Source organism: Hetaerina americana, unplaced genomic scaffold, assembly GCF_022747635.1.
Source record: "Hetaerina americana unplaced genomic scaffold, ioHetAmer1.1.p SCAF_20, whole genome shotgun sequence".
In the NCBI taxonomy this organism is placed as follows: Eukaryota; Metazoa; Arthropoda; class Insecta; order Odonata; family Calopterygidae; genus Hetaerina; species Hetaerina americana.
Window position 1 is genome coordinate 508,059 of NW_027286764.1, and position 264,442 is coordinate 772,500.

General features: G+C 38.6%; 3 protein-coding genes across 6 annotated transcripts in view; all 3 read right to left on the reverse strand.

The window, feature by feature from the left end:
- LOC139688556 (calnexin-like) overlaps positions 1-45,673 on the reverse strand; it is a 52,749-nt gene extending 7,076 nt beyond the window's left edge. Inside the window, exons 1-9 of one of the 3 annotated variants that reach the window (XM_071586108.1) lie at positions 45,456-45,673; positions 45,017-45,134; positions 44,572-44,734; positions 43,707-44,008; positions 28,552-28,719; positions 14,248-14,507; positions 10,662-10,893; positions 7,723-7,863; positions 2,408-2,530 (exon numbers count right to left, since the gene is read on the reverse strand). In XM_071586108.1, coding sequence (XP_071442209.1) covers positions 2,408-2,530; positions 7,723-7,863; positions 10,662-10,893; positions 14,248-14,507; positions 28,552-28,719; positions 43,707-44,008; positions 44,572-44,734; positions 45,017-45,118 — 1,491 coding nt within the window. In that variant the 5' untranslated portion in view covers positions 45,119-45,134; positions 45,456-45,673. Of the gene's footprint in view, positions 1-2,407; positions 2,531-2,602; positions 2,729-7,722; positions 7,864-10,661; positions 10,894-14,247; positions 14,508-28,551; positions 28,720-43,706; positions 44,009-44,571; positions 44,735-45,016; positions 45,135-45,320; positions 45,413-45,455 lie in introns of those variants that run through there. The other 2 variants (XM_071586105.1, XM_071586107.1) reach the window with 2 other exon arrangements.
- Positions 45,674-68,282: 22,609 nt separating this feature from the next.
- LOC139688559 (putative ammonium transporter 2) lies at positions 68,283-120,409 on the reverse strand. Its single transcript, XM_071586112.1, has 14 exons — positions 120,343-120,409; positions 119,799-119,934; positions 116,674-116,831; positions 113,573-113,800; positions 106,191-106,387; positions 106,042-106,127; positions 103,823-103,980; positions 98,343-98,484; positions 85,470-85,663; positions 83,204-83,335; positions 82,317-82,412; positions 81,604-81,692; positions 74,953-75,130; positions 68,283-68,624 (listed from the first exon to the last, which is right to left on the reverse strand). Exons 1-14 carry the CDS (start codon positions 120,407-120,409, stop codon positions 68,335-68,337), a joined length of 2,151 nt encoding a protein of 716 aa, XP_071442213.1. The 3' UTR covers positions 68,283-68,334.
- A 5,090-nt stretch (positions 120,410-125,499) lies between these two features.
- Hipk (Homeodomain interacting protein kinase) lies at positions 125,500-231,055 on the reverse strand. 2 transcript variants are annotated; one of them, XM_071586109.1, is made up of 22 exons: positions 230,748-231,055; positions 226,768-227,058; positions 216,683-216,949; positions 207,559-207,651; positions 207,212-207,430; positions 206,946-207,120; positions 202,804-203,027; positions 200,561-200,749; positions 200,165-200,449; positions 195,002-195,199; positions 192,825-192,893; positions 189,881-190,042; positions 184,835-185,093; positions 183,622-183,847; positions 181,001-181,117; positions 164,202-164,459; positions 160,207-160,644; positions 147,645-147,847; positions 143,302-143,491; positions 142,604-142,810; positions 138,037-138,114; positions 125,500-125,836 (listed from the first exon to the last, which is right to left on the reverse strand). In XM_071586109.1, exons 2-22 carry the CDS (start codon positions 227,053-227,055, stop codon positions 125,644-125,646), a joined length of 4,338 nt encoding a protein of 1,445 aa, XP_071442210.1. In that variant the 5' UTR covers positions 227,056-227,058; positions 230,748-231,055; the 3' UTR covers positions 125,500-125,643. The 2 variants fall into 2 exon arrangements, with proteins under 2 accessions (XP_071442210.1, XP_071442211.1); XM_071586110.1 differs by lacking the exon at positions 181,001-181,117.
- Positions 231,056-264,442: the final 33,387 nt, after the last annotated feature.

Genomic DNA, 264,442 nt, shown 5'->3' on the forward strand with positions numbered 1-264,442 from the left:
GAGCATTTCCAAGTCAGTCTGATATTTCCTAATCGACGGAGTTGTGACTGTTTGAATCTCAAATGTGTGTCAGTGTCGCGTGTTTCATTCTTCCACCATGAGTTCCCCTCATAGAGGTTGACTGGGTGACGAATAAGCCATGCAATGGAAACTTCCAGAAGAAGAAGAATGAAACCTTCGCCAACTGCATATTTTAGATTTCTTCATGACTATGCTATTAATTCAATACTTTTGAGTTGAGACTGGTAAATAGTTGATGAATCTTATTAGCCAATTCAGATCTTACAGTGATTTTTGCAGGACTGAATATTCAAATTCTTCCTGGACATACTATAACCACCAAGCATTTTCATTGTTTTCTCTCGGCCTTACCTACTGCACTCGTATGTTTATAATGTTTTATCTCTAGTTTTAGAAATAACTATCTCAAACCACCACACCCAATTATTGAATTTAACCCACACACTTTAACAGATTGAAGTGAGAGAAACACAGACTATAAACTCACAGAAAAATATGACTTTATTTAAATGGGAGTTGTAGAGTGTTGACTGGGCAGCTGTACTGAATGCAAATCTTGTTACAAACAAGTTAAAAGAATTTCAATCAATTACTAAGTACTACTGGGATATTTGTTTCCCATTAAAAAAGCTAGCCATAAAAAATAAATCAGCAAATAAAGGATATAACTGAAAACAAATGAGGTTCTGACTGCTAGAAATAGGCTTAACTACTTAACTAAGGCTAGTAAAGTGGATGCTGCTCAGGAAAGCAATAATTGACCACGTCAAACAAATTATTTCAAACTCTACCAATCTAACAAAAGCGTTGTGGTCTATCGTCAATGATGGAATGCCAATAAAATATTATAGCCCAGAAAAAATAAATGCTTCTTAATAACAATTGATGGAAAAGAAATCAGCAATCGTGAAAATATGGCGAACGAATTCAATAATTTCTTCTTAGATATTATTGGCGAAACTACAGCACAGTAAAACAGACTAAATGATAGCATAGAGAATGTTATGTATATAAGTGAATCAACTTACTTTAATACCGCCACAGAAAATGAAGTTAGAAATGCAATCAAGAAACTAAAAAACAAAAAATCCAGTGGGCATGATGGCATATCAAATTATCTAACAAAACTTTGTCTGGAATCCTTCACTTAACCTATTAACAATATAGCCAATGAATCATTTATATTTCCCTATTTCAGGTCAATTTCCTGAAGAATTAAAAATAACCCAAGTTATTCCACTACATAAAAAGGGGGCCAAAGACCAACTGAATAATTACAGGCCAATCTCACTAATTTCATGTATTTCAAAAATACTTGAAAATTGATGAAAAAAAGACAATTAAAATTACTCATAAAATATAAAGTTCTTTCTCAGTCACAGCATGGTTTCACAAATAATAAAAGTGTAGAAACTGCATGCAGTGATTATGTAACTGAAATTGCCCAAGCTTTAAGTGATAAAAAGCATGTTATAGGGGTAAATATGGATCCATCAAAAGCCTTTGACTCTGTAAAATCTATATATGTATGTGAATGAAATTGAAAAAGCTATAATCTCTCCAGGGAAAAATAACATGGTGCTTTATGCAGATGACATAGCAGATCATACTGAGTCATTTCAATAAGAAATAGATATGTATGCTATGGTGAATTCAGCCGCTCAATGGCTGCATGAAAATAATTTACAACTAAATGCAATAAATACAGGTTACTTGGTATTTAGTAATAAAGACCTTCAGTCAAATATTTCTGTGGAAATAGGAAACCAATTGATATCCCAGTTAGCACATACCACCTTATTGGGCTTAGAAATGGACAACAAGTTAAGCTGGAGGTTTCAAATGGAAAAATGTAGTAAAAAATTATGTTCAGCCCTATTCCTTTTAAAAAATCTTGCCAACTATTGTAATGCAGAAGTATTAATCCCAGTATAGCATGGTATATTTGATTCCATTTGGCATCGTCTGCTGGGGATTATCAGCACATGGAAACATCAACAGAATGCTCACCTCCTTCAAAAACGTGCATTTAGGGTTATATTTAAACTGAATGCAAGAAAACCCTGCAGGTAGTATTTCGAATGTCACAAAATCATGACCATTCCCTCAATATATTATATGCATTCATTACTATACATATATTCATTACTTTCAAGCATGGGTGGCCACCCTGGCAGATGGCATGGCCTAATTCACACCAATTACCTAAGGACACTAACGAAAAAATTCCATGAATTATCACCAGGTGTCCACAACGAAACATGTAAAAAATGCTGCTATGTTTTAAGAATGAACACTTTCGTGCAATTCACTAAAAATAATCCTTCAATAGGTATTTCACATGGGAGGGAATCCATGGCGGACAAGATCAAGCAGACAAGCTTACCTGAGAGGAGCTACAGCAAAAGACGAGCAGCAGGACAAGGGGCAGGGCTACGACGACAAGGTAAAGGGCCCACAACCACGGGTGAGCATTGGTATAGGAGATGATGCGCATAATGAGGCCCTCCTGTGGTGCACGTGAGAGGGTATAGAGGAAAAGGTTAATCAAGTTCACTAAAAACTAGGGCATATTCTTTACCTCTGACGCCCTTCTCCACAAGTACCACACATAAATGGAGACAGGGACCATGCAGTAGAGGAAGTAGAGTGCCCACCAACCAGGCTTGTAATTCATGGCTCGAAGCATGCGACCCCACAGGGAGCTCTGAGCAATTTCCATGTGACGACATGAGGAAGTAAAAGCCTCAGTTAGGGTCACAGAGTTATGTCAGATGCCGACAAACATCACACTACCACACCTGACATAACAGAATGACGCATGTATCAAAGACAACATGGTATTAATTAGGCAAATACACCGATCCTCAAGTTCTACCCAAATACACAACCATTCCACTACATCAACCATGATCAATCATTCACATCCAAAAAAAATCATCATAGAAGGGAGGCATTCTTACAATCAGCCATTTTTATTTTCTTACAAAATTAACAATTTCTTTTTATGGGCAATGCAAGAAAGTGAATATTCTACTAACCTACTTCACTTCCATCTTCACATTGCCACACACTGTTTAATTGTGTTGTAGTCATAAATGACAGTCATGCTGCATTATGACTAAGGGGTTTTAAAAGATAGTGAAATGCTAAGCTCAAAATTGCTGAAAAAGTCAAACTAGAAATTATGTCCTTGTTGATGGAGGAGAGCTCTTGGAGTGAGAGACAACAAATTTTATTAACCTTCAAACAATGGGAAAATTCAGAAAGGTGTTTGGAAAAGGTTGCTAATCCCTGAAATGAAAACATAAAAATACACACTGATGAAAAATTAAATATTCTTGAAATCTCAACGTTTTGAAGTTTGCCTTAAAAAAAAATAGTGCCCATGACTTCCACAGAGACCAGAGAATGGTGAGAAGGGAGGGGGAAACATCATCAATGGGGGCATGAGGGTAACAGAATTAGGGTGGGGAATGAGGGAGCTGACCACTCTTGGGATTGAAATCACAATGAATGAACCCTATCGGGGCAATCAAAATGAAGGCCCAGCAGTAAGTCAACTTTCATGAATCCTGATGGCAGGTAACTAATTTATCCAAGCTGAATGTTGGCAAATCACAATTTAGTAACAAGAACAAAAAAGTAAATCTATACAATGATATTTGCATTACCATATCTCCGCAATTTCTCAATGCACAATTTAGAGGAGTTTTAACAATAAATGAATAATTTATTTATTAGTGTTATTCAAAGTTTATTATTTATATTACTATAGTAAAAATAATAGCCTTGCCTACTGGGGTGACCGTATTACAAAATTGTGCCACAAAACTCAGGATTATATGTTTTATCATCGGAGGCATCAGACACACACCGTCTCTCGATGCTCTGCTCACCACATACAATATTTTGGTGAATTTCATTATCAACATTCATCCAGGGATTCTAACCCATGCACCAATGCAATTTTCAAAATTCAAACTAGGATTACTTGCTTTATTGCCGATGCTTCATCCCTTATCAACCTTGGGTAATGGAAGTGGAATGTTTTACCCATTCCACGACTATATATGGGCTATACCACAATAGATATCATCTGTATTATTAAAAGCAAAAAACTGAGTACCTGTACACATACTTATATATGTTTTCTTTAGCACAAAGTCACTAGTGTCAGTCTCCGGAAATTCATTGGCACAGGAAAATGGCTTGATGGATTGTCAGGAATAAAATTTGGTTTTGAATGTAGAAATTATCATGCTATATGCAGAAGCTGGCAGCTTATTAAATAATTTGATGCCCAAGCATTTCAAAGAATCTTAGGTCTTAGCCAAACGAGAATATGAAGTACTTGCATTAAATATATGATTTTTGTTTTGTAATTATGTTCATTGGATTATGTCAAGAGGTTATTGACATTTTCTTTTACATCACATAAGACAATATTTATAGGCTGCACCCTTTCATAATACAATTTTCAATGCACAGTGCTTTGCATTGATATCTAGAATCTGCATTAAAGATTGTTCCGAAAGCTTTCTAATTTGGTAAATGCAAATTCATTGGCATGAATAAACAATACCTACCGTGCCAGTAATGTGAACTGTTTTCATCATGAATTTTATGGGCAAAAATTTGCACACCTTCAATTACAAATCCTACATGCCCCATAAGAGCACATGAATACACTTGATTAGTGTGCAACTGCAATTGTCAAAGCCATTAAAATGTCCTCTGAAAAATCAACCCGAATGCAATTACAGCGCCAAAGGCCAAGCCAGGGAGTGCTGAGGTTAGGAGGATGTCCTTGGACAGAACACTAGTTTGTTTTTTGTACTGTATCTGTCATAGGTTTGAACTTCACTGAAGATGTGGCTTACGGTTACGCAAATTATGGTCTTTTCAAGTTCTTATGAATTCGATGACGACTTCCTGCTTCCATCAAAAATCTTCGTGGATTCCTTTGGAGCAGAATTTTTTATTGAACTATCCACATCCTAAATATAATTATTTCCAGTTATCATAATGTTGAATATGTATCCTGCATATGGAATGGAACACAAAGAAAAATTAAACCTTTTCTTACCTTTTTAAAATCCATTCACTGTGCTATAAATTTAACCTCGGAAATAGAAAAAAATGCAGCTTTTTTTGCTTACATGTAACCCTGAGGGTTATTACAAATTACCTGTCGTATGATACAATCTGAAATGAGTCTCACCTCCCAGAGCAATTATGAAAGATGGATTAACTCTGCTGATCAGTATTATCCCGCTGGAAGTTAGTCTCACCTTCCATAGCAATTACGAACCAGTTTCCGACAGAGTAATACCACGCTAAGGGGTCGGGGTAACACCATGGCCAGGGTGCCCTGCCTTTGAAACTCCACCTGGCCATATTTTCTATATGGCAGCAGTTTGTTTTCATTGGAATCTTCACCTAGCGTATTAAAATCATTAAATGCGAGCGCAGAAGTGCACTAAACACTATTATTTGGCATTAAAAATAACCAGAACGGTTGAGTAAAAGCAAGTGAAGTGAAATTGGCAACATTGGTTCTCCTAAATAGTATCTCGTAAGAACTACACTGAGCTTCTCCATTTTATCAGTGCAATGTAATTATTAATTTAATTTAGCGATAACTACATTATAAGCGGCATCTATTTGTTAATTTCAATACGAAGCTCTTTAATTTTTTATTGAAAATACTTCGCTTTCATTTGGATTCGTCAATTGAGAAAAATTGGAGAAGTAATGCATACAATGTTAACCTTGTAATAAATCCACGAAAGGACATATTCATGAATGCAAGATGTAAGTAACCACTTTGAAATAAGTAATTTAGGGTTTGTGAAACATTGTGTTCCTGCGCGTGAATTGTTAGTTCATTATTCATGTGTGCACAATCGTGAGTTGCCAAATCTATTCATCTATTCTTCTGACATTCTTTGTTTAATACCATTGAGCATGCAGACCTAATCTAATTATTACCCTTTCATATTTATGCTATTATAAATACATATAATCCCTTTTCCCATATTAAATGACTACTTACGTGTTTTGATATGCCATATCTTTGGTACACCATTGTGAAGTGACAAATCTATAGTTCTAGCATTATTTTTATTCATTAAATATTTTTATGTATTCGCAAAGGAATTTGAGAAAACAGTGAAATGGCATCTAGTAAAAATGAAAAGAGGTTTCTTGCTCATTGTGATCTCATACGAGCAATTACTGTAGATATACTGGGACATGATGATAATGATCTTGGGTGAGCTGAAGACTCAAATGAATACCATTATAAAACATACAATGCTAGGAAAAATATTCCCCTTACGTACGCATAATGCAGGATGAGCGTGGCTGATCTAGCATACACATCAACAATTGGTCAACATCAACGATTGCCTTATTCTTCAAGAACTTACACAACATTAAGGAGATAGATGCTTCAAATAGAGTGACAAGAGTGTCTATACAAGGGTCACATATCCTCAAGGATGTTGAAAGGTTGCCTCGCATATGCATAAACAAAAAGCTAATGCAATGTGAGACCATTAGCAAGAATACAATTTTTGAAAAGGGGAAAAGATTTTGGCCGACCTTGTCAATTAGATGTAAGGATCACCAATGGGTAAAGAAGTATTCAAGGGGAGCCATGAGTGGTTTGAGAAGTTGATGAGAAGAACCAGCACCCGGGGCATTGTGAGGCATGGTGAAGCAGTAGGCTCTGAGTCAAAGGCAGCAGCAGAGAATTCCACCAGTGACTTCAAGATGCTCGCAGATTCTGAGGGTTACCCGCCATAACATGCTCATAATTGTGACAAGATGGGTCTCTTCTAGGAGAAGATACTGAGGCGAACCTATATTTCTTCATCTAACAGCAGACAAGAAAGCATTGCCCACCCAGAAGCCGATGAAAGGCCGTTTCACTCAGCTATGTTGCACAAATGCAAGTGGTCATTTGAAAAAGAAACTTCTGCTTATTGAACACTTACAAACTCCACGAAGCTTCAAGAAGTGTAAACTCCAAAACAGCATGCTAAATGTGATGCTGACATCATCGGAAAGTTTTCCATCATATCATGCATACGCATTAGGCATTGCCCTATTAAGCCAGGGGTATAATGCCATCATAGCATACATTTATTTAACTATAATTCTGAGTTGCATTTTTACAAAATCCTGAAGCATCGGCAAAAAACAAATGTCTCTAGACAGCTTTCTAGTAAAAAAGAATTAGGTACATATCATAAATAATTGACAATTCATTTTGATTCTTTCTTGCTTTTAAATTTCGAGTTTGCATTCCCAGTTGCTTCATTTCTTAATAGGAGTAAAGGTGATCCACAATCCTTAACAATGTTGACATAAATTTCATTGAATAAACCTTGTAATTAATTTGTTTTTCTTGTCATGGGATGCATCATTGTATTTTACATTCATTTATATGCAAAACGTCGTTCCACTGAACACGACAAAGATTTAGGGGAAGAATAATGCTCACTGTTCGAGGTTCCACAGTTTAAGGATATTACAAATGACCCCACAATCTGCTCCAGAAGTCTAATCATACCTGTACCATGCTCAACATATTTTTAAACAACAGATTCCAGCAAATACATGCGGTTCGCAAGAAACATTCTGTTAGAGTCATAAAAAGTGATAAACATAAAAAAATATCCCAGCACTCACAGTATCCTGGTCCAACTTTTTCCGTTTAAGGTCAAAAGTGTCAGCAGCCCACTGCTCTGCTACTGTCATATCATCCGTTACCAGGATGTTGTCAAACAAAATCAGATCCGACATAGACCATAACTCAAATCCCACGGCACTCTATTAAAATAAAAAGAAAAGAACATTCAGAATTCAAGTCAACATTTCTAAAAGAACAAGTTTTTAATATTAAACAAGACAAATAATGAGATGCTTTTCCCTTTTCCCTGGGAGGCAGCTCATCTCCAAATTCACTGGTGAAAAGAAAGTGAGGGTACTGACGAAAGGCTGGGGGAAAACCACCAAATTTAGTAAATCACATCAGAGTGAGCAGATGCGTTCTTAACCCCTGGCCTGTCAAGCAGCACATAGGAAACAAAGGCTTGAGCATTAGGGTGAAAATTAAACAAATAATAGCTAAAGTTTTAAACCATATAATTAATTAATATCTTCTGCCACCTCAAATGGCATAATCTTTGCAAATTTTTGCATAAGTGCAAAAAGAATAAAAGTTTTAAAAAAAATCTTTTTATCTTTACACAAATAGAATAATTCAAAGTTCTTCTATTTTTACAAAAATGATAATATACCACTTGTAAAAAATAAGAAGACAGCTCAAATAGGTCTAAAAAGTAATAAAAATTGCTCATTTTGCAACAATCCTGACTCCATCCATGGTGTGCAATGGCAATTTATTTTAAGAATTAGAATACACATTGTGCAACCCATAATTTACAGGCAAATTCCAATTAATGAAGGATTAATTCATTTAGAACCTTGGTGATGGATGCAGTCCCATTGAATACCTGTACTCATTTTTGTGCGTGAATTTTTTGAATCTGTGATTCAAGAAAACAATTAAAGGCAAAAATAGAAGGGATGGGGAAAGATTTTGCACCACATGCAAAATGTATACTTTTCAAAATATGAGCATGGAAGTGCAGTGCAAAGACTTTTGTACTGAAAATTCAGCCCCTATCTACGTTCAGGTAAACGGTTGAAATTAGCCCTCTTGGTTTCCTGTCCAGCAAACCATAACGAGAATAGGAAAGTAAAATTAAGCATTCCCAGAGTTTACTGACACTCCAAACAAAATACTACACCACACTTTAAGTTGAGACATGACCCATCCATGGTAACAGTTCACCATTCAAAATTCCTGATTTTCTGAAATCACCAACTGCTCCTACCCAAATGCATTTTCCTGGACCAAGTGTTTACAAGCTTCAGACAGGCTACAGCCACTGCATTGCCACAAGATTTAGGTATCATCACTCAGGAAGAATTTCCCAGGGTAACACACAGGAATACTATCCCAAGAGAAAGCCTGAGCCCAAAGAGAGCATTTCTGAAGCATGATTCACTTCCCACTTCTGAGTTTCTGAAGATTATTTTTTATATATCGGACATTTTAAATGCTGTCATCTAATGCTATTTTCCAGATTAATGCTAGTTAGCAGATTCCCATGATATACTGGAGACATGGAGATGTTTCGTTTCCCACCTAATTGCTAGGCCCTCCACCTCAACAGTTTCTCCAGCCACTGGTGCCCTCCAACAAGATTTGGCACTGCAAGATCTTCTTTATGTCATCCATAACATGCATCATCCCTCATCCATTGAATCTGAACAAAAAAGAGGTTCAGCCATGCAAAGACCACCTAATAAGTAGCCTATGACAGAATAAGGAACTGCTACTAGAGAAAGGGTCATATGGAGAAAGCTAAATGAGGAAAAGGTGGAACCATCACTGAAACAATCCCCAGGGCATGCGGATTTACTTCATGCTGCAGAAACAGGGAAAAATTAATTTTTCAACAATATGCAAAGAAAATGTGTGGGAAATTCAATTGTTTCCGGCTCAACTTTGTGGAAATTCATTTTAATTAAATGACGAATACAATGTATGAAGACAGTGGAAAGATACATTGTATTCTTCATTTAATTAAAATGAATTTCCACAAAGTTGAGCCGGAAACAATTGTATTTTCAAGAATGATTTTAAATTATTAGTATTGTAATAAGCTATCCGAAATTTCTCCCAAGGAAAAAGGTTGGCTAACTTTTGTGAAATTAATCCATAATACGGGAGTTTGCACCATTTGTAACCTATTTCCTCCACATTAATAGGTTTGAACAAAAGATTGTATGCTTTGACCGAACATTTTCTTTGCAGTATTTTGTCAATTAAATTTTCTTTGCAGCCATTTTTCATTGCTAAACCTTTAATCGTTTTGAGTTCTTTAACAAAATTACTTTTGGAAAGAGGAATGGCCAACAGTCTGTTTAGAAGGAAATGAAAAGCGGAAAGCTTATGCGATATGTAATGGTGGTGGAAAGATACATTGGAAAAATACATTGAGACAGTGGAAAGATACATTGTATTCTTCATTTAATTAAAATGTGTGGGTGTGGTACTAGTGGTACCAGGCACCTCAATCCAAAGGACCGTACTTTCTACAGTCCCCCAGGCATTCTACAAGAGAATGCATAGCTTTCAATACAGGAATCACGTGGCAAGTTTTATACGAGCCAAATGAGCAGATCAGCCTGATGTGAAGTACAGGAGCACTGGCGAAATTCTAAAAATGAGCCAATTTGCTAGCTTTCCACAAGAGAACATGCCTGATTGATTCTAGGATATGCTCACATACTCACTGGAGATAGGTAAGAAAGGATACCTAACACTACATAGAGATCTACCCGCTTTCCAAAAGAGGATTTTCCAAAGATTCCAGCAGGATGGCTGGAAAATTCGCCACCATCAAAGAACAAATCAAAGTAGATGCAAATCTGGAAATGAAATAGCTCCATAATTACCAGATTACTTGGCCTGGCTGAGCAATGTCTGAATGGCGGTGACCAAGGTAAATGGAGAACTCGAGCATGTGACCCAACTGCAACAGACAGATACTCACAATGGGCATCATCTTGAAGGGATGCTCATCATGGAAGTAGTCGGGGTTTGGTATCTTCCTTGGTGCCCACTTGCCTCGATATGCCGGGTTGTCAATCATTGGAGGCCTCCACTTGCCTCGGTATGCTGGGTTAGGCACCATGGGCCTCTTCCACTCTCCACAGCCTGGGGCACCCTTGCACAAGGGATTTGTCACCAATGGCGCCTCCCACTCACCATCCATGTCATCATCCCTGGGAAAAACAACCTCCATGCATAAATAACACTTGGCTCACGGGAAGGAGTCAACATGGAGGGGGATTCCCCCAAGGAAATGCTGCTGCTTCTGCAGCAACACTGAGTTCATTGACACTAATACTTTGACTGGATGAAACAAGTGAAAAACTTCATTTGAAAACAAATTCAAAAAACTGTAAATGCCAAGTGGAGCATCATTCCCTGAAAACAATCATTTCAAACCTCCTCAATCTAGCCATCATCCTCAATTCTAGCCTCAAGCCTCCTTCACTTCTACCATTTCCTCCTCCCAAGTTACCTTCCTAGACATAAACATATCATTAATAGACAAAACATTCCACACCTCTGCACATATAAAACTGACCAACAAACAAGAACAGTACTTACATTATAACAGTTGCCACCCATATCACACCAAACACTCAATTCCTTAATCCCTTTCCATGAGGAGAGACAGAATCTGCAATCATTCTGACTCCATTGATAAATTCTATCCCAAATCTACACCATTCCCTCCTCTAACGAGGTTATCCCGATCACTCCTAAAAAAAGGAATCCGAAGACATGCCAACACTCCCAAACCTTCCTCCACTGCGGAAACCCACCCTCTTTCAATTTGTACCACATACTTTCCATGAGATCAATCCTAAAAAACCTCTACCCTATCCTCAAAAACCATAATTCCACCAGCAACCTTTTTCCCAAATGCCCCTCAGTTACTTTCAAACACCCCGCCAGCTTATCAGATCTCCTCAAATCAACCAATCCACTTCTTAATTCCCCGCCCTATCCCAAAGCCATTTTCATGCCCTGCAATAAACCTAGATGCGAAACATGTCCTATTTTCAAAACCTGAACCTCATCCCTCTCCACATCCCATTATCCTTATTCTGACAGAGGGGCTACAGTCAAGCTGTTCTTATTCCAAGGACAAAAGAGAATCACACTCGTTGGAATGAGCAACTAAATTAATATTCATTAAAGAAGCGTGTGCACCACTGTATAATAATGTAACAATTCTGGATATTTATTTAGTAAATTTAGTAAAAAAAAATTGTGCACATACAGCAGGATTGCCAATTTATAGTGACACGTATAACAGCAACATATAAGGACACAAACATACAAACATCAACAAGACTATAATTAGCAGTTATTAGAGATAAATTTTCATAGAAATAACAAAAACAGTGAAAGAAAGCAACAAAACCGGGATGTGGGAGTGAAAGGAGAGATTGTGCTAGTTCTTTCGAGAGAGATGTGCCAGAGAAAGGTTTATAGATGTGTTGGCTGGGAGTGAGAGGGGGTCAATGCTTTCGGGAAGGGAATTCAGTAAAGCGGGGAGACGGAAGAAAAGGGAACGTTTGGTGAGGGACAATCTGGGAACGGGTTGGTGGAATAAAGAGTGATCGCGGGTAACTCGGGGGGGAACTCTGAAATTGATAAGGGAAATTAGTTCAGGGCAGTCGTTAATGGAGTTAAGGGTGTTATGCATGAGTTTTAAATCGGATTTTAGACGTAGAGTGGAGAGATTACAAATCGAGAGCGAGGAAAGAAGTGATTCAGTGGGCGAGTCCCGAAGATGGGGGACTCTGTACTTGGCTATTTTACTGAAAAAATTAGTTATCGAGTTAAGGGTATTAAGGTTAGATAGGGCAGACATGGACCATATAGGGGAGCAGTAGGTAATTAATGGTAAGATAATGGTTGAGAAATATGCGGTTAGAGATTGCACATCTTTTATTTCTGTGTAGCGATAAAGTAGACCTAGAGGAGACATGGCTTTGCATTTAACTGCTTTGATATGACCTGAGAAATTTAGTTTGCGATCAGTTAATACACCAAGATCCTTGACAGAAGCAACACGATTCAGAGGAACTGAATTAATTGTATAGTTAAAGATAAGAGGAGATTTTTTTAGGGAGAGAACTAGAGTATTGCATTTATTTGAGTTTAAATTTAGCATCCATGTGCTGCACCATTCTGAAATTTTATTTTAAGCCTCCTGAAGGTGGTAGCAATCCGTGGGGGAATTAATTTCCTTAAAAATTTTGCAGTCGTCGGCATATAGTAACGTGTGGGCTAGGGAGGTCGGGACTAGGGAAGCTAAGTCATCAATGTACAGATTAAAAAGATATGGTCCGAGAATACTACCTTGAGGAACTCCAGATGTCACAGAGGACCAAGGAGATGAGGCGCCAGATAGTATTACTCGCTGATTTCTATTCGAAAGAAAGCTGGTCAATAATTTGAGAAAGTTTCCATGAACGTTAAAACGCTGACTGAGTTTATTAATGAGGAGGTTATGATTGAGGGAGTCGAAGGCTTTTGAGAAATCCAAGAAGATGGCATCTAATTGAGTCTTACTTGTTATCGCACTAACAGCGTGGTGTTGAAAAAGTGCTAAATTGGTCAAGCATGACCTGCCCGGAAGGAAACCATGTTGGTTGCTAGACAGAAAAGGGGAAGTAAAAATAATAAAGTTTGTTGAGAATAATCCTCTCGCAAACAGAAGAAAGAATAGGTAGTAAAGAGATAGGGCGATAGTTAGATATTTCATTTTTAATTCCAGTTTTAAGAATAGGGATAACATTAGTGGATTTCCATCGGGGGGGGGGGGGGGGGGGGGGGGGGGAGTACCGAGGGAAAAGCAGCGATTTAATAAGAGGCATAAGGGAAGAGAGAGGGAGGAAGCGCAGTTGCGTACAAATATAGGACTTATGCCATCGGGGCCAGGGGAGCGACTGAGGGGGATTTTACAAAGGAATTTAAAAACCTCCCGGGAATCGGTTTGGATTTGGGACAGAGAGTAGCAACAACTTGGAGTGAGGGAAAGATCGCTGGAGACGGGAGGGTTGGAAGCAGGAGTCAGACATTCCGTGAAGAATTTCAGAAATAAGTTTGGTCTTTCAGGTCCCACAGCTTTAGCATTGCCATAAGAAACAGCAACGGGAATCTGCGGGCGATTACGACGACGATTGACAAATGACCAGAATTATTTTGGGTCAGATGTGATGGACGATGATAGCCTTAGTGTATATTCTTCGTAGTCGCGACGGATGAGAGATTTGGAAAAGCGACGTAATTCGGTGAAAGAACGCCACGTGTTCTCGTTCGGAAAATTTTAATACAGGTACCAAGCGCGATATCCCCAATGATCTCCCAAAAGCAGAACAATCACAACATTAAAAACTTGGATACTGCAAGGATACCCTGAATTTTAACATTCCTGCTTTTACCCATAATTCACCAATTTAATTTCCCACAAAAAAATCCCTACAAAGGCCTGCCTTTTTAAAGTTCACGCTCCATTGAAAATTTCATTGCATTGGCCTTCACATGGTACATACCAGTCATCAGGTCGCTTAGCAGTAGGATCTGGGATAATTTGTGGTAATTCATCTAACCAGCCATCAGGCTTCACCGCATCCTCATCCGGCAGCTGTGCAGGTGCATCCTCATCCCAGTCTTCAGGCTTCTCCGCCTCAGGGTCAGGGATCTTCTCCCGATCATCCCAATCCTCTGGCTGAGAATCAGTCGGGTCGTCAATGAATGGCGGTGGATTCACTTCAGGGTAGAAGTCTTCGAGCAATGAACCTTCATTCACAACCTGGTTGATGGTACAAAGGGAATGCACGCTGAGACTTTTTCTGATTATAACCTTGTGGATATCATATGAGGTATTTCCAGGAATGGTGTTATAAAAAAATGAATCCATATGTTACACCACACACTGAATAAAACATGTCGAATAGGAGAACACTTGGAATTTTTAAAAGATGGCCATATAATAGAATCTTTAAGGATTACGGGAAAATATAAGCATGATAAAATTAATGGCATCCGGTGTCATTATAAATTACTACAATGAATTCTCATGCAGTTGAAAAATGAATTACTATAATTAATGATGGTGAACTGGTTATGCTGGTTCATGTATGGATTCACTGACTAATCTCCACTACATTTCTAAGCCTTAACAGGACTCAACCTTACACCCCACGATACAAAAACCTTTCTCACTTTAGCATATTTTTGGTTTCTCTTAACTGCATTCAAAAAGCCAGCCTTGTTCACCCCCTTCCTCATTTACTTCATATTCTCAGGTGACAAGAATGGTCAGGAATGTGAAAAAAGAGACTATATGTAAATCAAATGGTTATTAACAGGGACTAGAATCCAGACAAAGAGAGACTACAATGGAGATCAATGCCCATTAGATTTTATAGGGTGAAAATTACAGAAACAATGCTTGAAAAATATTCAATCCTAAAATAGCATTACCATTTGGCCACCAATAGTAATGGATGGTGAGTCTCTGGGGATTTTGACAAAGAAAGTATTATCAATGAATCACGGGGCAACAAGTGGATATAGTGATGAAGCAAGGCCTGTCGGGGCATTTGGAGCATGATGCTGACATTGGCACGGTCAGTAGAATCAATTGAATCATATGGATCACTTCTGGGGATGGACATTAAAGTGAATTTAAAGAGTCATTAACCTAGGCCAGAGAGAGGGTTACAAGCAAGTCCCCTCTGGAAGATAAGGGTAGTTATTCTGTGCTTCTGAATCAGAAGCACGGCATCATCTCTCTCTCCTTGAAAGGCAACAGCATGAATATTATAGCACACCCGGGGCTCCCTAGGGCAGCAGCACCATCGTCAGTGGAGGCAAATCTCTTTCATTCATTAATTCACATTTCAGTGTTGCCTCCTCCTGGCTGCCTCTAGCATCACTACTGAAAAAACCCAGTACGTGAGGAGGCATTCAAAAAGCATTGGCCTTTCAATGGGTCATGTTAATCTACATAACTTTATCAAAATGCCTGCATATAAGATATATTTTCATTTTAACTATTATGTATGTTTAATTCTATCATATTTGATTGATTGAATGGAGGCCATTAGAATCTTTTTTTTTAATTTAATTTCCTCAAACATAATTTAATTTCCTCAAACAAAGTTGTTTCTCCGCAAGGACCAACGGGGAAAACTTTTCCCTTCCTTTGTGATCAACTTTTCCCTTCCTTCGCGATCCCCAGTGCAGCACTTAGTAACTTGAGTTGACGTGATTGAGCTGAGGTAAGTCGTCCTCTATAGTAGATAGCCCTGTTTCACAGTCAATGAGTGCAAAGGGAGGATTAATCAACTACGATTTTAGTACGTTAACATGAACATCATTGGCGTCCCTGTTCTTTTTCACCTTAAATCAACGTCAGTTGACGACATCATTCTTGCCAGTGAAAGTTATTGACAATGCTATTTCGGTTGAAGTGAAGCTTAAGCTTTTCGTGACAGTGGAACTAAATATTTATTAAGGTCTCAATATTTACCGATCCTTCAAATATTATCATCCACTGCAGGCATTCTGCATTGAAATATGTTTTCTTTCTTATTAAAAACCCATTATGTTTCCTTCTTTAAGAGTAGCCACCCGTTATCTTGCTGCCTTTGCAATTATTTGCCTACTAAATTACAGAACTTTACTTGCCTTCAGATGCTTCTTCCATTTTGTAGCCTCATGAGATATGCTCTCCAGCACTAGGCTGTCTTTAGCCCTCATTGCTGCTCTAATCATTATGCACTTATTTGTTGCATTTATACATGTATGTTGTAGGAACAACAAGTTCACTCAAAAGTGTTGGCGGCCATTAAAACGTTTTTGGCTCTACATAAGACAGATAGATAGATAGATAAATTCGCCATAGAACAATACATAATTGTATGGGCTTTGTTAAGATTCAATTACATTTATAGGTGCATTAACATATATACAAATTCATAGGAATAATAATGAGCAAGAAATATAATAGTATTAAACATTTAAAATACAGAATTCCCTACATTGGCTCTTTCTATGTACTCTTCAATGCTATAAAAAACATTATTTAAAAAGAAATTTTTCAACATTTTTTTAAATTTATTTTCTTGGGGGAGTATTCGTTTTAACTCTTCAGGAAGTCGATTAAACAGCAGTCTTCCTGAAACTTCTGGAGTTTTTTGTAGTATTGCTACTCTGCAATTGCCATTATGAAAATTATCATTATCCCTGGTGTCATACTCATGAACATCCCTATTTCTGACCAGTGAAGGGGTTTTGGTGCAGGCATACAAAATCACATTGTACCTATAGATACAGGGAATGGTCATGATTTTGTGATGTTTGAAGCACTCCCTGCAGGATTTTCTTGCATTTAGTTTAAATATAACCCTTAATGCCCAATTTTGAAGGGTGAGTATTCTATTGATGTTTCCATGTGCTGAGCTCCCCAGCAGGCAATGCCATATCGAGCTATGGACTTCAATGTACCATGGGATTAATATTTCTGTATTACAATAGTTGGCAAGATTTTTTAAAAGGAATAGGGCTGAACATGTTTTTTACTACATTTTTCCATTTGAAACCTCCAGCTTAACTTGTTGTCCATTTCTAAGCCCAATAAGGTGGTATGTGCTAACTCGGATATCAATTCGTTTCCTATTTCTACAGAAATATTTGACTGAAGGTCTCTATTACTAAATACCAAGTTAACTGTTTTTCTTGCATCTAGTTTTAAATTATTTACATTTAGCCATTGAGCGACTGAATTCACCATAGCATGCATATCTATTTCTAATTGAGATGATTTTGTATGACCTGCTATTAGCCTTATGTCATCTGCATAGAGCACCATGTTATTATTCTCTGGAGAGATTATAGCTTTTTCAATGTCGTTCACTTACACCAGGAAAAGTAAAGGCCCTAATACAGAATCTTGTGGAACACCATATTTAATAGTTTTCATTTTTGATTTGTAGGTAGCACCATTTTTTCTGACAATTTCTACATACTGTTTCCTATTTTCCAAAAAAGATGTAAGCCAATGATGAGCTACTCCCCTGATACCATAATGTTCTAGTTTAGTTAAAAGAATGCTAGATTTTACAGAATCAAAGGCTTTTGATAGATCCATGTTAACCCCTATAACATGCTTTTTATCACTTAAAGCTTGGGCAATTTCAGTTACATAATCACTGCAAGCAGTTTCTACACTTTTATTTTTTGTGAAACCATGCTGTGACTGAGAAAGAACTTTATATTTTATGAGGAATTTTTATTGTCTTTCTTCCATCAATTTTTCAAGTACTTTTGAAATACATGAAATTAGTGAGATTGGCCTGTAATTATTCAGTTGGTCTTTGGCCCCCTTTTTATGTAGTGGAATAACTTGGGTTATTTTTAATTCTTCAGGAAATTGCCCGGTTAGAAACGATTCATTGGCTATATTGTTAATAGGTTAAGTGAAAGATTCCTGACAAAGTTTTGTTAGATAATTTGATATGCCATCATGCCCACTGGATTTTTTGTTTTTTAGTTTCTTGATTATATTTCTGACTTCATTTTTTGTAATGGGATTTAAGTAAATTAATTCACTAATGTACATTACTTTATCTATGCTATCATTTAGAACGTTTTTCTGTGCCGTTGTTTCCCCAATGATATCTACGAGGGAGGTTCAATAAGTATCCGTGTTAGAAATGAAGAAACCATTTTTTCAAAATCATTTTTTTTTTCATCATAGTCCCCTTTTAAAAAGATACACTTCTCCCAACGTTCCGGTCATTTTTTTAACCCATCCAAAAATAGGATTTGTTGAACTCTCCAAGATACGCCTCTGTCTCGGCAATAACTTCCTCGTTTGAGCTCAATTTTTTTCCCGCAAGCCATTTCTTCATGTTAGGGAATAAGAAAAATAAAAAAAATAAGGGAGCCAGATCAGGCAAATACAGGGAGTGCGGCAGCAATTCATAACGTAGTTCATGCAGTTTGGCGGATATAACTCCAGATCAGCTAGTTATCCACAGTGAGCAATCGCGGCACCCATTGGGCCGACAATTTTTCATCCCCAACTTATCATGTAAAATATTAATTGCCGTTCCGGTCAACACACCCACGTCCTCTGCTACTTCGTGCACTTTTGTTTGTCGATCAGCGAGAATCATGGCATGGACTTTTTGAATGATTTCCTCGGTAACCACGTCTACCAGGCGTTCTGGTTGCTTCTCATCAAAAACAGATGTTTGCCCACGTTCAAATTCATTGAACCAATATCTAACTGTGGCCATAGATGGCGAAGTGTCCCCATAAACAGCATCCAACTTTGCTTTTACCTCCTCGCATTTCTTCCCATCCCAAAACAAAAAGCAAATTACCGAATGATACTGCTCTTTTTCCATCTTATCAAAAATCACGAAATATCTTACTCGAATGGCTGCCAAATCCAAACTAACCTTTAAATCAGTCTGAAATTTGTTTCACTGTTGTTTGATAGATGGCAGCACCCGACGATAACATAAACTTCCCTCAGGAACGCCCTGTTGTCAAACACGGGTTCTTATTGAACCGCCCTTGTAAATTATTGAATTTGTTTGCCATATTTTGAGGATCGCTGATTTCTTTTCCATCAATTATTATTGAGAAGCAATTATTTTTTCCAGGCTCTGACATTGTACTGGAATTTTCATTATTTACCACAGATCACAATGCTTTTGTTTGACTGGTAGAATTCAAAATAATTTGTTTGACATGTGATTTTTTGCTTTCCTAAGCAGCATCATATACTGTTTCCATTTAGAATGTTGTTGTTACTGTTGTTCATTATTATTTAGGATTTGAATACCCTCAGAATCCATGACAATATTTGCTTGGGAAGAAAATAGTTTCGTATCATAAGTGTGAGGTCAGTGATATGCATTCATACTTACACTAATCAATTTATAACACATTTAATAATCAACACTGAACAAAATCACAAGTCCTTTAATAAATAACATGTTCTGTACTGACCTACAGTAAGTTGGCTCCTCAAGAAACTCGACCAATTATGCATGTATGATCACACCAATTGAAGTCAAGGTCATGCAAATTCCAAAATTCTATTATTCAGCAAGACTATCAGTGTTTGCTCTTGGCTATTTGCTGCTCTGCTTAAATCGACTGGGGGTATTGTGTAGAAATAAGCACCTTTTCCAGTACATTGTAAAACAGTAGAGCATTGTACAACACGTTCCTCTTCCTAAGTATTTTCCAGAGACAGGGGTCAGCACAAAGTAATGTTACTAAACTACCTATTACCAATATGTTGTTTCACAAATTGTAACTGATAATTCAATTTCCAGTAAAATATGTGCAAAATGTTAACATACATGGAAGTTGAATTAACTTGATTTAGGATATTAGGTATACAAGTTAAACATTTATGTAGTTTTTTAAATGCCTTATGCCCACAAATGATAGTTCATTATGCATGAATACTTTTAGATGAGAATAATACATTAAGGAAATAGAAATGAGTTTTAACCATGGCTTAAAGCCTTTGATTTGCAGATTTTTACTGTGTATTACACATGACTTTTCTTCAGACCTGCACCTACAATTCACTGACTGAAATAGTATCATTATTTTGCACCCAATATGGAACACACATGACTCAGTTTGATATAATTGAGCAATGTTTATACGCAAGTTCAGGTAAGGAAGACATTGTACACGCATGCAAACTAGAACGGTGGTAGCGCACCAGTAATTGGACAATTGTAAATAACTTATAGCATACTGATTTGAGGGCCTATTTTCATGAGGACCCATTGCACTTAAATGTGCCCTACTTACCAAACAGAATTTCCTTTAGGTCCATTGAAATCGCTAATAAGTATATTCAGGAAAAAATACAAGGTACTGAAGGAATATGTCAAATCATGGCCATAGGTTTTTAAGAGCACTGGTAGAATAGCAATGGAAAATGGTGATTAAAGTAACATGCCACCTCTTCGAGAATGCGCTCATGGCAATTAGAAGAATGAAATTTCTTAGATCAATTAGAAGAATGCTTTGTTGCGTACCCTTACCACAGAGTTGTATCCTCAAGAGACTGTGAAGAGGTCTGCCAGAGAGGCTGGTGAAACGTGGCAACTTATTTATTTGACAAAATTGTGTACAAAGGAATCAATTTACAATTTACATTCAACTATTTTTCATGTTTTGCATTGCATGAATGCAAGTAAGCAAGTGCCAGGTCCCAACTTCCACCACACAAATATTGATGACAGCCAAGGCAAGGCAGTTAATATGTTGACTGATGGCATTAATAAACTTTGGAACCTCGGGGTTCCATGCAACTTCTTTGGCAAGGACAACCTATTGCACATGAATGATATCAGGGTGTAGAACTTAAGAAAAATTATTTCCAAAATGATAATTGCTAAGCACAACTATTATTACCCCTCAAATAAACAAATTTTATTGCTTTATTGACAACTAGCATCAGCTAAAGAATTAGAATTAGAAGTACTTTTACAAAATTGAAGCCTATTTTCTAAAACATAGCATTGATATGAAATACTTTGTGTTACGTAAATATTTTATATTTTTAATTGTGAAACGGCCTAGTAAATGTTAGTTTATCACTTACTGCACATTTGTCATTGCCACCTAGTTCATAATATTGTAAAATCCTAAAACTTTGCCACAGGAATGCGATTCAAGTAAAACATTTGATCAGATGATACAAGATTAAATGCATGATAAAATCTTCAAAAGGTAAGAAGTTCTTTAAAAATTAGGAGGTTTAGGGAAATGTGGAAGGAAGAGTGTACCCACCCAGAGGGTTCGGGTTCAAATCCCGGTGGTGTTGAATATTTTTCAGAGGTATCTCGATCCCTACTTGAGGTGCTTTGTGGAGGGCACTTTGAGTGAGTACACCGTCCGTCGGATGGGACGTTTAACTGCAGACCCCTTGGCACCTTTCGCAAAGAGCAGGCTAATGCCGATGCCGGGTTTTTCTCCACCCTTCATCCTTTCCTGTCCATCCCCTATGGCGCAAATGACCTCAGCAGTCTGTCACCTCCCCTAAAAACTACTACTAATAGGAAGAGTGTATTTAGACTGATTCGTAGAATCTATGAGGAAGGAAACTGGCCGGAGGACTTCATGAGATCAGTTTTAGTTCCTATTCCGAAAAAGGTAAAGGCTATGTCATGTGAGGACTACCGGACAATAAGTTTGATATCCCACGCAGCTAAAGTTGTTCTCAGGATCATAAACAAAAGGATATAGAGTAGGGCAAATGATTACTCAGGGGGTGATCAGTTGGGGTTTAGGAAGGGGAGAGGTAAGCATGATGCCATTGCAGTGATGAGATTAATCAAGAGGAATATAGAATACAACCAGGAGGTATTTGCCTGTTTCGTAGATTTTGAAAAAGCATTTGATAGGGTGAATTGGGAAAAACTAATGAGTATATTGCAGAAAATAGGAATAGACTGGAGGGAAAGGAGGCTAATCCACAACCTGTACATGTCTCAGACTGATCAGGTGTGAATGGGGAACGGGTAGTCTGGATGGGCAGTGTTAGGAAGAGGTGTAAGGCAGGGTTGCCCATTATCACCATTGCTGTTCAACATATGAGGAGGAAATGATCAAATAGGCATGGGGGAACTGGAGGTAGGAATGAAAGTTGGAGGGGAATTCATAAAATCAGCTAGGTTTGCTGATGAGGGTAAAGAAAGACACTTCAACATAAAGATTTAATACTTCACACGACTATGGTTTCAATGCTGCGCATCATCATCAGGTGTCATACATCAAACATTTTTCAACTTTTAAGATGCTCAGCATCGAAACCATGGTCATGAAATATTAAATCTTTATGTGGAAGAACAAAGTTTCTTTTTTTACCCTCATCATGAAGGAATTCCACCAAGTTAAACCTGAAACTGTTAGGCTTGCTGATGACCAAGCTTCAGTTTGTCAGTCAGCCAAGGGGTTGCAAGCATTGCTGAGTGAATTGGAAATTCAGTGCGAAAGGTATAGGATGAGAATGAATATTAATAAAACAAAGGTTATGCGATTTTCTAGGAAGAAAAAGGCTCAGCTAAACATTAAAATAGGAGGGCAAAAACTAGAGTAGTTAGAACAGTTTACGTATCTCGGAAGTGTTTTGGACCAACACGGTCAAAGTAGTAGGGACGTAAGGAGAGGAATTGCGCTAGGCAAAGAGGCTTTCACAAGGAGGGAGTTGATGACAGGGACGTTGAGTGAGGATATTAAGAAAAGACTTGTAAAAACTTTGATATGGAGCATAGCTATGTATGGCGCAGAAACGTGATCATTGAAGTAGGAGGATTGATGTATAATAGAGGCTTTTGAAATGTGGATGTGGAGAAGAATGGAGAAGGTGAAATGGACTGAAAGTAAAACAAATGAGGAAGTACTAGGTAAGGTGGGCGAGGAGAGGGGTTTGTTGGGAGAAATCCTAAGGAGGCAGGAAAAATGGATAAAAGGTGTATTGATCTATTGATCGGTAGAGGGATGTTGAAGACTAATAGAGGGGAAAATGTTAGGTAAACGAGGAAAGGGCAGGAACAGGATAGGGATGTTGGAGGGGATGAAGGGAGGAAGGAAGAACACAGAGATGGAGAGGCTTGACTTGATGTATAGTAGGTTGCTAGATTGTATTTTGTTAGGAGTCGCAACATATTTATTTGGTAGTTGTGTCCATCCAAAACCTACCTTAACCAGGAGATTACTTAATAAAAATAAAATTTTCAACTCCAAGCAGATAACTGTTGCATAACTGCTGGTGTGATTGGGCCATTTTTTAGAAAATTAAGTTTGAATAATTAATGCAGTTATAAATCAAAAATGCCAAAGTGACAATGAAGGAGAAGGCTAGCCGTACACATGAAGTTTGCTCAACTTCCAAGGACTCCTTTCAAAGCATTAACTATCCAGGGCGAGTCGTTAGCTCGATGGCATCTCCCCAGATTCCAAGAAGGCCAGGGCGTGACTGGGGTATTTCCAACCCTCAAATCGACCATGGGAGACAAGTCACTCTTAGGTGACCTCACACCTACGGGTGATTTTCTAAACGACTCTACTGCAAGCACCCGCCTCCTCATCAGACAGTTCCTCAATAGGGACAGGCCTTCACCAAAGGGACCAGTGAGCGGTGAGCCTGTTGAAGGAAGCACTAGTGGGCACTAAGGTGCCTTTTGCCATCATCACTGATGCCATTACAACTTTGAAACAGGAGAAGTACTTTCAGAGGCAATAACCTGGGAGGAAGAGGCATGGGCATCTACACAGAGGCTGGGGAGCTTAATTACACCACCACAGAGAGGGATATACTTCCTCGTAAGCTAGGCTTAAAACCCCTATAATAATACTGAATTTTTATTGAATCTTGAATATTGTTTCTTTTATCATAAATATGACGACTCTGCTTGGTATAATATGTTTTTTATTTTGATTTTCTATTTTTAATACTTCTGGTAAGATATAAATCTTACTGTTACTTTCAGGTTGACCTATGTACATATGGGGTAGCTCATTCTGATGATATGCTCATTCCTTTTGCTTCAGTGTTCTTTTCTAAATTAAATCCTACTGAAAAACAAATCTGTTTAATTATTCACACTATAAAACACATTATGATGAATCATTTTGATGCAAACTGCTAAGAATTGGACAATATGACACCAGTGAAAGCATTACTATACCAACTTATTGCTTTCCCTTACCTTCTGTCCTAGGTAACCATTTGGGCTCTTCGTAATGTGACAACATTGTAAGCGTCTCTCTTTCTGATAGGGCTTGTTTCTTTTACTGCCTTGAGATGGAAAGTACATTGTATGTAGTAATCAGAGAACACTCTTTGCTTCAGGCTTTGAGTTTCAGTGCAGCTTTTGCCTTGTGAGCATGTGGTTGAATCAGCACAATTTCAAGAAAATAAGTACCTTTTTTTTTCTTTCATCAAAAGAAAATAGACCAACGACAACGATGACAAGGCATCAGTACACTACAAGCATCATTGAGTCTCTTCGAGTCGAATGCCTTGACGAGATGGAGTGTTAAATGTGGTCTGTGCAATAAATGCGCAAACTGGTGCAATTAGGAAGCCGTGACAAAGATTATAGTCCCACCCACTAGTGATGCTGCTTTGGAAACATATTGATTCACACCCACCAAAGAAAGCAAAGGTAGTGTGGTCGGCCGGGAAGATAATGGCTTCAGTTCCCTTTGATCCAAAAGAGAGTCTGCTGATAGATTATCTTCCCATTGGTCAAACAATTACTGGACAATGCTACACTAACCTATTAGGCCAACTATAGCAAAAAATACCTGGAAAAAGTCCAGGTTTGGCAGAGAAGAAAGTCATCTTTCATCAACAGAATGCAGACTCGCACACAAGTGTTGTTGCCATAGCAAAATTACCTGAACTAAGATATAAATTGTTGCCGCACTCGCCATATTCGCTTGATTTGGCTCCATCTGATTTCCATCTCTTCCCCAACCTCAAAATGTTCCTCAGTGGATGGAGATTATCTTCAAACAAAGAACTAACAGCCAAAGTAGGCAGTTATTTCGCTGGTCTGAAGGATCTGATATTTGAGATGGAATCAAGGCCAGTTTACAGGGAGATGCAATCAAGAATCAGTTTATGGGGAGACTACAGTGAAAAATTAAAAATTTTCACCGAGTAAGTCGTTCGTTTCCATTCCAGTCTGAGAACTTTTCAAACTACCCTCATGATACAATAGGTAAGTTTACATAGTCTGTGCAATGAATGCGTGTACTGGTGCAATCTGGCGGCCATGATGAAGATTATTAGTTACCTGAGACCCAATCAGCCGTCTTTGCTTGGTGGATCGTCAAGCTGAGCGTATGGTGCCAGTTATGTCAGTTTCTGTTGCCCTTGTTTTTACTCTTTGCCAAAATGAGATGTTGACCCCTGTTTACGGTGATCATGCTCTGAAGGAAACATCTGTTTTCAAAATGGCCCACAAGACGCCACGGATAATGCAAGCCCGGGATGACCTTCAACCACCTGTGTTGATGACAACATTGATCGTGTGTGGTCCCATGGAAAAACAGTCCGAATGATAGCTGATGAACTGAGTTGAGGAAAATCAACAGTGCACACTATTTTAAACGAACATGATGGATGGATCCTTCACCATGACAATGCACCAATGCACATTCTGCATTATTGATTGTACGCCACTTTATGGCAAAAATTCAATCACCATCCTTGATCGTCCTCCTTATTTGCCAGATCCCGCTCCCTGCTACCTTTTCTCATTCCCAAAATGCAAAAATGTGATGAGGGGACATCACTGGGAAGAGGTGGACACAATAAAGCAAGAAACGACGAGAAAACTGAAAAGCTTAACTGCCGAGGTCTTCCAAAGGGTGCTTTAAACAAAAGTGGGAATGAAGAAGATAGAATAAGCAGGCATAGCAACGAATGGAGAGTTCTTAGAAGGGGACGAATTCAATATAGATTAAATTTTGCAAAATGAAGTTGTTATGGCCTCAGTTCGCATATTTATTTTACAGAGTAGTATACTACCTGTAATGTTGATCCAGGTTTCATGATGGCCGTTTTGTCCTCCAATTTGTTGTAACACATTAGAAGTCTGATAGTCAGATGCAATGTATTAATTTATGATGTCATAAATCTATTCTCACAAGTCGCATTCTGGAAAGTCCTTTCCCACTTTTAGGAAATTTCTAAAAAGTTAGGAATGACTTAGCTTTTGGGTTCCTGCTATATGGTGTTTATTAAGATATTTGGCAGTACAGCGGAACCTTGTCCCACGAGCATAATTTGTTTGGCAAGCTTTTGTAAACCGAAACACTCATTTGGTGAAACAATTTTTGGCAAATAAATTTATGCAAAGTACAATAACGTGTTCTATGCCGTTAGAAGGCATAGCAATGAATGGAGAGTACTTTGAAGGGGACAAAATTGATGCTGACTAATTTTTGCAAAACCAAGTATTTGTGGCCTCTGTTTGCATATTTATTGGACAGAGTAATATTACTGGGACCAGGGAACATGGCCCTAAAAGAGGATGGCGACAGCAGTATGAGTGTAATCAGCTACAGGAAATATTCAAAATGAAATCCATGAGTATTTTAGCCAGCCGACCCATCACTCGGTTATGATTTATTACTGCACCGGAAGGAAAACAGCGCATTACTTCCACTCAAGATCAAAGCAGCGCTTGATTTCCTGGCTAAGTGAGCTAGTAAGTGAACTAAGTTATGGGCCAAATGACTGACTCTTTCACATGTTTTAATATTTCCAGATAATTGCGGAAACATTAGTCTGGGCTCAAAAGATCAATACTTATCATTATTAGACAAAGGAAAGGTAATGTTAAAACTTAGGATTTTAAAAGATTTACAAAACTTTTATGCACTGAATCAACAGATGAGTGCATATTTAATTTACTTTGTTGACAGTAAAATCTGCTATGTCAATCATTAAAATTCTCTTCATTGATTAAACTTAATTTGTAAATCTATGTACAGTAAACTCTCAATAATCCATGCTAATGGATGCTTGATGAAGCATCAATGATCAAAATACGTGTGTGGAAAATATGGTCGAGATATAAGGGGATATATGCATGGAGACTCCTTTTTCATTCTGTGTGATTTATTCGAGTTTTATAATAATAGAAAGTACATATTTTTCAGTTCTTCAGCCATCTTTATAATAGAATGGATCTGTAGATTTACAAGAACACAGAACAATCTGATCAAGTGAATAGCAGAGCGCGTTTTCCTCCGAAAGCTAAACCAACCACGTACCTAGGAAACAACAAATGACTAGGAAAGGATGAATTTCAAAAAAGGACCGCTAATGGACATTAATCAAATGATATAACGATTAAAATAATGCACTGCACATTGTTAATGAGGTTATTAGTTGCATTGAGTAAAGCTGTGCACCTGCTCCCCTTGAAGGAGAACATGAAATTCTCTGGGCTAATGAATGCGAGGAAAACGATTATGGGACAGCATGGATAGTACAAACATGTTTACATTGAAACCTTAAACACTATGAAAGCATATGATTTTGTGAAATTGAGGCCTTTTAAGAAAGATATTTCATACTTGAAAATTGAAAAAGTAAATCAAAGTTTTTAAGTATTTTATTATTTTTATGACTGTAACTTTATTGACATTTCAAAGTACTGGAAAGGGAAAAGCACAGATAATTCACACAACAAATAACCCACACACAGATAATCAAGAGTTTACTATCTTTCTATTGCTTAATATTATTTCAGCCTGTTTCAAGTTGGTAGGTAACATTTCCTCTAGCTTTTATTAGAGTCAATTAAGGTAAGTAAGGATATTATTAAAATGATTTCTACCTATGACAACTTTGTCTAATAACTAAATGCATACTTAAAGAGGGCACAAGTAAGTGAGCTTGAGTTGATTCAGTTTCAAAGGTCCCCTGTATGTAGTTAACGCATCAAATTTTAAGAGAACCAGTGAATTCGATGGAAAAATATAAACCACCACAATTATCAACCCAAAGTTCAGTTTGATTTGAATAAGCCGTAGTTATCAAATTAAAATTATACAACCATCCTTGAATAAAAAATAGTTGGCTTCTCTTCTACATAATATAATGATTAGCTAGGAAAAATGAAATCATTTTTTCAGAGACTTGAATGTTACCCATGGAGTGATTTTTTTATATTTCAACAAAAACATCGCCTTACATTTGGCAAAGGCAATACTACTCCATTATTCACCACATGGAGCCCAAGGAAAAACACCTTTGTCAAATAAGAAGTTCTACTTACCTTGTGGTCAACTTTGACTTCAAATGAGTTGTCTGGCCTCACAATTAAGGTGTAGAGGTGAGGCTTCTTGTCCTTCATTGGCTCCTCAACTCTGTCCTTTGGCTTCTTACAGTGCTTCTCAGAAAAGGTTCCATTCAATGGATTCTTGTGACGGAAAATGAAATGAAGCTGAAACAGAAACATGGGCGACCATATCAGACACAAAGCACTTTCCGTGACTAGCACAGTCTCTCGGACATTAATGAAAGCTAAAACTATTGGCACCATCATTTTATGTCAAGAAAGTAACAGTAGAGCTGGAAACTCAAAAAAAAAAGAAAATTATGGATTTGTCAACAGGATTTTAATTGTAAAAAACTGCATATTTAATAATTCCTGTGAAACAAAATATTAACTAATAATTAAATTAGTCATTTTTACCCACCATAGAAATTTTTTGTTTAGTTAGCAACTGACAAAATGCAATAGGATGAGATCCATGTAGAAAATTGTTGGTATCATAAAGTGACACAAAACATACTCCCAGCTGAGAATTTCCCTCGATTTTTCAAAAACTAAAATTATACAATTAATGGCAAAAACTGGGTTGGGCAGAATGGACTCCCTCATTCCAAAAAATCACTGAAAAGAGCGCTAGTGAATTGGCAGTGTGGGAGTAGTGGCGTTAGCTGGGGGAAACAATGCCATTTTTAGTAGTCACCATGCCGGGAGCATTGAGGCTTTGTCGTAGAAACACTCTTTAAGAACAATGACAGTGTGTTAACGACGCAGAGGGCACTGTGGTCTAGCGATGAAGAGCATTTTCACCTCTCCGCCTCAGTTAATAAGCAAAACTTTCATTACTGGGCAAATGACAACCCTCACGAAATTCACCCAAGACCCTTTCATAGTCCCACAGTTTGGTACGCTGTGTCCTCCAGAGGAATTAATGTGTCATACTTTTTTGAATCTCTTGGTTCAACCGTCACTGTGATCTCTGTGCGCTATCGTGAGATGTTGGAGAACTTTTTACTCCCCAAAATGGAAGAGTATGCTGAGGAATATGACACAGAAGCTTTTTGGTTTCAACAGGATGATGTCACGGCTCATACCACCCATCATTTACGCCAAATTCTTCAAGAGCAATTTCCCAGCTGCCTGATCTTACGAGGGGATGTTCCATAACCCCCTCGCTCCCCAGATTTTTTTCTTTGAGGATATCTTAAACCTGAGGTTTACACAGTTCGACCAAGGAACATGGAAGCTCTTAGGGAGGCAATTACAGATGTCATTGCTGGAATAACGCAAGATATGCTGAGAACAGTTATCGAAAACTTTTTTGAATGACTCAACATGTGCATCACTCACCAAGATGGTCACCTGGATGAAATAATTTTCAAAACCTAATGAAATAAAATGGCATAGGATGTAGTTTTCAGGAATAAAAACCTTTTTTGATTATCTTAGTTAGTATTTTTACAATTCACCATTCAAATCAGGGAGTCCATTCTGTCCCACCCCGTATAAACATTCAGTCAACAATATAAATCATACAATAAGTCCTACCACACCATAACAATTATCAATGATGCCCCAGATGTAAGGGGCGCATTGAATAGATGCACTCTTTGCAGCATGCATTGCATCATGAACACACACTGCTTGTCAACAAAACCTGAGAAATCAAGCCAAGCACCTGCAAAACAAAGAAAATCCTTGCCAACCAGAGTCACAGTAGAACACCAACATATAAATAACTGCCTAAAGTGACTGCATCACCACCATCTTGAGAGAAAAACCCAAGGCATGTAGCAGAGAGTCGTAACATACACCATCCAGCTGACTATGACCCAGAATAGTGGATTTTGAGCAGAATGACGTACGATGATGCACTGCTCAGGTAAGCAACTGCCCACCTCAAGCTCCCTCTACATCATAACCAGTAACCCTACATGAATTGCCTTGCGGGCAAAGTGTTGTCAAAGAAAGACTAACCTATGAGCAATGTATTGTATGGTCTATGCTGCTGCCAGTATTGGCCTCCACCCTAAATAATGCCTTTTGGAAGAATAAAACAGTGACTACATTAGAAGCTATTCCAAATCGAGCCAGAAAACAGATTTTGAGAGTCTGGTGTATGCTGGAATACTTGATATTCGAGCATAAATTTGCCTGTAAAGTGGCGTTCATTGCCAATGTTCTTAGAGCATGCCATCACACACCAATCAAGAATAAGCGGCTTACTATAATGTAGCACAAAGTGAACACAGTGCAAGCATTAAAACCAGCCAAGAAGACGCTGGTCAAATGGACCAGGGCCTGCGAGAACAAATCATTTTTTGTTCTAGCTCCATCGACTTCAGGTGCTTAGTTGTTGAGTCAAAAGCAGCAGAGAACTTCATTGATGACTTAAAAAAGCTCATAAATTCAGAGGGTTACCTTCTCCAAAAGTTTTTCATTCAGATGAGATGTGTCTCTTCAAGAAGAATCTGAACTGAACCTATATATTTGTCATGTTGTCACAAGAACATGGGCCCGACATGCATCATCCTGCCTGCGCGGGCCACGAGACCCTGACACTCATTACCCCCCCACAGGGCAATGGTCAATGTTTGGCTCGCAGCGACGTCACTCCTTGAGGATGACTAACAGGTCCCGTACCTGCTAAGGACGGTATATAAGGGCCCCATGCCTAAGGGGGAGGCAGTCTTGTGTCTTGCCTCAAATGGGATCGTTGGTGAGGGCATGCTATCAGTACGACCAGCCGGCGATCGGCAAGACCTAGCACGGGTTACTGATCGGCTGTGCTCCCAACTTATACCGTGAGAGTCCGCTGGATTTTATACGTCATGCAAGGGTTTATTGTTCTCAATGTGTGTCATGTGGGTCTCTAGACAATAAATGTATTTAAAGTAAGGTTGCCTTCATGCATTATTGACGCGACCTTCCTACCGATGTCCCTTGCGATATATTGGTGTCAGGTGTGGGGTCTCAGTCAATGTCCAGAAGCACCATGGTGAAAATAATAATAAGGAATATGGTATATAAAAATTAAGATACGCTCTTTCAGTAATTCGAGGACCATTTTCCAATTCCTCAGAAATGGGTTTCCTCTAGAACGGATCTCCATGGCATTGACCGTGTACTGCGACGGCTTTGATATTGTACGAAGCATTGGTAATATATTTGTAGCCATGGAGTCGCCAATCATGAATACATCCCACTCGTTTCCCCTTCGATGGGAACTGACTCCCCTGCCTCCCGTAAATGTAATGGATTTTACACCTTCTGTCAATAGTATTGACGGCCCTTTGGGATCAGAACCAGTCTCCCCCACCCCAATTCCCCTGTCGCATATATTTGGCTCTCAAATTCCATTGATCCCCTGCTTTAGTGGGGAAGACAACACCACAGTAGATACCTTCTTGGAACGAATTCGGATCGCGAGTCATTTCAGCTATTGGAATTAGTCCCCAACACTAGGTGTGGCCCGCCTACGTCTAAGTGGAACGGCCAACGAATTTGCTAACCATAATCCCCATATCATTGAATCATATGAAAACTTTTCAAGGAATACAAAGGAACGCTTTACCCTTAAAATTTCCAAAGTTTCACCTGAAAAATTGTTCACTAGTTGCGTGCAAATGCCCTTAGAATCTGTTTGTGACTATTCCACCCGGTTAAGGGGGATCGCAAGGAAACTCTGTTCATCATTTAATGAACCCATCTCGGAGGCAATAAAGGTTGAAGAGAGACTTCTGACCCAATTTCTGGCAGGTCTTAGAGTGGAAATTTGCCGCTTTGTTTCCGTGCAAAATCCTAGAAATGCATTAGAAGCCAAAGAATTAGTGCGTTTAGAAGATGCTAACGTAAGGAATTATTCATTCATGGATAAGGACGTGAATTTGCTAGCCCATTCATTAAGGGAGTCTCCTCCTTCCAGTCTGCACAACATGAGCCCTATCCCACACCCACAATCAAATTTCTTTTCCCATCACAACCCAGAGCATTTAAGCTACTCCGTGACAAAACCCAAGTTTACATGATTACCATGCAGGTCAAGCTCAAGCTCCTGCCCCTCAAAATTTTGGAATGTACCCCTACCCCGCAAATTATGGTCTCCCATCCCAAGTCGCCCACCTAGATGACGGTAATCCTAATAACATCTACACTATGCAGCCAACCACATTCCAAGCTCCCAGACTGCAGCGTCGGAATACCCCCAATCCACGGCCCCCGGTTGATGCCCTCAAGTGCTATCATTACTGTAAAAAGGTTGGGCACATCGCCAGAAACTGCGCCAAGACACGGAAATGTTTTAATTGTGGCGAGGAAACTCACGCCTCCAGGGACTGCCCCTTGATACAATGCGGTGTGTGTAATCAGACAGGACACCTTCCTATTAATTGCCATAATTCATGCCTTAAATAAGAATTCGGGAAGCGTGCAGAACCCAACCCACTGGTCCGGAACGAGTTAGTACTGGCCATGACTCCAGAAGCAGGAATGACAGCTTCTGTTGGGATATTAGGGGTACTGCATAAATTTCTTGTCGATACCGGTGCTGCAGTAGCAATTGTACATTGAAAATGGTTCCCCTTTGACCACCTCAAAATTTTGCGATATGACACACCTGTAAGAAGTGCCTCCGGGTATCCACTGAACATTATCGAGCAATGCCAAGTGCCACTTGTAATTCATGATAACTTATACCCCCATGATGCATTGATAATATATGGGAATTTCCCTAAGCATGATGGCACACTCGGATTGGATTTTATGGTGCGATATGGAAGTAGCATATCATTGGAAAATGGGAAACTAAAGGTTTGCGACGGTCATGAAACTAGACTTGAATCCAATAACAAAAACTCAAGGGTCTTTCAAATTGTAACCAATGATCTAATCTCTTCTAGAGAATCAGAACCCCAAACACATAGTAATTTTAATTTTAATCCATGTAGTTCGACTTTGACTGATGTAGATTTTAATTTATTGGAAGCAAAAAGTAATGAGGATAGCGTTAAAAGCGAAGAAGGTACTGCGACCGTAATTGTTAGGACCCATTGAAGAGGGGTTCAGTGATAACAAATTAGAAGCCTCAGTGCGTGACTTCCAAAGGGAACACTGAGGGCGACATAAATGGAATCACTTGCACTGGCGGGACAGATTATAGGGTTTCCGGTACCCCACAATTAAGGGATGTCCAAACAGATCTGTTTAGTGGGGCACCTGAGGGTCTTTCGTGCACACTAGACAGAGAAAGTGGTTCGATTGTAGTGGAAAAATGGTGCCTTCGCAGGACAGATGATGGGATTTCCTGTACGCTAGGGAGCGGTGGGCGAAATCACAGGATAGATGAGCAAGATTCCTATACGCATGATTTTGAAACACGAAGAGCCACTCCCTTAAGATCAATTTAAGTACCTGTTCATTCAATCGTGTTAGTACAAGTAAAATGTTCCAATCTATCAGGCAAAGAGCTTTCAATTTTTGAAGGGGACCATGATGTATGTATTTTACCTATTCTTGCCTCCATTTGTGATGATAGTTTGGTCCCTCTGCTCCTTTCCCATGCTAGTGATGAAGTCCAGGTACTAAAACGAGGCACCCACATAGAATATTAAATTCATAATAAGAGTACAGAAATTCCCATTGTTAATATAGTGGAGTCAAGCGATGTTGAAATATGGCCAGAATCGCCTAAGGATGGTGAATTGATTTCCTTGTTTAAACTAAGCACCGTGCATCCATCCCAATGCCCTCAAACCTTTGAGGAAACTGTTAAGTGAATTTGCTGACATATTTGTCCACGGGGACATTAAATTAGGCCGTACTGATGTTATTAAACACACCAAATTGTCACACGACAATTTAATGGAGCAGGACTATATACTGCTACCCACGAATATATGGAGAGTTGTATTCAATGCAAGAAAAGAAAGGGCTTAAAAAATTTAATCCCCCTTCAACCTGTCGTTGAGGTCGCCCTTCCGTTTGAGAAAATTGCCTTGGACATTATGGATCCCCTGAGATGTTCCCGACGAGGAAACCGTTACATTTTAACTTGCCAAGACCAGTTCACAAGATATCCCGAGGCATTTGTGATTCCCGATCAATTCGCGGAAACTGTAGCTCGTGTTTTTACGGAAAACTTAATCTGCAGGCACGGGGTACCTGCAGATTACGTTTTACGCAGGGTAAGTATTTATTAATGGATCTAATTTCACTTCCCAGCTCATGCGCAGAATTTGCTCCTTACTGGATATTAGGACAATCTCCCCCTACAACCTGGTGGCCAATGGTAGATTAGAAAGGGCACACCAATCCTTTTCAGCGGTCATCTCGCATTATGTCTCACAAGACCACCTAGATTGGGATGACCACCTAAATTTCGCACTATTTTGTTACAGGAATAGCAAGCATAGGACTACAGTGTGTAGCCCTGCCGCCTACCTTGTTTAAGGGAGAGAATTAACCATGCTGCAGGACAACATTTTGACTCCCACCTGGCCCTCCTACTCAGATGATCATGTTCTACGGCATAGGCTACAAATCGCCTACTCACAGGTTGTTGAATATAATGCTCAAAATACTGAGAAGGAGCATAACAAGCATAATCGCAATTTCACGTTACCCAGTATAAATGTTGGGGAATTGGTATTGCTACAAAACATGGCGCTATCTCAAGGGCAGGCTAGGAAACTCGTCTCCCGATGGGTGGGACCATATAAGGTCATGAAGGTGAGCAGCCCTGTGACATTTCACATTGAAAATATACAAGACGGTCGTAAATTCACGACACACCACAAAAACTTGCTCCCTTTACCCCATAATCCTGAGTACGTTCCTCCCTTTGTAGTGTGATGAGAACCAAGATGTTTCTCGCGAATATACCCCGAAGCCTGAAATTGATTCCGAAAGAAATCTGTCACAAAAATATAGAAAACACATTGGATGACAAATGTTTGCCTTTGGCTTCAGAACAGGAGGGCACGTCCTCAGCTGCAGAACCCCGATATGATCTCAAGACCCTTACCGGGCAGGAAAATTGAGTAATTTCATTATGCATTTTTTAGCATGGCCCGAACCATATCTGCTGGAACCCTGCGAAAGATCATGGATATATTTGGGAGCCCGCTGCTGTCACTCAAGGAGGGAAAATCAGTTCCTGAAATTCCACAAGGACCACCAACACTGGGCAGGGGATTAAAACCTTCCTGCCTCCGAGCCCTTTCCTCTCCACCCAAGGCCACCCCCATTTCTTTGGTTTGGGAGGACAATCCACCCCACCCTACGTAGTGCCCACCCACGCCAGGAAGCGGGTTACCCCTCGTGGAAGAAGAAGTTTTCTCGCCAAACAACCCTTGGTGTAGCCCATCAAAAACTGGCCTCCGCTACTTAGTGTATGATGTTTTCTCCAACAATTTATCAGTCCCTTATACACCTCCACCCATACCATCGCCCCCCAAAGACCCTCATACCAGACTCCATCTGTCACAACCCCCAAGGAATATTGTCGAGTTGAAAATTATTCCTCCATACCATGAAGCCGCTATTGCCAAGGTGACCCCAGGTCTCTCTTAGAAGAAAACCATTTCTGCTAAAAGGAGGCATAATGAAAAACGCCGAGCACTTAACAAAGCATGGAAGCGGAAATATTAGCGGAGCATCTTCTTTTGAGTACATACTCTGCTTGTATGTATAGGCATAGTAACATTATTGTGTTAGACCCAGACACTCCATGGCACCATGTGTATGGTAAAATATGTTAGTGATGAATTGTTCGAAATATGGTATATGTGAATATGGTTTTTTAGAGACAATAGAAGGCCTTGGATACAAGCTCCTGACAATCATTCAGCTGTGTGTGCTTCTATCAGTGAACTCAGTGAGAGTTGTACAGTTATTTGTACCAAGTAAATAGCTTCACCTTGCTACCAGAGAATGGATTGTGCATATCGACCTACACATCCCACAACTGCATGAAGCCACCAGTGCAGTGGAGGCTCAAACGCGTGCATTCGCTGACTTAAGTGTACAAGGGTCCAGTCGGGTGAAGTTTAATGCATCGTTAACATGATGGAACATTTCTACTGAATACAAACGATGGTTGAAGCACGAACTTTCCCTTGCATGGAAGAAAATTTATAGGTTGAGGTTTTCTGAAAATAACCTACGCATTTATAGAGGTTTATTTGATATATTAGGATATGGATTGCATTACTTTACGGGTACAGTCACCGATGATCAAATTAAATCGGTGTTCCCTCGATGCCAGGTATACCTTTCTCTCTCATACCTCAGCCACATACAGAGACACGATATCATGTTAACACAAACCTTAAAAGCTCCTCAAGCCCTAAAATCATCTTCTGAACAAAATAATAATGCCCTTGCTCACGCTATCACACAAATAAACTCCGCCAATAAATTGTTTAGCCTTCTGCACGCCACCTTCCTCGTAATTTCATGTCTTAGTCATGAAACCCATGATGATGGACAACTACTGAGAAGTATCGGGGAGTTGGCTGAGATTGGTAAATTAACCCTGTCCATTCTCCTAAACGTCTAAGAGAGTGTAAGAGACATCGCCAAGAGACTGCCGTCGTACTTATCTTTCATTGGGTTCCCTTGCAGGGTTGATATCTCCCTCTACGATGTTGACCAAACGAGAGTATTATGCCAGCCGGGAAGCCTTGAACTCTTGGTCATTCTGCCATTGGTACTGGCATCTGGGTGTTCAGTGCTCAGCAAACGATGGTACTCATTACCCCCCCCCCCCCCCCGGTGACAATAACGTACACGCATAACTCTTCCATTTACATGGATCCCAAGGAGGAACCTCTTCCAAATTTGAATATTAATTTTACGGATACTGGTTATCTAGAATTAGCAAATGTTTCCAAATATATAAAAAAATATTATTAACATCTATAGAACGGCTTGATACCCACAACATACCTACCATTTCGCTAGCCGATGTGAAGTGAAACTTCGAGGTACTGTCGCCACTCGATCAGAGTATCCAACAATTTCATCACGTGGTATTGATACAATTACAATTATGGTGTCCCTGTTGGCCATTGCTGGTGTTCTATGCGGACCGCTGCATTGCAAACAGAAATCAAAACAGAATAGTGACATCCCACCAAATAGAGTAACAAGCATGGAGACACAACAAGCAAGTAGCCATGAGCCAATTCACATCTATAATATTCCTCAAGTCAGTAATAACTCTTCAAATGCAATCCATGTACCTATGTTTTCTGTTTTATAGATGTAGGCACCCTTGATCCCTATTTTTGTAAAAATATCTGTATTTGCACCCCAGCAAGTGGGTCTGTCCATATTGTATGTTACATTTTTTTTGCATTCATGTTCATCAGTCCGCATTCTGTTCTGTATATTATCATGTAGTATGATTAGTATTGGCATGTCTCTTTGAAAACCGGGGTTATGTCACAAGGACTTGGACCCAACATGGACTCACTGTTTCGACTTTCCCTTTGTCTCTGGAGTGCCTGGGATGGCCAGCAATGTGGTATTCGTGGGGGTTCGGATAACCCACACCCACAGTCGTTGGAGGGTGAGCGGTGCTCAAGAGATAGGAATAGCGAGCAAATATAAGCACCAGGCCAAAACCTGGCAACTGTCACAGAGGCGATAGTGAGACAATTCTTTTCTCTTTACTTTCACATGATTCCCTCTTGCTTAATAAGAGCAATAAACACCACCACCACCTCCATAAGACTCCGAGGAAGTAATGACCCGTTGATCGACCAGGTAGCAGCTAAATAGTGGATGGGCAAGGCAAAGCCGGCTTACGAGCCCGGAGCCATGGAGGAACTGGAGCCTAGCGAGGAGCAACTAGGTGCACCACGATAGCGCAGACTGAAGTGTTCATAAGATGAGAAAACAAATGGCAAATGAAATTAAAATCAGTATGAATAAAAGGACCAAAATTTGGATGAGTTGAACATAATGGGTGAAGCATTCACCAAAGTTAGAGAAGGCAGAATCCCAGATTGGCAATAAAGAAAAGCCCAGAGGAATAATTGAGAACAGCCTGTGAAAGGCCAACTTATGCACAAGCAGCAGTAAGCACTAAGCAGCCTAAGGTGAAGCACCCTTATGGGAGAAAAACCGGTAAGAGCTACGCGAAGCATTCACCAAAGTTAGAGAAGGCAGAATCCCAGATTGGCAATAAAGAAAAGCCCAGAGGAATAATTGAGAACAGCCTGTGAAAGGCCAACTTATGCACAAGCAGCAGTAAGCACTAAGCAGCCTAAGGTGAAGCACCCTTATGGGAGAAAAACCGGTAAGAGCTACGCTATTCTGATAATGCCTGGAGATGGCGCAGGAGGGGAAAACAGCAAGGACACTAAAATAAAGGGTCTGAAAGTAATCAACCCAAAGAAGAATAGGCTATTGAATTTATGGCATCATGAGGACCAAAAACAGGTCAATTAAAATAGAACCAGACTCAGCCAATATGGATGGAATACTGAAAACCGTAAAGAATTAGTTGAAAACAAATCAGAGACATGGACACCAATGTAAGTCCTCCCCAGACTTGCTATACATGCAGTTAAAGCAAACATCTCCACAAAATATCTAACAGAAGGAATTAGGAGCCAAAATGACTAATTGCTTGAATGTCACGTGAAGCCATTGTTCAAATTTGGAAAGTGGTATGAAAACACAGTAGATTCATTAATAGAGGCAGACCCGAATAACAGAAAAGAGTTACTAAATAGACATTGCATGTATCTTGAGTTTAGTTCTCATAAAATCAAAGACTAGGGCAACCAGGCATAATAAATGCCAAATATATGGACATGCCACAAAGAAATGCCTCAACGCAAGAAAAGCAACACATCAGCTAAATGAATCAATTAATTATAGAAATTAAAAGTCATATAATCAAAATTGAACAGACAACCTCCAATGGGCAAAATTAAATACAAACAAAATAAGAAAAAATATCCACAGGTCTGGGAATGGGCATCTTACAATCAGAAGACCAACACCTTTTCCTTAACAACTCAAAAAGAGCACAGAAAGTTCCAAGAGTCGACTTCCATGCAAAAATCTGCCCAGTAAACGTAAAAGAAAAAATTCCTTGTTGGCATCATGATGCTTGATAAAAAATTAAAACTTCCCCTTGACAATTGCTCATCAAAATATTTCACAGCAGCATGTATACAAGTTGACAGAAACCCCTTTATTTTAATATTTGGATACATGTCATCATCAGAAGACCTAGATGGCCACTTAATAGAACTAAAAAGAATGATCAGAAAATTTAATGACAAAAGACTGCTCAAAGCAGACTCCAACTTCAAGAATGATTAATGTGATTCAGTAAAGAAGAAAACCAAAGGGGCAGGGCCTTAGAAGAATTCATCAACTTGAAAGATTAATACTAAAAGATCTATACTAAAAGAACCAGGCCATTCACTTGTCACTCACCCAAAGGCAAATCCAATGTTGACTTAATTAAACACAACTCTGCATTGATTATAAAAATGAGCCGGTGGAAAGTACATGATTGACTATCTACTTGCAACTACAGGCTAATTACTTATCAGCTAAGCACTACCATCAAAAACAGCAACAATCTGCCAAAATTTCTTTGGAACAGCTGAATGATTTCGCAATACGCGGAGCCAATGTGAAAACATAATGTGACCCTAGCAACAATAGCATCAGTCAAAGCAATAACTCAGGCTTTAAAAGATTCCACTGGAAAAGCCATTCCCTTGATAAATCAAAACAAAGTGACTGGCCTCAGTGTAATGAAAAATTAATTAAATGTCAAAAGCAGTGCAGAAATCTATCAACAAGAAATACGAAACAGCAAGTTAAAAAGCTGGAAAAAATTCTAAAAGACAAATATTGAAGAGAACACATGGGGATTGATTTATAAGTTGGCATGGAAAATATTTAAAATACCAGAGACTTATTCTGTAAGACACAATGAAGAAGGGGAAATGCAATTATTTGATGAAACTCTCTTAAATATACTAAATACGCCAGTGCCTGACGATAAAACGAAAATGAAACGCAAGAACAAACATCACTACAGGAATAATCTAATATAAGTCTGTCTTGTGCAGGAATAACTATAAGTGAGCATTGAGAAATCTCTGCAATCCCCCAATGGAGGCCCAAGAAAGAAAGCACCAGGCAGCAACAAGCTCAATGATGAACCAATTCACTTCGCAATTGAAGAAAGATGAATTAAATCAAGCCTTAAGGCACATGAAGCAGTTAACCTAGGTGTATTAGCATTATACTTGGAAGAAAGATGGAACAGAGCAAGAAAGAAAAGAGAGTACAGCCTAGATATATGGAAAGAAGACTGGGAAGAATCAAAAAACAAGTAGCATACCAATTCTTACCCTGTATTAAAGGAAGGCTTAAAAACAAATTCATCACAAATAGAGATCTCAAACAAACCCTAACATGTCACCGAGACCTTAAAACCTAACTTAGGAAAGTTGGGAAAGAAATGGATGGCACATGCATGTGAAAGCAAGATGGAAGAAGACACTGTCGTTCATAGAATCCTCCACAGTAAGGCAATCAATATATGAAGAAGACAGAAGAGACCTAGAAAGGAAGATTGAACACCTGCAGCACACAGATCATTGGATTGAACCTCAGTAAAAAAGCTAATGAAACATGTAGAAAATTCTCTGGCACACAGTAAACTAAGGAGAGGAAGTAAGGCGGAAGAAGAGAATAAAGAAGAACGGAAAGGAAAAGGAAAGTAAGGACTGGAAGAAAAGCAAAAGAAGGGGAAGGGCATACCGGAGAGAAGGAAGAAGATTTAGAACAACAAATTCCAGGAAAGAAGTAAATTAGAGGACAGGAAATTAGTAAAGCAAGAGAATGAAGATATGAAAATGCAATGCAAGAATAAAATATCGCAAGATACTAATGAAAAGAGAATAAATATAACAATTTATGTTAAAAAAATTCGTTAATAATGCAAATAAAACAAATATTTAACAAAATGTATGTAAAAGCATAATATGAATACATCCTCTAGATAATAGCTAACCACAATATCTCCAAGTTTAATCAAGTTTACTGCTCTATTCACCTCACAAAGGGCTTCCTTTTCCTTCCTTTTGAAATGGGAACCAATACTGAATCAACAAGTCTCCCGACCAAATTTCTCCCACACAAAGCAAAGATGTGACAAGAGTCAAATATCCCCTTCCAGCTCTTTTGAAATTAAAAATTTATTCTGATGGCAGTAGAGAAAAAAAACTTTGCTATTCCACATAAGAAGGTTTAGTATATTACACCACCATGGTTTAAATGCCACGCAACAACATCATGGGTAATATATTTAACCTTTTTATGTGGAATAGTGAAGTTCTACGCTCATCATGAAGGAATTCCACCAAGTTAAGCCTGAAACTGTTATATTTGAAAATTTATTCCATGATACCACTATTCATGAAACTTTTGCCCTCCTTGGAGCCTTGGTCCACAAACTAACCCTCTAAATTGATGAATTTATGTGCCTGACCTCCACTTCATATCCCAAAATTGTTGTCAATTCAATTTCAATTCATGCTTTTCCAAGCAAAATTTTGGCAAAATCATGAGTAACCCTCTTACCCCTTCTTAGCCAAACTGCACTCTAACAATTTTGAAAGCACTCTCAAATCCTCTGCTTCCTGCCCACTTCCTTCCATTATGTTCACATATTCAAAATTTTTCAAACTTCTGCAACACAACTTCTTCCTCGACGTCAAATATGTTTTCCCAATCATTTCCCTCACCTAAGAAACAGCCCTGATCAAACCATTTCCTACTCTTCATCGGGGATCAGGCGGTGGCTAATGTACAGGCTTCCCTGGAGAGGGTCAGGTTTCAAATCCTGGAGACAACAAATATTTTTCCGTGGTACCCTGATCCCTACTAGAGGTGCTTTGCGGAGATCACTTTGAATGAGTACGAAATCCATCAAATGGGACTTTAAACCGTGGACTCCTTAGTGCCTTTCGACAAGAGCAGGCCAATCCCGACATCGGGTTTCTCTCCTCCCTTCATCCTTTCCCATCCATCCCTAATGGCGCAAATGACCTTAGCTGCCGGGGGCCTCCCATTAAAAACTACTACTACCCTTCATTGATGTTTTAATAAAAAATAACCCATTAACATTTTGTCTTTAAAAATATTTAGAAAACCATATAATACGCACTTTTACAGCTCTTCAGATGCCTTTTAAAACTTTTAATTAAAAAAGTCTTCCTTTTACCAAACTTGATAAATGAACCTTTCCCAAAAAACTCTAACACAGCATAGCTACCACCCCAGATTACAATACCAAATTTAACATCAAGGATGATACTTCCAACGAGTGGGAATGTACCAGCATACCTTATGTGCTTATTTTCATTCCTTCTCAGAAAAACTATGCGTTACTACTCCACTGCATGTACAATTTTATTATCTCACACATCAAGAGTTTTTCCACAGAAAATAAGACCGCAATATTAATAGCCTGATCCTCAAACATGACCTGTAATATATCAAGCAACCCTTCTTAAATCATTGCAACTTCCAGTCACTACTTTGGAATTGAGAGTAGCCTGCAATGACAGAAAACATAAGTTAATGATCACCACTATGAAAACCCTAGATCACTATGATCAACAGAATAGTTAAGGGCTTTTTTTAGAAGCTCCGCCATTATGTTGTGGTCTCTTCAAGACAGCAATGCCACATTCTAACACAATTCTCCAAGTGGGCACTATAGGAAAACATTTTCAGCTACACTAATTCCCACTACAAGATGCACATAATTATTTACACCACACACATTTCCCTGAACAATAAAATTATTGAACTAACCTTCCATGCATCGCATCCATGCATAGAAGTGCAGAATAACTAAGCCAGTGAAATATTCAATCATGCATATATTCTAAAAAGTCACCATGACTACCATTAGCAAATAACTGAAATACGACCCCCAGTTAAAAAAAATTCAGCCAAAACTCAAGACACACTTATTGGTATATTAGGCTATACATAGCTTCCTTACCAGTCTCTGGCCCCTCTCCCTCATTCTACCCAGGGCGAGACATTCCTTTGTGACATTTATAGAAAATATTAAACAAGTACTACAACAGTCACATTTTACCAACCTTGTGATCATTTCCACACTTGTCAGGCCCGAACATGATGGTGTATGGTGTTTTATCCCTAAAGTGATGCAAGTCCACACCCCTTGGGCCCTCCTCATGGGACAGAAGTTTCAAATATGCACCACCACACTCCTGTCCCAACTGCATGTTCACCTCATACTGCACAACCAATGGTTTGTCCTCAAAGCGAAATGGCCGGTCTAGGTGAGCCGATATGGCCGAGTGCTTGGCTCTGGACTTCATCACCAACCCCAGGTCTCCTCGCAGAGGGTGGCGCTGAGCTGGTTCCACCTCCCACTTACCTTTAGCATGACAACAACATTAGCTACCTAGTTACACCTTCACTCGTGGGTGAAAAAAACATCAACAATATTGCACTGCACAGCCCCCCACCATTTACGCATCACAAGGGGAAAATACTTCGTGTCCAGCTTATCATCCCATACAATTTTTCAAACTAACTTCCATCATATCAAAGCGCCTTATTTTCAAGACGTTATTTCCAGAAAAATATCACTTTTAACATTTAAAATTAGTAGTACCAGGTAGCAGGACCTATAGAATCTAGAATGAAATTAAAATGTTGATTCCTAAAGACGTGGGAAGTTTGAGAGAGGGCAATAATTGAGAAGTACTATCACAGCATTTATTTCTTCTGATGCCGGAAGGAAAAAACTCACAAAATAACACATTCCTTTTCGAATTTAAAAAATTATCCATTAATTACTGGCGGAATGAGATTCCCAGAAAACCTGCAACGCCAAGTTGCAAAGGGGAATAAATATCCTTGGTAGGGAGAAATATCAGAAAAATTCAAAGAGTGATCGCTTGGCGACGAGAGAGAACGGAAATACAAAGGTCTTACCATCATATTTTGCGATGTTTTCGTCCGTATCATCCTTTTTTGCTTCTGAAATTATCCATTTCTTTTTAAACACCATTGGATCATCAAATGACTCAGCTAAATATACTCTGCCCGAGGGTACCGGACTGGAGTATGTAACTTCCTCTTCTGATTCATTTTCTTCCTATCAAATGAATAACTGATTATAGAATTCATAAATGGAAGACGACAATTGAAAATAAATAACTTTACTGAAACTTAATAAGATTTACTGTATTTGCTGGAACACCTAACTGTCTACTTTATCTATCCATCCTATCTCAATCAAGAACATGCCTCACACCTCCAGTTTTGGCAACCACGAACTACGATAGACAGCATTTGCACGCGTAACAAAAACCCAGGAAAATTCACCCACTTACCTGGTATACATTTAACTAAATTCATATCATCACCTCATACTTACCGCCTCTGATGCAACAGTAATATCATTATAATCTTCTTGGGATAGGCAGCAAGTGATAAATAACAGTAGTACAGGAATTACCCAAAAGTAAAAGGCTTTCATTGTCTTTTTATCCTTCCTGTAAATGGAATTGCCGAAGAAAACTCATTTAAAAACAGTAGTACGATAATTCCACAAAGGACTCATTTATTTAATTTGTCAAATCCCATTAGTTTTTCAATTACTATTTGAGGAATCTGTTGATTATTGTTCTAACGAAATATATAAAAACGAGCATAAACCAGACAATATGAACACTACCTACACAAAGGTAAGCCAGACGATTTTCCAAGAACTTCCTTTACAAGGGAAATATGAAATGATGAAACACTTACGGCTATAATCCCATTAAGGAAATAGGTCTACCGCCAGCACTTTCAACAGGAAATTCATAACTTACCTAAAAAGCCGGCACGAAGCAAACCTGCCGATGTAACCGAGAATCTTTGACAACAACAAATAGAGAAACACGAATATAAATAATTGTACAAGTGTAGTACACCCGTAAACGTATAAGATGAAGCAAACAATGAAACTAATTTTCTTCTGAATCAAGTCATAAACGAACTAGACGGCTGTTAGCGACGTTCGTGCGGAAGATGGTTCATCATTGGCCAAATCATTCTCCCTTCCCGTTCAGCTTCACCCAATCGCTTATTAACAGTTGGCCTGAACGAGCGTGCCAACACAAAAGTTTTAATAATTTTTTAATGGAGAAAATTTGGCTTTAAAACAAAATTTTCCTGCAAATATCACCTGGAATGAGCAACTCACAAGTTCACTAATATATGTATGTATATATATATATACCTTGTATTTATTTTCCCAATTTATCCCAAACTGCGCGCGACAAGGATACCATTAAGGCATTTAAATTTTCATGATGCTTTGCTAAATTGTGGAGTGGTAACAGTGAAGATGTGCGAAAATTTGATTGGACTTACATAGATGAGGGAAGACAAAGGCTGAGTTTAAATTAGTAACTCCCATGAAAACTTGCTCAAGGGCTACGAGTTAACGAGTCAAATACCTATTTTCAAAAATATTACGTTCTTCCGGTTGTATTGATGACAATGCCAACAAGTCTATTACACTTCTCTTCCAAAGATGAGTACCATGCTATCTCAGAGACCAGAACAATATCGCCATTTGGAATGCTGCAAGCAACTTTTGCAGCGCTACCGTGATAAAGGATATAAACTTCTTTCGAGTATTGTGACGGGGGATGAGTCATAAGTCCATCATTGTAATCCGGAAGAGAAAAGGCAGAGTGCTAATTATCTAGATCCGCCTTCTCAGGCGGAAAGTTCAACACACAACCACCTGCAAAAATAAAAACTTACAACTGGAGAGGCTCTGCAAAACCTGAAATTTGAACCAATTCCACACCTTCCTCATCACCCCAATCTTGCGCCTTGCCATTTTATTTATTCCCTATACTCAAGAGACTCTTCAAGGGTAGTCATTACCCCTCGGATGATGAGGTGAAGGAGAATCAGAAATTGTAATTGTGAGCCATTTTGTGATCATGAGAAATTGTGATTGTGAGTCATTTCTTAAATGTACCCCAGGAGGACCAAATTTTATGCCTGGTAGCATAGGTAGTGGCAGAACAAATGTACATCAACACTGCATCGAGTATTATATCCATGTAACTGAGAATTGGTGATTTGTTGTTTCATATTTTCATTAACATACATGCATAAGTTAGGATTATACAGACAAGGTAAAGTTAGAATTTTCCAATTCTTTGAAGTAAGGTGAGCAAGTTTTCCATGGGGTTAATTTTGCTGTACATCTAATTCATCCTTTTACAGTATAAAAACCCTATGGAAGCCAGTTGATGCTCCCCCAAAAATAATTATGTTGCTCATATATGACTGAAAGTTGCCACAGCAAACAAATGTTAGTATATTTAAATCTACAAATTTTGTTAGATTTCTTATAATGAATTCACTTTTTGCCAAGGTGAAAAATAAGCCAATGCTTCAAGCATTCATCAATTGACAAAACAACCTTGATGCTGTGTATGCTTTCCATGGGTTAGCCTTTTAAGCATATGTCTAACTGAGGCACTTCCCTTCTTCTTGTAAATTGAATATAATTTATTTTTAATACATTTGCAGACAGTTTTTTAATATTGAAACATTTTTCCAATAGCAATTATAAGCTATCAAGCTTAGCTTGCAACAAGTTAGGGTCCTTCTGGCTCATTGCCAGAGTTGTATCATCTGCATTCAGAACCATGCTGTAATTCTCAATATATCTAGGCAAATCATTGATATAAGGTAGAAATAATAACAGCCCAAGAATAGTACCTTGACACTTGGTACTCTGACACATTTATTCTAGGGGTAATCAGTGATTTATCGTAATGTTGTTGACCCCAATGTCAGAAACCTCCACCATCTGTTTCCTGTCCTTTAAATATGATTTAAACCATTTGTGGGAAATTCTTCTGATCCCACAACACTCTCATTTACTTTGAAAAATTTCATGGTTGACAGTATCAAATTCACATGAAAGGTCATTGAGTATCGATACAGAGTATTCCCTCGAGTACCAAGAATTATCTTTTTTGGAAAACTTACAAGATCATCATTTTTACCTTTTCCATCTTGGAGTCCAAATTGTTTCATACTTCAATTTTTATTTTAATGATATATTTCATTAGCCTGTCTCTCATTACTCAAAGGGGACTCGGGACTCAAAGATATTAGAATAATTAGTCTATAAGAACACTGGTCAGTAAATCCTTATATCATCCTCATTGAGTTTTTTATGAATAAGATTTATCTTTACTATTTTTAGATGGTCTGGAAACTTGCCATTTATGAAGGACTCATTTATTACAAATGTTGAGGTTTACTTATTGCCTTGGAGCATTTTTTAATGATTATATAAGAGATATCGTCAATTCCGACTGATGGTTTACTTTCAAGGATCATGATGCACTTCAAGGCCTCATCCTCTGCTGCAGGAAAAAGGACCATGGAAATGGTGACATTCAGGCATATCTGTGCATCAAAATCAATGTTACTAATTATTTCATTTTGTTAACTCAGAGGCAAGTAAGGTTAGGTAATTAATTGCAAACTCTCTTACTTGTTCTGGATCGGATAGATACCCCCTCCCCATTTTTTAATGTTAAAAGACCTTTCTTGTGTGCATTTCCCTAGTTACCTTATTAACTACATGATTTTTTAGTGATATTCTCAAATTGCCTGATGACTTTGTCATAATATGATTTCCTAGAAGCAGTAAAGACTTATAACCTTTTTTCTAGCTCTGGAAGTAGTTCATGAAGTGTGGACCATCCCGCCATTTTTTCAAAATACATAATTCCCTGATCTCATTGCTGGCTGCTTTCGCATCATCTATCACCCAGCACATAGTTTTATTATAGCCTTTCACAGGAACTAGTCTTCTAGGAAAGCATTTTTCAAAGATGAGTTTTCCTCTGCTTATGAAATAAACATACATTTCTTGTACACTCTTTAAATTGTGCAAGGTATCCCTTGACACCTTACAGAATTGTTCATGGGAATAATTAACACTGCTGATTGGCGAATACCTTCGACAGTTCTTACACACTACTGCCTTTGAGTTTGGAATAAATACCATTTGCTCATAATGGTCAGAAATACTGAAATCGAAAACCTTCGAGTGATCATTTTCACTTCAGTAAAAATTAGTGACAACAAGGTCAATACTTCTGGAAGAGGTTGCAGTCTCTCTTGTTGGGGAGCTGATCAGTAAAGTCAATCTGTACAGACAGAGAATTTCACAAAGTTTAGTGGACAAATCTCTCCGGGAACAATACAAGCACCAAATGTTGCTGATGCTATCCTATAGAGGAAGGAAAAGTGGATGAAGGGGGTATTGACTGGCAGTGGGATGTTGAAGACTGTGATAGAGGGAAGAATGGGACAATGAGGAAAGGGAAGGAACAGGATAGGGATATGGGATCGTAGATTTTCGCGGCGTTCAGATGATAGACTATCCATTTTCGGGACGTCACCGCGAAGGTTGTTTTTCTGACAATAGTTTCGCCCATGTTTCAACGAGCGTCTTCAGGTCGAAGGATAGGGATGATGGATGGGGCGAAGGGAGGAAGAAGGTACTCAGAGATGAAGAGAGACCTGAAATAGAGTAGGATGATGTGTTTTGCTAGGAGTCGCAAAATATTTAGTTAGGAGCTGTGTCCATCCAAAAACCTACCTTAACCAGTACATAACCTAATAATAATAATGTATATATATATATATATATATATATATATATATATATATATATATATATATATATATATATGTAGATTTTTAGAATATAGAGACACAAAGAAAGGACACTCACAATTTGCAATTTGACGTTTCGACAGCTTGGCTGTCGTCTGCAGAATCATGAAGAATCTGAAGACGACAGCCAAGCTGTCGAAACGTCAAATAACAAATTGTTAGTGTCCTTTCTTTGTGTCTCTATATTTTAAAAATAATCATCTGTATTTTTATATATTTGTGCGCCGCCGAAGAGCGTTCCATTTTGAAGATATTTTATATATATATATATATATATATATATATATATATATATATATATATATATATATATATATATATATATATATGTGGGTCGCGGTAGTCCAGTGGGTAAAGCGTTGGACTACTGACCGGATAGTCCCGGGTTTGATTCCCAGGCAAGGCACTCTGGGCACCTGCAGCTCCACCCAAGCTATGTGATTTTTCAAGTACCAGGTCTTCCTGGGAAACCATAACCGGCACAGAGAAAGGAACCCCCTACCCTGATGTGTGAATTTCACATGCCGTCGGGCTTAGTACTCTCTTAGTACTCTACTATCACCTACCAAACCGACCTTCGGGTTGATTACTGTGTATGTATGTATATATATATGCATATATATATATATATATATATATATATATATATATATATGTATATATATATATATACACATATATATATATATGGGCTGACACAACATAACACAAATAGAATAGAATAACAACATTTAAAAGGACACTCACACGGATAATTGTTCGAGCTTTCGGCCCTCTCAGAGGCCTTCTTCAAGAGAGACTGAAAATATGCTATATATATATATATATATATATATATATATATATATTACTATTATTATAAGGTAATCTACCGGTTAAGGTAGGCTTGTGGATGGACATAATTACTAATTAAATAATTTGTGACCCCTAGCAAAACACAACATCCTACTCTACAACTGATCCCTCTTCAGCTCTTAGTGCTTTCTTCCTACCTTCATCCCGTCCAACATCCCTATCCAGTTCCTTCCCTTTCCTCGTTTGCCTAACATTATCCCCTCAATTACAGTCTTCAACATCCCGCTGCCGGTCAATACCCCCTTCAGCCACTTTTCCTGTCTCCATAGGATTGCTCCCAACAAACCCCTCTCTTCGCCCACCATACCAAGTACTTCCTCGTTTGTTTTCTTATGTGTCCACTTCACCTTCTCCATTCTTCTCCACACCCCCATTTCAAAAGCCTCCAATCTATGTCTATCCTCCTGTTTCAATGACCACGTTTCCGCGCCGTACATAGCTACGCTCCATACCAAGGTTTTTACGAGTCTTTTCTTAACATCGTTACTCAACGTCCCCGTCATCAACTCCCTCCTCCTTGTGAAAGCCTCTTTGCCTAGCGCAATTCTTTTCCTTACGTCCTTACTACTTTGACCGTGTTGGTCCAAAACACTACCGAGATACGTAAACTGTTCTACTTGCTCTAGTTTTTGCCCTCCTATTTTAATGTTAAGCTTAGCCCTTTTCTTTCTAGAAAATCGCATAACCTTTGTTTTATTAATATTGATTCTCATCCCATACCTGTCGCACTGAATTTCCAATTCACTAAGCAATGCTTGCAGCCCCTTGGCTGACTGACAAACTAAAGCTTGGTCATCAGCAAACCTAACTGATTTTACGAATTCCCCGCCCACTTTCATTCCTACCTCAAGTTCTTCCCATGCCTCTTTAATCATTTCCTCTGCATACAGGTTGAACAGCAACGGTGATAATGGGCAACCCTGCCTTACACCTCTTCCTAACACTGCCCAACCGGACTCCCCGTTCCCCACTCGCACCTGAGCAGTCTGAGACATTTACAGGTTGCGGATTAGCCTCCTTTCCCTCCAATCTATTCCTATTTTCTGTAATATACTCATTAGTTTTTCCCAATTCACTCTATCAAATGCTTTTTCGGAATCTACGAAACAGGCGAATACCTCCTGGTTGTATTCTATATTCCTCTCGATTAATAATCTCATTACTGCAATGGCATCATGCTTACCTCTCCCCTGCCTAAACCCAAACTGGTCATCCCCTAAGTTATCATTTGCCCCACTCTCTATCCTTTTGTTTATGATCCTTAGAACAACTTTAGCTGCGCGGGATATCAAACTTATTGTCCTATAGTCCTCACAATATGTAGCCTTTACCTTTTTTGGAATAGTAACTAAAATTGATCTCACCAAGTCTTCCGCCCAGATTCCTTCCTCATAGATACTATGAATCAGCCCATATAGCCTCTTCCTCCCATATTTTCCTAAACATTTAAATAGTTCCGTGGGAATGTTATCCACCCCCACGGCCTTATTTAGTTTCATCTCTCTTAATGCCCTTTCTATCTCATTGTCTAGTATGCCTGGACGTAAGCTGTCTTCCTCTACGTCATTTTCTTTTTCAATGTCTACCTGTGTTGGTCTGAGTTCTTCACTATACAGTTCTTCTATATACTCCTTCCATCTCTCTTGGATCTTTCCTGTGTCAGCTATTACCTTACCCACCTTTATTTGTTGCCCGCCGCAATTTATTGTTTAATTCTTTGTACTCCATTTTTCCTAACACTGTATTTATATTCTTATATCCATATATAAACACAGATGTAGAATTTTAAAGCATAGAGACACAAAGAAAGGACACTCACAATTTGTTATTTGACGTTTCGACAGCTCGGCTGTTGTCTTCAGAATGGCGTTCTCGGGGAAGAGCGGAGAGGACGTGTACGGGGGAGTGGTGAGGGAAGGAGAGGTAAGGGACCAATAGGAAATGAACAAGGGGAGGGGGGGATATGTAGGCAGCCAATTGATGCATTCAGTGGGCTTGGTTCAGCCCGCGCGGTTTGAATGATTGGGCCACCCAGATATGCGCCATCTCGCGGGTTCTCACCTCTATTATACTAGCAGATTTGGGAAGGATTTCAATCACCGAAACGGAGAAGCAGTCATCAAAAAATTGATTGTGGGAAGCAGTGTGAGTAGGGATGGGATAATTAAGAAAGGTGGGAGATTTGGTGGAATATCGGTGTTTATTCATGCGGAGGGAGAGTGCGGTCGTGCATTCGCCAACGTAGAAGGCAGGGCAGAAGTTACAGGAGAGGCAATATATAATATTTTTTGAGGTACAGGTGGCGAACGGTTTGGAGTTAGTACTAAGTGAGGGGGAGGGCCTTAAAAGATGACAACATTTGCAGCGTGGGCGGTTGCATGGTGCGGATAGGGGCGGGGGAGAGATGGGGGTGCTCGCAGTTGGCTTTGTTGACTTGAAGATGTCTCGCAAGTTCAAAGGGCTTTTAAACGAAAAAGAGGGACAGTGTGGGAATAAAAGTGATGTGGACTGAGTGTTATTAATAATTGGTAAGAGGTCACGGATTAGATGTTAAATTTTGTGTGTTCCGGGGAAAAAGTGGTGATAAGATTAGGGCATTTTGGGCGGTTTGGTTTGGGGAGGGGAGTGTATTGGGTTGACGGTTTGAGGATTTTACTGTTCAGTAGTTTTTCAGGGTACCCACATTTTCTGAGAGGGTCATGTAGCTGGTCCAAGTATTTCTGTTGGGAGGGGGTCTTGTTGCAGAGATGGAAGCCACGGACTGAGAGTGAGAATGGGTTGGAGTGCTTTGTATGAGGTGGATAGCAGCTGTCAAAATGAAGATACTGTTGCTTATTAGTTGGTTTAATGTGGACTGAGGTGTAAAACGTATTGTTTTGGAGGTGAATTCGATATCTAGGAAAGTAATATTCAAGTCGGATATAGAAGAAGTGAAAGATGCTGAGGAGGAGGAGTTGAGAGAGGAAATAAAAGAGGATAAAGTTTCGCGTCCGTGGGACCAAAGGAGGAAAATATCATCGATATAGCGGGCCCAGAAGAGTGATTTTAGGGTTTGTTGTTGCAAAAAGTCGTGTTCTAGTTTACCCATAAAAAGATTGGCGTATGTAGGAGCCATACGCGTGCCAATTGCAGTGCCTTTTATTTGTAAATATATTTTGTCGTTAAATTGAAAAGCATTGGTGAGAACGATTTGTCTCAGTTCGATGAGGAAATCTGTGGATGGGGTGTGTGGTGTGGATTGTAGGGAGAGGTAATATTACAGGGCTTCTAGGGGTTGAAGGTGGTGGTCTATTAATGCGGAGATTCGTTCAGTGGGTGAGTTGATGCTGGAGACAATAGGGCGACCGGGATTATTGATTTTGTGGATTTTGGGTAGCAAATAGGAATGGGGGTCTTAGGATTAGGTGGCGAAAGAATGGATATTTCTTAGGGAAAGAGACTTTCTTTGGGACCAAAATTGGATAGAAAAGATAGAATATCCTTTTGATATGAAGCGTTTCGATCTTGGGGCAGGGAGGCATAGCAAGAAAGATCATTTAATTGGCGAAATGCCTCAGTGTTGTAGTCTTCTTTGTTTAGCACAACAACGGATGACCCTTTGTCCACCATCGTGATTATAATATCTTTGTTTGTCGCTAAACGTCTGAGAGCTTGTCTCTCAGAGGGGGAAAGGTTATCTGGTGGCTTAAGAGAATCGATGAATATTTTATCAGAAATCTTTGTCAGAAGGAGATTGATAAAGATTTCAACTGGGTGGTTTGATGGGAGTGGTTTGAGTTCGTTTGCCGAGGCTGGACAGAATGGGGTAAGCGCTGGGTTAATGGTGGAAGAGTTCGAAGGGAAAGGCTGGGATTTCCAATGGGTATGCTAGCGTAAATTCCGGCAGAAGTTTAACGTGTCGGTGACAATGTTAACGTGGTTGGTTCTAGGGTTGGGGGAGAAGGAGAGGTCTTTACTTAGCAGCGAAAGCTCGCTATTGTCGAGGGGCACAGACGATAGGTTCACTAATTTGTTTCCATTTTCGGATGTGGGGTGCTGGGTCGAGGAATCTTTAGGTTGACGCCTGGGGAAAACGGGTGTTTTGCACTGAGAATATGGAAGGGTATAAAGGGTTGCAAGATCCGGTTTTGAAAGAAATAGGGGTGGTGGTTCAGGTGGGGGCAGCGATTGTTTAAGCAGCAGGGAAAGTCCCACGCAGAAGAAAGACTGGGTGAGGGTAGGGAGCTTTTTCGAAGGCACTCATGTCTTCGAGTAAGATTTTGAAGTGCCGAGGAAAGTATATGATTAAGTGATGGAATTAAATGAGGGGCTGAATTGGATATAATTTTGGCTAGAGACAGAAGGTTGGAACGATGATTACTGAAAAGAGAGAGGTAGTGTGATAGAACATCACGCGTGAGATCACGTGATTGTTGAAATATGACCATGTGCAATTGATTGTGGGAAACAGTGTGAGTAGGGATGGGATAATTAAGGAAGGTGGGAGATTTGGTGGAATAGCGGTGGTCATTGAAGCAGGAGGATAGACGTAGATTGGAGGCTTTTGAAATGTGGGTGTGGAGAAGAATGGAGAAGGTGAAATGGACCGAGAAGAAAACAAATGAGGAAGTACTTCGTATGGGGGGCAAAGAGAGGGGTTTGTTGGGAGAAATCCTATGGAGGCAGGAAAAGTGGATGAAGGGGGTATTGACTGGTAGTGGGATGTTGAAGACAGTAATAGAGGGGAGAATGTTAGGCAAACGAGGAAAGGGAAGGAACAGGATAGGGATGTTGGATGGGATGAAGGGAGGAAGAAAGTAATCAGAGATGAACAGGGGCCTGATGTTGAGTAGGATACTGGATTTTGTGTTTTTTTAAGGAGTCACAAAATATTTATTTAGTAGCTGTATCCATCCAAAAACCTACAGGGAAGAACATGATGTATAAATTTCACCAATCACTTCACCATTCACTTTCACCATCTCACAAAAATGTAATTCAGGCGTGCTATTGTCGTCAAAGAGACGTCAACTTTTGTATGCATCACTTCAGACAAAGATATAATCATTTAGTCATTCTAATATTCACAGACATAAAAAAATAGCCAATCTTTTTGTTCAGCTTCCACACATACAATGACTGTGCAGAGTGTAAAAAAGGGTAATAAAAAACCGGAAAACCAGACATCAGCACACCTATGCATGGATACTAAAATCTAAGCCTAGGCATATTCTTTTCTGTTGAAGAGCTTTTCTAATAGTGGTTAATGCTACAGAATGTCCACTACAGAGTAAGATTTGGACTAAGGGTTTAATTTTATCAAATTTAAGGTCTCTCCTCTTCATTCAACACAACTACTACAAGCCAAAATGCATCACTGTGTAATTTCCAATATTCAAAAGCTTTTGAACCTTGAGATTTTTCATAGGTATCACTGTTATAGAATTAGCCCTTAGGGAATCCGGAAAGAAATTTTCAATATTTTCCATTGTTTGCGTTTCAATAGTCTGGCATGTGAAGATGTTGCTGTAAGAACACTTAGATCGGACTGAAAAAAGTTGTGGCCTGATTGTCTACAAGGAACTGCTTTGGAAGGGCCTGAAAGTAAATTTGATATTATAAATACAGCTGCTTACCTTGGCAAGGGGCGATACATTTGGGAGTCGATGAAGCAGACAGAGGAGTTGGTGGAGGAACACAACTTTGAGGCTTTCACCAAAAGTTGAGAGGAGTTGAGAAGACAACAGGGTGAAAGGAAAGGGCAATAAATAAAAGCAAATATCTACCCAGGAAGAAGAAGAAGACAGACAAAAAATAGGGAGCAACTGAATTGTGATATTAAACAAATCTTTCAGCATTGAGGAGAATTAGGATTGGTTGACAGGAGGCATCCAAAGTAAGCCATTATTTATACATCCACGAATATCTTTGATGCCAATGCCATAAATGATTTTTTTAAATTTAGTCTCAGTTTAGAATGTGTGGCACATACTATTCAGGATCTATGGGAGAAAATGTTAGTCACAAAGAAAGCAAGCACGAATAAGACAATTAGACAGGTACCGAACTACCAAGTTTATTCATGACATGGAGAGAATTACTCAGGGCTCACATAGTGATTAGCAGATTGCACTACGAGGATAAGATAAGGGCGGAAGGGAGAGAAAGAGGGAGGCACTGCCACTGACTGATCTAAATACTTGTTCTTCCCTTGCATGACATACAATCAGACAAAACCACTCCAAAATTCTTAATCCCTCAGTACGGTTCTCGGTACGTCGCAGTCGGCAGGCCTTATCCATGGATCAATGTAAGCCATACTCTCTGCTCTGCTCTCTCGGTTTTGAATTTTTTTCTGCAGTGCCATTGAACTTTTTTTCATATCTATGGGGTCCTTGACCTCTTAGATAATAAGTCTTCCTAATCTTTCAGTTTTGACTTCATGAAAAGGAATTCTTCAAGGAAGACAACTCTATTAAGTCTGTCGTTATGAGATAAGCAAGTTCTTTGCATCTACGCTTTGCCCTCAGGTTCTGTTCATCTTTATTGCTTGATATGATCTCCTTATCTATTTTCCCTGGAACCATTCATGTATCATTCTTTCTTTTTGTTTTGTCATAACATTTGTGAGGGCAAAAGGCCTCACCACCATCTATAGTCTCAGTTGTATCATTTCTTTCTCGGGAAAGAGAAGTAAAAAAGCCTTGTATAACCCCCGTAATGGATTCCAAGAGAGATAAGCTTGTTTTAAGTGAAGATAATATAGAGAATTAAGTGGAACACCTGGACGGAGAAAGAGAAGTAAGAATTGGATGTGGTAGTGCAAGTTCAAGTGAGGAGATTTGGTCAAGAGGCACTTGGATGAAAAGATACGGCCGACTAGGAAGAAGTCCAGGCCTCAAAAAAGATGTCAGTTGTGCCCCACACAAAGTCAAAGGAGGGATACAGTGTACTTGTGCCCTGACTGCATGGCAGGCCTATATTTAGATCAGGATTGTTTCAAATTTTATCACACAAAACTGAACTTTTAAAATGGAGGTTTGAAACTTAAAGGCAAATAAAGAAGTGAATATATAAAACATAAAATTAGTAAAATTTTTACTAAAAAGAATAAGCAATTTTTTATAGGCTTAATTTTTTTTAAATTTTATATTAAATATTCAAAAAGGTATAAATTATTTTCAACAATGCTTCAACAGGGAGATATTTTAGAAAAATTAAATACCGCGAGTTGGGCCCAAACATTTAAGTACCTATACTGCTTGCTATACTACTGCTATACTACCTATTCAAAAATGAAAATTTCAAAATTTATTCCAATGAATCTCCTGCTGCGGAGTTTGGAATTTCTCCGCAGCAGAGTGGTCTTGGGTTTGGAATGCTGTGTGCTTCACACCACGATCTCCCGGTTGCATTTGGTGAAAGACCTCAAAGGTGGCAGCACAGCAGCCATTCCAGGCAGATTAGAGGACAAGATGAGAATAGACTTGGATCTCCATCACCACGGAAACATAAGCGGCACTTCTAGCATATTGCTGATGACTAAAGCTAAGAACTAGATTCAGCTCCTTTCCAGTTTCAGCTACCAAACATGGTCAGCATACATCCACTGGCTCAAATCAGCTCTGGATACTTCTGCATTTCCACCTTCAATATCATTATGCCATTGATGTAACACTCATTCTACTGCATGCACCTTTAGATATCGAGATTGTCATAGGGAATGATAGCTGTACCATCAGAGTGATCAACCTGAAGATCGGTTTTACAGGTGAAGGGGTAGAACTCTCCTAATGCTATGCCCTATGGAGCACATGGCACATATGTATTGATAGGACCATATGGGGGCCATCCCAGGAAAGATGCACTACTCAGCAAATATTACACAGCTTGGGCAAGCTAAAGGCATCCATGGGTATCACTTGGAATCAAACTAAGGTCCTCTAGAAAGGTAGCCCGGCATTATGCATTCCCATTGGGTTACCATATTTTTCATGTACTTTCTGGTGACATATTCCTTCCCATTCACAAGGCTGCTGTCCAAACCAAGCCCAAGATATCATTTTCCCATAGCACCTCATGCATTACATGCCTGTGATTAAGTTTTCAGCAGCAGCTGAAATGAAGATAGATGTGAAGGAAATGGAAAAACAGATGAAATACCAAATCTGCTGCATGAACCAACCATTAGCAGATCTGTTCCTTCCAGGGAACATGGGAGACTTGAAAGTTCAGAGTGTTCATCATAGTGGAGTGGAAGGCTGATTGATAACATCAGGTGCAATCTGGCCTGCCCTTCATGTTGAAGTTATACCCACGATCGTCAACGTAGAAGGGCATCCTTCTAAAGTCACTTTGTCTACCCCAAGGGCATGACCCAATAAACTATTTGATGGTGGTAGACCCCACAACTTTCCATCTATTAGAACAACACAAAATTGAATGTTTGCCAAAGACTCAGAAGTGGAGATTTAAATATGGAGAGGTAATATTAATATTTATTTATTTCAGTTAGGTTCAATACATGCATAAAGTAAGTCAGGATGAAAACACCAGCAAATACACAGTGTATAAAATAATAATACAACTGAACATGAAAAGAAATAGCATCGAAGATCTAGGGAATCCAAAATTTTTCAATGGGCTTTATCTGGAAGGAGCTTTTTAACTCTGATCTTGAATGCACTTCAAGATTTAACAGATTTAAAAAAATTCAGATTATCTTGCACAGATCAGATACAGTGAGGTTAGATCCTTTCAGGTTTAACTTCAGCTTATAGTTATTTCATTTGACACATTGATAGTATTATACAGATGAGATTTCACATGACTGGAAAATAGATGAGTATCCTTTATAATAAATATAACAAACTGTAATAAAAATAATGTTTATTGGTTCCTATAAGACATGTTTGTGAGAAGTATGGAACAGGTCAAATTGTCTGTTCCTATTCTCTGCGGATATCACAGAGTTGATATTACAGAGTCAGCACATGTCTCAAATAAAAATATAAGTAAGTGTATAGAGTAAAAGTATTAAGTATAGAGTATAGTGTAAAAAGTGTATAGAGTAAAAAGAGTATTGTCACTGAGCTATTTATAAAGAAATTCATTTATCTAGAAGTGGGGACATGAATTCATCAACTGTATAGCATTGTACTTAGAATGTACATTGAGGGAAAAGTGGGAATGTGGTATTTTATGAATAGAGGAGTTTCTGTTGTATATGTGTAATCAAGTTGCTGTTGTTTTGTACAAGGTTGGTAACATTGTCTCTTTTGGGCTGGCTTGAGCGATGTTTGTATGTGTTTGCTTTTGTTTTTGTAGAATAAAAGTAGGAAGTCGTTTTTTTTAAAGGTCACTTCCGGCCCCACGTTAAGTTGAACATGTCGTCTCAATAATTGCTAAAGATCCTAAATCCTGTTTCGTCACCACGCTGCAAGAAGATCACAACAGGTTATGGGCCCAGAATGTGGAAATAGGAGTGTGAGATCAGTTTGCATGAGATAATTAGGTTCAATTAAACTGATTCCGGCCTTGTAGTCAACCGAGCTGTACTCGTAAATTGTTGCCTCGTGTTTGGATGACAAGTACAATGGAATCAAATGTCATCAACAACATCACGTACGGAGGTTCATTGCCTCAAATTGATAAATTGCGAGGATCGGTGAATTACGAGCAGTGGAAAATGGACGTGGAAATGTACTTGCTTCACGAAGACCTTTGGGACTACGTGGAGAGTGAAGTAGCAATGGACGCGTCAGCTCATGAACGAAAGCAGTCACAGCGAGCAAGGGCGAAAATATATTTGCTACTAGAACAAGGACCGAAAATGGAAGTCATGGAGTGCAAGACGGCCAAAGGTATGTGGGACAAGCTGCAGCACACCTATGAAGATAAGGGTGTGAACAGGCATGTCGCCCTTATAGACCAGCTGTTCGACATCAATTTGGGAACGTGCACAAATATGGAGGACTATGTTCAACGTTTCACAACAGTCGATGCGAAACTAAAAAGCATTGGCAAGAAGATTGACGACGAGCTGCTCGCGGTTTTGATGCTGCGGGGCCTGACGGTTGAGTACAGACCGTTTCGAATGGCTCTAGAGAATACAGTCACAGGGGTCATCAAGTCTGACCTAGTGAAGCAGAGGCTACTGCAGGAAGGGTACAAACGGGCCACAGATTCCAAGGAGCAGCAGGTTGTATTCTATGCCAAGCGGAACCAGAGGCATCAGGGAGAGTGCTCATCGTCCTCGGAGCAGAGTTCGAGTACGTCCGGGGCCAGAGGTAAGCAGAGCAAGAAGTCCACCTTCGATCCGAGAAAGGCCAGGTGCTTTAAGTGCGGAGTGATCGGGCACATCAAGAGCGATTGTCCCGAGGAAGGGGCAAAGGTGTCGTGCGGGAACAGCAAATCAAGTGGGGGTGCCAAGAAAGGGAATCCAGTTGCCTGGTTGACAGCCCTTCGTTGTGAAGTGGGGAGTCATAAATGGTACATTGATTCTGGGGCGAATTCCCATATGGCAAGAACTACGGAGTACTTTTCAGATTTTCGACCAGATGCAAGTGACGAAGTAACAGTTGCTAACCATGACAAAATCAAAGTGTCAGGTATTGGTAGTGCATCAATGGATTTGATTCAGGGAAGTACTGCCACCATATTAAATGTTAATTATGTGCCAGATCTTTCAACTAATTTGTTGTCTGTAAATAGGTTAGTGCAAAAGGGTACTGCTGTTTTATTTGATTCATCTGGGTGCAAACTATTTGATGCTGAAACTTTACATGTAAAGGGAGTCATTCAAGCCTCGGGAACAGAGGAGAATGGGTTGTACAGTCTAGATTTAAAACAGTGTACCTCAGGTGACAATGTTGTCAGGGAGGGTGCTGTGGGATTAGCTGCAACTACTGAAGGGAATCATTCTCAGCTATTATGGCACAGAAGGTTAGCGCACTTGGGGCATAAAAATATGCAGACATTAAGGGGGCGTGCCAGTGGTCTGGATTATCCATGTAATAAGCCTCTTCAACCGTGTGTGGCATGTGTAGAAGGAAAGCTTGTTAAAAAACCTTTCACTGTGGGACCGAGAACGGAAAGGGTGAGTGAAAAGCTGAGTTTGGTGCACTCAGACCTGTGTGGTCCAATGGACCCTCCTGGCAATAGGGGAGAACTGTACATGCTCACATTTATTGATGATTGCACTAGAAAAATTTTTGCCTTCTTCATTAAAGGCAAGGAAACACATGTTATCCTAGAATGTTTCGTAACCTTTAAGGCTAGGGTAGAAAATGAAACGGGGAACAGGATTAAGTGTTTGCGGACGGATAATGGTAGTGAGTACATGGGGCGGGCTCTGCAAGAAGAGCTTAGAGCAAAGGGAATAAAACATGAGACAACGATACCATATAATCCTGAGCAGAATGGGCTAGCTGAAAGGGCAAATCGCGTCATTATAGAGAGGGCTAGATGCATGTTATCCGAGTGCAAGTTACCTAAGAGCTATTGGGTTGAAGCATGTAAAACAGCTGTGTATTTAAAGAATAGAGTACCAGCTAAGGGAATTGGGAATGAATTACCTGAGGAGAGATGGACAGGTCATAAGGTTGACCTTAGTCATTTGAGGGTGTTTGGTTGTATTGCCTATGCTCATGTGGCCAAGGCCATGAGAAAAAAGCTAGATGCCACATCCAAACGGTATTACTTTGTCGGATATTGTGAGGAATCCAAAGGTTATCTCCTGGCGAATCCTGAAAACATTGGACGAGTAACAAAAGCGAGGGATGTAGTGTTTTTTGAGGACAGTTTCAGGGAAGAGCATTTAACTGGGAAAACATTGAGGAATACAATTATTCTGCCTGAACTTTTAGGGGGGGGCGTGTGTTTCACCTCCCAGCCCCAGACAGAGGTCAGCATAAATGATCAGGCTGAAACTAATGAAAACACTAGCACAAGTAGTGAGGGTAATAATGATACCTCAAACATTGAGACTGAAGGAAGTGGTCGTGTCTATTGTGGGCAAAATTCAAGCTCAGGTGATGATAGCCAGAGGGAGGAGAGTATTGATCCGGGAGAAAGTAGGTATCCTGTTAGGAATAGAATACCAAAGGAATTTCCAGATCATGTTTTATTTTGGCATCAATTAATTCAGCCTGTAATCAACCAATGTCTTTGTACTGTGATCCTCAGACTGTTCAAGAAGCTTTGTCTTCAAATGGGGATGAATGGAGGAAGGCCATGCAGGAAGAATGGGAAGCTTTAGCAAGGAAGGGCGTCCTTTCTTTAGCTGATTTGCCTGAAAACAAAAAAGTTGTAAAATGTAAATGGGTTTTCAAGCGAAAGGTGAATGCAGCTGGGGAAATAGAGCGTTTCAAGGCAAGGCTGGTAGCAAAGGGTTATTCCCAGGAGTATGGTATTGATTACCATGAAACATTCTCTCCTGTAGTAAGTTATTCTGCCTTGAGATTGTTGATTGCATTGTCTGTGGAGCTAGATTTAAATATCACTCATCTAGATGTGACTGCAGCCTTCTTGAATGGTGATCTTAAAGAGTCAATTTACATTGAGCAGCCTGAAGGTTTTGTAATTGAAGGGGCGGAGAGTAAGGTGTATTTGCTGCATAAGGCAATATATGGTTTAAAACAAGCATCCAAGGCATGGTATGACAAATGTCGGAGTATTTTTAAAGGTCTTGGTTTCAAGAATTTGACAACAGAATCATGTATTTATGTTAAGGGTATTGGACTTGATATTTGTGTAATAGCTGTATATGTGGATGATTTTTTGGTGTTTTGTAAGAATGGTGACACTGTGAACAAGTTAGTTTCATCATTAAAAAAACATTTTGAGCTGAAAAATCTTGGAGAGGCCAAAAGTATTCTAGGGATGAGGTTAACTAGAACCAGTGAGGGAATTGAACTGGATCAGGAAGAGTACATCAAAAGCATGCTGGTTAAGTTTAACATGCCTGATGCTTGTGCAGCCTCTACACCCATGGAAGTTGGGTTGGATGTAGCTCCTGGAGATCCAGATAAATGTCCTGATGTACCTTATCAAGGATTAATTGGTTGTTTAATGTACGCAATGACCTGTACTAGGCCTGACATTGCTTTTGCTGTTTCAAAATTAAGTAAGTTTAATAATAGCTTTAATATGGAACATTGGAAGTTGGCAAAAAGGGTTTTGAGATATTTAAAGGGCACATCAACGTATCGCCTTGCCTACTCAAAATCTGGTGGGTTCCTTGAGGGCTATGCTGATGCAGATTTTGCCAGTGATAAGATTGATAGACTATCTCGTACAGGGTATGTTTTTAAATTTGCTAAAGGGGCTGTAGCATGGGAAAGTAAAAAACAATCCTGTGTGGCTTTATCCACAACGGAAGCAGAGTATGTCAGCCTAACTGCTTGTACCAAGAAAGCTATTATATTGTGTCGAATCCTGAGGGAAATTTTGAAACAGGATTGCAGAAAAATATTTGGCACAGAATCTGTGTGCATGTGTAATGACAATCAGTCAGCAGTTAAGAATGCCAATTGTGTTGATGTAAAGGAAAGATCTAAGCATATAGATGTAAGGTTCCATTTTGTAAAAACAGCTGTGACAGATGGTAAAGTGTTTGTGAAATTTAAGTCAACACATGAGATGCCTGCAGATATGCTAACTAAAAGTTTATCTAAGAAAAAACATTTTAACTGCATGAAGGATGTGAATGTCTGGGGCAACTAGATTAAGTGAGGGTGTTGTATATGTGTAATCAAGTTGCTGTTGTTTTGTACAAGGTTGGTAACATTGTCTCTTTTGGGCTGGCTTGAGCGATGTTTGTATGTGTTTGCTTTTGTTTTTGTAGAATAAAAGTAGGAAGTCGTTTTTTTTAAACGTCACTTCCGGCCCCACGTTAAGTTGAACATGTCGTCTCAATAATTGCTAAAGATCCTAAATCCTGTTTCGTCACCACGCTGCAAGAAGATCACAACAGTTTCCATGTCTTCGGCAGGTAACTTGACGGTGGCAGCTGGTTGGTTTCCCTATACAGAGTGCTGGACCAGTCTTTACTATTCTATTATAATCTAATATATATTTTTCTGTGTGTATATTTATTTATTATGAGAATTACATGTACATGAAGAAAGTAATAATATATCAAATTTCAAAGTGAAAAGCTGACCACCAGGGGGACTCAAGCCACTAGGCTAAAGATTACGTGTTGTGCGCACATACTGCTTCATCTGAATGGTGCATCTCAAACAGTTGCCCATCATTTTTTTATTTTTACCCTTTTGAATGCACTGACTAAATCTAGCAATAAAGTATAGTGGCCTCTCTCTGAGGGCAACATGTGCTCAGGGGTGAAGATGCTTCTGATCATCACCCCCTTTATCACTGTCATACCACTCCAAGTGACCCAGGTGGAGCTGTGTTCATTCTGGAATCAGCAAAGCAGCTTGATTAAATTGTATTATTGTATTGCCCTCATTCTCGGAAATGTTACTAAGAGAGACCTCTCAATCTACAAAAGTTTCAACAGCAAAAAAGAGTTAATTTAAAGTCATATGTCACACTGTCATGTCTGCAGCATCATTACTTTATTGCAGCAGTGCCATTTGCTTTCAAAATTATCCTTCAGAATGATTTTGAGTCTTTCTAAAAAATATTCTGTAAGACCCTAGGCATTTTACAACTACTTAAACAACTGCTCTGTGCCTTTCTTCCCACAATGGTTTATTATTTCATCATATGCATTTTCCAAAACACGTTGTTCCATTAAACTTTATAGCCAAAAATTTAACTTTGCTGATTTTAAAAATACACTTTTTCCAATCCACATTTTATGATTCAGCCAGTCAGTTTGTTCAATGTTGTTTAAGAATTTCCGTTAACAGGAGATAATTCAAAGTGTGTATAATGTTAGGTTTTCATCAAGGTTTCCTAGATATTCCAGCAGACTATGAAAAACACCAGGTTTAAACACCGGACTTGTTGTGGCCTCTTAAAAATTTGTCCAAAATTTCCATAAAACTCTATGCAAGCAATCATTTTTCAGAGTATTTCCAAATTGTTTTCCCATACCATCTCTTTGAGATACTACACCCTAATCTTGTTTTCTACACTTGAATGAGGCGCAATCGCTCTTCACTCAATTCACTCGTACAACCCTTGCTTAGTTTATAGCCTTGATTTAGTATAGATTTTCCAAGCTCTCATGCATGTTTATTTTAGGACTTATTTCAATGTTTTAATTTTTCACATTCTATGGAACATCATAAACATGATCATCAGCAACATCATCAGTCATGGTTAATTTAGGGGTTAAAGATAGCATATCAATGATCTTTTTGTTTTCTGCATGATTATATTTAAAGGAAACTTAAATTCAACATAGATCATCCTTTGCTGACTGCAAGGCATACGGATGGCCATTAGGGCAGCTCAGGCAGCATCAGTATAGAACTCTGCTTCAAAGCTCATGGTGATCCGCATGTAGCTCACAATTTCGGAGCTGTTGGCCCATGACAAGCCCACATGGAATGCCTGTACAGTCACCAGTGGGCCGGAATAGGATTTGAAAATCAAAGCCTTAGGCTCAAAATTATGGCCTAATCTACAAAAACATCCCGCCCAGCTGAAACCCACTCATCAGATGGTTTGGCCCATTGGCTGGCACAGGCCATCCTGGGACAGGCGAGCCTCAACACCCACACAGAACTACAGTGTGAATGTAGAATTGAAAAATGGTTTATCACAACGTCAGGTGTGACATTGTGTCCAGTTACATGAGGCCAAGAGCTGTATTGGCATTCTATCTGTGTCCATGAAAAACCTAACTTAAATGGTAGACTACCTAATAGTAATTGTTAACATAACCACCAAATCAGTAGTAAAACTGTCTGCATACATTGTGTGAGTTCACTGTGAGTCTATACATGTGCAAAACAAGATTTCATTGTTTTATATATATATATATATATATATATATGCAGCTAAAGTTGTTAAAGTTGTTCTAAGGATCATAAACCAAAGGATAGGGAGTAGGGCAAATGATTACTTAGGGGATGACCAGTTTGTGTTTAGGAAGGGGAGAGGTAAGCATGATGCCTTTGCAGTAATGAGATTTTTAATCGAGAGGAATATAGAACACAACCAGGAGGTATTTGCCTATTTCGTAGATTTCAAAAAAGCATTTCATAGAGTGAATTGGGAAAACCTAATGAGTATATTGCAGAAAATAGGAATAGATTGGAGGGAAGGAGGCTAATCCACAACCTGTACATGTCTCAGACTGCTCAGGTGCGAGTGGGGAACGGGGAGTCCGAATGGCTAGAGTTAGGAAGAGGTGTTAGGCAGGGTTGCCCATTATCACTGTTGCTTTTCAACCTGTATATAGAGGAAATGATTAAAGAGGCATGGGAAGAACTGGAGGTAGAAATGAAAGTGGGCGGAGAATTCTTAAATCAGTTAGGTTTGCTGATGACCAAGCTTTAGTTTGTCAGTCAGACAAGAGGTTGCAAGTATTGCTGAGTGAATTGGAAATTCAGTGTGACAGGTATGGGATGAGAATCAATATTAATAAAACAAAGGCTATGCGATTTTCTAGAAAGAAAAAGGCCAAGCTTAACATTAAAATAGGAGGGCAAAAACTAGAGCGAGTAGAACAGTTTACGTATCTTGGAAGTGTTTTGGACCAACACGGTCAAAGTAGTAGGGACGTAAGGAGAAGAATTGTGCTAGGCAAAGAGGCTTTCACAAGGAGGAGGGAGTTGGAGCCAGGGACGTTGAGTGAGGATATTAAGAAAAGACTCGTGATAACATGCATATTGAGCGTAGCTATATACGGCACGGAAACGTGGCCATTGAAATAGGAGGATAGACGTAGACTGGAGGCTTTTGAAATGTGGGTGTGGAGAAGAATGGAGAAGGTGAAATGGACAGAGAAGAAAACAAATGAGGAAGTACTTGGCATGGTGGGCGAAGAGAGGGGTTTGTTGAGAGAAATCCTATGGAGGCAGGAAAAGTGGATGAAGGGGGTATTGACCGGCAGTGGGATATTGAAGACGGTAATAGAGGGGAGAATGTTAGGCAAACGAGGAAAGGGAATGAACAGGATAGGAATGTTGGATGGGATGAAGGGAGGAAGAAAGTACTCAGAGATGAAGGGGGACCTGATGTATAGTAGGATGTTGTGTTTTGCTAGTAGTCACAAAATATTTATTTAGTAGCTGTGTTCATCCAAAAAACCTATCTTAACCGGTACATTACCTAATAATAATAATAATATAAATGAACATAAACCACAAACACAGTAATCAACTCAAAGGTCGGTTTGGTAGGTGATGGTAGAGTTCACCCAGTACTAAGCCCAACGGCAAGTGAAATTCACACATCAAGGTAGGGGGGCCAGTTCCTTTTCCTGTACCGGTTATCGTTTCCTAGAATGATATGGTACCCGAAAAATCACACAGCTTATATATATATATATATATATATATATATATATATATATATATATATATATATATATATATATTATTAAATATAAAAGTTGAAATCAAAATCATCAACAATGTATTAACCCTTTCTCGATTTATTAGTGGTTTTAATTAGAAGAGACATATATTTCCTGAGTAAACTACAACTAGATATTATAGTGATATGACTTATCTCATAACTATTATTTGTTGGTCATAATGGTTAATTATTCGACATTGTATTATATTTGTAATGGGTGAAGTTGAGGAATTTGAATTAATTTTATATAATTATCAACTATGATTACTAGACATGCTGCATGTGCTTCTGTGCTAGCTGCTACACAAGCACTTACACCATAAACTCACATTTTCAATCATGATTCAATTCAATTCAATATTGATCATAACAAAGCTTTGCAAACCACCAGCATTCATGTTTTATTTCATTTATGGAATTTTACTGCAAATCAAGAAAGAGACAAGAAAAGAGGTACCTGCGGATAAAATGTCATTCTGTGGTGATTCATCAACATATAAATCAGGGAATCTAATTTACAATGCCTCTTTGGTCTCCTCAAACCTGCTCATTTTTGATGAAATCTGAGTGGAATTTGCATACTACCCATAATTGTTTAGCTCAGTTTACACTATTTTTCCTTTATTTATTTAGAAAGGCTAACATTCAATCCACCCAAGCAAATTTGGGCTCTTGGTCAAATTGGTTCTTGGATAAGGCATCCATTAGCCAGTCGTCAGTTTTCTTTCCCTTCTCAATGTTCCCCTCTGGCACAGGCTTGTTCTTCTGGTCACCCATGACAAGCCTCCCTGCCTGACCCACGGGCAGCTTAGTGGCCGGATACACACGAGAGGGGCTGCCCACGGCCAAGACCTTCCCACTTCGGGGCAGTTTGGACCGCATGTCTTGCTTCTTCTTCCTCTTTGCTATGTAGCTATCAAGGTACAGCTCATGGCCTGGCGTTGGAAAAAAGGAAAGCTTTAAGGCCCTTGAATCCTGCAGCCAACTATATGTGACTCTGAAATCAAGGCATCAAGAACTAGGATGTTTAGATCATATTTTGGGGCTTAATTTCAAAATGCAAAGGTACCAATTCGGTTGTGGAAATATTAGTCCATCAGTTCCAGAAATATAATTAAGTTTTAAACTTGAAATTTGACAACTACTTATAGCAATAATCTACAAGCACAGTATTGCAAGAAATCCATTAAATAGGATCTAAGGGCATAGAAATGTGAGAAAAGCTCTATCTTAGAATGTAAGCGTGTGGAGGGAGTTCTTATTCTGCCCTCATGTGGCCTTAAAGAGGGGAGACCCAGAGAGTGGTCTCACATTCCTCCCATTCCATCACCCCCTTCTTCCCAATGTGACCAGGATTAGACAATGCAAGGGATCAGGAGTGGCTAAACCTTAGCCACACAAATTTGAAGCGTCTCCAAGGCCTTGAGGAAGCACTGTTGTGCAGAGTTGACCCTGAAAAGGGCACAAAATAGGGACCACCACAATTCCAAATCAAGACCAACCAAGTGAAGAGAAGAGGCAAGGGTCAGGAGGTACCCCTCAGATTGGTGACAACTGAGGAACTGAAAGGTCCTCTGAAATGTAGGCCACCAAATGAAAGCAATCATCCCTCCTCAAGGACTAAAAGAAGAGGAGAGGAGAAGACAAATGCTGTAGCCGATGCCCATTCCCCCCTGCCACATCCTCCCCCTTCTCCTTGCCCCCAATCAATGTGAACCACATGGTATGAAGGACAATGTGTCAACAGAGGGGGTCAAATTGTAGGAGGGTATTTATCTACATGAGTATGATAAGCAGGGTTATGGATTCCATGGACAGTATTTTTGTTGTCTCAGGCATAACTTTATGGAATTTGCATAACATATTGAAATGAAATAATTGACTTTGTAATTCCACACACTTTATTTCAAAAACACTACCCAGGTTTCGAGGTTGAACGTTATCATCAGGTGGTCCTCATAGAAGCAACCTTGCTTATATACCTTCTGATCAAAGGAGGGGGGTTTGGTGAGAGAGGGAGGGAGGGTGGAGGAGTAAAAAGGTTACAATGTAGCTCGGAAGAAAAGAGAATTACATTTTTGACTTAGAAGAGTGGTAGGTCTAGGAGTGGGGAGTGGGAGGGATACAAAATTTCGTCGGCAAGTTCATCTTTCCAACGGACACATTTCAGAATTTCTAACTGCTCCAAAGCATCGAGCCTTTGACCTTTTTCTTCAAAATGAATAATTTTTGTCACAAAGTCACTGTTGTGGTCACTTTCGATGAGGTGCTTTGCAAAGAGGGATGTTATGTTCTTATTTTTTACACATGTTTGGTGTTCTTTAATTCTTTCTTTAAATTTCCGTCCTGTTTGCCCAATATACTTGGTGCTACATTCTGAGCACTTTAACTCATACACTCCACTCCTCTCGTTTTCGGGGACTTTGTCTTTAGTGTGAGAGATCAGGTTCTCAAGGCATGAACCACTGTAAAATGCACATTTAATTTTTTCTTCAGGAAAACTTTTAATTACTTTTTGAGAAATAGTCCCAAGATATAGTATTCTTTGCCACTTGGCAGTGGGATCTTTTACATGTTCGGGGTTGTAAATGTGGCTTAAGGCTATTTTTGTAAGTTGATTCCGGTAAATTTTATTTATTAGATCTTCTGAATAACCATTGTTTACTGCTAACGTTTTAATTACATTAAGTTCCTTATTTACATTGAATTTTGACGTAGGGATAGTGGTTAAACGGTGGATCATTGCATGAAATGCCGAAAGCTTTTGGGTGAAGCAATGCCTTGAAGAGGAATTAATTAATTGGTCCGTATGCATTTCCTTCCTAAAAATGGAATACTGTAACCTGTCTTTGTCTTTACAAATGGATAGGTTGAGGAAATTCAGGGAACCTTTTTCCTATTTTTCACACGTGAATTGTACATTAGTATTGATAGAACGTACATTAGAATTGATAGAATGTAAAAGGTAGAGTGCATTTCTTAAAAGAGCCTAAGCACCACCTCTGCCAAATAATCATACATTTGGGTACACAACCACCTAAAGATAAATTATCTTAATAGATTCAAATTGCCTTTGGTCAGAAAATGGTAACTTCTGAAGCCAAGGATCTAGGAGGATAGGCTGAAAACTAATGCGTTCATGCTCGTAGAGGGCAAATGAAATGACCTTCAAAACTACGCCAGGTGGCATGTAGAAGAAACATTCTCCATCAATAGGCATGTGCAGATTTGAGGTCATCTTGTTCATCCAGTGTATTTCGAGAAGTTGAAGCCTAGATATGTGTTTTAGTGCTTTGTCAACGCGAATTAAACAGCGAGCTGGCATCGAATTTTTAACTGCGAAAAAATGACTCCTAATGAGATTCATCGTCGGTTAAAGGTTGTTTATGATGAATATGCTGTTGATAGGTCAACTTTAAATCGATGGATAATGAAATTTTATGTTTGTAAACCTGGAAAAACCATAATTGTAGTTAAAACACGCAGCGGACGTCCGATCACTGCCACAGACGAAAAACATCGCAAACACGTCGATGGTTTGATTCAAAATTACCGACAAATCACCCAAAAGCATATCGTAAACCGTATTGGAATATCCAAGGAACGTGTCGACTTCATTGTTGAACAATTGGGATGACCTTCTTTTGAGTATTGGGATGGGGGATGAGTCATGGGCCCATCATTATAACCCATAAGAGAAATGGCAGCGTTCTGATTATCTGCATCCGCCTTCTCAGGCGAAAAAGTTCAAAATACAACCATCCGCAAAAAAAACCTTATTGTGACTGTTTAGTCTGAATCTAGACTGTTTGAAAGGGGTGGGAACAAGGGCCAGCCCATGGCTTAAATTGGGTTATTGGAAATATGTACCATTAGAAATTAAATAATTTTGGGAAATACACGTCTTTGGTAATAAGCAGAGTTCACTAATAACTGGCATTGGGATGGATTTCCGGAGGAGGATGTCCTCAGCGAGGTTCACAGCTTCGATGGGCGGCATGCGGTAGGTGAAAAGGTTGCGTTCATTGAAGGAAACAAGTATGCACCTTTTCATTAGTTTTTTGACAAGGTGCAAGGAATTCACTCCACTATATTCCGTGGAAAATTTGAAAACCTCCCTGAACAGTTCACTGAGTCTTTCTGCCAGCATGTGGTCGGGAGCTGACATATTGGATATTAATGATCAGATCGGAATCCCATTTATATGAACTCTTGGGAGCCCGAAAAACCGTAACCGTGTAAGGGGATTCATTTGCACCAGTTTGAGCATTTCACAACTTTCAAATGACGTACCATTGGATTTAATTACTTTCTAAATTTCTTGTTGAAACTTGGGGGTTGGGTATCCAACGAAGTACTTCAATATTATTGTCTCTAATGAAGTCTTCGCATTTTGCGATGTACTAGTAAGTATTTCTATCTAAGACAACCACCGCTTTATCTGCTTTTTGGATGATCTAGTTTTTAGCTGTCACTGAATGTATAATGGACTTCAAGGCCTCATACTTTGTAGAATACTTTTTCTTTTTTACTTCCGGTAGTGAGATTTCAAGGGGCTCCTGGGAAACAACTTGTTTAACCGCGATGCTTTCTATCTGAAGGGCAACTTCAAGGTCAACCGCTAGGTTTTTTATGTCTTTAGATAAATAGGAATTTTAGGTGCATACTTTAGGCCCTTTTATTGCAAAGAAATTTCACTATTAGAAAAGGAATGTCAGGAAGATTAACAATTCGAGGTCCAAAGTTATAGTCACATTTAAGCTCGTAGTAGTAGTAGTTTTTAGGGGAGGCGACCGACAGCTGAGGTAATTTGCGCCATAGGGGATGGACAGGAAAGGATGAAGGGTGGAGAGAAACCCGGCGTCGGCATTAGCCTACTCTTTACGAAAGGCGCCAAGGGGTCCGCAGTTTAACGTCCCATCCGACGGACGGCGTACTTACTCAAAGTGCCCTCCACAAAGCACATCAAGTAGGGATCGAGATACTTCTGAAAAATATTCAACACCGCCGGGATTTGAACCCGCGCCCTCTTTAAGCTCGTTGATTTTAAATTGGACTCCTTATTTTTCCTTAGTAGCTGTAGCTTACGGTTGATTTTCGCTCTTTATTGATAGGAAATCTCACTGCATTTCTAGCAGACATCTTTATCGAAGTATAACCACTCGTCCAATGACGTTCATGAGATAATTCCACGTACAACAGTAGTAAATAATGGGATATAGCATTTCTTGTAACGTACCATTCGTGACACACTCTTTTTGGCCAGGCTTTCTTGGCTACTCGTACAGCGAATTTTCCAGGCGAGGATTGGGTTTTCTTAAACTGAAGGTTGATGAATTTCAGGAAAATTCCAAGGGAGATGCAGCGACTGTTGAAGGAGATATCCACTCACGCATTGCTGTATTTGATGGCGTCTTTTGCAGAGGCTTGCCTTAACTGCGTTATTGGCGCACTTGATTAAATTTGTTGTATTCGGCGTAACTTTATGGCATTTGCATAACATAATGAAATGAAATTATCACCTGCTATTATCCTGGAAAAGAAGGTTTCATCCTCTTCAGCTCTAACAAACAATACCTGACAGACTTGAATTCGATGTTGCTTCTGGTCTGCTGTCATCAGGCGGGGCACCAAATTAGCGGCGAATCGATGCGTCCTCAATTGTTCAGTCAAGAGTGCATAGCATTAATCTATCAAAATACCACATTTCTGCAAGTGCCCTGACCGTCAAACGTCGATTTGCACGAACGAGATCGGTCACTTTCTCAATGTGGAGGTCATCAATCGACGCTGACGGTCTTCTGGAATGCTCATCTTCTTCCACTGATTTCTACCCCTTTTTGAAGTAGATAAACCACTCATAATACGCGTTACATTTCATAGGAACCTCACAATAAGCCTTAGTAATCAGCTCGAAAGTTTCCGCGAAGGATATGCAAAGTTTCACGCAGAATCTCACGGAATAACGCTGCTCCTTCAAAGAGCTCATTTCCGCGGATCCGATATTTCACCGCATTCCACGAAAACCCTTTAATATAAACGGCGATAACTAATCAACAAAACAAGCAGCAATGTGATTTAAGACGGTTAGCTTAGAAAGTGGATTTAAACTTAACCAACTGAAGGTGCGCCATTAAAAACGTTCAGAATGTTAAAAAGAGACGTTTCAGGCGTGATATGGTGGAATATCATGATTAATTAAAAATAGCAATTTTCCACAAAAATAAAATTTAATGCGACCGGTTTCAATGTTACTACATCATCATCAGGTGATAGTTAAACCTCAGAGTCCAGTATATATATGATTAAAGGCAAGTAAGGGGAGGGTGGAGGAAAAGAGGGGAAGAGGGGGGAAGGTGGAAGGCAGAATGGGTGACTATGTGAGTGGGGTGGGGGGAAGAGGGTTGGGGAAGACAAGGTGCAAAGACCCTAGGAGTCCGGAGAGCGCGTCGTGGCCGAATGGAGGTTCCCTCCATTCGGCCACGACGCGCTCTCCGGACTCCTAGGGTCTTTGCACCTTGTCTTCCCCCTCCATTCGGCCACGACGCGCTCTCCGGACTCCTAGGGTCTTTGCACCTTGTCTTCCCCAACCCTCTTCCCCCCACCCCACTCACATAGTCACCCATTCTGCCTTCCACCTTCCCCCCTCTTCCCCTCTTTTCCTCCACCCTCCCCTTACTTGCCTTTAATCATATATATACTGGACTCTGAGGTTTAACTATCACCTGATGATGATGTAGTAACATTGAAACCGGTCGCATTAAATTTTATTTTTGTGGAAAATTGCTATTTTTAATTAGTTCAGAATGTTTTTATATAGTACGCCTCTACTAATGTAATGTTTAATGTGGGTAATGTTTAACTCACTTAGAAGCGTTGCATCCCAAATTACTGCTTTAGCCATTATTCAAATCTACATACCAACAAGATATCACAGGGAGGAAGCTATAGACATGGTGTGTAATCAATTAGAGGAAATGATGGCGGAAGGAAACATTTGATAGTGACGGGGGATTGGAACGCGGTGGTAGGCAATGGCTAATACGGGAATCTGACCAAATTGGATGAAAAATGACAAGCCTTGGCACACCATATGAGGATGGTCACATTACGATTACACCAACATCACCATGGCAAGTAAAATGATTAACTAGCATGCACTAAGACACCACATGCTTACTCCCTCTACAATTATTTACATCCACTGCACCAATGTGTATTTTGATGGTAAGAACATTAATGCCAAACATGACCACCACTTACCAGTGTTCAAGCCAATGGGTGTGACATTGTAATCACTCAGAGTTGGGTCCAATGGTTGGAGGGTCAGAAGAACACGACTGACACCTGCGCCAGTGTGTCGGATCATGTGCTCAACCAAATCTGCACCCAGGAGTTCTTCATGCTCCTCCATGCGGATAGGGATAATCTTGTTCACAAACTATGAAGAGAAAGATGATATTGTTACAGAAAAATGATTTTACAGTATGGTAAGAATAGACTTTTATTTTCCAAATGAGCTATTGATAATGTTAGGTACATTATTGCCAATTCTAGCTTGCTTTCCACCACCCTCATTGTGCAGTCTGACTCTCAGAGAGGTTCAAAAAAACTCTACTATCTCTTCAGTCTACTCCCAAAATTTTCCTCAACTTAGTAAAATTGGTCCAGTCAAAAAACTTTGATATATACACAGACCAAATAAAATGATCCTCTGTTCCTGTATTATGTCCCTTTTTACCAATACATACTCATTGCTGCCCACACTATCCTTCCCCTTCTAAGGCATCCCTGCATACATAATTGTTTTCCTTGCTGTGAAATCTATTGATGATTTTCCAAGACCCCTGCAATGCACAAGGCTGTATAGAGCCAATCAGAAGCCAGAACATTTAGTAATGAAAGAAGATGAAGTCCCTGAAAATGAGGAAGAGTACAGCTTTCCAAATATTGAAGCTGGAATGGCATTAATTAAAATTATTAAGATAAAGGAATTGAGAGCATGTTTCACTAGGATTCAGCCTTTTGTGCACAGATTCTTTCCTATTCAACTTGCGTATGTAACTTGAGTTTGTTCATGGGACCGCCATGGGTCCTGTGGACCACAAGTCTTAGTTGGAGGGTGTCTGTCTATTCTATAGTCTTTTCTTTTTGTGTACTACAATGGTATGATTGATGGGTCCTTGCAGTAAAATCCCTGTAAACCCTGAGTGTGTGTGCATGCAAGTTACAAGGGCCAAAAACCCAAGTGAGAGTATATATAAATATTTTGTGGGATACCCTTTTTTTATTCATTATATAACGTTCTCCCTTTATGTTTAATTTCACTGGTTCATTGATTTTTTAAATATCGTTCCTAAAGTCACCTTATTTCATATTGTGTTGGTAAAGTGGGCTGCTTTAAGGTAATTCTCTTTTCGTATTTTAATGAATATAGCTATGCTCTCCATTTTTTTTAAAGGGAGCACATGATGCTATTGGTATCAATAAGAACTAAAGCCAAAGTGCACATTAAGAAGGGTAAGAAGATATTTATTTTGCTCAGTAATTTACAGAAGGCATAGAGAGAGAGAGAGTGAGAGACTGAAATAGGATGTTCAATAGAGAGTTTGAAGGATAAGTAAGTTATAATAAGGAGAGAAGGAAGACTCATCAAGAGGTTTTTTTGATCAGATTGTTAAATTACAGGTACAACATGAGGGTAGAGAAAGAAGCAGCACTTTCACAGCAGCTAGGCAAGGCTGCTGTCCTTCCTACCTGACCTACATGATTTAATGCATACATATTTTCTTTTGTATAATTAAAGTTTATTAAGATAATCCATGAATCCTACATGAATACACTGAGATTGTCATCAAAAACATGTACAGTGGAACCTCGTAAAATGAGCAAAATTTGCTCTGGGATCTTTCTGGTAAAGAGAAACACACATTTAGTGAATCAATTTTTCCTACATAAATAAATGTAAAATATGATAATGTATTCCATGCTGAAAAAATCAATTATGTTCAAGGTTTTTTCAAAGAAAATTTCTAAACATTGTTTACGATCGTGGTTCATCTTCATATTTTCATCTAACGCTGATATAATCAACCTGGAATAGGAATTCGATTCGTGAAACAAAAATGATGGAAATAACTAGTTCACTGTTGATTAAATATACCTTATTCTTTTGTGCTGGAAAGCTGCCTGCATACATTTGTTTTTGCTGATGCTTCAACATTTTGTAAAACAGTGATTAAGCATTATCATTAAATTAATTTTTAACTTGCATAGCCACTGCTCTATTAGGGAGATGCTTCATATGCATGGTATGATTCAATAGTTTCCCTTGATCTTCACATCCCATTTAGCCTGCTCTGCTGGATTTTACACTCCAATGAAGGCTCATTGAGTTTCGGAATGGTAAGAAAACAAGGGTTTCATTTTCAAACTGCTGCTTGCAGTTATGCAAAATAGCAGCGTGAGACAGCCTTGCATTAGCTTATGGCTGAGCAATCCATTCTCCTCTGCTATTATATATGTTTTCCTTGGCATCTTTTTTCACATAGACACTCATCTAATCACATTAAAAACCCTGTGGTGGCAGGTGACCCTCAGAATCTTACTTCTTCACGATGCCATGGCTCTTCTTGTAAACTTCTCAAACCACTCACAGGACCACATATCACTTTGGTTGTTAATTTTATGTGGATGCTAGAACATCCATACTTACACTTTGTCTCTGATTTTCAATGATTTTATTTTTTATTTCTACTATTATTTTTATTCCCTAATCGCATTCTTATTACGAATTTTCCTTCGGGGTAAATTTTAAAACTACGCACAAAATATAATTCAACTTTGCCACAAAAAATCACTAACAATATGTTTGAACAAATTTTTGGAAAAATTTGTGATCACTAGTGATGCTAAGATGCTAGCGGGAAGAGCGCCAGAGGCAAACTGCAGAAGCAGGAACTCAATGAATCTGGGAATTCCCCTTTCCTTATCACTTGTAATGTGAAGAGTCACCCATTAAACGAGTCATTTTCGGGAACAATATTTTTGCTCATCATGCAAATTACTCGCTGTGCGAGGTGCTCACCATATGAAGTCACAATTTGTACACCTTGAATTCCTTCTGATAGGTTCATTCAAATTGCTGCCTTTATGGAGTTGTCAACTTCTCTTCAATGAATGGTATTTGGTAAGAGCGGCCAAAGACAGAGGTGAAAGGGCTGCTCTCTCATTAGCAATTTCCCCAGATCAGTAATATATGCAGATAGTGCATGAAATCAGTCTGAGATATTAGGCATACGTGGTCTGTGCAATAAATGCGCGAACTGGTACAATCTTGCAGCCATTTTGCATACTATAGCCCCACCCATTAGCAGCGCTAGTTGCCTGAGTCCCAATGAGTCGTCTGTGCTTGGTGGATCGTCGATCTGTGCGTATGGTACCAGTTATGTCAGTTTCTCTTGTCCTTGTTTTTACTGTTTCTCTAAAGTGGAAATTGACGAAATCACGGAGCAACGAATCAACATCAGGTTTTTTGGTGAAGTGCGGTAAAAGTTATCAAGAAATTACTGAAATTTTTTACAGCTGTTTAAAATGATATTTCTCTGAAGAAAACACTCATTTTCAAGTGGATTAAGCATTTTAAAGATGGCCAACAAGACGCCACAGATGATGCAAGGCTGGGACGACCTTCGACCACCTCTGTTGATGACAACATTGATCGTGTGCAGTCCTTTGTCCTTGCAGATTGTTGAAAAACTGTCTGAAAGATTGACAAAAAATTCAATCACCATCCTTGATCGTCCTCCTCATTCACCAGACCTCGCCCCCGGCAACTTTTTCCTTTTCCCAAAATGCAAAAATGTGATGCGGGGACATCAATGGGAAGATGTGGACACAATAAAGCAAGAAACGACGAGAAAACTAAAAAGCCTAACTGCCGAGGACTTCCAAGGGTACTTTAAACAGTGGATAAGAAGATGGAATAAGTGCATAGCAACAAATTGAGAGTACTTTAAAGGGGACAAAATTGATGTTGGCTAAATTTTGCAAAATAAAGTTTTTATGGCCTCAGTTCGCATATTTATTGGACACTGTAGTACATAGGATTGGGCAAAAACTGGGGATGTTCAGAAATTGTGAATCACCAAGGTCGACTAAATCTTTTAAGAGAGCACATAAAAATAAGGTATGTGAACACATTACAATGGCAACTTCTTACAAATTAGCATGAATTTAATGCTGGCAATCCCTGTACTTTTCCTTGATAAATTGTCTTTCTATCATAGACATTATTGTCACTCATACTGTCCTGGATGGTCTTAGAACTATAAAATCTTAATTTGAAGGGTACATTGGTACTAGGAGAGCTCTATTCTTATCCATAAAACCAACCTTCAGGTAGATTAATTCAGTTTCATATTCCCCTATAACTCTTGATTGCAATTGCTGCTGTGTTTTAATATTTTCCTTGTTCGTATAAAAAAGAATTGAGACAGTAATAAAAGGAGGGGCTCTCATAAATTTGTCTAAAATGAGTCCTGTTTACATAGATAAAATATTACTTTGAATGATTTAGCCAGTTTTTTTAATTTTGTGCATACATAATTGACATGGCTTGACATTATCAACTGCAACAATTACAGACCCATCTCCCTCAGGTCAATCAATTGCAACAGGTTGGTACATATTATTGCCAGTTCAACAATGGATGATCTGTGGAGAAATATTTTTATACGTAAAGATCAGCGTGGATTCAGAAAAGTCAGCTTATGTGAGACATAATTAGGTTTTGTGGCGGTTACCACATTTCATCTGTCAACTACGGAGTCTTCCCACCAGAGGACAGCACTAGAGAGCAGAGACGAAGACGCATAACCCAATTAGCCGGCAGTCCGCAGCAAGAGCTATTGCGACAAGCAACAGCTTGCTCCGTTCGCATCTACTCACCTTTGGTAACTGAGCAGTGTGATAATAAACGCAGTTCCACAGTGTTCTTTCATTAGCTTTTTTTCCTTTTATTTATGTAGTCGCTTCAACTTCCCCCTTCGGATGCAACAGTTTATTCACATATGGCTTCCTATTATCAGGAGAGAATATTAAGGAGAAAGATACAATTTTCTCAGATTAAAAATTGACAAGGTTCACCATGGCAAACTAATTTATTAATTAAAGCTCTTCAACATTAATAAGACCTTGATAAATTGGCTGGAAGAATTCCTGTCAGAATTTGAAACAGAGAGTTGCCCTTGATGATGCTATTTCTGAGAGCATATGAATGACCTCTGATGTACTTCAAGGAACTATAATTTGGCCCCTTCTTTTCTTGATTGTGTACATGATTTGAGCCATGCAGAGGCAGAGATTAGGATGTGCACAGATAATACTGTGATTTCCTGGGAAATATCTGTAGATGAGAATCAATTATTGGTCTCAAGGTGCACAAAATGGGGATTAGAAGTGAATCATTAGAAATTTTTTGTGGTAAATTTCTCAAAAGATCCACAGGTGTTGTGTACAAACTTGCTAGGGTTTGATTAAGAAGTGGTTAAAACACTGAAATAACTAAATGTAACTTAGTTAGATGACTTATCAGGGGGACCCCATTTACAAAGGTTCTACAAGAAAACAAATCGAATTGGGTATTCATTAGATGCAATGTTGACAGCAGTGAATACAAGGTCAATGAAGGTTGCTTCCATGCTCTCATGAGACCCCACTTAAAATATGCATGTAGTGCATGGGATTCAGAAGAAAAAGGCTTCATTAGTAAAATTGAGAACGTTCAATGCAGGGCAGCCCAATTTATTAAATACTGTTATGAGAAAATTAAAACAAAATTAAAGAAATTCTCCTAGAGCTGGGTTGGAAATCATCAGAGCAAAAAAACGTTAATGCTAGACTAAACTATTTGGAGCCATGTTTTTCAATATGGAGATATCATCGATTATCCCAACATACACTGGTCGTTCAGATCATGAATATAAAATCCAAGAAATGGATACCAGAAGTAGCAGACTCAAGAACCCCTTTTTCCCCTGGGCAATAAAGGATAATAATTTAGGGTTATAAAATATAATGCATGTAAATGAATGGCCGGTTAGTTTCCTTTCAGTGCATGCCTTTCTTCTTGGCCCATCTCTTCCCGAATGGCATTGACAGGGCATCCAACATTCAGCATATCTCCCTCTAAGGCGTCTTTCGTTGCACTCACTCGCGTCCCCTCCCTCCGCTATTGGCTCCTCTCCATCAGCTGCCATCTCCGGCATCACGCAAGGGGATCTCGTGTTGCTCGACTTGTCTCCTGTGATCACCTTCTTCTTGCTCTCCAGATCATCTGCATGGGGCAGTCTCCAATATTGCTGGCTCTGTTCATTTTTGCCCCTTCCTATGCAATATGCGAGCTTGTGGAATGGCTCAAGTGGAGACATGCTTGAAATGGGATCAGGTGCTAACATGCTCATGTGTGTGCATGCCTGGGTCAGTTCTTCTTCCGGGGACATCCTCACATGTGGTTTTCCATGGATTTCCCCCTTCTTCCTTTGCTCCTTAGAAGCCCTTCATCCCCCTAAATATTAACCCATTCCTCCTGGCCCTTTAATCCCATGCCACACACCTTTTTGGTGAATTGTGGTAATTGTGTAGATGTAGCTGTAAAAGATCCCAGTAAGCACCTGACTCTTACTACTGGCTCACAGTTGCAAATTTTGTGTAAATTCTGGGAGATGCCTGAGAGTTACTATAACTAGAGTCATATGATACTGTGCAATGAAATCCATGAATTTTAGAGTGTTCACTGTTGTAGTTGTTTAAGCATCAGCTTTGGTCATCTTCGATGAAGCTATTTTTGAAATATCCCATGCATCTTCGCAAATTTTTCTTGTGACCAATAGAGTCATTATTATTAAGCCTTACCCAAAGAATCATCACAGTAGCAAAGAATCCCCATGTTGCAAGACAAAAACATGTAAGGGTTTGGACACCAAGCAAGTACCATCCTCCACCTGAAGCAAACAAAGAAAATTTATAATTATTTATAATAGGGGAAGGCCAACACATTTGCTTCCCAGTTGTTTCCAACTTTGAAAATATCAAGACACTCAATCAAGGCCATATGTAAGGACTGTTCAATAAAAATCATCAAAATTTTTAGTCACATCATACCTCTATATTGACCATAAATTAAATTTTATGTTATGTTATTAGAGCTAGAGTGGATTGCCGGAGTGGGCTGCTGTAATGCAGAGGGCCATTTTATTGGGATTCTTCTCCCTGCCTTGTGATCAAAGGAAGGAAAACCACATATCCAACAGAGTCAAGTTGACATGGCTAAGAGAGAGAAAAATCACACTCAAGAGTGTGGAGTTTATGATTACAATGACATTTGATGCTTTCCAGAGAACTGGAGGTAGTTACAAATTGTGAAACCACTTTTGTATGCAAAATAGGAAGAAAAAAATGAACCACGACCACCTCCATGATGTGATATGATATGATAGACCTGCACCATACCAAAACAACTAGAAAAGGTTTTAACTGTTAGGAGAGAACAGACAATCAACTTCAAAGGGAGGTGGAACGAGAGAGAGTTCCAGTCACTGGAGTCAGTTGAGGTAGAGCATACATACCCCTTAAAAGGCCAGCACGACCAGAAGTTGTGGAGAGTGGAAATGGGTTGTCAGCAAACAACCCAACTGCGATGACACCCCAGATGGATGCAAGACCTGTCAACACAATGAAAATTCATGATGCATATCATTATGGTCAAAAGAAAATAACAAAGATTAACAAAAGCAAATAACAAGATAGCAACTTTATGGCAATCACTAAGTCTTGATGCACACCAGCAATTAGTAGTAGTAAAAAAAGAATAAACATAAACATGACTCACTTCAGAGTGACTTCTTATACCCTGATGAAGGTGGCTGGGACCAACAAAACATTGAAGTGAGTTATGTTTGTTTGTGTTAATTTTTTTTACATATGCATGCATGCATGGACTCATACCCTGCTCTGAGACCCCATTTTTGCATCCAAATAATGAAGCTCATCAGCAAATGTTTCTGAGGTCATCCAACACTTTGGAATTTGCTGTGAATCAAATGGGCAAGGGTTTTACATGTTTGAAGCAGCTAGGACTCTTTGATTTACCAACCACTAGTGGCTGAAGTTTCTCCCTTTATCTGTATTTGCAATTAATAAGACAGCGAAAGATCCTGTCTTGTCTGCATTGAAAATATCTTTTGAGCCACAGCCTTCAAGAGGCTTATTCAATTCTGACACCATCCCCAGCATAGTCATGCCGTGTACCCTTCTACATTCACCACACTCAGCTACAAGTTTGTGCCTATTTCTAAACCTATCCAACCAGCCTAGATAATATTTGATATGATGCAATAAGGTCCTAACAGAATCAGCAACTAAAATTCAAATGACTAAGTGACTTTATTTAGACTGTTATGGAAAAGTGGGAGTTGTGACCACACCTGTACTTCCTCGCAATGAAGCCACTCACCATGGACAGATGATGCTCCAACAGGGTCATCCACTCCAATGCGGTCAAAGTAGGGCATGGTGAAACATGCAATCGCACCACCCACCATCCCGATGACAATGGATTCCCAGGCTGTGTAGAGGAAGCAACCAGCTGCAAATACATGCATCAGGTTAGTCTCACTCCATTGAAACCAACACAAGGCTCTATACAGGCCACAATTTAAAAAACAACACAGGAATGAGAGGTTGTTAAATTGATCTTTTTGTTTTTGTTCGTTGTTTTAATTGATCTCAACAAAAAATGATCTAATGAACAGGAATATTCTTTCTCACACTCATGATGTTTTTATCAAGCCAAAGAACACTACAACTTCTTCTTCACAGTTCTCTGTTCACATATCATATCCTCAAAAATTTCTTCATTGCTGCTAAAAGTATCACGCTGTTTCAAAGACACACCACGACACTTTCTACAGGGACAAAAACCTTAAGAACACCTGATTTGATAGCATTAATTTTTATTCCCTTCAGCAAAATGTATGCACCACCTCTTTTCCCATTTGCGATGGCATTTCATAGCTTTGCTATTTTTAACATATGACTTAGGACAGTCTACACAACTAGGCATCCAACGAGATAGAATTACATATATGCATATTCTATATGGTTACTATTCTGAATGTATTCTATCCTATTGGATGGGATGTATCTCTATTGAAAACCATCATAGAATTCAATTTCTTGGATATGGTAAGAGTTTCCACTGCCAAAACAGTAATGCAACAGATAAAATGCTTGAATCACTGGAGCACAGAATCTTATGTACACCTTCTGTCTGGAGACTTGGAAGAACATCATCTCTTGTAGATGGTAGCAAATGCCCAATATTCCTTACTGTAAAAAATCAGTTCTTACGCCTGGCTCTTCATAGGATGCAAGTGATGTGGTCTGTTGTTCCTAAAATTTATGGCAGAGCTGCAGAGGCAATATAGCTTGGTCTTGACACTCTGGTCCTTATCCTCTCAATTTTCATGAAAATTGTTTTTAGAAATGAAAGGCAGTAATCATTTCCTTTAAAAACAGAAAAGATGCTTCTTTTCCTTTTCAACACTCTAATTATCCAATATTATGTTGGCTCTATCATGTGGTATCCTAATAACACAAGATTTTTGAATGGATGATTAGTGGAAATAAATTTAAATGATGGTCCTAGTGGTGTTTTTCTCAGAAAATATGTCTGAGGCTTTCATTTTGCCTTCCTCTGATCAACACCATTTTTTTCATGCCCACATTAAGGATGATTAGCTATAGAGTGGTACTTATTGTAATCCCCAGCAGTAATTAACATTGGGCACCCTTACACAAACATTAAAGCACCTGATAATATTAAAACATATTCAGTGACACAAAAATGCAATATCGTAGAAAATAGGCAATATAAATGGATAATATACTTAAATAACACATTATTGCAGTTATGATATCAAAATTTGCGTTACTCATGCATGGATAAGCTATATTCAACAGTGCTAAACAATTGTTATCTTTGATGACTGAGCTGATGATTCTCAGGACACCTATCAGGGCTTGACCAGTCAGCTTTCACATAAGTAATGGGAACTACTTTGATTGTTATCTACATTTGGCCCTTGTAAAACCACTGCACAGTAATTATCAAATGATGGCAAGTGAAAAAATGTGTTTAATACCTTTTATGATTTTTTTATAAATTAAAGTGTTATTGCAAAGTTTCTTTAACCACCTGGTAGAAGATAACATACTTAAAAACATTGGTTTTGGTCTACCAGGCCTCTGCAATAGTTCACATTATTTGTAGGACATGATGAGCAATACAAAAAAATATCCAAAATTCGAAACCAACACAGACATATAAATTACAGCAAGGTAAGCAGTCCTGTCAAGCATTTAATTTAGTCACTCAATGTCAATTCATCAATTGATCATCATTTTATCAACTTTTACTGGTGAAATTGAAAGGTTGCAGCCAACATTTCATTGTCCTAAGCAAATTTCTTCACTTCTAAAAAAAACTTTGTGTCAAGATATATCCATTTGACTACTAAGTGACAAGTGAAAACAATTCAAGAGCTGGCTTCTTTGAAATTGTCAATTTTTCCACAGAGATCAAGTAAGATAATAAAACAAAGAGTAACAGAGTAAAAAAGAGCAGATTTGGGTTGGGTTGGGGACTTCAGCTACTTGAATCTGATTTTCCATAGAATTGAGAATGACTAGAATAAGTGAAACAACCAAATCCAAATCACCTGTGATGGAAACGAGAGATCCCAGAATGCCATTGATGAAATCCATGATATTGTAGAACTGCCTATCCTTGGAACTGCGGTTCACAACAACCGGCAAGATGAGACCCACGATGCCACCACCGAAGGACGAAAGGACAGTCATCACAGCAGCACGTGATGCATACTCCCACTTGGCCCCGCTCACCCCAAATGTGCTGAGGAGGAGCACAGAGGACAGATGGTTGATGAGGCTGTGATCACAGAGGAGCACAGAGGACAGATGGTTGATGAGGCTGTGATCACAGCAGGGAAGGAGGGATTACAGCCCCAGACAAAATGTGATATTATTATGATATGCACTCATCCTTTCTCATTTGTGCAAGATTTGGATGCAGCTGGTCATTTTGCAAATGCTTGCTACACTCCAATAATATGCTCAACATAAGGATAAGATTCCTGAATTTTCCAAAATAATTAATTTTTGCTCATACCCCTCATGACAATTGGCTTAAAATCCACTCACCTCTTGGTGGAGTTTGGTGTTCTAAGACTTAGTAATGTCTCTCAACATTGGGTTTGCTGGATTACCAGATATGTTGTTAAAATCCAATTTCCTCTTTATCACAATAAAGAATCACCCATGCCTGGATGAAGGGTTCCATTTTTTCGTAATGAGGTGAAAAAATAAGATTTAAGATATTTAAAAAAAAAACATATTAAACCAATCTCAAAAACTGCTCCCTTCTCATTTTCATATCCTAGCATCTAAGTTTTCAGGCTGTATTCCCAGAGAGAGTTTTGAAGATTTTATTTATTTATTTATTTTATTTATTTAGTAAAAATTGTGCACATACAGCAGGATTGCCAATTTATAGTGACACGTATAACAGCAACATATAAGGACACAAACATACAAACATCAACAAGACTATAATTAGCAGTTATTAGAGATAAATTTTCATAGAAATAACAAAAACAGTGAAAGAAAGCAACAAAACCGGGATGTGGGAGTGAAAGGAGAGATTGTGCTAGTTCTTTCGAGAGAGATGTGCCAGAGAAAGGTTTATAGATGTGTTGGCTGGGAGTGAGAGGGGGTCAATGCTTTCGGGAAGGGAATTCAGTAAAGCGGGGAGACGGAAGAAAAGGGAACGTTTGGTGAGGGACAATCTGGGAACGGGTTGGTGGAATAAAGAGTGATCGCGGGTAACTCGGGGGGGAACTCTGAAATTGATAAGGGAAATTAGTTCAGGGCAGTCGTTAATGGAGTTAAGGGTGTTATGCATGAGTTTTAAATCGGATTTTAGACGTAGAGTGGAGAGATTACAAATCGAGAGCGAGGAAAGAAGTGATTCAGTGGGCGAGTCCCGAAGATGGGGGACTCTGTACTTGGCTATTTTACTGAAAAAATTAGTTATCGAGTTAAGGGTATTAAGGTTAGATAGGGCAGACATGGACCATATAGGGGAGCAGTAGGTAATTAATGGTAAGATAATGGTTGAGAAATATGCGGTTAGAGATTGCACATCTTTTATTTCTGTGTAGCGATAAAGTAGACCTAGAGGAGACATGGCTTTGCATTTAACTGCTTTGATATGACCTGAGAAATTTAGTTTGCGATCAGTTAATACACCAAGATCCTTGACAGAAGCAACACGATTCAGAGGAACTGAATTAATTGTATAGTTAAAGATAAGAGGAGATTTTTTTAGGGAGAGAACTAGAGTATTGCATTTATTTGAGTTTAAATTTAGCATCCATGTGCTGCACCATTCTGAAATTTTATTTTAAGCCTCCTGAAGGTGGTAGCAATCCGTGGGGGAATTAATTTCCTTAAAAATTTTGCAGTCGTCGGCATATAGTAACGTGTGGGCTAGGGAGGTCGGGACTAGGGAAGCTAAGTCATCAATGTACAGATTAAAAAGATATGGTCCGAGAATACTACCTTGAGGAACTCCAGATGTCACAGAGGACCAAGGAGATGAGGCGCCAGATAGTATTACTCGCTGATTTCTATTCGAAAGAAAGCTGGTCAATAATTTGAGAAAGTTTCCATGAACGTTAAAACGCTGACTGAGTTTATTAATGAGGAGGTTATGATTGAGGGAGTCGAAGGCTTTTGAGAAATCCAAGAAGATGGCATCTAATTGAGTCTTACTTGTTATCGCACTAACAGCGTGGTGTTGAAAAAGTGCTAAATTGGTCAAGCATGACCTGCCCGGAAGGAAACCATGTTGGTTGCTAGACAGAAAAGGGGAAGTAAAAATAATAAAGTCTGTTGAGAATAATCCTCTCGCAAACAGAAGAAAGAATAGGTAGTAAAGAGATAGGGCGATAGTTAGATATTTCATTTTTAATTCCAGTTTTAAGAATAGGGATAACATTAGCGGATTTCCATCGGGGGGGGGGGGGGGGAAGTACCGAGGGAAAAGCAGCAAGATTGAAAAACTATAAGTTCCGATGGTTCATATTTCCAATGAAAGTCCCAAAATATATCATGTAGTAATGGTTTCCTAGAGTTGGGTTTTTGCCAGAGAATCTCCTTAGTATGCAAACAAAATGCTGGAATGAATAATGGAATTGATGACATATGAAGAAGCTACAGTAGATTCTGCAACAGTAAGTTTTAATGGAGTCATCCACAAAAAGAGCATTTCAATGAAACAATTTCAATAAAGAATGACATGAAGAAATATACGAGCAAAATGATGCTATGAAGAATTTTTTAATAGAGCATGCACTACTTTGGATATTTATATTATCACTACAGAAGTTGGCTAGTTTACATCAAACTGGTAAATTAAATATTAAATAATGTGAATTTATTTTAATGTACCAAATAATATAATCAAAGAGATTAATGGGCTTTGTTATCAAAAATGCCATCTTACAAGTAAAATTTAGTTCAATCAATGTATTAACTGAGAATTTCTGTAAATTTTAATGAATAAATCCAAAATTGTGCAAGAAATGTTGATGTTGTAGCCTGGCGACAAAACCATGATCATAAAAAATTTCAATTCTAGTGGAATTAGCAAAGTTAGCCTTCCTTCATTTATGCCTAGTGAGAAATTTTTAATGGTGATCACATGGAATTTCAGCTTTTGTGAGTGTTTATACCCACTTTTAGATCAAATTTACAATCCTGTAAAGTACCCTACTTGTACTCTTAATATTTATGACATACCCTAAGAGTATTAGTTATATAATTAGACCAATGGAATAATAAGGCTACCCAATGAAAATTTCAAAATTTGATTTTTGTCCGGCTTTTTATGAATTGGGACTATTGGTTATGATACCAGACTGCAAGAAGATATTATTCTTTAAAATGAGAATTATAAGATGCTGATGAACACTTTGGTTTTCAATATGAAGCTTTTCTGAAAATATAAACGGAACTACCATCCCAAATTCTCCAATTTTTTTTACTATTCCTCAGAATGTAAACCTTGTCCTATGTCATGCATTGGATCAATTCCTAGCATTTCTCCATCATTTAACATAGTATTTTCAAGTTATTGAACTCCAGCTTTAACCAAAATAAAAACATTTCCTGCCTCTAATTCCCTGATCATTTTTAACTGATTGGCCAAGAAAGTGGTGGCAGTGAACATTAAATGAAGAGCTCACAAGTATTAAAGGCAATGCTACTTAAAAATACAGCTCTAAGGTTTCAACAATATCATTTATCAAAATATTCATAACATTCATGACAGAGTAATTTGGCTGGAAGATTTCATCCGATCATTTTTTCCCACCCCAGCAAGGGAAAGACAGTAATGTATGGGGACTAGAGAGCAGTAAGTTTGATGTCATATGTGGCAGAAAATTATGAATTGAATTTATTTTTGACTTATTACATGAGGAAAAAATTATGAGTCAATGGTTTCAAGGATCAATTATAAAAAGTTGAAGGAGAGCCAATGATAGCTTAGGAAATGATCAGTTAAGGTTCAGCGAGGGGAGAGGCACATGTGATGCCATTGCAGTATTGAGGTACTAATAGAGAAGAATATAGAATACATCAGGATGCATTTGCCTTTTTCATAGAATTTGAAAAGTCATTTGATAGAGTCAATTGGGAAAAACTAATAAATGGTTTGCATAAAATAGATGTAAATTGGAAGGATAGATGATTTATTTGCAACCTTACTATGGGTCAAAACAGTGGCATGTGGTGAACAGAGAGTCTGTATGGACAGTATCTGGAGGAGGAATATGACATAGCTAACATTATCACCAATATATTCTATTGTTTCAGGCTTCACTTTGTGGAAGTATTTAATATCCATTACTAAAAAGAAAGAAAGACTCGTACTTTTCCACAGATTTTATTATACGGTACAACGCATTTCACCGACTTGCGGCATCATCAGGTACAAATTTGCAAAACAGACAGAGCAAGCATATATACCCTCAGGACAGAGTGGGGGCAGGGAGGGTTGGAAGGATTTGAGGGGGGTGGGGGCTCGCAGGTGCGTTGATGGATTGTTTTGACCATTTCCAGGCTAATTTCTCGGAGAGGAGTGGGGAGGGGTATGGGAACAATTGCTCATTACAAAGTGTCGTGTTGGGGTTCACCAAGTGCCTTCTAATCTCTAATTGCTCGAGAGCGTCCATTTTTAATCCTTTTGGGAGTGTGTGTAATATCTCTGGGACAAAGTCACTGCTGTGGTTGAATTCTAGTAAATGCTTGGCGAAGAGAGAGTTGTTATTCTGATTCTGATTCCAACCGCGAGTTTCCAAAGTGAAGTGAAACGTGCAGTGTCCAAGTGTAAGTTTTTAAATGCTAGGGAAAAATTTAGTTTAATCCAAATGAACCCCTCCGCCCCCAGGTTGTACGGACTCCCCAAATTGCACAAAAAAGCCATACCTATTCGGCCTGTCATCTCAGCTGTGTCCGCCCCTTCACACCTTCTGGCACGAAAATTAGACGTATTGCTCCGAGATCTCACAGGTTTTAAACCTAAATATGGAGTTAAAAACTCTATAGAGCTAGCCCGAAAATTGAAAGATATTGATGTCCTGGAAAAAGCGAGGCTAGTCTCCTTCGACATTAGCAATTTATTTACTTGCGTACCAATATTGGAAACTTTGCTTAGGGTTGAAGAACTACTCAAGGATTCCACCATTGCCCAAAATATCTCAGACGAATCGGTCCCCCTCATCAAAATGACAGTTAACCAGAATTATTTTAGTTTCAACCACACCCTTTACAGCCAAACGGATGGGTTAGCTATGGGTTCCCCACTGTCCCCCTTCCTAGCCGAAGTCTTCCTCAATTCTGTAGAAGAACATCTTTTTAATGCTGACAATCAGCATAACAAAAACGTTGGCTATTGGTTTCGTTACGTTGACGATATACTATGCCTATGGACCGGAACCAACCGACAGTTAGCCTCCTTCCTTAATTTCCTAAACACTCTTCATCGGAATATCTCCTTCTCCATGGAAAAAGACATCAACGGCACCATCAACTTCCTTGACTTGACAATCACAATTAGGGATAATAGACACGAATTTGCAATTTATAGGAAACCCACATATACAGACCATATAATTTCTAATGATTCCGCACACCACTTTTCTCACAAACACGCAGCCCTCCACTCCATGATCCACTGCCTCCTACACATCCCCCTTTCCCCCAAAAACTTCAAAATTGAACTCGTGAATATCACTAATATAGCTGCCAACAATGGTTTCAACCCCAAACTAGTTGACACATTACTACGGAAAAAACAAAAAGCAATGGCCATAAAAAGCATTTTCGTATCTCAGCCCGCAGTATCTAAAGATTTTAAGTGGTGCTCGATCCCGTTTCTGGGAGATCTTTCATATAGGATTTCCAACTGCCTGCCCACCTCACTCAAAGCAGCCTTCTACCCACCCATAACCCTCTCCAAACTTCTAGCCAATGGAAAAGACACCCAGGATAGCCTTCTCAAATCAGGCATTTATAAACTGAAATGCGAGGATTGCAACAGCGTTTATGTCGGTCAGACCGGCAGGAATATCAAGTTACGAGTCAAGGAACACGCTAGGTGTCACAAAAATCAGAATAACAACTCTCTCTTCGCCAAGCATTTACTAGAATTCAACCACAGCAGTGACTTTGTCCCAGAGATATTACACACACTCCCAAAAGGATTAAAAATGGACGCTCTCGAGCAATTAGAGATTAGAAGGCACTTGGTGAACCCCAACACGACACTTTGTAATGAGCAATTGTTCCCATACCCCTCCCCACTCCTCTCCGAGAAATTAGCCTGGAAATGGTCAAAACAATCCATCAACGCACCTGCGAGCCCCCACCCCTCTCAAATCCTTCCAACCCTCCCCGCCCCCACTCTGTCCTGAGGGTATATATGCTTGCTCTGTCTGTTTTGCAAATTTGTACCTGATGATGCCGCAAGTCGGTGAAACGCGTTGTACCATATAATAAAATCTGTGGAAAAGTACGAGTCTTTCTTTCTTTTTAGTAATGGATATTATCACCAATGCTTTTCAAAGTACATATGGAGGAAATGGTAAAAGAGGAATGAGAACACCAGAGAAAGGAATGAAAGAGGGTGAGAATTTATAAAATTAAAACAAATATGTTTGCAGATAATCAAGCTATAGTTAGAAAGTCAACCAAGATGTTATCATCAATGATGAGTGAATTTGAAATTCAGTATGATTTGTATGGCACAAGAATCAATGCAAGCACGACAGAAGTTGTGAGGTTTCTGATAAAGAAGGAAACTAGGTTCAACGTTAAAAGAGGAGAGCAAATACTAGAGTAGGTTAAACAGTTTACCTAGCATGGAAGTGCCTTGGATCACGATGGTCACTGTATTACAAAGGCAGAACTCAAAAAGTGAAATTAGGGGATACATTTTCAAATGAGGTGAGTGTTTTAGCAGGAGTTCCACAAGGCAGTGTTCTAAGGGCCTTTACTCTTCCTAATTTACATAAACAATCTACCAAACAATTTACATTCCCAAATAAGATTCTTTGCTGATAACTGCATTACACGCACGGATTAGCCTCCTTACTCTCCGATCTATTCCTATTTTCTGGAATATACTCATTAATTTTTCCCAATTCATTCTATCAAAGGCTATTTCAAAATCTACGAAACAGGCAAATACCTCCTGGTTGTATTCTATATTCCTCTTGATTAATAATCTCATTACTGCAATGGCATCACGCGTACCTCTCCCCTTCCTAAGCCCAAACTGATCATCCCCTAAGTAATCATTTGCCCTACTCTCTATCCTTTTGTTTATGATCCTGAGAACATCTTTAGCTGCATGGGATATCAAAATTACTGTCCTGTAGTCCTCACATGATGTAGCCTTTACCTTTTTTGGAATAGGAACTAAAATTGATCTCACTAAGTCTTCCGGCCAGATTCCTTCCTCATAGATACTATGAATCAGCCCATATAGCCTCTTCCTCCCATATTTTCCTAAAAATTTAAATAGTTCTGTGGGAATGTTATCCACTCCCAAGGCCATAATTAGCTTCATCTCTCTTAATACCCTTTCTATCTCATCGTCGAGTATGCCTGGACCTAAACTATCTTCTTCTACGTCATGTTCCTTTTCTATGTCTAACTTTGTTATACAGTTCTTCTATATATTTCTTCCATCTCTCTTGGATCTTTCCTGTGTCAACTATTATCTTTCCCCCCTTGTCTCTAGTTGTTAGCATAGATCTCCCTTTCTTGCTTCCCGATAAAGATTTAACTTCGCTGTACAGCACACCAATTTCACCATTCCTCTGCAAACTGTCCATATCCTCGCACTGTGTATTCTACCATGCTTCTTTTGCTTTATTTGTTGCCCACTTCTATTTATTGTTTAACTCTTTGTGCTTCATTTTGCCTATCTCTGTGTTTACATTCTTCCATTTTCTCCTCTCATCCATCTTTGTAAACATCACATCCGTGATCCATGGTTTCCTAGTCCTTTTCTCCTGAACGGTTCCAATAGTGTCTTTTGCATCTTTAGACAACTTTTTCTTGAAACTTTCCCATTTTTCTTCAACAATACTTGGCTGTTTACCATCCTCCATGATTTCCTCTACCGCCTGTTTGTATTCCTTCCTTTTCAAACCATTTAATGCTTCTACATTCTATTTTCTAACTCGCTGCCCCTGCATAACTTTTTGAAACAGATGCTACATTTCATAACAACTAAATTGTGGTCAGAGTCCTCATCCACTCCCGGGAAGCTGTGCGAATTTATCACACTGTTCCGAAACCTGTGTCTAACCAGAATATAATCTAGCTGATACCTCTGTGAGTCACCTGGCATTTTCCATGTATACCTGCTTCTTTTGTGGTGTCTAAACCAAGCGTTGGTGATGACTAACCCCTGTCTCCTGCAGAACTCAACTGCTTTCTTTCCGCAGTCATTCCTCGTGCCTAAACTGTAGTCCCCGACCTCATCACCATCTCTTCCTTCACCTACCGTCGCATTCCAGTCCCCCATCATTATCAAATATTTACCTGTGGGAACACACGTGATTATGTCCTCTAACTGATCGTATATCCTATCGACCTCTTCTTCCTCATGGTGGCTCGGTGGCATGTATACCTGAATAATAACCAAGTTCGTCGGTTCTGCTTTTATGTCTACTAGTAGTATTCTATCTGTTATCAACTCTAATTTGACTACCCTTCTTCCTACCTCTTCATTTAATACTATGGCAACCCCTCGTTGGCTCTTGCCCCCGCCGCTGTATATTATTCTATAATTATCACTCCAGTAATCCCTGCTATCCTTCCATCTCACCTCGCATAGACCTAAAATACCTATTTTTTCCCTTTCCATCTCTCGCTTAATATTCTCCAGTTTACCTGTCCTCATGATTGTCCTAACATTCCACATTCCTATTCTAACTAACTTGGTCTTCTTCTCCTGCGTCTTCTGTCCTGCTGTTCCCGGTTTTTTTCCCCTGCAAGGGTTTCGTGGGATGACGACCGCGGAAGCCCTGCCTCCCCCACTGCCGGGCACGACACAGAGCCGATTGGGCCGAGCCCCGTAGTTGCCAGGACTCAAAATCTCTGTATTGTCCATCATTTAAATCTTGGGAATGATAATTGAGATGGTTTCCCATTGCCTTCCTCAATAGTGCTTTTAACGTGACACCTTATATATATATATATATATATATATATATATATATATATATATATATATATATATATATATATATATATATATATATATATATTATATTGGGACGGCACAATAGAATACAAATAAAATAGTAACACTTGATAGGACACTCGCATGGTAATTTGTTTAAGCTTTTGGCCCACTCCAAGGCCTTCTTCAGGTAAGACTGAAAATTTGCTGGAGAGGGGTAAGGGGTCTGGGTGGGGAGGGGAGGTGAGGTGCAGGGAATGCTGGGAGGGGAATTAAAGATTGCAGTAAAGGGTGGGAATTTTGAAAGATCGGATAGCTAATATGTAGGTGGATTCACGAGTTCTCACCTCTATGTTGGTGGCTGAATCAGGTAGGGATTCTAGGATGCTAGGAGCAAAACACTGGTTGAATGAAAGGTTGTGGGTATTTGCGTGTGAAGGGATAGGAAGAGAAGAGAGTGAGGCAGATTTGCAGGAGTACCGGTGATTGTTCATTCGAATGGATAAGTGATAATGCATTGGCCTATGTAAAAGGAAGTGCATTGTTTGCATGGCAAAAGATAAATAATGTTTTTTGAGAGGCAATTACAGTGGGAACGAGGTGAGGGGGCAATGAGGGGATGTAGCGAGAGGGGAGTAGATCTAATAAGTAAACTTGCAATCACCCCTAATGTAAAACTTGTCTGTATAATCGATATATATATATATATATATATATATATATATATATATATATATATATATATATATATACTCATATATACAGAAACAGATATAAGGAAAAGGGATAGGAACACATATAAAGGACGAACACAATAGAGGTGGGGAAGGCGGAATCGAACGGATCACAAGAGTAAAAATATTTCCTCAACCGGGACTCGAACACCGGATCTTTCCACTTGCCGGGCGGATGCTCTTAACCACTTGAGCTATCAAGGATAGTCAATTTACCCTGAGATCCGTGGGGATTTCGTGTTTGAATGTATATATATATATATATATATATATATATATATATATATATATATATATATATATATACATATATATATATATATATATATATATATACACATTCAAACACGAAATCCCGCCAAACGGCGAATAAATACTCATATATACAGAAACAGATATAAGGAAAAGGGATAGGAACACATATAAAGGACGAACACAATATAGGTGGGGAAGGCGGAATCGAACGGATCACAAGAGTAAAAATATTTCCTTGACCGGGACTCGAACCTCGGATCTTTCCACTTGCCGGGCGGATGCTCTTAACCACTTGAGCTATCGAGGAAACGTAATTTACCCTGAGATCCGTGGGTCTAATATGTCGCCAAGCGCCCCGATTCTTTAGCCAAGAGATGGCGTCAGGGGACTGTTTCACCCACCAAAGGAGAAATAGACAATACACAAGAGGAAAGGACAGTGGTTTAGAATTCATACAACATCATACAGGAAAGGAACAGTGCGTTTCGTGGCACGCATAGCCAGAAGAAAGAGATGAGCCTCATTGGCCAAATAGACATTCAAACACGAAATCCCGCCAATATTTTTACTCTTGTAATCCGTTCGATTCCGCCTTCCCCACCTATATTGTGTTCGTCCTTTATATGTGTTCCTATCCCTTTTCCTTATATCTGTTTCTGTATATATATATATATATATATATAGTACAATACACAGTAACACATAATATAGAAACACAAAAAAAGAGAACACTCACACGTATTTTCTTGATATTTCGACGGAAACAATCCGTCTTCCTCTGAAGATATAGAAGTAATCATTACTTCTATATCTTCAGAGGAAGACGGATTGTTTCCGTCGAAATATCAAGAAAATACGTGTGAGTGTTCTCTTTTTTTGTGTTTCTATATTATGTGTTACTGTGTATTGTACTATTCGGCACTTCCGTGTTACGTCTATGAAAGTATATATATATATATATATATATATATATATATATATATATATATATATATATATATATATATATATATATATATATATATATATATATATATATATATATATATATATATGTGTGTGTGTGTGTGTGTGTGTGTAAATATATATATATATATATATATATATATATATATATATATATGTGTGTGTGTGTGTGTGTGTGTAAATATATATATATATATATATATATATATATATATATATATATATATATATATATATATATATATATATATATATATGTATGTATATATATATATATATATATACATACATATATATATAAACAAAGTAATATAATGTGTTGTCACTGCAGGTGGTAAACATTGGTTGGAGGGGTGCATTATGGGTTGGACTTAGAAGAGAATAGATAAAGTAGGGGAGACTGAAAATTTTGAATTATGGTTTTGTAATTATCAGTACAAATTAGTGACAAGGTCTTCCAAATACCCATTGTTGGATGTGATCTCTTTAATTGTGTACAACTCTTTTGTTCTGTATAATCAAACATAGGGGTCATAAATATCATGTGCAGCATGAAGTGTATCGTGGATAGCTTGTAGGAAATGGAGTGTCGTGGTGTTAATTAATTGTGGTAATTAGTCAGTGTAAGAAAATTTTCTGAAAATTGAAAATTCATGTTTTCAGTTTACGCTCTGATTCATTAAGTTTGAGTAATATAAGGCATCCTCAACCTCAATTTCACTTGTGATTTTGATGTTTTCATCCATGGAGTTCAAAAATAATCCTTTATGGGTATGTACATAAGCAATGCTGCAGCATGTTGGGCTGTCTCTTAATGTCATTGTAAATCAAACCTGCCATCAGAATGGAGAGTGATATGGAGGGCACTGACAGTGGCAAAATCATAGTGATATTAGTACAAGGTTGCACAGGGGCCATTCTCAATGGCTGCCTTCAGCATTGTTGCAAGTCTGCACTATGAATTTACAGTCTGTGGCCAATAAGAATGGTACCCTGGGGGTCATGTCATCTGAGGTTGACCCACAGGAGAGAAGCCTTTTGGCAGCCGGGGCAAATGGACTGTGTATTGTTCAAGGATAATTTGCGGATAATGGAGTGTTCTGAAAGCTGGCATAAACCAATGAAAACCAAATTTGTTCCATTATATCCTACCCTCTGTACCCCCAATAACACCTCCTAACATGTATGATTATTTAATCTTTTATTTTCTTTGATGCCTAAGAAAATGTTATCTGCTAAATTTAAAATTTTTCTTATTCATGGCTTGCCTCCTAGGCCTTGTATTCTGTGCATGAATTCTTTACACATGGAACAACTAGTATAATATTCTGATCTTTGTATTTGTTTGAGGTATTTTTAGCAAGGTCTATTGCAAGTCTATATAATGAATAACAAAAATTATTATTTACTATGTTTGTGGAAATTAGAAGTAGTCAGTATCCTCCATCAAATCTCTCGTAATCCACCACTGCCAGATAGTTGGCTAGTGCACTGTTAGGCCATGAGCATTGAGCAGACAAAGCTGGGACCCCAGGAAAACATGGACTTTGCCCACTGCAAGTGCATCCATTATTGTCCTGCTGGCGAGGATGAACTTGTTATCTATCAGTGGGCCTTTAACTTTTTACTTGAGTATTGTAACCAAGTTGTATTGTTTCTTACCAAATTAACTGTTAACACAAATTATCATAGATAGATCTTTTTGAAGGTAAAAATTGGCACTCTAAGTTTCTCAGTGAAACATTCATTCCTCAGCCTTTCTTGATGGCTGAACACAGCTACAGATGATTACCAACCTTCCAGAGTTGAAAGCCAGCCATCCCCACCATAGAACAAAGAGCCCCATCACTGCACTAACAGGACTGCCGAGAGGTAATGCATCCAGGCCTGCTTCATAGCGACCCAATCTAGGTCCCAGCATTAGGGCAGCTGCAAATGCTTCACAACAGAGAAAATTTCATTTCATAGGAAACCCAAATTTGCAGGAATCATCCTATGCAAATGTTGAAAAATACTAAGAATTGGACATGAATGCAGTAAAGATATACCCAAATATACTTTTTTAGTCTTCCTCTTATGCATGAAGGGAATAATGATGTCAAATGCTACCTGAAAAGAATTGCATTAGGAGGGAACTGCTATTTTTTGCAAAATATAGTGATTTCCTAATCTCAATCTTTACTTATACTGCTTAAAAATCTAGGGACTTTTGTTGACTCTTACAAAGGTAAATTTGATATAAATTAAAGAATCAAAGCACAAAAAGTTTTACTGGATCATAAAAAAAATTTTGACTAGCTAAGATGGGCAGAAGATGCCCAGTTACTGAGTATGATTGAAAATAAAAGGCCTGGCAACTATACTGCAAGGGTATGCTCCCTTATTTGAAGTCACGTAACATACAAGCCACCAGAGATATGTCACCCATCCAAGAGTCAAATTCACTATTTATCTACGACTGGCTTTGGAGTTGAAACTCACTCTTTTAGGGGATGTTAGCAAAAGTATTAATGATAGGCTGGGACTATACTTTCATATTATTAAAAATATTTAGGGTTTAAAAAACAGTATTATAAGACCTGTAATAAAAGAATGGCATCAAATGTGGATACTCTCAACCTCTAATGAGGTTTGCCGATTCAAAAATTAACATAAGACTTTCAGTGACTAAGAGAAGGGAGCAGTAGTCCAAATGAACAATAAAAATCATTTTCAAAAATCAATTTTTTATTTTCCTATTTTGAAAACTGCAACTGATAAATGAAACTAAAGGGAAGAAGTTAATCAATAATAAAATACATTGGCGGTAAAAATCAGTGATAAGAGTAGACTCTGGAGTGTTTCTATGTTGCACAATAGTTACATATATATCTTCATCTGAATCTACCGTTTTCTTGAGCATTGGATTCACTGCCTTAGCTGCATTTTCAGCCATTTCATTTGACTAAGGTATGTGTGGACTGGAGGCCTTATGCTTGAAGTCCTATGTTTTCACAAATTGTTCACACATATCTTATGTAAAGTATGACACACTATCTGCATAAAAAGTTATCCGAATACTATGTCTAGCAAAAAATTACTTCCATTGAAATAGAAATATATTTTTTTGGGTATATTTAAAAAAAATTTCAAAATATTCTCCATTTAGCTCTTTTCCCAGCATTTTCCTTAATTATTAAGGTAATCAAAAGAGTAGGATTACAGCAGGACCTCAAAATAAGCACATGTGTTGGCAATGACTTCCTTAATATGAATCATTTTCCAGTGTGCAATGTTTTCAAATTTAATTTTTGCCATTGAAACTGCTCAGGTGTACACCCATTTATTCATATCTTGATTGAAAATAATATTTTTCTTTGCCACATGAGGACTTTTTCTTGATTTCTTTGCTGAACCGGTGCAATAAGAATACAATACTCTCCATTTATCATTTCTCTTTTTTTAAAGTAATCAATTTAAATGATTTCAGGAGAATCCCAGAAATTCAGGTCGTCACCTTATTGGCCGATTTTACCTCCTTCAATTTCTCAGAGCCAGATTGTCAAAGGAAATCCACTGTTTCAACTATGCCTAGGTTATTGAGCACATAAAAGGGTATCCATGTTTTGTGCACAGTTATATATCAATGCAGAAACTCGTCTGGATTGCAATGGAAAAGTACCAAACCAGGCTCTAAATTGACAGCACAACTGCATTTAACTTCCACTGAGAGCAAACGTGGTGACCATATTCCCAAGATTTTTACTTCAATTTTTCCTGCAAAATTGAAAACCCTGTATTATCTTCATTATGCATGTGACGATTACTGGAGAGATTGTTAAATAGCGGAGGGGACAAGAGTCAACAAGAGGTGGCCATAATATTGAATAAAAAGGTAGGGAGAAACCTACATACATGTAGAGCAAGCAATGGATAGAATATTATTGGTGGAGATAAAAGCTGAACCGACGAACTTGGTCCTTGTTCAGGTGTACATGCCACCAATTAATTATAAGGAGGAAGAAGGCAAAAGGGTATATGATCAGTAAGAGGTCATGATCGCATGTGGTCCTGCAGGGATAGTGATGGCCCATTGGAATGCAACAGTAGGCAAAGGAAGAGACTTTAATGAGGTAGAGACTATGGTTTAAGAAGGAGGAATGACCACAAGGAGAAAGCAATTGAGTTGTACAGGAAAGATGGATTAGTTAATCACCAATAATTAGTTTAGACACCACAAAAGACACAGGTATGCATTTAAAATGCCAGGTGACTAAAAAAGGTAGCAGTTAGATTATATTATGGTTAGACAGGTTTGGGAACAGCATTATCATTACACACAGTTTTCCGGGAGCGGATGCTGATTCTGATCATAATTTAGTTCTCATAAAGTGTAGCATCCAATTCAAAAGGATAAGGCAGGGGCCGTGGGTTAGGAAATGGAATGTAGAAGCATTAATGGATTGACAAGGAAGGAGTACCAGCAGGCTGTAGAGAAAACCATGGAGGATGGTAAAGAGCTGAGTACTATCACAGAAAAATGGGAATATATTGAGAAAGGGATATTGAAAGCCGCAAAAGACAGTACAGAACCGTTAACAGAAAAAGGACCAGGAAACCGTGGATCACGGATGAGATGATTGCAAAGATGGATGAGAGAAGAACATGGAAGAAAGTAAACACAGAGTTAGGCAAAATGTAGTACAAAGAGTTAAATAATAAATTGAGATGGGTAACAAATAAAGCAAAAGAAGCATGGTGGAAAATGTAGTGCGAGGATATAGAAAGTTTGCAGAGGAAGGGTGAAGTTAGTGCGCTGTACCGCAAGGTCAAATCACTATCGGGAAGTAAGGATGGAAGATCTATGCTAACAGTTAGAGATAAGGCGGGTGAGATAATAGTTGACACAGAAAAGATCCAAGAAAGATGGAAGGAATACGTAAAAGCACGGTATGGTAAAGAACTTAGGCCAACAAGGTTAGACAGATAAGGAACATGACGTAGATGAAGATATCCAGGAATACTCGACGATGAGATAGACAGGGTAATAAGGGAGATGAAACTAAATAAGGCCATGGGGTAGAAAACCTTCCAGCGGAACTACTGAAATGTTTAGGAAAATGTGGGAGGAAGAGATTATATGGACTGATTCTGGAAGATCTTCATCATTTGTGGATGTATGGCCAGGTTTACACTCACTATCCAATTGTAAGCAGCCATAAATATAGGAGCAGATGTGCCATGAACTTCATCCAATGCAGCTTTAAACTTTTTCCATGTTAAACCTTTTAAATAGAAATTTAAGCACTGCATGAAACTTTTTTCCATTATCTAAATAAACAATTAACTTTCAATTCAATAACACAATCTGTAGGCAAAATAAGGCACGGCAATGGACAGCCCCTTATCTGGCTTTCTTACCAATGTATTCTTACACTATTTTGAGAAAGAATGCAAAACACCTTCATTTATTTCCCCAGCAAGTGGTTGAGATATGTTGATGACATATTTGATACTAGTAAATATAGCATTTATGAGTTTATCAATGATTTGAATAGTAAACACAAGACAATAAAGATTACTCATGGAATAGAATAGAATAATTCACTCCCATTTTTAGACACTGGTAATCAGAAATCATGAGGTCCTAGAATTTGACATTTATAGGAAATGGACTCAACAACCACCTCATAATATCTAACTCACCAAACCTGAACAGTCCAAAAATGGCCGTCTTCAATTTTCTTATACATCGGCTGCTTATGGAATCCGTAAGCAAACAATGCTACATCAACAAGCTTAAACACAGGAAAAACATTGCCAAAATCAATAGATATCAACCCCGAATAATAGACAAAATCTTTAAAAAAAATAATAAACTCAATAATAAATACACCATGCTTACACCACCGTATAACAATCGCAAAAAGAAATTAATTTCCTTTCTTGCTATCCTACCCTTCTTATTAAGGGACTCCAAAAAGTGTTCAAACAAGTTGACACAAGGACCACGCAATTGAACCCAAACACACTTAAGAATCTCTTAGGGAGGCCCAAAGACTAAACTCTGTATTAGAAAAATCAGGGATTGACGAGATTAAATGCACCACCTGGCAATGCGCATACGTAGGCCAAACTAGACAAAACCCGATCATCTGGTTCAAAGAGCACCTGGCTCATTGCAAAAATAGTCTTTTAATCAATCAGCGGTTGCCAAACACATATATGACACAGGCCACGCCATCACACTCAAAGACCAATGAATCATTCATCAAACATACAGATAGCTTCAAACTGGACACCATAGAAAGTGTACACATGCACATATGCTAAGAAAACCTTATGAACAACTAGCCAGGCATCATAAACAGCTCACTTATCCCATTGGTAAAAGATTTTAAACCAGCCAAAATTTGAAATAAACCAATGGACATTTCTAGCAATGTCTGTTGGTGCCCCCCATCCCCTGGCCAGGATGTCATATATAACTTAAGGAAATTGGGCAAAAATGAGCCCAAAGGTAAGGATGATATTTCAAGGGAGATAATAAAACTTGGCTCAGGTGCAGTCATCTCACTAAAAAATATCCTTGCTGGTCTACTCTTCACATCCAATCATGAAGTGACTGCAACTGTAGAGAGCACTTTGCAGCACTTTCGGAAGAATGCTACATTGATGGGATAGTGGTACTGGAACAGCCCTGGATAAAATGTATTAATATCAAGGGCATTTATACTTCAAAATTAAAACCTTTTTGCAAGCACAAATAGTCATTTTCATCATCAGGCTGTGAAGTCCTCAGATCATCCTGGCACACATACTGCATCGTACTCATGAAAACTTAGATACAGAGTATATTCAAGAGTTTTTTTTACACCGGTTTATGGGAACCTAAAGCTATATTCCTTGAGTATTCATGTCTGTACCTTGGCACTCAGACCCATGGAGACCTCAAAGAAAGCAGTGTGCACACAAAATATCTCAAATGAGATAGCAGGGAAAGTTACCGTGGGCTGCAACTGCCTGCAAGGCTCTGAGTACAGTTGAGAGATCGTTTTCTCAAAATTCCATTTAAGTAAATTAAAAACATTGTTTAGAGATTATTGTGGTCCTTCAGGAGAGGAACATTTGGCCTCTAAAATACTCCCACTCTGCATCTACATAGGAGACGATATCACAGCTGCAATTGGGAGCACATTGCAAAGCAGTCTCCAAATTGACCTTTGCCACTTGTTGTAATCACACTGATAAGTCTCTTCATAAAAAATCATAATATTGTATATCACAGTAAACAAACCTGATGATCCTCCTATGAGGTGCACTGGACCTGATCCAGCAATGTCCACAGCACCAAGATGCCGCAAAAAACCATGCTCACCCCAAACCCATCCAGCTGGCAGGCAGTACACAACAGTGTTCAACAGAGAGAACAAACAATAGGCCTTGAAATTGCATCTGAAGAGAAATAAGAAAATATATTAATATTTTTAACAAATATCTTAAATTTTACCATGCATGTACTGTGATAGAAAAAATTAATTTAAAATTCCTTGTAGACTAATGGTAGTACATAGTTCTCTAATGAATTGCAATGCTAACTTGAATCAGTGATAACAAGAAATATTCAAATATCCTAAAAGTAAATTAATTCATTAATCAATTTACTTTCTAGCATTTATACATGATTCGTCCAATTAGCCCTTAGGGAAAATTATTTTGGGTAGATATATCTATCTTTCAGAGTAATCTCCTTTTAGCTCAATATACTTTTCCCAGAATTTTTCCCAACTTTTTAAGCTGTCCAAAGAGTAGCATTTTGGAAGGTCTTCAAGATAGGAATCTGTGTTAGCTTTTAAAGTGTAAGAGTAGCTCTGTAGCTTAAATAGCTATAGCACTCGGCCAGACATTGAGGGATCCAGGTTTGAATGCTTGTCAAAGCAAATGATTTTTACACTCTGATATTATTGCATTGATATCACCTCCTCCTTCAACGCAAATCATTTTGTGCATTTCTACAATTTTGCAAATGAAAAGAAGTCACTGAGGGCCAAATCTGATGAATACAGTGGATGTTGTATTCATTTGAACTATAATTCCATAATTTTCACCATTGAAACTGCAAAAGTGTGTATCCATACGTTGTCTTGATGCAAGAGAATTTTGTCCTTTTCCAAATGAGGACTTTTTTCTTGATTTCTTTGATCAATCGCTGTAATAATGACTTATAATACTCTCCATTTATCATTTGTTCTTTTTGAAAGTAATCAACTTAGATGATTCTGCATGCATTTAAAAAAACATGGCCATTACAATGGTTAAGGCCTTCTGCCAAGAGAATTCCTAATGCTGAGGAACTTTCAAAAGCCTTAGCCACAGTGGATAAACACTGCAGAAAACTCAAATTTCACTTGAGCCTCGGCCATCACCTCGTCTGCTGATTTTACTACCTCCATCTTCTTTGGAGTCAAGTTGCCTTAAGAAACCCATTGTTTCAAATTTTGCTTTGTCACTGGCATTTGGTAGTGTGTCCATGTTTTATCCACTGTTATGCATCGACAAAGAAATTCATCCAGATTTTGATGAGAAAGCACCAAACTAGTCAATCACCCAAAATCAGATCATGGGTTTTGTCTGGGTTAGATCCTATCTCCTGGACAGAAAACAATGTGTAGCCTTAATTAAACAAGGAAGAGAGTTCCTTTCTCCAGTAAAAAGTGTACTATGTGGTGTACCCCAGGGATCTGTCCTGGGCCCAATCTTTTTCCTCATGTACGTAAATGATCTACCAACATTACTGAACTCTGTACCAGGCGTGCTGCCTGTTGTCTATGCTGATGACGCAAATGTCCTCGTGTCTGCCTCCTCTGTAGACACACTAATATTAACCACGTTTAAAATCATTTACTCAATTATAAACAGTTGGGTATTGCACAGGAGGAAATGTGCCATGAACTTCATCCAACTCAACTTTCATCTCTTTCTGTGAATAGAAGTGTTTCATCACCACACGAAACTCATTTCTAATTCCATTTCTACGAAAAAACAAAAGCTTGTTGCATCAATCAACTATGAAAATGAAATCGTGCAATGGATATGACTGAAAAATAAACAGCAGTCTAGTGAGAGATGACCCTTTGTAAAAGCAAACCATTTCCATATTACAAGTGCCATCTCTTCGACTTTTCTAGGGAACTATTGAGGGATTTACCTACGAAGGCATTTAAAAACCAAACCAACTAATTTCACATTTCTTTCCAATGCAACACTTTGAATTTGCATGAAATAGAGATGAAGATCCTCAAGGATGGATCAATTGTATTGAGATTAAGTGTCCAATTATCACTTCCGCCATGCTTAACTAAACCTGTTTAAACCATACAGTACTACAATACCTAAAGAAACAGTCATGTATCACATCAGGTCTCTATGTTGCATGCACACAGGTCAAGATAGGTGCCTACCAAGGTCACTGCAATTTTCAATATGCATCCTCTAACCTAATTTAGAGCTTCTTACCTCTCTGCCATTGCTCCTGAAACAATAGTTGTAGCTGTGGTGGCAAAGGAAAGCTGAAAGAGGAAACTTGCAAACACAGGGCCCATGTCCAGTTCTTCGTGACTGATACTTGTAGTTCTGACATGTAAGGTGAGCGGCGTGGGGGCCATGGCTTTCTTGGGCTGCACGTCAATCATGAAGTCTCCAAAGCCCATGTATGGGTTGGTCAGTGGGCCGTTTCCAAAGCTGAGGCCAAAGCCAAAGACCCAGTAAGTGAGGCCCCCAAGGACAACATCCACCACGTTCTTCATCATTATGTTCACTTCATTCTTCATTGAAACACAACCTGACTCCAACAGTCCAAATCCTGAATTGTGGAAAGAGAAATTTTTTCACCAATGGCAGAATAACCAGTAATCAAAATGACAGAATTACTTTGGGAACAGTGACTATGGACCCAAAAAATGTTTATACCATATTGTATTTAACTATTTCAAAATTCATTGATGGTATTGTCTATTGAATGTCTTTTAAACACCCATCAAAAAGAAATGGCACATCATCACAAGTGTCAGAAATCGTGATTTCATGATGTCTTTCCCTTTGAAGGTTCAGCCAAAGCCCATCAAAAAAGGTGAACTCTGCCATAACCTATGAAGGGTTGATTACTGTTTTTATGGCTTTTTTTAATACTTTAATTCAGTATCAGAGCATGGATACAAAAATATTGATTTTCAGGCCTACAAATTGGTGGGACCTTATTATTATAATTAAGAGTTACAGCTGTTTGCTGAGAGAGATAAAAGGCACTCAGTTCTGAAGCCATATATAAGCCATGAACAAGAATTTTATTTCTGGAATCAATCAATTTGAGATAAGACTACATTTTTGGAAGGCTTTGATTCATTTACCCGATTTCTTTAGTTTTATTTTTGGCAATGGAGATCCTGTAATAACCGAAGACCTTATAGCATTTCATAGGATGTGCCTCTAGTTTTTTTTTAAAGGTTGAATATTTTAGCTCATCACTAGAGGCCATTTATTTTTGTAACAAGCAGTTGCATTTTTCCTGCAACTTGATAGATAGGGTACTTCATCTGTGACCCAGGGTTTCTTATTCTTTAATCCAGAAGATTTTCTTAACTTATTGGAGGTGAGAGGAAAACAGATATCAAAATAATATAGATAGGTGGGGTGAAAGTAATTAAAGTCTTCATCAAATGAATGAGCACAATTAACACCAGTCCAATGAGGGAATTAAGCAGTTTATAAAAATTGATTTGTTTTTCATCCGAGAAACACCTCTCATACTGTGCTTCATTATTTTGAGTAGAATGAGCTACAATTGAGGAAAGCAGTGGGAAATGGTCTGAGAAATGTGATTTAATAACATTGGTTGTCATTAGTCCTGAATTGATGTTGGTCAGAATAGTATCAATGAGGGTTCTAGAGTAAGGATGAACCCTGGTGGGTTCAGCTGTGGTGGTATGCAGGTTAAATAATGATAGTAAATTGAGGATTTTGTAATTTGATCAGGAATTAATCAGAATGTTACAGTTAAAGTTGCTGCTTATGATTAATAAAGGATCTTGAAGAGAATTATGAATTATTTCCAATAGTTCTGTCATTTTGGCGGAGCATTACTTGGGGTAGAATGATAACTAGTAGTGACAATGAAGTCATAGTCTTTCAGATGAATCTGCATAATGCTAAATTTGAATGCTAGTTCGTCATTCAGGAAAAGGCATGAGAAATCAACTGGAGAGTGATTTAAGCTCTTGGACCCTAAGATTAAAACTCCACCTTTTTTATGCAATGCTCAGCAAAAGCCATCGGCAATAACATAGCCCGAAAGATGAAAAACACTTCATTTACACAAAATAAGCCAGTGTTCATTTACACAAATCTAATCAGATTTATAATCACCCACAAGGATTTCTAGTCCCACCATTTTTTTGCGCTCACACTGAATGTATACCTGAAGGACTGTTATGTAATGCATTAACCTGGTTATTTTGATAGGCATAGTCTTGGAAAAGAATAATTTCCTAAATAAACATTTTTAGGAATGACTATTAAATGGAATGTAGAAGCATTAACTGTATTAATAAGGAAGGAGTATTGTCGGGCTGTAGAGCAAATCATGGATGGGGGAAAGAGTGGAGTACTATCAAGGAAAAATGGAAATATATCAAAAAAGGGACATCAGAAGTCGCAAAAGAAACTATAGTAACTGTTAATAGGAAAAGGGCAAGGAAACCATGGATCACAGATGAGATGATTAGAAAAAGAGAAGGAAATGGAAGAATGTAAACACAGGGTTAGGTAGAAGGAAGTCCAAATAGTTGAATAATAAATTGAGATGGGTTACAAATGAAGTAAAAGAAGCATGGTGGATAACCTAGCGTGAGGATATGGAAAGTTTGCAGAGGAAGGGTGAAATTGGTGCATTATACAAGAAGGTTAAAATACTATCCAGAAGTAAGAAGATCTGTCTTAACTTTGAGAGATAAGTTGGGTAGTTATTATTATTATTACTTTTTATTTGCCCAGAGATCACAATACAAAAATACCAGGTGGGTGGTGTATGTACATGATATAAGGCACGTCAAAAAGGAGCAAAGACACAGGCTCAGTTAAGATACATAAAAGAAATTATGCTCATAGTTACATAAATGTTTGGCACAAACCCATGAACATTGGCTGTAACATGCACATGCTATATCAAATTCAGAAAAATCATTGATCACCAACATGAATCAGACCATGACCATTGCTAGAAACTAAAAGTATGAACTTACTGGTTGGGAATATTGTTGAGATATTCGTCAACCTAGTAGAACATATTGTGCTGTAGATATCTTTTTAATATATGCTTGAATGCAGCAGTTCCCTTTGTATCCTTGATACTTTTTGGTAGTTTGTTATATAATCTGATGCCCATTTCAGTGGGTCCTAATTTCAATGCTTTAGTTCTTATATTCCCATAATGGAAGTCATTCCTGCCTCTGGTGTAATGATATGCAGAGTTAAGAGAATAGTTGCCGATGTTATTTTTTATATATACGAGGGTCATCCGGAAAGTAGTACCCGTTCGTGCCGCATGAAGTGCTGACGGCGCGAGTAGCCGCTGGACGAGGTCAGATAGCTTCAGTGGCTTGTCTGCCTTCTCTGAGCCAAGTTGCGTGACGCTAGCATTGCCTGTGTTGTTTCTGTGATTGTTTACAATGTTTAAAAAAATTGAGAACGCCGCCAGTTGTGAAGTGAGGGCAGTGATTAAATTCCTCAATGCAAGAAACGTTCGCCCATGTGATATTCATCGCCAATTAAAGGAGGTGTATGGAGACAATGTAATGGACGAGTCGTCTGTTCGGCGGTGGTGTCGCAACTTCAACATGGGGAGGGGGAACACACACGACGATGAGCGTTCGGGGAGACCGTCTGTCATTACAGACCAACTGGTGAGCTCAGTTGACGAATTCGTGAGGAACGATCGGCGCGTCACAATTGATGACATCTGTGAGCATTTTCCCAATGTTTCTCGAACAATTGTTCATGAAATTGTTAAACACCATCTGCATTATGCAAAAATTTGTGCAAGATGGGTCCCTCGCGTATCTCAATGAGCTGGCGGCGAAGGACTATGCAGCAGGAATACAGAAACTTGTCACACGTTATGACAAATGCCTTAATTTGCTTGGAGATTATGTTGAGAAGTAGTTTAAAGTATCCTCTTTCAAATAAAATTTTTTATGTTTGTTAATATTTACTTTTGTGTCTTTATTTCACGAACGGGTACTACTTTCCGGATGACCCTCGTACAATTAAAAACATAATGTAGATGCATGGGAGTGGTAGCAAATTTAATTCACGGAAAATAGGCCTTGATGGAGCATTGTGAGGTTTCCTGGTGATGATTCTAATAGCTTTCTTTTGCATTTTAAAGATGGTTTGAGAAATAGCAGCTGATCCCCATAATATTATACTGTAGGTTATATTTGACTAAATTTCCCCATAGTACAAATTGAGTAGTACAGTTTTACTTTTAGTTTCAAACAGGTGTCTTAATAAGTTGCAAGTTGAACTGAGCTTGTGTTGAAGGGCTTTTACATGAGTACCCCAAGAAATATTTGCACATAGAGAAATACCTAGAAATTTGCATTCTGTCACACGCTCAATTGATAGGTCATTGATTTTTACCAGCAGATCATCTGACACGTTCTTATTGCATGTAAAGTATACTATTTTACTTTTATTTACATTTAAGTCTAGAAGGTTGTCTGTACACCACTTGTTTATTGCAAGTGTAACAGACTTAGGTTTTTCCACAAGGCTGAGATATGTTTGTTTTGATATTATTACATTAGTGTCGTCAGCGTACAGCACTGGTATTATTCCATCATTATTTGGTAAGCAGTTAGGTAGGTCATTGATGTATATCAGGAAGAAAAGTGGCCCAAGGGTTGAGCCTTGTGGAACACCTTTGTTAAATTGGTATGCTTCAGATGAATATTTTGACCCATCAACTGATAACACTACTTTCTGAGTGCGATTATGAATATAGGACTTCATCCAGTTTAGAGGGATTCCTCTAATTCCTATTCTATCGAGTTTAATTAATTGAATTAAAAGGGTAAGATAGAAGTTAAAACAGAAAAGATCCAAGAGATGTCGAAGGAATACATAGAAGAACTGTATGGCATTGGCAGATTGGCATTGTTAGGAAGAGGTACAAGGTGGGGTTTTCCATGATAACCTATACTGTTCAATTCATATATGGAGGAAATGATTAAAGAGGCATGGGAAGAACTGGAGATAGGAATGAAAGTCAGTGGGGAATTCACAAAATCAGCTAGGTAGCTGATGATCAAGCTTTAGTTTTTCAGTCTGCCAAGGGATTTAAAGCATTGATTAGTGCATTGTAAATTCAATCAGATAGATATAGAATGAGAATAAATGTAAATAAAACAAAGGTTTGGCAGTTTTTCGGAAAGAGAATGGCTGAGTAAAACATTAAAATAGGAGGGCAAAAACTAGAGCAGGTGGAACACTTATCTTGAAAGTTTTCAGACTAAAATGGTCAAAGTAGTAGGCACATAAGTAGAAAAATGGTATTAGGCAAAGAGGCTTTCGCAAGGCGGTAGGACTCGATGACGGGGATGTTGAGTAAGGATGTAAAGAAAAGGCTCATCAAAGCTTTGATATGGAGCATAGTTATGTGCGACGCAGAAACTTGGTCCTTGAAACAGGATGATAGAGGTAAACTGGAGGCTTTTGAAATGTGGGTGTGAAGAAGGATGGAGGGGGTGAAGTGGACAGGGAGGGAAACTAATGGGGAAGTGCTTCATATGTTAGGCGAGAAGAGTAGATTGTTGGGAGAAATCCTAAGGAGGCAAGAAAAATGGATAAACCGCAACAGTAACTTTTAACGGAGTCATCCGCTAATGTGCATTTCAATGACACAATTTCAGAGTGTAAAAATCATTCGCCTTGACTGGGATTTGAACCCAGATCCCTCAATATCCGGTTGAGTGCTTTAGCCACTTAAGTTATCGAGGCATCCTCTGAAATTGTTGCATTGAAATGCACATTAGCGGATGACTGTTAAAAGTTACTGTTGCGGCATTGCCTGCATTTTCTTTGGAATTTGTCAAGGTATAAACACCATAAGTGTTTAAAAGTTGGCTTTAACCTCGTGGACTGTGGCGCGTCGCGCACGAATACGAATGCCTGTGACATTGTATGCATGGCATTTCGTCACAACATCTAGTTCCTTTAAAAGCCCCAAAATTTCAGAGTTTAAGAGGATGCCTCGGTAGCTTAAGTGGCTAAAGCCCTCAGCCGGATATTGAGGGATCTGGGTTCGAATCCCAGTCAAGGCGAATAACTTTTACACTCTGAAATTGCTGCATTGAAATGCACATTAGCGGATGACTCCGTTAAAAGTTACTGTTGCGGCATCTCCCGCAGTTTCTTTGGAATTTGATAAAGGGTGTATTGATCAGCAGTGGGATGTTGAAGACTCTGATAGAGGGGAGAATATTAGGCAAACAAGAAAGGGGGAGGAACAGGATAGGGATGTTGGATGGGATGAAAGGAGGAAGGAAATATACATAGATAAAATGGGTTTTATTGTAGAGTATGATTGGGTTTTATTTTTTTAGGAGAGATAAGATATTTATTTTGTAGTTGTGTCCATCCAAAACCTACCTTAACTGGTAGATTACCTAATAATAATAATAATGTACCACAAGAGCTTCCAAATTAGATTTTTGCCTTTCAAAGAAACAAAACACACATTATGATCTTGAAACTAAATAAAACGATTAATTTAACTTTACTGATCATCTCAATCGGTTACAGGGTCAAATCTCAAAATTCATGAATTTACTAAAGTGATCAATTATATTAAGGGAAAAATTACATGCATCTTTGCTCGTAACTTGATTCAAGGTACCATTTAATAAAGGTGAGTTATGAGCAACAGAATAATATTTTGGCCAAGCAACGAAAAATATAATTAAGTTATTATTAAAAATTAATAAATATTCACCTTTTACAGACAGTTCAAGTAGTTTTCTCTGCTGACATCTTTGAAGAACTAAATATTTCAAATGAATGTTATTTTAAAATGAAGTAAGCCAAAGCAATCCTAACGAAATAAAGAGGACTAGTTGCTGGAAAGGCTAAGCAAAAAATTGTGGGTTTTACAAAATATGATACACTGAATATAAGAGAGGAAAGAATTAAAAATCCTATGAAAAGGAATCATGAAATAGATCAACAGCCTTCTTTTTCTATGCTCATCATTTACAGTAATGCCGTATATTACTCTATGACTATCACTCCAGCAATCACCGCTACCCATTTCCCCATGCACTGCCAGAAAACAACTGTATCACCTCCCTCCATCTCTCAATTTATGTTTTCTGATTTCTCCATCCTTTACATTGTCCTAATAATCCAAGTCCCTATTCTAGCTAATTTGGCCCTCTTCTGTGCTTCTTCTCTCTCTTGAAAAGATGAAGACTTGCATCTCCCACTCCTGGAGATGATATATGACTTTTGGGCCTAGCCCCATAATTACTAGGACTCATATTCAAATCAATGTCCATCATAGTAAAATGGGATGAATAATTGAGATGGTTTCCTCTGGCCTTTCTCAAAAATGTTTTTAGCTTGACATCATCACTAAATGGCCACCCCACTGGGGTCAGATGCCTATGCAGCCACCCCACTGAGAAGCAGATGCTGCCCTTTCATCTGGCAGCTACCCATCAACCTACCTGGCATGGGTGAACCTGCCTAGAGCAAATATCATTGCTTCCACCAGCACAGCTCTAGGGTTCATCAGAACATAAATGCCCAGCCATGAGTTCAAGGCTGTAGTTCTTGGGGAGGGTATTCCTTTATATCACTTGAAAAAAAATGTTATTACTGTTCCTACAAAATTCCCTTCTCTTCCCAGTAATGAGATGGTTCATCCAAAAAGGTTGCAAGGTTACATGGGCTAAGTTTGAGAGGGTGTGAGAACAACTTGAAGGGGCCTCACCTGTTTGCATGGTGAAGATGATGAAGGAAGAGGTAAGAACCCAGTTTGAATCCTCCATGGTGAGATCAAACATCCCACCCTCCACCAGACGGTGCTCTGTCATGTGATCCCTGTGTGGTGGGCAGTCAATCCTGTACGTTGTTGGAGTGGTGGATGACGCCTGCACAATGAGGTTTGTCATTGTGGTGTAATTGGTGTCGTTGGCCTGCATCTCAGAAGAGTTAACCCCTTGAAGACAAGGGTTTTAACTAGAGAATCAGACAGAGTAGAGCAATGCATTTATCAATTTCTGATGGTTCCATTTTTCATGACAAAAAATTAGGGCAAGTGACACTCTATCCAAGGAATAGATCCATTCTAAAAAATAACCTTTATCTTTCAACTATTGTTATTCAAACCCTCTGGCTTAATAATAATAATAATAATAATAATATTAATACTTTATTCATTTTGAAAAATAGTACAACCATATGAAATATTGCAGTACAAATCATACTTAATATATAAACATAAGTTCTTAAATGTGATGAAAATTGCTATAAAAGAATTCATCAAATGCGTGAAGTGGGTGAGCAAGTAACCAGGTGTATACTCTTTTCTTGAAACTCTGGATACAGTCCAATTTCAACTGAGTAGGCAGATATTTGTACCATCACCTTTTGTTTTGTAGTTATGGATGATATTTTAATTCGCAAGTTACCAGATTAACTTTCACATGAATCAGAGCCTAAAATATATATAAACTAAATACAGTCGTAATTCCATGCCTAATAAAAGAGGCTTGCAGGAATAATGTGGAGGTATATTAGCAAGAGAGCGAATTACTCTCTTTTGTAGAAGCAAAATTTGTTTAACATGTTGGGGATGACCCCATAACTCAACACCATAATTCAAGTGGCATTGAAAGAAGGCATGGTAAAATGTTAAACGATACTCATTTGAAATGAGAAAGTTGAGCTTTCTCAACATATAAGCAGCTTTACTCAGTTTATTACAGGTCTGACTGATGTGGGTCTCTCAGTTAAGTTTGATATAAAATTCCTAGTATTTTAGCAGTTTCAATTTCAGTTATTTTTTAATTAAGACTCCAATAATATGCTGGGTTTTTTAGTATTTAAATGTAAATGTAATTTTTCAACAATATATAAATATATTTTTTTTCAACAATGCATAATTTTGTTATTTTATATTTTCAACAATGTATTAATCCCTCCTCCCAGCCTGCTAATTTATCAATATTACCATTCCTCCTCCTCTTCTGCCCCCTCTTCCTACCTCAACCAATCCTTGCTTTCCTCCCTCCCTCCTCTTCCCCTCCGTCCAGAGCTATATATACTGTATTTGACTTGTATTTTTAGCTGATGATGTTATACCATAACAAAACCTTGGTCGTAAATAAAAGTTTTTTATGTGGAAAAGCATTAAGTTTTAATTTTTAGGTCAATATGAAGAATTTCCACCAATTGATGCCATAAACTGTTTTATTTATTTAAGGTACCCCTGTTAACTTTGATATTATAATTTAAGTAACTTCATGTGATTGGCTGGCTTTTCCAAAAGTTATTGTTTAACAGAATGATCATTTGAACAACAGACACTAATCATGCCAGGTAGCAAATAAGCTCATGGATATTAACAGCATTTCATGTAAAATTATTTATGAACATAAAAAAAGAGCCACTTCCGAATACAAAGAGGTAAGTACATTAAAGGCCTACCTGGCAGAAGATAGAGAGGCAACACAATGAAGCTCTAAATGGGCTACTGCTTGAATGGAATTGACAAACAAGTAAATATTTAATGAAGGGAAGAAATTGATTGCAGTAATCAAAGCCACCAATCCAGTCGCCTCATTCATTATTGAGCAGCAATTAGTGTAGAATCCAAAGTCAAAGGGAATGTAAAATTTGCTGTGCATTATTAAACATATAATTAGTCAAGGCTTTTGGGTGCTTCATCACATCGGGGAGTCTCTCGGCGACAACAGTTTCTCTCATGAAAATGAAATTTGGTACTTTGAATTCCAAAGTACTTGGTGTATGAATATGATCTCCCTGATGTTTTGTGTCACAACACTGAAATATATCTATTGGAAGAGGGGCGAAATGTTGAAACTTGGTCAAAGCATGATGAATGAGATTTTTCTTTCATTTCATCACTTCTTGGCATTCTCAACTGAGAACACCGATAAGCTTATACATCTGGGTCATTCCTGATTAAACTTACAAATATTAATTCCAAAATATTGAATTTGGCAGCAAAGTATTTCACATATTCTTTCTTGGTAATGGAAAAATTAAGGGATTTGCACCATTAAGAATTAGAAAACCCACCCCATTCCCTGGATTTGGCTCCCTTAGGCTTACACCTCTTCGAAAAACTAAAAAATATCCTTGCTGGTCTACTCTTCACATCCAATCATGAAGTGACTGCAACTGTAGAGAGCACTTTGCAGCACTTTCGGAAGAATGCTACATTGATGGGATAGTGGTACTGGAACAGCCCTGGATAAAATGTATTAATATCAAGGGCATTTATACTTCAAAATTAAAACCTTTTTGCAAGCACAAATAGTCATTTTCATCATCAGGCTGTGAAGTCCTCAGATCATCCTGGCACACATACTGCATCGTACTCATGAAAACTTAGATACAGAGTATATTCAAGAGTTTTTTTTACACCGGTTTATGGGAACCTAAAGCTATATTCCTTGAGTATTCATGTCTGTACCTTGGCACTCAGACCCATGGAGACCTCAAAGAAAGCAGTGTGCACACAAAATATCTCAAATGAGATAGCAGGGAAAGTTACCGTGGGCTGCAACTGCCTGCAAGGCTCTGAGTACAGTTGAGAGATCGTTTTCTCAAAATTCCATTTAAGTAAATTAAAAACATTGTTTAGAGATTATTGTGGTCCTTCAGGAGAGGAACATTTGGCCTCTAAAATACTCCCACTCTGCATCTACATAGGAGACGATATCACAGCTGCAATTGGGAGCACATTGCAAAGCAGTCTCCAAATTGACCTTTGCCACTTGTTGTAATCACACTGATAAGTCTCTTCATAAAAAATCATAATATTGTATATCACAGTAAACAAACCTGATGATCCTCCTATGAGGTGCACTGGACCTGATCCAGCAATGTCCACAGCACCAAGATGCCGCAAAAAACCATGCTCACCCCAAACCCATCCAGCTGGCAGGCAGTACACAACAGTGTTCAACAGAGAGAACAAACAATAGGCCTTGAAATTGCATCTGAAGAGAAATAAGAAAATATATTAATATTTTTAACAAATATCTTAAATTTTACCATGCATGTACTGTGATAGAAAAAATTAATTTAAAATTCCTTGTAGACTAATGGTAGTACATAGTTCTCTAATGAATTGCAATGCTAACTTGAATCAGTGATAACAAGAAATATTCAAATATCCTAAAAGTAAATTAATTCATTAATCAATTTACTTTCTAGCATTTATACATGATTCGTCCAATTAGCCCTTAGGGAAAATTATTTTGGGTAGATATATCTATCTTTCAGAGTAATCTCCTTTTAGCTCAATATACTTTTCCCAGAATTTTTCCCAACTTTTTAAGCTGTCCAAAGAGTAGCATTTTGGAAGGTCTTCAAGATAGGAATCTGTGTTAGCTTTTAAAGTGTAAGAGTAGCTCTGTAGCTTAAATAGCTATAGCACTCGGCCAGACATTGAGGGATCCAGGTTTGAATGCTTGTCAAAGCAAATGATTTTTACACTCTGATATTATTGCATTGATATCACCTCCTCCTTCAACGCAAATCATTTTGTGCATTTCTACAATTTTGCAAATGAAAAGAAGTCACTGAGGGCCAAATCTGATGAATACAGTGGATGTTGTATTCATTTGAACTATAATTCCATAATTTTCACCATTGAAACTGCAAAAGTGTGTATCCATACGTTGTCTTGATGCAAGAGAATTTTGTCCTTTTCCAAATGAGGACTTTTTTCTTGATTTCTTTGATCAATCGCTGTAATAATGACTTATAATACTCTCCATTTATCATTTGTTCTTTTTGAAAGTAATCAACTTAGATGATTCTGCATGCATTTAAAAAAACATGGCCATTACAATGGTTAAGGCCTTCTGCCAAGAGAATTCCTAATGCTGAGGAACTTTCAAAAGCCTTAGCCACAGTGGATAAACACTGCAGAAAACTCAAATTTCACTTGAGCCTCGGCTATCACCTCGTCTGCTGATTTTACTACCTCCATCTTCTTTGGAGTCAAGTTGCCTTAAGAAACCCATTGTTTCAAATTTTGCTTTGTCACTGGCATTTGGTAGTGTGTCCATGTTTTATCCACTGTTATGCATCGACAAAGAAATTCATCCAGATTTTGATGAGAAAGCACCAAACTAGTCAATCACCCAAAATCAGATCATGGGTTTTGTCTGGGTTAGATCCTATCTCCTGGACAGAAAACAATGTGTAGCCTTAATTAAACAAGGAAGAGAGTTCCTTTCTCCAGTAAAAAGTGTACTATGTGGTGTACCCCAGGGATCTGTCCTGGGCCCAATCTTTTTCCTCATGTACGTAAATGATCTACCAACATTACTGAACTCTGTACCAGGCGTGCTGCCTGTTGTCTATGCTGATGACGCAAATGTCCTCGTGTCTGCCTCCTCTGTAGACACACTAATATTAACCACGTTTAAAATCATTTACTCAATTATAAACAGCTGGGTATTGCACAGGAGGAAATGTGCCATGAACTTCATCCAACTCAACTTTCATCTCTTTCTGTGAATAGAAGTGTTTCATCACCACACGAAACTCATTTCTAATTCCATTTCTACGAAAAAACAAAAGCTTGTTGCATCAATCAACTATGAAAATGAAATCGTGCAATGGATATGACTGAAAAATAAACAGCAGTCTAGTGAGAGATGACCCTTTGTAAAAGCAAACCATTTCCATATTACAAGTGCCATCTCTTGGACTTTTCTGAGGAAAAATTGAATGACCCACATATCCACCTTTTATACAGGTGTATTATACACATGCTGAGTATGCAGGCAATGGGTTGTGTTAAATTCAGACAAATGCCCCAATTCAGGATGGAGGCTTGAAGCCCAGTTACCTAAAGCAAAATTTAGACTTTTACAGCAATAACCCCTCTAATTATGTAAGTGAAAAATCCAATGATTGAATATTGATTCAAAGACTCTTTGTATATCAGCCCAAATATAACGTGACCTTGATTATACGGAGATCTCAAGAGAAACACAGGAACAAAAAAGCCCACATAATTTTCTTTTCTTATGATTTATAGTTTTCTCTAAACCTGTGAATCATGCATTCCCTACTAATTTAAGTATTTCAAAAATTTTGAATCCATTGTGTAAATTAAGTAGTAATGCCTTTTATAGGTTACAAGCTTAAGCCATTTTGCAAATTTCTATTTTTCGATCACTCAAAACCATGGTGGATTTTGTCAATCAATTGGGAAGTAGTCACTTCCACTAGATTTACCTAATGATGTTCATCATTTGTGGATGTACGACCACATAACTCAGTTACCCAATTGTAAAAAGTTGCAAACAAAGTCATTTCATCATTTACAAATAAGGACCATTAACACTAGAAGAATAGTACGGGGATAAACTATAGTTTTACTAACAAAGAGACCTACTGCCACAGCATCAACCCTCAGCATGATGGTATGCACTCACATTGATTAACCTGGAGATCAACTCTAACCAATATCATAGCACCCATATTTTTCCTGTGTGACTGCCAATAGTTGGATTTAAAGAGACAGAGTCGCTGTCATATCTCCATCCTTGAGCCAAATTTCATAAAAACAACTCACACTCAACATCATGGGTAGCCAAGAGAAGTAATAAATGGTGATGACGTTATGGAAGGATCCAATGTTGAGATGTCAAACAATGTTATTCAAGTTCAAGTACACACCAACATACAATCCCAGAGTGGTCACTTGATCAAACCTGTTCAGCACCTTACTCTTTGCTGGAGAGGTGTTTGAATATTTTGTATCTCAATTATGAGTAGCATATTTTTGAATGTTTCATCATGCATTGTCAATGAGCGTCTCTTCTGACACTAATGAGTGTCACTTTGAAGAATTTTTCAATAAATATTTTGATGTAAATGTCTGTATTCACTTAATGAAATTTAAATCCCCATCATTCTGCTACCAATAACACCTGATACTATACCTTGCTAATTCATTATCTTTGTGGTATTCAAATTTACCATCAAGAATTATTTTTAAATTTCTACCTCTACATTTACAGAAGTTGGCTGACACAAGAGTAGATGTTGGTGGTACCATTGCAGTGGCCACAATAAGGCCTGCAAGGAGTTGCATACTAGGTTTACTCATTAGAGATATGCCTTGGGGCTTATGGGACTGAAGTGACCATTTCTCAAACTGCGCAGAAGATCTTTAGTCATCCGGACTGCTGTTGACCCCATTAAGCTTCTTGAAATCCACCAACTCCCTGTTTTAGGAATAAAAATACATGGAAGTTTTTGACTATTAAATTTTAATGCCAAATGTACATCCTTCCACCTGCATTTGACTAGGAGATAATTACAAACATTTTTAATGGACACAAGTCATGATAATATATTTATGCTTCTTTTAATTTAAGTCATACTCCCATTCATAAGTGCCATTTCTGACAAAGAGGCAAGGCTTATACAGAGAAGAGCTCCAGAACCACTCAATATTAAAAAATTCTAAGCAAGCATACACACTCTCATTAGGTAGTTCTTTGTCACCACCGGCAGATCTATCATCATATAAACACATATCGAGGGGCATTTTACAAAACATTAACCAGTGGAGTGTGACTTTCCGTATATTTTATATTTATCTTTGTAGGGCACAGGTACTCTTATACGCAGTTTTGAGCTTGAGAATATCTTCAAGCAGTAGAAATTCATCTATTTTCAAGAAACACAATTCAAGGTTATTTTGTTAATAGCCACTGGAGGTAACCCTTTCACCAATGGTAAAAATGGGCAGAGTGTAAAACTGGTACTCTGAAGGTGTGCAAAATAGTAATGAAATAATGAATCAGGGAAAATAACATTCCAAAGAGTTGAGGCCTTATTTGGATCTCCAGCCCATATTCAAATAGTGGAACTAATAAGCTTTCAGAGTAAATAAAACAGTTTCTGGCGTCACTTGGTGGAAATTCTTCATATTGACCTTAAAATTAAAACACTTCGCTTTTCCACATAAAAAACTTTTATTTACGGCCTAGGTTTCGTTATGGTATAACATCATCAGGTGATGATGTTATACCATAACGAAACCTAGGTCGTAAATTAAAGTTTTTATGTGGAAAAGCGAAGTGTTTTAATTTTAAGGTCAATGCTTTCAGAGTACTCACGGCGAAGAGAATGTCCGGAAGCGCATATTCTAGTGAACAGTAATGGGAAATAACTATATAACTGGGAGGAATGCAAAGCATATAACGTTCATGACTAAAAACCTATTTAGAGTCAGCCAGGGAATTTGTTCCTTTCAAGCAAGAAAAAATTTGAACTAAATTTAAGAGGAAAGTGGTAATATGTCATATTTTCTTCCAGATTAATAACAAGAACGAAGATAGTGTTATTTGTTAAAATGATATGTTTTATATTTTACACCAGTATAGGAATTAATTTCACAATCTAGCCAAGGTTGAAGGGATTTTATATACAAGGTTATGACAAGATTGTCAGTGGAATACAAATTGCAGGTAGCTACACCAGTATAAAACTAGATTGGCACAGAACAATCCTTAAAATGATTTACACTTTGGGCATTTATAAAATATTAGGGAACTTTCCGAACAGTAAGCACACACACCATGATTAAGTTATAAAGCAACAGAAGTGACCCTTGCTCATTGTTACAGTTACTCAACAACGAACATAAAAGAGGCACATTCACTTCATTCAAAGGCAAGAATCCAATGAAAAGGCTGTAAGCCAAGTGCAGCAACGGAATTAACCAGTTTCAAGGAACCAGTCCTCATATTTCAATGCCTCTTAAATGGAAAGAATACCTTTATGCCAAGATCTAATGTGGTAACTAAGGAAAACCCTGGCATAACTAAACACCTCTTTTAATTTTGCAAATTTAAATCACATGCAAATGTTTTGAACATCCATTTGACCAAAGAGCTCATAGTCACATCACAAAAATAATTAAAACATCACTCTCATAACTGTACACAAAGTCACAGCAATGGACCCTCACACCATACAACTTCTGTGCTAACAAGTACCTCATATATATATATGTATGTATGTATGTACATATGTGTGTGTGTATGTTTTTATATAATATACACACACACACACACAGACACATATCAACCATATATATATATACATATATATATATAATTGGCATTTACATATTCTTGTTAACTCATAACATAAAAAATTTGGAGGGCAATAGAGAATTAAATAAATACACATCTATGATAAAATTATGCATCACCAATGGCCTTTCAGAAAAATCCCACAGTTTTCAGCATCGAATTGATTACTTAGTAAATATAATGAGATTAAACGCCATATCCACCTTCCTACATCACTATAATACAGCATAATGCATGATTTCACAGCAAAATAATTTGTGCAACATTAAGAGGCTCAACTTCCTGTACATCACCTAAAAATTTAAGTTAAATTGATGAATAAGAAAATGGCTAACACAATTTTTTAACACTGTAAATGTTATATTAACTAGACAAATAAATTCTAGATGCAATAACAATATGTCTACCTATGAGTAAAGATCGAAATTTCCAAAGCCAATATTTTAGTCATTTTAAAATGCTTACCGCAAGACAACTAAAACATTATCAAATACAGATACATTTACAACAGTATTTTCTAACTGATAAAAAATGACACTTCACACCAATCCCATGAGGTATAACCAAACAAATAAATTGCCATTATATTAAATGCTACATCAGACACAAATTGCCACAGCAAATACTTTGCATAACATGCACTAGGGACATGGGAATTTATTACCAGTTAGAGCTGTAATACTACAGAAGTTGCACTGAACTACCCTTTTGTTATAGTTTTAATCAAGGAACATTGCACATCTTTGGTAAAACCTTGGAAAATGTATTGTATGAGAAAATGTATTATTTATCTAAAACTGACGAATGAGTAGCCCTGACATGCATTGACACAACTCTTGAACAGCATGACTGTAATCTAAAAAAGATCAAGTTAGCAAGACAAAAAGAACGGAGAGTGAATAGCGACAAAAAACAAGATCATACCAAGGCCAATTAAGACTCAAGTCACCGTCTCCAGCAGAGCTGACCATTGTGAGTGGGGGAGGGGATACCGCTATACTCGCTGCCGAGGAGGGCGGGGTGGGGATGGGTGTCCAAGAGGACATGAGAACAAATCAATGGCAGTAATTCGGCAAGACCTTTTTGCATAAGGTATCCATCAATTTTAATGACCAACATAATGAAAATGTCTGCAATGACCCCTTTCATAGTTTGGTCAGTATTAAACTGGCACAAAACTAACATGAATTGCAGCCAAAATCATGCTGATATTAGGCACACTAAAGCAAAAGGCAATTTACCAAGCACTATGCCCAAAAACCACCCTTAGTGACAAATGTCATGTTCAGAATAATATATTCCTATATTTTTATATATATCATATATATTACATAAGGCTTTTGAACATGAAAATGCCATCTGTTAATCTATATATAAATATGACTACAGATTTAGTCTTAATGTTTGCATACAATTGTACTTGTCTTTGAAATACACAACAGGTAAGCAATAACCTATACCCAGAATCAGTGCATGGACCTACAATATTAAAAACTTCATCACTGAAGTGTGGTTATCAAAAAACCTAATCATATAACAAAGCCACTTAGTAAGGCTAGCTGATTTACTACCACGACAGCACACCTCCCTCAAATTCAGGAACCAGTTAGTAAAAATGGGACATACACAATTAATAAACATCATTGGAAATTCACCTACAAACACCAGGACAACTCATCTACTTGCATGTGAAAGAGGACCGAAGTAATGTCTCTCCCACACACTTTAGCTTTCAACTCCAAAAATATTTGTTTATTTTACATGATTAATATAATCACTACATTATCACCGAGTGCGCATGGCGATGGGATTAGAACCATTGATTTTCCCCACAAAATACATCAAATAATAATCAAAAGTGAAAAAAGTATATTTTCATAAGATAAAACCTGGCATCCCTATTCTTTTTAGCACTAAGAATTTGCTATTTAAATATCACAACTATTGACTTCATATTTTACAAACCAACCCCCACTTCCTTTCCACTGGACTACTCGAGCAATCACACCCTCCATGCTGTTCGAAGGCTTTAACTACATGTATAACAGACTGGAACTCTCACATACATTCATTTTCTCCATTTCCATGACATGCACAGGAATAAACGTTGGAAATGCTTTTTAATAGGAAGCAGTGCAAGCTTTGAAGGCATACTTAGTCCCAAACAAATGCAACCTATTACTTATCAGCCAAATTGCTTGAGCAACAATCATGCACACTTGCCTTCTTTCCCAAATGTTACAGAATTAAAAGGCATAAAACTCTCACAGTGCACAAACACACCGTCACACTCAAAGGCATACAAACAATCACATGACATTATTATTAATACAAACACACACACACACACAAATATATATATATATATATATATATATATATATATATATATGTATATATATATATATATATATATATATGTATGTGTATATATATATATATATATATATATATATATATGTATGTATATTTATATATATATATATATATATATATATATATATATATATATATATATATATATATATAAAAACAGAGGCACATATTTTGTGACATGGAAACAGCCCGAAAATTGTGATTAATCACAAAAATATTTACACAAAAAGAGTATAAGTAGTTTGAATGCTAAAAATGCCACACCTACGACATTAATGGTATTTGGAGTTAATAAATTACACACTAAAATTCCATAATTAAACAAATTACTATGAGAAAGGCAACAGTTTCAGTGAAGGCCATGTTGGCCAAATGTTAATCCTTTAAATCACAATATGTACAATGTTTGCTAAAAAATTTCACTAAGCAGCAATTTCTTTAAGAACCATTAAGACTGTACAAAAATATCAACCATAGAAAACGGTGATACTATGAACACCATGAAGCATACTGCTACAAGTGCAAAGAGTTTGTGTCTTCAAAAGTGAGCCAACCTTGCCAAAGGAAAACAAGATTGTAACAAAACCTTTGACCAAATAATCAAGAAAGGTATTCAATGTATATAGTTTACATTAGCATAAGCCTAGAGCAGTCAATTAAGAACTAACAAAAAATGTCAAAAGAATTACAAACCATTTAAAAAATTTCACTTTCTATACAACATGACCAAAATTAATTAAATTAGAGACCAATCAATCAATTAAACTTAATGTCACGAGAATCCATCAATACTTCATCATTTTTCATGATGTAACAATCAAGGTGCACGGAACATGATAAGAGTCAAAACCTTTTCGACAATAAACACATTGTATACATGCATAAATGTTTATCTATATGTAATAATTATTCAGCAAACCAACACGCACCCACCAATATATATATATGTATGTGTGTGTGTTTATATATATATATATATATATATATATATATATATATATATATATATATATATATATATATATATATATATATATATATATATATATATATATATATATATATATATATATATATATATATATATATATATATATATATATATATATATATATATATATATATATATATATATATATATATATAAACACATACACATACATATATATATATCTATAAAACAGCAAAGTATGCCTTGCAAAAAGACATTAAATATAAAAAATAACTAGACAAAGTATAAACACAGTAATAATGAAGATGAGTTGAGGAATAGTTTTGACATCTCCCCATGCTTGATGATGGCTTATTCAGCAAACCAGAGATGTGGCTGGTATTGCGATTTGGCAGGGCTGAGTGGCCCATAACCATATGAAGCTGCCACCTGAGGGTGTGCTGGGAAGACAGCTGCTGGCTGCATGTGCGCAGGGAGGGGGTGCGAGGCATGTGTGGCCAGCACTGGTCGGGCACTTGCGTGGTGCGCAGGAGGGGGAAGGGCCCTGCAGCAAATGAGAGAACACACAAAATTTAGAGTTAATGAGAAATAATATCTATGAGAATATTAAGGTGTATTATGACACATAATTTAGCATCAACATAAAATCAAAGGTTAATTTAAAAATAACTACTATCACACTACTTAAAAGCTAGGTATTTTGCTGGCTAAGAAGTAAAAAAAATCACTAACCCCAACTAATGTTACTTTTAACTTCTCGAATAAAAATATTTAAATTCTTGGTACAGAATGTATTGTCTATGTGATTTATCAGTGGCAAACATATCCGCCTAAATGGCATCAGGGAAAGTTTAAGTGACTCTTCTTGCATGCAAAGAAAAAACTCACACCATCAGCCTGTTGCAGCCAAGAAAAAATTGTTTTAATTACAATTTCTTTGATTTCAAGGATGAAAATATGCTTTGATATGCATGTAGTAATAGTAGTAGTATTTAGGGGAGGCGACTGACAGCTGAGGTAATTTTCGCCATAAGGGATGGACAGGAAAGGATGAAGGGGGAGAGAAACCCAGCGTCGGCATTAGCCTACTCTTTACGAAAGGCGCCTAGGGGTCTGCAGCTTAACGTCCCATCCGATGGACGGCGTACTCACTCAAAGTGCCCTCCACAAAGCACCTCAAGTAAGGTTGGGGATACTTCTGAAAAATATTCAACACCGCCAGGATTTGATATGCATGTACTCCTCTTAAAGAGATATCAGAGACTCCTTGGTAGGATAATAAAGTTTATTTCCTAATAAATGCTTCATTTAATGTCATAACTAATATCTCAAAAAACTTCTGCAGCTATAAGCAAGATTGACACCATTTAAATTACACAGTAGAACCTTGGTTAACCTCTTGGTGTTACCAAGGTTCCCAAAGTAATTATTACAATTCTTTTTTGTTATCACAATAGCATTCATATTTCCAGTTGCTTTATACTGTGATAGAAGGCAAGATAAACATGATCCACAATCCTAAACAATGTACACATAATTTGTTTTGAATGAACCTTGTACATTATTTTTTTTCCCAAGTAACGCATCATCGTATTTTACATTGAAATATATGAGAAAATTTCTTTCACTAAATGAGTGTTTTGCTTTAAGAGAAAGATGAAGGAACGAATTACCCTCGCTGTAAGACGTTCCACTATAATAGCAACAAGACCAACCAGGAGTAGGTTGCTTCATTTGACGCTCACTGCATTTCCCAAACTAGAGAATACAGTCTCATTTTACCTGATTCACAACTAAATTGAGTTTTATAAAGTCATCAGTTCAACTTGACATGAAAAGATGGACAACCCTGCCTTACTCCTCTTCCTAACACTGCCCATCTTGACTCTCCATTCCCCACTCGCACCTGAGCAGTCTGAGACATATACAGGCTGCAGATTGGCCTCCTGTCCCTCGAATCTATTCCTCTTTTCTAAAATACATTCATCGATTATACCCAATTCACTCTCTCTAATGCCTTTTAATATGTGATACAACACTAAATATTAGAAAGGCCTCAGCCCAACTATATTAAAGCTGAACTGGATTCTACTCTGGGTGAGTCTGCTCCTTTGTTTACAACAGTAAAGTATTGTGTGGCAGAATTTAAACGAGGCTGTACCAGCTGTCAAGACAAGCATCGCATTGGTTGACCAAATGAGGTGACGACTCCAGAAACGGTGAAGAAAATCCACAAAATGATACTGGATGATTGTCGGCTGAAAGTGCACAAGCTAGCAGACATTTCAAAAAATGTGGTACATCGCATAATAACTGAAAATTTGGACATGAGAAAGCTGTATGCAAGATTGTTCAAACTCAAGCAAAACCAGTGTCATGAAGATGTTTCAATTGAGTGTTTTTCACAGCAAAAAAGCACAATTTTTGCACCATTCCATAGCCATGGACAAAACATGGGTCCATTAGTTCACATCCGGGACAAAAGAACAATCAAAACAAATGATTCAAAGGGGAGAACCGGCTCCACAGAAGGCGAACACTATTTCATCTGCAGGCAAGGTCATGGCGTCAGTTTTTTGGGATGCACGTGGGATAATTTTCATTGGCTATCTTGAAAAAGGAAAAACTATCAACAGCAAGTATTAAGCTATCTTATTGCAATGTTTGAGCGAAGAAATCAAGCAAAAGTGGCCGCATTTGCCTAAGAAGAAAGTGTTGTTTTATCAAGACAATGCACCAGCTCACAAATCCATTATTGGAATGACCAAAATTCAAGAATTAAAGTTTGAATTGCTACCTCATACCCTGCATTTGCCAGATTTAGCTCCTTTGAATTTTTTTCTGTTTGCAAACTTGAAAAAATACCTCAGTGGTCTAAGATTTTTCCAAACGTCCAGAAGTGTTGAGGAGCAAGACAGTTCTTAATATAAAAAGGGTATTGAAGTTATTCAAACATCGCTGGGAAAAGCATATAGAGCTGAAAGGAGATAATGTTGAAAAATAATTACATTTTTTTCCAAAAATTTTTTGATTTCTTTGTTGGGTCGGGTACTTCTGGGACCAGCCTCATACTTTGAGAGCATTTGTTTTCATTCTCATAATCATTGTGTAAGTACAAATTAATGATTCAAACTTTCATGGTAAATGTGCCAATAATACATATTATAACATTGATTTCATTCTAAGATTATCCTTCGGAGAATTTCTTGTCCTAGTTGACTATTTAATCTAAATTTAAAAGACTGATGTCACCCTCTGTAAATGAATTCTATTCAACACAAAAGATGTTAACAATCATGATGAAAAATTAGACCATATAAAATTATCAAAGTAATAATGCAAAGATACTTAACAACCAGTTTTGGAAGCATATTATTTTAATGCCAGAAAAGGAAAAGATGATTATCTATCATTTCCATTTACATACATGCACATGGACTCTTTACATGCCATTATTGGCACCAGGTGCATGAGTTTTTGAAAATTGAAAGGGGGGAAGAGGGAAATGTTTTGAAAAATGAACAATGATCAAGTTTGTGGCTTTATCTTTTACTTCTCCTTATAAGATTCTATTCCATGCTTGCTCCTTGTTTACCGTGCTTCTTCCTACCTTTTTACTGAATATTGATTGCCATCTCTTGCTGTATCTCTTCCCCTCCATTACTAATTACCCTACAACTATCCTTCCATCCTACCTCACACAACGCTAAAATTTCCTAATTTCGCTGTCCTCAACATCACCCTAACATTCCAAGTCCCCATTCCACCCGGATAACTTCTCTTCAGTGTATTCTTTCCTGCTGCTATCAAATTGGCTTTGCACAGAATTTGTGTAATGATGACCATGAAAACCTTGCATCTCCGGCAGCCAGGCACCTAGTGTGTTGAGTTGCATCATCACCAAACTTTCTACTTTGATCCATTTACATCATAGAAGAGGGAGGTATTTAATTGAAGTGGTTTCCGGATGCCTTCCTTAATAGTGTTTTTAATGTGGCACCATTGCTCAATGGCCACCTCACCGTGATCAGATGCTGAAGGGCGGGCCACCTCACTGAGGAGTAGACACTGTGTGGATAACCTTCTTCTGGCTCCTAACCTTCGACCTATCTGGCATGGGTGAGCCTACCAGGAGCAGTTATCATATCCCCACCAGCATAACTCTAGTGGCCATTGGAAAGCACAAGCCCTTCCACCACGTCAAGGTACATGGGGGAGGCAAGCATATAGATAATGAATGCAATATTAGTGATAATAATATTTTGGTATTCCCAAAGCATATTAAACATTTTTATTTCATTCGGAAGCCACAATTTTGAAGACTGAAGTCATCTAATTTTTTCATACCATGGAAAGTATGTTGAAATATCCACAAAGGTAACCTGTTGAAGAAGACACCTATAAGAAAAACTATAATATCTTTACATGCATTGGGTTCAATGCTACAAATTAACAATATTTCTAATTTTGCCATGCAATAATCACAAGAGAATTCCAAATATTTTGGGGAAAAAACCACATTAAAAATACAAATTAAACTTTCAGGTATTGTACCAGACTATGAGGTGAATCGACATCACAAAGGTCGTCCATCTATACACCCTGGGTAGGTTTGATTTCCCAATTTTTATCCGTAAGATTACCCACATATCACTTTTGCATTTGAACAATGAGGATTAGGTTTTTGGATGAAATGGATAGTAATTTCTCTAATGTGCCACTAAGTCCAAAAATAAATCTCTAAAACATTTCATGGAAGTGTAAAAACAATAGGAAGGATTCTGCAAGCTAATAAAACAAATATTAACACTAAAACATAATCAGAATTTGCATAAACAACACCCATGGAGGTTTCATGTTTAAGTCATAATTTTTAAGTGAGAGACAAAGCATTGAAAACGGAGCAAGAGCTGCTGCCATGCCCATTTCTTGAAATGAATTACGATTTACACCGTTACTCAGGTAGTACGAGGTCTGTAAAATAAATATGCCAACTGAGGCCATAAAAATTTCATTTTGCAAAATTTAATCTATATTGAATTCGTCCCCTTCAAAGAACTCTCCATTCATTGCTATGCATTCTTATTCTATCTTCTTCATTCCCACTTTTGTTTAAAGCACCCTTTGGAAGTCCTCTGCATTTAGGCTTTTTAGTTTTATCGCCATTTCTTGCTTTATTGTGTCTTCCACATCTTCCCAGTGATGTCCCCTCATCACATTTTTGCATTTTGGGAATGAGAAAAGGTAGCAGGGGGCGAGATCTGGCAAATAAGGAGGATGGTGATTGAATTTTTGCCATAAAGTGGCGAACAATCAATGCAGAATGTGCATTGGTGCATTGTCATGGTGAAGGATCCATCCATCATGTTCGTTTAAAATAGTGTGCACTGTTGATTTTCCTCAACTCAGTTCATCAGCTATCATTCGGACTGTTTTTCCATGCGACCACACACGATCAATGTTGTCATCAACACAGGTGGTTGAAGGTCATCCCGGGCTTGCATTATCCGTGGCGTCTTGTGGGCCATTTTGAAAACAGATGTTTCCTTCAGAGCATGATCACCGTAAACAGGGGTCAACATTTCAGTAGTTTCTTGATAACTTTATCCGAACTTCACCAAAAACTTCAAGTTGATTCATTGCCATGTGATTTCTTAATTTCCATTTACAAGGAGCAGTAAAAGAGCAAGGACAACAGAAACGAACATAACTGGCACACCATACGCACAGCTCGACGATCCGCCAATCACAGACGGCTCATTGGGCCTCGGGCGACTAGCACGGCCACTAGCGAGCGGGGCCATAGTCCGGGTCATAGCTGCCAGATTGCACCAGTTTGCGAGTTTATTGGACAGACCTTGCATATGCCGGTGGAGAGATGAGCTGCTATATGAATAGAAACATTTAGGTTTTGCCCATTTAAAATGGACACTATGAATGCAAAGAAATGAAGATTTTGGAGGGCTGATCCTAAGATTTTACCGAAGTCAGAGCAGAAGAGTGTCAACATTTCTCAACATGTAATGAGTGTTCAATTCTATCGAAACAAGAGAAAATAACATGAGCAGCACCTACACATGTGAATGTGGTTTCCATGAAACTACTTGTGCATGATTTTGATTCTGCATTCCAATTGACTCAGTCGTGAATGCTTTAGGGCGCATGTCTGACATGGCCTTAATATCATACTTTGGTGTTAACCAAGGTGGAGATTTAGTGCACAAATTGGGTACACTTCAGGAAAGGTAGAATATTAAATTCATGGATAAAATCATTAAAATGTATGGCTAGGGGTCTAGTGGCCCTTCTCTGTCCGTTAAATAAGTCTAAAGACCGTGGATTAAAAAGGATGTTAAAACATGGGTGGTTTGTCATGAATAATAATTAACAGGCATAATTGCCCATCGGAGAGCTCTTGCGGGTTGCCAACAGAGGCTCCCCTGCATCAGCAAGTGGGCTTGGGCCTGAGTTGGTTATTAATGCCCCAGTGGCCAACCAAATCCCGGCATTGTGAACACCTTTAAGGGCTATCATATAAGACTCTCATCCTGACGAGTCTACTCTGCCACCGTAGTCCAATTTCGAATTGCCCAAGGCTGGATACAATAAAAGCATGACAGTGCAGTCTGCTCCCCATATACAGTGACCTAAAAACCGGGAAACATTGAGGGTTTGATGACACCTCTCGTGTATTACACAGACTCTCGTGTATTACACGGATATGCTCCCGCAAGTTTAGTTTTTAGCCAAGGATTATTCCTAGGAAACGGACACACTCAACATATGGGAGATTCCTGCCATTCAGGCTTAAAGTCGGCGGAATGTGGTGCCTGCGAAGATGGTGGAAATAAACAGATTTTGTTTTCTACATGGAGCAACAAAAGCCGTTCCTTCACGACCAGTCTCCAAACTTACTTAGGATCACCTGGGTTTGCATGGAGGTGTTTACCAGTCCTATCACGTGGCAAAATATGGCTAGGTTGTTCACAAAGAGCAATGCCATCACAGGTGCATTGATGCATTCCGTCATGTTGTTCATGGCAATGGCAAATAACATCACGCTCAAAACTGATCCCTGAGGTACCCCATTCTCCTGTATTGAGGATCGTAGTACATTCCAGGCCTTACTTAAAAGAAACGGTTGGTTGAAACATTTTTAATTAGTAGGGCCATATTGCCCCTAAATACCAACTTATGCGATGTGTTTAAAATTTTGTCGTCACACTACATTGAAAGTCTTCTCAAGGTTGAAGAAGACAGCTACCAAGTATTGGCGCAGTAGAAAGGCTTCCTGGATGACACTGTTGGCATGCATCAAATGGTCCATTATGCATATCTCTGGTCGAAAACCTCACTGAGCAACAGAAAGGAGCGGCTATCTCTCCGAGCACCAAACGAAAGGTCTGTTGGCCATTCTTTCCATCAATCTGTACAGGCAATTGGTGAGAAAGATGGGACTACAGCTATTCGGGTCATTTTTGTCCTTGCCCTGCTTCGGAATAGGCATCACCACGGACTACCACCAGGAGCTTGGGAAACTACGCTCAACCTACAACTGGTTGGGGGTATTGAGAACCTCACCCAACGCTGATTCCGGAAGATTTCAGACACATGCAATGTGGATATGGTTCACTCCTGGCAAGGTGTTATAGGAGTCTGTGATGGTTGATTCCCAGGGCAAGAAGGGCACAATGTATTCTGTCAGAGCTTGAGCCCTACCAAAATTAAGAGGGACTCTCTCGCATTGCCTCTACGTTAACAAAGTCTGTGTCGGAAATGACAAATAGCAACTTTGTGATTCCACTGAAAAATTTTTAATGTGAGCCGACCTGGGTTTTGACGTTTAACGTCATCTTCAGGTTGAACGTATAAACCCGGGTCATCTCGTAAACTGGAAGTGTTCCTACTGCCGAGCGTCTGTCCATAAAATCTCTAAAATGGCGTCGGACATTGAATTTTTAAAGGAAGAATTGACTAAGTTAAAATCTGAACGCAAACGTACTACTGAAGAGCCTAAAAGTGCGGCTACTTTTGCAGACTTTTAAAGTCTGCTAATGCTCAAGTTCAGCCATTGCTTAAAGAGAAAAAGCCTACCGTTGGTGCTCCGGAACGTCCGCAAACTCGTGCCTGCAAACGGAATGCATCTCCAGTGCCTGTTGCGTCCCCTGTTCAACCCCAATCTACCTCTGTATCTTCTGCATCTACCAATGAAATCCTCGTCACTCAACTGAATGAATACACTGGTGAAAATTCTTCTGTTAGCCAATCTTCTTACCTTTCTAGTGACGGCTTTAAAGTTATACAACATAAGCGGCGACGCCGTACACCCATCATGGGTTCCTCTGATAAAAAGTGCTCTATCTCTGGCATTAATCGCCGTTCTCACGTGCATGTTTGGAATTTTCATCCTGACACCACGACAGAAGCAATTATGTCCTATCTGAAGGACCAACTGCCCGAGCTCCCCGATACATCAGCAGATATCGAGCAGCTTAAGGTATCCAGAGGTAATTATGCCTCTTTTCATATCTCGATTGACGAAGATCTCCGTGAAAAGCTCCTGTCCCCAGAGTTTTGGCCAAAAAATATTTTCCTCAGTAATTATTTTTTTCCGAGATCCCGCCGGAATTCTCCGGAAGATTAGTGCACCAATTGAAAACTCCCAAAACCTCAGGTAGTTCTACTTCTTTTTCTGTCAACTTCCTCGTGTTAAATGTTCAGTGCCTAAGAAACAAGATTTGTGACCCGGAAATTTACTTGAACTCGGCAAATTATGATATTCTGTGCCTTTCTGAACACTGGTTACATGAGCAAGAAAGTGATCTATACCAAATAACGGGATATACTCTTGGCTCAATCTACTGTAGAAAATCCTTCAAAAATGGTGGTGTATGTATCTATTTAAAAAACTATCTCACGTGTAAACGGTTGGATTTACATCGTTTTTGTATGGATCTACATTTTGAAATTGTTGCCGTGTACCTTAAAGGACTGAGATTAATTGTGGCATCTATTTATCGTTCTCCTAATGGAGACTTTGATGTGTTCTGTGAACAGCTTGAGAAGGTTTCAACTTATCTTCAAAACTTTCACGCAACTATCGTTATAGGAACCGATTTAAATGTTGACATGGGTTGCCTTTCAAGGAGTCATACTCAGCTAGACATTCTTCTCAGGGGCTTGGATTTATATTGTGCTAATTCGGAACCGACTAGGTTGAATGCCTGTCTTGACAATGTAATAACTAATACTGATAAATCCGACTGTATTCTCAAAGTCTTTGACCCCATGCTCTCTGATCATTTTGCAATCTCCTTTTCATGGCACCCTAAGCTGTGTGTAAATAGCTATAACAAAACTTCCAAAACTGTGTATGTTAGACAGATGACTGTACACCATGTCTATGACTTCATAACTTTGCTTAATAATACTGACTGGGATGCCCTGCTGACCTATACTGATTGTGAAAGAAAGTTTGCAACTTTTTTTAGTCATTTCCTGTTATTGTTTGAATGTGCATTCCCAAAGAAATTAATTCAGCTGAAACAGAAGCCCAATCTACAGGCAAATTGGTTTAATATTGACCTTGAGAATAAGAGAAGGAATTTACTCAACTTATATAAACAGTATAAGCTATGTGGTAGTGATGATCTTAAAAAAGCCTACAATAACCAAAAGAAGGACTACTATACTGAGTTAAGATTGGCTAAATGTCAAGCCAATGTTAGCTACATTAATAGTGCATCCAACAAATGCAGAGCAGCCTGGACTATCATTAAAAAAGAAACAGAATTCAGTAAAAACTCTGATGATGTTCCAATAGACTCTGAATCTTTTAATAACTACTTTATTAGTTCGGTTGACAATATTATAGCTGATATAAATAATATTAATCAAACCTCAGCTGACACTGCTAATAACCTATTATGCAATACTCCCACCACCAATTCTATATTTAGATGGAAAGAAGTTTCTCAGATAGACATAATTAAAGTAGTGAAAAAGTTCAAGAATTCTAATTGTAAAGATATGTTTGGGCTTTCAAATAATTCAATCAAATCTGTAATTGACTGGTTAGCATACCCTCTTGCTATTGTCATTAACTCTTGTCTCCAGTCTGGTTATTTTCCTGATCAGTTGAAGTTTTCCAAGGTCATTCCTATTCACAAACGTGGTGATATCAGTTCTCCAAACAATTATCGTCCTATTACAATTATTTCTCCACTTGCAAAAATCATTGAATCAGTTGTATTTACCCAAATCCTGGACTATTTTGAATCTTTAAACCTATTTACACCGACTCAGTTTGGTTTCAGACCCAACAAATGTACAACCCAAGCTGTTGAATATGTTATAAAGCAAATCATTAAGGCTTATGTAGGTAATCAATGTTTGGCTCTCTCATTATGTGATCTCTCTTCGGCTTTTGACTGTGTTAATCACAAAATTCTCATAAATAAGTTGAAATATTATGGTTTTAAGGATACTGAACTAAAATTTATTTCTTCCTACTTATCTGATCGTAAGCAGTCAGTTTATGTAAATGGTAAACAGTCAAAACCATTAAATATTAAATATGGTGTGCCTCAGGGCTCTGTGCTTGGACCTCTTTTATTTCTAGTCATGATTAATGACTTGTGCCCCAATATGATTACTGACTGTGTCCTCTATGTGGATGATACTACTTTCCTACATAGTTCCCCCATCATTCTGATGCGATGAATAGAGTTCCTACTATACTTAAAAAGGCAGTGGACTGGTTTGCTGCCAACAATCTCCATATGAATCCCAATAAAACTCAGCATCTTATATGCACTCTAAAATGTGCTACACCAGACACTGTCCCAGTGAAACTGCTGGGATTTTATATAGACTCCAAGTTAACATGGAGTACTCATATTCTATACATTAGGAAGAAACTTGCCCGAGCCTTATTTCTGCTCAGGAAATTGAAATTATATGTTAGTAAGGACTACTTAATTAATGCCTACTATGCATTCTTTCACTCAAATATTACTTATGGCATTAGACTTTGGGGGCATGCATCTGATATTAAGCAAATCTTTGTGATGCAGAAAAAGGCCGTCCGTACCTTATCTAATTCATGTCCACTTGAACACTGTAGACCTCTCTTTTTAAATTTAAAAATTATGACTATCTACAATTTATATATATTCTATTCATTAGTTCATGTAAAAGAAAATACGAGTATGTACTCCACTAGGGCTGACGTTCACAGCCATAACACCAGAGCAAAGTCTAACATGGATTTTCCATACTCTAGGCTAGATAGGACTTACAAAGTTGAAGGTCTACCTATCAAATTGTTTAATATGCTTCCAAAATCTGTAAAGTCAGCCCGCAATGTAGTGTTCCGCAGGGTGCTGCGTGATTGGCTTACCTCCAATCCGTTATACTCAAAAAGGAGTATTATGAGCTCGACTTTACTAGCCTAAAAAAATAAGGTCTAGCGTGAGTAGAATACTAAGTGTATGTATGCAAATATTTTCAAATAAGTATTTTATGTGATTGTATATTGTGCTGTATACTATATTATCCAGGAACAACTGTATGTTCCTAAATGACGACATCTACCATATGTGAATATGATTATAAGATGAATAAAGTATATTATTATTATTAAAAATTTTTCAGTGGAATCACAAAGTTACTATTTGTCATTTCCAATATGAATCGATTCCATAAAGTTATGCTGGAAACCATCAATTAAAGCCTGTGTCGTAGCCTTCGTCACTGCTGGGCGAATATCTCGCTTATTCCAGGGGGTGGAGTCACCACCCAGCCAGCTATGATCAAAGGTGAGATGATGAATCAGCCCACCTGACATTGTGCAATGCATCGAAACAAATGTTGTCTTAAAAGTAAAAAGGCACTTCAATGGTGACCAGTCAGCAGAGCTGATGAGCCAGTTTTCCAGTGAATGAAAAAGGTTGCATAAAATGTCTTCTTTAGAGAGTAAAAGAGGAAAGTGGTCATTCCCACAGAGATCATGATGAGCGGACATCTTTGACTTTGGAGCTAGATTTCTTGAGTACATAGAGAGATCTGTAGAGATCTATTTGATCAAATATCACCTCTCCCTACGACCCACATCACACACTCCGTCCACAGATTTCCTCATTGAACTGACCCAACTCGTCCTCACCCAAAATGCATTCAAATTTAACAACAAAATATTCCTCCAAACAAAAGGCACTGCAATGGGCACAAGTATGGCTCCTGCATGAGCCAATCTTTTTACGGGAAAACTGGAACATACCTCTAACAAACCCTTAAACCACTCTTCTGTGCCTTCTACATTGATGAAATTTTCCTCCTTTGGTCCCACAGACACAAAACTTTATCTTCCTTCACATACTCTCTCAACTCCTAAGTATCTTTCCCTTTACCTACACCTGTTTCAAATATTACTTTCCTAGAAATATCGACATTTACCTGCAGTCTTCCTTCATTGATTTCACATTTTATTCACTGATCCCTTCGAAAATGTCAATTCAAGGTTTCCCACAGTGAATGTCAACACCAAGGAACAAGGAAAAATTTTAAGCCTGGTTCTCTCATGTATTAGTAGTCTCCAAACTAGCACCCTTTGGTTTTCCAGACTGAGACCCCTGCAGGCAATCGAGTCCTTTTGTTACATCTATAAAACTATTTCATGAAGCTTCATGTAAATAAATAATATTGGCAGGTAAATAAAAAATCTTCACAATTAAGAATACTCACTGTCGCATCAAGGCAATTTTGGCCCCTGTCGAGAAGGTCTGCAACCCTGCACTACCCACAGTGCTAACTATCTTGTGACTGAATGGAAGAGAGAAAAAATTGAGAAAATGAGTAATTAATCTCACAGATGACCAAAAATCAAGTACCAACTATCTGCCTGATTAGAAAGTCACTCACAACCAAATTTAAATTTTCAAATGCCAAGGGAAAACTGTGCCTTATAAGTAAAATCTGTCACATTTTATTATTGTTAGCTTAGTTTAGTAACTTTGAGAGGTAACCAACCTTGCACATACTTGCAATATATTTTCAAATCACAAAAAGACTTCTGTCTACTTCCTTTGAACAGGACAGCACGTTTATGAGGAAAAGTGAAAACAAGCAAATAACCTCAGAATGCTAGCATCCAGGCATATAACTGGGTCACCATCATTTTGAGAGGCATGGAATTAGCTCTATCAAGTAAAATACTCCCACACTTTCAAAAAACAAACAATGACTAAAAAATGTTAGACATATGTATTTACTTAAAACGTTTTCACATTTTTTTAAACATAAAAATTCTAAACATCACATCCACATATTTACTACCATGCAAGCCAGGAGAGGTGTGATTGATTATCAGTAACTGAATACAACTGATTACTAATCTAGGAGGTTAATGCGCCCTTTGAATAATGATGTTTTTGCTCCCTTCACACAGCTTCCAAAGATTGGTATTTTTAATTTTGTTCAGGGTGCCAAATGCTTCATATAGAGCCCAGATATGAACCAAAGTGGAATTACTCCTACCATTACAAAAGGGGGGCTGCACATTTAAGAGTGGTCATACAATTTTCATTTACATAAAATATATTATAAAAATTCAATTTGTTACTCAATTTCATCTTAAATGTGCAATGCTTAGAAGTACAAATGTCACTAATTTAAGACCAGTATTGAATCACCGGCAGTTGTTAGTAATTGAAATACGAGGGTAATTAGAAAGGTTCTCAGAATCACCACCAGATATCAGCGCCAGCACGAGTTTCCCAGGCAGTAACAGGTAATCCTTTGAGAGTAAACACTCGACATGTCAGTGCTTTGGGACGAGATCTGTGGTGCTGAAGCCTCTCTTTTGTTGTTCCCATGTAGTGATTTGTGAAGATGGAAAACAGTGAGATTAGAGCAGTGATTAAATACTTCGCAAAGAAAGGTATTAATGAAAGCAAAGAAAATTCATGCCAACTATGGGCCACTACCCCGGAAATTACTGCTTAAGTGCATAAAATGATCATGGACGATTGCCGACTGAAAGTGCGAGAAATTGCTGAAGCTGTAGTGATGGGAATATCACATTTTAACGGTAGATTTGGATATGAGAAAATTATCTGCTAGATGGGTGCCACAAACTAGGATCACAAATGCATGAGAATGGGAATTTCATATGACATGTTTGTGAGGAGAGTTCTGCAACGGCTCATACTCAAAACAACAGGACAATGACATTCAGGATGATTTGCAGTTGAAGTTGATATTACTACACGAAGATGGAATCCATTTGAATGTTACCACTGCAGATGAAATTTGGCTCCATCGCATTGAGGCAACACTAAGACCCAAAAAAATACCAAGTCATGAGAAAGTTATGGCCAAATCACTTTTCAATATCCAGGAAATGGTGTATCAGTACTTTGTAGTATTTCACACAACTATAACTGGACCATAGTACAGGGGTAATTAAAATACTCTCCCACCACATTAACTAATGCAAAACACCACATTTTGAAGCAGTAGGCAGGATCCTGCACCATGATGATGCACAGCTTTAAATCAAAAGTGTGGTGGCCATATATATTGCAAAAATCAATGTGAGTTGTGTTCCTCATCTGCCCTATAGCCCAGAGCCAGCCGCATGCACCAGTGCCCCCAAGTGAAGAGACACCCTCAGGAAAAACACTCTTTTGTCATCAGGAGCATTGGTGGAGGTTACCGAGGCAATTTCGAAGACCCTATATAAAAATGGCTTCCAGCATGTATTTGAAGATTAAACCAGTACGAGGGAGAAGACATCCAGGGGAGACTACTCCAAGAAGGGCCACGAAGCTTTGGATGATCAAAGCAAAAGAGCATGCTATTAGTTAAAAGGTATGTTGTTAAAAAGAATCATATTCATTCTTTAAAAAACAGCCCTTTAACTTAGAGGCTTCACCCTACTCACTTAAATTTTCAGAAGTTATTTCTAGCATTGGACTACTGACTGGAGGCCCAGGTTTGATTCCCAGGCAAGCCTCTCTGGGCACCCAAGGTATTGTGATTTTTTGGAGACAGGTCATTTGCCATAGGGCTTAGTACTGGGAGAACTCTGCCGTCACCCACCTAACTGATTACTGTGTTTAAGGCTTTTATATGATGATAATAACCACTACATATAGTTAGTACTTGCCCTTAATGGGATCACTTAGAGAGAAGAGCATAGAATACAATCAAGATGTATTTGCCTGTTTTTTAGATTTTGGAAAAGCATTTGATAGAGTAAACTAGGGAAAACTAATGAGTATATCGCAGAAAATATGAATAGATTGGTGGGACGGGAGGCTAATCCGCAACCTGTACATGTCTCAGACTGCTCAGGTGCGGGTGGGGGGTTGAGAGTCCAGATGAGCAGTGTTAGAAAGAGGGAAGGCAGCAGGCTTGTCCATTATCATCGCTACTGTTCAACGTACATGTGGCAGAAATGATTAATTAGGTTTGGCAAGAACTGGAGATACGAGTGAAAGGCGGCAGGGAATCCATAAAATCAGTCAGGTTTGCTGATGACGTATTTTGCATTACTTCATATGGAAAATAATTACTCACTGAACGAGTGTTCTGCTCAACAAGAAAGGTCACAGGACAAATTATGCTCATGGTACGAGGTTCCATTGCATTAGCCCCATTGTGTTAGCCTCATGGTAGGTCAGATGTCTACAAAATTAGATAAATTAAGTGTAAAACAGATGGATCAAAGACCATTTTTTTCCACAAACGATAAGGATTCAGAATGATGTTAACTAACCGCATTAGGGTGAAAAATATTTCGATCGAAACTAGTCTGATGTGTAATCACCCCCTGCCACACCCTGGTGGTGATTTGCAGGGTACTTTGTACTTGTGATAAAATAAAAAAAAATGTTGAAACAAACTTGGGGTTTGCTTGGCATTTCCTATCTGCCCAAGTGCATAGTTTTGCTTTTTATGCATGTTTATATTGAGCCTCTGATATGAAACTAATTCTCAGCATACTTACTGGGAAGACGTGTCGAGAAGTTCAGAGTTGAAAGAGAAGTTTTCTTTGCATCGTCCTCCTACACCAATTGATGCTTGCTTTAAAATCACTGTGTAGAATCTTAAATTCCCTCGACACTGGCCAAGCTTTTATCATTATATATTCTCGACCAATGGGAAAGCCTCAGCTTGGTTTTATTTCATGAAATCATACATACAATTGTTGATGACTTAAAATTATCCTTTTGAAGGTCTTTTAAATACTTTTCTGGTTGACCTATCAAATTTGAAGCTATCAAAATCCCATTTGGAAGAAGGATTTTTCTCAACATGATCAGTTTTATTTTTTTTGTCAATCATTGAATTGCTTAGAAAATGTAAACAGAAAAACATTTGTGTGCAGCTATTCGCCATGACAGCAATGAAGTAAAACTCTGAAAGAAACAACAAGTATGTTACGGTTTAACCTTGACCTATTCTTAATTTTCACCAATTTTCCAGTATATTTAAGCAATGTAACTTCGTAACATGAATGATTATTTACTTAGCAACGTAGTGATCGTGCGCAGATGCGCAGAAAATGTGCGTGGATGTGCGTGCGGGGCAGTGAAACTAATCTGGATCAGGGAGACAATGGGTACATCAACTCGCTACATTTTTGCCTTGATCTATTGAAATATTTATTTAACCATTTTCCATGGTTCTCTTTCCCTTAATTCTAGCTCCAAACAAGAATGTACGTTTTGAGAGATACTCGAGGCCGATAATTTGTGGAAATCCATTTGTAAAGCATGTAGGAATAATCAAAAAGACTGGCATACTAACAGGAAATAACTCATATTCTAAGTATTTACACCCAATTTACCATTAAAGCAAAGAATTTTTAAATTATTAAAAAAAATATTAGTATTATCACAAAAAAGTATTAATATGTATATTTATATGCAAAGTCTCTCCGCTTCTTCTTTCGTGCTTCTTAAGAATAAGTGTTAAAGTTTCATTCAATTTGCATTTCTCCCGAACATTTAGTTCATGCCTTAACTCATTCATTTCACCAAGAATACAATGCTGGATTTAAAGAAATTGTAAAATAAGGTAAGAATAGCTATCATCCACCTACACTAAGATTCAAACCTGGACCAAAAACACTATTGAGGACATCTCAGTAGCTTAATTGACTAAAAGCACTTGCCCGGATATCATAGAATCTGGGCTTGTATCCCAGTCTGGATAAATGATTAATGTGCTGCATATCATGAGAATTTGAATGGATCCATGGATTAGGTCGTCTAGCCTTACTTGTACTTATTGCAGTACTCACCCGGTCGGTGGGAAGGGGGTGACCTGATGCCCAGTAGGGAGGTAAGCTTGCTGTGTGTTGGTCACATAGACGGTAGGATGTCGATAGAGCTCTGGCTGGTGGTAAAGGGGTTGGCCTGCAGCTGCGAGGGGATGGCGGGGGGAGAGACGTGTCGTTCCAGGGATATGTGTAGCTGGCTGCGGTGAGGGATGGGTTGTCACATGTCGCCTGCAACACACCCAATACTTCATGTCATACTATCCTTTTCAATCCTACAAAACAATCACTGTAACATGCCCCACTGAAGGAATCATCTTCACCTTCATTGGTGAAGGTGATTCCTTCAGTGGGGCAACACATAGCTTGTAAAGTTATTTGATTTCATGGGTCTAGTGGTGTATCCATGTCCATAGTGATGAAATGACAACTACAGCTCATTGACCTTTTCTGAAACAGCTTTGGAATATGCCACATTATTTATGCTTTGGTCAACTGTTAGCAACTGAGGCCGACACTTGATGAATGACTACATTGGTACTTCATGAAGCATAAAGGCTTATCAGTTTAAATAAATTTTTTTCAGTCAAAAAAAATAAATAAGAACTCTCAAAGATATATTTTCTCCATTCCTTAGAAACTCTACTGTACAGCCAATCACCTGTGAGGATCACACTCATCGACACTTGTTGAGTGACAAGTGTGCAGTGCTGACCACTTACCCATAGCTTTGGTGCAGGGTAGCATGGGAAGAGTTAGAGGAGGAAGAGGCCCATGTTTTGGATGTCGAGGTGGCAGGAGCACCAAGCAGGTGTTGCTGGGCACTCGGTGGAGGTGCTTGAACTTCCCTCACAGCCACAGGAATCTCACGGTTTGAATGTGCTGCCGGAGGCTGAATATAGTCCTTGCGGCCTGAGAAAATGCAAAAAACTAATTGGTTAAACCATTGCAAACATAAGAGTAATCCTTTCTTAAGGGGTAGAGTTACCAAAATCTATGATGCATTCCTGATTTACCATGGGTAAACATGGAAGTCCTTGCATGGAACTGCCATGGCATTGCGAACAAAAAACATGAACTTTTTCACTACGCCGCCCAGCACCATATTGACGTCATACTTCTACAGGAAACATTGCTCAATCCCCACCTCTCATTCTATTCACCGCATTACTTTACACACAGACTCAATCGTAACTCACAAGGTGGAGGGGTTGCTGCTCTAGTTTGCTGCGATCTTCCGCACTCTCTTCTTGATGTTCCCATTCTCTCTTGTATCGAAGCTCTTGGTATTGCAGTCCATACCACACAGGGTGACCTTAATATATTCTCCATCTACCAATGCATAGGCAAGGCATATTGTTTGACAAAAAGTGATCTTTCGCGGATGGTTTCACCGCAAAAGAATGGCTTGTACATAGGAGACTGGAATTCGCACCACACGATGTGGTATTGTTCCAGGACAAATACGAACGGTCGGACCCTGCATTCCTTCCTTTTGCACAAGTCTGCGTATGATCCCGGAGGGAAACACACTTATACACTGCCTACAGATATTACTCGCCTATGAGTCTTTACTATGTCTTTTAATTTTAAATTTTCTTCATAGTATTAAGCCGCTTCACGGCCGGAAGGATCTCTTCCTCTGTCCTCTAAGTTATTTTAGTATTATTTTATCCGCTTCACGGTCTTGCTATCACCCGCTTCCTCTTGCCCAAGTGTAATTTCCCGCTGTAGGGAATCGGCAACCCTTGCCTCTGCTTCCTTTTTGTACCACTCTATGCTCAGAGTGTGCCGGTGGGCAGTTAGTGCTGTTAGTGACGTACTTTTTTTTCTAGTTTGTAAAAAGCCGTTCCCAGTCGGCTTTCCTTTCTTGTTAGATTAAGAATTCATATTTTATTCCTAGTTTTAAGTTTCACTTTCTCACAAACCGCACTTCCACCTCAGCCATGTTTCTTTCTTCAATGCCATGCGTTTCTTATGTACAATGACTGGTAAAAGTGGGACTTCACTCACCGGGACGGTTCATACTTGCCCGGTTGGGCAGTCAATGAACTTTTGTGTGAGTTATGTGCAAAGCTGAAAAAGACATGGCAAGGAAGTACAAAAGAGAAATTAGACACTGGAAAGCTAGAGGAATCAGGAAAATCTGAGGAAATGGAAAAACTATTACTGGAAAAGTAAGACAAGAATGGATCATAAGCAAGATGCTTGACAAAATGGAGGAAAGAAGAAGTTGGACATATACAAACACAGAAGAAAGTAGAAGAGAATAGAGGAGATATTAACTAACTCCGAAGAGAAACAGATAAGGCCAAATAAATACGGATGTGATAAGTGCAGCGGGATAGGACAATCAGATAAGGAAGTAAGATATGATATGATGTAAGTGACCTGAAATTTATAAGAAAAGTATGACCCAGCATTAAGATAGAAGTCAAAGATGATAAAACTATTATTGAACCAGAGGAGGTAATGACCAGGTAGAATGAATGCATAGAATTATTGATTGAATCCGAGAAAAGACCCACAAACAGTAAATTGGAACTGGAGGAAGTAAAAAAGGTGGTCGATGGCGGAAAAGGGTATGACATGCTTGAAATGTGAAGTAGAAGCATTTATAAAAGAAATGGGAAAAAAAGGAGCTAATGAATTACTGCTATACTACTGACAGTTCTCAACAAGAAAGGAAAGAAAGAATTAACAAATAAGAGCAACGAGATTTCTAAAAAGGGGTAATGGCCTGAAGACTTCAAGCAAACAGTAATGGTCCCAATAGAAAAGAAGAAAAATAGCAGGAAATATGTGGAACACAGAATAATAAGCCTGATATCACATGTGGCTAAAATAATATTCAAATGATCAATAGAAGATTTAATGGGTAACTACAGCATGTGATGGGAGACGAGGGGTAGAGACAAGAGATGCAATATGTCTGCTGAGAGTATTTGGTGAAAGAAACAGGGAAACAAACAAAAAGCATACATTATACTCAATGACTTAAAGAAAGCTTTTTATGTAGTCAGAAGGGATGAATTAATAGTGATTTTGAAAAAGCATGGATTTGAATGAAGGGAAACAAGGCTGATGAAAGACCTATGTCTAGGTCATGATGTCAGACTAAGAATATGTTGACAGATGACTAATTTTTCTCTAATACATACTACCTTGATCAAAAAGTTCCCGGAATAACCACCGTGTGGCGCTCCCATCGTTCCGATTTGAGTTCTGTTTTTTTTGTTAAATTGGTACATCTGTTGTTGATATTCCCTTTAAATCTTAGTGTCATAACTTGACATTTGCAAAAGTTACGTAGCCAAGAGTACATCTATCTCTGTGTGTGTTGGCGATTTTTTACAATTTCAGAAATGGATTTAAATTTGCAACAACGAACTTGTATTAAATTTTGCGTAAAAAACGGATTTAGGGGCGCACGGACGTTGGAAATGTTGGAAAAGTGTTTCGGCAACGATTCTCTAAAAAAACGGTCGTTTACCAGTGGCACGAGCGGTTCAGAAGTGGTCGTGAGTCAATCGAAGATGATGAACGCAGTGGCAGACCATCGACATCGAAAGTCGGTGAAAAAATTGATAAAGTAAAAGAAATGTTGGTCAATAACCGCAAATTAACCATCAGAGAAATAGCGGAGGACTTGAACATTGCCTATGGATCCGCCCAAGACATTGTGGTTAATGATTTGGGTTTCCGTCGTGTAGCAGCAAAAGACCTCAATTTCATGCAAAAAAGAGACCGTGTTGACGTCGCAAAAGACATGATTTGCGAGGCTGAATCCGATCCCACATTCATCAAAAGGATCATTACTGGAGACGAGACGTGGGTTTATGAGTACGACACGCAATCCAGACATCAGGCAAGTGAATGGCGTTCACCAAATGAGCCGAGACCAAAAAAACCACGTCGTTTTCAGTCAAAAAATAAGGCAATGCTGACGGTTTTCATGGATTACAACGGTGTAGTGCATCATGAATTTTTGCCAGAAGGCCAGACAGTAAACAAAGAGTATTATTTGGGCGTTATGAGACGTTTGCGTGAAGCAATTCGCCGAAAGAGACCAGAAATGTGGGCAGAAAACTCGTGGATTTTGCACCATGATAACGCACCGTCGCACAGTGCTATCATTATTCGTAATTTTTTGACGAAAAATGCAACAAATACCATCCAACAGCCACCGAATTCACCTGATTTGGCTCCCTGTGACTTCTTTCTGTTCAATCGAGTTAAAAAACCATTACGGGGAACGCGTTTTAGCAGCCGAGAGGAAGTAATGGAAAAATCGCAGGAAGCACTGATGGACATACCGAAAACCGACCGTAACTTTTGCAAATGTCAAGTTATGTCACTAAGATTTAAAGGGAATATCAACAACAGATGTACCAATTTAACAAAAAAAACAGAACTCAAATCGGAACGATGGGAGCGCCACACGGTGGTTATTCCGGGAACTTTTTGATCAAGGTAGTAGGGCATACATAGAGAGGTGCACATTGTTAAAGACATTTTACATTATAGTCATATGCCTCCATATAAATGTATGCATCTCTGCAGCCATCACAATATATGAACCTAGAAATTACCCGAAATGACTTTCAGACGTTGTTAATCAGGAGAGTTTACATGAATGTGGTGAAAGTTAGAGACTCATGCATGGCCTCTTTCTGAGGAAGGTTTCATAGGTAATTTTAAGAGAGAATCATTTTTTGGCACCTCAAGATTAATCAAGTTTTCCCAGGTTCAGGTGGCATTGAACATTGGTTTTATCGTAACAAATTTCAGTGGAATCACAAAGTTACCATTTTTCATTTCCAAGAAAGAGTTGAAGTAGTAAGGATTCCTTGAAATCCACTGGTAAAACGCCCATTGCATTTTTGCTTGATGCCTGCAGTTAGACTATTGCTATGACTTGCGCAGTTATTAATAAAATTGATTGTATGCTCAACAAGTGAAGGCAATGTGGTGGGTGAAAAAGTAACAATATTACCTAATAATAACCCATTCTAGTTGTGCAATTAAGAGTACGTCCTCCTTAAAGAGAAAAAGTGCCACCCACCTGTGAGAATACTTGATGACTGGGCATAGAATTCTCGATGAGCCACAGGGACCAAGTGGTCCTGTGTGGTCTCTCGCTTGTGGGCTGCCACAACTATGGAAGTGGGAGGTGCAGGCCCAATGTCGTGATGGGCAGCTGGAGGTGGTGCAGCGGTGGGAACATCACGGGCGTGGGCAGCAGGTGGAGGGGGAGCCATTTGATCCCTGTGGGACACACAGAAAGGGCCATTGCCAGAGGGGGCACTGGAGCCACCCCTGCCAAACACCATTTGCAGCAGGCCACCCTCCCACACCAGCACTCCCTCTGGGAGCACTAATGATGCTCTTCGAGTAAACCCGAGAGCAAAATGGAAATGACGGGCTAGAGTGTCGGCAGACTCCCACCATGATCACCCAATTCAAAAACCAAGGCACATCATGCTCAACACTTTTACAAACAATATAATTGGAAATAAATACAATACACCCTCAATCAATCCGGAACACATGGCTCCGGGGGTTATCCAGATTATCTGGGGTTTTAACAAATGTAATCCCATGGAATATTTTCTCTCTAATCTTCGGCACTGTTGAATGCCATCAACCTCTTAATGACTTTATCTGAAACACTGGAGCTCCATAGAATAAAAAAAGATCCCATTTAAATTTGAAACGCACTAATTTTTTAAAATATATCACCAATTTTCTCCAAATATTGAGCCTGTACTAATTCATAAAAACCTTAAAAAAGACAATGATAATGCTTTTACGAGGGTAGTTCGAAATGTTCTTGTTCGAATCACCACCAGATGTCAGCACTAGCACAAAGAGTTTCCCACAGTGTAATAGGAAATACTTGAAGAGTAAATGTAATGCATTAGTCCTCTGGGAATAGATTTGTGGTGTTGGCCTCTCTGTTGTTCTTCCCATGTGGTGATTTGTGAAGATAGAAAAACTTAAGGGCCGAGCAGTCATTAAATACTTGATAAAGAAAGGTATGGAAGCAAAGGAAATTCATTCAGACTTTCAGAACACTCTGGGGGACTCTGATCCTTCATATTCAACTGATGCCAAGTGAAGGGGACATACAAGTTTAAATTTGGTCAGGACGGCTTAGATAATGACCTGTAGAGTGGTCAGCCAAAATCTGACACAACCCAAGAAATAATTCCAAAAGTGCATAAAATGGTCATGGAGGATCACTGACTGAAAATGCAAGTAATCAGTGAAGCTGGGGGAATGTCATCTGAATGAGCATATCACATTTTAGCAGTGGAATTGAATATGAGTAAATTCTCTGCCAAATGGATGCTGCGATTCTTGACGCATGATCACAAATGCATCAGAAAGGAAATTTCCAAAAACTGTTTGACCCCAATTAAGAGCAACCAACAACATATTCTAGATGTAGGAAGTGGTTCTTTTGGATTTTCTTCCGCGTGTATCCATTTTCCAGACAATATTTCGCCAACGTTCCTGTTGGCTTCCTCAGGTCCACTGTAGTGCCGATGCAGGTTTTGGTCCAATATATATACCCTCCGTTTGGCGCCTATTTTGTGGAGGTGTGTTCGGATTCGTTGAAATCCTTGAGGACACGTTTCCACGCGCTGGCGAGGGGGTAGCCGTCCTCGCGGTTGAAATTTCTGGGCGTTTTTGCAATTTCAGTTGCCTCTCTGATAATCCTTGGATAGTAGCGGCCTTCTTCATTCAAAAAGTGGCGTTGTCAAACTCAATATTATGTGTCGGTCCACTCCAATGATGTTCAGCCACCGCTGACTGCTGGAACTGTCTGTTTTGTACGACCCTTCTGTGTTCTGACTCGGCATTTCAGCGCTCTTGATGTTTGGCCGATGTAGGAGTTGCCGCAGCTGCATTTGATTTGGTAGATTCCTCCAGAGATATCTTTTGGGAGGCGGTCTGTCGCATTGACGAGGATATTGGCCATTTTGGTTACGCATTTGACCCTGGCCAAGACGTTGTGTTTCTGGAGGGCCCTCGCAATTTTTTCTGTTGTTCCGGCGACGTACGGCAGGATAGCGTGTGCCCTCGCCTTTTCCTTAGGGCTAGTCTCGTCGGTCCTCTCCAGGGCCATCCGCTTCTTTTCCTCCACCCTGTGCATTATCTTCAGAATGTTGTCACGCCGGAAGCCATTCATCTGGAACATTTCCAGTAATGTTGTTTTTCTTTTCCAATGGAGGCAGCATCAGAGAGAGAGCATGCTCGGTGGAGTAAGGTTTTAATTACTCTGGCTTTTTTGTTGAGGGTGGTGATGGGAGTCTGCATGGAGATATTGGTCTGTATGGGTCTTTTTCCAAAAAACGGAGACCGAAACCTTCTTTGGGATGTCTTCCAGGAGGCCGTCACTCGCGAGCGATTTGATAATCTCTACTGCTTCACCGATCGGGATGCTTGTGAAGAGAGAAACTACATCAAAACTCACTAAAATATCCTCCTTGCTTATTTTGGCCTCTTTTATAATCTCAATGAAGTGAGCGGAGTTCTTCACGTGCGTTGACGACTTATCAGAGAACGGTAAGAGTTGCTGGGCCAAATATTTGGCGAGTTTGTGGCATGGAGAGTCTATGGCACTCATGATGGGTCGTAAAGGGACACCTGGCTTATGGATCTTAGGTAGGCCATACAATCTAGGTGGTTTGGGAGCCGATTCGACGATCCGCCGTCTCTCTTCTGGAGGGATCGAAGACTGTGTAATTATTTGCTTAATCTCTTTTTGGATCTTGGAGGTGGGATCCCGTTTTTCTTCCGAGTAAGTCTCATCGTTCAGGAGACTTGATTTTTCTATTGTAGTCATCTTTCTTCATCAACACCGTTGCGTTCCCTTTATCCGCTGGAGTGATTATAATGTCGTCATTCGTCCGGAGATCTCTCAAGGCTTTCCTCTCCTCTCGGGTGACGTTGGCTTTAGGAGTTTTAGCATTGAGCAGTATACGGCTTACTTCTCCTCGAAGTTCCTCGGCCTCTTCCTTATGTAGCTTCCGGACAGCGTATTCGACTTCGGTCACTAGTTCTTCTTTAGGTAGGTGGGCGGGAGCAACGGCAAAGTTCAGTCCCTTGGAAAGTACGCTGATGGCCGCATCACTCAGATGAATGTCAGTTAGGTTCACGACTGTACGGTCCTTTTCAGGGTCATGAGACTCCAGTTCAGGGTGTTGAAGGCCATGGAGGCGTTCGTACTTTTTCACTCTGGATGTCCTGGTCGAGAAAAAAGAAAATGGGTCTTTGGGACACTCCGTTTTTTGGAAAAAGACCCATACAGACCAATATCTCCATGCAGACTCCCATCACCACCCTCAACAAAAAAGCCAGAGTAATTAAAACCTTACTCCACCGAGCATGCTCTCTCTCTGATGCTGCCTCCATTGGAAAAGAAAAACAACATTACTGGAAATGTTCCAGATGAATGGCTTCCGGCGTGACAACATTCTGAAGATAATGCACAGGATGGAGGAAAAGAAGCGGATGGCCCTGGAGAGGACCGACGAGACTAGCCCTAAGGAAAAGGCGAGGGCACACGCTATCCTGCCGTACGTCGCCGGAACAACAGAAAAAATTGCGAGGGCCCTCCAGAAACACAACGTCTTGGCCAGGGTCAAATGCGTAACCAAAATGGCCAATATCCTCGTCAATGCGACAGACCGCCTCCCAAAAGATATCTCTGGAGGAATCTACCAAATCAAATGCAGCTGCGGCAACTCCTACATCGGCCAAACATCAAGAGCGCTGAAATGCCGAGTCAGAACACAGAAGGGTCGTACAAAACAGACAGTTCCAGCAGTCAGCGGTGGCTGAACATCATTGGAGTGGACCGACACATAATATTGAGTTTGACAACGCCACTTTTTGAATGAAGAAGGCCGCTACTATCCAAGGATTATCAGAGAGGCAACTGAAATTGCAAAAACGCCCAGAAATTTCAACCGCGAGGACGGCTACCCCCTCGCCAGCGCGTGGAAACGTGTCCTCAAGGATTTCAACGAATCCGAACACACCTCCACAAAAAAGGCGCCAAACGGAGGGTATATATATTGGACCAAAACCTGCATCGGCACTACAGTGGACCTGAGGAAGACAACTGGAACGTTGGCGAAATATTGTCCGGAAAATGGATACACGCAGAAGAAAACCCGAAAGAACCACTTCCTACGTCAAAAATCTCCGCGGAAGCCTACATGGAAACAACATATTCTGTTCCAGTTTCTGACAATAGTTGAAACTTGGGTCCACTACTATAGCCCAGAGACAGAACAGCAGTCAAAGCAGTGGAAACATGTTGATTCACCACCACCAAAGAAAGCAAAGGCAATAAAGATGATGGCTTCAGTTTTCTGGAATGCGAAGGGGAGTCTGCTAATAGATATCTTCCCACTGGTCAAACAATTACTGGACAATGCTACGCTAACCTCCTCGGCCAACTACAGCAAAATATGCATGAAAAAAGGCCAGGCTTGCCAAGGAAGAAGGTCATATAGAACTAACAACCAAAGTAGACGAGTATTTTGTAAGCCTGAAGAAAATCTAACTTTCGAGATGAGATCAAGACATTGGAACATCACTGGGTACCAAGTGCATTTGTGTACAGGAAGACTACATTGATAAATAAAAAAGTTTCACCGAGGTAATTCGTTTACTTCAATTCCATTCTGAGAACTTTTTTAATTACCTTCCTATTAAGGTAACTAATAAATCGAAATTTTATTTAAATAAAAGAGAGCTTAAGCTCAGATAAATGGTGATAATTTTCTAGAGCAGTTTTCTGATACAATGACACAATGTCGGGTTACGACTGCTCTCCAACATACTTAAATGTTCCTATCTGATATTGAAATATTATTTTATTTAAATATAGGTTATCTGTACTATTATTATAGGTAATCTACCAGTTAAGGTAGGTTTTGGATGGACACAACTGCCAAATCAATCTTTTCTCTCCTAACAAAGCACAACCCAATATCCTCCTCCACAGCAAAATCCATCTTCATTTATGTACACTTTCTTCCCGTCCAACACCCTTATCCTCATCCTGCCCTTTCCTTGTTTGCCTAACATTTTCCCCTCTATCACACCTTTTAACATCCCACTACCAATCAATATGCTCAGTATCCACTTTATCTGTCTCCTTAGAATTTCTCCCAACAATCCCCTCTTCTGTGCCACCACTACTTTCACCATTTTGGTGCTAAACAATGCTGAGATACTGTTCTGTTCCAACTGTTCCACTAGCTATAGGTATTGCTCTCCTACTTTAATGTTAAGCTTAGCCTTCATCTCTTACGAAAATGGAATAATCTTGTTTTATTGATATTGATTCTCATACCATATTTATCAAACTGAATTTCCAATTCACTCAGCAATACTTGTAATTTCTAGACTAAATGACACATGAAAGCTTGGTCATTAGCAAACCTGACTGATTTTATGAATCCCCCTCCGACTTTCATTTCTACCTCCAGTTCTTCCAAATTCCTTTTTAATCATTTCCTCCACATATACGTTGAACAGCACCGGTTCGAATGGGCAACCCTGCCTTGCACCTCTTCCTAGCACAGCCCATCCGGACTCCCCATTCCCCACTCGCACCTGAGCGTTACCGAAATGCTCATGGATTTGGGGTGGGAATCATTAGAAGAGAGACGATTCAATGCAAGACTGAAATTATTAAATAAATTCAGATCCGCATGTTTCAGCACCGAGGTCTCGCAGATTATTCGTACTTCTACATACATTGGTCGCTTGGATCATGCATATAAAATTCGGGAAATAGATGACAGGACTAGCCGACTCAAGGACTCCTTCTTCCCACGGACAATACGGGATAGCAACTGTAGGATTATAGATAGTAAAAATTCCACTTGCCACCCTTCAGTGTCTAAAAAATAATTAGTTCTACTTAAATGCATGCTCCTCCACATGTGTTTTGTTATAATAACCCATTCTTTCCGAATGACCTCATTCGTGTTCTGTTCATCTGTTTTTAAGTTTCCCTTTCAATCCCTCGTCCCTCTCCGCGGGGGGAAATTCCTGCTACCTGCAACGTTGGGTCGAATTCCCTTCCTTTTACTGTCTCTTTGGGGGGTTGAGTGTTTTGTGGTGCATTTTCATGTGGTAGTGATGTTTCACATTCTTGCTTGTTGTGTCCTGGCTTGCGTGTTTTAGGATGGCTTTCGTGCTGTATCCTGGGGTGCAGTTTTTTGTTGTTTGGCGGTGTATGTGTTTGCATGAGTATTGGATGGAGGGAGTTTTGCATGAGTGTGTGCGCTGCTGGGGTGTAATTTTCCGTGTTGTTTTTTGCATGTGGTATTTTTCGTTTTTACGGTTGGTGACCTAACACCCCCCGCCACACGCCCTTGCGGCGGCTTGCGGGGTATTATGTAGATGTAGATGTAGATGAGCAGTCTGAGACATGTACAGGTTGCGGATTGGCCTCCTCTTCCTCCTATCTATTCCTATTTTCTGCAATACAATCATTAGTTTTTCCTAATACACTCTATCAAATACCTTTTCAAAATCTACAAAACAGGCAAATATGTCCTGATTGTTTTCTATATTCCTCTCAATCAGTGATCTCATTACTGTAATGGTAACCTGCATGACTCAGCCCTTCCTAAACCCAAACTGATGAGCCCGTAAGTAATCATTTGCCTTGGTCTCCATCCTTTTGTTGATTATCCTGAGAACTACTTTAGCTGTGTGAGAAACCAAACATTGTTCTGTAGTCCTCACAAAATGTAGCCTTTACCTTTTTCGGAATAGGAACTATGAGTGATCTCAGAAGTTCTTCTGGCCAGATTCCTTACCCATAGATGCTACCAATCAGTCCATACAGCCTCTTCCACCCACATTTTCCCAAACATTTCAGTAATTCCACAGGAATGTTGTCCAATCCCACGGCTTTATTTCATTTCATCTCCCTTACATCTTCATAATACCCCGCAAGCCGCCACAAGGGCGTGTGGCAGGGGGTATTAGGTCAACAACCGTAAAAAGGAACAATACAACATGCAAAACAACAACGTGGAAAATTACACCCACAGCAGCGCACACACTCATGCAACAATCCCTTCATCCAACACTCATGCAAACACATATACCGCAAAACAACAAAAAACTGCACCCCGGGATGCAGCACGAAAGCCATCCTACAACACGCAAGCCAGGACACAACAAGCAAGAATGTGAAACATCACTACCACATGAACATGCACTACAAAACACTCTACCCCCCGAAGAGACTGTAAAAGGCAGGGAATGCGACCCAACGTTGCAGGTAGCAGGAATTTCTCCCCGCGGAGAGGGACGAGGGATTGAAAGGGAGACTTAAAAACAGATGAACAGAACACAAATGAGGTCATTCGGAAAGAGTAGGTTATAATAACAAAACACACAAGGTTAGTGGAAGAGCATGCAATTAAATGGAACTAATTATTTTTTAGACGCTGTTGGCAAGTGGAATTTTTGCTAATGCCCTCTTTATCTCATTATTGAGAATGCCTGGACCTAAGCTATCTTCGTCGATGACATTTTCTCTTTCTATGTCTAAGCTTGTTGGCCTAAGTTCTTTACCATTCAGTTCTTCTTAAAATTCCTTCCATCTCTTTTGGATCTTTCATAAGTCAACTATTATCTTACCCGACTAATCTCTAACTGTTAGCACAGATCTCCCTTTCTTACTTCCCGATAGTGATTGAACTTTGCTGTATAGTACCCCAATTTCACCCTTCCTCCACAAACTTTCAATATCCTCACACTGCGTCTTCCACCATGCTTCTTTTGCTTTATTTGTTAACCCTCTCAATTTATTATTCAACTCTTTGTACTTCCTTCTGCCTAACTCTGTATTTACATTCTTCCACTTCCTTCTCTCATCTACCTTTCTTATCATCTCTTTAGTGATCCATGGTTTCCTTGCCCTTTTCCCATTAACAAGTCCTATAGTTTCTTTGGTGGCTCTCAATATCAATATTTTGATGAATTCCTATTTTTTCCTCAGTAGAACTCAGCTTTTTCCCCATCCATGATTTTCTCTACAGGCGCCTGATACTCCTTCCTCATCATTCCAGTCAGTACTTTTAAATCCATTACCTAACCGTTGCCCCTGCCTTATCTTTTTGAGTCCACATGCACTCTCGGGAGACTGAATTGATCACGCTGTTCCTAAGTCTGTACCTAGCCATAATATAATCTAACTGATGCCAATCTGAGTCACCTGGCACTTTTCAATTATAAATACAACTTTTGTGGTGTCTAAACCAACTGTTGGTGATGATAAGCTCGTGTCTCTTGCAGAACTGAATCGTTTTCTCCCTGCAGTCATTCCTTGGGCTTAAACAGTAATCCCCTGCCTTATCACCATCTCTTCCTTTGCCTACCGTTGCTCTGTAATCCCCCATCACTATCAAATATTTCCCTGCAGGAACACACGTGATTATGTCCTCTAACTGATCTTATGTCCTATCAACCTCTTCCTCCTTATGATTGCCTGGTGGCATGTTTACCTGAACAATGACCAAATTTGTCAGTTCTGCTTTTATCTCCAGTAGTGATATTCTATCCGTTGCTTGCAGTACATGTATGTTGACTAGGCTTCTTCATCACTTTTAATTCAATATTATGGCAACCCCCCCTTGTATCTGTCCCCTCTGCTGTATATTACTCTCTAACTATTACTCCAGTAATTCCTGCTACCTTCCATCTCACCTTGCATAGATCTAAAACATCTTTATTTCCCCTTTCCATCACTCTATATTTATATTCTCTAATTTTCCTGTCCTCAACATTATCCCTACATTCCAAGTTCCTATTTAACTTATTTGACCTTCTTCTTCTGCGTCTCTTGTGCTGCTGCTGTCTGTTTTGCATTGCAAGGCTTTCATGAGATAACGACTGTCAAAGCCTTGCCTCTCCCGCTGCCAAACAAGGCACACACATGATTCGGCCGAGTCGTAGTAGCCAGTTCCTCTCTACTGCCCAATAGGGGAATCTTGGGGTTTTATGAAGGTGCTTTCCCATTGCCTTTGTCAATAATATTTTTAACGTGATAACTCAATGGCCTTCCCACTGGGGTAGATGCCTTTGCAGCCTCCTCGCTGAGGAACAGATGCTGTGTGGACTACCTTTTGCCTGGATCTCAACCTTTGACCTATCTGGCATGGGTGCTGGTCTGGCATGCAAATATCATTCCTCCCACCAGCACAGCTCTAGGAACCATCAGAACACACCAGCCCTTCCACCATGTCAAGGTTCTATGAGGGCGGTTCAATAAGTATCTGTGTTAGACGACAAAGGGCATTACTGAGGGAAGTTTATGTTATCATCGTGTGCTGCCATCTATTAAACGATGGTGAAACAAATATCAGACTAATTTAAAGGTTTGTTTGGATTTGGCAGCCATTCGAGTAAGACGTATTTCGTGATTTTTGCTAAGATTGAAAAAGGGCAGTATCGTTCGGTAATTCGCTTTTTGTTTTTGGATGGGAAGAAATGCGAGGAGATAAAAGCAAACTTGGATGCTGTTTATAGGGACACTTCGCCATCTATGACCACAGCTAGATATTGGTTCAACGAATTTAAACGTGGGCAAACATCTGTTTTTGATGAGGAGCAACCAGGACGCCCGGCAGACGTGGTTACCGAGGAAATCATTCATAAGGTCCACGCCATGATTCTCGTTGATCAACGAACGAAAGTGCGCGAAGTAGCAGAGGACGTGGGTGTGTCGACCGGAACGGCAATTAATATTTTACATAATAAGTTGGCGATGAAAAAATTGTCAGCCCAATGGGTGACGTGATTGCTCACAGTGGACAACAAGCTGATCGGCTGTGAACTTCGAAGCAGTGTTAGCAGCAATTTAAGCGAGATCCGAAGGTGTTTTTGCATCAGGTTATCACTATTGATGAAACCTGGATTCATCATTACACACCAGAAACTAAGCAACAATCAAAGCAATGGATTTCTCCCGGTGAATCTGCTCCAAAGAAGACGAAGATGGTTCAATCGGCTGGAAAGATCATGGCGATGGTTTTTTGGGATGCAAATGGCGTCATCCTCATGGACTTTTTAGAAAAAGGAAGAACGATCACTGGGAAATACTACATTGAATTATTGGACTGCTTTGATAAAAAAAAATAAAGAGACACGGCCGCATTTGGCGAAAAAGAAGGTGCTGCTTCACCACAATAATGCACCAGCACATTCATCCGGAGTTGTCGCCGCCAAACTGCATGAACTACGTTATGAATTGCTGCCGCACCCCCCGTATTCACCTGATCTGGCTCCCTGCGACTTTTTCTTATTCCCTAACATGAAGAAATGGCTCACGGGGAAAAAATTTAGTTCAAACGAGGAAGTTATTGCTGAGACAGAGGCGTATTTTGGAGAGTTCGACAAATCCTATTTTTTGGAGGGGTTAAAAAATGGCCGGAAAGTTGGGAGAAGTGTATCTTTTAAAAAGGGGACTATGTTAAAAATAAAAAAACTGTTTTTGAAAAAATGGTTTCTTCATTTCTAACATGGGTACTTATTGAACGATATTCACACAATCTATTGAAGCTATCTAATCTAAACTATTTAATAATAATACAGCTGATGTTATTTAACGACAAGAGAAAAAATATCCACATCACACAAAATTACGGGGCCTTATTTATAAATTAGAATTAGACAATTAGTATAAATTACTTTACACTTTCAGGCTTCTATAAGTGAAATTGTATGATGTCCATATTACATGAGTTTGTAATTTTCCACAGACTTTATTTCACAGTACAACGCGTTTCACCGACCTGCGGCATTATCAGGTGATGATGCTGCAAGTTGGTGAAATGCATTGTACCTTAAGATGAGGTCTGCAGAAAATTTCAAACTCATTTAATGTGAACAGTACAAATTAGTTATCATTAAAATATTGCATATTTACTCATGCATAAAAGACCTTAGGGAGCTAGGTTCAATCAATTCTAGGATGTAGGTTGATTCAACCAAGAGTGACTTTTGGTGACAAAAACTGCAGCTGTTATCATAGCTTTTAGTTCCTGGTATTAAAAATGATAAAATTCTGGAAACCACAAACATTACACACAAAATATATAGGCCCTGGGAGCTTTTGTCAACAGAGGAAGATGCTTTACATGACTTTCTTTACAGAGAAGAAACTGATACTTCCACTTCATGTGTGGACAGCGAGACAGTTATTTTCATGATAAAAGTGATAGTTTGGATGAGTTGTGAGAGGGGTAATTGCAATGTATGTTTATGGTTTGGACATGGGTGACATGTCACATTTGAGGCAGGCTAAAGGTGGGGGAGTGGGGGGGGGGAAGGGGCATTACGCTAGCACAGCTCTGAGAGCATCATGTAAATGACCCCCAACCATGTCCCCCGATCATTTGTGTCACCCAAAATTTTGCGGGTTGTCCAGGCATTTTAATACCCCCCAAGAAAGAAGTGAACCAGTGATGATTTCAGCTATGTAGACAAGATATGAACACTTCTCCTCTTTTATATAGGAGAGATAATACCTTCAATAGAAAAATTTCATGCTTCATCAATATACATAAATGTAATAAATTCATTGTGGGTTTATGAAAACTAATTTGTATCCTAAGTGCTCAAATATATGAAGACATTCTATATTTTTGAATGTGCAGTGTGCCTCATACTATTTAAAGTGAGAAATTTTACAAGCAGAGCTAAGTTCACCGGTCATATTCTGGATTATTTATTCTTTGAATTCTGACGAGTCGAAAACCCTTACGGAAGTAAATGTGAGGAAGGCTATATTCACACAAATAAAACAGCACTAGAAAACAGTGGATGTGGATATTCAATTCAAGTGGTTTTTAGGCACTACATTTATGGTAACGTGATTCATTCATAAGCACACAAGGTAGACAAAACTATGCTATTACAATTCACATTTGAACATAAGTTTATCAACAGCCACCTTCTAGGATTCCAAATTATAATGAAATTTGCAAGGTAATTTTTTGTGGGGCATCCCTGGTATTGGAGAATCTACTGCATGTTTACGGAGCAACATGGTAATACAGGGAGTGGCAACATTACTTCCCTTGTTAAGGGGATTTTGCTTTATAAAAAAGGGAGTTATGTTGCCGCACCCTGTATATTAGGATATAAAAACGTTTCATGGGATATTTGACACCCTATGACATATATTACACCCTTATGCCAGGTTTCAGTTAGTGTAAAACAGCCCAATGCACAATTAATAATGCCTCCAAAACAGATATTTTATAATTCAACTTCAATTCCAATGAAAGTCTCATGAAACAGTGGATCTGAGAACCAAAGGACTATACTGGCCTACCACTACCGGTCAGACCAGTACCAATCTAAGCCCATGAAAGCATCATGTATACAATGCGGCATTTCCAGACTATGGCTTAAACAGTTTGCCATGAAGCTGGCATGAATGGAAAGGGCACCAATGTTGTGGCTATGCAAGAAACAATTAGGGACACTTTTTTGGGAGGGCTATTGGCATTGAGATGCGATGGAGGAGTGTTACAAAACTACCATTCCTCCTGAGAGGAGAGGCAACTGACCCATAGATTATGTGGTGGTCCTGACTGCTGACTCGATGGCCCCCAGAGGAATGCACACTGACGTGGTGGTGGTGATGTGGATGGTGAGGGGCATAAGCATTGGTCGAGGGTGGTGCCGAGGGGGGAGATGGGGGAGAGGGCATGGAGGGAGGGGGCATGGATGCCTCATGGCAGTGTCCTGACAGGGATGTCATCGAGTGGTGGTGGTGCTGGTGCCTGGGTGCCCGCCGGTGCTCCGCTCGGCTGCTTGACACCTCCCCCGACTCCCGTGAGCACTCTGACTGTGCCTTGGCCAGCAGGCGCTTCTTCTGAGAGAGAGACGATACGGGCATCGAGGGCGTGGGGGGTGCAGCAGCTGCCTGTGCATATCCAGCACTGCAGTAGAGGCATGGGCTCGGAGGGTTGGGTCCAGGTCCAAAGTTCTCATACGGGCTGTGTCTGCGGGGCCACACCACACGTACACACATACACACAAAAAGATAATTGTTTAATCAGCAGCCTGGTTTAAAAAGCAATAATTAAAGCATTCAACACAAATGTAGGAGCAAAACAGTTCATTATTCATTACCCACACTAGACAGGTGACTTCAGCACAAGCACTTTTGTTTGACGACGACCCCTAGGCATTGAAAAGCACATTGCACACACATATCCTAATGAACGAGTGGAAAATACAAGCTGCATTTATTCGCATCTTTTGTGCCTCTGTCTTCCTGAAAGGTTGGCCAGCATAATCCAATCACAGTATTTTCTGACTTTATAGGTACTAACGTAAAAATTTCAGGACTACATGAGACTGAGGCAACCAGTTTAAAACTTTGCAAGACCCACCAAGCCTGAAAAGGCCCAAAATCTCCATCAGTTTCCTGCCCCTTCCTCGTTTGCCTAGCATTCATCCCTCTACCTTAGTATACAGACCCACTGCCAATCAATATGCTGTTCATCTATTTTTCCTGCCTCCTTAGGATTTCTTCCAACAATCCTATCTCCTCGCCCACCACACTTCCTCGTTTGTTTTCCTTTCTGTTCACTTCACTGTCCTTCTCCACACCCACATTTCAAAAGCCTCCAATCTAGATCTATCCTCCTGCTTCAGTGACCATGTTTCCATCCCTTAGAAAACCACTCAACATATAAAAGTTTTGAAAAATCTTTTCTCAAAATCCTTACTCAATGTCCCTATCACTTATTCTCTCCTATTTGTGAAAGCTTTGCCTAACGGAATTCTCCTCCTTATGTCCTTACTACTTTGACCGTTTTAATCCAAACCACTTCCGAGATAAGTGAATTGTACCTCTTGCTCTAGTTCATGAACTCCTGCTTTAATAATTAACACAGCCTATCTCCTTATTAAAAACCACATAACCTTTCTTTCGTTCAATTTATTCATCCTATACCTCTAGCACTGACCTTCCAATGCACTCAGCAGAGTTTTCAACCCCTTGGCTCACTGACAACTTAAGCTTGATCATCCACATCCCTGACTGATTTCACGAATTCCCTACTGACTTTCATTCTTACCTCCAGTTCCCCCTTGCCTATTTAATAATTTCCTCCACATATACGTAGAACAGCACAGGTGACAGTGGGCATCCCAGTATTACCCCTCTCATTGACACTGCCCATTTTGACCCACCATCCACCAATCGTACTTGAGCAGACTAAGACATTACAGGTTGCGGATAAGTGCCCTATTCCTCCAATATACTCCAATTTCCTGCAATATACTCATTAATTCTAACCAAATTCACTCTTAACAAACACTTGAAATCTATGGAAAGGACAAATCCTGATTTTATTCTTATGCTCCTCTCTATTAGTGATCTCATTACTGCAATGGCACCATGCCTGCCTCTTCCCTCCCAGAACCCAAACTGATCATCTCCTAAGTAGCCATTCACTCATCTCTCCATCCTTTTATGAATGATCCTGAGAACCACTTTCGCCACTTACAAAATCAAGCTTTTTGTTCTGTATTCCTCACATACTGCTGCTCCACCCTTTTTTGGAATAGGTCCTAACACTGAACTAGCAAAACCTTCCAGCCAGATTCCTTCTCATACATGCTACAATTGCATCAGTCCATAAAAATTCTTTCTCCCACCTTTACCTTAATTTTTAGCAGTTCTGGGGGAATGCTGTCAATCCCTCACAGTGCTATTTGGTTTCAATTCCGTTAATAACCTTTCTATCCTGCGATTGAGTAAGCCTGGACTTAACCTATCCTCATCTAAGTCATATTCTAAGTCATCATTGTCTATATCCCCACGATCCTTCAATCTTACTTCCCACAGCCCAAAAACTTCTACATTTCCTCTCTCCATCTCTCACTTAACAACTTCTAATTTTCCAGCCCTCACAATGGTCCTAACATGCCAAGTTCCCATTCTAACTAATTCAGTCTTCTCCTTCTGCATCTTCTGCCATGCTGCCGTCGGCTTTGCTCTGCATGGGTTCCATGAGATGACGGTCATGGAAGCCTTGCCTCTCCTGCTGCCGGCCATGACACACTGCTGATAGGGCCGAGTCCCATAGTTACTAATTTGGTTCTTACCGGTGTATTCTATGTTGCTGCTGTCATCACTTTAGCTTTGCAAGGATTTCATGCTCAAATACTTCATCATTTTCCCAGTAGTATTTCAAATAATGAATTCCCAGTGTGGCACGAAGCAAATTATCAACTTGTTTGGGAATATGCTGCACAATGCATAGTGGCATCACACTTACTCACAACAGATGGCAAGTTCTTTTCCTGTGCTTTTGCAATTTTCAAAGCACATACCTAATTATTTCAACTTCTTCTAGAAGTAAAACAGTGTGACAAAAATGTTATCAAAGAAGTATGGTGGTAAAGCAAAACACAAAAGATTGAATATCGTAAACAAGCTGAAGAGACTAGAGAAGTTGGAAGCTGGGGTATGTGTCGCTAGTTTGGCTCATGAGCCTGGAGCAGCTAGACAGGCTGTATCTGATCTGAAGAAAAAGAAGGAAAAAATCAAAGTATTCACTCACAAGTTTGCCACCAAAGGCTAAAGTTGAATAGTACAAATTGTGTTGCATGGGGGACAGGGTATTACAGAGAGTAGACTGGGCTACTGACTGGACCGCCCAGGTTCGATTCTCAGGAAATCCTCTGGATACCCTCAGCTTCAACCACCTGACTGATTTTTTGGTTACCAGATCTTCCTGGTAAACCATAGGCGGCACAAAGAAAGGAACTGGCCATATAGGGGCTTCTCACTGAGTCACCTCACTCACAGCTTCAAACTGACGGAGTCGACAAACTATTCAGTTATCAAACTAACCTTTGAGTTGACAATTGTGATTTGGGGATTGAGTCAAATAAAGACAATACCATGCCACAAATAATACAATATGTAACTGGTGTAATACAACAAATATTAGTGTAATGGTTGAAAATTATTTTTTATCCATGAACAGCAAGAAAAACAATAAACTTCTTTCACCCACTGAAGTTCAGGTAAAATGCCCCGACTATGATTAGGAGGGAAATTGCTTTGGTAACAACACAACATTGTACGACATATGTGACTTCAGGAATGCATTTTTGGGATCAACAGGAGTCCAATCATTAACATTTGAGAGGTATAAAAACAAAAGAAGTTAAACATATAAAAAAAATCAATGTCAGACAATGTTAGAAGTATCTGAACACCCATGAAAGTTGGTTAGGAGTGAATGCCATTCATGAATGTCACCAAAAATTCTTCATAAATAAGAAGTCTGTTGATGAATGGACATTAATTACCACAGAAAATCCTAAAATGAAATATACAATCAAAAATATTTGGTCCTGATGCCAAAAACTATACATACAGTGCTGTCAAATAATTATTCGACTGCATAACCCTTACCAATGTTTACAGTTTAGAGGACAGTTAATCCATGCACAGCCTGTCTGCATACCCTATGCTCATTTATAAATTAGGGATTGTTTGTAGCAAAGTGGGGACAGAGTCTATGGTTTCACTCACCTAGGTTGTGGTTCATGCTTGATCTCACGAACAACTTGTGAGCTGGAATAGGTTTGATGAAGAAGTGAATGAGAAGATGTCGAAGGATGTGTGATAGCAGAGGTAGCCTGGCTCTGCGTGGATTGCACAGAATGGAGTTGCTGGTGGAGGTCTTGCTTCACTGGGCTTTTGTGCTCCTCATCACTATCTGCCACAGTGACACAAGATATCACATTTTTCCTTTGCTTCAGGCTGCCTCTGGACACTGGCTGCTGCGTGCTGTCAGGCAAAAGACAAATATTAACAGAAATATAAAATTTTTCCAATAATGATGGAAAAATATATCCTTCAAAAAATCACTTAATCCAAGATGTTTTGGAGTTAAAATAACTTAAATGTTTTTTAATATGTATTACAAACCCATTATTCAAAATGCATGCAAATGCATTATTACAGAATGTATATGAAGCTCCAATTTTCTTAGATTGTAGAATTAGAATATAGAACACAACCAGGAGGTATTTGCCTGTTTCGTAGATTTCGAAAAAGCATTTGATAGAGTGAATTGGGAAAAACTAATGAGTATATTGCAGAAAATAAGAATAGATTGGAGGGAAAGGAGGCTAATCCGCAACCTGTACATGTCTCAGACTGCTCAGGTGCGAGTGGGGAACGGGGAGTCCGGTTGGGCAGTTTTAGGAAGAGGTGTAAGGCGGGGTTGCCCATTATCACCGTTGCTGTTCAACCTGTATGCAGAGGAAATGATTAAAGAGGCATGGGAAGAACTGGAGGTAGGAATGAAGATGGGCGGGGAATTCGTAAAATCAGTTAGGTTTGCTGATGACCAAGCTTTAGTTTGTCAGTCAGCCAAGGGGCTGCAAGCATTGCTGAGTGAATTGGAAATTCAGTGCAACAGGTATGGGATGAGAATCAATATTAATAAAACAAAGGTTTTGCAATTTTCTAGAAAGAAAAAGGCCAAGCTTAACATTAAAATAGGAGGGCAAAAACTAGAGCAGGTAGAACAGTTTACGTATCTCGGTAGTGTCTTGGACCAACACGGTCGAAGTAGTAGTGACGTAAAGAGAAGAATTGCGCTAGGCAAAGAGGCTTTCACAAGGATGAGGGAGTTGATGACACGGACTTTGAGTAAGGATGTTAAGAAAAGACTCGTAAAAACTTTGATATGGAGCGTAGCTATGTACGGTGCGGAAACGTGGTCATTGAAGCAGGAGGATAGACGTAGATTGGAGGTTTTTGAAATGTGGGTGTGGAGAAGAATTGAGAAGGTGAAATGGACAGAGAAGAAAACAAATGAGGAAGTACTTGGTATGGTGGGTGAAGAGAGGGGTTTGTTGGGAGCAATCCTATGGAGGCAGGAAAAGTGGATGAAGGGGGTGTTGACCGGCAGTGGGATGTTGAAGACTGTGATAGAGGGTAGAATGTTGGGCAAAAGAGGAAAGGGAAGGAACAGGATAGGGATGTTGGACGGGATGAAGGGAGGAAGAAAGTACTCTAGACATGAAGAGGGACCTGATATAGAGTAGGATGATGGATTTTGTGTTTTGTTAGAAGTAATAAAATATTTGTTTGGTAGTTGTGTCCATCCAAAAACCTACCTTTACCGGTAGATTACCTTAAAAAAAAATTATATATATAGTATGTTGAAAAAATAGGAATAGATTGGAGAGTCTGGATGGGCAGTGTTAGGAATATAAATATATGTATGTATATATATATATATATATATATATATATATATATATATATATATATATATATATATATATATATATATATATATATATATATATATATATATATATACACACACACACACATATATATACATATATTTATATTCCTAACACTGCCCATCCAGACTCTCCAATCTATTCCTATTTTTTCAACATACTATATATATATATTTTTTTTAAGGTAATCTACCGGTAAAGGTAGGTTTTTGGATGGACACAACTACCAAACAAATATTTTATTACTCCTAACAAAACACAAAATCCATCATCCTACTCTATATCAGGTCCCTCTTCATGTCTAGAGTACTTTCTTCCTCCCTTCATCCCGTCCAACATCCCTATCCTGTTCCTTCCCTTTCCTCTTTTGCCCAACATTCTACCCTCTATCACAGTCTTCAACATCCCACTGCCGGTCAACACCCCCTTCATCCACTTTTCCTGCCTCCATAGGATTGCTCCCAACAAACCCCTCTCTTCACCCACCATACCAAGTACTTCCTCATTTGTTTTCTTCTCTGTCCATTTCACCTTCTCAATTCTTCTCCACACCCACATTTCAAAAACCTCCAATCTACGTCTATCCTCCTGCTTCAATGACCACGTTTCCGCACCGTACATAGCTACGCTCCATATCAAAGTTTTTACGAGTCTTTTCTTAACATCCTTACTCAAAGTCCGTGTCATCAACTCCCTCATCCTTGTGAAAGCCTCTTTGCCTAGCGCAATTCTTCTCTTTACGTCACTACTACTTCGACCGTGTTGGTCCAAGACACTACCGAGATACGTAAACTGTTCTACCTGCTCTAGTTTTTGCCCTCCTATTTTAATGTTAAGCTTGGCCTTTTTCTTTCTAGAAAATTGCAAAACCTTTGTTTTATTAATATTGATTCTCATCCCATACCTGTTGCACTGAATTTCCAATTCACTCAGCAATGCTTGCAGCCCCTTGGCTGACTGACAAACTAAAGCTTGGTCATCAGCAAACCTAACTGATTTTACGAATTCCCCGCCCATCTTCATTCCTACCTCCAGTTCTTCCCATGCCTCTTTAATCATTTCCTCTGCATACAGGTTGAACAGCAACGGTGATAATGGGCAACCCCGCCTTACACCTCTTCCTAAAACTGCCCAACCGGACTCCCCGTTCCCCACTCGCACCTGAGCAGTCTGAGACATGTACAGGTTGCGGATTAGCCTCCTTTCCCTCCAATCTATTCTTATTTTCTGCAATATACTCATTAGTTTTTCCCAATTCACTCTATCAAATGCTTTTTCGAAATCTACGAAACAGGCAAATACCTCCTGGTTGTGTTCTATATTCCTCTCGATTAATAATCTCATTACTGCAATGGCATCACGTGTACCTCTCCCCTTCCTAAATCCAAACTGATCATCCCCTAAGTAATCAGTTGCCCTACTCTCTATCCTTTTGTTTATGATCCTGAGAACAACTTTAGCTGCGTGGGATATCAAACTAATTGTCCTATAGTCCTCACATGACGTGGCCTTTACCTTTTTCAGAATAGGAACTAAAACTGATCTCACAAAGTCTTCCGGCCAGATTCCCTCCTCATAAATGCTACGGATCAGCCCATATAGCCTCTTCCTCCCACATTTTCCTAAGAATTTTAAAAGTTCCACGGGAATGTTATCTACCCCCACGGCCTTATTTAGTTTCATCTCCCTTAATGCCCTTTCTATCTCATTGTCTAGTATGCCTGGACCTAAGCTGTCTTCCTCTACGTCATTTTCTTTTTCAATGTCTAACTTTGTTGGTCTGAGTTCTTTACTATACAGTTCTTCTATATACTCCTTCCATCTCTCTTGGATCTTTCCTGCGTCAACTATTACCTTACCCGCCTTATCTCTAACTGTTAGCATAGCTCTTCCTTTCTTACTTCCCGATAACGATTTAACTTTGCTGTACAGGGCATCGATTTCACCCTTCCTCTGGAGACTCTCCATATCCTCGCACTGCGTCTTCCACCAGGCTTCTTTTGCTTTATTTGTTGCCCGCCTCAATTTATTGTTCAATTCTTTGTACTTCATTTTGCCTAATTCTGTATTTATATTCTTCCATTTTCGCCGCTCATCCATCTTTGTAATCATCTTATCCGTGATCCATGGTTTCCTAGTCCTTTTAGCGTTTACGGTTCCAATAGTGTCTTTTGCGGTTTTAGACAATCCTTTCTTGATCATTTCCCATTTTTCTTCGATAGTACTAAGGCCTTTACCATCCTCCATGATTTTCTCTACCGCCTGTTTGTATTCCTTCCTTTTCAGCCCATTTAATGCTTCTACATTCCATTTTCTAACTCGCCGCCCCTGCCTTATCTTTTTGAAACGCACGTTACATTTCATAACAACTAAATTGTGGTCTGAGTCCGCATTGAAAAAATAGGAATAGATTTATATACACATATACATACACACACACACACACATATATGTATATATTTCCATACATATATATATATATATATATATTTCCATACATATATATATATATATGTATATATATAGGGTCTCCCTGCCTCCATACACGACCTAACATCGTCACAGGAGCCCATCTGGTGGTCTAAGGTATGACTACCATGTGGCAATTCCCCACCTAAGCCTCTGGCTGTCATTGTAAACAGTGGTATTTGCTGGAGACTTGAATATTTCTACATGCATAAGCAATAATCATAACAACAAAATGATCAGGAAGAAGTGGGAACTCTCGGTAACATTGCAGCATACCTGAAAATGGCTTTATCCATATAATTGGTGAGGCAGTTTTCAGTATCACTAGGTTTTGTTCAAATATGTAAAGCCACACAAAACTAGCCCCTCTCAAATGTGGTCCTAGCGTAGTTGAGATTTGCAATTTGCAATTCTATAACAATGGAAGGGATCTTTTATTGGGTAGATGGAGGTCGCAAGGAATGGCCTTGGTTCAAGTAAGCCCTATCAGCATATACTGAGACTGAATGTTTTCCCAAGTGGGATGCGTCTGGAATAAGAACAGTTTTCACAACAAAGACTGTAGCACTATGCCAAACAACTACAAATAAACGTAACTGTCCACCAAGCACAAAGTCAGAGCTGTAAACTTACCACCATAATTTACTACCCACAAGGATTAGATATTATCAGATTATAATCTCACAGAATTAACTAAACAGATATGAGAGGACCAGCTTTTTATTAGATTGCATCACACATATACGTTAGATGCTGTAAAGTTGCAGTTAAACACAACCTGCCTGCCTTCTTTATCCAATGGTAACAAACAATCAATGGAGTACCACAGGAATCTATTTTGACACCAGCATTGTTCCTGTTACATCAATGTTTGGCCTCAGTACCTTACCTCTGTCAATGGTCTTCAAGTAACTTTTTATGCCAATAATACTAATATAGTTATCTGGTGAATCCTTTAACAATTTAGTACCTTAAAGTTGACAAGCTCTTCAGAACTAGCACTATGTGGTGTGGTTAACTGCTTTGGCATAAATGCAAAAATAATCACAATCATTTTTTTACATACACCAAAATTTTAAAATAATAAATTTTTAAGTAATAAAATTCATACATAATAATGATATAATAAAAATATTATGACAAAACATAGTCTGGAATATGATCAGCATTCAAGATTCCTGGGTATATTTTTAGATGTCTATTTCAACCAGGAGATACATGGTCATCCAATAAATTGAGACCCCCTTGCTATATGCTCTGATGTTTAACGCAAACTGTTAATTAAGATGAGCTAAATGCTATGTACTTATGTGAATTTTGTCCACAAATCTCTAATATCCTCCCTTCCTGGGATGCCTCTCTGTGTAAGCTCTAAGAATTTTTGGGCACACAAAAGTGGTCAGAATTCTAGCAGGAACAACTCTCTCACTTTGTAAGCATTTATCTGAATTTCTCCAATTCTTGCCTTTACCATGCATTATTATTATGTGTACCATTGAAAAAATCTGGAAAAACAATAACTCTTTAAAAATTGTACTAATCATAGTTATTCAAGATAAAGGAAAAATGTCCAATCAATCTGAAACAAGAGTCAAATAACTGAAAATGATGGGCATGAGACTTATTATCAAACTTGAAGGCATGTAAGAGATCCTAGCAGTAACACATCCTTGAAATTTAATGTGAATAAAATCCTACTGGGAAAATTGCAAATATAATGCATTGTACACGCATCTACCTATACACAGAAACTCATATTTGTCTAATCAGAATTTACTTTTTCCCACAATTTACAACATTTTGACCATGTCCCATTCAATTTCCTATTTTTCCAAGCATGTTGAACCCTGTATTTGCATGATTTCATTTTCAGTTTTCCCACTATTTACTTAATAAGTACTATATTTAAAAAAAATTCACATTCTACAACCCTTTCTCATGTACACCAATCTTTGTAAAAACTTTTTTGACTTCAAATCCTGCATAAACATGTAAAAATAATGGGTGAGAGCAGTAATATGAACTATTTCAGGGTAGAATTGAAAAATGGCAAGCAGTATGAAGTGCCACTAGTGATAGAAATGTGAAGTGCTTGAACTCATAATCTCTGTCAGACAGGAAAAGATTTGCGCTTTGAAATGAATACATATTACGACTAGGAGTTAATTACATAATATATGCATTGTAATGACATCTGACAAATACTTTCACTTTGCACATTACTTGAAAATATAACGAATAAAAATGACTTTGACCTAAACACAATGAAGTGTGAAAAAGGAAAGAACTGGTGATTGACCACTGGGATCATTTGCACTGCCTCAACACAACACATAACAGTGAGGAGCTCCTGAATATTACAAAGTATAAAGACTTGCTTTAAAAAATCAAAACCACATTCAAATAAATATAATTTCATCATCTTCAAAAAATTTTGAAGTTGCATAGCTATATGCATTTGTCAAACGGCGAGGTAGCTTAGATTCTCATAAGTTAAGTTTTCCTACATTACCAGGGGGAGTGCATTTTAACCTGCTTGAAATTGGAAAGACAAGGTAAAAATCATTTTATTGAGGGAAAATAAAAACTTTTGAACAAGTTGATTCTCATGATGGAAACATTTAGAATTGCAGACCTACTTAACTGAATACAATAATGAAAAAGTCACAATTAGATTCTGAAACACGGTAACCAGTCAGACATTTGTCTAAAATAAGAAAATAAAAAGTCTGTCAAAAATTTCCCAAACCTTTTTATAACAAAAAAATTACTTCACTAAAAAATTATTGGTCAGCGTCCCCTTCAAAGTAGTCTCCTCCCCAGCAAATATATGTGCACTTATCCTAAAGGTGATTCTACTAATTAAAAAATGTCCTGGAATGCTTCTCCCAGAATGATCATAAGTTCCTCTGTTGAATTTTTCCTTATGTCTGGAATAGTGGAAAATCTTTTCCCTTTCAGCGAGGTTTTTAGATTGGGGAACAAGAGAAAGTGATATGGGGCCAGGTCTGGTGAGAAGCAGGGTGGGTGGGGAAGCACAGCGAACCTGATCTACAAGTTCTGAGAGGTGAATGAGCTGACTCGTTATCGTGGAGACAAAACCACTTGCCACTCCTCCAAAGTTTGGGCCGTTTACGCCTGACCCTCTCTCGTAGCCATTTCATAACCCCCAGGTTAAATAATAATTCCTCCGTTGGCAGCCTCGCCTTTAGGTAGGTATTTATGACGCCCATTGCATCAAAAAAATAGTCTACATCACCTTGACATTCGAGTGAAGTTGTTCAACTTTTAATGGGTGGGGGATGTTCCACCAGTCCATTGTGAAAATTGCACTATTTTTCTGATGTCATATCCATAAATCCATGACTCATCACCTGTCATAATCCTGGACATGAAGATTTCAACCTCTTCAGCTTGGTCAAACAGTTCCCGACAGACTTGAACTCAACGTTGTTTCTGGTCTGTTGCCATCAGGCGAGGCACGAATTTGGAGGCAACTCGATGCACCCTCAATTTTTCACTCAGAAATTCATTGCATGAACCAATCAAGATGCCACACTCTGCTAATTCCGTGACAGTCAAATGTCTACTGGCACGAACAAGATGGTTCACTTTCTCGATGTGAGGGTCATCAGTTGACGTTGATGGTCTTCTGAAATGCATGTCATCTTCCACTATTTTCCTCCCCTCTTACAACCAGCTTAACTACTTGTAACACGCAGTACATTTCATAACATCCTCACCATAATTGTCAATCAACTGTAAATCTCCTCTGAAGGATTTGCTGAGTTTCATGCAGAATTTCACAGAACAACACTGTTCCTTCAAAACAGCTCATTCCAGGGATCTGACAATTCGCTGCGCTCCAATAACATCCCTTCATTAAATCAGCAGACGATTCCCAAGAGGTCATACTCAGGGATAATATTTACACTTGCTTCATTTTGTTTGAATCCAATGTTCACGTACACACAACACTTGGACTGTTTTCAATGATTATTACTTCTAATTAAAATAACTTATTTTTAACACACTGGATATTTATGACCTGGTGCACCATCCTGCTGGAAAACGCATGGCCTTCCACATGCCGCAGCTTCCATACTAAGCTTCAACACATTTGTCAGATCATGCAAATTAACTTCTTGGTTGATATTTTCCCCTTTGTTAAAGAAATGCAGCCCTGTAGCCTTTCCCTTTTGTTTAACCCTCTTAGAGCGGTGGGGATTCCAGGGGTACTAGTGAGAAGTGCGAATGGTAATTTAAGAAAATGTATCACCTTAGGAAAAAAAACATTATGAAGTTATTTGTTTAGATATCCATATGCAGTTTTTTATTTTAAAATAAAATATTGTAGTTAATAATGATGTTATACATTTACATCATCTGCAAAATAAATGTAATTACTGCAGTAGTATAAGTTTGAAGAGTATTTTTTTAGCAATAATATTTCGATTTTTAGACACAATACTAATATTTTTTTTAAACATTTTTCCATAAAACTACCATATTTAAATATGAGAAAGAATCAAAAAGACATGTAGAAAAAATTATGAATAAATAAAGAAAAAGCCGCCGCACTAAGAGGGTTAAGAAATAACATGACATCACTGGACAAAACTCCTAGTACATTAGCAGTTGCAGGAAATTTTGTCCTGGAAACAATGGGGACATCTTCAGGGTCCGGGGTGAGCCGGTAGTCGTTCCTACAATTGCATTTAACATCCATAGTGAAAAGTTCATCATCATCAGAAAAAAATCTGATTCATCAAGCAGTATGGTTTTTTAAGGATCACAAAAGCAGGTTGCAATGGTCAACTCGCTTTGCCCTGGCGGCTTCAGGAAGCAACTGTCTCATTTTAACCGTGTAAAACTTGTAGCTAAGGTCCTCCTCAATGATTCGACGCAGAGTCTTACGACTCACACTGACAACTGATGACAATTTTCAGACTGATTTCCCTGGATCCTCTAATATGAGCTCTGCAGATGAGTCCATTGAATGGCATCAGGCATCCTGACAACGTGCTCTTTCGAGTGAGTTTTCCTTGCTGATGTTGCAAAACCATTATTTAACTTTTCTGTATTATTATACTTTGTGATGACATTATACATTGTCGCATACCATTCATCCCAGGTGCCAAATAATTTCTGTCGCCGAGCGGCCTGCGCATACACTTTCAATAATTGCGGCTCTTCGGTTATACTCTGCCCTTGTTCTGAGCATTGCGACCATTTGGAGGTTACAACTGTTCAGTAGATATGTCAAGCTTATTTGGGCACCAATGGCAACCTCTATATGTGGTATAAATCAAATTGAATTTTGCCCAGCCGCACACACTGCACCCCGCATATTTCAATATTCTAGTCATATATACATTTTAAATATTGACTTAACTGTTGTTATACAAAACAATTAATATTCTCATCTAGAAACTGAATCCTTCATAGAAAGAAAACAAATATTTGACATAAAAGGTTACTTATTTCCGTATCATTTCATGATTCAGCAAATAGGCACACCTAATGATAATGGGGTCTTCTGGAAGAAAAACTAAAGCCAGTTTTGAAAATTGCACTGCATCAGACAAATGGATTAAGGAGAAGATTCAGGAAAAATTGGACGCACATATTTCTACTGGGGATATAATTTCCAAACTTGGCATCACTACATAAACTATCTGGAGGGTTATATATATATCCCTGCAGGGTTATAGATAGCAAAAATTCCACTTGCCACCCTCAGCGTCTAAAAAATAATTAGTTCTACTTAAATGCATGCTCTTCGATTATCCTTGTGTGTTTTGTTATCATAACCCATTCTTTCCGAATGACCTCATTCGTGTTCTGTTCATCAGTTTTTTAGTTGTTTTGCGGTATATGTGTTTGCATGAGTATTGGATGAAGGGATTTTTGCATGAGTGTGTGCGCTGCTGTGGGTGTAATTTTCCGTGTTGTTTTTTTGCATGTGGTATTTTTCCTTTTTACGGTTGGTGACCTAACACCACACGCCCTTGCGGCGGCTTGCGGGGTATTATGTAGATGTAGATCTGATCTGAAGAAGAAGGCTAAAAATCAAACTATTTGCCTTTACATTTAATTGAAATTAATAAAACACTAAGAGGCAAGCTCAGAGACTTTAAGATTACCAAAAGATGAAAGACAGAAAGAAGCCATCCAATAGGCATACATGCAAAATTACCACTTGGTATGAGACACACAAGATAAGAGCAAAAAACTTAACAAATACTTGCACGCAGAGAAATTCACTCAAAGTAGTAATTGGTTGAATTGGTTCAGGGGGAGGCATAATATTTGTGGCATACATGTGTTTGGTGAAATTAGGAGTGCTGATAGTCATGCTGCAGTGGATATTTTCATGAATAACTGCATTTATAAATGAAATACATTCACATCAGATCTACAATGCAGACAAATAAGGCTTGCACTGAAGAACTTTGCTAGAAAATATATTTTACTGAGTGAATCCTAGGTTTATCAATGAAAAATCACTAAGGAAAGAGGGTCAAAGCCAATGGTGAATACTTTTACTATTGGAAAATTTTGACATCCTTGATGTCTGAGGAGGACGGCATCTCTGGATTCCAAAAGAATTTTGCATATCAAATACCGAAATACTGTGAAAACCAGAACTATCAAAAAGGGCAAGTTTAATAATTATGTCATTCCTCAAATTACCAAATAAATTAATATTCTGGGCATTCTAAAGTAAGAAATTGAATTGCTTCAGATTTTAAACAATGCCCACTCTCTCATTCTGACACTGAAAAATCTTGCAGACATTCTTATATTGAAAAATCTTGTAAAGAAAATGGCAAATTTAGGTACTTTCCCATGCCACTAAATAATTCCTTCGTCATCTCAGCTGATGGATCAAAAAGTAATAATATCAAATAATCTTCTACCTTAATTCACTTTTCCAACTTTTTTTGAACCATTCAAAAAGTAGGATTTTGGAAGGTCCTCAAAATATGCATCTGTGTTTGTGATGACCCCTTTGTTCAACGTGAACATTTTTCCACCGAGCCATATATTCCAGTTTTGAAACAAATAAAAAGTCACTGGAGTCAGATGAATCGGTAGATGTTGTAATAATGCGAATGTTGATAAAGCGTGCATCCATGAATTGTCTTGATAGAAGGGATTACATTTCTTTGCCACATGAGGACATTTCTTCCCTATTTCTTTGCTCAACAATGACGCATAATATGCTCCATTTATCATTTGACCTTCTTAAATGTAAATGAAGTAGGTTATTCTGGATTTATCCCATAACATTGCGGCCATCACCTTATCGGACAATTTCACTCTCTTAGACTTCCTCAGAGCCGGATCACCTTTAGACACCCACTGTTTTCACTGTTCCTTTGTCTATGGAGCATAAGAGCTTATTGTTCCCTCATCCACAGTAATGTATTGATGCAGAAACTTTTTGGGATTGTGACAAAATTGCAACAAAGCAGGCTCTGAATCAACAACAAAATTGTGTTTATTCTCCACTGAGAGCTGATGCAGCACCTATCTGGCCAAGATTTTTTCACACCCAATTTTTCGTGTAAAATTGAAAGCACTGTATCTATCCTGTGATAAGCCTCTGTCTGCAGCTATATCACGAACTGTGATTTGCTGATCACTCAAAACCATATGCTGGATTTTGCCAATAATATAAGAGGAAGTCACTTCCACTGTACCTCAAGGACAATGTTCACCATTTCTGAACGTACAGCCAAATTTAAACTCAGCCAATTGTAAAGGGTCACAGACACAGGAGCAGATGTGCCATGAACTTCATCCAACTCCACTTTGATTTCTTTTGGTTCTTTTGACTCATAGCCTTTAGACGCATACATACCTCAAACTATTTATACATTTATAATTTAATTTTAAATAAAAGATTTAACTAACAGAATTCATGGTAAGAGATTAACAAATGGAATTCAAAGTAAGTGCTATAGAAAACTGATTGGTATCAGAAGGGTTTAGTATTTGATGACAAATATGAAGATTGGATAAAATATAATACAGTAAACTCTCGATAATCCATGCTAATGGATGCTTGATGAAGCATCAATGATCAAAATACGTGTGTGGAAAATATGGTCGAGATATAAGGGGATATATGCATGGAGACTCCTTTTTCATTCTGTGTGATTTATTCGAGTTTTATAATAATAGAAAGTACATATTTTTCAGTTCTTCAGCCATCTTTATAATAGAATGGATCTGTAGATTTACAAGAACACAGAACAATCTGATCAAGTGAATAGCAGAGCGCGTTTTCCTCCGAAAGCTAAACCAACCACGTACCTAGGAAACAACAAATGACTAGGAAAGGATGAATTTCAAAAAAGGACCGCTAATGGACATTAATCAAATGATATAACGATTAAAATAATGCACTGCACATTGTTAATGAGGTTATTAGTTGCATTGAGTAAAGCTGTGCACCTGCTCCCCTTGAAGGAGAACATGAAATTCTCTGGGCTAATGAATGCGAGGAAAACGATTATGGGACAGCATGGATAGTACAAACATGTTTACATTGAAACCTTAAACACTATGAAAACATATGATTTTGTGAAATTGAGGCCTTTTAAGAAAGATATTTCATACTTGAAAATTGAAAAAGTAAATCAAAGTTTTTAAGTATTTTATTATTTTTATGACTGTAACTTTATTGACATTTCAAAGTACTGGAAAGGGAAAAGCACAGATAATTCACACAACAAATAACCCGCACACAGATAATCAAGAGTTTACTATCTTTCTGATTCGTCATTGGATTCAGTCAAAAATTGTTTGACTCACAGAATTCATGGTGATTAACAAATAGTAGCCATAGTAACTAAGATAAAAACTGAATGGTAATACAGTGGAACCACATAACACACACATTATCCATACCACGATCTTTCTCATAATGCTACACACTCATTTAGTGAAGCAACTTGTTGCACACAAATGAATGTAAAATACTAGAATGCATTTCCATGCTGAAAAAAACTAAGCTAGGCAAAAAGCAAACTTTATTTTAAAAATTTATACATACATTGTTTAGTATTGCAAATTATCTTCATCTTCTGTTGCGGTAAGAAGCAACCAGGAATGCAAACTCAATTTGTAAAAGTAAAAAAGAATCAAAATAAAGTTCATTCTTCATGATATGCACCTAAATGCAACTCAGAAAGATCTTTAAATAAATTTATGGCATGCATCGCAACTGCCTTAATAAGACAATGCATCTTATACAATGCAACAGTTTCCCATTACCTCCACATCTCATTTAGCCAGCTGTTTTGGTCTTAACACTTCTTGCAGACTTGTGGAGTTTCTGAAGGATAAACAAGCAATTATTTGATTTGCAAATGGGTTACTTTCATTGGTGCAAATAGCAGCGTGAGACGTCCTTTCATTGCCTTATGGTCAGCCAATGCATTCTCTTTAGCTGTTGACTGTAGAAATATAGGTTCGCTTCAGTATATTCTTCTAGAAGAGACCCGTCTCGTCACAATTAAAAACACATTGTGGCAGGTAACCCTCAGAATCTAAGGGAATTTTTTAGTCACCGACCAAGTTCCCTGCTGCCTTTGACTCAGAGCTTGCTGCTTCACCTCTGCCTCACCATGCCGTGGATGACGATTTGTCTCATTAACTTCTTGAACAGCACACAGCTCCCCTTAAATACTTGTTCAGCCATTGATGATCATGACCTCTTATTAATTACGTCAGCAAAAATCATTTTCCTCTTCTCAAAAATATACCCATGTTTATGGTGTCACATTGCAATTGCTTTTCATTTTTGTGCATGATAAGCAACCTTTTAACATCATTGGGAGTACCATTGCGTAGATACTCTTGTCACTCTCTTTATCTGGATTATCTCTTGTCCATGTTCTTGAAGAAAATGCTAATTGTTGATGTAGGTGCTACATCAGACATGTTCACACCTTTATCTCAATTTTCAATGATTTTACTTTTCATTTCTATTGTTATCTACATTCTCTTATGGCTTTCTTTTAACATATTTTCCTTTGGGGTCATTTTTAAAACTATGCACAAAAATAACTAATAATATGTTTGAACACAAGTTTGGAAAAATGTGTGATTACTAGCGATGCTAAGATGCTAGAGGAACAGCACGCAATGAATCCAGGAATTCTCCTCTCCTCGTCACTCGTAATGCAAAAAGTCACTCATTCAGTGAGTTGTTTTCGGGACCGATATTTGTGCTCGTTATGCAAATTACTCACTGTGCAAGGCACTCATTAAGCAAGTTTCCACAGCTAAGGATTTAGAATTTGATGAAAAAATAAGGATTCGATAACATATAATTATGGTTTGGTATTCAGATTCAAACAAAATTAGTTAGACTCATCACTACATATGATACAATTTTTCCATAACTAAGATGACTTATTACATGATTTTCATCACTTAATATTCCATTTAATTTTTCATCTATAGGGTAAATATCCTGATTCACACACTCACATCCAATACATTTCACAAGATTTTAACATGAAAAAAGGCTGAGTTTTCAGATTCTGGATGGAAATGAGAAATCTTTTACCCTTCCTAATAAGCACAGTTTGCGAGGGACAGCTGGGCATACAAATTACAACTGTTAACCAATAATTATGTAATTCAGGAAATTAAAGTTGAAAAACTCAAATCAGTGTGTTTCCTTTCCATCAAATTCCCTCTTAAATCATCCTGAAGTTGGTCAAGTCTTAAAATTGGGGTCAGAAGTGGACTTCAGCAAATTGCTTGCATGTGGAGTGAGGGGTAGTGAAAGGTACTCATGGACACAGTGACTGTATGTGGGAAGAGTGCAGGGGGATCGGAGGAGATTCTATGCCAGCAATGAGATGGACCTCAACGTAAGGGAGAGAGATCAGGATGTTAAATGAAGAGCACAGCATGACCGGTGGGTATATGAGAGGATGAGTGTAACAGAAAAATTTTGCAATCCTTTGTTTGGTGCAGCAGTTCTTCAGGACGCCTTGGGAATCAACTTTGGCCTTCCTTGTAAGGTAAAGGTAACCCTGACACGGGGGCCTCTCTGATGCCCAATGATTAAACATGACAACCTTGTATCTGAATGGAGAAACATCAGTTTTCCAAGAGCAAGGAAGAGTGACATGAAACTGCAGTGCTTGTGGCTGTTATGCATCAACCTCTCCAGCAAATGCCTACGATGAAGAAGAGCATTTCATGCTACTCCACAAGGCAGAGTCCAGGAGGACACGGGGGAATTGGTCGATGGAGTGCACCGTGAACCACTACATGATTGTACAAAGGCAGAGGAGTCCAAGACTAGACCACCACCATTCAACTTGGGGCAATCCAGGGCTCTTAGATTTGTTTTCCTCACGGCTATAGGTAAATACAATTTCACCTCACCTCTGAGCAATCAAAGATATCAACATGGCCATTTTTCTCTTTTGTCTTACTGCTTCATTCAGGCTTCTACTGCCCTTCCTCGTTTTTTTTTTCTTTTTAGCGTGTACCACCTGAGTTTTGCCAGGTCTTGGCATCACCTGAAGATGTCAAGATGTGCTTTTCCTGAGATGATGTGATATTATGTCGCAACATGATAAACTCTGGGTCATACATATGATCAAATTTTGCAGAATACAAAGTTCTACATTTTATTTCAATTTATCAATTTAATATTAAATAAGGTCACACTCACAAGAGGTCTAATGAAAAATGGCCAAATAAGTTTATTCTTAGAAAATAATTCCACAAATCTAGTACACCAAGATGAATAACCTGGCAAAATATGCTAACTATGGCTGCATTTTAAATGATGGAAGGAAGCATAGAATAGATTTTTAACTTGTAAAACAATAGGCATACAATTGTATGAGTATCCATGTACATACATGTATATTGTAGAATTCCCTATGTCTATAAAAAAATAGAAAGAAATATTTTGAAACTATCATGTATCCTGAATTCCTATTTCAACTTCATATGCCTGAAAATTTTTTCGCCACTTCCCTTTAACCACATATTTTAAGCAATCGGCAGATTTTTCAATTTTTTGTAACTTATTCATAAAAAATAAAGGTCTCGACTTCTTTACACTCCCCATCCAACCTTAATTCTTTTTCATTTTCCTTTGTATCTCCCTAAAATAATGGATAAATATTGTCCATAGGTCACACCCTAAAAAAAGCAAAAAATAATTTTCTAAAGAGTGAAATCAAAGAATATTGCTGGTGAATATGCCTTTGAGCCCCATGGGAGTAAGAAACTGGGAAACATTAAGCAACATTCAATTTAATTTTTAAACGGAACATACAATAGCCTCTAATAATATGCAGAAATCACATACACTTAAAAAGCAAAGGCATATATTTCATAAAAATTAGCCCCTTGCTGTTAGGAAAATGGTTAAACATAAATACACTGCAAATGTGAGAACTAGAACAGGATATTAGTCATGAATGCTCCCAATTCTAGGTGGTTAGTAAGACTGGTGGATGTGAAGATAAAAGCCTTCCAATGAAATGAGAAGTGCTGCTTTATAAAGCATACTGAGAACCAATGAATTAAATCAACAAATTATACCTGCGATAAGCTTCGTCCTGTGACTCAATGGTCAGGACAGAGGGGCAGTTGGAACTGATGGTACAAGACACACCCATCTCAGATCCATGGCACGCACAGCAGTTTTTATCTTTACAGCTACAAAAAATAATTCGACTACTCAGTATGAAAAAGTAAGACTCACTTTGTAAAAAACCAAGAGACCCTTCAGCTAGGTTCTAAATGAATGCAATCATTTATTCAATGACCAGAACCTACAGGGTAAACTTAGAGAAAAAAAGCAACTTGAAACTTTATGCTAAAACTCTAAGAACTGAGAAGAGCTGTAAAAAACTTGAATTTGGAGAAGAAAAGGTACATCAGCACAAAAAAACCTCATTATTTCAAAATCAAGGGACCACAAATTTGGACTTTGAACTATCCAGGATCTAAATAAATGCACACAATGCAAGCACATTTGTCAATTATCTTGAAATAAAATATGAAAAGTCTAACAGAAGGCATGAATTGGTGAAATTTGACATGCATTCATTCTCTGCCCTGCCCCAAGGATACACAGCAATTGACATTTACAGAGCAGAAATTGAAACATCATCTATCTCCCAACTGTTTTTCTCCAGTACCTAGAATGCGCCCCACTTTGGACGGCTATTCTCCAGACCATTTCTAGAGGTTGAATGGATAATTCTCTTCCTTGGGTGTATCCTCTCACATCCTCTTCTATTATCACTTACAGATGAGAGCCCCCATTTATTCAGCTCTGTACTAGTGATTCCATATTTGAGCATTAAATCATGCCACAGTACTTATTGTGCTCTCTGGGATAAGCTCAGGACATTCATTGGTTCCACTGTTTGGAAGACATACTTTCTATAATTCATTTATAAGATATGCCACAAGAGAAAAGTAGGAATCTTACTTCTGACATAGGGATTATGCTCTTCCTTATTTATCATGGGCAATGTTTAAGCTGACAAAACTTAAATAGATTTTTAACAAATGGCGTGGCGTGGACTTTGTCATTTGAAGCACTTTTTCTCCCTGGTAATAAGCAAAAAAACTCCTTAGTTATGGAGCCAGGGAGCCTTTTGCAAACTCTTAGGCAGTTCTGCTGGGATATTACCTACTTCCACAGATTCATTTCATTTCCTTTGATGCTTTCCCTATCTAGCTAGCCATCAACAGGCCAGAAACGAAACAGCAGTCGAAAGCCGAACAATCACAGGCGAATATTACTCTAACCTTATTGACCATCTGGATGCCAAAATTTGCAAGATACCACGCTTGAAGAAGAAGAAAATCATCTTTCACCTGGTCAACCCACCTGCTCACCTAAGTGCGTTGGCAATGAGAAAACTATGAGACTACTGGGGTACGATTTCTTTTGCCATCCCCCTATTCTCCTGATATATGTAGCACCCTCAGACTTCCATCTGTTCCCAAACTTGAAGATATTTGTTCCAGGGAAGTGATTCACATCCAATGAAGAAGTTAAGAGGGTGGTAGATGGATATTTTCAAAGCCTTCCAGACTCTCCCTTCAGGGAAGGAATACTTAAGTTGGAGAAACGTTGGACCAAGTGTGTTGAAGTTAAGGGAGCTATGTAGAAAAATAAAATCATTTTTTAACTGAAAATCTCAGTCTTTCATTGTTGGGCAAATGAAATCTGCAAATTAATCATGCTTCTCCTAAATCTGCGTTTAACAATTATATAAGTTATCTCTCTTAGTTACTCTGCATTTTCCACAGATACCTCCTAATTGTGGTAGTTATTATTACACTGTCTCCTCCAGAGCTCCATTACTTTCTCCCCATGGTTATTTATTGCTATAAAACTATAGTCCCTACCTAACTACCTTCTCTCTTTGCAAACCCTTGTGTTCCAATCACCATCGTAAATTTCCCTCCATGAGCATGCATGATTACATAACCTAAGTGAATGTAAACCCTGCCTACAGCTTCCTCCCAATGACTGCCAGGTGGCATCTAGCCCTCAACAATGACCTAGTTTTCAAGTTTGATCAGGCCTTATGTCTACTAATATCATTCTATCACTCACCTGCTCTAAGTATACTATGCTTCTTCCTACCATTTTGTTCAATACTACTGCCTTCCCTTGCTGGCTCTCTTGCCATCAGCTATACACTACTGACTGTACAAAACAAAGTTACTTTTTGAAGAGACTAAACATAGTTTCATTTTGTGAGAAATGGAGGACAAGGATGGATAGCCTCTTAAAATTTCCACATGAAACTTTGATAAATTAAAGTACTCCAATTCTTAAAAAAATTGTAACCTGGGGACGGATTTTGAAATAAATGATATTTTTAAGATCCATAAGACCATATCATAGTTTCAAATTGCAATGCAGATATATTTTGATTAATTCAAACTAAAATCTGTCAAGTCTTACAGTTTTCTATGGACTTCTATCATATTTGAATAAAGCAGGTATGAAATAATGAGGTTTTACAATTTGTACTACAACCTTAGCAAATAAAGAAAAACATTACTTTCAAATTGCAACAAATTCAAGTCCAATATTTCATGCTACGTATAATTCTAATCTCAACAGGCTGCCAGAACTTTAGGCGTAATAACTTTCATGTTGGAATCCGTTTCCCTTTGAAACCATGACTCACCACTTTCCCGGAGATTCATCCTCGCTGTCTGATATCGTGATGACAGACACTGCAGGGGAAGGTGTGTCGTGAATAGTTATTGTCTGCTGGCGGGAGACAATTGAATGGTGCTCCTGCTTGGGGTTCAGGGCTGTATCAGCTGCCACTGGCAAGGAGGAGTTCTGCTGATGATGCCAGTGACCGTGGGGCGGAGGGGAATTTCGATGACGAGGATACATCGTTGGCTCTGCAATTAACAAACCAGAATGAACATACCCGCATACAGGACTACCCCTTAACTTTACGTACTGGCTTTATTTGCACATGTAATTTAGAAGGTAGACGGCACACACGTGCTTGTAAATAAGGACTAGGAATCCACTTTGTGACTTACGGTAAAAATACAATTGCTAAGGATTGACAACCAGAGCAGGTTTTACTCTTCCAAAGATTAGAAGAGTAAATTTAATTATTACAAAATAAACTTAATTAAATTTACTCCGACTGTGGATATGTACTGGAATTGAAAGTCTCCACTTTTCTTTCATGTCAGGGTAATCATAACCGTTTTTATTTTAGGATACGTATTTCCAACTCCATTTATGTTTTTCTTGAGATACTAGTACTTGGAGAAATCCACATATATTTTTAACACATTCTAGGCTGTGGTTGGACCTCAAATGGAATCTCCAAATAACATAACAAACTAGCCAAGGAGTTCTCATGGCCTTCAAAACTTCCACGCAAGCCGAATAGGCCAGAGAAAGAGAGCACAAGATAGGATTTCTCAGAAGAGCACATACTCTTCTGAGAAATTCACACAACTCTGAAGCTTCCCATACAAGCTGACAACCTTCCCCAATGCACCAAAGCATGCAAAGAGAAACTCTAATTTGTCTCAAGATTATTGCTCCAAGTTACAACAGTCATTTGTTAAAATACTGCTCTGATCAAAGTGTTGCACTTACTTCACTGCATACAAAATTATGTTTATGAAAGAATTACAAAAATTAGTCTAATTGAAACCACAACGATTGAGCATTACATAAATAGATCAATGTCTCTTTGTAAGCAAAAAAATTTATCACACATTTTAAGGAAATCCATTCAATATCTTAAGATGCCTTGATTCTTAAATTTTGCATAAAATTCAAAATAATAATCTCAAATTTCAAGCTGTGATCTATGAATTACAGATTCAGGCAAATTATGCCAAATTTTTGACCCAATCTACCTGAAGGTGGAGTTCCCTCTTTCACACGCTTTTTTACAGGACTGAGCTGAGTGGGCTCCTTTTTCTCTGAGCGCGTAGTGATTGGAGCACAGGCAACATGTGGTACCGTCAGGTGATTCGAGTGAGTCACTGCCGGCGGAGGAGCACCATGATTCTTGGTAGGCCTCTTTGGTGCACTCCAACCACTCTGTGCACTGCCATGCTCCACAACAGAGTCATACACTTGAGGCACGTCCACTGGGAAGACTGGCCTCTGCTCCTGCAAGGCGAGAAATAAGTCAAGACTGGGATCCAGTAACACACTCACTTCTTTTCCCTTCCCATGCAGCCCGAAGCTCCCTTCACACTCACCACTCAAATTTTATATCTACGGTAGGCAACTGACCAGGGGTGACTAGCTTCCAGCCTCCCTTTCACAGTAAATATAGGGACAAAGAGGGTTCCCCGGTTCCTCCTGGGTACCTGAAACCTCACTGGGAACCACATGACTCATCTTCTTTCGGGCTTGCTTCTCCCCCTCAAGAGTCTCTGCGCACACTGTCAGCCGATTGCTAACTTATTTAACCTTTCGCACTCGGATGTCGAGCGTGACTCGACACGGTTAGCAACGGCAGCAGCTCGTATGTTGAGCCACACTCGACACGGAGTTTCACCACGAGGGGAATTGGGATTTTTGTCTATTTTTCCAATAACTTTTTGTAATCATCTGCATGAAAGAACAAGTAAAGTAAAGCTTAATTAAAAGCATGGCTTGTTTTATAAATGAATAGTATCCCACCCATAATGTCGTCGTCGACATAAATGCAGTCTCCAAAGGATGCCACCACCTATGCAGATATTTTTTGTTATTTATTTACTGTGCTGTAAGTTCTTTTTCATTTGCATTGTTTGCCCTTCATTACTTGGAAGTAAGCTAAATGTAAAGCAATTTCTTTTAGAGATTATCAGTGTCTGAAAAAAGATCGCCAGAATATAAAGTTACCTCAGTCAGCTGATCCTTAGTTCATTGCTTTCTAGTTTTGACTCTTTCTTTTCCCTTTCTTCCTAGTGTCCACTGTCCCATCAAACATTCTGCCTGCTCTTTTCCTATCTATTGCTAAATCAGGAATCTTGAGGAGGAGGGTCCAAGATATGATCTATTATATTCATAGTAAAACACGAACCTTAGGCCTTTTCCTGTAGTCATGCTTTTTTGAGGTTGCATCATCATTGTTTGAGGAGTGTCCACCAAGACATGAGTCATTGATTCATAGTAACTTGAACCCTACCACTTTTCCTTTGTCGTGCTTTTTTTGAGGTTGCATCATCCTCCTGTGGTAAAAAACCTTCCTTATCTTAGTCTCCGAGGTTTGCTTACGTTTCTAGAAGCATAACGCAGTGTTTTCCCTGATGGCAGAGGGTTCTCTTACAACAGATACTTTCCCTTTAGTTGAACGAATGCTTTGCCAGCTAGTAGTTGCTCATTCTGAACGATTTTCACCTCCTCACTACGGATAAGTATTCCAAAGAATTAGAAAGCAGCGACAAAGAATTTTGCATCGAAACTGACGAATTTACTTACAAATATAATAGTGACAAAAGTGAGTTATCTGAGAATGCGTTTGGAGATGATGAACCAGTCGCTGGTCCAAGTGGAACTATGGAGAGGAAAACGTCCAAAGATCAGGGTGAATGTACTGACAGTGAGAGTGATGTTGAATTCATACCGACAAAACGAAGATGCACAATTGTTTATTCAAGTGATAGTGATATAGGTGATAGTATTGTGCATTCGGGCATAAGGCCCAGTGAAAGTAGAGTTTATAGTGGAAAACCAGAAAAAGAAAAGTGGAATGCTGTATCTGTGAATGACCATGAGCTTAGCAGAATCCCCTTCTCCACTGGTCAGTTACGTGTTGGACCTCAAGTTCCTTCTGGATGTGCCACACCAATAGAGTTTTTTCAGTTGTTTTTTACAGACACATTGATACAAAATAAAACGGATGAAACTAATGAGTATGCTAGCCATAAAATTATTTTGAGCCAGAAAATTATTTTAGGCAAGAAAGAACTATCGCGGCGTTCACTTGGAATAATTGGAAAGATGTGACGATTGCAAAAATGAAGGCTTTTCTTGGCGTAATACTAAATATGGGTGTATTGAATCACCCTAACTTAAAGAGTTATTGGTCCATGGATTTTGTGTCTCATATACCATTTTTTTGAACTGTTTTCAAAAGATAAAGGTTCTTGCAAATATTTTGGATGTTACACTTGCCAAATGATCAAGAGTCAAGTAAAGATTTGAGAACAAGAACCGAGAAGGTAAACTGCTTCTTGTCATACCTTGAAATGAAATGTAGCAAGAGATTCTGCCCTGGAAGGAAGATTTCTGTTGATGAGGCTGTTGTTGGTTTCAAGGGAAAGATACACTTCATCACGTATAATACTAAAAAGCCAAAAAAAATGGGGTATTCGTCTATATGTCCTCTCAGATTCCAAATGTGGTTATGTACATTCATTTGTCCCTTATTATGGTAGAATAACAACTGAAACATAATTGAGATCAGATCTCCCTTTTACTAGCAGAATAGTTTTAGTACTGCATGAAAGATTGAAGAACTCAGTATCTGGTTCTCAAGGCTATCATTTCTTCACTGACAGGTATTACACTAGTGTCACTCTTGCAAGGGAATTGCTAAAGGAAAAAACACACTTGACAGGGACAACAATGCCCAATAGGAAAGATAATCCAGCTGTGATCAAACATCCAAAGCTAAAGAAAGGAGAGACAGTGGCTTACAGGGATGAAAATGTAATGCTCCTTGCATGGAAAGACAAGAGGATAGTCACAACGCTCAGTATGTGGGACACTGCAGAGACTGAGTCCGTGGAAAGGAGAGTTCATGGTGGTGGGAATGAAATAGTTTTCAAACCCAAGGTTGTGACAAACTATGCCAAGTTTATGGGGGGAGTTGATATAGCGGACCATTACACAAGCACATACTGTTTTATGAGGAAAACTCTAAAATGGTATCGTAAATTGTTTTCCTGGGGGCTTGAGGTCAGTGTTGTAAATTCATTTATACTGTATAAAGAATGCCAACAAAGAAAAAATGAAAAACTGATCTCGCAAGTGAAATTTGTTAGGAAACTAGTACACGATCTCGTTGGAGAATTCCAAGATGGTACACAAACTTCCAGGGTCAGATTACCATCCACAGACATAGAGCAACGTTTAGATGGAAAACTCCATATAATCACACCTCACCCTAACAAAAAACATAAAGATTGTGCAGTTTGCTCTGACCGAAAAATCAAAGGAGGAAGAAGAGAGACGATATATATCTGTGAGACGTGTGAATGTAAACCAGGTCTTCGTGTTGGTGAATGCTTCCAAAAATATCATACCATGAAAAATTATAGAGTTTAAATTATGGTTTATCAATAAATTCACCAATAATTATGTCAAAAAATCCAAATAAATAAGTTTGTATGAAAAGAAACTCCAGTTTTTATTCTAGCACCACACTTAGTAAATTTGGGTTATTTAAAAAATTTAATCCCGAGTAGACTAAGGCAATCGAGGAAAAAAGCACCTGAGTACAAAGGGTTAAAAACTTGCTGGTAAAAACCTGGTACCTGGAATTTCTCCTCTATGTTTTACTGCACTTGAATATGAACTTAATGCAAAGTATGTGGCACGTAAGTATTTGAAGGTCAATGCGGGCAGTAAATGAAATATATCAAATGATGATAGACATGGGTGATATTTCAACTCAATAAATTTGACTTTTGAACAACCACATTAATGAAATCATTCAACCAATGACAAATTGCATTCAATATCTAAGCCCTGCAGGTGCCCAGTACAGATATCACTTGACAGTAGTTTCCTTAAAATCAATGTTCAAAGTAATGATACTTTTCCAGTTTTTAATAGCTCAAGGTGATTACTTTCACCTTATCAAGCCCCCTGCTAGTCAGAAGATGACTTATTTCATAGAACCTTTGTTCATAACAACCTAACCATGGTGGAAATGATTCGTCATAGAAATATACAAAAATTAGTTTTGGCACACAATTTTATTTTTAAAATAGCCACATTTAACCTTCACAAAGTCTTCTTCAGGTGAACAAATGAAAAATTCTTTTTTCACCTCACAAAATTATTATAATTTACAGGCCTTATACTGCATGACAAGAGTTTCACAAGGGGGAGATTAACGTGTGTGGGCAGGGGAGTGCTTGGTAGAAGGGGTCACGGGTGGGGAGGGTCCCCACTCAATGCCCACAGACTACAATTTCCCTCGGGGGAAATACTCAATTGGAAAAATTGGTGCTTATTTGTGGAAGACATGAAAATAACGTGTCTTAGGCAAAAAATGCAGCTTATGTAAACCGGCACTCCTCCCTCTACCATTGCATAGAAGAAAAAGTTGTGAACGACAGAAAAGCATTACTGATGGCTAAACATGATGGGTATAAAGTATTTCAGGAGCAATCATGATCAAAATAAGAGAAAGAGCAAATGTTGGGTCCGCGAGGAATCAGGATTGGAAGCACTCTTTCTGAGGCAGTATGAAAGAAGTGGGCTGTCTTGGTTTTGTCCGGCTGCAAGAATGGATGAGGGATGTGTGGTTACCAAGCAGTCATGCGACAGAGAGACAGTAAATGGTTTGAGAGGCAGGGGTGGAAGTAGCGGAGACATTGTGACAGACTCACAAGACAAGGAATATTGGGATTCCAAGGCAAGTAAGACCACGAGTGAAATGAAATACCCAAGTGGCACAGTCAAAAGAAGCATGCGACGACAGGGCAGCACAGAAGAAAGTACACGAGAGTAAATTTCCTTTAGTAACTTAAAACCAGGTTGGTTCTTGAATTTGCTCGACCCAAAAGGGAACAGCATGAAGGGATTTCATGCACATATGAAGAATCATATTGCATATCATTAAAAAGTTCACTACAGTGAAGCACCATTAGGATGTCTTGGGTTGGTCTTACCAACACTTTGAATGGAATATTCCTGGGTTAAAGTTAAGGAAAACTTAGAGAGAGACTAACCTGCAGGATAGCACCAGAGTCCACAATGAGGGGTCGTCCCCATTCACCGGCATCTGACAGCAAAGGCTGCTGAATGGCAGCATGTTGAGGTGGTAGCTGCTGCCATGATGGAGGAACAATTGCCATTTGCCGATTTGTAGGCCATGAAGTTTGAACTGCATTCTGAAAAATAAAGCAACTGATTCAAATATCGGCTCATTGTTAAGGATGTGAGTGTGTGTACAAGTGTACATTAGGAAACAAAAATAGTTTATTAAAAAGTTCTCCATCTCTTTGTGCTGCACAAGCTAGGAATATGTATGTAATCATGTTTCCCTTGTGAATGCTGATGAATTATAGCTGACACACTAAAAGAAGAATAAATAACAAACTATGTGTACAAAATAAATGGATAAGATGAAGAACACAATTTTAACATTAAAAAATATGTGGTTGACCACAATAACTACAAAATCTTTCTCCTATTTTTTTACCCCTAGGTGAGATTTTTTCAGAAGAAATTTTTGGACCTCTCCCATGGTTACAGTATGTATTAACTATCATAAAATGCCAATCAAACAGCATTAGTTAGATGCTATTCCATCGAGGTATAGTTAGTAATCCGTTCAGTAATGACTCCTGCTCAAGGCACAAGACTCCTTCACGTAACAGTCGAGCACAAAATTTGAATTAACAATGGATTAAGCATATGAAATGATTCGAGTACTACTGCTCCTAAATGTCTGGTAACACATACTTTTTACTTCTAACAACTCCAGCATGTCCAAACGTCCCACTGAGAAAGCACATTTACAAGAGTTGGAGTCTATCAAAGTATGGAAAAATCATTTGATAGGCAATAACCTAATTCTGGAAAAAGCAGACAAGGGCAACTCAATTTGGTGAGAAAATTTCTCAACATGCTGAAAAATGCAAAAGACTTCATTTTAAGTTCCCAAATAATAAGACTCCCGAATGCCTCTACCCCAAAGTTTCAAAGGGCAACGAATTAAGCTCTAACATCCACCCCCACTATTTTTAAGTACAGTGATCCCTACAACGTGACAGTGATGAACCTCATGGCTTCCAGATTTTTTAGTCTTCTGAAAATTCACAAAACAAATGCATCCATCAGATGCATGCTTTCCTTTGCGTGGCAAAACAAGAGGGCCAAGGACCACGTTAAACCCCAACACTAGAGTGGGGTGTACAAACTACTCTGCAAAGACTGCAACCGGATGTACAAAAGCCAGAGGAGAAGGAGATTTCAGACGAGAGTAAAAGAGCACCGGGCATGCTTTAGGAACATCTCCACATCACTCTTCCGAATATCAGCGATATTTTACACCTAAATAGGATTATTTCACATTTGAATGTGCCCTTTTTACAATTGGGTGCTGTAGCATGCCTTTTGGTGAAATGAAGAACAATTGACAATCAAGGTTGCACAAGAATTGTCGTGTCAAATGCTCAATGGTGATCCTCAATGCAGTTTCTCTTCGGCTGCCGTGATCTTACCCAGTGCGATCACATTCCAGGCTGCCATGAACCTACCTTCTCACTCTCCCTGGAGTCCATTGTCGATTGACTTTCTCTTCCCTTTTCCTCACCCTCACTCCCTTCCCATGGCATTATCATGCCATTCCATGGCCATTAGTCAGTCATACTTTCCCCCTCCCTCCACGACTTTCCTGAGATGAGAATATCATTTTCTTGGCAGTCACAGTGTTTATAGTTCTTCACACTGAGCTTTCGGTGCATCCATGATTATTTAAGGTCATTACGTGATGGTCGACGCATTTTCTAGAACCCTGAAAATCTCACTTCCTCAAACTTGCAGCTGTAAGCTCACGCTCTCCTTGAATTAGCATCAGGTGTCAGTTTTCCACCCTCATCATTGAGTAGAGAATATGTGCCATTCAGCCCAAAGAGAACACTGGAGGATAAGCGAAGGTGGATATGTTACTAGTGGCCAAGGAAAAGTGCAACAAGTTTGGAAGTAAAATTTTTTCCAGCTATACAGAAGCATATTCACTCGTCTTTCAGTATTCGGTGAAGCAGCAACATGCTCCGTATGTTTCCCATTTTGACTCACCAAACTCCAACAAGACGGAAAACAATAGCTTTACCAATAATAGTTGTGAAAGCGACTATTTTAAGTCATCATTTGATTGATCCTTGATGGATTACATAGTTGCAGAGACCAATAATCAACATAAAAGTACCGTGAATACACCTGTTTATATCAAATAGATTATATCAAAAATACCAAGGTATAGTGATCAAGGATTATCATACTTTGAAATTGTATTCCAAATTATGTTCATCTAAATTTGATTAATAAAATTTTTTTGTGAATTATAACAGCTAATATGTATTAATTCATCACTATTTATGAAGGATCCATGCTTCTTCCAGGAATTACCATAATGTAGGTGTATTGAAGGACAACTGTTTTGCCTACAGGACTAAGGGCAAAACAGTTGTCCATCAACACACCTAGGCAACAGCTATTCCTGAAAGCCGCATGGATTTTTTATCAGATAGACGTCGCAGAAGCCTATGGATCAATATCATCGTTTATATCAATTTAAAATTGGACAAAGTAAAGGTTACGGAGGCACGATACCCTCATTTTTCACTGCAAGTGGCGAGTAATTTTACATAGAGAGTTGGGCAGGGAAAGGCCATGAGCAGGAAAGAATCCGCCAAATGCATTTCAAAATAAGAGATGGATAACTTCCCTGAGCAAAATGCAATTAAAACAATTTTTCCCGATTGCCCATCAAATTACCAATGTGGATGGACTCAATGGTAAGATATTTTAGATTGTCAATGAATACACGGAACACTTCAACATTAAATCTTTATTTTAAAAATAAAATAATTGCTGGGAATTGTGGAAGCCCAGCTTTTTTTCTTGAGTGAGCTCGCAACAGAGTGCAAGAAATAACACAACACTTACAGTTAGCAGCATTTGCCTTCCACTTTGCTCCACCATGGACACTGGCACATACTGCTGCTGGGCAGCAACCTGCAACAGATTATAACATGTCTATGATACACAGTATTTTCAACCGATCAAGAACATAGTAACACTGCAAAAAGCAAAATGATATCAATCAGCCTATGAAGCTCTCAACGGTTAACTTACTTCATGACTCATGTTAAAAATAATATATTTACTATGGAATAACCCATAACATATCATAAGAAAAATGAAAAATTAAAACAAAGAAACTAAAATTTTATTTAAATATGAATCCACTTGGGGTAAAATTTCTTGAAAATTCAGGTTATCAATAACTGCCTTTTCTTGATTGAGGGAGGTAAAAATGTATAATTTAACACAGCATGCATGATAAATTTTATTGATATATCCACTCACATCCTGTAGAAACTTATTGCTTCATATCTTGTTGCAAAAAAGATATTCTAGCACCATGCAGATCCAAGAAAAACCATAAATGAATTTGTAAAATGTTTGATGTTACTGCACACAGCTCTCAAGAGACCCACCGCAGTTATAATTTCATTATTGTACAAGAAAATAATGCAGCAATAACTCATGCCATTAAGTTACTTTTGTACAAAAAAAACAAATGAATCAAGTCAATTATGATATGCACAAATACTAGGAATACAAGTCATAATCTCACCATTCAAAGAGAATGGTGATTTTTTCCTACCCTTGAAAAAATAATGAAAATTAAAAAGAAAACTATTTGGCATCAAACACTGTTAATCTATAACCATATCTATTTCCTTTATTTAAACAGAGCCTAGACGATGGCATTCAATGGCATAATTGAAATTGACACCCATGTTGTTTTTCAATTTTCACAGGAAATAGCAAACTATTTTCACTCCCAATATATTGTTTGAATTAGAATAAATCTCTGTAGACCTAATTGAAGGATTTCACAAAAGCATAAAATAATTTAATCATGATTGATGGACTGTAAAACATACAAAAGTAAAATGCTAGGCTAACTACGAGGATAGGCTGAAAAGTAATGCACACATGCTTGTAGAGCTCAAACAAAAACAAACAGCAAGATTAGGTGAAAAGTACATTTAAGGGCAGTTCTTAAGTTTCAATATCATATTTTTATTTTTCAACATAGTCACCGTTAAGGCTAACATATTTCTCCGAACGTGTAACAAGTTTTTTCATTCCGTCACTGAAAAACTATTTAGACTTTTCTTGAATCCAGGACTTGACAGCTGCCTTCATCTCATTGTCCAAGGTGAAATGATGATCCCTCAAGGTGTCTCTTTAGTTGAGGACAAAATAAAAATCGCAAGGTGCAAGATCGGGGGAATGTGGAATCAATTCAAATTTCAGGTTTCATAAAGACTCTCCAGTTGCGTGCGAGGTGTGTGGAATGTCGGGTTGCAAGATTATTCGCGCCAGGCTGCCTTACACAGGACAAACTTCTTCCTAGGATATTCAAATATAGTGTGCGATACACTTTTGAGTGATTATGTTTTTGTGATTATGATTAGAGTGATCGCCGGTCATTTTGAATCAAATCTTCGATGAGTTTGCAATGTGTATCACCTGGGGCAGTGAGTGGACGCCCACTATGTGTTTCATCAATAATTATGGCTTTTCTAGGCTCGTGACCATGAAAATTTACTACCCATAGATTTACGGTAGACCTATCAACAACACTGTCACCACAAACAGCCTTTAAACAACGATGAATCTCAGTAGGAGTCACTTTTTCAGCAGTTAAACATTCGACAAAAGAACCCAGTTTAACTAACATTGACATATCACTAGAAGACGTCTCCATACTTCCGCTTCTTGAAATGCACGAGATGAACGCAACAACCTCAAACGTGCACGGGGATGTTACTTCCATGGGCCACCTGGTGCATTTCTGAAGGTCATTTTGTTCACGCTCTAAATGTATGCGTGCATTACTTTTCATCCTTCCCTCACACATTCCCATGTCACCACTATCCAGGTACAGGACTTTCCCACTTGAATATGGCTTGTAATAATTTAATAACATTAGCTTATCACAATGATTCTCCTTTGAACTTTTTCATTTTTCATGCATCAATATAGTTGAAAAAATGGGGATTTAAAATAAACATCAATAATAATATATGTGAATGCAAGTAATTTACCTGCTGTGAAATGATAGGTGGCTGGATTTGCAGCTGTGGTGGTTGTTGGGCCACCACCGTGACATGCTTCGCAGGTGAGCCCATGCCTTGGTAGCTGGGCTGACACAAGATGGATGACACCAACTGGTGCTGAAATGGATCAGCTCGGGTTGCACCTGTATACTGGCGGGCCACTGACCTCCCATTGTACAACTGGTACTAGAATTACATGCAACAGTGACAATTGCGAATGCCAGGGAAATTAATTGGCGCTGTGTTCTGCCACGCTCTTATGGCAGAGAAGAAAGGAGATTATTTTTTTTCATTTAGAAAAAGGCCGAATAGAAGTAACACTTCAAAAGAAACAAAGCGAAGTCTATTTAACACACATTTGGAGGGACTTAAAATTCCAAGAGTAAATAACCAGTCAAACATGCAAACCACGGTGGACCTTCAAGCACGGCAAGTTGCACCCATGATGTGGGTGGCAAAATTCAAGGGTAGGCAATTTATGACTTTAATACTGAATACTGTTCACTCCATTGGTCACTAAGGATATTCCATTGCATTATAAAATTCTACCTAGTCAATATCATGATTAATATAGACCTCCTGAGTAAATACTTACTCAATATCTATAATGCAATAGATTAGTTAGCAACAAATACTTAATATATTGAAGACTGAACCAATTAAAAGGTTTGGTCTATATTTACTGGATTGTTTAACACTTTCCAAAAAGCAAAATTATTAATTGAATAAAGTATATCTCGTGGTTTTCCATGAAATTATTCCATACATGTTTTATTGGTGTAAAAACACTACACATAACTTGTTTCAAATTTGTCTGCAATGCTTTTTATAAGTTCAAAAATTTGACTAAATAATAAATTCAATTAATAACTACAATTAATTTTGTGCATAATTTGTATCTAAGATACTTTATGAAGCAATCCTGTATAAACTATGCCACCAATTGGACAATACTAACAAATCTCTTTCCCTGGAGGTTTACCCATATTTACAGTTCCAACATCAATCTGCACAAAGCACATCCACACTGGGAGGATCTTCTTTTCAGGAGGTGTGACTTTTACAACAAAATGTTGCGCAAGGAGTCTGCTGCTCCTTGAAGCAACTGCAGCAGAACCTGCTGCCAAATCTACTTTTCTTTCTTTCACCAATGCTCCATCCAGTTCTCCCATTAACTGCTCCAGGCAACATATTTTTTATCTTTCCTCTCTAACCTTGTTGACAAGAATTGTAATTCATGAAGCTTATGGCAAAGGAATGAAAAATGTTTCCCATCACTTCAGTGAGAAGGATTGCTTCAATTTATAAATTGAATATCAATGCTCTTAAATAATTAGAAACGTGAAAAAAAACAGCTTCCATGGAAGTTTTAGAATTAAATTTTTATTTTTAAGCAAGGAGCATTTAAAGTTGAGCCCGAGCTGCTGCAATGCTCATCCTGGGAAATGCTATTTCACAGGCTAATGCTTTCATGGCATTGAAAATACATGCCAACATGGAGATGAGCAATTGTGTGAACAGCAAAGTGAATTCTTTACAATGCACGAAGGAAGAATCAAAAAGACTGCACTTCCACAGGAAAGAATTTATTATCGTCGACTAATTTCACTACACTGTAGCATCATCTGGACTGCCTGTAAATAATCCTTGGAATTGTATGCTAAAAATGGTATTCTGTACTTAGATATTGTAGGAACCATAAGATAATGTGAGCTGAAATTGAAACCCATGAAGTGGAATAAACGCTCGAAAATTCCAAATTCCTTGTATTCACATCTATTTTGGGAATGAAGCCAAAGATGTAAATGACATTTACAAGTCGCAAGCCGACTCACCAAGAAAAATACTTACATAAGTATTTTTTTCCTATTGGGTGAGGAGGTCATCAAGAATCTTGCCCTTCTGCTAACATATAGATTATATCTCTCCCAATACATTCAAGAGTTTACAGGCACTCAACCCTAAGTAGTATGAAAATGTCGCAAAGACAAAGAAAATGGTTGCTTTTCATCCAAATTTCTCTGCTATCAAAATGATAACAGAAACTAAGATCCACATAAAAAGTTAAAATTAGAATAAGCCCATGGGATCTAGAGAGAGAAGATACATTAATTATTGCATTTAAACTTGAGGTTGTAAAATTCTTGACAAAATGGAAACAGGGCAGGTGAATTGGCCAACCTCCGACAGAAAACATGATACGAGAATGGAGGAAGCTGAAGATAGATTCCGTGAATGCAGATGTGACTAAAAAAAACTTAGAATGTCCACGCGCTCCTTGAGTAACACTTTAAGAAGTTTAATAAAACAGGACGAACAGGATTACTGTTTCAAGAAAAATGATTTTAATTGAAGCGAGAAAATGTGCAATAGGTACGCTATTGTTGATTGTTTTTCTGGGGCACATCATGGTGCTAGAGATTAAAGCAGAGAGGTGATCTGTGCCTAAGTACCAGAAATACAAAGGCACAAAAACTGCAAGTTGAATATAAAAGAAACGTTATAAGGCACCAACTCATGATGTCGCACTGACAGATAGAATGAAATGGCCATCAATTTCTAGTGATTGTGATTTCCTGAAAAAGTCCTACCAGAAATTCAAAAGGACAATTATTATTTAATATCTTTTTTAAATTGTGAAATAAGCAATGTGATAGATGGAAGTGAAGATGACATTGCGTGTGAGGAAATGGAAAACTCCAGAGAGAACAACTGCAGAAATGATTTTAACAGCAATGACGACGAATATATGGGACTCTACTATAAATAAACAATGATATAGCAGGTAATTTCTTATGGAAAAATTCTACTTTCTTCATATTAAGTGTTAACATTAAAATATTTAGATACTTTTCTGCTGATCCAAGAATTTTTCGTAAATTCTAACCTGAAAAATCACAATGTGTCCTATGCACTAGCAAAAATGTTAAGTGGGAGTATTCTGTCATTTGGAAATCAGTACCAACAACAAGAGAAGAAGGAAATAATTAGTATGAGAGCCTGAGCAAAAACAGTATTCTTCCAGAAAAAAGAACACAGCAAAACAAGGCTAGAAATGAGGCAAACAGCTGAGGAAAAGAGAATATTGATATCAATATGGAAATGTTTTGCAACACAGATGAATGTAATGAAGATGAAACGGATCAATTGAATGACTAATGAAGAGGTAGGGTCTGGGAAAGGAAGGAGAAGGAAGAAGTATCATGTGAAAACTCAAAGAAAGAGGGATGAGCTTGATGACAATTTGGAGAGATGATGGCCCATGGGCAATGTTGAAAGGGGGGAATTAATTGGAAGAACTGCAGGGGGAGAGAGTGGCCACAACACACGTGGGGCAATCAGTGGAATATATACTCTGAAGAGGAATATGTAAATATGAAGATTATAATGATGAAAGTAGGATGGGAGAGCTCAACAAAGCAAATCTTGATATTGATGACTGACGATTATGAGAAAAAATAGCTTCATTATAGACAATTCTTTTCATACTCAAATAATGACAGAAAGCAAAGACAATGCTTTCACTCACTTAAAATAATTTTAAGGGCATATGATATCCTAAGGGTGGCAAACGCTAGAAAATTTGGAGAAACATTTTTAAATTTCCCGCTAGAATTAAACTACATTCCATGTCTGCATATGGAGGAAAAGTATGGACAACGTTGACTCCGCCCATGGATTTCCACTAGGAAAGTTTCTCTGTTGCACTTACAAGATTATTGCTTGCAACCCAATCATTTTAAGAGCAGTCAAGATGCAAACAGCTGAGAAATGGGAGCGTGGGTGGAAGGTGGAATGGTGGTGGGGTTGGAAGGAATATGCATATGTATGCCCTTGTGCTACTTGTGGAACAAGGAACTGCAGTTTGGCAACATGCCTGAACCAGATGAACGAAGACACTTTCCTTCTCCACATAGATAATTTTTATTATGACCTAGGTTTGCATAACATCTTTAGGTCAGATGTTACGCTGTGACGAAAAACAAATTAACAGACTTTTAAGAAGAAATTCCTAAGATTCTTTTAGTTCCAGTAAAATATTTTGTATTTCTTTATTTAAATTTTTTTCAACAAAATAACTTTTTCCCTTAGCCTCATTGTAAAAGAGGGATTTATCCACATATTTCAAAAGCAAAATATAAACTACAAAATAGAGGGTTCAGTATTGACTACGGCAAATCAAGTTAAATATTTGGGGGTTGTTCTAACACCACGCCTTTCATGGGGAGCACATATCAGGACAATATGCGGATCAGCTTTAAAGAAACTTGGCTTCATAAAACGGGTGGTGGGGAAATGTAATGAAAAAGTTAAAGAGAGGTGTTATTTTGCTCTAGTTAGACCTCATTTGGAATATGCCGCAAGTATTTGGGATCCGTGGGAGAAAATTTGGCAAAAAGAATTAGATAAAGTCCAGAGAAAATCCGCTAGATTTGTTAAAAATTGTTATGATAAAAACACAAGTGTGACAGGTCTCTTAGGGGATTTAGGCTGGGAACCACTTGAAGTGCGGAGAGAACAAGCGAGGCTTAGACTTTTAGAAAGGTTCAGAACAAACGAGTTTAAATATGACACTGAAGGAATTATAATGGCCCCACACTACTTAGGTAGATCAGACCACAAAGATAAACTAAGGGAGATAGATTCCAAGACAGATAGGTACAAATACTCATTCTTTCCCCGAACAATCAGTAATCATAATAGCAAGAAACCGAAGTCACTTTAGAAATATTAAAAACTTTGAATTTACAAGTCGGAACAAAATTAAACACTATAGAGATGTTAGGTATACTTTCAGGTGCATGTGTATGTTAGTTGGTAGTTTGAGTGTTTGCATGTGTGTGGGGTGTAAGTGTTCATGCATGAATGTATGCCATGTTTTTTTTTTTTTTAATATATGATTTTGTCGTTATTGCATGCGATTTTTTTTTTTATTATTTTTCTTTTCTAAATTATGGGTGGTGTCCTAGCACCCCCCGCCACACGCCCTTGCGACGGCTTGCGGGGTATTGAGTAGATGTAGATGTAGATGTAGAAAAGCAATGATTAAACAAGAATGAGGAACAGATGAATTAACAAAACAAAGGAACAGATACTGACTGAAGCACTAATCAACATGCATGCAGTTTAAAATTAAGGAAAATGACTTACCAAGCTATCATATCCAGATGATCTCTCTCTAACAAGGCGCTGAACTTGATTAGTCAACTGATTGTTAAATGTCAGCGTCACATTTCCATTGGAACTCGGTACAAAGTTGGCAACCAGTGGTCCTTGGGTTCCTTGATGATTGTTATTAGAGCTATAGCCATTACGTCGACACACCTCCATCATTTGTACACTGGCTTTCACATTGTTACAATGTGCATAATCTACTAAATGAGCTAGCGTGACAAAGGCATGATTCAATGCTTCCCCTGGGGTTATTCTTCGCTCCTAATGGAGAGAGACACTCGTTAAAACATGAGCATCACACATACATCAGTGCAGCGTCAACAGCAGCAGAGAAGCAGAGATTGATAGAAATGGAGGTTAGACACGTTCTACCTGGTCCATGGTAAGCATCCTCTTCAAAAGGTCAATGAATTCCCTCCGGTCAGCTTTCTCAGCCAGAAGCTCACCTCCTTCCAGATCTGTGGGCACATTTACCTGCCCAATGTCATCCAAGCAGTTAAAAATATATTTTCTTGCCTCCTTAGACTTAATACCCGTTTCTGCTTCATGCTCATCCGGAGTCTGAAATTAAGATTGTGCAAGGGCACAATGGGCAAAAGAAATTAAGACAGATTTGCATTACTTATTCACTCACACATAATTAAGTCAAAAGGTGCTTTTACAAAAGCTACCAGCCAGGAGGGTTCACAGTATTTTTACATTCATTCATTTCCCCAGAAAAATAATCAAAAACCTGCATACTGAAGTCATAGCAGAGATATGTTTGCAGTAAAAAGTGAGAAAAAAAGAGGCATCCAGTATTGCTACATTTGATTTACCCCAATAAAATTTTAAAAGGACAACAATGAAGAGAATGGAAGTGTTATTTTAATAATCTTTGACTGTTCCATACTTGGTAATTCGCAACCAGAGCAATTAGTTAGTATTCCCATTATTCTTTAAAGCAAAATAACCCAAGTAATGCACAGATGTGCATTTCTCACACATAATGCAGATTGGCTCTTGAGGACTTGGCCAACCATAATTCTATTATTACTGTTTTCCAACAGTTCTTAGGGTCTCATCATGATTTCTGAAAATCATATTTTTTTAACACGAGAAAACTTCAGAAAAAGTAGCAACACTCAAGAGAAAGCAAGAAAGAAAGTTTCACATGCATTTGTTGGGTTGTTTAGTGTGTAATGCGTAGACACATGAAATGATAGATGGACATATGAAACAGGAAGGAGATGTGCCTGCCCTTGATTCTGCCAGTGATGCCATAGCAATAGCCGAGACCACAAAGACCAGGATGGCAAGAGAGAGGACAACTGCTTCTAAAAGATTATTAGTTATATTTCACAAGAGGAATGAAAAGGATGACTGCATAGTCAAGAGTCATTAGTAAAACAAAAGTGGATGACCTTGACGGAGTGTTTGGTAAAGGAGGTAGGAGGGATTAGGAGATAAAAAAATCAAGCAATTGCCAGGACGTTGGTCAGCTGTTAATATGTGGAGTAACAATTTTCCATAAATTCATTCATCAAATAGACGTTGCGGAAGCCTTAGGATTAATTTTCCATGGCAGCAGAAATGGCATGGCATAAAATAGTATTCCTCTTGACAAATAACACCAATGAAAAATTTGGAAATGCAAGCATAAGCATTTTTGTAGGTTAAATAAAGTAGATATGAGCTACTTGTTGAAAACACATAGGATAGGGTAGGGAATATTATGAAACTGCGCATTAAAAGAATGTCAATAGGATGCAGCAGTGATGAACAAGCATCGAAGGAGTTGTAGGCTTTCAAGGACACTTCCAGGAGAGGGAGCAAAACTTGCGTCACCCGTCAACCATGGCTTAAATGTTACTTTGCCATCTTAAGGTGGTTGATTGTCAAAAGAGTGCTTCGAGCATGTGTGTTCCCTCTAGCCCTCTCCTTCACCTCCATGATCTCCACTCGACAGCCCATCGACGGTCCTACCTTCAAGCGTGCATTGCCCCCCAACCCATGGGCGAGAGTACAGTAGCCACAGCTGATGAAGACACACGGCCATTCAGGGCAGCCCCCCCTGCCCCTTCTCCACTCACACACCCCACCAGCGTGGATCTCCAGCCTTCACCCCCCCCTCCTGCCACCCAGAATACCCTCCCACAGTAGACCTCCTCCTCCTTTTCATTCTTTGTGCATTAATTCGCATGTGTTTGCTAACCCTTATCTTAATCCTTCCCATCACCCTCCCTCAAATAACACCTAACATTACCCTCACCAAAAACCCTCTGGCTTGAAAAAGCCATGCATAAGCTGGCCCTTTTCTTCATTATCCACCCATAGAGACGAAGAGATGTCGATACAATGGTCACACTACATCTTTATACAGTGGAACAGAGTGATTATATAACAAGCTATCATGTTCCCCTTCCACAAAATCATGCCTGAATCTACACAAGAATTGAATGTTACTTACATACATATACATAAGAAGACAATCATTTTTGGGCCTCAGGATGAAACAATGCGTGCGCTTATCAGAGGAGGAAAAGGAAGTATGCAAAGGGGGTGGGGAAGAAAGTGTTTCAACGGCCACACAAACTTCATGACTACCAAGGTAGCCAAAGAAAATCAAAACTTACCTTCAGTCTCCAAAATGGATATGTACTATCCATGTCCCTGTAGAAAAATTTAGTAGTTTTTGATGCATTGTTAAGCATGTGCTCTGTAGGGAGTCCTTGAGTCTGGCTTATATACCTAATTTGGTCATATTCAGATGAACCAGGGTAAAGGGGCCAGCCTAGAAATAACTCCGCCACAACACATCCCAAAGACCACATATCTATAGCTTCACAAAAAGGTAAACCTGGAAAAATTAGAACAATATTATCATCATCTAAGTAAAACACTCAGTGCAGTTATACAACATTTGAATAACATGTGCTGTGTTTTCATAAAAAATTAATATAATTCACAATACAGGATTGTAGACATCACAAATTACATAAACTTAGACAGTTTATTACCGAGGTAATTGTGCATCAGAGACACCACATTTCTTCAACGCCTCTTTTTTCAAGTAAAGAAAACTAATGTTACCAAATGAATATATGAGCCCCCCTCCAAAAATGTATGAAGAGAGTAGATAGGCAGTGCTTGGAAGAGTAGGGTTGTCCGTTATCACCTGTGCTGTTCAACATACATGCGGAGGAATGATTAAAGAGGCTTGGGAAGAACTGGAGATAGGAATTAAAGTCGGAGTTAGGAATGAAAGAAATTTAAAAAGCAAGGAAAACTTCTATTAATAGACAAATTGTAGAACTAACTAACTCACAGAATCAACTTAAAAACAGGCCATTACAATCAAGTGCTCAGGTCCCATCTAATTCTTGATATTTTCATTATACTGCCATCTCGCGGAAAAACTAGGTACTTCCTGAATGTCATCTGTTGACTGGCGAAGACCAAAGGTTATGGACAAATATCAATATATGAAAAAATTTATATAAATTTGAAATGGATGACAGAATTTTTTTTCAGCATGCACTAATCCTGTGTATCTATCTCATTTCCACAACACATTACTCGGTGAACGTTATGGCAGGATGAAGGTAGGACAACATTTTTGCTCCATCTCCCTGACATAAATTATAGGCCTATTGTTCTTTAAATATCCTCTTTGGATCAGAGTTTAGACTTTGCAACCAATTCATTTGTGAATCTTCTCTGATTCAGGTTAACCTATCTCCCACATAATCTTGACAACTCGCACTCTTGGTTCATGATATAATGAACCTTTATATATAAGTCCCTCATTGCAAGTTACTCGCAAAGTTGGTAGCTTATGGAATACACGAGAGTATTTAATGCTGGATTAGACAATTCTTAAAGAGATCGTGTTCCAACAGTCATCCTGGACGGTGTATCATCCAATATTGTCAAGGTCACGTCTGGCGTACCACAAGGAAGTGTCATAGGCCCCTTCTTATTCCTTATTTACACATAGGATCTCAGTACCGTAGTTAATAGCAAGTTATATTATTTTTGTAGGTTCCCCCCACCCTTTTGGAAAACCCCAACCCCCTCATCCCTTCCTCCTGTGCTGCATCCCCTGCCACACACCTTTTGGTGGCTCGCAGGGTATTGATGTAGATGTAGACATCTGCTACATGTGAATCTAGTTGTCCCCTAGGAACACATGGGATATTGTAAAACCAGAGAATGTCGCCCAAAGACCAGTTTCTCAAATCCATAAAATTTACAACTCCTCTTAGATGTTTTAATTTATTAAATGCAAAACATCCTAAATGCATTTCTTTGAAGTACAGATAAGTGACATTTTGCAATTAATTTTTTTGTCATTTCAAGTTGATTAGCAGACTTTGATGACCAATAATTTCATCAGAGCTAAGAATAATGGATTCCAATTGCAAGATTACCAGAAGTGAAGACCAAATGAAAGAATCTGCAAATAAGTGTTTAGAATCTGTTCAGACATTTCTTTGGTCGATTATCATACATCACTGCATGTGCCACAATATCTTTGGAGCCAATCTAAAACTACAGCTTTGGATTTTACCAATCTTGCAGGCTCTATGCCATACAGCTCATATGAACCTATCTTGCAACAGAAGGGAGGTAGTTCTTAGCTAGAAATTCCAATTCTCATTGTATACTCCATATATTCATTTCAAATTCCCAAACTTTTCCATTACATTAGCATTCTTCCCTTTTTCCTGGAATTTTTGAAGGAATTGAGCACTTTCCGACTTCTTCCTGAAATTCCCAACAGAGTGCTAACTTTGCATACAGACAGACCTGAAGTATTAGATTGGCGAGTATCATAAACATGAGAATACAGATACACCAGCAAAGTTTGCACCAGTGAACACCCTCACTCAACCTTCCATTGCTGGATTTTGTCTGGATTTATGGTCTGACTTTTTTTTCTGCCTCCCCTTTCCATGCAACGCACATTTCGGGAAGTTTTGTGCTAGACTGAAACCTAAATTTTCATGGCATGCAAGGGAAGGACCCAAAAGTAACAGAAATTGGGCTGCGGTGGGGAGCGAGGGTGGGGGAAGCCTTGGTTCAGCCGGTCATACGTCAGGCTCATGCCACCTGCGTCACTATGCACAGCGCCATCACTGTGACCGGATCAGACCGTCCGTGAGAGCTGTTTCAGTGAAACAACTTTTTTCATTTTTGCCAAAAATGTGATTGTGGATTATCAAGAGCAATGCACTGCAGTGAAATTTTGTTTCCTGTTGGGGAAATCGGCCGCGGAAACTATTGTAATGCTCAAGACTGCTTATGGGGAAGCTGCCCTAAGCAAAACCAGAGTCTACCAGAGTGGTTTACACGTTTTAAAAATGGTGAAATGTCAATTGAAGACCAACCCCTTCAGGCCGTCCTTCAACATCAAGAACTGACAAAAACATCCACAAAATCAATGCCCTCATTCATGAAGACTGTTGCAGAACCATTGATCAACTCTGTGAAATATCTGGAGTGTCATGGAGTTCAAAAGAGCAGATCTTTGGCACACAGGCAACTGGTTCTTCCATCATGACAACGCGCCGGCTCATACCGCCCTCTGTGTGATGCAGCTTTTGACAAAAACCAGCATGACATCAATTGTCCACCCCCCTTACTCACCGGATTAAGCTCCCTGTGACTGCTTTTTGTTCCCTCCACTCAAAAGGGGCATGAAAGGAAAGCATTTGGCACTGTGGAGGAGGTAAAACTAAAATTGCTAGAAGGCCTGAAGGACATCCTGATAAATGAATTTCATAAATGTCTCATACAATGGAAGCATCATTTGGAACAGTGCATTGTGGTCAATGGGGAATACTTTGAAGGTGGACAAAATTTAATGTAAATATATTGAGAACTAAAGAATCTATGAAAACATTCCTGTTATTTTTGGGTCCCTCCTCTTACGTCATCAATAAAAATAGCAAACTTCTATCTATATGGTTCTTCGAATGTTTAGACAGTTGTTCGACTCTCTGCAGATGAAATTAGCATATCTACACATGACCCTGGAAATTGTTCACAGCAGCATAATATTTGTTCATTATTTGCTCATCTAAGAAAATGTCAGACTCCATTTTTCAAAAGAGCTACTTCCCAACACTGCGTCGTAGACTATCTGAAAAACCACCAATAGCAATTATCAACCTAAAGGTAGGTTTGAAAGGTGAGCTCAAAGTCACCATGAATTAAGGCACAGAAAATTCATACATGACAATAAGAGGGATCCTTCCTCTGCAACTGCCATGGTTTCCTAGAAAGGTCTTGTTTACAGAAGATATCTGGGATTTGTATTGACTGGAATGTCCAAGGAATCAGGTTATTTCCACAATACATTTACAGTCCTCAGGCCAAGAGGAGAGCACTCCATCAGTGAGGCTACTATGGTGCCCTCACAAACTATATCACAGGCTCAACAATTTTAGAGCTCTATCAGCAACTATCTGCCCTACAACAGCAGAATAACTTCACTTCAACTGATATGACACCAACAAGCCATTCCATGATCACAATTTCAAGGGGATTTAAGCCCTGAGAGCTTACATTCAATGCAGTTATGTTTCCCCAATAAATAAAAATGCCCTCGCGTCTCTAATGCATCTAGCAGGGTAGCGGGTAGATTACGATCAGCCATTTTGATAGCGATGGCTGGCCCCTTTCAGGAATTGCATGAATTTTCAGCAATATGCTAATATAAGCTCGTTTCTTCCTAGAATCTTGAAGAACAAACACCAAAAAACCAACTTACCTAGAATTATTTCAGGAGCCCTGTAGTAACGACTTTGGAGATAAGTATTGCATACGGCTTTGCTGACATGAGAAGCACTTCCAAAGTCAATCACTTTCACCCTGTAGGGCTGCCTCACTGGATCCACCAGCATTATGTTCTCAGGTTTCAAATCAGCATGAATTAAACCTAGTTGCTGGAAATGGAAATGCCCACATCAAATATCATTCCACAACAGCAACAACTTACTAAAAGAATAACAATTAACCTCAGTTCAGTTGACCTACCTTCAACTTAAGAAGGGCAGTGAGTACCTGCTGTAGTATAGGACGGATGTATTTGAGAGGGAGAGGGCTGAATTTATTCTGCTTAAGGAAATCATAAAGATTTTGCTCAAGCATTTCAAATACCAAGCAAGTGTGGTTTTTGTGCTGAAAGCACTCATATGCTCGAACAAAGTTGAATTCATCTGCATTTTCCTGACTGAGCCGTGACAATATGCTCACCTGGAGGAAACAGCCAGAGTCATTTCAGTCATTTTTAGAATAAATGAAGAATTAGGCTATATCTACATGGGGCAGGTTAGATATCAAGGAGCTTCGTGAACCCAAAATAACTTCTTTAAAAAACTTACTTCAATCTGTCCCTGGCGTGCATATGATGGATGATTCTTGAGGATTTTAATCGCCACAATTTCATTTGTGCCTTTCTTCCAGCACTTAACAACCTGAAAAAGGTTGAATGTTTAGAAAAATGTTCATTATAAACCATAAAATTTTTAAAACACATAATGAGTAATTCGCATGAGCAACAAGAATTGTGAAAAGATGAATCCTTTAATGAGTGCCGAGGAGAGGGGAAGACTTGGATTGTGTGGCTACTGCATCAGTCTGTTTGGCACTCGTTCTGCTACCATCGTGGTGTCACTGATTGTTCCAAACTTGTGTTCAGACATTTTATTGGAGAGCATTAATTGAGATTTTTTTGGCATAGAGTAATGACCATTGCAAAAATATTCCATCAGAAAATAAAAATAAATGGAGAAATTAAAAGAAAAACACTGAAAAATGAGAAAATGGCTGTATTAGCATGCACATACAATAATCGCTCAACATCAGTGATGGGCTCTATGCTCAAGAATGAGGACAAGAATTGGGAGATAGACGCTTCAGAGGGAGTGACAAGAAAATCTATGAGGATACACATCGCCAATGATGTTGAAAGGTCACTTCTCATGTGGATAATATATTTATGGATACCAGAAAAGCAATTGTAAAGCAATACCATTAATGAGAATATTATTTTTGAGAAGGTGAAAGTTGTTTACGCCGACCTCATTAAGATGCCTGGATCATCAATGGCTGACTAAGTATTTGAGAGAAGACGCAGATGATTGGAGAAGTTTTAAAGTAGAACCGGCAAGAACAGCATGGTGAGGCATGGTAAAGCAGCAATCTCTGACCCAAAAGCAGCAGAGCACTCAATCAGCGACCTCAAGAAGGTCATGGTTTCTGAGGGTCACCTGCCACCACAGGTTTTAAAACGTGCTGAAATAGGTCTCTTCTGGTAAATGATGCAGAAGCCAAACTATATAGCAGCAGAGGAAAATGCATTGCCTGGCCACAAGTCAATGCCAAATGGTGTTCGTCCTTTATGTGTGTTCCTATCCCTTTTCCTTACATCTATTTCTTTGTAAATGAGTATTTGTTCCCCGTTTGGCGGGATTTCGTGTTTGAATGTGTATCAGGCCAATGTGGCTCGTCTCTTCTCTTCTTCTGGCTATGCGTGCCACGAAACGCACTGTTCTTATCCTTTTTGATGTTGTATGATTCCTTTGCTACTATCCATTCCATGTGTGTGTTGCATATTTCTATACATATACATATACATATATATATATATATATATATATATATATATATATACATATATATATATATATATATATATATATACATACATATATATATATATATATATATATATATATATATATATACATATATATATATATACATATATATATATACATATATATATATACATATATATATACATATATATATATATATATATGTATATATATATATATATATATACATATATATATATATATATATATATATATATATATATACATATATATATACATATATATATATATATACATATATATACATATATATATATATACATATATATATATATACATATATATACATATATATATATATATATACATATATATATACATATATATATACATATATATATATATATATATACATATATATATACATATATATATATATATATATATATATATATATATATATATACATATATATATATATACATATATATATATACATATACATATATATATACATATATATATATATATATATATATATATATATATATATATATATATATATATTTACATACATATATACATATATATATCGTATACGTACATATATATATATATATATATATATATATATATATATATATATATATATACATATATAGATATATATTTATATATACATATGTACGTATACGATATATATATGTATATATGTATGTATATATATATATATATATATATATATATATATATATATATATATATATATATATATATATATATATATATATATATATATATACATATATAGATATATATGTATAAATATATATATATATATATATATATATATATACATATATAGATATATATTTATATATACATATGTATATATGCCTCCTTCCGCATTTCAGTGAATAGTGAGCTACGGGAAACCCTCATAAAGCCTTCATTTTGGCCCAAATATGTGCACGTCGGAAATTATTCTTTTTGGAAGACACGCCCGACAACATCGACAGGGTAGCGAAGTACCTCAAGGTCCTGCACATTAACATTCAATGTCTTAGTAACAAGTTGCTGGATCTTGAGGTCCTGATGAGTGAATATAAACCTCATGACCTTTGTATTAATGAACACTGGTTGAAATTAAGTGATTTGAAATTTTTAAATCTACCTGGATATTCCATCGCCGATGTATTTTGCCGTTCAAAGCATAGAAATGGAGGTGTATTGGTTCTAGTTTCACAGTGTGTGCGCCTTTTCCCGACCTGTTTCTCACAGGATTTTCTCAATGAAGAGTTGTCCTTCGAGTCCTGTGTCGTGGGTCTCAATGTAAATAATGTCGCATATCATTTATTATCTATCTATCGTTCTCCCTCGAGTGATTTTAGTGTTTTTCTTAACAAACTTGCTAAACTATTAGAGCTAATTCATGATGCTATACCAAAACCTAATTTAATTATAACTGGGGACTTTAATTGTGATTTCACAAGTAATTCCAAAGCCAAACAGGAATTCTTAGATATCCTCACCTCTTTCAACATTTGTGTTACTAATACCGAACCCACTAGGGTAAACGGCCTTTCCTCTACTATTATAGATAATATCTTAACAAACATTGAATTGGGAAAAGTAAATACTGAAGTAATCAAATCCCACATATCAGATCACTATCCTCTTCTATGCAAGATTTTAATTTCTTCTCCTAGTCACTGCAAAAAAATTTATAAAAGGCAGTTTACAGAGCAAAACTTTATTATCTTCAATTATATGTTGAAGTCCCATGATTGGTCTGATTTATACCAACTCAGATCCTACAATGACTCATTTGAGTATTTTTATTCTTCATATCAATATTACTTTGACATTTGTTTTCCATTGGTCTCCCACAAAACTAGAAACTTGTCCTTAAATACTAGAAACCATTGGGTCACCGATGAAATACGATGCCTCTCGAAAAAAATGAAGGAGTTAGCTATCTCTTATAAAAATAAATGTAACTCGATAGACTGCTTGGAGTATAGAACACTGAAAAAAACGTACCGTCAAAAGTTACAACTGGCTAAAAAAACATTTAACAACTGTAGAATTCTCAATGCCGATAACAAATCTAAAGAAATTTGGAAGATTATAAAGGAAGCTAAGTGTTCTATCAATAATCATCATGATTTCAAATTACAGGACTCCACCGGTAATGTTATTTCTGATTACTCTCAAATGGCATCCAACTTAAATGACTTCTACTTGTCCCACCAGACTACTACAAATACTCCAATTCCTGTTAATTATCCTCTAATCCCAAGCCTGTCTAATTCATTGTACCTGCTTCCTTGTACTGAACTGGAACTGATGAACATCATTAAAAAATTCCCTAACAAAAGTAGTCCTGGTACAGATGGTATCCCAGGGATTGTGATAAAAAAAATCAATTAATTCTATCAAGGAACAGATACTCTTCCTAATTAATAAATCCCTACAACTTGGTGTTTTTCCTGATGCCATTAAAATTGCCAAAGTTGTACCACTTTATAAAGGGAAAGGTAGTGAGCAGGATATGAATTCTTACCGTCCAATATCTTTATTAAACCAGATAGGGAAACTATTTGAAAAGGTCTTCCATAATCGACTTACATCATTTCTTGAATCTTTTAATCTCTTGTCTGGCTCACAGAATGGTTTTAGGAAATGCAGATCTACATCTACAGCCACCTTGTAAACCTAATACGTTCAAATCTTGATAATAGAATTGAAACCTTGGGACTATTCTTCGATTTTTCCAAGGCTTTTGACCTAGTTAATCATCAGTTACTCTTGTCCAAATTAGGACACTATGGCATCAGAGGTATCCCTTATAACTGGATCAAATCTTACCTCAGCGCAAGGCACCAACAGGTTATTTTGTTAAAGAACGGTACTAATTTTACTTCTCCTAGTAAAGAAGTTACATTAGGTGTACCCCAAGGCTCAGTCTTGGGCCCTATCCTATTTTTACTTTACATTAATGACTTACCAAAAGTTCTGCAGTCAGTTCCAGGGGCCGAGCCAATTTTATATGCTGATGACACTAACGTAATTGTATCAGCACCATCGTTAAACAACTTGACCTTGACAGCAGCTAGAGTTTCTGAACTTCTTTGTGAATGGTGTTCACAAAATTCTCTGAAACTCAACCCTGACAAGTCTGGACTCATATACTTCTCTAATAAAAATAAAGCCCCTGCTTCATTGGCCATTGACCTAGGGGGAACGTGTGTACCCCAAATTTCTAGATCCAAGTTTTTGGGAGTTGTTATAAATAAAAATGTATCATGGGATGAACACATATGCAATCTTCGTAGCAGGTTAAATTCCATTTGCTTTCTTATTAGAAGTATTAGGAAATCTGTAAGCCTTGATATCTTACTTTCAATTTATTACGGAGAATTTTATTCTTTAATTATCTATAGTATTCTGTTCTGGGGTTCTTCCCCTCATTCTGATTCAATTTTTAAAGCTCAAAAATGTTTAATACGATTAATATGCAATGCTCCCTACAATGCACCTTGTCTTTCCTTCTTCAAAAGGTTAAATATTCTGACTGTTCCATGTATTTACATTTATGTCGTATGCATTTTCGCTAAAAGTAATATATCCAATTATATGACAAATGACAACGTTCATTGTCACCAAACCAGAGCCTGCAGAGACCTGCATCAAACTTATTGCAGGACTTTAAATACATCCCTGGGGCCTATATCAATGGGCCTCCTTGCACTGAACAGGCTCCCTTACGATTTTAAGTACGTAAAGGATCCAGTCCTGTTCAAAAAGAAATTAATATCATTTTTAAGGAAAGAACAGTTTTATTCTGTAATGGAATTCATGGAGAAAAAATAACCATACTGTATATGGAATATATTTTATGCAAAAATTATTATTGTGTCATGCTTTTCTGAATTTCATCATTGTTTAACATCTATATGTACATACTACCTTGATCAAAAAGTTCCCGGAATAACCACCGTGTGGCGCTCCCATCGTTCCGATTTGAGTTCTGTTTTTTTTGTTAAATTGGTACATCTGTTGTTGATATTCCCTTTAAATCTTAGTGTCATAACTTGACATTTGCAAAAGTTACGTAGCCAAGAGTACATCTATCTCTGTGTGTGTTGGCGATTTTTTACAATTTCAGAAATGGATTTAAATTTGCAACAACGAACTTGTATTAAATTTTGCGTAAAAAACGGATTTAGTGGCGCACGGACGTTGGAAATGTTGGAAAAGTGTTTCGGCAACAATTCTCTAAAAAAAACGGTCGTTTACCAGTGGCACGAGCGGTTCAGAAGTGGTCGTGAGTCAATCGAAGATGATGAACGCAGTGGCAGACCATCGACATCGAAAGTCGGTGAAAAAATTGATAAAGTAAAAGAAATGTTGGTCAATAACCGCAAATTAACCATCAGAGAAATAGCGGAGGACTTGAACATTGCCTATGGATCCGCCCAAGACATTGTGGTTAATGATTTGGGTTTCCGTCGTGTAGCAGCAAAGTTGGTGCCAAAAGACCTCAATTTCATCCAAAAAAGAGACCGTGTTGACGTCGCAAAAGACATGATTTGCGAGGCTGAATCCGATCCCACATTCATCAAAAGGATCATTACTGGAGACGAGACGTGGGTTTATGAGTACGACACGCAATCCAGACATCAGGCAAGTGAATGGCGTTCACCAAATGAGCCGAGACCAAAAAAACCACGTCGTTTTCAGTCAAAAAAGAAGGCAATGCTGACGGTTTTCGTGGATTACAACGGTGTAGTGCATCATGAATTTTTGCCAGAAGGCCAGACAGTAAACAAAGAGTATTATTTGGGCGTTATGAGACGTTTGCGTGAAGCAATTCGCCGAAAGAGACCAGAAATGTGGGCAGAAAACTCGTGGATTTTGCACCATGATAACGCACCGTCGCACAGTGCTATCATTATTCGTAATTTTTTGACGAAAAATGCAACAAATACCATCCAACAGCCACCGAATTCACCTGATTTGGCTCCCTGTGACTTCTTTCTGTTCAATCGAGTTAAAAAACCATTACGGGGAACGCGTTTTAGCAGCCGAGAGGAAGTAATGGAAAAATCGCAGGAAGCACTGATGGACATACCGAAAACCGAATATAAAAAATGTTTCGAGGATTGGATCAAGCGCTGGCATAAGTGTGTTGCAGTCGATGGGGATTACTTTGAAGGGGACAATATAGATTTAGATGAATAAACTTGTATTTTTAATTTTCTGAATAAATTCCGGGAAATTTTTGATCAAGGTAGTATGACGTGTCCTATACACTTATCTGATGTATCTATTACACTGTGTCAGTGTCTTCTGGGCAAATAAAGATTATTATTATTATTATTATATATATATATATACATATATATATACATATATATATATATATATATATATATATATATATAAAATATCTTCGAAATGGAACGCTCATCGGCGACACACAAATATATAAAAACACAGATGTAGATTTTTAGAATATAGAGACACAAAGAAAGGACACTCACAATTTGTTATTTTACGTTGGAACTAAGCTGCATCCTGAATAAGGAGGACTGGGAGACCATAGATAATATCACAAACATCTTGTCCACTAAAAACTTCACCAGCTCGAAAGAGACGCAGACTAAGAAGTTCAATAAACTCCACCAAGTCCAACATCCGAGCACTCCTGGCCCTGAAAAGGACCGCGTGCTGATCAACCTGACGAACCAGACGTTGAGTGAAGATATTTCCTCCATTCTGACCAAAGGCCTCAACTTTGCCATCGCTCCCAAGGAGATACCTAAAGAAAACATCATTATAGGAGTCGAAGATGCAGTGCGGAAGCTACCTAAACATCTAGCCAATGAGATAAGGGAGGATGTCTCTCAAATTCTCCGCAAGGCGAAACCACCCAGACCCAATATCACCGCTGCAGAACGCAAAGCATTGGAAAAACTACGTGACAATAAGGAACTTCTTGTCCTGCCAGCAGATAAGGGGAATGCTACGGTAATCATGAAGAAAGATGACTACCACAACAAAATTGCAGCCCTATTGGATAGCAGCACCTATTTTCAATTGAAAAGTGACCCAACAGCCAAGATAGAACGACTCACAAGGGAGAAAATTAAACGGTCATCCATCCCAACGGAAGAAAAATGGAGACTCTTTCCATCGGCAGCCAAGCCACCGCGTTTGTATGGACTACCCAAGATTCACAAGGAGGGGGTCCCCCTACGACCCATCGTAAGCAATATCGACGCACCGACCTACAAGCTGGCACAATACGTTGCGCGCTCTCTCCAACCCTTCGCCGGGAGAACCGACTCGTCCGTAAAAAACTCCACAGAATTCATTCGCTCCATCAAGAAAATCAAAATTAAGGAACGGGACCTGCTAGTGAGCTTTGACGTAGTCTCTCTCTTCACGAATACTCCCATTGATGACTCAATGCTACTAATCAAAGAGCTCACCTCGGAAGGATTACCAAAGGATTTACCGGACCTCGCAGAATTCTGCCTCAAGAATTCATACTTCCTTTGGAATGATAAGTACTTTCAGCAGAAGGAAGGTGCGGCCATGGGATCACCACTCTCTCCTGTGGTAGCTGACATTTTCATGGAGAATTTTGAGAAGAAGGCAATAGAGACCTATCCGAAAAAACCATCTCTTTGGATCCGCTATGTCGATGATACCTTTGTCATCTGGCCACACGGGAAAGAAGAATTAGAGCTGTTCCTGAAACACCTCAATCAGCAACATCCTGCCATACAATTTACCATGGAAACTGAGCAGAATGGTGTTCTCCCTTTCTTAGATGTGTTAGTGACCAAAAAACCGGATGGCAGCCTTGGCCATGCGGTATACCGAAAGAAAACCCACACCGACCGGTACTTGGATGCGCGATCACACCACCATCCCGCCCATAAGAGCTCGCTAGTAAATACACTAGTGCATCGCGCCTACGCCATCTCCGACGCCGAATCACTCCCATCAGAAAAGAGATACCTCGTTTCCGCGCTGGGGAAAAATGGATACCCAGAACACATGGTCCGAAAAAGGACCGTCATAAAGGAAATGGAGTTGACGAAAGAGGGGATTCGGGCAAAAGAACAGAACGAGGAGAAACCTGGAAAAGAAAAACCAGCGGCATATGCTACCATCCCCTATGTCGCCGGAACGGCTGAGAAGATAAGCAAGCTACTACGGAAGCACAACATAATCACTAGGTTCTCCACAGCCAGAAAAATCAGCGACATAATATCAAAGCCAAAGGACAAAATCCCCGATCTCATGCACGAAGGTGTATATGAGATAAAGTGCACGTGTGGGAAGTCATATATCGGTCAAACAGGGAGGTCCATCAGATGCAGGACCAAGGAGCACCAAAGAGCCACTGATAAGAAACAATTCCGACTTTCGGCAATCGCCGAACATGCGTGATCGGAACCGGGACACTCTATAAAGTTCGACCAGACTAGAGTGCTGGCAAGAGAAAGGCGATATTTTCCGCGACTCATCAGAGAAGCGGTGGAAATAATAAAAAATCCATATAATTTCAACCGTGAGGACGGCTACACCCTGACCTCCACTTGGAAAAGGGTGATTCCCACTCGCCGTCAAGAAAGAGCCAATCAGAGAGCTCCTGGCCAGCCAGCGTCTCCTATATATAGCGGCCAAAACGCAACGCACATCACTTCGACCTGAAGACGCCTCCAGGACTGGGGGCAAAACAGTTGTCAACCGACTAACCTACGCGACGGTAATTCCCGGAAACCAGCATGGATTCAATGTAACAAAGAATCATTCACCTCCCTTTACCTCCTCCAAACGTGGGAGCAGGGTGCTCACTTCTCACCTGACCAAAAGTGCCTCTTCCCAGGAACTCCAAGACCTCGTACTGATTGGTCATGGAGTAGAGAACTTCGTGCTGGACCAGTTGGTAGTCCCCGTCTGCACTGGACGAGCCCTGGGGGGGGGCTGCCGCAGCTTTGCTGTGGGACGTCGTCGTGGCGGCAGTGTTGGCACCCGCAGTGGCAGCAGCGACACCGGACGCAGTGGCTGCAGTCGTGGTCGTCCCTTGACCCGAGCTATGACCATTCCCTTCTGAGTCTTCAGATTTCCTCTGAAGAGTAAATGGCAGGCAAACGTTAAAGAGTGGGGAACAAAGGTAGGCGTATGCTAATTAATGGTTTTGAATAATGAGACGAAAAATGTACTGTGATTAGGGAAAGCGAACATTTTTGGGGAGAATTCGCCGCATTTCATGCCTAGTATCTTTTCTTCATACTCATTTCCAGTCCTTTAAATCCAACATTTTTCTTCATAAAATGATACCCTACAATTAAATAACAATAATAATGATGAAATTGGTAGAGTGAGAACTGTCTTTTTCAGAGTTAAAAAGTTTATTGTACAATGCATTTCCAACTCAAAAAGCCAGGCACAGATTTACCAACGCACGTGTCCTCAATGATGGCTCATGGAGTCTGAAACATGTTTCTCATTAAGTTCCTTCGTCAGTGCTTCAAAATGTTTCAGCTAAAATCAAGAGATACTGTTGTTTATAAACATTATTTTCAGTTAATTTGGCCCAACTTGTTTCATCCTGATTGGTCTAGGGCTCTGCATTTAGCATTCACTTACATCAAGCCACTCCAGTTATTCCCAAACAGTCAATGAAAGAAAAATGTGTTGTTGAAGCATTATTTTATTAACACATTGCCACAAGAAACAAAAGGAACTCAATAAACACCAGGTGAAAGGTTTCTACACTTTGAAATGAATGCATTGAACTTTTGGCACTATGGTGCAGCTGAACCTTTGCTCGAAATGAAAGCAGTTGAAATTTTTTCTGAGTGACCACACAACCACAAGTGACAATGAACAATCTGGATGTTCGGCTGAGGTCACTACTCCAGAAACGACCAATAAAGCCTTGTCATGCTAAAGGATGAGAGAGGGTTAATGATGTGAGATAGCTAATGCAGTAGGTATTTCGAGTGAATACTATGTATTTTACATCAATAGTACATGACATTGCTGTTAGCAAGAAGGTACCACCATTGCTCACAGTTAACCAAATACAGGGTGCAGCAAAATAACTTCCCTTTTGAAATGCATACCAATCAGGCCGTAGCTAGGTAAGAGTGGTTTAATTTGACAGCCCAGGTTCTAAGGTTTTTCCCCCTCCCTGGTCAGTCGCCATCATGCATTGGAACAGTCAGGAGCATGCGTTTGCTGTTGAGGCCTACTTTTCAAACGGATGTTCTGTGATTGCAACCCAGTGGGCCTTCAAAAATCGCTTCAATGTTTTTGTAACTAGACACAAATTGTTTGGCATTACAACATAAATAAACACCATCACATCAAAATTATGTTATTAGTACGCATTAACATGAAAGAGCAAAAGTAGACAGTGAATAGAGCACATTTCAGTAAAAATATTTCAATACAGGCACTCATGGCCATTTCAGAGCATTTATGTCACATTCCTGTAAACAACTTAAAAATGGTATGAAGCAGTTTTTAGATTTGCATCAAACATAATATCGCTGAAGAGTGAAACAGAAAAGCTTCAGCCACCATCAATGAGCAGGGTGGAGTGCTCACCCATCTGCATTCAAGGAACTACCAATACTTAGAAGACTTAGTACAGAGCATCTTCCATCATCGTGTGATGCATGCAGTGGGAGTGGCCACCATAGTGGCTAGCTGAAGGCAGGCCAAAGTCACCAATCCCTCCAATCAGTTGCTACTACGCTCCCCAGTATGTTCATTAATATTGCACAATCTACATTGCTGGACACCTAGAAACCCACCAAACACACAAATACATCCTAGCTCTACTCTACATTCCTTTCTATTTGTGACCTTATTAAGAGAGTTGCTATTTATACTTTATGCCTTGACAACCCTGAGTGCTTTAGGTGCCATATAATGTGTCCAAAATCAGTTGTGCCAAAAAAATTGATGATGTGCAAGAAGTAGTTATGGAAGATCGCCATGTGACTTATCGTGAGATTGAGGCATCCTTGGGAATTGGTATGACGAGCATAATAAGCTATTGCATGAATATTTAGCTGTGAAAAAAATTGTTCGCCTTGGATCCCGCATAATTTGACAAAAGCTCAAAAAGAGGTTCGTGTCAATTGGTGCAAAGAAATGCTCAAAAAATACAATCACGGTGCATCAAAAGCTGTGTAAAACTTCCACACAGCTGACGAATCTTGGATCTATGCGTATGAGGAACAAAACAGCAACCCACTGTATGGATCTTCCAAGATGAGCCAAATTCGACAAAAGTGATCCATGCACAAAGCACATCAAAGCAAATGATCACCTGTTTCTTCCGAATAACTGGACATTTGGGACTTGTACCATTAGAGAATCGTAAAACCATGAATTCTGAAAGGTATACGGGCCTCTTGCCTTGTTTGGCCTGTTTGCCTTGCCTCTTGCCCAGAAGTGCTTGGTGAAGTACGGAAAAAGAAGCAGCAACGAAGGATCTTTCTCCATCATGACAATTGGCAAACTCTCACAGATCGGCTGAAACAACTACCTATGTGACTGGCCAAAACGTCGAGTTGATGGGTCATCCTCCGTACAGCCTGATTTAGCACCAAATGACTTCTTTTCATTTCTGTTTTTCAAGAAAAAATTCTGTGGACAACGTTTTTCGGCGCCTGAAGAAGCCGTTGATGCATTCAAAACCCATGTTTTGGAGGTACCTCAATCGGAGTGGAAAAAGGTTTACGAAAATCGGTTTGAGCTCATGCAAAAGTGTATTGATTCATGGATAATACTTCAAAAAACAATAAACCCATTTTCAACAATTAATTACAGTCTTTTCATTATTAGCCTGAAAATATAGATAGCAACCCTCGTACTGCTATAGCATCACATACATCTTCTGCAATCAAACTTAATTTAGGAATGGGAAGGAACACTGATATAATTCAGTTTTCAGGCTAACCACAGTTTTAACAAACAATGTTGAAAAACATCAACAGCCTAGCATATGACAAAACCATGAATCGATCAGGACCAACTTGCAGAGTACACTGGAAACTAAGGGCCATTGCAGAGATCATCTCTGCCCAGCCCAGGCACACCCACTGCCCTTCCAGTTCAGTTTATTGCCTATATTGTGGTATTAGGGATAAGAAAAATGCATAAATAAATTCAAATTACTTTATTGTTCCATTAAAACAATAACAAAGATGTAATTCAGAACATCAACATATCATAATAGTTACCAGAAGTTGGATATTTTTCAATAGAGAAATATGCATTATGCAAAGCAAAGTTGCAGACAAAGAAGTCATAATTCAAAAAGTAACAAGGGCATGTTAGAACACACACACTGATGGTACGCTAATTCCCATTGAGGCCCAACCAAAATAATGACGAGCAGATGAGGGTAGAGAAAGAAACTTTGCCCTTCCACATAAAGATTTATTACTTCACATGATCATAGTTTCCATGCTGAGCATCAGGTGGCATACATAAAAAATTTTCAAATTATATAGCCTGGCTCCAAGAGGGGAGGAAGGTAGGGAGAATAAGGGTGAGGGGGTTACTCAACTTACCCCCTCACCCCCAGGGTCGTGAAATATCTTTATGTGGAAGTTCAAAATTTCTTTTTTACCCTCATCATGAAGGAATTCTAGAAAGTTAACCCTGAACCTGTTATGTTTAATAATGAGCAACTTATGAAATTACAATAGATGGAAGCAATTTACACAAGAAGTGCTAGGATGCAATAAGCTAGATAAAATTTTCTTATCATCTCAAGGATAATAATTAATTTGGCTCATTTTTGGAAGGGTAAAGCTTCGATTAACAACAAATATGACCGAACCAAATAAACAATTTAAAATCATTATACATTCGATAATCAAATTAGTATTCATAGACCTAAAACTGATAATCAATGGACTATAATTCAACCTTATACGAATAAGAAACTATATCTTATTAGCCATTATGACTTGCCATAAACAGCACTGGCAACTCTTGGCCAAAATAAAAAAAATCTAAAAACAAATGCTCACGTGAGCAAGAAAGAACATGCGTGGTTGCCCCCTTTTTAAATAAATAATTAGGCGCAATGAGGGAGTTCTTCAGTAAATTCTCCTTCATCATCACTTATAAAAGCAGACAGTAAAATGTGAAATGATTTCCAAGGTTCAAAATAGGCTGTTGCAAAAAGTGAAGAGTCAGGCGTGATGTTGTGGAATCGAGACATAATGAAAACTTTGTTGCAATTTTCCACAGTTAAAACTTTATTGCCGACCATGGTTTCAATACACTGTAGACCTGATGATGATACAGTGTATCGAAACCATGGTCGGCAATAAAGTTTTAAATGTGGAAAATTGCAAAGAAGTTTTCATTAGGCTGTTGCATTTTGGAAACAAAAATATTAGGCATGGAAAGTCATGATTCACTGACTATTACACCTGACATTGAGGTCAGGTGTAATGAGTGACCTGAAAATTATGTCTCAAGTCAGAAATGAAAATTAGTAACTTTGTGATTCCACTAAAAAATTTTTATCACGAGATGACCCGGGATTCCACGTTCAACTTCATATTCTGGTGAAACTCTGACAGACATCCCTCCATATGTATTGCACTCTGGTAGGGGCAGGGAGGCGAGAGGGTCGGAGGGTGGATGGGGGAGGGAAGTGAGCAATGATAGTTGGAGGGAAGGGTAGAAAACATGAGGCACCCTATGAGGAGCATTCCTCCTATCGGCAGAGGAAAGCCGGTGGGTTTTAACGGTTCTTAGACATAAATACAAAAATCTATTACAGATATATGAGGTCAAGGGAGGGTGTGGGGGAAGTAGAGGGGTTCTCACCCTCATAAGGGCAGGTATCGAGAAGTGGTAAGTTTAGGAGGGGGGAGTGGGAGGTGTACAAAAAGGTCATTAACAATATTCTCTTTCGAGCGTACACTTTTTAAAATTTCAAGCTGCTCTAAAGCATCTTAGTCCTTTCTTTTCCACATGTAAAATTTCAAATTCAAAGTCACTACTGTGGTTATTTTCCAATAAATGTTTTGCAAAATGGGACGTTGACTTTTTGTTCTTCATGCAGGTTTGGTGTTCCTTCACCCGTTCTTGAAATTTTTGGCCAGTTTGTCCAATGCTGCAACTGACACTCACATCTTAACTTATACACTCCCCTTCGTTCACTTTTTGGAATTTTGTCTTTTGTGTGGGACAGTAGGTTCTTGAGGTTTGATTTATTATAATAGGCTAATTTAAACTTTTCTTTCGGCAGCTTTTTGCAAATTCTCATAGTAATTGGATCCAGATATAGGATTCTACGTCATTTGGCAGCAGAGTCTTGTGACGGTTGGGCTTTATAAATGTATTCGACTTCCAGTTGATTAAGTTTTTTAAAATACAATTTATCAATGAGCTGCTCATTGTATCCATTATTTCTAGCTATTGTTTTTATTGTAGCTAATTCTTTTTCTGAAAAATATTTTTCAAAGGAATCACAAAGTTACTAATTTTCATTTCCAATATGCATCGATTCCAATAAGTTATGCCGGAAACCATCAATTATGTTTCAAGTCTTTATAACAAAGCACTTTTGTGTGCATTTATAGGTAAAGCATTGAATTCTAATGCAATTCTTTACCTACAATCATAATTCCCAAAAAACCATAAGAAAAACACTAAAATCTAAGTACCAATTATGTACATAGTAAGGACGAGTCATGTATGTAGTTGGAGAATGACAGAAATTGGCTGTATTTAGTCCCTTGAAGGGGAACTTCCAAGATCAAGGGATGATCCAGAGATTTTGACCTGTAATTGAAAGAGTATGATGAGAAATGAAATATTGTTGAAACTTTGTAAAAGATCCAATGCAAATAAGTTCTACATATAAAGGCCTGACACCTAGGTGATTATTCTTAGTTAAAAATACACAGAAAAATGACAAGTAAGACAATTTTGGGAGAAGTTTTGATTGAAAAGATCACCGTTGTTAGAAATATTCATCTGTATGTTATTCTGTCTCCTATATATTAAATGTAAGACTGAAGGTTGCTCATGTAATTTTCCTCCACAGCATTTTGAACAGACAAGTAGACTGGAGTCATCTATTAGGCATTGTAGACATTTACATCCCTTTGCCGAGAGCGAAGCAGCCCACAGATCTTTCAAGGTTAATACAGAATTTGGAATTTTAAGAAGTTTGAACCATTGACATGGAATGGAGATTATGATCATCAAATGAGTTTTTAAATTTTGACACTGACTCAGATATTTTTAATGATTCAATGAAATATTTAGAGAAAAAGGTAACTATTCTGTAGGAAGTAATTGCTGCTGCAGTTTTGTTTGTATTAACTTTCCATTTCATTATTTATTTTATTGTTGTATAATAACACTTGCAATTGGGGCTATCTGAATGTTTTGAATAAATTATCATTATTATTCTAATTGATGGACACCAACTATTAAAATAATAAAGCAGTGTAAAGTATGAAAAGAACTAATATAAAAATCATAGTTACCAGCTAGTGAGATAGGACTATTAAAAGGATTTTTGTAGAACAGGAAGTCTTTGACACAATATTCGCTCAAACAATGGAATTTTCTTTGATGCATTGAGAGATATTTACGTAAATCAATAAGAAATTCAAAATGTGAACCTATGGGACCAAAATGGTCAAATGACAATAACATATTTACATACCTTTACATCTGTAATCACAACTACCAAGGTTTGCTTCTCAGGGCTTGTTAATAGGTCTTAAAGCATCTCCTCTGCCCTTCACAAGATTTACTATTAAGTAAAGATCTCTTTTCTTTACAAAATATCCCGTAAGTCAGGAATTTTGTTTGGCACTGAAATATGAGATTTCATTAAAATTCAGGAGTTGGAAATTATAAGGTTATGGGAAGCACCCAGAGATATTCTAAGGATGCCATCCAAGGAACATAATGAAATTCATAATATTCAAAAGATAGTGAAATATCAAATTCTTACCTTGAATGTGAAAGTAAAATTTCCAGGGCCTCAGCAAATTTACGGTCATCAGTATCTTCAATGCGCAATTAATGTATTCTCCTAGCATGCTTGGATCACACAGAAAATAACTACTCAAATCAGCAATGCAACATTTCTCAAAGCCACGCTTCAGAATAAAATGGATACACCACATATTAAATGATTCTGCTAAAAAAAATCCACATCATCAAAAGTGCACATTAATTTCTAACTTTTTGTACTGCTTTCCTGGCCATTATCCGCAAACCATTGGTCAATATTGTCTCGCCTATTGATGTAGAAGGAGAGAGGCAGCCGCCGCAATTATCAACTGAAGTTATTCACAATCATCCCACAGAGAGCCAAATTATAATTTACCATACCTAATATTACAAAAGTAACCAAATAATTCTACATTTGTTAGCAATGATTGATAACATACCACCTCCAATGTTAAAAATGGCCGTCAACATTCTGCTAAGGAAAAGCCATTATAATGGTGCCAACTTCCTCCCTCATTCATGCCATGAATGAGTCAAGAAAAACTCTCCTAATAGTGTTATTTCATTAACATTCCTTTGATGCCTCTTCTATCATGCAATCAACTTTACCTGAATCTAAACTGTAATTACTGTCATAATTGTCCCTTTTTAAGTCTCAACCTAGCTGGCCTAATGCTCTCTTACATATCTTTACCAAATAGTTCCTCTATTCTTTACATTTCTCATGATTTTTTCTGGGAATTCCCCCTAGTATCTTTGATAGTGTGTAGGTCTCTTCCCTTCATATTGCCTGACAGGGCACAAATTTCATCCTTTATCAGTCAATTCACCACATCCTATCACTATTATGCTTCTTTATCCCAATTAGTTTCCCACCTTAGTTTATTATTTACCTCTCAAAACTTCCTCACACTTAATTCTGTATGCACAAGTCAACCTCTCCATTGCCCTCTCGTATTTTTTCCTTTATGACCTTCAATTTGCTCTTACGGCATTCAATTTGCTCACTCAGCCTCCTTTTTAGGAAATAAAGACCAGTGGGTAGAGTGTTCAACTACCAACCATTGAGTCCAGGTTCGATTCCTGGATATGCCTCTGGGTACTGCCAGTCTCACCCAAGCTGTGATTTTATGGGTACCAGATCTTCCAGGGAAACTATGGTGACAGAGGGAAATAATATAGCCTTCCTACCCTGAAGGGTAAATTTAACAGGCCACTGGGATTATTATTGAGTGAGCTCGACCCTCACCTGTCAAACTGACCTTTGCCTGATAACCGTGGTTGGTTTGGTACCCTTTTAATATCCTCTTAAATATGACAATCTGTATCAGAACTATATAATTATTGTCTTAAGAAAATATATTAACCATAACTACAAATTGATGATTTAGTATGAAAATCTGTGCATAACCAAAATATGGTCTGAAACCCACAGCATTTTTCACAAATGCCCTAAGCCAAGAGTCAGCAAATATTAAACCACTCCTGCAGAAATATTGATTTTCCTCCCTAACATGTCGTAACTCATTGTTCTTTAGCCATTACCTCACTCACACCCTCTCCTTTCCCACTATCCAATTCTGTGCCATTACAACCAGGCGTTTCCTCCCCAAAAGATTCCATAATTGTGCCGTGCTGTTTGTATACAACCTACTTCTTCTTCTTAATGATTACTTTTCAACAGGTGTATATGAATAAGTTCACCGGTTCAAATTTAACCTACAGCCACAGTACTCAATTAATCACCTGCCCTATAATTACATATCTCTTATTTCCTCCGTACACCCCCTGCTGGATGCTAACTTCTCCTTTCTAGCATCGTCTTTACATTCCAACTCCCTATTTGTTTGTCGTTATCTTCATTTGCCTTCTTTTTTGTTCTTAATTCAGGAGCACAAGCATCTCCAGTGATTGCCTCGGAAGCCTTTCCTCTGCCACTGCATAACACACACCCCAGTGGCCTGACACCTGTAGTTGCCTGGACTCATTCTCATAATTGTGTCCTTGATAAGTTCCTGAGATAAATAATTGAGGTATTTTCCCATTGCCTTTCTCAATAGTGTTTTTAACATGACACCACCATTCAACGCCCACCTACAGGGATCAAATACCTTTTGCAGCCACCTCAGCCTCACTGAGGAACAGGTGCTGCTCCCACCCTTTAATCTATCGGGCATACGTGATCCCACTCGTGGAAAATACCATCACTCCCACCAGAATAACTTCAGGGGCCATTCAAACATGCAAGTCCTTCCACCACGTCAATATGTAAAGGGAATCACTAGGTACATTCATTTATATCTGGGCAGAAAAATAAGACTTTAGTACAACTGATGGCATTTCATCAGTAAGACTTTAAAGATCCACAGCAAGTGAAAACAGTAAATGATAACCAATTCCATTAAAAACAGAGATAGTTGGGTTGTGACAAAGCAAATAAGAATCTGACAGAAGGACCTATGCCATTTTCATATCGATGATTATAGCTCAAGCTTTATAAAATTTACAAGTTAAATATTCATTGATAAATAAATTACATTTTAAGGAAGTAGAAGTTTCTTTATATTGTTCACTTACACAGAAAATAGTCATATTAATATATGAAAACTTTCAGAGATAATCATAGCAGTTGATGTTTAGTAACTGGGTAAGCCACAACTCAACATCAATGTCCACTATTACTGAAGTAGAAATACCAACGTATCTTTCCACTCAATTTTATTTGGTACCTATTCATACCAAATTCACATCAAACAAAATTGTGTGGATGGATATGCATTGGTATTTCTACTTCAGTGATAATGGATTTCCAAAACGTTAAGCCTGAAAACATCGAATAGTGTACAATTAAGTCTAAGTAAAACCAAGGATGAAGAGTTTAATATCTAAGACCTTAATTAAAATTTTAGAAATCACAAAACTTACCTTCTGTCCACACCTTTGATATGTGTCTAAAAGTTTTATGGTGGAAGCCCGTATGAAATTCTGAGGCATACCCCCACTAGGGCTCTTATGCTGAACATTATTCCTATTGCTTCGATGAATGGCAGTCTGGCTCACACTTATGCTTGCAGGATTTAATGTATAAATGTTATTTGAGTCTGAATATTCCTGCTGTAGGTGTTCTAACTTGCGTTTCTTGTGACTATGTTGCAACACCACCCCACTACTGCTTGTGCCAGAATGCTGGGATTGGATGAACATGTCATGCATTCCCTGGAAGACATTAAGCTCCAATTAATAACAAACATTTAACAAATTACTGAATATAATATTTATTAACATAGCTGAAAAAATGACCATGATTAGCCCTTGGTTTTATGACCCAATGTTCCTTTTTCCTAATGTAGTATTTCTTGATCACAAATGCAAGAAATTGAGCTTTACCACATAAAGAATATTTGTCCAAAATAAAACAATTTTATCAATAGTACTATTGTCATCAGCAACATCAGTGCCCTGTGCACGAAACTGGCAAACCACTACACACCGATGTCATTCAAAATGCAGGAGACACCTTTTACTGATTTCCAGCATTCTAACAATTGAATACAGGTAATGGATGCTCCTAACAGCCAAAACTTATTATGCATTGCATGGGCTTGTTTCTGGTCAACTTCTATTAATCACCACATCAGTTCTTCCTAACTCCATACCATACTCCAACCAAAAACCACCTTCCCTACCCTAGCTCCACCCACCCGACATCCTCCCTCTCCATCCCACTGCCTTTCTACCTGCACCTCATTCATCCAACTCCTCTGGCATCTTTCAATTTCACTCCACACCTTTCTTCACTCACTATATGTAACATTTTGTCAATTGTCCCATTGGTCAAATACATTTTTTTTTGTTTGTTACCATTCATTTCATTAAGCACCTCATTCATGTTCACTCCCTACTCTTAATAAATGATTCTTCTCCATCCTAAAATATCCCTACCACCATGCACATTTCCTTCCAGATACAGCCCAAGTATATAAATTTTTAATCTCTATTTCCCTCTTACTTCTTGAAACTATGATCAACTTAATTTTCACATAATTAATCTTGGTCACATATCTGACAAAATGAACCTGTAATGCACTTAACAATGACTACAATCTTCAAATGCAAACTTTCCACTTCTGACCAGAAGATGAAGGCAGCAGTCAGAGAAAGTGCTAGTGTAAATATTTCTATGCTGTGTTACCGCTTCATGGCCATAATCCCTTGCCATTCCGGTTAACTACTACTTTACCATCTGGAAGTCAGACAAAATCAGCTCTTCATTGGCCATCATTTCCAACTCAAGCCCCTCTCCTGTCATTCCCTCTGGGCTGATAGTACACGTGAAAACCATCGCATTGATTGACACTTTCTCAACTTCGGCATTTAATGGATATTTACATGTTTTGTAAAAGGGCATGTAAACTGTTTATTCATTCAAATGAGTTAGTCAGTAACACACTTCCACATTGATTTAAAACACCTATAGTTTCCTCAGACTCAACTCTATGGAATTTCATGATACACGAGCAAAGACAACACTCGGCCGGTTCTAGAGAAGATTATTCAACCAAAATACAAAACACTGACTATTCAACACCATCTGGTCATACCTAAAACGCATTTAATATTGAACCTAACAAATGCTGCCGTTGCCATTCCTAAATAATTCACATTATTTAAATAATTTAATAAATTGCCATGCAGAAGAAATATAACTGTTGGCTTGCTAAAGAAGCATCTGATATCCCTCCACGATAAATAGTTGAAGAAAACACAATCTTCATTAAAATATTTAATAGATGTGCGTTAGCCAATTATATAATACACTCTCCTATAATTATCACCCTAAATTAATACTCAAATCGTTAGCAATTTCTCCGAGGAGTATTATTTAATATCCTAAACATCAGTAAATACAGAATAAACAGGTTTGTGCCAATAATTATAAAAAATAATTTATAGTTTTCTACCTCAATTATCGCTCAATGAAGCACAACTTGAGGGGTTACATTGAATATTGATGCCAAAATTAGATCTCGAGTTTTCCACTTAACTAATGGTGTACTTTTTTGGTAAGGGCTAATTTTTAACATATTTGAACAATGACTACATTAATAATATATTATATGAATATGAAAAAAATATATGTATATATATATATAATAACACCGCTGACGTTGAAATAAATGAACAACTTACGATACTGACCCATCATTGTACTACTATGCATGAGTTACGTTTCGTTGAAAGAACCCTAACGGCTGTTTTAATGGTGATGATGCATATTGCTACGGAGACATTGGGAAGTCGGATTATCTCAGTAGTCGTGGGCATACCAGAACCCTTTCTTAAAGAGCAAACTGGATCAAAATATAACTAGATAATCTTTCACCATCTTTCGCTGACTTCAGGGCACGCCTTCATCGATAAGAATGCATCCCATTTTAAGTAATGAATATTATACGGCCAGCAAAAGTAAGTAGAGCGTGCCCTTCTAAGTTTTTGAATGCAATACACCAAGGCCAAATGTAACCGAAATAAATACCTAAACATGAAATTAGTTCACATTTCACCCAATGATATCTGCGCACGAGATGCTATCTAATGTAAAGGTAAACGAAGTCGCCTGGGGAACGCAAAAATGCCATTTAACAATTACATACTTTCTAATACTGAAAACGTGGATAAAAAATATCGAGGAAAGGCAAAATATTCACTGATTCTGAGTGCCTACTCATGAGAATTCCTCCAATGTTTAAGCGAAGGAGCAGAGATTATAACGGCATTTGGGAGCCCCCGACGGAAAATTGGAGAATCGTGGTATCGATATCATAACCCAAAATAACACATCGGTCAGTGGCTACTATAAAAAACAATTTCCGCTTGCTTTCGGGGTATTCATCGTTAACATAAAAAATAAAACCATATTATCAATAATTTTCCAAGTCAAGCATCAATTTGAACATACCTCCCATGTGTAATAAGAAAAACGCAATAAAATTAAATATTAAGTTTGCATAAGTGAAAGTAAGGCTGGGATTTATTTACAACGCTCTTGTCACAACATTCACAAGGAGAAACAAATGCAAGTCAATCTGAACTAATATTACGGCGATTTCTAATGTATATTAGTTTGGTGTCCGTTGATGTACAGAAATTATTTTTTGTAATCGTTCCTTTACTTTTCATGGCAGAATTACTTTCACATTTGCACGTGAAATCATGTATACCCACAAAGTGAAAATGGAATGGTTCTGCAAGTTGGGCAACACCAGCCCACATCAACTATTAACAGTATTACACAATGCTGGTTACAACTGTTGAATAATATTTTGAAAGTTAATTGAACAATAAAGGGCAATACTACGTTAACGATACTCGATAGGAGACTACAAATGAGACTATGGGTTCCATGTGCAAGAAAGACCTTCAGAGAACCTGCGTAAACAAAGCGCACGTAAGTAAATTTTAGTTAATCGTTACGTAAGCAGGGATAAATTCAAGAGGCAATACCTATCTTTCACAAAATAAAACTACGGAGAATATTAAACCCCAATCTACTAAGTGTTTCATTCGTAGTGAAAGAAAAATAATTCCTGAGGAAAGTTTTTGCGTCACCTAATGAAGCATTTAGGGTTTGTAAAATGACCAAAGAGAGTAGGTAGCAACAAAGTTATCCTAACTTCCTAGAAGGAAAAATTAACAAAAATTCCAAATTCAACACTTATGGCGCGACGTACTTTCACAAGTAAAACGTAAATTATCATTTTGATCTTCTACTAAACGGAAGTGCAATTGCAAATAAATTGACAAGACAATCGTGTGGTTTCAAGTATTGTACCGTAACCAAACACTTTGGACTACTTTGATCAGAAGACTGAATTTTAAACGTAGTTAAATAGATAAAAAACTACCTCTCACTCTGCTGTTCCGCCACAAAGGACTCCAATCTCATAATGACAACATCAGGAACAAAGGAGACCTTCAAATTCCGGCCATCTTGAAATGGTGACGAGCGTTTTATATGTACCTGTCCAACACAATTCACCAACACCGAGCGTCACACAAAACACACACACGAAAAACCATTCACACCACTTTTCACGATCACCCCAATAACACGATCAATGTTCAATGTGGGTAAACTCAATTTACCCACTTATGCCTGACGTTTCCACCCAGACACCCACCACTACGTGCCACACTCCTCACCATATGTACTTGGCCGCTGGGACGACTTGTGGGCCGAAGGGAGCACGAACTCAGTTGGATTCCAACTCTCTTTGAACATCGAATAATAAATAATTTTTTTAACCACCCTGATATTATCTCTAGCACGTGAATGATATGAATAATTTATTTAGCGAACTATTGCAATATTATCAGAGCATGCATCATGACCAGGAAAGTTATCAATGCATTTCATTTCCGACAAACCCCATGCGTTTCGACTACTGCTTTCGCGCCATCTGTTACCTTAATTATTAATGACTGTCATTAATACCTTATATGATGTAAAGATAGTGTCGAAGGCTAAAGTACGAAATGTAGATGTCTTCATATAATGGTTTAAATCCTAGACTACTTATAAACATAGCTAATGTATGCGAAAATATTGGGAATTCAAAGCCCATTTGAATTGAATGTTGGTCACAATGAGAAAAATTAGCACATAACTAACATTCCTGCGAAGGGAATATAAGGCTGAACGAATTCATAGCAACTTTCCTATGCAGATTTACAGAGGCCTAGGGTTCATAATTTAGCGATAACGGCGACATAATAACATGTTGAGGAAAGAATAGCTTTTCGTGTTGGTATTTTAAGCAATTGGCCCGAATACGAATACCGATATTAACGAAAAACGTAAGTTTGCCACCCAATCTTTTTGACAAGTTAGTCCCAAGTATTGGTTTGCGTGGTAGCCGAGAAAGCGTAGCGCCAAGGCTACTGACAGGTGGTGAATGGTTTGATGTCGGGTGGACATCAAACCATTCACCACCTGTCAGTGTCATGGGTGACGCACAGCTTTCCTCAAGCTGCGTAAGATTTTGAGGTACTAGATTTTCCTGGGAAACTACTGGTGCCACTGGAGAGGGAACTGACCCCCTCTTTATCCTGTCAGCGTGTGATTTTAACGCTTCCTGAAGGCTTTCCTCCGTGTGTTCTACTCTCCTCTTAGTGCCAAGATCATTCGAAAAGGAAACGTGGATACATGCTTCATTCTAATCACTCTTTGGAAAACGGCTTCCTTCCACGGCTTGGATTGTATCTAGGGCTTACCCGTGCCCCCATAGGCGTGAAAGATCCCCCCCGTTGACACCCTTTGGGAAATGCACCGCCGTTAGTACAATGCGATACCTTAAATACCTATTTAAGCAAATATTTCATCATTACGGTTTCGTTAAAATTGTACGAATGACTGCATGGTTAATTAAGTGATTTATTTAGAGACACAAAGAAAGGCCACTCACAAATTGTGAGTGTCCTTTCTTTGTGTCTCTATATTCTAAAAATCTACATCTGTGTTTTTATATATTTGTGTGTCGCCGAAGAGCGTTCCATTTCGAAGATATTTTATATATATATAAGTGTTTTTATGTCCTTGGAGCGCTGATATAGTATCATACTCCAATTTTCGTAATCTTAATTTACTCGTTAATGGCATTTTTTTTCTCCCTGGTAATAAGCAAAAAAACTCCTTAGTTATGGAGCCAGGGAGCCTTTTGCAAACTCTTAGGCAGTTCTGCTGGGATATTACCTACTTCCACAGATTCATTTCATTTCCTTTATTGCTTTCCCTATCTAGCTAGCCATCAACAGGCCAGAAACGAAACAGCAGTCGAAAGCCGAACAATGATAGATAGATAGATAGTTTTATTCGCCATAGAACAATACATAATTGTATGGGCTTCGTCAAAAATGCAATTACATCAATTGTATACAGGTTCTTAGGAATAATAATGTACATGACATATATGAGTATTAAGGATTTAAAAAAGTTGAATTTCCTACATTGGCTCTTTCTGTGTACTCTTGGACGCTATAAAAAACATTATTTAAAAAGAAATGTTTTAACATTTTTTTGAATTTATTTTCTTGGGGGAGTATTCGTTTTAACTCTTCAGGAAGCCGATTAAACAGTAGTCTTCCTGAAACTTCTGGGGCTTTTTTTGGTACTGCTACTCTGCAATGGCCATTATGAAGACTTTCCTTGCCCCTGGTGTCGTACTTGTGAACGTCCCTATTTCTGATCAGTGAAGGTGTTTTCGTGCAGGCATACAATATCACATTATACATATATATATACTGGGAATGGTCATGATTTTGTGACATTTGAAATACTCCCTGCAGGATTTTCTTGCATTTAGTTTAAATATAACCCTTAACGCACGTTTTTGAAGTGTGAGTATTCTATTGATGTTTCCATGTGCTGAACTCCCCCAGCAGACAATGCCATATCGAGCTATGGACTCGAATATACCATGATATACTGGGATTAATACTTCTGTATTACAATAGTTGGCAAGATTTTTTAAAAGGAATAGGGCTGAACATAATTTTTTACTACATTTTTCCATTTGAAACCTCCAGCTTAACTTGTTGTCTATTTCTAAACCCAATAAAGTGGTATGTTCTAACTCGGAGATCAATTGGTTTTCTATTTCTACAGAAATATTTGACTGAAGGTCTCTATTACTAAATACCAAGTAAACTGTTTTTCTTGCATTTAGTTGTAAATTATTTACATGCAGCCATTGAGCGACTGAATTCGCCATAGCATACATGTCTATTTCTAATTGAGATGATTTAGTATGACCTGCTATTAGACTTATGTCATCTGCATAGAGCACCACGTTATTATTCTCTGGAGAGATTATAGCTTTTTCAATGTCGTTCACTTACACCAGGAAAAGTAAAGGCCCTAATACAGAATCTTGTGGAACACCATATTTAATAGTTTTCATTTTTGATTTGTAGGTAGCACCATTTTTTCCAACAATTTCTACATACTGTTTCCTATTTTCCAAAAAAGATGTAAGCCAATGATGAGCTACTCCCCTGATACCATAATGTTCTAGTTTAGTTAAAAGAATGCTAGATTTTACAGAATCAAAGGCTTTTGATAGATCCATGTTAACCCCTATAACATGCTTTTTATCACTTAAAGCTTGGGCAATTTTAGTGACATAATCACTGCATGCAGTTTCTACACTTTTATTTTTTGTGAAGCCATGCTGTGACTGAGAAAGAACTTTATATTTTATGAGGAATTTTTATTGTCTTTCTTCCATCAATTTTTCAAGTATTTTTGAAATACATGAAATTAGTGAGATTGGCCTGTAATTATTCAGTTGGTCTTTGGCTCCCTTTTTGTGTAGTGGAATAACTTTGGTTATTTTTAATTCTTCAGGAAATTGCCCAGTTAGAAACGATTCATTGGCTATATTGGTAATAGGTAAAGTGAAGGATTCTTGACAAAGTTTTATTAGATAATTTGATATGCCATCATGCCCACTGGATTTTTTGTTTTTTAGTTTCTTGATTACATTTCTGACTTCATTTTCTGTGGTGGGATTTAAGTAAATTGATTCACTAATGTACATTAATTTTTCTATGCTATCATTTAGAATGTTTTTCTGCGCTGTTGTTTCGCCAATGATATCTATGAAGAAATTATTGAATTCATTTGCCACATTTTGAGGATCTCTAATTTCTTTTCCATCAATTGTTATTGAGAAGCATTTATTTTTCGCGGGCTCTGATATTTTACCGGAATTTTCATTATTTACTACAGATCACAACACTTTTGTTTGATTGGTAGAATTCGAAATAATTTGTTGGACATGGTCATTTTTTGCTTTCCTAAGCAGCATCCTGTACTCGGACTTCATTTTATTTCTTAAGGGTACCAGACTGGCATCCACTTTACTAGCCTTAGTTAAGTAGTTAAGCCTATTTCTAGCAGTCAGAACCTCATTTGTTATCCAGTTATATCCTTTATTTGCAGATTTATTTTTTATGGCTAGCTTTTTCAATGGGAAACAAATATCCCAGTAGTACTCAATAATTGATTGAAATTCTTTGAACTTGTTTGTAACTAGAGTTGCATTTAGTACTGCTGCCCAGTCAACACTCTTCAACTCCCATTTAAATAGATTCATATTTTCCTGTGAGTATATACGTGTGTACACTGTATCTGTGTTTCTGTCACTTCTATCTGTTAGAGTGTGTGCGTTAAATTCAATAATTTGTGCATGATGGTCTGAGATAGTAGTTTCCAAAACTAGAGATTTGAAGTTATGCTCTGGTAGATTTGTAGCTATGTTGTCAATAACAGTTTCTGAGTGAGATGACTCTCTGGTTGGGGTAAAAATAGTTAGCTGAACACTGTAGCAGAGAAGTATTTCTTTTAGCTTTTGAGTAGAGCTGTTATCTTTTGAGACATCTATATTCAGGTCCCCAGCAATGATAATTTTATTGTTTTTCTTGGCAACTTTCTCAAGTATTTTATCCATTTTTTTGAGGAATTCATCGACTGGTGAACTTGGAGATCTGTACAGACCAATAAAAAAATAAGTTTCATTTGTCTTGGGCCATTTGCACAAGGTTATTTCAAATCCCTTTTCTTTGCCGATTCTATTTTTTAAGTTTTTATAGGCTCTGGTTACTGATTCAAGACAAGTTTTGGCGAAAAATGCAACACCGCCACCTTTGTTTCTTTCCCTACAGAAATGATCGACAAGAAAATAATCCCTAAGCTTTAGACTTTTCATTTCATTATCTTTTAGGCCGTGCTCCGTTATACAAAGAAAATCCGGCCTCTCTTCCTGCAATAGGATCTCAATTTCCAGCTTTTTATTTGCTATGTATTGAATGTTTTGATGTAGAAGCTTTACAGAGCAATTTTTTGTGCAATCAACTATATTTTTTGTATTTTGATTGGGGGTACTGATTATATTGACACAGGCTACCTCCGTTTTCCGTTTCCCTTGTATGCACAAATATTTGCTACATTTTCAATTGCCTTACCTAACAGATATGCCCCTTTGCGATTTAAATGCAAGCCATCGTGAGCTAAGCAGTGATCATTTATACGTTTGTTTACGCCACAGAATACAACCTTAAGAGCACCACAAGCCCATCTAAGATTATCATTTACGTTTTGGATATAACTAAGGTCTTGAAGAAAATGCTAATTGTTGATGTAGGTGCTACATCAGACATGTTCACACCTTTATCTCAATTTTCAATGATTTTACTTTTCATTTCTATTGTTATCTACATTCTCTTATGGCTTTCTTTTAACATATTTTCCTTTGGGGTCATTTTTAAAACTATGCACAAAAATAACTAATAATATGTTTGAACACAAGTTTGGAAAAATGTGTGATTACTAGCGATGCTAAGATGCTAGAGGAACAGCACGCAATGAATCCAGGAATTCTCCTCTCCTCGTCACTCGTAATGCAAAAAGTCACTCATTCAGTGAGTTGTTTTCGGGACCGATATTTGTGCTCGTTATGCAAATTACTCACTGTGCAAGGCACTCATTAAGCAAGTTTCCACAGCTAAGGATTTAGAATTTGATGAAAAAATAAGGATTCGATAACATATAATTATGGTTTGGTATTCAGATTCAAACAAAATTAGTTAGACTCATCACTACATATGATACAATTTTTCCATAACTAAGATGACTTATTACATGATTTTCATCACTTAATATTCCATTTAATTTTTCATCTATAGGGTAAATATCCTGATTCACACACTCACATCCAATACATTTCACAAGATTTTAACATGAAAAAAGGCTGAGTTTTCAGATTCTGGATGGAAATGAGAAATCTTTTACCCTTCCTAATAAGCACAGTTTGCGAGGGACAGCTGGGCATACAAATTACAACTGTTAACCAATAATTATGTAATTCAGGAAATTAAAGTTGAAAAACTCAAATCAGTGTGTTTCCTTTCCATCAAATTCCCTCTTAAATCATCCTGAAGTTGGTCAAGTCTTAAAATTGGGGTCAGAAGTGGACTTCAGCAAATTGCTTGCATGTGGAGTGAGGGGTAGTGAAAGGTACTCATGGACACAGTGACTGTATGTGGGAAGAGTGCAGGGGGATCGGAGGAGATTCTATGCCAGCAATGAGATGGACCTCAACGTAAGGGAGAGAGATCAGGATGTTAAATGAAGAGCACAGCATGACCGGTGGGTATATGAGAGGATGAGTGTAACAGAAAAATTTTGCAATCCTTTGTTTGGTGCAGCAGTTCTTCAGGACGCCTTGGGAATCAACTTTGGCCTTCCTTGTAAGGTAAAGGTAACCCTGACACGGGGGCCTCTCTGATGCCCAATGATTAAACATGACAACCTTGTATCTGAATGGAGAAACATCAGTTTTCCAAGAGCAAGGAAGAGTGACATGAAACTGCAGTGCTTGTGGCTGTTATGCATCAACCTCTCCAGCAAATGCCTACGATGAAGAAGAGCATTTCATGCTACTCCACAAGGCAGAGTCCAGGAGGACACGGGGGAATTGGTCGATGGAGTGCACCGTGAACCACTACATGATTGTACAAAGGCAGAGGAGTCCAAGACTAGACCACCACCATTCAACTTGGGGCAATCCAGGGCTCTTAGATTTGTTTTCCTCACGGCTATAGGTAAATACAATTTCACCTCACCTCTGAGCAATCAAAGATATCAACATGGCCATTTTTCTCTTTTGTCTTACTGCTTCATTCAGGCTTCTACTGCCCTTCCTCGTTTTTTTTTTCTTTTTAGCGTGTACCACCTGAGTTTTGCCAGGTCTTGGCATCACCTGAAGATGTCAAGATGTGCTTTTCCTGAGATGATGTGATATTATGTCGCAACATGATAAACTCTGGGTCATACATATGATCAAATTTTGCAGAATACAAAGTTCTACATTTTATTTCAATTTATCAATTTAATATTAAATAAGGTCACACTCACAAGAGGTCTAATGAAAAATGGCCAAATAAGTTTATTCTTAGAAAATAATTCCACAAATCTAGTACACCAAGATGAATAACCTGGCAAAATATGCTAACTATGGCTGCATTTTAAATGATGGAAGGAAGCATAGAATAGATTTTTAACTTGTAAAACAATAGGCATACAATTGTATGAGTATCCATGTACATACATGTATATTGTAGAATTCCCTATGTCTATAAAAAAATAGAAAGAAATATTTTGAAACTATCATGTATCCTGAATTCCTATTTCAACTTCATATGCCTGAAAATTTTTTCGCCACTTCCCTTTAACCACATATTTTAAGCAATCGGCAGATTTTTCAATTTTTTGTAACTTATTCATAAAAAATAAAGGTCTCGACTTCTTTACACTCCCCATCCAACCTTAATTCTTTTTCATTTTCCTTTGTATCTCCCTAAAATAATGGATAAATATTGTCCATAGGTCACACCCTAAAAAAAGCAAAAAATAATTTTCTAAAGAGTGAAATCAAAGAATATTGCTGGTGAATATGCCTTTGAGCCCCATGGGAGTAAGAAACTGGGAAACATTAAGCAACATTCAATTTAATTTTTAAACGGAACATACAATAGCCTCTAATAATATGCAGAAATCACATACACTTAAAAAGCAAAGGCATATATTTCATAAAAATTAGCCCCTTGCTGTTAGGAAAATGGTTAAACATAAATACACTGCAAATGTGAGAACTAGAACAGGATATTAGTCATGAATGCTCCCAATTCTAGGTGGTTAGTAAGACTGGTGGATGTGAAGATAAAAGCCTTCCAATGAAATGAGAAGTGCTGCTTTATAAAGCATACTGAGAACCAATGAATTAAATCAACAAATTATACCTGCGATAAGCTTCGTCCTGTGACTCAATGGTCAGGACAGAGGGGCAGTTGGAACTGATGGTACAAGACACACCCATCTCAGATCCATGGCACGCACAGCAGTTTTTATCTTTACAGCTACAAAAAATAATTCGACTACTCAGTATGAAAAAGTAAGACTCACTTTGTAAAAAACCAAGAGACCCTTCAGCTAGGTTCTAAATGAATGCAATCATTTATTCAATGACCAGAACCTACAGGGTAAACTTAGAGAAAAAAAGCAACTTGAAACTTTATGCTAAAACTCTAAGAACTGAGAAGAGCTGTAAAAAACTTGAATTTGGAGAAGAAAAGGTACATCAGCACAAAAAAACCTCATTATTTCAAAATCAAGGGACCACAAATTTGGACTTTGAACTATCCAGGATCTAAATAAATGCACACAATGCAAGCACATTTGTCAATTATCTTGAAATAAAATATGAAAAGTCTAACAGAAGGCATGAATTGGTGAAATTTGACATGCATTCATTCTCTGCCCTGCCCCAAGGATACACAGCAATTGACATTTACAGAGCAGAAATTGAAACATCATCTATCTCCCAACTGTTTTTCTCCAGTACCTAGAATGCGCCCCACTTTGGACGGCTATTCTCCAGACCATTTCTAGAGGTTGAATGGATAATTCTCTTCCTTGGGTGTATCCTCTCACATCCTCTTCTATTATCACTTACAGATGAGAGCCCCCATTTATTCAGCTCTGTACTAGTGATTCCATATTTGAGCATTAAATCATGCCACAGTACTTATTGTGCTCTCTGGGATAAGCTCAGGACATTCATTGGTTCCACTGTTTGGAAGACATACTTTCTATAATTCATTTATAAGATATGCCACAAGAGAAAAGTAGGAATCTTACTTCTGACATAGGGATTATGCTCTTCCTTATTTATCATGGGCAATGTTTAAGCTGACAAAACTTAAATAGATTTTTAACAAATGGCGTGGCGTGGACTTTGTCATTTGAAGCACTTTTTCTCCCTGGTAATAAGCAAAAAAACTCCTTAGTTATGGAGCCAGGGAGCCTTTTGCAAACTCTTAGGCAGTTCTGCTGGGATATTACCTACTTCCACAGATTCATTTCATTTCCTTTGATGCTTTCCCTATCTAGCTAGCCATCAACAGGCCAGAAACGAAACAGCAGTCGAAAGCCGAACAATCACAGGCGAATATTACTCTAACCTTATTGACCATCTGGATGCCAAAATTTGCAAGATACCACGCTTGAAGAAGAAGAAAATCATCTTTCACCTGGTCAACCCACCTGCTCACCTAAGTGCGTTGGCAATGAGAAAACTATGAGACTACTGGGGTACGATTTCTTTTGCCATCCCCCTATTCTCCTGATATATGTAGCACCCTCAGACTTCCATCTGTTCCCAAACTTGAAGATATTTGTTCCAGGGAAGTGATTCACATCCAATGAAGAAGTTAAGAGGGTGGTAGATGGATATTTTCAAAGCCTTCCAGACTCTCCCTTCAGGGAAGGAATACTTAAGTTGGAGAAACGTTGGACCAAGTGTGTTGAAGTTAAGGGAGCTATGTAGAAAAATAAAATCATTTTTTAACTGAAAATCTCAGTCTTTCATTGTTGGGCAAATGAAATCTGCAAATTAATCATGCTTCTCCTAAATCTGCGTTTAACAATTATATAAGTTATCTCTCTTAGTTACTCTGCATTTTCCACAGATACCTCCTAATTGTGGTAGTTATTATTACACTGTCTCCTCCAGAGCTCCATTACTTTCTCCCCATGGTTATTTATTGCTATAAAACTATAGTCCCTACCTAACTACCTTCTCTCTTTGCAAACCCTTGTGTTCCAATCACCATCGTAAATTTCCCTCCATGAGCATGCATGATTACATAACCTAAGTGAATGTAAACCCTGCCTACAGCTTCCTCCCAATGACTGCCAGGTGGCATCTAGCCCTCAACAATGACCTAGTTTTCAAGTTTGATCAGGCCTTATGTCTACTAATATCATTCTATCACTCACCTGCTCTAAGTATACTATGCTTCTTCCTACCATTTTGTTCAATACTACTGCCTTCCCTTGCTGGCTCTCTTGCCATCAGCTATACACTACTGACTGTACAAAACAAAGTTACTTTTTGAAGAGACTAAACATAGTTTCATTTTGTGAGAAATGGAGGACAAGGATGGATAGCCTCTTAAAATTTCCACATGAAACTTTGATAAATTAAAGTACTCCAATTCTTAAAAAAATTGTAACCTGGGGACGGATTTTGAAATAAATGATATTTTTAAGATCCATAAGACCATATCATAGTTTCAAATTGCAATGCAGATATATTTTGATTAATTCAAACTAAAATCTGTCAAGTCTTACAGTTTTCTATGGACTTCTATCATATTTGAATAAAGCAGGTATGAAATAATGAGGTTTTACAATTTGTACTACAACCTTAGCAAATAAAGAAAAACATTACTTTCAAATTGCAACAAATTCAAGTCCAATATTTCATGCTACGTATAATTCTAATCTCAACAGGCTGCCAGAACTTTAGGCGTAATAACTTTCATGTTGGAATCCGTTTCCCTTTGAAACCATGACTCACCACTTTCCCGGAGATTCATCCTCGCTGTCTGATATCGTGATGACAGACACTGCAGGGGAAGGTGTGTCGTGAATAGTTATTGTCTGCTGGCGGGAGACAATTGAATGGTGCTCCTGCTTGGGGTTCAGGGCTGTATCAGCTGCCACTGGCAAGGAGGAGTTCTGCTGATGATGCCAGTGACCGTGGGGCGGAGGGGAATTTCGATGACGAGGATACATCGTTGGCTCTGCAATTAACAAACCAGAATGAACATACCCGCATACAGGACTACCCCTTAACTATAAGAAGAAACGTTGGACCAAGTGTGTTGAAGTCGAGGGAGATTATGTAGGGAGGAAGAAACTGTTTTGTTTACAGCTATAAGAGCACTAAGAAAAGAAATAAGGAGAATGAGGGAAAAATGTAAGCCTTTACCAAAAACCCAAGGTGAGCTTGAGCTTCATATCTTTTCCCTCTTACTCCTTAACATTTCATGCATGAAGATTTTGTGTACATCCAAATGTTTACCTAAGTTGTTTTTTTGTACACATCATGCTGTCAAATATTTATGATGAAAAATCAAATAGCACAAGGCATTCACATACTACTGAGCTTCAATTTGTTCAGTCCATTTCCTTTACTCTTGCATAATAAACATTGCAAAAAAGTTATCATTCAAAACACTTCCCTCATGTCCACAGAAATACACCACAAAATCATATATACGAGGGTCATCCGGAAAGTAGTACCCGTTCGTGAAATAAAGACACAAAAGTAAATATTAACAAACATAAAAAATTTTATTTGAAAGAGGATACTTTAAACTACTTCTCAACATAATCTCCAAGCAAATTAAGGCATTTGTCATAACGTGTGACAAGTTTCTGTATTCCTGCTGCATAGTCCTTCGCCGCCAGCTCATTGAGATACGCGAGGGACCCATCTTGCACAAATTTTTGCATAATGCAGATGGTGTTTAACAATTTCATGAACAATTGTTCGAGAAACATTGGGAAATGCTCACAGATGTCATCAATTGTGACGCGCCGATCGTTCCTCACGAATTCGTCAACTGAGCTCACCAGTTGGTCTGTAATGACAGACGGTCTCCCCGAACGCTCATCGTCGTGTGTGTTCCCCCCCCCATGTTGAAGTTGCGACACCACCGCCGAACAGACGACTCGTCCATTACATTGTCTCCATACACCTCCTTTAATTGGCGATGAATATCACATGGGCGAACGTTTCTTGCATTGAGGAATTTAATCACTGCCCTCACTTCACAACTGGCGGCGTTCTCAATTTTTTTAAACATTGTAAACAATCACAGAAACAACACAGGCAATGCTAGCGTCACGCAACTTGGCTCAGAGAAGGCAGACAAGCCACTGAAGCTATCTGACCTCGTCCAGCGGCTACTCGCGTCGTCAGCACTTCATGCGGCACGAACGGGTACTACTTTCCGGATGACCCTCGTATTTATGAGAAAAATGAAGAGAAGTATTTTTTGACATAATGCGTAGTGGTGCCCAGTTTCTTTGGGAACATGAAAATATTTTCATCTCTCAAGGGGTTCTCAATTAAAGCATTGTTCCCGATGAACCTTACCAAGTGGAAGATATGAAAGGAAATTAATCAGAAGCATTGCCAGGAGAGCACCTGCTCATTCAGCGTTTTCATCTTTTTTATTGCATAGCATAAATCTTATTATTTGCTCAAATTTTCCGCATACCAGGCGCGCTAGTTTGCGCATACCAGGAGGGTTACTATTTATATTTTCAGCCTAATAATGAAAATACAATAATTTTTTGTTAAAAAAGGCTTTATTGTCTTTCGAAGCATTCTCCATGATAATTAATACACTTTAGCACGCGCTCGAAACAATTTTCATAGCAATTTTTCCACTCCGATTACCTCCAAAACATGATTTTTGAATGCATCAGCGGCTTCTTAAGGCGCCGAAAAACGTTGTCCACGCAATATTTTTTTAACAAATAGGATTAAAAAGAAGTCATTTGGCACCAAATCAGGCTGTACAGAGGATGACCCATCAACTCGAAGTTTTGGCCAGTCAAATAGGTGGTTGTTTCAGCTGATCTGTGAGAGTTCGCATTTTTATGATGTAGAATGAAACTTCGTTACCGCTTCTTTTTCCGTATTTCACCAAACACTTCTGGCAGACAAGGCAAGAGGCTCCTGTACCATTCAGAACTCAAGGTTTTACGTTTCTCTAACGGTACGGGTGCCAAATGACCTGTTATTCGGAAGAAACAGGCGATCATTTACTAAGATGCGCTTCGTGCAAGGATCATTTTTGTCGGATTTGTCTTGTCTGGGAAGATCCATACAGTGGATTGCTGTTTTGTTCCGGGCTCACACGCATAGATTCAAGATTCGCCAGCGGTGTGGAAGCTATATTCAGCATTTGATGCACCGCGATTGTATTTGTTGAGCTTTTCTTTACACCAATTGACACGAACCTCTTTTTGAGCTTTTGTCAAATTATGCGGGATCCAAGGCGAACAATTTTTTTCACAGCTAAATATTCATGCAATAGCTTATTATGCTCGTCATACCAATTCCCAAGGATGTCTATAAGTCAAGATAAGTCACATGACGATCTTCCGTTACTAGTTCTTGCACAGCATCAATGTTTTCTGTACAAAAACTGATTTTGGATGGCCTTCACAACCTTCGTCGCTGAGCTAATGGCGACCATGATGGGACAGTGGCAAAGGATGGGGTTCCATCGAAAAAAGTGGAAGTAAGTTAGTCAATAATGATAATACTTTATTCATTTTGAAAAAATGGTACAAGTATATTGAATGTCGCCTAGAAAAATATTATTTAGCATATAAACAAGTTCTTAAATGTGATGAAGATTGTCACAAAAGAATTCATGTAATGAGTAAAGTGGGTGAGCAAGTAACCAGGGATACACCCCATTCTTGAAACCCTGGATACCGTTTGATTTCGACCAAGTAGGCAGTTATACAGTCGTATGCTCATATTATGAAATGCTTAGTAAGTTGATGACAATCTACAATAAGTGATATTCAGATTTGATTTGCCTCTTGTAGAGTAGTTTTGGATATTAGTTCTTAATTTTTAAGTTACTAGATTAACTTTCACATGCACCAGAACCTTAAAGGTTTATAAAATAAATTCAGTCATGATTCCATACCTAATAAAAATAGGTTTGCAGGAATCATATGGTGGTATATTAGCAAAAGAGAGCGAATAGCTCTCTTTTGAAGAGGCAAAATTTGTTTAATATGTTGGGAATGACCCCATAACTCAACACCATAATTCAAATGACATTGAAAGATGGCTTGATTAAGTTTTAAACAATATTCATTTGAAATGAGAAAGTTGAGCTTTCTTAACATATGAACAGCTTTACTCAGTTTATTACAGGTCTGACTGATGTGAGTCTCCCAGTAAAGTTTTGTATCATTATAAATTCCTAATATTTTAACAGTTTCAACATCAGTTATTTTTGATTTAAGACTGCACACAATATGCTAAGTTTTTTTAGTATTTAAATGTAAATGATTAACATCAACCATTCTATAGCCTGTCTTTGGGTAGTGCTAGATCGTACCTTTGCATCTTCTAGTTGTTGACATTTTTGCACCAAAGTTGTGTAATCAGAATATAAAACAGATGTAGGTTTCATATAACAGGGCAAATAATTAATCATGATGACAAAAAGTACTAGGCCAAGCACAGAGCCCTGTGGTACACCACATTTTACTTTAAAGAGGTGCGGATCGACAGCCATCAAGTTCAACCAATTGGTGGCATTCATCCAAATATGATTTAATTAGTTTCAGTGCAACTCCCTGAATACCATAACATTCCAGCTTTGTTAGTTATACTATACTTAGTTAGTAATTGTTTTGATGTACTCCTGCCTTGATAATCCATGTCGGAAGTCATAAAAAATCATAGCACAAAAGTGTTCACGATTTAACTCAATTTTTTCTGAGACAAAAATTTTTGAGTCACTGAAAACAACACAAGTTATGATCAAACGACAAAATGTTTTGAAGAAAGTTAGCGTTAAAAGGGTCAAACTTTCAGAGGGGAACGTAAGATGGCACCAAAACCACTTAGTGTTTATCAAGGCTCAAAATATAAATAGCAGCCCTCATAAATACATAAGTGTTTCAAATGTAAAATTACTCAAATCATTATGAACTTCTTAAGTAGTGAGACATTTAGTGCTTTCCCACCCGCCAAATGCGATAGTGATTATATTGTACTGACACATTGCACAAAAAATATAAAAATGAATGATAAAGTTCTTCCCCTTTTTTGATGAATTACCAGCCTTAGTCTGCTATCTTCTTTTTTTATTTTTGATATTCATGTAGTACCCTGCGGGCCACAAGCGAGGGTGTCTGGCAAGGGTTAGTTACACACAAAACTACTCTTGACCCAATATACTTTTCCTCCCTAGAGACAGGACAGTTTACCCCTAATATAAATCATTAAAGGTCTGGATGATATTTCTGGATATTCCTGAAGTATTTCCCAAGCCAGTTTAAATAATTATTTATGACACTCGTCAAATTTCTGAATTTTACCAGTATAATTAACAGAAATATTTCCAATGAGCCTAAATTCAAAATCTTAAGCCAACTGAAAGAGGCTACATGGTTTGTATAAAAGGTATCAGGACAATTTTTGGAAAAATTGATTTATTTCAGATATTGCTGATGTCTCAAAATTTTTCAGAGTATATCCCTTGAGCATCTCACACATTTTGCCAGCGGCTTTCCACGACTCATAGGCTGGCTGGATGTGAGTGAAATATGTCTGTAATTGTTTGTTTCCTCTTGGTCTCCATTTTTCAATATAGGTGTTACATTAGCTATTTTCCAATTACTGGGAACCTCGTGATCTAATAGCCATTTCTTAAATATGATTTCTGGATATGGCAACATTTTTATGGTAGTTCCCTCAATATGCTAGCTAGAATTTGATTGGTCCTGGAGTGTTTGTCTGGGTTAATATTATTAATTATCATTCTTTTCCATAAAATGAAATTTAAATTTTGAGCATCGGTTGACGGGTGCAATTTGGTAAGTCATCTGAGGTTATCAGTGAAACATTGGTGAAGACAATTGATAGAAGACAATTGATAGAAGGAATTTAATAGCTTAGCCTTTCCCAAACTACCAGCTACTCTTTCACCTCTATTGTTTTTGAGTGAATTTTAACTGTAAACTAATTTTCCTCAATCTCTCTGACATGAGACCAAAATGCTCCTAGATTCTCTTACAAATTTTCTACTAATCTTTTCCTTATGAATTCTCTTAACATTTTCCAAAATATCTTCTTGGTGTTCACCCTAGATTTCTTACAATCATAAGTGAACTCATTCCTTTTGTTACTAAAGATATCATTCCTTATATTTTCCATCTTGGTATGACATAGGCTTTGGGTTTGCCTTTGGGTTTTACTAATTGGTAAATGATGTCTTTCTTCCTTCCATTATGTAACTGGCAGTCAAAAATGCAGATATTCATTTGATGACCGTAGCCCTTTTCTTCAAAGTGGCTGTGTTTGTGGGATATGACTTTAAATATTATTTGGTCTTTGATTTATCAGTATTTGATGCTATCATGTGTTATTTATTGAACATTTTAATGGTTCCTCCCTAATGACTAAAACCTTGATGAGGTGGAAGTGATTGTGTGCTCTAATTGCCCTCAGAGCAGTGTCTGTTCTGAAATGAGGCGGTTGCAAAGGCATATGACCCCAGTGGGGTGGCCATTGAGGGATCTGTATCTACATACATGTGATATCCTGCAAGCCATCGCAAGGGCATGTACTGGGAGGTGCTAAGCCAACACCTGTAAAAGAGAATAAAATGACATGCAAAACTAACGTATTCATGCAAACTTACACCCACAGAGGTGTGTACATGCATTCATGCGAAAACTTTCTCAACCCGTACGCATGAAAATACATATACCATCAACCAACATACACATACAAATTCAGTTAATATCTATCTAATAACCTGAAAATTAGCATTGAAAACGAGAATGAGAAACTCTACTATCACATGGACTTGCAACTTTTAGCCTCTGCCACCAAAGACACAGGTAGGGAATGTGACACACCATAGAAGGTAGGCAGCAGAGACGAGGGATAGAAGGAGAAACTTGAAAACAAAAGAAACATTGTAAGCTACACTCTAATGAGCACTACATTCATTATACAGTCAAATCTCGGTACTATGCCATCTGTCAGGACCAAGCAAGAGCGGCCTAGTGGCGAGAGTGGCATAGTAACGAGGGTTTGTAAAAATGGCTTTATTCAAATCTCTCAAGAATCGTCGGCTGGCACATCTTCTTTAGAAGTATTTGGTGCATCTCGTTGTCTAACCAATTGCATGCTTGCATCACACTGGGCTTCCAGCTTCTCTTTTACATGGACTTCCGGACGGTGCTCGCAGCGTGCTGGGATCTCTCGACGGTTATCTTGCCACCTTTGCTTTCCACCAGCTTTGCACTGCACAGCATCTCCTCCGCTTCTCCTCCCGCATGAAAGACCCACCAGTTGCAACCGGGGTCGTCAGCTTCAAGAAAGTCAAACAGCTCAATCTCCCCGTTCTCGTGCATCTTTTCCTCGGCAAGCAGAGCTTCCCAGTTCTCGAGCAGCTCCGCATCCTGTGCCTCAGTTTGGATCTCCTCTTCGATGAACTTGGTCTTCGGGAAACAATTCCTGATCGTTGACTTGCCGACCCGCTCCCAAGCACGCAGGGTGACATGTAGAGCGTCGAGCAACGTGAACCTGAACTCCTTTCCCTCCTCTCTAAGCTGGCGGCATAGCAGGAGCGTAGTGTAGTGGTACTTGAGGTTCTCTATGATTCCTTGATCCATTGGTTGCAAATTGGCTGTCGTGTTGGGTGGGAAAAAGACCAGTTGGACGTTGTTCAGCTGGAGCTCGGGAGGGTGGCCAGAGAAGTTATCAAGACTGTGTCATGAGAAGTTATCGTGTCGGTGTGTACTCATGTGTTTATGTGCCTCGATCATTTGAGCTAGGGTTACAGGATTGTCGCCGTGCATGTTGTGGCTAGCGTCGGGGAGAAGCATTGCGTGTTTGACCTTGATACAGTCTGACTATGCACGTACATATTGAGTTATGTTATGCCCAGCTGGACTGTAGTTTGTTGCTTTGCCTTTGGAACGTGAGTGTAATAACCGAGCACTCCGCAGAAATACAGACTTTTTCACGACTGTTGCCTTGTCACAGTCACACAATAGTGGCATAGTAGCGAGAGTAAGGGGTGGCATGGTAAATTTATTTTGTATTGAATTCTGTCAGGACTGAGCAAAAGTGGTATAATACAGAGAGAAGCATAGTAGCGGGTGGCATAATAATGAGATTTGACTGTATGGCATTCACATGCGGTCATGCAGGAAGTATTTTGCCAACAAAACACACGAGGTCAGTGGAAGTGCATGCATTTGAGTAGAACTAATTATTCCCTAAACAATGTGAGTTGCCAATGGAATTTTTACGCTCTATAACCCTGCAGTTGCTATCCCATATTGTCCATGGGAAAAAGAAGCCCTTGAGTCTGCTAGTTCTGGCATCTATTTCCCAAATTTTATATATACATGATCCAAGCTATCAATGTGCATTGGAGTGCGATTAATTATGGACACCTCGGCGCTGAAACATGCAGTTTTGAATTCATTTTCTAAGCTTAATCTAGCATTGAATCGTCTTTCTTCTAATTATTTCCAATACAACTCCAGAAGCATTTCTGTGATGCTTTTTGTTTTATCACAACAGATTTTAACGAAACGTGCAGCCTGCCATTGAACCTTTTCCATTTCCTGAATGAGGCCAATTGAGGGATGGTGTACTACTATAACCAATCTTAAGGAAAGTAAGAGGAAGCCACCTCAATTAATATCTATGAGGCGATGATGGACAGGATTATTAAACGGAGTCCTGGCAACTACAGGACTCTGTCTCATCGGCCGTGAGTCATGCTGGCAGCAAAAGAAGCGAGGCTTCTGAGATCTTCAGCCCCAGAAATTCCTGCCAAGCAAAAGTAACAGAAGCAATATAGGAGACACATGAGTCGGCCAAATTAGTTAGAATTGGGACTTAGAATGTCTGTATGACTATGAAAATTAGACATTATAAAGTGAGTGATGGAGAGAAGAAATATTTTAGGGCAGTGCAAGGTCAGGTGGAAGAATAGTAGGGACTATTGGAGTGATAGTTACTGTTTAGAGTAATATGCAGCAGAGGGGAAGAAAATCAGCCAGGGGTGGCAATAATATTGTATAAAAAGGTATGAAGAATTATAGTAATCAGAGGAAACAATTTATAGATTATTACAAGGGCAATATGAAATTTTCTTGTAATGAAATAGAAATAAATGACTTACCTCAGTAAAACTTTTACTTTTCAATGTAGTCTCCCTGTGGACCAATGCACTTGGTTCAGTGATGTTCCAATGTCTTGATACCATCTTGAAAATTAGATTGCTTCAGGTCTGCAAAATATCCATCTACTTTGCCTAAAAGTTATTTGTTTGAAGAAAACCTCCATCCACCAAAGAAAATTTTGAGCTTAGATAAGAGATGAAAATCTGATAGAGCCAAAGCAGACATATAAGATGGGTGTGGCAACAGCTTGTATCTTAGTTCACGTAATTTTACCATGGTAACAACACTTATGTGTGGGGTTGCATTTTGTTAATGAAATATGACCTTCTTCCTTGGCAAGCCTGGCCTTTTTCCATGCATATTTTGCTGTAGTTGGCCGAGGAGGTTAGCGTAGCATTGTCCAGTGATTGTTTGACCATTGGGAAGATATCTATTAGCAGACTCCCCTTCGCATTCCAGAAAACTGAAGCCATCATCTTTATTGCCTTTGCTTTCTTTGGTGGTGGTGAATCAACATGTTTCCACTGCTTTGACTGCTGTTCTGTCTCTGGGCTATAGTAGTGGACCCAAGTTTCAACTATTGTCACAAACTGGAACAGAAAATCTTGTCGGTTGCTCTTAAAATGGGCCAAACACTTATCGGAAATTTCTATTCTGATGCAGTTGTGATCCTGCAACATGAGTCGTGGCACCCATCTTGCAGATAATTTTCTCATATCTAATTCCACTGTTAAAATGTGATATGCCTGTTCATATGAGATCCCCAAAGTTTCAGTGCTTTTTTCTTGCATTTTCAGTCAGTGATCCTCCATGACCATTTCATGCACATTTGTTATAATTTCTGGGCTAGTGACACAGTCTGGGTGACCACTATATAGATCATCATCTAAGCTGTCCCAACCAAACTTAAACTCATTTGTCCTCTAAGCAACAGTTGAATATGAAGGAGCAGAGTCCCTCAGAATGTTCTGGATGTCAGCTTGAATTTTGCATGGCTAACATACTCACTTCCCATCCAGTGGGCCCAGGCTCAAATGCCAGAGGTGGCAGATATTGTTCAGTGGTATCATGATCTCTACTTGAGGTCCTTTATGGAGGGCACTTTGAGGGAGAACGCTGTCAGTCGCATGGGATGTTAAGCTGCAGAACCCTTAGTGCATTTCATTAAGAGTAGGCTAATGCCAATGCTGGGTTTCCCTCCATCCTTTCCTGTCCATATCTAATGCCATAAATGACCTCAGCTGACGGTCACCTTCCCTAAAAGGGCAACTATCAATTTCCTTTTTTTCATACCTTTCTTAATGAAGTATTTAATCACTGCTAGACAATCAATTTTTTTTAATCTCCACAAATTACTACAGGGAACAAAAACAGAAAGTCATCCACACCACACATCTCTTCCCAGAGCACTGATGCATCACGTGTTTACTCATAAAAGATTACTTTTTACTGTGCAGGAAACTTGTTGTGCTAGCGCTGACATCTAATGGTAATTCCGGGAACGTTTAAAACTGCCTTTGTATTAGTAGAAGTAAAAGTGGAACTTGATCATCACTCAGGTCTACCTGCCACCAAACAATTTTAGAGAGGAAGAAGTTGATAGGGTATACAATCAGTTAGAGGTGATGATCGTATGATTTCCTGAGTGGAAACATTTAAAAGCGATGGGGGATTGGAATGTGACAGTAGGCAAGGGAAAAGATGGCAGTGAGGTAGGGGACTACCGTGTAGGGATGAGAAATGACCGTGGGAAGAAAGCAATGGAGTTTACAGGAGACAGGTTAATAATAGCAAACTCTTGGTTTAGACACTACAAAAGATACACATGGAAAACAGCTGGGGATTCAAGGTATCAGCTTGACTATATCATTTATACATCTTCATCATCATCATTGGTCATTCATTCCTTAGATTGGTTGACACTGTAGCCCTCCGTCCTACCCTATATGATGCTAATTGGCTTACTTCCTGGTATTTTTAGCAATGCACTTTCCTCTTTATTTGTCCCATGTATTTATCCCTAGGCCTTTCTCTTCAGACTATTCCCTCTATTTTTCCTTCTATTATATTCTTCATTAATCCATTGTGCCTCCATGTGTGGCCAATCCATCTGGTTCTTCTTTTCTCTATGGTGTTCCATAAGGGCCGTTCTTCATCTATTCTTCTGTATACTTCTTTATTTCTTATTTTACCCTTCCATTCGATCTTAATCTCATCCTCCTCCAGCACTAGGTTTCGAAGGCTTCCAGTCTTTTCTGGTCTACTTTTTTGATCGTCCATGCTTCTGATCCATAGAGTGCCACGCTCTATACAAATGTTTTCACACATTGTTTCCACATTATGTTTACACATGTTCTTTGAACACAGCATTTGTCTTTTCATTGTGAATGCTCTCTTAGCTTGAGCTATTCTTCGCTTTATATCTGTAGTACTTCTTCCATCCCATGTGAGGGTACTTCTGAGATAAGTGAAGGAATCCACTTGCTCTAATTTTCGTCCTACGAGTGTGAATTCTGTATTCCACTTCTCTCTTCCACATACTAGGATTTTAGTCTTCGTCTTGTTTATGTTCATGTTATATCTTTGTATAACTTGATCCAATAGGTTTAGTGTTCTTTGAAGATCCTCCTGGTTTTCTGTTATCATTGCACTATGGTCGGCGAAGCGTAGACATGTTTATCTCTTCTCCATTGATCCTAATTCTGTTTAATCTGATACCTTGTGCTTCTCTTATTACCTCCTCCAGATACATGTTGAACAATACAGATGAAAGGTTGCATCCTTGTATAACTCCTTTGTTAATTTAAGCCTCCATATGGCTTCCATCTCTCATTCACATTGTAGCTACTTGCTTCCTTCTGTTGTTGTCATTTATTCCAAGTTTTTCCAGCAGTCCAAGCATCTTGTTCCATTCCACATTGTCAAAGGCTTTCTCCAAGTCCACGAATAATGCATACAGTTGCTTGTTCACACGTATTGTTTTCTATATCATGATTCTGAGACCGAGTACAGCTTTCAAGGTTCCTCTGTTCTTCCTAAAGCCAAATTGGTTTTCTGATAGGTTATCTTCAATTCTCCCTTCCATCCTTTGACTTATTATTCATGCAAGTATCTTTTATCCATGTGACACAAGACTCAAGGTTTGGTGTTCCTCACATTTCTCTGTCCTCATCTTCTTTGGTGTCGTGATCATCTCACACTACTTTAAAAGTCTTCATGAAGCCTTCCATCTTTGTAGCTATCTTTGATTATTCTGTATAGATTGTATTTGGATTTGTTTCTGAGTGCCTTGATGATGTCTCTGTCGATTTTGTCTTCTCCAGGAGCTTTGTTTTCTAGAGATCTGTTACTGCTCTATCAAATTTGCTCATCAGTATGCATGGGCTCTGGTTTTCATCATCTGTTTCACGATTGTCCTTCATCGGGTTTTCTTCCAGCAGCCTCGGATCTTGGTAGAGTTCCTTGATGTATTGCTTCCATCTTATGCTTATATCTTCACCTTCTTTCAGTACATCCCAGATCTTCTTTCTTTTTATTTTCCTTTCTCTGAAATATTTCTCCACCAGTTTGTATGCTGTGTCAGTATTTCCCTTCTTCATATTTTCATTGATTTCCTTGCAGCAGCCTTCTATCCAATTCTCCCTTTTGCCTTTTTGCATTCTCGGTTAACTTGGTTCTTAAGCTTCTTGTACAGCCTTTCCTCATCATCATTCCTGACATTCTTGAATTTCTTCTATTAGTTCCCTTATATCCATTGTGATCCATGGTTTCTTCGTGCCGGCTCTCTTTCTCACCAGTTGCTCTTCTGCAACTTCTGCTATTGCCCTCTTCAGCTCATCCCATCTCTCTTCAGCTCTCCTTTCTCCTTCATCACCTAGTTTGCCGTCAATGGCCATAGCGAATCTTTCTCAGTTGTCTTTTCCCACCAGCAATTTTGAGTTCCACCTTAGGCTCTTGTTTGATCTCCTTAATTTTCTTGTAGCAAAGTTGGCTCTCCATAATTACTAGGTTGTGATCGCTATTTATATCTGCACCAGGGTAGATCTTGCACTGCTTCACCTGTTTCTTGTATCTCCCTCTTATGATTATGCAGTCTTTTTGGTCTCTTGTGATATCCCCTGGCATCTTCCATGTGTACCTCCTTTGTCGATGTTGTTTGAAGAGAGTGTTAGCTAATACCATATTCTTCTCATTGGAGAACTCAACTAGTCTTTCTCTTTAGCGTTCTGTTTTCCCAGCCCGAAATTTCTGACTGCATTATACTTTTCCTTCTCCTATGAATGCATTCGTCTCCCATTATGATGAGATTTTCTTTCCCCTTCACCTGTTTGAGGACTTCTTCCATTTGCTCGTACATGTCTTCTATTTCTTCTTCTGCATGGCTAGATTTTGGCATGTATACTTGCCAAATTGCGGTGTCCGTGGGCTCTCCTTCCAGCTTCACCATCACAATTCTCTAGTTGCATGGCAATATTGCCTTAACTCTTCTGCTCCATTCTTTATGTAGTATGATGCCAATGCCTGCGATACTCCAGATGTCTCCTGAGTATATAACTGGACATCTGTTGCTCCAGTAGTCGTCTGTTCCTCTCCACTTGATCTTGCTAACTCCCAGGATGTCTATACCCAGTCTCTCCATTTCTATCTTGACATTCTCAAGCTCAAACAGGGGTGTTCATTATCACCTGTGCTCCTCAACTTAGCGGAGGCAGTGGTTAAAGAAGAATGGGAAGAACTGGAAATAGGAATGAAAGTCAGGGGGAAATTGATAAAATCAGTTATGTTCGCAGATGATCAAGCAAACCTCTATATGGAGTATATTTTTGAATGGCTTGGAAGTGTTGTCATTGAAACAGGATGATAGATATAAATTGTAAGCTTTTGAAATGTGGGTGTGGAAAAGGATCAAAAAGGTGCAGTGGGCAGAAAGGAAAACAAAAAATGCAAAGGAGACAGGAGTGTTGGATTCAGAGCATAATGATTGGCAGTGGGTTGATGAAAACTGTGATAGAGGGGAGAAAGTTAGGTTCGTAAGGAAGGGGTAGGAATGGGATGGGGAGGTTAGATGGAATGAAGAGAGGAAGGAAGAGTACAGAATTGAAGAGGGGCTTATTGTAGTGTGGGATGTCAGGTTGTGTTTTGTTGGGAAAGTCAAGGACCTGCCTTAACCAGTGGATTAGCGATTGTATTAATTATAATGTTGTCCCGGTAACATTTCTCTTTTAGTAAAATTTTGAAATTACTCTTACTTATGATTTAATAGCATCAATTTTTCTGTTGATAAATGCCAATGGTTTCATTTACATACTTTAAGAGGGATCCTGAGTGATGGAAATGTACTACTGGCTATCCAACAATTGTGTCTACATATTGGTGTGTGGCATCTAGTGTGCCAAAGATTAGCATCGATTTGCCTATATGCTCTCTATCATGTTTCATTTTCAGGTTCATGTTTCAATCCTAGTCTTCAATGGTTTAATTTTGGAGGACGGAAAAAGCAGACCTCCGCCTGCATTCATTTAACTATTGTAGTGCATACTGGTGTAATTTGGTGGGCCAGATGAATTACAGTAAGAAGAAATAGTTTTCAGATATAATTTTGCTCAGAATAATTTTATATGGAATAAATAAAAAATGGTGGAATTGAATAATGGAAAATGATTTATTGTATCCATACCCCTCTACCTTGGGTAATGGGCATTAACTTTCAAATCCAGTAATTTTACTTGGCTGGGGAAAGTTAATCATTAAATAACATTAACCATTTTTCTGCAACACTAACTGAATGACTACATTTCCCTGTGATTTGCCATCCATGAAGCTGTTCTGCTGATCATATTTAGGGGGGGGGGGAGTTGGCACTTGTGCTCGTGGTATCTGCTGAAGCACTTCAAAGACCATTCTAGATAAATAAGAGGATTATGATCTTCTTACTAGTTTTCACAAAAATTTTCCAAATCCAGCTCACTCTTTTCAACTTCTTCTAGGACTTGCTGTGGAGCATCTTTCGAACAAAAGGGCATTAAGTGAGTGCAGTGCTGCGTCACATGTTACGCATGGATATTCCACCAATCGTTGCACTGCGCTGTGAGTGTTACTGGTATCAGCTTCCTTTATAGGTTTCAACCGCATTTTAGAATATTTTGATGTTGATTTACCACAAGAAAGAATTCATATTGAGCTAAAGGCAGACATGACCGCAATGACGATGCAATCACGCCGAGGTCATGTGACAGTGGCCTCCAGGGACTCATCTCACAACCTTATGAAAGCAATCGAGTCTCGCAAAACCCATCATAATGGTATCCATTGAGTGACATCTTGGCTCAATTGTTGGAGGAACGATATGTTCTTACGTCAATAAAATAATTGTGATCAACAAGGGGTCCGTGGAGTCCGGTCGAAAGTGCGCAGCACGCACTGGGAAGGAAATGAGGCGTCGTCGAGTGGCAACATTGTCATCTGACTGATTCAATGCAAGATTGAAATTATTAAATAAATTCAGATCCGCATGTTTCGGCACCGAGGGCTCGCAAATTATTCGTACTCCTACATACATTGGTCGCTTGGATCATTAATATAAAATTCAGGAAATAGATGCCAGAACTAGCCGACTCAAGGACTCCTTCCCACGGACAATACGGGATAGCAACTGCAGGGTTATAGATAGCAAAAATTCCACTAGCCACCCTCAGCGCCTAAAAAATAATTAGTCCTACTTAAATGCATGCTCTTCCGCTAACCTTGTGTGTTTTGTTATCATAACCCATTCTTTCTGAATGACCTCATTAGTGTTCTATAGTATATAGTATCCTTTTCTGGGGTTCTTCTCCGCTTGCAGACACAATATTTAAAATTCGTACGGCTAATTGCCAAAGCAGAGCATAATGCTCCTTGTCGTCCATTATTCCATAAATTGAACATTCTACCTTTTCCATGTATTTATATTTATGTATTATTAGTGTACACCTTTGTAAACCTTTCAATGTATGACACAAATTGTGGTATTCACCACCGAGGGACCAGGTCTAAATATGATCTGCACCGAACTTACGTAAGAACTAGAACCACCGCACTAGGCCCTAAATCTATGGGTCTCCTTATGTTTAATAAGCTAAATGAGGACCTGAAATCCAGCACAAACATTTATCTATTTCAAAGGAAATTGAGAGCTTTTCTTCAAAGGAATTTGTTCTATTCTATTAGGAATTTCATGGAACATGAAACTTAGAATAGGTATATGTATTTACATTGTGTATTATTGTATGTATTGACGTGTCCTATACTATGTGTACAATTTTTTTGCATGATGCAGTCTATGGACAAATAAAAATTATTATTATTATTATTATTCATCTGTTTTTAAGTCTCCCTTTCAATCCCTCGTCCCTCTCCACGGGGGGAAATTCCTACTACCTGCAACATTGGGTTGCATTCCCTGCCTTTTAGAGTCTCCTCGGGGGGTAGAGTGTTTTGTGGTTCATGTTCATGTGGCAGTGGTGTTTCACATTCTTGCCTGTTGCGTCCTGGCTTGCGTGTTGTAGGATGGCTTTCGTGCTGCATCCTGGGGTGCAGTTGTTTGTTGGTTTTCGGTGTATGTGTTTGCATGAGTGTTGGATGAAGGGATTTTTGCATGAGTGTGTGCGCTGCTGTGGGTGTAATTTTCCACGTTGTTGTTTTGCATGTGGTATTGTTCCTTTTTACGGTTGGTGACCTAACACCCCCCGCCACACTCCCTTGCGGTGGCTTGCGGGGTATTATGTAGGTGTAGGGCGTTGACGAATATTTTCTTTACCAAGAACAAAGTGATATCTTCGCCCTCAATGCTGAAAGTTTGCAAATATCGCTTTGAACGACGTGTTCATAAAAAAACGAAGAACCAAATCTACGAGTGGTCTCTATTAGTGTTCCCAACATTTTCTTAAGAAAATACAGTAGATAAAGAGTGGGGGGAAATTGCATTTAGCTTATAGGCGATACTTGAATGATATCAGGAAACTAAGGGAAGGCGCTAAATGCCTTGACATTCAAAAAAATAATTCTTGAATCAGACTTTGTTGCACGAATTACGCGAGTTAGGAATCAATTAAAAATGAGTTCCTTTCTTCAACTCTGGTTTAAAGTTTCATTAGTTTTCGATGAATGACTGCTCTTAGTGTGGGCATTAAATGTGTCACGCGATGACCATTGCCATGCCATAAGAAATGTACCGGGTGACTTCGGATGAGGTACAGAGATGCAGCGGAGTCCACGCGATGAGAGGAGGGGACTTAAGTTTATGACTCCTAGTTAACTCTTTACTAAGGCTTCCTCCTAAAAAATCACCATTTTTTCAATGTATCCTCATGTCCTGGCTAACACATTGACTTTCCAAAGCGCACGGCAATGCTTGCAACCCCTCTGTTGACGGGCGATCTAAAGCCTGGTCATCCGCAAATGTATTTGATCCAATGACTTCCCCTCTAACTTTCAATTCTATCTTCAGGTCTTTCTTTCTATGCCTCTTTCCCTCCACATATACGTTGAACAGCACAGGCAATGATGGACACCCCTGTCTTACCCCTTTTCCAAACGCTGCCCATCCCGAACCACCTCATCCCATCCGCCAATTGCACCCACGCAGACTGACGATGAGGCAGGTGAAGGTTATTAGGTTATCCCTCCTATTCTCTACTGTACATTCATTATTTTATACCCAATTCACTCTATCGTACACAATCTTGTAATTCAAGATGCATACAAGCAAATACATCCTGATTTCACTCTACATTCCTTTTTATTAGTAACTTCAGTACTGCTATAGCATCATGAATATCTGTCCCCTTACTGAAACCAAACTGAACATCAACCTAGAAATCGTCAGCCCTACCTCAATCCTCTTATTGATGATCCGAAGGACCGCTGTAGCTACATCCAAAACCAAGCAAATATTTATTTGACGAAATCTTCCCGCCAAATTTCTTCTCTCTCATTGATTTCACAAATTATTCCATGAAAACTTTTCCTTCCGCGTTTACCTTCAGTACTTCTGGGGGGGATGTTTTCTAAACCTATTTAATTAAGTTTTCTGTAAAGGTCTTTGTGTTATGACTAACATTCACGAGAGAGGAACTTGGCCGGGAGATTTCGTCAGATCAGTTTTAACTCCCATCCCAAGAAATGGAAAGGCAGCAATATGTGAGGACTACAGAACTACGGATTGATTACTCATGCAGCTAAAGTGGTTCTCAGGATCGTCAACAATCCTGTAAAGGTTGGAGAGCAGGGTAAATGATTATCAATGGGGTGGTAATTATTAAAATGATCAATTTGGGTTCAGAAAATGGAGAGACAGGCGTGATGCCATTGGAGTTAAGAGATCACCAATACACCATAAACACAGTAATCAAACCCAAGGTCGGTTTGGTAGTTGATTGAAGAGTTCTCCCAGTAGTTAGCCCTATACGGCATGTGAAATTCACACGCCATATAGGGCTTATTCACACATCAGCAGGGTAGGGGGGCCAATTCCTTTCCCTGTGCCAGTTATGGTTTCCAAGGAAGATATGGCACATGAAAAATCAAAAAGCTTGTGTGAAGCTAAGGTTGCTCAGAGAGGCTTGCCCCCGGGAATCGAACCCGGGCCCTCCGGTCAACAGTCCAACATTCTACCCCCTGGACTACCGTGACCCACACCAATAAATAGGAACATAGAAAACAGTCACGATGTACTTGTCTGTTTTGCAGAGTTCGGGAAGGCATTCGATAGAGTAAACATTAAAATCAATGCATGTGCTGCAGCAAAAAAAATAGATTGAATGGATGGGTGACGGTAGCACCAGTCGCCAGAGAATGATTAATGAGTGAAACAAATGCCGGGGTCTTTCTGAGCCAACACCGGACTGCTTTATTCTTACAATCACAGAAGTTTCTAGGAGATGGCAACTGCATCCTATTGTCTTTACGGTGCCCCCCCCCCCCCTCTTTCCTCTTCAGAGTGGATTTCAAGGGACCCCGCAGAAGGCACACCACTCTGCAACACCACCTGCTCCTCCTTTCAAACAATCGCCTCCTCCCAGACTTGGCTGCCACCTTTCTCATCTCCTTGAGAGAGTCAAGTCCGCAATCCGTCGGGGTCTCTCGTTAGCCTCCTGGGCACCATTCACGGGTATGTCCAAAGGGACTCCAACCCTGGGCCCCCGCTGCTGGGGCTTCTGGCGCGTGGCAATGGATAGTGCATATTTTCCAGCCACTCTCGCTGGCCTTGCCTCCTCGGCTTGGCTCTACCCTGACCCAGGTATTCCTCCGCAGCCCCCTTCCTTTGCGCCGCCGTCACCCCTTCTGCTTTTTATGACTTAAAATGCAAGAGCAGGCGACGTCTGGGACTATCTACTTTCCTCATGTAAGTGGTGGCGGGCTTATGATTTCCATCAGGCCAGAACAAGGGAGATGATGCACTCATCGGCATTTGGCCCTGTTTATGGCGGGCGGGCACGTGGTGTCACACCCTCTCCCCTTCTTCCAAAGGGATTCCATGGTACCGATGGTGTTAATGCTCCTTTTGTTGGAGGTCAGCCGATGCTGGTCTCTCCCAAGTGGGAGAATTTTTGCCATTTCAAGGCCCTCCTCACGTCACGCATTTCAGGCCCCATCTCTTTGCTGCACTACCTCCACTTGCTCATTAAAGACACTCGACTCAATCGGGAGGAACACTTCACTCTTATACATCAGGACACACGCACACACACACGAGGGTAAGGTGAAAAGTTTTCGGCCTGACAATGAAAGCCTGTGGTTTTTTAGTTAAAAAAATTGTTTTATTTTTGCTATTGCCGGAAGGGAGAGTCTGGAAGGCTGTGAAAGTGCCTATTCACCACCCTATGAACTTCTTCAATGGACATGAAGCACTTCCCAAAAACAGATTTTTTCAAGCTTGAGAACAGATGCTAGTCTGATGGTGCTATATCAGGAGGATAGGGGGAATGGCTGAGCAAATAGTAACCCAAATCCCATAATTTTCCCATCGCCAATGCACCTTAGTGAGTGGGTGCGTTGTCCAGGAGAAAGATGATGTTTTTCCTTCAAGTCAGGCCTCTTCTTGTGAATTTTAGCATCCAGCTGGTCAAGAAGGTTCGAGTAATATTTGTCCATTATTGCCCTGCCTTTTTGGAGGTTAATCAATTAACGGGATTCCTTTCCCATCCCTAAACACACTGGCCATGACCTTTCCAGCAGATGTAATCAACTTTGCTTTATTTGGTGCTGAACCACCAGCTTCGACTGCTGTTACATTTCTAGAGTGTAGTGGTGGACCCATATCTCATCCATGGTGACATATCGACACACAAAATCGGTCAGTTCCCTCTTGAATTGGTCCAAACATTGCTGCGAAAATCTTTGGCACATTTGCTTTTAATCCTCATTCAGCAAACGTGGCATCCACCTTGCGCAGAGCTTTTGCATCCCTAATTCCTAGTGCAAGATGTTTCGTACCTTTCCTTCCCATATCTCCACAGCCTTAGCTATCCCGCTCACCTTCACTCGCCTATCATCCAACACGATATCATAACCCTTATGGATTGTTTCCAGGGTGGTTGCAGTTTTTGGCCGTCCTTCATGTGTGTCAGTTGAGGACTATGTCCTATGAGGCATTTGTCACCTTGTTTAAATTAAGCTGACCACTTTTTAACAGTTGACCCTGAAGGAGCAGTGTCCCCATGCACTTTTATCAACTTTGGATTAATTTCTTTAGGTAATAATCCATCCAAAACAAAGAATTTTATGACTGCACAAAATTCAAGTTTTTCCATTTTAATGAAAAACACAAAATACATATACTGTAACAATACCTTTTAACACACTACTCGAGAGAACAATTTGAAACTTCTCTCACAAACTAATGACACGTGCACACAGGCAGGAATCTAAATTTTCACTGATTGGGACGCCATCTCTTTGGCAGGCCGAGAACTAGTCACCTTACCTTCTTATATAATAGGGTATATAACAAAATACATTTCCTTCTTATAGGGATAGAAATAAACATAAATTGGGAATGGTTCGAGTCCACCTCTAGCAACCTTTTCTATGCCTGTGATCTGCTTGATTCTACCTTTCCACAAATTCCTGTGTTTGTCTTATAAGTATGTTCCTATACCATGTCCAATGTATCTATATCTGTGAATATGCATGTGTGTGCGTGTGCGCCCACCCGCCCACACATATATATGTATATAAAAATATTGATTATACGGAAACACTCACACGAGCTATATATATATATATATATATATATATATATAAATATATATATATTATATATTTATTGATTATACGGAAACACTCACACCAGCAGTTTAATATTGGGACGGCACAATAGAACACACCTTTATTCCACCAGTGTTTTGATCATAGTATCCTAGAATCCCTACCCGATTTAACCACCAATATAGAGGTGAGAACAGGAGAATCCGCGTATAAATTAGCTTTCCGATCTTTCAAAATTCCCACCCTTAACCGCAATCTTTAATTTCCCTCCCAGCATTCCCTGCACCTCACCTCCCCGCCCAGACCCCTTACCCCTCTCCAGCAAATTTTCAGTCTTACTTGAAGAAGACCTCGGAGTGGGCCAAAAGCTTAAATAATTTACCATGTGATTGTCCTTTTAAGTGTTACTATTTTATTTGTGTTCTATTGTGCCGTCCCAATATATATATAAATATATATTATTATTATTAGGTAATCTACCGGATAAGGTACGTTTTTGGATGGACACACTTACCAATTAAATAATTTGTGACCCCTAGCAAAACACAACATCCTACTTTACATCAGGTCCCTCTTCAGCTCTGAGCAATTTCTTCCTGCCTTCATTCAGTCCAACATCCCTATCCTGTTCCTTCACTTTCCTCGTTTGCCCAACATTCTCCCCTCAATTACAGTCTTCAACATCCCGCTGCCGGTCAATACCCCCTTCATCCACTTTTCCTTCCTCCATAGGATTGCTCCCGACAAACCCCTCTCTTCGCCCACCATACCAAGTACTTCCTCGTTTGTTTTCTTCTCTGTCCATTTCACCTTCTCCATTCTTCTCCACACCCACATTTCAAAAGCCTCCAGTCTATGTCTATCCTCCTGCTTCAATGGCCACGTTTCCGCGCCGTACATAGCTACACTCCATATCAAAGTTTTTACGAGTCTTTTCTTAACATCCTTACTTAACGTCCCCGTCATCAACTCCCCCCTCCTTGTGAAAGCCTCTTTGCCAAGCGCAATTCTTCTCCTTACGTCCCTACTACTTTGACCGTGTTGGTCCAAAACACTGCCGAGATACGTAAACTATTCCACCTGCTCTAGTTTTTGCCCTGCTACTTAAATGTTAAGCTTAGCCTTTTTCTTTCTAGAAAATCGCATAACCTTTGTTTTATTAATATTGATTCTCATCCCATACCTGTCGCACTGAATTTCCAATTCACTCAGCAATGCTTGCAGCCCCTTGGCTGACTGACAAACTAAAGCTTGGTCATCAGCAAACCTAACTGATTTTACGAATTCCCCGGCCATTTTCATTCCTACCTCCAGTTCTTCCCATGCCTCTTTAATCATTTCCTCTGCATACAGGTTGAACAGCAACGGTGATAATGGGCAATCCTGCCTTACACCTCTTCCTAAAACTGCCCAACCGGACTCCCCGTTCCCCACTCGCACCTGAGCAGTCTGAGACATGTACAGGTTGCGGATTAGCCTCCTTTCCCTGCAATCTATTCCTATTTTCTGCAATATAGTATACTCATTAGTTTTTCCCAATTCATTCTATCAAATGCTTTTTCGAAATCTACAAAACAGGCAAATACCTCCTGGTTGTGTTCTATATTCCTCTCGATTAATAATCTCATTACTGCAATGGCATCACGCGTACCTCTCCCCTTCCTAAACCCAAACTGATCATTCCCTAAGTAATCATTTGCCCTACTCTATCCTTTTCTTTATGATCCTAAGAACAACTTTAGCTGCGTGAGATATCAAACTTATTGTCCTATAGTCCTCACATGATGTAGGCTTTACCTTTTTCGGAATAGGAACTAAAACTGATCTCACAAAGTCTTCCGGCCAGATTCCCTCCTCATAAATACTACGGACCAGCCCATATAGCCTCTTCCTCCCACATTTTCCTAAGCATTTTAAAAGTTCCACGGGAATGTTATCCACCCCCATGGCCTTATTTAGTTTCATCTCCCTTAATGCCCTTTCTATCTCATTGTCTAGTATGCCTGGACCTAAGCTATCTTCCTCTACATCAGGTTCCTTTCCTATGTCTAACTTTGTTGGTCTAAGCTCTTTACTATACAGTTCTTCTATATACTCCTTCCATCTCTCTTGGATCTTTCCTGTGTCAACTATTGCCTTACCTGTCTTGTCTCTAACTGCTATCGTTGGTCTCCCTTTCTTACTTCCCGATAAAGATTTAACTTTGCTGTACAGCGCACCGATTTCACCCTTCCTCTTCAGACTTACCATATCCTCGCACTACATCTTCCACCATGCTTCTTTTGCTTTATTTGTTGCCCGCCTGAATTTATTGTTTAATTCTTTGTACTTCATTTTGCCTAATTCTCTTTTTACATTCTTCCATTTTCGCCGCTCATCCATCTTTGTAATCATCTCATCCGTGATCCATGGTTTCCTAGTCCTTTTAGCGTTATTGGTTCCAATAGTATCTTTTGCGGCATTAGACAA

Bases quoted from the DNA above. Each gene is read 5' to 3' on its own strand.
- LOC139688559 (XM_071586112.1), bottom strand. From the start codon at position 120,409: ATGCCCCTCGATATGTGTTTATATGATGATAGATCTGCCGGTGGTGAC. The intron at 106,128-106,190 runs ATGGCCCCCACG...GAAGAACTGGAC, and splicing joins ACGTGCAGCCCAAGAAAGCC to ATGGGCCCTGTGTTTGCAAG. The intron at 82,413-83,203 runs GTGAGTGGCTTC...TTGTGTTGACAG, and splicing joins TGGAGCATCATCTGTCCATG to GTCTTGCATCCATCTGGGGT.
- Hipk (XM_071586109.1), bottom strand. From the start codon at position 227,055: ATGCATGACATGTTCATCCAATCCCAGCATTCTGGCACAAGCAGTAGT. The intron at 200,450-200,560 runs GTAGAACGTGTC...TCTCTCCATTAG, and splicing joins GGATGCTTACCATGGACCAG to GAGCGAAGAATAACCCCAGG. The intron at 164,460-181,000 runs GTATAATTTGTT...TTTGCCTGACAG, and splicing joins CAGGACGAAGCTTATCGCAG to CACGCAGCAGCCAGTGTCCA.